This window comes from Callorhinus ursinus, unplaced genomic scaffold (genome assembly GCF_003265705.2).
Source record: "Callorhinus ursinus isolate GAN/ISIS: 27379988/994484 unplaced genomic scaffold, GSC_fseal_2.0 scaffold14, whole genome shotgun sequence".
Lineage (NCBI taxonomy): Eukaryota > Metazoa > Chordata > Mammalia > Carnivora > Otariidae > Callorhinus > Callorhinus ursinus.
Window position 1 is genome coordinate 23,929,753 of NW_027397076.1, and position 223,517 is coordinate 24,153,269.

The 223,517-nt window shown below is 36.7% G+C and overlaps 1 long non-coding RNA gene and 3 pseudogenes across 5 annotated transcripts; 1 reads left to right on the top strand and 3 right to left on the bottom strand.

Annotated features, from left to right (window-relative positions):
- Window positions 1–10,143: 10,143 nt before the first annotated feature.
- Window positions 10,144–204,762, bottom strand: LOC112831949 (uncharacterized). Of its 5 annotated transcripts, none has more exons than XR_012380811.1 (5): window positions 204,593–204,762; window positions 200,069–200,149; window positions 189,760–189,930; window positions 133,237–133,415; window positions 10,144–10,311 (listed from the first exon to the last, which is right to left on the bottom strand). It is a non-coding gene; the product is annotated as an uncharacterized lncRNA (long non-coding RNA). The 5 variants fall into 5 exon arrangements; XR_012380809.1 differs by having other exon boundaries at window positions 200,065–200,149; XR_012380812.1 differs by lacking the exon at window positions 189,760–189,930 and having other exon boundaries at window positions 200,065–200,149.
- Window positions 23,782–111,566, bottom strand: LOC112831938 (Y-box-binding protein 1-like; annotated as a pseudogene).
- On the bottom strand, window positions 121,518–121,920 carry LOC112831034 (prefoldin subunit 4 pseudogene; annotated as a pseudogene).
- LOC112831939 (cationic amino acid transporter 3 pseudogene) lies at window positions 193,353–195,276 on the top strand (annotated as a pseudogene).
- Window positions 204,763–223,517: the final 18,755 nt, after the last annotated feature.

A 223,517-nucleotide genomic window follows, 5' to 3' on the forward strand; every position in this document is an offset into this window, starting at 1 on the left:
AGAAAGAAAGAAAGAAAGAAAGAAAGAAAGAAAGAAAGAAAGAAAGAAAGAAAGAAAGAAAAAAAGACAGACAATATCCAATGCCAATGAAGTTGTGGTGAAATAGGCTCCAACAGGGGAATGTTTCAGACTACCTATCAAAACTGAAAATATTTACAACTTTTGACATCATGATTTATAACTGGGAAACTATGCTTCAAAAATATTTAAACACAAAGAAAAATATAAAAGTAGTTTTTTAAAAAAGTAGTTTCAGTGAAGCATTTTTTACAGCAAAGAAGCAGAACTATAAACCTCCAAATCTGACATAGGAATTTCTCTATAATATATAGACTATTCATATTTTTATACTTTTTAAAAGAAATAGTATGTGCATATATATCTTTATATATGCATAGATAAAGACTTATAAATGCTTAGAGAACAATCTGAAATGATGTTAACAATAATAATAATAATAATAATAATAGTAGTAGTAATAATATTGTTGAGGAATCACTCAATAATATGCCAGGTAGGGCGCCAGTGTGGCTCAGATGGTTAAGCGTCTGCCTTCGGCTCAGGGTCCTGGGATCGAGTCCCGCATTGGGCTCCCTGCTACTTGGGAGCCTGCTTCTCCCTCTGCTTCTCTCTCTCTCTCTCTCCCTCTCTCCCTCTGTCTCTCATGAATAAATAAATAAAATATTAAAAAAATAATATGCCAGGTACTGTGTTGTGTTTTTCATTGATTATTACAATAATTCTCAGACCAACTTTGTAACTATGAGGAACCATTTAACAAATATGGAAACTGAAGATAAATATCAAAGCAAAGTTTTAAAAATATTACATTGTGGAATAGGAATGGGTCTGAGAACGACTGCCCAAGTTAAGGTAAATTTACAGCTTTTACTATTGTATTATAGGAATTTTTAAGAAAGAACATGCACACATTACTAATTAAAAATAAGAAACTAAGGGGCACGTGGGTGGCTCAGTTGGTTAAGCGTTTGCCTTCCGCTCAGGTCATGGTCGCAGGGTCCTGGGATCGAGCCCCAAGTCAGGCTCCCTGCTCAGTGGGAAGCCTGCCTCTCCCTCTGCCACTCCCCCTGCTTGTGTTCCCTCTCTCATTGTCTATCAAATAAATAAATAAAATCTTTAAAAAATAAAATAAATAAAAATAAAACTAAGGAACTAAAATGATACCAAAATAATTATAGTATAGCACAGAACTTGTTAAATAATATAAGCCATAATGTGATTATAAGGTTTCAAAGAAGGGAGAGAGAAATTCTGACTGAATAAGAACATCATTTATAAAGGAGGTAGCATTTAAGACAGGCCTTGAAAGATGGGCCTTGAAAAATGTAGCGATAGGAGGAAAGTACTTGAACAGAGCCTAGAAGTAATGACAGAGGGCAAAAAAGTCAGTACAAGAGAGACCGGGGAACAGCAAAGAACTGTTTAAAGACGTTTAACAAAATAGCAAGGGAGATAAGAATAGAGCTGGAGGAGGGCTTAAATGATTCTGATATACCCAAGAAATGACAAGATGTAGTAAGAGGTAAGGCTGGAGAGATAAGAAGGCTTAAAGCATTTTGACTTAAGAAATGACTATAAATTCCATTCTTTGGAATAAACTAAAACACAGATTCTCCAAAGAGGTGGTGATTCCCAAACCATAGATTCTTGGAACTGGGCAAAGTTTTTACAAGAGATTCACAAATCTATATATGCAATTTTTTAAAAAAAAGTCTACAGTCTAAATATCTTGAATTTTTTAAATTGGGCCTGCTTTCAGGCTGGATGCCACAATGGAAAAGTTGATATGGTCCACTTCTTCTTTTTTTCCATCTGAGGATCCTAATTGTGCTTCTTCACTCTATGAGCTGTGTCTAGATCTTTCAGGATTGAAACGGGAAGAGAAAGAGGCAAAGGACAGGAAAATCCCCCTTGACTGGTGCAGATGTAATTTGGTACGAGTTTCCTCTAGGCTTGCCAATGCAAAAATATTATTCTTTTTTATTCAAGCTTATTTATGGGTTCCTCAGAGCCCTTCCATGGCTGGGGACTCTCACCAGCAGGTCCTTTAGCCCAGGCTCTGTATTCTGTGGGTGAATGCCATTTGTTTAAGCAACTCTATAAAGACACTTTATCTTGGAGTCACCTCTTCCTCTTGAACAAAAGCTTACATTGTTGTTTATTTGCTTGTTTGTTTTTACTCTCCTAGGGCAAACACAGGATCATACTTGACCTGGAATAGCTCTTGGCATACAAGCTATTCCCAAAGCTACTACATCTCATTTCTCTCCTATCAAAGCTACTACCCAACCTCAGACTCTTGCTTCTGGGTTTTCTCAGGTGTGGTTAGAAAACTATCTTCTTCACAGCCCGCAAATTACTGAAGACGTAAGGTGAAGCTCTTCAACTATTCTTCCTAAAGCCCTTCTAGGCTTAGGAAAATAGTCTCTTCCAGGTAGGGGAAGAAGTCAATAGCATCCTAGCAACTCTTTTCAAAGAAATCCCACCCCCCCAAATTTGGTCAGTTGTATGAAAACTCTTTAATATACTTGAAGGGGGGGTGAAGTTTGCAACACATATTTTAGATCATCCCTCCTTTACAAGCTCTGTTGAGTATTCTACCTTTGCTCGGAAATATGAAGGTATTTGGCAAAAGTTGTCTCAAGTCTTCTAGAAATTAACATTTAACATTGAATTCTAATTTAATGGCCAGTTACCGACTTAACTAAACCAGCAGTCTGAAATTAAACCTAAAAAAAATAAAATTAACATGAATACGATGTGTAACATGGTATATAAACACTAACAGGGCATATAGTATATACCATTCACTACTGCAAAGTCTCTAGGTCACATGACCAGTTCTCCAATCTTTCTAAATTTAAGCCCTTACTTTCTATGCTCTACCTAGTCCTCTAGTAATGCAAATTTTCTTGAGATTGCCTGTACTCCTGTATGCTCCATGCTGTAGTTTCTCTCCACACCTCTGCATGTGCTCTTCTTTCTAAATAAAATAAGTTAATGAGCTTTGATAAATGTATACTTTGTATAACCATCACTCCAATCAATATATAGACATTTACTTCACCCCAGAAAATTCCCTTCTGCCCCTTGGCAATCAATTTGCCACCCTACCTCTACCTTAGGCTACCACTATTTTGAATTCTATCACTATAGGTTACTTTGCCCATTCTAGAACTTCATGTAAATAAAATCATACAGCAGCTTTTGGCCAACTATAGATCAAATTCAGCTTGACACCTATTTTTGAAAAGAAAGTTTCATTAGAATACAGCCACACTCATGTGTTTGCATCTTGTCTATCATGGATTCCATGTGACAATGGCAGAGCTGAGTATTTGTCATAGAGACCATATGGCTCAGAAAACCTAAAATGCTTACAATCTTTACAGAAAAATTTTGCTGACCCTCATCATACTGTTCATATTCTTTGTGTCTGGCTTCTGTCCCTAAGCATATTTTAAAGATTCATTGTTGTTGCTGCATTCCTCTATATTGTATCAGTTTTCCAACCTTTATTATTGCTAAGTAGTATTCCAAACTATGAATATCACCCAATTTGTTCATAACTCCTGTTAATTAAAATTTGTGTTGTTTTAGTTTTGGGGTATTAAAAATAATATATATAAAATAATGCATATGTTATAAAAAAATCTTAGTAGAATGCTATAAAATAGAATGGTGTTTTTTGAAGAAAACAAATGTTTAACAAAGCCCAATTTATCATTGTTTAAATGCTTAGTATTTTCTGTGACCTAAGAAATCTACCTACTCCAAGGCCATAAAGAAACTCTACTATGTTTTCTGTAAAAATATTATTTTTTTTATTTTGCATTCATGTCTATAACCAATAGCAAATGTATTCTGTGTAAAGCATTTGGTCAAGGTTTATTTTTTTCGTGCAAATATCTAGTTGTCTCCGCACCATTGTTGAAAATTATCATTTCTTCCAATGAACTACCTTGGTAACTTTTTTGAAAATCAATTAATAATATATGTGTGGGTCTATTTCTGGAATCTCTCTTCTCTTCCATCAACTTATGTGTTTTTCCATAGAGTACTCCTGGAAGTCAGGCAGGAAAAGAACTCCACTTTTTGCCTTCTTTCTAAAACTTGTTTTAGGTATTCTAAGTCCTTGGCATTTCCATGTAAGTCTTAAATTATCATTTAAGTTTCCACCCAATGGACAAAAATGTTCTGCTGGAATTTTCATTGTTTTTCCTTGACTCTTCAGCTAAATATAGAGAGAATGGACATCTTGATATGTTGAATTTTCCAACCCACAGTTTTGGTATATCTCTTCATTTATTTACATTGTCTTTCATTTCTTTGAGCACTGCTTAGTAATATTTAGTTTACAGTTCTACTCATTTTGTTTAATCTACATATTTCATGTCTTTTTATTATACTGGAAGTGCTTCTATATTTTTGATTTACCATTTCTTAGTTGTAGTAATAACAATATATTTTTAAAATATATTGGTCTTCTAACCTGTGGGTTTGCTAAATTGACTTAATTCTAGTAGTATTTGGTAGATGCCTCTGATGTTCTACATAGATAATATTGTCTTTATAGAGAGAGTTTTAATTCCTCCATTCCAAACCTTATGTCTCTTTTTTCTCTTGCTTTAGTGCAGTGGCTAGGACATTAGATACAATAAGGAATGGAAGTGGTGATAGCAGTTGTCAATCAATCTTTGATAGAAAATGTTTAATATTTTACCATTTAATAATATGTTAGCTGAAAGATGTTTGTAGGTGTCCTTTGTCAAACTAAATTTTTTTATGGTTGTAATTTATGAAATTTTTATCATAGACATTGAATTTTGTCACATATGAGATGATCATATGAGTCTTCTCCTTTATGCTGTTAATAATTAACTACATTGTTTGACTTTTGACTATTGAACCAACTTTGCATTCATGGAGTTGACTCAAATTAGTCATAATATATCATTTTTATGTATTACTAATTTAATTTTCCAATATTTTCTTAAGAGCTTTTGTTTCCATTTTCATGAGGAATACTGTCTATAATTTTTTTTGTACTGTCTTTATTAGTATTGGTCTCAGAAATATATTGGCCTAATTAGATGAGTTGGGAAGAATTCTCTATTTTCTGAAATAGTTTAGTAATATTGGTGTATGTCTTTCTTAAATGTTTCATAAAATTAACTGGCACAGATAACCAAACTGAAGTTTTCTATGTTGGAAAAAAGTTATTTAATAACTTTTAATTTCTGTAATAAGTTTGAGGATATTTCAGTACTCTGTTCAATTTTAGTAAGATATGTTCTTCAAAAATGTGTTCATTTTATCTAACATCAAATTTATTGCCATAAAGTTGTTCATTATATTCCCTGATTATCTTTTATCTGTAGAAGCTATAGTCATGTTTCCTCTTTCTTCCTTGATATTGTTCATTTGTATTATATCTTTTCTCTCTTGATATGTATTATGGTTTAATCAATTTTAATAATATTTTCCAACAATCAAATTTTACTTTATAAATGTTCCCTATTGCTTATATGATTTCTATACTATTGATTTCTGATTCTATTATCATTTATTTAGTTATTTTACATTGGACTTACTTTTTTTTTTCTAGCTTCTAAAGTGAAGACAAAGATCTTTCATTTTTAGTTTCTTTTATTTTTCAAGAAAGGTGTTAAAAGTTACAAATTTCCTCTAAGTACTGAATTAGTTGCATTCCATGAATTTCAACTTTTTTTTTACTATTAAGTGTGAAGTGATTTTATATGCTAATATTTCTGATGATTTCTGCTTTGATACATGGATTACTCAGAAGTGCATTTTCCTTTAAAATATTAATCTCTAATCCCATTGTGGTTAAAAGATATATTATGTAAGATTTCAATGCATTTAAACTTATTCGGAGTGATCTTATTCTCTGGCATATGTTTTATCTTGGTGAATGTCTCCTGTATACTCTAAAAGAATGCATATTATGCCATTGTTAGTAGTGTTTGTTAAGTGATTTGGTTCAAGTTGGTGGATGTTATTGTTCAGATCTTCTATACCAATACTAATTTTGTATTTACTGTTCAACCAGTTAACTAAAAGAGGGCTAATTGATTCTCCAAATATGTTTGCCAAACTTTCTTTCTATACCCTTAGTTCTTTCAGGGTTTGCTTCATGTATTTTGTAGCTCTGTTATTAGGTTCATACACATTTAGGATTGTTTTGTTTTCCTGATAGGATTGCCACTTTTATCATAAACTTTAAATGCTGTTTAACACCTTAGGTTTTTTTTTTATGTTATGTTAATCACCATACATTACATCATTAGTTCTTGATGTAGTGTTCCATGATTCATTGTTTGCATATAACACCCAGTGCTCCTTAGGTTTTAATTCAGGCTAATATTGCTTTTGGCCATATAGCTCTCTCAAAAACATCACTGGCTTACTATCTGTCTGATTCTTAAGATCCCTATACCAATAGATACACTTATAATTCTTTTTGAAATATGCCTTTCTCTCTCTCAGCTTAGTTACTTTATTTAGGCTTCCATGAGACAATTCTTATTCTCTTTTATTGAGCTGTTTTGCCTAATTCAGAGAATGTTTCTGGGGGCCACATTAATTTATTCAAAAGATTTAATAAAAAGTAGGATGGCCTTCCCATGATTTTTTTTTTTTTTGCTTGTGAATGTCTTAATACTGAATAGATATTGTGGATTTTATAAATTATCAATATTTTCTTTTACGTATTAGGGAAAAAAAGTTTTGTTTTCCATTCTCTGTCTCAAAGTTGTCTATTCTGTTTCTCATCCTTTCTTAAAAAAAAAAAATCAATCCTCTAATGAACTCATGTCTTTCTCATAGAACCTTATTAAATGCAGCTGATAAATAACAACCAACACTAGGAACATTCTTTTTCAAAAAGTGTTCATGTAAAACTTCAATTTTATTGTGTTATTTTATGTCTTCCAAGTTATCCATTGTGCATTTTATGAAATACCATTGAAAACACAGGTTACTCTTTCTCTAGATCTCTGTTTCCTCCCTAGCCAACAATAAAAGAAGTGATACATATTTTTGGTTTTTGATTTAGGCAACCCCGCACTTCTAGTACCAGTTTCATTATTTGTCAAGTGAACTAAAATAACAAACAACCCCAACATCTGAGTGACTTACTATATTAAATACTTATTTCTTGTTCATGTTGTATAAGAGTTGGTAATTAGCTGAAGCTCTATCTCAGCTGTGGTTCCATTTCATGTATTCTTCATTTGATCAAAGTTGTAGAAGTAGTCCCAATATGGCACATACTCATTTCAGTATCTTGTACTCTTCATCTTTGCTAAGAACAGTTTCCAAAATCTCCTGACTTTCAGAGCTCCATGTTAGAGTTGGCCAGAAGAAGATTTTGCTTGATATCTGTGAGACAGAAGTAAAACAGTCGCCATTACTCTCTGAAGAATATCAGAATAACACACCATTATGGCAAATGGGGAAGTGTTGAGTGCACTCTAGTTCATTCTTGCTCTTTTTTGCTCTAAATTTAATATCCTTCCTAAGTGCTATCCTGTTGACCAATGTTGGTCACCAATAAATGTTTGGCTGTGGATGTACATTGACAAAAGACCTCCCCACAATCTTCCCCTTCCATGGTTAGATGTGCTTGACTTCTCATATTCATTAATGACTCCTCTGATTCTCAAAAATCTTTGTCTAGTCTTTCAATTTTTTATCTCTTTCTACATTTGTATAATTTCAAATTCTTAAAATAAATCCCTTATTCTATAAAACTGCCTCCCATTGCCTTTGAATCCTAACTAATACACCTGTAGTCTGACGGACAAAAAGATCACATTTAAAGTGATTGCTTGGATGCAGCATGGATCACCACTCCTCATGTTCTATTGACATTGGCTAAAACATGGCCAATATAAACATCATTGGGACTGGAAGAATTCTTGCATGTGGGTATGAGTGTCTGAATATTTGCCAAAATAATATAATCTACCATCCCTACCATTCCCTCAGGCAATCGCTAGGTTGTATGTTTGCATTAAGCATCGAGAGCCCTCAGCAAGTTTTGGGGATAGACACAATTCCACAGAAATCACATGATTGACTGGAGGAAGAGGATATTTTCCAAAGTCAATTCAGGGACTGGTACAAGGAAACAAGGATAATCTGTGTGGAGCAGTGATTCACGTGTGTCCACCATGATTAATTGCTAGCAAATGCAATAATTGTTCATTTTGTAGTGAAGTTTCAACTATCCTAAAATAATCTTTTCAGATCTTTTTTTTAAACCAGAATTAAAGATTTCCCTCAAGTAACATCAGTATCATAGCTGAATAAAACATCCCTCATTATATCCCTCCCCACAACAGCAATAATTTGGCATCCATCCACAATTAAAAGTACCTATGCTAAGCGAAATAAGTCAATCAGAGAAAGACATGTATCATATGATCTCACTGATATGAGGAATTCTTAATCTCAGGAAACAAACAGGGTTGCTGGAGTGGTGGGGGGTGGAGGGATGGGGTGGCTGGGTGATAGACATTGGGGAGGGTATCTGCTATGGTGAGCGCTGTGAATTGTGTAAGACTGATGAATCACAGACCTGTACTTCTGAAACAAATAATACATTATATGTTAAAAAAAAAAAAAGAAGAAGATAGGAAGGAAAAAATGAAGGGGGGGAAATCGGAGGGGGAGATGAACCATGAAAGACTATGGACTCTGAGAAACAAACTGAGGGTTCTAGAGGGGAGGGGGTCACTCAGATGTTGGGGTTGTTTGTTATTTTAGTTCACTTGACAAATAATGAAACTGGTACTAGAAGTGCGGGGTTGCCTAAATCAAAAACCAAAAATATGTATCACTTCTTTTATTGTTGGCTAGGGAGGAAACAGAGATCTAGAGAAAGAGTAACCTGTGTTTTCAATGGTATTTCATAAAATGCACCAGGTTAGCCTGGTGATGGGTATTAAAGAGGGCACATATTGAATGGAGCACTGGGTGTTATATGCAAATAATGAATCATGGAACACTACATCAAAAACTAATGATGTAATGTATGGTGATTAACATAACATAATAAAATTAAATTAAAAAAAAAAGTATCTTTGTAGGAGCTGTGGGACCCAGTACCATGTATCAAGCGACCTGGAGAGAATCTTGCCCACCTCTGCATTAGGTAATAGGCATAAACACTTTGGTCCTGTGGACCATGCAGTGACCTATGAACTGGTTCTAGCCCTTCTCAGCTGAAGTCCAGGAGTCCTTGGACAACATTCTCAGACAATCACCCATAGATGAAAGAGCTTGTGTGGAAGTACAGCTTTCTAGCAGAGAAGCTCCAGAACACTGTCAAAACAACAACAACAAAATTATAAGTTTGGATACATTAAAGATGGTAAGAGTAACAGTTTGACTTTACCTGCATCACCCTTCATCCAAGGTAACACAGCTGAGTGCCAATACCTTAGCTCATGATTTCCCTGTGGGGAAAAACAAAAGTGTGTGAGTAAGGACCTGGATTCCCCAGCTGTGCAAGACAGTGCCAAGAAGGCCCATTTCTCTCTTGCCTCATGCAGAGCACTGAGTCATGAACTGCATCACTGGGGGACAGAAAGAGGCTGGCAAAGCAGTCAATAGGATTCTTAGAGTCCATTAAAGGGGCATGGATCCTGCTAACTCAGATCAAGGACTCTGTCAAGAAGCACAGTTACAACAGCTGGGGATACATCACATGCATATTTCCCCAACTTGCCAATGGGCAGCCCTAGTAATCTGCATACTTCACTCCCCCACACCATGTGGTCAGCTCCCTGGTTCATGCTTTCAACAGCAGTAATAGCAAACATTGACAGACAGCTAATGAGCACACGGAGAGATCAGCCAGAATCCGTGGGCCAGAGAGAGATCACAAGCTTGAGTTTTTACCTCTGCTCTTGGGAAATCAAAAGAGAGGCTGTCAGCACCCAGCCTGGTACACTACAGGATTAATAAAGGCATATAAACTTAAGAATTCTGCCACAAGAGGGAGCAAGAAGCATGGGGCAGGTATATAAATAAAAGGTCTGAGAAAGCCGCCAAAACCCTAGCAGAGCTAATGGAAATATTTCTTATCTGAAGTCAGTTAGTAGGGCATCTGGGTGACTCAGTCAGTTAAGCATCTGCCTTCAGCTCAGGGTCCCAGGGCCCTGGGATCCAGCCCCGCATCGGGTTCCCTGCTCAGCAGGAAGCCTGCTTCTTCCTCTCACACTCCCCCTATTTGTGTTCCCTCTCTTGCTGTCTCTCTCTCTGCCAAATAAATAAATAAAATCTTAAAAAATATATAGTCAGTTAGTAAAGAGTAGAAGAGATGACTGCTACTTCAAATGTGAAGACAAAAATTCAAGACTTCAAGGACTATAAGAAATCAAGGAAACATGACACCACCAAACATTCACAATAATCTTCCAGGAACCAACACCAAAACCATGAAGATCTGAAGTTGACCTGATAAAGAATTCAAAATACTGGAACTTTAAAAATCTAAAGCTCAATGGGCTATGAGAAAACATGGAAAGCAATTCAATACAATCAGAAAAATAATACATGAGAAAAAATGAGAAGTTTAACAAGGATATAAAAATCAGGGGCAGCTGGGTGGCTCAGTCATTAAGCATCTGCCTTTGGCTCAGGTCATGATCCCAGGGTCCTGGGATCAAGCCCCACAACAGGCTCCCTGCTCAGCGGGTAGCCTGCTTCTCCCTCTCCTACTCCCCCTGCTTGTGTACCCTCTCTTGCTGTCTCTCTCTCTCTCTGTCAAATAAATAAATAAAATATTAAAAAAGAATAAAGTCTACACAACTAACCATATAAAAAAAAGATATAAAAATCACAAAAATGAACCAAACAAATTCTGGAGCTAAAGAATACAATGAATGAAATTTAAAAATGAAATAAAGTATCAAAAACAGTAAGGATCAAGCAAAAGAAAGAATCTATGATTTAGAGGACAGGGCCTTCAAGTTACCTAGTTTGAGGAGAACAACAACAAAAGAATGAAAAAGAGAGAAGAAAATCTATGTGATCTATGGGATTCCATTAAAAGCCACAATCTTCTAATTATTGCAGTCCTATAGAAGAGGAGAAGGGGGCAGCAAGTTTATTTAAAGAAATAATGGCTGAGAACTTCCAAAATTGGAGAGCTATTTGGATATCCACATTCATTAAGTTCATAGTTCACCAAACAAACTCAAAGAGATTTTCTCCAAGACACATTATAATAAAATTTTTAAATAGCAAAGGTTTTTTTTTAAAGTATCTTAAAGCAGCAAGAGAAAAGCAGCTTATAACTAACAAGGTTATCAGCAAATTTCTTAGCAGAAGCCTTACAGGCCAGAAGAGAATGGAATGATACATTTAAAGAGCTAGAAGAAAAAAATGATCAATCAAGAATATTCTATCCAGTATGGTTATCCTTCAGAAATGAAGGACAGATAAAGACTTCCAGTTGAATAAAAGCTGATGAAGGTAATCACTACTAGACTTTCTTTATAAGAAATATTGAAAGGAGTTCTTCAAGCTAAAACTAAAAGATGCTAATAAGTAACATTAAAAATGAAAATATATAACTGCTAAAAGTAAGTGCATAGTCAAATTCTGAATAGTCTAATACTGTAATATGATGGTATATTAAACACATAACTCTAGTATAAAGGCTAAAGGAGCAAAATCCTTTATAAGAACAAGACTCCTTTATTAAAAATAACTATAGCTACAATAATTTGTTAATGAATACATAATATAAAAATAAGGAAATTCTGACATCAAATTATAAAAATGGGGGCAGGGGAGTAAAAGGGTAACCTTTCTGTGTGTGATCAAAGTTAAATTACTATCAGTTTCCTGGGTGGCTCAGTTAGTTAAGTATCTGCCTTTGGCTCAAGTCATGATCCCAGGGTCCTGAAATCGAGTACTGCATCAGGCTTCCTGCTCAGAGAGGAGTCTGCTTTTCCCTCTGCCCCTCCCCCTCACTCATGCTCTCTCTCTCTCTCTCTCTCTCTCTCTCAAAAATAAATAAATAAATAAATAAATAAATAAATAAATAAAAGTTAAAAAAAAGTTAAATTGCTATCAATGTAAAATAGACTGCCATACCTATGACATGTTTTATGTAAGCCTCATGGTAATCACAAGCAAACACCTACAACAGATACACAAAAGATAGAAGGGAATCAAAGCATACCACCACCCAGAATCATCAGTTCACAAAGGAAGGAAGCAAGAGATGAAAAGAACAAATGAAAGAAATAAGAGAACTACAAAATTAATTAGATGACATTAGTAAATCCTTACTAACAAAAATTACTCAAAATGTAAGTGGACTAAATTCTCTAATCAAAAGGCATACAATGGCTGGAAGCGGGGAAAAAAAAAAAAAAAGACCCACTATATGCTGTCAGGTTGGCCAGCAAACTCTAAGATGGTGAATGAAAAGATTACTCCAGACACTTTAGTAGGAGAAAGGAGAGGCCTGGGGGCCAGACACCCTAGTGGTGAAAGGCCTCAAGCCAAACTCTGTCTTCACTTTTTTTCAATTAGTCTCATCCAGGGAGGCATGTACAGGTCAGGTTTTATCTATCCAGGCACTGTGAATCCCCACAATATGCTGCCTACATAAGACTCATTTCAGCTTTAAATATACATAGGCTCAAAGTGAAGGGATGAAAAAAGTTATTTCATTTAAGTGGAAGCCAAAAGAGAGCAGAAGTAACTATACTTATATCAGACAAAATAGACTTTTAGCTAACATTGTATCAGGAGACAAAGAAGGTTATTATATAACTATAAAGGGGTCATTCACCAAGAGTATATAACAATTATAAATATATATGCAACAAACAACAGGGCACCTAAATATATTAAACAAATACTAACAGATCTGAAAGAAGTACAGGACAGTACAATAATAGTAGGGTACTCCAATACCCTACGTTCAACAATGGCTGGATTATTCAGACAGAAAATCAATAAAGAAACATTGGAGTTGAACTATACTTCTACAAAATGGATCTAGCAGACATATACAGAACATTCAATCCAAGAGGAGCAAAATACGCATTCTTCCAAGCACATATGGAACATTCTACAAGATAGTTCATATGATAGGTCACAAAACAAATTTTAGGAAATTTAAGAAGACTAAAATCATACCAAGTATCCTTTCTGATCACAGTGGTATGGAAGTGGAAATCAGTAATAAAAGGAAAAGTGGAAAATTTACAAATATGTGGAAATTAACTCAAAATGGATGAAAGACTTAAACATAAAACCTGAAACTGTAATACTCCTAGAGGAAAATATAGGTAACAATGTTTTGATATTGGTCTTGGCAACAATTTTTTGGATATGACACCAAGATCATAAGCAACAAAAACAAAAGGAAATAAATGGGACTATATCAAATTAAAAAATTTCTGCACAGAAAAAGGAACAATCAGCAAAATAAAAACATGACCTGTGGAACGGGGAAAATATTTGTAAACCATATACCTGATAAGAAGTTACTATTCAAGGGGCGCCTGGGTGGCTCAGTTCGTTAAGCGACTGCCTTCAGCTCAGGTCATGATCCTGGAGTCCCGGGATCGAGTTCCGCATCAGGCTGCTCAGCGGGGAGTCTGCTTCTCCCTCTGACCCTCCCCCCTCTCATGTGTGCTCTCTCTCTCTCTCTCATTCTCCCTCACTCAAATAAATAAATAAAATCTTAAAAAAAAAAGTTAATATCCAAGGGAGAAGGAAGAGCAGTCTTTCACTTAACGCATGTGTATATGAAGACAGTTTATATGACACAATACAGAACTTTTAAACAAACAAACATAAAAAAGTTAATATCCAAAATATATACAGAACTCATACATACAACTTCATAGCAAAAAAACAAAACAAAAACAATCTGATTAAAAAATGAGAAGAATTGAATAGACATTTTCCCAAAGCAGATGTAAAAATTGCTAAACAGGTACATGGAAGATGCTCAACATTACTATTCATGAGGGAGATGCAAACCCAAACCACAATGAGATATCACCTCACATCTATTACAATGGCTATCATCAAAGAGACAAAAGATAACAAGTATTGGGAACTCTTGTGCACTGTTGGTAGGAGTATAAATTGGTGTAGCCACTATGGAAAACAGTATGGAGATTCCTCAAAAATTTAGGACTAGAACTACCCTATGACCCAGCAATACCACTTATGGGTATTTATCCAAAATATTTGAAATCAGTTCTTGAAAAGATTTCTGGACTCCCATGTTCAATGCAGCATTATTAACAATAGCTAAGACACAGAAACAACCTAAGTGTCCCTCTACAGGTGAATGGATAAAGATGTGTGTACATATATACATATATGTATGTATGTATATATGTATGTATATTATACACACATTTACACAATGAAATGAGGAAGAAAGAAATCCTGTCATTTGCAACAACATGGATGTAACTTGAAGGCATTATGCTAACTGAAATAAGTCAGATGGAGAATGACAAATGCTGTACAATATCACTTAAATGTGAAATCTAAAAAAGCCAAACTCAGAAAGTAGAAGAGTGGTTGCCAGGGACTGGGGGTTAGGGGGAAATGAGATGGTGGTCAAAGGGTACAAACTTTCAGTTTTAAGATGAATATGTTCTAGGGATCTGATGTACAGCATAGTGATTATAGTTAATAATACTATATTATATAATTGAGAGTTGTTACAAGAGTAGATTTTTAATGTTCTCACCAGAAAAAAGAGATTATTATTACATGAGGTGAGAGAGGTGTGAACCAACCCTACTGTGGTAATTGTTTCTCAGTATATGAGTATCAAGTTATCACATTGTACACCTTAAACTTATACTCTATGTCAATTATATCTCAATAAAGTTGAAAAAATTTTTTTAAAAATCCCAATCATATTTTTAAGGATAATCATTTGAACTAAATATATAAAGTATTGAAACTCTATTCTTATCCAAGATTTGGTATATCATGTAAACATCCCTTATCACCAAAAATACTAGTTTTTTGGAGGGCTTGTTTGGCCCCTAAACTAGCACTTTCATGTTAGTGAATGTTATTCATAGTCTACAGGGCACCCCTGTCTCTTTGTAAACTTTACATGTGCTTAACCAAGAATTTATTTATTTATTTATTTTAAGATTTTATATATTTATTTGAGAGAGAGAGAGCACGAGTGATAGAGAGCATGAGCATGGGGGAAGGGGCAGGAGAGGGAGAAGCAGACTCTTGAGCGAGGAACCCAATGTGGGACTTGATCCCAGGCAGGACCCTGAGATCATGACCTGAGCTAAAGGCAGACTCTTAACTGACTGAGCCACCCAGGCACCCTAACCAAGAATTTAAAGGCAGTAGTTTCTTAACAGAAGAGTGCTGCTTCTCCCTGCTAGTATTCCCACTTCTTTATCTACTGCAATTAAAATCATACTTCTGAAGCGAGGATCTTAAAGTTTTTTACCTGATTGTAATTAGTAACACACAAACCCTCCCAAACATCTTTAGGAACAAACCAAACAACCTAATTCAGGTGGCCAAGAAGCTACCTCTTCAGAGTTGTTCCCTTCTGGGCCATTTTAATTGCTTTCTGAGTTTCACAGAAAGCTGACATTTTCAATGAAGGCATCAAGACCAAAGCAGAGCCAACCAATGGCTGTATACAGCCTCACATTTCAGGCTTTTACAAATATTTTTAGCTGGATCCCGTCCATGGTGCTAAATATGCTGTATTACATCTATTCCCATGGAAACAGACATGATATCATAAACACAGGATTATAAATTCACTGCCTGATTAGGGAAAAAAATTAGAAAATAAAATCTTCTTGGCTAAAAGAACAAGAGCTCTTATTTGAACAACAACAACAAACCCAGTGGTGGGAGCAAGGAAGACATTGAAAACAACAAAAAGTTATCTTTTCTTCCAAAAATTTAGTTTTCCCAAAAGGAAAAAAATGTGGTTTGAAAGCTGGAATTGACCTATTAGACACAAATTCAATGAGAAAATAATTCCAAGTGATGTCAGCTACTTAAGGCTGGCAATTATATTCAGGGCTAGTCATTCCATTATTTTACTGAGCAGCAGCTGGTAAGGAAAACCACACTCAGTGTAACAGCCCACTTCGGGACTATTACACCAGCCAGCTAACTCTGCCTCTCCCCTTTCAACTATGTCACTCAGAACCCCTAATGACTTTCCTCATCCAACAGAGTAACATGGAAACTCTTTCATCTGGCCTTCAAGGCTCTCCAGAATCTGACCCCAAACCTACATAGTAACATCAAACTTTAGGACTTTTTTATGTGTACCTTCTAGGCAAGTCAAAATGAGCTGTTTACTTGTGCACAGTGCTTGTACATTTCTGTCAACTATATTTTGCTCCTGTTTTTCCCTCTCAAGAAAAAGTTCTGACCCACCACCTCCATAATTTAAAATCCTACCTATCCTTCAAGTCACGCATCAAGTGTGGCTTCCATTTAGAAACCTACCTTCATTGCCCTAGCCATACAAAATTTCCCTGTCATAAACCCAAGACACTGCTTGAATTGTCTGTCTCTCTTAGTCTTTCCGTCCTTCATCATTAGACTGTAAGCCATTATATGGAATTTGAAAAACACACATAATCAATGTTTCCTAAACATTACTGAAAGTAGCAAGCAATGGAGATGTTGAAACTTTTCATCTCTATAAAAATTTAATCTGAATGTATCAAATCCAGGTAGAACTTAAACTGGGGGGAAAGAAAAACTACTTGTAAATCTCAGTGCTGCATTGAAGTGAATGAGCAAATAATTCATTTGGAATACTCATATTTCATTCCCAAGATTTCCGTAAGCCATGGTGAGAAGTGTTGATACTTTAGCATCTTCCTTTTATAGATAAGAAAATGTATGTGCAGAGAGGCTGTATGGTTTACCCAAGTAACAGCGGAAATCAGAGCTAGAGCTAGCATTAGAGCTGACAGCTTTCAGGTCAACAGCTTCATTCACTCAGCTGTATCTCTTAAGAAGCCATTTCTAAGCTTCGGACGGAGTGGTTCTGAACTCTACCATGATACCGAGAAGTTTTGTTTTTCGTCTGAGTACTTCACATAGCTCAGTGTCCCCACTGAAAATTAGTCTGATAATTTGCAGCATTAAAATTATTCTAAATAGCACAACTCCCACATTCCTCCCATATCTGAATAATTCAGGTTGAGAATTTTAAGTCATTAAAAGGGTACCCTGAACCTTTTCCAATTAAATGACAAAATAGACCTCCCAGAACAGTGACAGTCACAGAAAGCCCGTATTATAACTCAATATTGATATATAATAATTGAGCTAAAATAAACTGCAATGAAAGTAGCAGATAAACAATTCAAGAAAACATCAACACAATTTAATTGTATTATGATTGCTTTGTAATAATTAAACATCAAAGTCAACATGTATAAAAGGATACTTCTGAAGCAAGAGCACAAATTCCCTCAAAGCCAACTTTGTTTGAAGATAAACTGTAGAGTCTAGTAAAAAGAAAAATTAAAAGGCCCCCTGTGTAAAAAGGTTTGGAAATTGAATGGAAGTTTAAATAGCTATTGAACTGTATAAACTGTCGGGGGGGAAGGGTGGATTTTTCCATAAACTTCAAAGAATTTTCAAACAATTCAATATTACACTCTTTCCCACCTAATTCCCCAATTTATTAATAAAAATTTCTATTAGACTGCATTCTCTAAAAGAATCAGAGAAAATCAAATCCTGAAAGTTACAAGAACAAAGAAAGGGCATGCAGGTCCTCATTAGTGAGAAAATGTCTCACAGTTTCTCTTCTGTGATGGGAAATAATGTCTGCACAGCAACCCACCCAAGTAGCAGAGCAGTTTCCAAGGTCTTTGTCTTTTAAAATGGACAGATGACAAATAATCTGACCCAATTTTCTGCCCTGTTGGCACAAAGCAGCACAATTTTGAAAGTTCTAGGAAACCCAAATATTTCTCTGTAAAATTGCAAGTGTCAAGTATTTTCATAGCAACATAAAGAGTTCTATTGAGACAAATACTGGGCAATTTCTTTCTTCTCTAAAATCTATTTAGCCAATTCTACTGCTGGGAGGTATAGCAATTAAAATTTAAAGAGAGCTGACTATTTTCTAGGTATCGTTTTAATATCAGCTACTTGAAAATAATGCCTGTGGTGGTATACTTTTTGTTATTATTATCTTTCTACATTTTTCTTTAAATTTTTTATTGTTATGTTAATCACCATACATTACATCATTAGTTTTTAATGTAGTGTTCCATGATTCATTGTTTGTGTATAACACCCAGTGCTCCATGCAGTAGGTGCCTCTTTAATACCCATCACCAGGCTAACCCATCCCCCCACCCCCTCCCCTCTAGAACCCTCAGTTTGTTTCTCAGAGTCCATAGTCTCTCATGGTTCGTCTCCCACTCTGATTTCCCCCCTTCATTCTTCCCCTCCTGCTATTTTCTTCTTTTTTTTTCTTAACATATAATGTATTATTTGTTCCAGAGGTACAGATCTGTTGAATCTTTCTACATTTTTCTACAACTGGTGACATAAATGCACCTTTTCTTCCCACCTAAAAACTATCCCCAAAGAAAACAAGGTTTCCTTCTTAGGATAAGTCTATAAACCATGTCATGATAAATCAGGATGAGATATACAAAGTCACCTTAAGAATTCTGAATGCCTTCCAAGACAGGAAATCTTATTAACATATCTAAACACAGTCCCCTTGAGTCAGAAGCAGAGTTGGTCTGCTCTGGAATCATAGATAAACCAGGAAGCATACCTTCAAGGACTACTCAGACCAGCATGTTTCCATAGCTGAGTGGGTCTCTAACTTGCTGCACTTTGGAATCACCAGGGAGATTTTAAACTATTGATGTTTAGGTCCTACCTTGAGAAATCCTGATTTGAATTGATCTGGGTTGTGCCTAGGACACTGTAACTTTTTTAAACTTTCCAGAACTGCTACCTTATCTTCGAGCTGTGACCAACATATTATAAAAACAAGCCCACCAAGTTATTGGAAGAGGTCAAGAATGATTTTCCCTATGAGTTTTGTATTATAGAGGTATGACATAGAATACCATATTATGTTGTGTTTGGAAAATGAAAGAATGAACAAGGCCATTGGAAAAGAAAGTATCTAAAACCTATTGAGATACAAGATGAAGTTTGAAACAATAAATTCCTAAGACTTTTTTCTACTTTACCCTCACCCTTTCTTATGAATCTACTGGTTACTATGGAAGAAGGAAGAATTGAGAGAAGGCTGGAAAAATTTTGGTAATTTATTAAATGAAACTTTGCTTAACTTCTATAGGGTATCATGAAAATGTAGCCAAATTATCATTATTATCATCAGCAGCATATTTATCATTACCATCATTATCATCATCATCATCAAAATTTCCTTCACCCAACTGGTCTCTGCTTTAATTTACATTAATTAAAAATACTAGGAGCCACAACTGTATGGTGAATAAGAATAAGTCCTGTACATCTTAACTGAGTAAGTGAAACAAAGAGAATGAATCTTGAAGTATACCACAAATAGAGGTACTCATCAAATATTGTTTTTTTTTTCCCTATACCACAGGGAATCTAGGACCATATGTGTGAGAGTTGTGATCATAATCCTTATGATATGAGCTAAGTTTAACTATTTTTTACCAGATATTTCGATATTTATTGTTAAATATTTAAATTATTTTTACTCTATATGTGTTATAAACAAATAATATCCAAAAAAGCTTAGAAGTTTATTATATACTTTTTAAATCCATCCAATATTGAGGAAGGAAAAGTCAAACAGGGGCATATAAATGTAGTAAAAAATAAATAGTTGCCTTCCATATTCTTCAGCGTCAGAATTTCCTTCACTGTTTATATGCATAATCTCTACCTTTTGTAGAATTACACATTTTCTCAGTTCAATCAAGAAATAATCTATGTGAGATCAATATGTAACTAATATTTTCTCACGTTCAACCACCCTTTGGTTTGGTATAACACAAACGGTAATAACTCAAACTTTGTTTGTACATTGCTACCTCCTGTCTAGTCTTAGATCTCTAGTCTTATCCCTAGGTTAGCATCCTTAGGGTACCTCAGAGGTGTTAACTGGCACCTGATTTTGCCTCAGTTTATCATTCATTCCACACTAGTTTTGAACACCTGGCATGTACTAGATAAATCCCTTCCTTAACATCTACCTTTGAGGATGATGACTCCCATAAGCTCCTTCCACTGATCTGTTCTGGAACAAGCCTGATTATCTACTTGGGTCTACCCCTGCTCCTCAGATGTTCCAAAGAAAGAGGTGACAAAAGTGGAACTGAATGTACTTCCATCCTACTGGGCTGAGGCTATCCTATCCTCTATGATCTGAAGAGAATACTCAGTTTTTTAAAGCTGTGTCATCTTTCATTATCTGACCACTGAGTTTGTGTCTCTACCTAGGAGAATCCCTTACAAAAATGAGACTTTCAGCTTCTACCGGCAATCTTAGTTTCAATGAGGCTCCTACCCAGCCCTCTTAGTTGTAACAGAAAATACTCACCTTCCCTCAGTCTCTGTCTTCAGGATCTTATCTTTGCCAGTTTCCTTTGTCCAATTCACACCAATGCATCCAAATACAAGTCCGGGAACCATTTGCCCTACTATTTTATTACCCACTTTCAATTACAGTTTTGTCTTAGAGATGGCTCTGCTCTATTTGTAAACTTAGGTAGCAAAACTGATGCATATAAATAGTAAATAATATTTGACAGTATAAAGAAGTTACTTTCTATATATCCTAAGTTAATACAAATAATAAAATTACTCAATTTTTAAAAGCTATGAATCTAATCTAAAATAACATCAGGCTGGCTTTTTGCAAATAGTCAAAAGCAATCTACAAAAATGAGGAAATGACATGTTGAGGTAGATCAGTGTTACTGGATGGGCATGGTTTGGGCAGATCTCAAGCAAGCTACACAAGTAGTTAAACTGAGGAATAAAGCATATTTATAATGAAAGGAGCATTTTTTAGCATAGTTAAAATCTCTGCCATCCTTGCCACGGATCGTTGGCTCAGGGTTGGGCATCAGACTAAAAAGCCAGACATCTGTATAGATTACTCCAACACTGACTCAAAAGCTAGCAATCTTTTACAGATATTGAACCAATGAGATTCTCCTTCTCAGGGAGTTTGAATGTATGACTTACGGAGAGAGCTAGCGGGTTTTAGAAAAAACAGAAAGACAAAAACATGTAAAGAAAAAAAGTAGAGGGGCACCTGGGTGGCTCAGTCAGTTAAGCATCTGCCTTTGGCTCAGGTCATGATCCCAGGGTCCTGGGATGGAGCCCCGCGTTAGGCTCCTTACTCAGCAGGGAGCCTGCTTCTCCCTCTGCTCCTCCCCTCTGCTTGTGCTCTCTCTTTCTCTGACAAATGAAGAAATAAAAATCTTTGAAAATAAATAAATAAATAAATAAAAAGAAAGAAAGAAAAAGAAAAAAAATAGAGAAGAGTGATGACAATGACAAGAAAGTCATCAAGTCCCATCCTGATGCCAAGGGCTGGAGGAAGAGTGGGAGAGAATAGGTGGTAGGAAAGTTGACACGATCAGTAAGTGTCAGGCACTGTTCTACACTTAACAAGCAGTAACTCATCCATTTTTTTTAAGATTTTATTTATTTATTGAGAGAGCAAGCATGAGTCGAGAGGAGGGGCAGAGGGAGAGGGAGAAGTAGACTCCCCGCCAAGCAGGAAGCCCGATGTGGGGCTTGATCCCAGGACCCTGAGATCATGACCTGAGTAACTCATCCATTCTTCACCTGAAAAACAGTGGGAAAGATACTGTTTTTATCTGCATTTTACAGCAATTGTGGTACCTACCTGGTATCTTAGCACTGAAAAGGGGTTGAGGGTATGGGCTCTGAGACAGACTGCCTCAGTTTGAATACTGGCTCTGCTGTTGTGAAAACCAAGTGAGTTAATATTTGTATGTGTGATTAAAATACTGCCTGCACCTAGTAATCACTATATAAATGTGTAGCAATTACAAAAATATAACTAAACATGCAAAAATATCATGCCAGTCAGTTATTAGTCAGTATTTACCAGAGAAACAGAGCCAATAGGATATGTAGAGATATATATAAGGGAAAATTTATTTAGGAACTGGCTCGTGTGGTTATGGAGGCTATGAAGTTCTACAATCTGCTGTCTGCAACCTGGAGAACCAAGAAAGCTGCTTCATCCTGGGTCAAAAGGACTGAAAACTAAAGGAGCTTCTGGAGTTGCTACCAGTTACATGACTGAAGACAAGAGAAATGTAAAGACTAGTGGTGAAGGTCCCAGAGTCTGAAGGCCAAAGAACCAGGAGCTCTACATTAGAGAGCAGGAGAAGATGAACATTCCAGCTCAAGAAGAGAGAGAGAATTCCAATTTCCTGTAACTTTTTGTTCCATTCAGGCCCTCAATGAATTGAATAATGCCTATCACATTAGTGAGAGTGGATCTTTATTCAATCTATAGATTCAAATGCTGGTATCTTCCAGGAACCTTCTCAGACACATCCAGAAATGATGTTTTACAGCTATCTAGGCATCTTTTAGCCCAGTCAAGTTGACATATAAAATTAACCATCACAAACTCCATATGTATGCTCTTTATAAAAAAACATTTTATGTATTTATTTGACAGAGAGAGAGAGAGAGTGTGCGTGCCAGGGGCAGCGGCAGGCAGAGGGAGAGGGAGAAGCAGGCTCCCCACTGAGCAGGGGGCCCAACTCAGGGCTCCATCCCAGGACTCTGGGATGGAGACCTGAGCCAAAGGCAGATGCTTAACCAACTGAGCCACCTAGGCACCCCCAATTCTATGCTCTTATAGTTGTGTTGTAGTGTAAGAGCAGAAATTGATAGCTGCAATTTTGAGGAGACAAAATAAACACGTGTTTTAGATCTATGTGTATTGGACAGGGTGATGCTTTGCACAACTCCAGGCATTGGGGGAGCTGTCCACATAGGCTACAACATAAATGATGAGCTCCCTACAAGGCAGAACAGTGTAAATGGTGGCCCCTGCATTTCTTCAACATGCCAATCCAGATCCAGAATGAAGTCCCTGCTCTGTGTCCCAGGCAGACTGTGTAATAGTATTCCCCTGGAACTGGTTTACAGTGAAGAGTTCAGTCCACTTTGCTTGTCAGTGGATCCTTACTACAAATCACTGTTACTATAGGACTTAAAAAATATTTAGATAAAATGAGAATGGGCCTCTTCCTTGCAATTCCAAAGGGTCATATTAACACATGCACATTGAAATAAAAGTTTAAAAGGAAATTGTCCTCATTCCTTTGGTTTGGATTTATTAACACCAATTTCAATTTTGTGTAATGTGATTTGTACATATATATTTGAATGAACAGATATGCTCTAGAAATCTGATGTACACTTAAGCAGATTTAATTAATATCTGTCAAACAAGGTTTAAATAAAATGTAACCATTTTATAGTCTTCTGGGTTTTTTTTTAATTATTTAAGACCTTTATTAACGGGTGCTTGCCGTTTGTTGATTTTTTTGAAAAAATCAAGTTGTAAACTTTTCATTACAAATTAAAAATGAGGTTCTTAAAAATCTCAACTTGACCAGATATGAAACAATTTAAAAACCTTTAAAGGTGTGTTGAGAAAAAACAGGTTTGTTTTTTTAAAAAAAACACGTTTGTCATGACCAAAAAGAGACGTCTTTAGGTAAAAATAATAAAAACCCCATGCTGCATAGATAATGCAGATAGTTCTATTTATCTGGTCAGTGGGCAAAAAGCAAGCACTTAAGGTCTTCAGCTCCAATCTTTTGTTCATTTCTTATTGCTGGAATTTCATCTTCATTTCTTCGTGTTGGATGACTAAACCGGATGATGGTAGAGATGGTAAGCCGGCATTTACTCAGCGCCACCCTGTTCAGCCTCGGGAGCGGACGAATTCTCAGCTGGTGGATCGGCTGCTTTTGTCTCTTTGCCATCTTGTGGTTTAGGGTTTTCTGGGCGTCTGCGTCGGTAATTGAAGTTGCGTTGGTACCGACGTTGAGGTGACTGCTGACCTTGGGTCTCATCTCCTTGATTTTCCTTATCTTCCTCATTGCCATCCTCTCTAGGCTGTCTTTGGCGAGGAGGACCCCTGCGGAATCGTGGTCTATAACCCCGATACCTATTCTGTCTCACTGGTCTACCTTGTTCTCCTGCACCCTGGTTGTCAGCACCTTCCATCCCTTCTCCCTGCACAGGAGGGTTGGAATACTGCGGTCGACGCCCAGAGGGTCTCCGCATGTAGTAAGGTGGGAGCCGTCGCCCGCGGTAGGGCCGGCGCTGTTGGGCCTGGCCCTCGGGAGCACTTTCCGATCCCTCGTTCTTTTCCCCACTCTCACTGTTCTGGTAATTCTGCTGGTAATTGCGTGGAGGACCCCTGCACGTGGAGAGCGTCTGTAATGGTTACGATCTGCTGCGTATTTACTGCCATGCACTGGAACTCCGCCAGGGCCTGTCACATTTGCTGCCTCCGCACCCTTTTCTCCTTCAACAACATCAAACTCCACAGTCTCTCCATCTCCTACACTGCGAAGGTACTTCCTGGGGTTCTTCTTCTTTATGGCAGTCTGGTGTCCAAATACACCTTCCTTGGTGTCATTCTTGTTGATGAAACCATATCCGTTTCTTACATTGAACCATTTTACTGTTCCCAAAACCTTTGTTGCGATGATGTTCTTGTCCCCGCCGGCAGGCGCCGCCGATGTGAGGCCGCCCGGGCCGCCGCTGCCCGTGGTGCCGGGCTTGGTGTCGGCAGCGCTGAGGGCGGGGGCGCCGGGCGGCTGCTGGGTCTCGGCCTCGCTGCTCGTGGTGGCGGTGATAGTGAGTGGGGCCGGCTGCGGCAGCTACGGCTCCTCCGGGGGTGTGACGGTAACTAGGCGGGCGGCGGCGGTGGGGCTGCTCAGGGCTCTCTGGGGTCCGCTCTCCGCTCCCGCTACGGATCGAACTCTAGTCTTCTGCTTTTTTTAATGAGATGAAAAGGAGAAAGGCAATTTGGCAGTATCTACAACCTAAAATCTTGGAGCGTTTCCCTAAGCCAACAGGTCTGCTTTTGCCTTATTTTGTATCAAGCCATCAGTAAGAAAACCTTACAGAATTTATTCCTAAAAATGTCTTCCTTCTTTACGCTGGATATGTGAATGATTCTCCAGGGTAGCAAATTTCACTGTTTCATTATGTGGCAAATAATCAGCTTTGGTAAATAAAATTTTCTTTTTAAATGCCTTAGAAATCATCAAAAACTTCATGCATAAGTCTGACAAGGGAAAATACATCCAGGATATATATTCTTTCAATCAAGACATATTCTGGAAAAATTATTTTGGTGGAAAAGAATTTAAAATTAATATAGTTCTTTTAAAAATCAGCATATTAGTTAATCATTGCCCTTCTATCTTATCATTAATAATTATTAGAAGTACTTGAAAATAGAACTTTGGAATCTTAGTTTATATTTAAAATTTCTCAAATGAGATATTGATAAATTATACTTATGAAATGTAACCATTTCATAATATTTTAGCACAGAGATATAGAAAAATGCTTGGAAAAAAGATCAATTTTATATGTTTATAAAGACAGTAAGTAGAGAAAACATATACAACATTAATATTAAGATAATTTTTAAGTAAAGTCTTTGAAAATACCAAAAAACAAAAGGTTGGGTTTAAAAACAGAAGTCAGCATTATAGCCCCATTTTTTTTCTCAATTATGTGCCTTATTAGATTATAGAAAATATTGCTCTTGAATTGCCTAGACATTGTGTCAAATTACACAAGATTAATAGTATCATGTCTATAGCAATAGGGATAAATTTTTTTATCCTATTTAACATTTCATATAGCAAGTTACTCATGCATTCAACTGTAATGTACCTGTAAACACAAGTCAGTTAGGCAGAATGGGCAAAATTCAGCCAGATCCCAGTATGGAGCTATGGAAAAATAATTATTTCTCTGTTTCCTGGCCCTACTGAGATAAGAGAGATCTCAATTTCAATGACATTTTACTTAATTCACATATGTTTTTCAAGCATTTGGAGCAGAATTAGGTATTGTTTGATCTAATACCAAATTTATGTATCCTTTCTTCTAAATCAGCTGATTGCTCAAGTTCAAAAACAAACCATCATTTAATATGAAATTTAAAGAAGGAAAGATTATTTCTGTAGTTTTCTTTTCTTTCCATTGACTTAACATAAAACAAAAGAAAGCAATGGTGCATACAATCATGACTGAGAAAACATCCCCGAAAAGGAATGTTTTGTAAATATCAGAAATTCTCTACAGGGGGCGCCTGGGTGGCTCAGTTGGTTAAGCGACTGCCTTCGGCTCAGGTCATGATCCTGGAGTCACAGGATCGAGTCCCACATCGGGCTCCCTGCTCAGCAGGGAGTCTGCTTCTCCCTCTGACCCTCTTCCCTCTCATTCTCTCTCTCTCAAATAAATAAATAAAATCTTTAAAAAGAAAAAGAAATTCTCTACAGGAATAGAAACATAATGAGCTGTTCTTTGAACATAAATTGGAAAAGACAAATTATAAGATAGTATTGTAAAACTGTTGATATCACTTTTCAACTCCTTAATTTTGTTCCCTTTCTGATTTAAATAAACCTGAAAAGTCAAGGCTATATTAGTCTTGAATCACTAAATTTATGTCCACTGAGTAGAAAGAAAATCACTTTCACATACTCACCAGCTTTAACAAAAGGGGCTGAGTTGATTTGTAAATGAAAACTGGAAAAATTATATGAAGTTTCAGGCTAACAATAACATAATTTAAATAAAACTAGTTTATTTGAATATCACATACAAACAACTTGCCAAATTTTGACCCACAAAAAAATAAATGCCCAATTCCCAGGCTTTGACTGACATCTATTCTTTGAAGGAAAGTCCAATTGTTACTTATAACAGAAGTTATAATATTTAAGTCTATTATGTAAATTTGGGGATATGGAATTCATGAGCAGCTTAAGATAATTAGATTTGGGTCCTCAACTACTATATCATGTCAATACTGGCATTAACTCTTGAGAGCAGAAAGAAAAAACAATCTGCCAGTAGAATTATTTGCCTAAAAAAAAAGTACATCTGATTGAAATGGGAGGTTCTAAATCATCTGTTACTCAAAACTAGATACACCGAACGAGGCAAACGAATTACTTATTTCTGTGATGAACCATAGAATATAGTAGTGAGCTTCAGCTGGCTCATACCAGATTATGAATTCTGATTATTTAATTTTCAGGAATTTTCCAAGTTGGTTGTTAAACACAACTATTATTAAAAATTAAATTACATAAATTTACAATTCAGTAAATTTTGCATGTATTAAATACTCAAACCTCATCACTTCCCAATTATTTTAGTATATCTTATAATTATCTTTGTTATTGGTATTATTTATCTCTCTCATTTCTATATGGAAGAAATATTGTAGTAGGCCACTGCACACCTCTTCCCAGTTCTATGTTCTTTGACACAATGTCAGTAGCTAAAGTCAGCAGTTGCGAGAATATTTATACCACAGTAATTGGCAAACATTAAACATCCAGTCTTGATAGAGCAGTGTAAACCAAGTATATTATGGCTGTATCTGTTACACTGTGAATAGACAAAATATTAGGAAATATTCTTCCAGTACTTGAAAACTATGATCTGATTCAGCAGAGAAGTTGGTCATGTAATTGGCAATTGAGTGAAATTCCAACATGTGTTTACAGTTTCATTTTGTCTTTCTTAACACAAATAAAAATATCAACCAACAGTAATGTTGAAATACAAGCATCCATCAGTGGCAACTACAGCTTGTCTGTAGATATATAAATTTGGCAAAAACCAAACAAAGCATTATGTGAGACTCAATTGGCTTCATGGAACCTACAGTAAACATTATTGCATACTTTACTATTATTTGTAAACTGTGCACTACACATCCTTTATATCAGTAAAACAATACATTTATATGTATGCACTGTTTTGTTTTGTTTTAGGGAAACCAGTTGTTAACTTTTACCAGCACACCAGCGATTTTTGTGTCACTGTCTTGGCCTAGCATAGGTGAATGAGGAGGTTTTGTTTTGTTTTGTTTTGTTTTTTAAGTGTTCTGAACCTGTATGAAGCAGCTGAATCTGCTCAAAGTGAGTAGCATCTGGCTCTTCCCTAAATGCTATAGAAGTCCCCGCATGTTTGCCAGTTAGGAGAAGGAAACTTCTCTGTCACAACTGTGCCCACATTTGATTGCGTAGAAAAATTTATTATAAACTGAGGTGAACAAATGGCAGATAAGGTAATTGCTCTAATTAAATCATCGATCCCAACAAAAGGGATTAAGAAATTTCAAAGGTTATTAATTCAGAAAACTACAATGTAGTCAAATTCTTCCATCTTTCTGCTCTGCCATTTTCAGAATTTTGGTTTTTATGTTTAAAATGGTTGAAACAGCTCCAGCGATCATATTCTCATGGTAAAACATGCAATTGCAGAAGAATACAAACTCTTTCCTTACTTTAGGCAAGAAAAACTTGCAGCAAGCTCTCAACAGACTTTCTTTCATTTTGCATTGTATCACACACACACTCCTAACTCAACTACAGACAAGAGAATTGAACTATCCTGACTGATTCCCTGTCTCATAGTCCCCTAATACACAAAGCATTCTGACACATAAAAAAAACTGAAATTCAAAGAAGAAAATGAGGTTTTTGTGGGTTTTTTTATTATTTATTTATTTGACGGAGAGAGACACAGTGAGAGAGGGAACACAAGCAGGGGGAGTGGGAGAGGGAGAAGCAGGCTTCCCGCGGAGCAGGGAGCCCGATGCGGGGCTTGATCCCAGGACCCTGGGATCATGACCTGAGCCGAAGGCAGACGCTTAACAACTGAGCCACCCAGGTGCCCTGAAAATGAGGTTTGTAACCAACAGTACTCCTGCAAGAACAACTACAAAGAGAGAACACCCATCTTTGCCCTCAGAGAACTCAATTTTTTTAAAGATTTTATTTATTTTGGAGAGAGAGAGAGAGAGAGAGAGTGTGTGTGTGTGTGTGTGTGTGTGTGTGTGTGTGTGTGTGTGTGTGTGTGTGCTGGGGAGGGGAGGGAGAGAGAGAATCTTAAGCAGGCTCCATGCTCAGGGTGGAACCTGACACAGGCTCGATCTCATGACCCTGAGATCATGACATGAGCCAAAACCAAGGGTCCGATACTTAACCAACTGAACCATCCAGGTGCCCCTCATCTGTTTTTTAATTAAACAGACAAGTAAATGCACAATTACAATTCATTGTGATCAGAACTCTGATAGCCCCTCAGCTGGGTCATCTCAACATTGACTGTGAATTAAAATGGAAATAAAATTTGTGACATAGGCAAACATAAATTTACAATAAAATCCACATGAGTACATACATTCTGATGAGTGAGTCCAAACATATGAGAACTCTAAACTAGGTTCCAATCCCTGCTTCTTCCCATAACTTTGTGTGTAACATTGAACAAATTCTTTAGTTTCCTGATCTTCAAAGAGTGAATGTACATGTTAAGTCAAATTTAAAAGCAAGAGAAAAAGAAATCATATACATGAAGTGATATATCTTGTGGGGGTCACAATGAATGATCACTATCTTTACAACAACAGATTTTTTTTGCCTCCTCACTAAGAGAATATTCACATAAATATTAGAGCAGAGGAACACTGAAAGTGCAGGAATATTTTCAGCTAAATTGGTTAACTTGAAATTAGGTCTCTCGAAGAAAGAAAAGTGTGTATGGAAACTAAAAAGCAAGAATGTGAAAGACAGTTTGTCAGAGGATGCTCCATTTTGGCATCCATATACTTTTGCCTTAAATAAAAAAAAATAAAAAAAAAACTTTCACCTTGCTAAGATTTCAGTTGTTCAATTAATAAATATGTATTGTGTGGAAGGGTTTTCAGATTATTTACTGTCTTTCCAAGTCATCAAGACTCCAGAAAGATCATGGCTCTAGAGGAAAGAAAAGTAAAGCTCCTAACTCTAAGATGATTGATTAAATGAAAGAGTAAGTGAGTGAATTTCTTGGTGGTGGCATACTCTCTGCCACCTTATAGCTATAAGCCAAAATGACAGGATCAGCTTTTTAAGACATGAGCCAAAAAGTGAATTTCATCTTCTTTCCTTTTGCTTTCTCCCTTTCTCCATTCATCTACATCTCAGTTTGCAGGCATCATATGAAACATTGTGCTAGGTTCCGGGAATGCAAGTAATTTTCACCATGATCTTAGCTGTCAAAAAAGTTATTATCTAGTGAAATAAAGAAATATATACCCCAATGCAACATCCTGAATACCTCAAGAGATGCATGTGCAGCATGGTATAGGAAGCCGCTGGAGTCAAATATAATTTTTTCCAAATATAATATTTTAAAAAAAGATACTAGATAACTGTAATAAATACAATTTTAGAAACATCATCTGTCTGTATGCTTAATTTTCAAAGAAGTAACTATACCTCTTTGAATATGCTATGTCTGCTTCAATAAAATCACTGAACCATAAATTAGAAAAACATCACAACTTTCATCTCTTCTAGGGATTTAGTATCAAGCACCATTGTCTAAATCATTCAAATCACATAGTTGTCTATCAACACTTAGTGATTCCCTAGGGATCAAGAATTTACAACAAACTAACAACCCTTGGCAACCTATGTCAGTATTTGATCTATCATACTGGAAAAGACATTTTCCCTATGTTTGCCCTTCCCTAAAAAAAAAGTCTATTTCTTCCTTCAGTCCAAACCTGGGAAGATGAAGAACAGGTGAAAAGGGAATGTTACCTTACAAAATAGCATTTTTGTATTTAAAGAGACTTATCAATTTACCCTCTTGACTTATCTTTTCAGAATAAATGATGCCAAGTTTTTTGGATTATTAGCTTAAAAATAATTTCCCACCTGTCCAGTCACGTTAAATGGTCTCTAGCCTTTTCTCATTTCCTGAAATGGATTATTTTATTTTATTTTAAAGATATACTTATTTATTTTAGAGAGAGAGAGCATGAGAGAACAAGTGGGGGGCAGAGCAGAGGCAGAGGAAGAGAGAATGTCCAAGCAGACTCTCTGCTGAGCGCAGAGCCCCATGCTGGGCTTCATCTCATGACCCTGAGATCATGACTTGAGCCAAAATCAAGAATCAGATGCTTAATGAACTGAGACACCCAGGAATCTTGTGAAATGTATGATTTTAAGCTGGATATAATATTCAAATAGAGTTCTCTTTCAAAGATTTGTGGAAAATGGTTTTTATAAGGGAAAGCAGAATTACTATTCTTTGAAATTATTAAAACTATATACAAATTTGGGTATTAAATAATATTCATTTTAAAAATCTAAGATGGAAAGGCATTTATAAAGGTATCCCTTTACTGTAAAAAATTCAAAGGATATATGAGAGGTTGTGTAATTCTGTGAGTCAGCCTATGATAAATCATTATTACATGCCTTATCAAGCACTAGTTTACTAGAAAAATATAATTCTAAAAAAAAAACCCTTATAAACGACTGGTAATATCAAGTTATAACTTTTGTGAGCTGCTTTTGAAGTGCTGATACACTTTATTTGACTTGGCATAGTCCCCTCCCCTAACTTAACTTTTTGTTCTGAATTCTGACTGATTATTAGTGTTCTCCAGTGAGGGTAATTTTCTGTGTTGGACATACTGGCTAAGAGTGGTAAACCTTTAAAAGTTTCTAAAGAAGTTAGAAATTTTTGGTAAGCAACATTTATTCATCCATGCATACACAACCTTTACTCACAAAAATGTGGGACAGCTAACACACAAGAAAATAGATATAAAATTAAAGAATTAAAAAAACTATTAGAAGAAAAAGCCGAGACAAAAAAATAAATTCTAATATATAAGCCATAACCGGTATAAAAACAAAACAAAACTAGGCTTCATTTTTTATTTAAGCTTGATAATCAAAGTGAAAGGAGAAAAACATGTTCAGTTACATAACTGCATATATCTCAGAAAGTTTTGTTGTTGTTGTTATTGTTGTTGTTGTTGATAGGATGTAAAGAAAATGCCTTACATAATAAAGTTCACAATCTGAAATGGTCATGTAGAATAAAACCTCAAATTCTTCAAAAAGCAAGTAGAGCAACAGAATTTCACAAGATGCCAACTTTTGTTAACATTACAGCACTGCTCAAGTGAACAGTGGATTCTGTGGATACAAGAACGGGGCTTCCCTATATAGGGCTGGTCAAAAAAAAAAAAATATATATATATATAGGGCTGGTCATTTTGAATTAATGAGAATAAACACAATTAATATTTGAAATGCTTGACTCTATTGATAAATGTAATTTTCTGGAATGTTCTCTTGTATCTGATAATCTCATTTGCTTTCTTTTTAGTATTTTTGCAACTGGAAAAATAACTTCTTAAAAATCTTTTTAGGCTTATAGCAAGGCAATGTTGTTTATCTCAGATCTCATTGTGGGTAAACTGCAAGAAAGGGCTGGACACCTGCGTAACTAAAGATATTTCTTATCTGGTATGAGATAAGAGACCAAGAGATAAAGCCCTCTTGTCACTTTTGACTTAAACTAGCTGTCAGCAAAAGTCCTTCCACATTAGAGAACAGATACCACAAGTAGCCCTTATCATATTTTATGTCACATAAAGGCTAATAAAAACAGATTTCTCTTACTTCATTTGTTTCTAGAAGTAAGTGACTCCATCAGAATGTTTGAAAAGCAGAACACTGTAAAATAAAATCCAGGTCAAGAGCACACCTTCAGAAAGTGAGCCACCACCTTTTCAAGCCATTGATCCAGGATGACTTGGGTACCACTAGTTAGAATTCTGTACAAGAAAACTGTTAATGTGATATCCTAGAAGTGAGTCCACTGACTGTCATTTATTCCAACTAAACCTGAAATGTTTCTTTGTAAAATTGGTTGCAGTGTAGTCCATGTATTACATGGCCATTCAATAAATGCAAAGATTGTTTAATACCCAAAAAACTTTACACACTGACACACACCTTTATTAATGTTATCATTCCCCTCTTACCATCTCCAAGAAACACAGAAAATTTAGCATAATTTCATGTATTCAAAAAGAAAAGCTTATTATATTCTATCTTGGACCCACATATTACAATGTGATGGCAAATTTCAAAGACAATAAGATAGTGTATTCCTGATTTATCATATACATTTTTAGTGCTAGAAACTAGATTTCCTGCCCACATTTTAATATTTAAAAGTACCTAAGATTACCCAGAATAGCCAACACGATATTGAAGAACAACAAAGTTGGAGGTCTGGCACTCTCTGTCTTCAAGACTTATTATAAAGCTACAGTAATCCAGACAGAGTGGTATTGACAAAAGAATAGACAAATCAAGGCAATAAAATAGAAAGCCTAGAAATAGACTTCTTATAAATATAGTCAACTGATCTTTGACAAAAGAGCAAAAGCAATACAATAAAGAAAAGATGGTTTTCAATAAATAATAATAATTTTCAATTATTTCAATAAATAATGTGTGACAACTGGACATCCCCATGCAAAAAAAAAAAAAAAGATGTAGAGACAGACATCATACCCTTCACAAAAATGAACTCAAAATGGATCACAGACCTAAATGTAAGACACAAATTATCAAACTCTTAGACAAAAACATAAGAGGAAACCTAGATAACCCTGCATTTGGCAATGACTTTTTAGATACAACATCAAAGGTATGACAATTAAAGAAAGAATTAATAAGCTGGACTTCATTAAAATTTAAAATTTCTGCTTTGCAAAAGATCCTGTTAAGAAAATAAAAAGGCAAGTCACAGACTGGGAGAAAATATTTTCAAATGACATATCTGATAAAAGACTGTTATAAAAAATATGTAAAGAACACTTAAAACTCAATAGTACAAAAAACAACCTACTTAAAAAGTGGGTCAAAGACCTTTATAGACACTTCACCAAAGAAGATACACAGATGATAAATAAGTATATGAAAAGATGCTCCACATTATATGTTATGAGAGAAATACAAATAAAGAGAGCAATAAGCTATCACTACATATCTATTAGAATAACCAAAATCCATTGAGATACCACCTTATACCAGTTAGAATGGCAAAAATTGACAAGGCAAGAAACAACAAATGTTGGAGAGGTTGTGGAGAAAGGGGAACCCTCTTACACTGTTGGTGGGAATGCAAGTTGGTACCACCACTTTGGAAAACAGTGTGGAGATTCCTCAAAAAATTAAAAATAGAACTGCCTTATGACCCAACAATTGCACTACTGGGTATATACTCCAAAGACACAGATGTAGTGAAAAGAAGGGCCACATGGACTCCAATGTTCATAGCAGCAATGTCCGCAATAGCCAAACTGTGGAAAGAGCCGAGATGCCTTTCAATAGATGGGGTCCATATATACAATGGAATATTACTCAGCCATCAGAAAGGATGAATACCCAACTTTTACATCAACATGGATGGGACTGGAGGAGATTATGCTAAGTGAAATAAGTCAAGCAGAGAAAGTCAATTATCATATGGTTTCACTTATTTGTGGAACATAAGGAACAGCATGGAGGACATTAGGACAAGGAAGGGAAAAATGAAGGGGGGGGAATCGGAGGGGGAGACGAACCATGAGGGACTATGGACTCTGAGAAACAAACTGAAGGTTCTAGAGGGGAGGGGGGTGGGGGGATGGGTTAGCCTGGTGATGGGTATTAAGGAGGGAACGTACTGCATGGAGCACTGGGTGTTGTACAAAAACAATGAATCACGGATCACTGCACCAAAAACTGGTGATGTATTGTATGGTGACTAACTTAACATAAAAAAAAAGAATAACCAAAATCCAAACACTGATAATATCAAATGCTTAAGGGAATATGGAGCAACAGAAATGGTTATTCATTGCTGGTGGGAACACAAAATGGGACAGACATTTTGGAAGACAGTTTAAAAGTGTCTTATAAAAATAAATACTCTTACCATACCGTCCAGCTCTAGTGCTCCTTGATATTTACCCAAAGGCATTGAAAACTTATGTCTACACAAAAACCTGCGTATTTATAGCAGCTTACTCATAATTGCCAAAACTTGGAAGCAACCAAGATGTCCTTCAATAGGTGAATAGCTAAATAAACTAGGGTACATTCAGACAATGGAATATTATTCAGTGCTAAAAAGAAACAAGCTATCAAACCACAGAAAGACATGGATCAAACTTAAATGCATATTATTAAATGAAAGAAATCGGGGCAACTGGGTGGCTTAGTCAGTTAAGTGTCCGACTCTTGATTTCTGCTCAGATCATGATGTCGGGGTTGTAAGATCGAGCCCCCTATGGGGCTCCCTACTTAGCGTGGAGTCTGCTTGAGATTCTCTCTGTCCCTCTTCCCCTGCCCTCCCCTAATTCATGCTAAATAAATAAATAAATAAATAAATAAATAAATAAATAAATTTGGGGGAAAAGGAAAGAAACCAAGAAAAAGTTACATACTGTATAATTTTAACTACATGACATTCTGGAAAAGAAAAAGTTTGGAGGGAGTAAAAAGATCAATGGTTGTCAGGGAGTGAGGGATGAATATGTGGAGCACAGAGGATTTTTAGGTGTGATAAAGTGATAAAGTCATATATCACTTTTTGTGATACTATGATGAAGGACATGTATCATTACATTTGTCCAAACCCACAAAATATACAACACCAAGTGTAAATCCTAGTCTAAACAGTGGGCTTTGAGTGGTAATAGTGTGTCAACTTAGGTTTATCAGTTGTAACAAATGTACCACTCTAGTGAGGGATACTAAGAATGGAAAAGGCTGTGCATGTGTGGGGGCAAGTGGTATAGGAGAAAGATCTGTATCTTCCACTCAATTTTACTGTGAATCTAAAATTGCTCTAAAAAGTAAAGTATATTTAAAAAAAAAAATACCTAGGATTTACCTTCAAGAGAGCCAGGTTTGCTATGAGGCTAAAGTCACCATTGAGAAAATATCCTAAAATTACATGACTGAAAATTTAAAGGGATAAGGTATATGACTAGATTAATAAAGTTTAATTCCATTTTAAAAAGTGAAATTTACATTTCTTACAAATAGTGTATATATTTCTATGGCAATGTTCTTGCTATGTAATGACATGTTGAAATAATTTTAATAATGATATGTTAACAAGATTGGGTATTTACTGTTTATTTGCTAAAAATCAACTGAATATTTTACACATTATTTCATTTAAATTTCGTAATAATTTTTAAGGCAAGTGTACTGTTGTTTTCCCTAATGTGTAATGCCCTTTGCTGTGGGGAATGATATTTTACTTTCTAATAACCCACTTAAAGTTCACTTCCATTTTTGTTTTTACTTTTGTTTTACGGATACAGAAAATTCTTGAGCCTCTTGTACAATTCTCTTCATAAAACGTTTCATGTTCAAGGTTCACTATTTCTTCCTAAAAAAAGAAAAAATCTAATCAAGTTTCTTTCAAGACCCTTTCTTAACTTCCCACCTTACTCAGAATAAAAACCAAAGTGCTTATTATAATCTGTAATTCTACATGGGCTGGTGCCTCTTTAACTTCCAGATCTTTGACGATCAGGTTATTATTCAAATACGCCGAACTCCTATCTTTGGGCTTTTACATTTGCTGCTTCTTCTTCTAGGAGTAATTTTTGCCCAGTATCAACACGACTAGCTCTTTCACATCCTTATGGTCTTTTTGTTTGTTAAAGATTTTATTTATTTATTTGAGACAGAGAGTGCACAAGTTGGGGGAGGGGGAGGGAGAAGCAGAGTCCCTGCTGAGTAGGGAGCCTGATGCTGGGCTCAAGCCCAGAACCCTAAGATCATGACCTGAGCGGAAGTCAGAGGCTTAACGGACTGAGCCGCCCAGGCGCCCCTCCTTAAGGTCTTTACTCAACAATTAACTTCTCAATGAGTTCTTCCCTGGCTATCCTATCTATCTAGAGCCAACCTACCCAAATACCTTACTCTGTTGTCTGGATATTTTTATTTTTTTACCCTTAACATTTAGCATTGACTAAACTAATATATCTACTTATTTATCTTGTTTATTCTTTACCTTTTTCTCTAGAATCTTTGGAGTACCTGGCACAAATTAGAAGCTTAAATATTTTTGAGTAAATTATCTCAACAGCAGCCAATATTCTGCTTAGGAAGGAACAACTAAAACAAGGAACAAGAAAATGATACTTGTTTTTATCACCATTTAATATTATTCTAGAAGTTCTACATATGCAATAAAACAATGACATAAAACAATTAGAAAAGAAGATAGAATCTGTTTTGTAGATGGTTCTGACCATCTTTGTGTATAACCTACAGCTTTTGTAAAACCTATCAGAATGAATTTAAAAGCATTAAAATTAATTAGGGATTTCAAGAAGCTGATTAATTATATAGATAGATAAATATGTACCATATGTATATATGTAATTCATATCTTGCTTATAGTCTGGAATAAAATAAAAAGTTAGAAAGCCAATATATATTTTTCATAACAGCATCCAAGATACATAGTATTTTGAGATAAAATTGAAGAGAAATTGTAGGCTTCATATGAAGAAAACTATGAAAACTTAGTGAAAAGCAAAAGAAAACATTGATAAACTAAGACAATTCAATATTATTAAGATACTAGTACATGCAAACTATTTTAGTATCAATTTTTGCCAAAGTATGTTTCAGGTCAGTTACACTGTGAAAATTTTTTAAATTAAACCAAAAATAACTAGAGAAGATATTAAGTTGATTTTTTTCCAATATTAAAATGAAGGTAGCTATTCTCAACCTGAAAATAAAGGAGAAAACTATCAAGGCAATTTTTGATACATTTAAACTACATTTTAAAACTTTCATTTAAAAATCATGTTAAGCAAAGTAAAAACAAACAGAAAACTAGGAAAAAATATTTATAACCTATGGAAAAGCCAAGGGTTGCTTATTCTTTCTAGGGAAATCATACTTGGAATACAATAAGAAAAACACCTTTATCTCTACACCAAAGAAAATAGATATTTGCAGAAGAAATTAAGACAGCCCAATAACATATAACAAACCTTTTGACCTTGCTAGTAACACAGAAACGTGAATGAAATACCCAGTGTTGCTGAGCTCATATTGCAAAGGGCACCTGTGCATTATTTGTGGGAATATAAAGCAAGACTACTTTGAGGAGACAATCTGGGAAAGTGTTTCAAAACCTTGTATATGCTTATATGATTTATCCCATAGATTCACTTCAGAAAATGTTTTAAGAAAATGATCATGAGAATACAAGAATATTTTTCACTACCTTTATCTAGAACTGTGAAAAGATGGGAACAATCTAAAACTTCATATATTTTACAATATAAGTTTATATTTTAAAAACTACTCAAGTGAAAAATTCTTATGATATCAAGTTAAATGAAAAAGTAGACCTTCACGTTGTACTTCCTTCTGATCTTAATTTTACATAATACAAATAAATAATATCAGATATGTATTATGTATGGTTCAAATAAAAACTTATTTTTAAATGCTTTGACATACTTTTCTCTGCAATAAGCACAAACTTTCTAATTTGTTTTGTTTCTGAAATGGAAGCTTATGGATACATTTTATTTGGGTTGGGTCAGGGAAGGATGGGAATAAAGGTGACGGTATCCCCCTTCCATCCTAGGAAAGTATGATGTCAAGTAGAATGTTTAAGAGGAGCAATTCAGTTGTCAAACTACTAGGCTCACATCCCAAACAGCTTCCTATAAGCTATGTGAACTTGGACGATCACTGAAAGTCTCCACCTCGGTTCTCCTAACCTATAACATGGGGATAATAATAGCAGCCTCACTGAGTTGGAAGGACTGAAATAGTTGATACCTATAAAGCCCTTAAAACCATCAGGGGACACATGTAAGTGTTAACCACTCTCTTCACTGCTAGCACAACTCTACTGAACTGACAGAACCCCCAGGCAGCCGTTTATTCCAATCCCCTATTCTAGTCTCGATCTTGTGCTTTGAATATTTTTACATCAAGGGGTGAAGATGTGTTATGAACATTATGCCACAGTAGCAAATGGCAATATAAGTATAAGTAAATTCAGATCAAACTGGCAACTAAGTTTTAAATGCTCTGTGAAAAGAAATACGTCTCAAAGGAAGAATTCTTTTAACAGATGACTGCATACAGTGCAAGTTGGATGGTGGACTACCATTTATGAGATTTCATATGTGGTTTGATAGCCACAAACTCACTGATAAAATCAGGATTGTAGAAAGGTACAGCTCATTTAGAAATATTCACACACAGGAACAGTATAATCTCCACCTCCTGTGTGGTTGACTTGCCTGCTGAGGTTTCTCTGAATCAGATACACAATCTCTGGATTGGAAATGATTGAGCCCATGTACATTTTCCCCTTTGTGTGTGTCCCATTTCTCCTTCTGAATGTATAATTCCAAACTGAACTATGGGTACTGAGACATTAAAAATTCTAGGTGGAATTTTCAAGCAATGAGGCAAGGTAATTTATTGAGCTATTAATTTGTGTTCTGTTCTCACTGTGTTTTTCCATCCCCACATTCCCATAAGGTATCCAGAACTTTTTGCCCCTTTATCTCAGAAGAGGCTTGTGGTTGCAGGGCTGAAAGCATTAACTGACTACAGATCTCCTTCGCTTTTGTGTTTTGAAAACTAGATTTCAAGGATGAGAGAATAATCATAGGGTAAAGAGGAAAAAGCGTATTTTTGACAGAGATAGGGACAAGCAAAATAAGAGGGAAAATGCTGAGAGTCCTTACAATTGGGGATGATGGAAGTGATTGGATCCTGAGAAAAGTGGGAACCTATTTCCTGTCCCTGGCTGCATCCCATCATGTGGCAGAATTTCACCTGTGGGCTGCCTTTGGGGACGCTGGCTCTCCAAGTAAAATTATGGACTCAGAAAAAAATTCCCATGCCAACATTTGGGATAAAGACACCAGGGATGATTAACCTGCAAGCTTCAGCAAGGAATGTATTGACAGCTATACTGCTGGATTCAAGTCCAGGGGGCTGCCTTCAGTTTGTCAGTTTTGGCACAACACCAAGAAGGGGGGTTGCCTGCAATAATCAAATGATTGAAATTTTATTCCTTCTAAGTTCCAAGTCTGATCCAATCATATGTATATGTGTGTGTTTATGACATTTCTTATCCTTTTGAATTTATGGATGATTCATAATTGATAAAATGTAAATTAAATATCAATATGGTTGCATATAAACTGAAGTAAGTATATTATTAACACATACAAAAAGTTCCAAACTAGGGGCGCCTGGGTGGTTCAGTCAGTTGAGCATCCGACTCTTGATTTTGGCTCAGGTCATGATCTCAGGGTGGTGAGATGGAGCCCTGTGTTGGAGTCCATACTCAGCAGAGAGTCTGCTTGTGATTCTCTATCTCCCTCTGACCCAACTTGTGCTCTCTCTCTCTCTCTCAAATAAATAAATCTTTTAAAAATGAAAAAGAAAAAAAAATCCAAACTTGTACCTCCATGATTCCCAAGTTGTTGCAAGACTGAATGAGAGCTTATGCTGTGTTTCCAGATCAAATGTGGTATAAGAATAATAATAAAAATATGATTGCATTCTATTTTCCACTTTAAAGAAAATGATAGGTTTCTTTTCGAAGTCACAAGTTAAATTGCCACACTGTGATTTTTTTAAAGGAGCAGTGTCGAAGCTAAATCATTCACTGCTTGCTTATTTTATGAACTATCTAGTGAAAGGAGTCATAAACTGGAATTTAGCATCTCTTTATTATCTATTGAGCAAGTTAAGCCCATTCTTTAGAAAAGACTGTGTGATAGCATTGTATAATAAGTATCAAATCATTATTATTTCCTTTGCTATTCATTCAAGGGATGCTAATCATAATTAATGTGCATATAATGTGTAATTTCATAGGAGTAAGGCCATACATTAGCATTAATTATAAGACTTCCAACTCCTTCATCTATTAAAATACTTAGCAATTTCCGTTAAGCCTTAGCTTTCAAAGAACCACTTGGCCAATTTCATGCTTTCAAGGTGAATCTGGGGTACACTGGATCTTTCATTCAGTAAGAGATAAAAGGAAATGTAAATTGTTTTTCCTAATTTTTGCGCTATCCCGGCATCTTATTTGAGAAATATTGCCTAGCTTTCCTGGTCTGGCACAATCTATAACTGACAGAGGAAGAGAAGTTTTTAAGTCAGAAAATGCCCACTTAATAACTGGAAAGAAATAAAAAAAAAAAAGACACTTGGTCTTCATGGCCTTACTCTCTACAGAAAGCATCTCTGCAAGAGAACATGTCATTTGAAATCCTGATTTTAGAGTTATTTTCCAAAGTTGCCTATCTTGGTGCCTGAAAGTTACTGCTCAAGTGTAGATTGACAACTATGAGTGTTACTGAAAATTATTGCCTCCTTGGTGGGAGATTTAAGACCAAGTTTGAATACATAAATTAACTTTACCTAAAGTAGTCCTATCACCTTTTATTTGGGGAACAAGCCGTATTGCAGTTCATAGTGATCCAGATGCTTAAGTCAGATTATTTTCTACAGTTGACAGTGCAAGAACTATGCTTCAGATGGCTTCTCGTGTCCAAAGGCATGATCCACTGTGTCAGTAAAGCAGGGGCACTGTCATAGAACATTACGATGTCTGTGATATGTCTTACTGACAACATTACAGTCTTTTGATTTACATGGACTGGACTTAAAATAAATGAGCGGAATATTCCCCAAGGCATATAATCAATTGCATCTGTTGCAATCCTGGTATTTCCTTTGCCCTGTTTATACCATTACTGCCTCTACCGAAGCAGTATTATCGTTAAGTGTTTCCATGAATGTATCCTGGCACCAGCTCACAGCACCATGCTAAGCTACAAACACTTCCAGCCTCCAAGGACCACAGGAGTATTAGCATTGCTCCAATACTGTATTGATTGTGATAAATGTTATGAGAGAAAAGAATATACACCTCTTATTGCATTTCTTTGTATCTTTGTGTTTGATGAAATAACAGCAAACTCTGGTGGAGACAAAAACATCTGTTAACAATGGTGAGGTAATCTTGCTGTACTGCAAAATAATGTAAAAATAAATTACTGGGTGTTTCTGAACAACATTCTCTGAAGTCTATAAAAATTGGAAGCATTTGACTTTGTTGTAGTGAGATTAGGAAGTATCAGACAGGAAAATGTGCTTTGCATTTAAAACAACATATGGTAGAATCAGACGATATTTGTGCAACAAGATGTATTCCTAGAAAATGACTCGATCTATGTATGTATAGTTTAATCAGTTTACCTTACTGATAAGCTCTACTAATTTATATCCCCTATATCTAATTTTAGTATCCAAATGAATGAAAAAGTTTAAGCTGAAAACAAGAGGAGGAAATGTTAGTAGGAAAAAAAAGATAAAGAAACGCTATCGTTCTGTCAAACTAAGCAATAGAAATGAAGCCTATAAACATTTTAAGTTTCCCTGGATGTTTGCTTTAATTTAAAAATAGTATCATATACCTTATTATATGTTTTAGTACATACAATGGTTCATAAATACACAGTTTCACAAAGAAAATTTTTTCCTAATTAAATGAGTCATTATTAAAACCTATAAAAGATTTTCCTAGTAAAAATGAAAAAAAAAAAGACTTGTAATGAAATGGTTCCATTCTGTTCAATCTAAAAATCCTTTTTATTAAACTTTATATAGAAATAACATTTGCTTTTCATGTTGGAAAATGTATTAAAGTTTTATTGCTCTACAGATTTTAGAATATATTCAGTAGCTTATGTTAGCTTAAATTTAATATGCCATTGAAAATGCTTACTAAGAAGTTAACAAAGTTGTAGTTATAATATTTCTAAAAAGAAAACTTTATTTCTAAATTAATCTTAAATTTTTGCCTTTGTTTGAATATCATAAATGCAATGAAATATCTTCTTTTAAATTTCTGCTTACATTTAAGATTTAAAATTCCCTAAATTAACTTACCTATCATTAACACCTTGTGTTAAAACACTTAAAACACTTATAACTGAACCTCATAATCACTAAAATACTCAAATATTTAACCTTTAAAATATTATATAATGCAAGTGAATGTTATTTAAAATATAAAATATACACCATAGGTATTTTCATTTATTTTATGTTCAAATTTCTTAATCACAAATGCAACCAAATCCAAATAAAATATAAGTACAAAAATATAATATTTACTAGTGGCAACTAGTAATATTCATTATTCATTAAAATTAAAATTAATTCAAATATATATGTGTGTGCAATGCATTGGTGATTATTCATATTAAGGGAAAATCTCTGATTTATGTCATCAGTTTCACCACTGTCAAATGACTTCACATGATGACATGGCTGAAACTATCAGATAAAGTTTTGTCATTTACTAGCTTCACATCTTACCCAAAAGTACAACAGGGTCATGTAGGACAGAAACAGGGGCAAAGAAGCCCTGGAAGACCTAGTAATACAGTTGCTCTAGCAGTCTTATTAGCTTTAGTCAAAGCTGCACAAAACCGTCCAGCAGATTTTCATGTCCCTCAGAGTAAATGCTGAAAACCTTACAATGACCTACAATATCCTACATGATCTGAACCCATTAGTTCTCCGACCTTATACCCTATACTTTGACCTTACTTTCCCTACTCCAGTCTCACTGCAGTCCTGGAAGTTCTAAGAACTTGCCAAGAATGCTCCACATTTGCTGCACTTGTTCTTTCCTCTGCCTGGAACATTCTTGCCACAGACAAACTGTAACTTGAGCCCTCACTTCCTTCGAGTCTTTGCTGAAGAGATTTCTCCATGAGACCATCACTGCCACGAGCGCCTCACCTCAGTACCTGAGTACACCCTACCCTCATCTTCTGTTTATTTCTAATAGACTGTGTACTTTCTAATGATCTGGATAGTTTCCTTAGGTTTTAATTTATTGTCTCATTTCCCCACCAGAATGTAAACCCTTTAAGAATGGAGATTTGGGGGTAGGGGGAAATCTATGTTTTACTCTCTTATATCCCCAGCACATTTGGCACAAAGAAAAAACTATAGGATATATATCCTATGGTATGTTGACTTAAGAAAATTATAAAATAAAAAATCAAATTTAAGAATCAAAAAGCATTTTATTTTCTTGCTGATAAGGACAATACAGCATTGCTTCTTATAAAGCAAACCTGTTTTGAAGATGCAATCTATTGATCATTTCTTTATTGTCACTTCCAAGATGGCCAAACCTTGAGACCAAGTTACTTTTATTTTAAATGATGAAACTATTGTACAACTAAGGCTGGACTGTGAAATTCTCTAAGCCCAGGTTTTGCCCTTTATTCTGTCACTGACAGAAACTGGATTATACCTGAGGATCCTTCTAGATGCTATAAAACAGTTTACCAAAATATTGATATCTTAAAACATCTGTATTCAGCCAGGGAATTTGTAATATATAAAGAATTTACAGTCCAAAAGATAACCTACATTCAGGAGTATTTCCATTCAAGGTTACTGGGCTATTCAAACATAAGAATCGTTGAAATAAATTGCAGGTCAAAACCCAGAGTATGTTATGGTATACACTTCCAATTTAAAAGAAAAGGTGAAGTCCATTATAACTTGAGAATTGACTCTAAGGATAGAAAAAAGTATGTTCTGTAAATATAATCTTCAAACTTAAAATGACCTAAGAGATCATCTGCCCTGATTCCTTCCTTTGATAAATATCCAGCACACAAGAGACAATAAAGAAACATTTGAGGAATGAAATGAAAGAAATTGAAGCCAATTATATGATTTGCCTTAATTCATATTAAGTGGCAGAAGTAGGAATAGAACCAAACATCCTGATTTTCATTCACAACAAACTGGCTCAGTAAGTTGAAGACATGGAAAGTTGAAAAGATAATTATAAGAATTAATCATGTCTGAAGTATAATCCTACAGTTTTTTTTAAAAAAGGACAATTTTGACTAAGAAAAAATAGATAGAATAGTGTTTCCAAAGTTACCTGATCATAAGAATGGCATAACTTTAAAAATAACTAAAATAAAGACAGATTCCCAAGAGTCCCATTGCAGATCAAGCAAATCAGAACTTGGAGAGAAGCTACTAAAAATCTATATTTTTAACATATACCCTCGCTGTAGGATAAACCAAGTTGGGAAACAATGGATAATTGCCAGGTCATTCCATTTCCACACAACCAATCAGTGATGATATTTAAAAGATTGGTTTTGCTATCAGATCTATTATGAAAAGTGAAGAACCAAAAATTGCAAGATTTACTACAGCATGAATTGTTACTTGCCAGTCCTGAGACATTAGCACTTCTCATTAGCACTTGTTTTATACCCAAGCCACAGAGGATACATATTTGTTGTCCCCACCTGCCTTTCCCTTCTTCTGAGTTCAAAAAATTCCTCAGAATCTATAAATAGAAGCAAAGTTTAATCTCAAAAAAATCTGAACTATCTGTAGTTAAGCTTGAGAGTACCAGGAATTTGCCTTAATTTGCCAAAATTCAAATATAATGTTTACTTTTTCAAACGTAGGTATTTATCTTCAATATTTGTTCACAGAGCTATGCTAACTTTAGATTCAAGTTTTAAGTTTGTGAAGTTTGTCTACCTCATTTAAAAGACAAAAGATAAAGAGCTATTAAAATGAATTGCTTCTAAACAGTTTTTTGTTTTTGTTTTTGTTTTTGTTTTTGTTTTTTTGTTTTTTAGAGAGGGAGGGAGAATCTTTTTTTTATTTATTTAAATTCAATTAGCCAACAGATAGAATATCATTAGTTTCAGATGTAGAGCTCAGTAATTCATCAGTTGCATATAACACCCAGTGCTCATCACATCACATGTCCTCCTTAATGCCCATCACCCAGTTGCTCCATCCCCCACCCTCCTCCCCTCCAGCAACCCTCAGTTTGTTTCCCATAGTTAAGAGTCTCTCATGGTCTGTCTCCCTCTCTGATTTCTTCCCATTTTCCCTCTAATCCCTTATGATCTTCTGCACGTTTCTTAGATTCCACATATGAGTGAAACCATAAGATAATTCTTTCTCTGTTTGACCCACATAGATGTAAATGGTAAGATTTCATCCTTTTTGATGGCTGAGTAATGTCCATTGCACACACATATATATATATATATATATATATATATATATATATATATATATATATTTATGTCACACATCTTCACACATCTTCTTTATCCATTCATCTGTCAATGGGCATCTGGGGAGAGAGAATCCCAAGCAGGCTCCACGTCCAGCTCAGAGCTCCACAGGGGCTCGATCTCACAACCCTGAGATCATGACCTGAGCCGAAGTCAAGAGTCAGACATGACTGAGCCACCCAGGCACCCTGCTTCTAAACATACTTTTTTTTTAAGTGTTGTCTTATAAACCATTTCTTATAATGATTATTTCAATATGTTTGTCTTTATTTGAAACAATATTTTCAAAAGCACTATTAATTTGTCAAATTGTCCATACTTGATCTTTAATTTCATCTCTAGCTCCTACTGACAAAAACTCCAGAAAAAAAAAAAAAGAATAAGTTTCAGGTAAAATTGTACATTGAGTATTCATAATCATCTTCAATAGCATCTTCACTATTCAACACATCAGGTGAGAAGTTAGACTGAATCTTCCCTGATGTCAAGATAATCACAGTATAGAACATAATGTATTCAGAAAAAAAAAAGAACTAAGAAAAGTAGTAATTTCTTAAAGAAGAGGGGAGTTGTGGAAGTTCTTAAAAGCATGGCAAGATAGGCATTTAGGCAAGGGTTCACAAACCTTAGGAAGTACTGTAAAACCAGTAGTCCTTTAGGGTGCCTGGGAGGCTGTCAGTTAAGTGTCTGACTCTTGATTTCAACTCAATTCATGATCCCAGGGCCATGAAATCGAGCCCCGCATTGGGTTCCGCACTGGGTGTGGAGCTTGTTTAGGATTCTCTCTCTCTCTCCCTCTTCCTTTGCCCCTCCTGCCTCCACTCATACTCTCTCTCTCTCTCTCTCTAAAAAAAACAAACAAAAAACAGTAGTCCTTTTTAAATAAACATGCAGATTCCAGAGTCTGAACTCTGCAGATTCTTATTAGGTCTGTCACTGTAGCTCAGGAATCTGTGCAGGAATATCACCTTAGGTGATATTTGGATCACTTTAATGCAACTATAAACTAGGTTCTTAAACTCAGTCTCACTTTAGAAAATTACACAGGACTGGGGCACCTGGGTAGCTCAGTCGGTTAAGTGTCTGCCTTTGGCTCAGGTCATGATCCCAGCATCCTGGGATCAAGTCCTGCATAGGGCTCCCTGCTCAGTGGGGAGTCTGCTTCTCCCTCTTCCTCCTGTTCATATTCTCTCTCTCTCTCTCTCTAACAAATAAATAAAAAATCTTAAAAAAAAAACACATGGAAAAAAATTACATAGATTTAAGAATATAGCTGTGTACTTGGGTAGGTGTGTATTCCCAGCTAGAAACCTTAGTGCCACACTCTTTTCTGCCTGAATTCAGTCCCAAAGATAAATGGAAAATATGCCTACCCATGTTCTGCTCTTGCTCCTAACAAAACAACATTTGGCCTAGACATCTTCTCTCACTAGATCAGAAAAGACAGTTTTGAAGGAAAATCTTCAGAGTAATGTTTTCTTTGGATCATCCAATTCTGACTCCCAATAAAATCAGAAATCAAATCTCTTAAAGTGTTCATTTCTCTATCAGATGTCATGCTTGTTAAAAATACTGGACCAAGTGAAAACCACTGTGTGCCTCCCAAGATTAATTTGCTCATTTACAAAGATGTTATCAGAAAGAATCCATTATGAGTAGTAACCGAATATGGAGTTACTGTAAGAAAAGTTTTATGAGAATGGTCCCTCCAACCTGCTCCATTGGAGGTCAAGCTCATTTCTTCTATCGACTCTTTTTTTTTTTAAGATTTTATTTATTTGATACGGAAAGAGATAGAGAGAGCACATGGGCACCTGGGTGGCTCAGTTGGTTAAGTGACTGCCTTCAGCTCAGGAGTCGCAGGACTGAGTCCTGCATCAGACTCCCTGTTTGGCGGGGAGTCTGCTTCTCCCTCTGACGTGCCCCCCCATCTCATGCGCTCTCTCTCTCTCTCTCTCTCTCTCAAATAAATAAATAAATAAAATCTCTAAAAAAAAAGGAAAGAAAGAAAGAGAGAGAGAGCACAAGCAGGCAGAGGGACAGGCAGAGGGAGAGGGAGAAGCAGACTCCCCGCTGAGCAAGGAGACCAATGTGGGGCTCAGTCCCGGGACCCTGGGATCATGACATGAGCCAAATAAAGGCAGACACTTAACTGAGCCACCTAGGACTCTTCTATCTAAACTTACAAAACCAGTTAGAGCCATTTGTTTCCCTGAGTAAATCCTTGCATTTAAGTTAGGTGTTTTACAAACATCAAGGGAGTTAGAAACAATCACCCCCTCTTAGCATGCCTTTCCTTTTCACAGCTGCACCTCTCAGAAGAGGTCAAGCTTTGCCAAAACTCAGGAGACCCATAATGATTTTTCTTTTCCCTCAGATTATACTAGATAAAAACCAAAGCTGATATTAAGAATCAAGGATTTCATCAGGCATAGTAAATATATCTCCATTCCTGTCATCATGTAGACAATGCAGATTAAGTGTTTGGAAGAAGGGTACTACCAAAACTGGATTTGTCCTTTAAAATTCGTGAATACTTGACTTTAATGTAAAAAATGTAAGAGTGCCTATTAAATGTTAAAATGGCACTCATTTTAAAACACAAATAAATTTAAGAATAAGAATACTTCTGTGTTAAAATCTCTAGTTTTAAATTAAACACAAAAGAAGGGATTATAGGGAGAAACAGGATATTTTTATAGCCAGGGGATTACTTACCATGCCTCCTAAATAGGCATGGTAAAGAGACTTAGATTCTAGTTTTAACTTTTTCACCAACTAGCTGCATGACCTGAAATTTCATTTACTTTCTTTAGACCTTACATTCCTTATCTTTAATGGGAGTCTATTACCATCAGCAATCTCTAAATTCCTTAACGCTTAAAGACTCTCTCATTCTAGATTGATCAGAGAAGGGTTTTTACCACTAGTTTCACTGACAGTTTTTAAGCCTACCTTTTTTTTTCTTTTTTTAAATTTTATTTTATTATGTTATGTTAATCACCATACATTACATCATTAGTTTTTAATGCAGTGTTCCATGATTCATTATTTGCATATAACACCCAGTGTTCCGTGCAGTACATGCCCTCTTTAATACCCATCACCAGGCTAATCCATCCCCCCACCCCCTCCCCTCTAGAACCCTCAGTTTGTTTCTCAGAGTCCATAGTCTCTTGTGGTTCGTCTCCCCCCCCCATTTCCCCCCCTTCATTTTTCCCTTCCTATTATCTTCTTCTTTTTTTTTTTTAAACATATACTCTGTTCTACCCCACATCTGGGTAAGCTGATAAGAAAATCTGTGTGGCCCCTTCCTTTGGTGCCAGGGGAAGTTCAAATCACATAAACCCTGACCAACCTGGACCTGACTGTACCTACCCTGCCTCACTAGGAGTCCCTTGTCTGAGTAATAAAATTTCTCTCAAATTCATGTGGTGTGTAGTGTCATCAGAATCAACATTCTACTTATTATTTGAGAGAGGGGTCCATCTTTGTCTTATGGAGCAATTATATATATGATCTGCACTGATTTTTGGTGATGGCTAATTCAACATGTCATCAGTGTCAAACAGTCCCTGAGCTGACCCCAACAATTCCCATGTCCTGGTGTTCATGTCTTTGTGTAATCCCTCCCTTTGAGTGTAGATGGGGCCTGTGACTTGCTTCCAACCAACAGAATATAGAAAAGGTAATGGATGTCTCTTCAGTGATTACATATTTTAAGGCCAAAATTATGGGAAGTCACTCCCATTATACACACACACATACATACACACACATATACATATATATGTGTATATACATATATATACATTATACCTACATATATATATACACACAAATACATACATATATATAAACTCCATTTTGTTAGAAGAGAGGCTAGAGACTCTATATTGTCTTTGATGAAGTAAGTGGTCAGGTTGGAGAAGTCCATGAGTCAAGAAATTGTAGAGGTTCTCTAGGAACAAGGTTAGCCTCAAGCTGATAAAAAAAAAATCTAGGGCCCTCAATCACATAGCTATAAGGGAATAAATTCTTCCAACAATTTGAATGAGTTTGAAAGTGAATTCTGCCCCAGTTGACCCACTAGATAAGAGCACACCCTGGCTGATCATTTCATCTCAGCCTTATGAGTCTTGGAGCAGTACATCCAATTAAATCATCCCTAGATTCCTAATACAGAAAACTGTAAGATAATAGATGTGTGTTGTTTTAAATGGCTAAACTTGTGGCAATCTGTTATGCAATAGTGGAAAACTAGAACAGAATTCCTAAGACTGAAATAGATGGGTAACATGAAATAGATGGGTAACATTTTTGAAAAGAGGGGAAGGGGCCTGTATGAGCTGAAGAAACAAGCAAACAAATAGACAAAAAGTCTAAGTTTAGGAAAATAAGTCCTCACTTGGTTTCACATAATCAAAAGCCCTTTATCAAATCTTGTCTCTGTGCTATTGCATATTGCCCTTGAATGAAAGTGATTCTAGCTACACCAGAGGAAGAATTTGGCAACTCTACCACAAATAATACAGCATTCACCAGTTAGACTAGTAACTTATGTGGGTCATGTGATTAATGCAGTTTTGAAATTAATTCATCTTCATAATAGGGTTATAACAGATTCTGAAAAACCATCCCATACATTTTCCCCAGTATCTGAGTATGTAGTTAGAGTGAACTTGCTCAGCAATTGGAAAGTTTAGCATATTGACTCTGATTCACAGAGTGAAAACTATTGTGATCAGAAAATCAGAAGAGTCATATGTAAGTCTACAGAAGTGCTCCTTTCTACCAAAATATATCCATTTTTAAAGTATGAAATCCTCAGTGGAATCAAATATAGTATCCCCATTAATGATTTCAAAGATGCAGATGGCTTCTAGCATATCCCTATTTAACTCACTTGTTTGTCCTCTCAGAAGATGGATCTTTAAGAATCAGAATCAATTGTCACAAGCTTAAACATTCAGTGACTTGACTATCAGCAGCTGCTATTCTAGATATAGTCTCTTTACTCAAAACAGTCTCTGAAACCTGGTATGTAGCCATATACCAAAAAAAAAAAAAAAAAAAAAAAAAGGCAAAACAAACAAGCAAAAAAAACAAAAGAAACTTAAGAAACTTTTAACCCCCTATCTCAATAAATGTAGACTATAAGAATTAGTTTACTTTTACCTGGCAAGGACCACAGGTCAGTTCCACTCTCTTCTCTCAGGACAACATCTTGAACTTCATCATATTTCAGTTCTCAGAGACCATTATCATCTTACTGACATTGATAACATCATGCTCATTGAATCTAATGATCAAAGATTACCCTAGAAATCATGGTAAAGCTGACATATTCTAGACTTGGGGGAAAAAACAAAACTCACAGAGAATGTAGCTATTTGTCTTCATTGGAATACAAATATTCTAATTACGGATTTTCCTAGTCAGCCAGCCATGCTTTTGCCACCATCAACAACTGAGGACTTTGTGAATTTCTTATTTATCTTTATGGTATCCTATAGAATATTGCATCTGACTATTGGATTTACTAAACAACACAAGTATACCAATACTTTCATGCTCTGAAGACTCATGGTGTTAGCATGTACCTTAACACCCCAAAGCAGCTGGACTTCAAGGACTTGTCAATGAATCAGTTGTAGCAACCAGAAAATAACACCTTGTGTGGTTGGGTGCTTTCCTAAATGCTGCAATTTGCTCTGAATGAAGTTATTGACATAGCAAGGATGCATAGAACTTGGAATTAAGAGGTAGAAATGGCAATACTACCTCTCACTATTTACCCAATAAGGCTAACAATCAATTTTGTTCTCCCTAGGACTCTGTGCTGGTTAATTTTTAGGTTTTAAAAATCCCACTCTATCCTGGGGACACAGCAGTTATTCCACTGAACTGGAATTTGAGACTGCCATCTGGTCATTTGTGGATCCACATGGCAACAAACCAACAACCAAAAAAAGGAGATGATTGTAGTGCCTTGTGGGTTTGATTCTGAACATCATAAATAAAGGATATTACTGCCATAAAATGAGGAAAGGAGGATAGTTTATATCTGATGTCTCCTAAATTTCCCAAGGCCAGTATTAAATGTTAACGGGAAACTACAACAATCTAGTACAGATCTAAAATTGTTCAAGTCCCCAAGGAATCTAGACATGTACCCCCACACCAGGAAAATAAACAAACTATCTAAGTTATTAGCTATTGGTAAATCATACATAGAATGAGTCATGGAGAACGAAGTTACAGAACCCAACTATGGCCTCATGACCAGTTATAAAAATGAGGTTGGAAATACCTATCTACATTTTAATTCATATGAAAGTATCCTTCAATATTCATATATGTTGTATTAGTTATGTTGATGATAGTTTACTTTATAATTTTTTATTAAAGATATCAAGACAATAAATAAACTTCAAAGATAATGAACATTACTCAGCTAGAGATAGATTCAATGACTGATGTACTCTATATAAAAAAGAATAAATGTATTTCCCTTTGCACCAGGGAAAATTATGTTAATCAAGAGCACTTGTTTATTGCTTTGCTGTTTGGAAGATTTAGAATAGATAAAGGATGTATATAGAGGAATGTTAAGAAGTCAAAGGAATAGACTTTGCTAGATCGTCCGTTGGTCAATAGTGTTTACTGGCACACTTTCCTCCTTCTTCCACATGTCTACTATACTGTAGGATCCGGCCTTTTCACCTCTACTTACAAACCAGGATCTACATGTAAATTTGCTTCTGCCAATTAGAAGTACTCACGGCACATTTAGAAGGTGGAAGTGAGGCATAAACCAACATCTTGTAATGCGTCCTCCTGGAAGGTAAGGTTGAGACACGAGTATTAAGAAGTGGTTCATAATGGTGCAGCATCAACTTCCTGACCCCCGTACTGAAGACATTGCCATGTGTTCTTGAAATCAAAACCTCCAATGTTAGCCCACTGAAACCAACTCCTCCGATACTTACAGCAGTTTTGTAAACACAAGTACTACTTAAGCACAGTATTTTATACACACATTATTATAGTCCTTTCTGCTTAAAATATTTAGATTGTTCTGAGCTTAGGAAAAGAATAAGTTGTTCTTAATCTGATAAATAATGCCTACAAAATGAAAAATAACCACAAGAAACATACACTTAATGGTAAAATATTGCCAACTTTCCCTTGAAATTGGGAACTAGTAAAGATGCCAACCGCTATCAGTTCCATTTGACATTATACTAAAATTCCTAACCAGCGTGATAGGGCAATGAAAAGGCATAGGATCAAAAAGGAATAAGTGAAATGTCATTATTCACAGATAACATGCCTCAAAAGAATCTACAGAAATCTGTATTTTAAGAGTCTACCGAATTAATAAGTAAATTTAACAAGGTCTTTGTATAGAAGGTCCATATACAACCAATTTTATTTCTATATACCAGCAATAAACAAATAGAAAATGAAATTTTAAATGATAGCTTTTACCATAGCATCAAAAGTCACCAAATACCTAAAAATATCTAATGAAATATGTTCAAAACATTAAAAGAAATTAAAGAAGATATAAATGGAACTTTTTTTTTTTTTTAAATCTCTTATACCTCCAAAAGTTCCTTAAGAATAGGGCCTAGGTCATTCATGTTTGTATTCCTTCAGGATTTGGCAAGGTGCCCGGCATATATTAGGTGCTCAAAAAAAGGTGAAACACGTTTATTTTTTTTTAAAGATTTTATTTATTTATTTGACAGAGAGAGACACAGCAAGAGAGGGAACACAAGCAGGGCAAGTGGGAGAGGGAGAAACAGGCTTCCCACTGAATAGGGTACCCGATGTGGGGCTCAATCCCAGGACCCTGGGACCCTGACCTGAGCCAAAGGCAGACGCTCAACGACTGAGCCACCCAGGCTCCCCGGTGAAACACATTTAAACATGCAAAATTTTCTATTATTTTAACCATTATTTTTCAATCCCTACAGGAGGTGATACTTATATTGAAATCTGACATTTCCCATCTCTTCATAGTTTTTCCATTCTAAAGAATGACATCATGGGGAAAAACACTGAGCTAGTCAAGGAGAAAATAAAAATGTTTTAAGATCTGCAAAGGCAATCCACAGCACCTGGTAAAACAAGCTTGAGTTAGGGGTGAAAAGGAGTATAATCTCCAAATTTTACACTTAAATTTCTCATTGCTCTATAGGAAATAAATTGCATGTTAAAAACATCTGCTTTAGCAGATTTTGTGTAAATTACATATGTTTCCTAATTATTTTAGACTGCTACCTTTGATTAAATACAGTGGGTTCAAGAAATAATATAACTCCCTAAATTGCTTTTTATGTTAATTTCACTGTCAAAAAGACTGAGCCGAATCGATGGACAACTTAAGTGCTGAGTTATTTTGATAAGATATTTGTACTCAAAAAAATGCAGATATCCTATTGCATTCACACTATTATGACAGCTTCATGAGAAAAGTATTAGTTTCCTAAAAGTTTTAAATATTGGAGCTGCTTAGAAATTTAAGAGCAGAGCTGTAGTGGTCTCCATGAACAAAGGGGCCTCCCCTTATCTTCTAATAGCGATGATGTCTGGAGTAAGCAAACCCTGATATAAATAATATAAGCACGTATCCATTGTGTTCACTCCAGTGCCACATGGGTGTTAGTGTTTCTACTAGGGCTGCTAGACCACCTGGTACCTATGTTATTCTCCTTTTGTCTGCAGTATACAGAAGATAGTAAAATCTAAAAAAAAAAAAATTTGATTAGTGAGTAATGAATTAACAAAGAATAAATGCTACATATTCGTTTTTACTATAAATAAAATAAGCAATACTGCCCAATATAATTAAGATTTTCTCCAGTATATTACATTTTATACCATTGATACATTACAAAAATATATATAAAATCTATTTCTTTTTATCTAAACTTAGTCCATAATCTCCTATTCCTGCCTGGTTTTAGAAAACTTAATCTTACAAATGCAAAAAACTCAGTCTTGTTTGGTTAAAACTCAGTGTTTCTAAGTTAATTCTTAGCCAATTTGGGTTCTCTCACTGCTTCTTCTTCTTGCCTCTTCCCTGTGTGGCATCTAGGTTTGAAATAAGCCTATATATAATTTTATGCATGAGGAGGGGAATGTACATTATGAAAATCAAGAAAGATCACTCAAGAACAAGCAAAGGCTATTTATTCAGGGCTTTCTATAGCAAAGGAGTCTGCTATCATCACTTAAATTTGGCAAAGACTCAAAGGCAGGCAGGGGATTGGAAAGTTTTATAAGCAGAAAAAAGGGAGGCTTCAGGTAGGCTGTGATAGGATGGTGTTGGCATAGCGAAGACACAGGTGGGCAGACGAGAAGTGGGGCATCCTATGCGATTGCTCAGGGGAGCATATTAGCTTTTTTCTTAAGTTAGAAGCAGAGGGGTACAAAAACTAAAGCTGGCAGTTATTAAACCAGATCTTAACCTTTGGGGGCTGATTGCTACAAAGGTTGTGGTTTGGCTTCCTCAACCAGTTGCTGCAGAGATTACGGGTCAGAGCTCTGTTTTTATGTATGGTCTGGCCATTGTCCATTTGTATACTCAATATTTCTGTATTTGGCCCAGGATGGTATTTTGCCATTTCTGCTGAGTTGCTCTTTGTTCCTCTATGTATTGGACTAAATCATTTGCCCCAACTAAAAATATTTATGTTTGCTGTAGCCCATAGGCTCCAGTTGTCAGAAACAAGCACATTGTGAGGTCCCTTCCAGGCATCCAGCCCTCCTACTCATTTCTAGACCCCTTCTAGGGTAGCAATGGCTATGGAATGGGTCTCTGGGATGCTGCTCTCAGACATGCTAGATTCAGCTCATCTCAACAAGGTTTCCCAGTTAATTTTCCTCTGATATTTTTATCATTTTTTTAATGGGAAAGGGGACTCCATCCTATAGTTTATGGAGCATATTCTAAGTTCTGGGTTCTTCAAGATTTGGTGCTGAAAGATTAAAGCAAAGATTTTAGAATTACAAGCATGCTAACAAGCATATCTTTTCCCAGCAGATGGGGCATTCCCAAACAAAGGAACACGATGGCTCTCAGGGCAAGGCCTTTTCTAGAGCTTTCCAATAATCTTCTTAAAGGATCAAAAGCCAAAAAATTAATTCTTTGTTGACTTTTTACTGTCCCTATCTGCAGGCCATGAAGAGAAAGCCATCACGCCTTCATTACTGCTTGAATGGAGTGAGGGAGAGGAGAGCAGGCCAATCGATTCTGAGTAGGAAGAAGAGGTTAGTAAGAAGTTTTTTTAAAAAATTATATTAAAATCTTTCTCATATCTCTTTAAAGTACCATTTTTGTATGTGCTCTCCAATACATTGATTAATTTGACTCTGAAACAATCCTTCATGGACATATAGAAACCATTTGTACTAATAAAGATAAAGGTCCACGGACTTAACCAAACATCACACAACTTAAAAATAGCAGCAGCCTGGGTGGCTCAGTTGTTGGGCGGCTGCCTTCTGCTTGGGTCATGGTCCCAGGGTCCTCAGATCAAGTCCCGCATCGGGCTCCCTGCTCGGCGGGGCGTCTGCTTCTCCTTCTCCCTCTGCCCCTCCTTCCTGCTTGTGCTCGCTCTCTCTCTCTCAAATAAATAAATAAAATCTTAAAAAAAAATAGCAGTGGAAAGGTTAAAATTCTAGGAAAAGAAACTCCTTTAACAAACTTAGAATATACAACAGGAATATACAGTAATAAAAGTGGTTTGTGTTACAGGCATCTTTCTCTTTTTTTTCCCAGTTTTACTGAGAAATAATTGACATACATCACTATATAAGTTTAACGTTTACAGCATGATGGTTTGGTTTACATATAACATGAAAGACTTCCACAATAGGGTCAGCTAACAGCCACCTTCTCACAGAGATGTAAGAAAAAGAAAGAAAACAAGGAAAAGTTCTCCTTGTGATGAGAACTCATAGGATTTATTCTCTTAACAACTTTCCAATATATCATATAGCATGTTAGCTATAGTCATTGTGTTGTACATTACATCCCCAGTCCTTATTTCTCTTATAACTGGAAGTTTGTGCCTTTTGACCCCCTTCCTCTAATTTCCCCTCTAGCCTTCATCTCTGATAACCACAAATCTGATCTGAATGTGTATTCTGCTGTTGTTAGATAGAATGTTCTATGTATTCTGTTAGGTCCATTTGATCTATAGTGTTATTCATATCTGCTATTTCCTTACTGATTCTCTGTCTAGATGATCTATCCATTCTTGACAGTGGGATATTAAAATCCCCAACTGTTATTGTATTACTGTTTATTTCTCCTTTTATTTTTTTTATTATGTTATGTTAATCACCATACATTACATCACTAGTTTTGGATGTAGTGTTCCATGATTCATTGTTTGCGTATAACACCCAGTGCTCCATTCAGTATGTGCCCTTTTTAATATCCATCACCAGGCTAACCCATCCCCCCACCCCCCTCCCCTGTAGAACCCTCAGTTTGTTTCTCAGAGTTCATAGTCTCTCAGGTTAGTTCTGTTCGTTTTTGCTTCCTATATTTAGGTATTCCAATGTTGGGCCTATAAATATTTATAATTGTTATATCTTCTTGATACATTGATGCCTTTGTCTTTTTATAATGTCCTTCTTTGTGTCTTTTTACCATTCTTAGTTTAATGTTTATTTTGTTTAATGTAAGCATAGCTACTCCTGAGTTTTGTGTGGGGTTATTTTTTTGTTTTGTTTTCTTTGGTTACCATTTGTTTTTGTGTAGTTACTACAGGTTTTCCCTTTGTGGTTACCATGAGGCTTACATAAAATATCTTTAACATCTAACACCTTATTTTAAACTGATAACAACTTAAATTCAATACAATTCATAAGCTGTATTTTTATTTCTCTTTCCCTCACATTTTAGGTAATTATTGTTACAATTTACGTGCTCTCACATTGTGTAACTAGTAAGATTATTGTGGTTATGGTTACTTTTACTACATTCATTTGTTCATTTTTTTTAACATTTAAATTAGTGTTGTAAGTGAATTATACACCACTATTACCATATTACAGAATCTATGACCATATATATCTATATCTCTATATAGATATCTCTATCTATATATATCCATATATATAAATATATCATTACAGGTGAGATTTATATTACCTTTTAATGTTTTTATGATGTTTATTAGTGTTCTGTTATTGTCACTCAACTTTCTTTAGCATTTCTTGTAAGGCAGGTCTAGTGGCAACAAACTCCGCTTTTATTTGTTTGGGAAAGTCTTTTTCTTTTGTTTCTGAAGGACAGCTTTACCAAGGATAGAATTCTTGGTTGACAGTTATTTTCCTTCAACATTTTGAATATGTCATTATATTCTCTCCTGGTTGAAAAATTTCTGTTGAGAAATTTGCCAATAGTCTTAGGGTAGGGAGGGGCAACATACAATGCTTGGCAGGAGGGGTGGGGAGGTTGGTTGTACCCCGGGGTTATCTTTTCCCACTGCAAGCTTTTCCCACTGGAAGCTCAGGGCAGACATCTCCACATGGTACTGCACTGGCCTGAGTGAGGAGCATGTAGTCAACATGTACGTGTTTTGCTTACTCTTCTAATGTGGCCTTTCTTAGTCTCTGTGGTGCAGGGGGTTCTAGGTGTCTCCATGTTCTAGGATTCTCTCAGTGGTATCTTGCCCTTGGTAACTTGCCTAGTTGTTAGTTGTTCTTCTTGTGAGTGGGAGTGAAGTCAGGAACCACCTACATTGCCATCTTGGTCATGTCCACAGCCATTTCTTAAGAATGGGTTTACAAAGTTTTTCTTTCACTAAACATTTAATATTCTTTGTCTTATTCTGCATTGAGCACACTTTGTAGAATAAAGTAGGATCTGAAAGGGAAATAGATCTTAATTATCAGGAGAGAATCCCAAGAATAATCAAATTGGCATTGTACTGCTTTTTAAAAACACTCTGGTTGCAAATGGTTATTTGATATTTGTAATTTCTAATATTTAACTTTACCTTTAAAAATTTGTCAGACACTTAACTATGAACAAGTGTTTATTACTGTTCAAGGTAATTCTCTTCTAAATTTATTTCTCTTACTGCCTTTCTTTTAGAAGGTGAGATACAAGAACTATGTAACAACAGTTTTAGAATTTAATTTCTATTTTAAGGTCCTTCTCCATGAAAATCTTCATTCACTGTCAAAGCAATCATCAAATAAATGTAAATTAAATTAATAATTATGTAACACCTTTTTTTTCTATTAAGTTACTATATTTTCAAGTGATAATATCTAATGCCAGGAGAGGAAGGTGAGTCAGGACCTAATATAGAATTCTATTAGAAGTGTAAATTGGCATAAACTTACAAAAAGATGTTTATGTGTTTCAGTGGAAAACTATATCCTCTGTAGCACATTCTTTTGGATTATCATAGTCCAGTCTTGCTCTTGCTAATGTTATTTTGCAATGCTTTGTAAGCAGTAGGTAACTAATATAGATAAATAAATGCTATCCTGTCTCCTAATGATTTGAATTGGCTTGTGTGGTGATGAGCACTGGGTGTTATACATAACTTTTTTTTTAAAGATTTTATTTATTTATTTGAGAGAGAGAGAGATTGAGAGACAGAGAGCATGAGAGGGGAGAGGGTCAGAGGGAGAAGCAGACCCCCCGCTGAGCGGGGAGCCCGATGTGGGACTCGATCCCGGGACTCCAGGATCATGACCTGAGCCGAAGGCAGTCGCTTAACCAACTGAGCCACCCAGGCGCCTGGGTGTTATACATAACTAATGAATAGTTGAACACTACGTCAAAAATTACTGTGATGTGATGTACTATATGCTAGCTAATTGAACATAATAATTTTAAAAAGGTTAAAAAAATGAATTGGCTTACCCCACTCTGTGGAAAAACTAGTTGTCTATTCATCTAGACATTCCTCTATTCCATATAAATCTGTGCTATTTTGACTTTCCCTTTGAAATGTTTATAACATTTGACTGGTTCCCTCATTTCTTATAAATAAAATAAGTCTTTTAACATGTGTCCATTTTATATCTGCGTGAAAGTCATGATTTTACATTTTCCTGAAAATTATCTTTTAACAAATCTTTCTGAAAGGTTATTTGGCAGTGGTTAACAAACTCATAAAAATATCCAGACTATGTGCTCAAATAACTTCACTGCTAGGACTTTGTCCTAAAGACGCAGTGAGAGACACATTTACAATGATGCTTATTTCAACATTATTCACAATCACAAAAATTTAGAAATATTTATTTAAAAATTAAAAAAATTATTAAATAAAATTTGGTTGCACATAACAATAATAAAAGCTGTATTCTATTAAATAAATTCAGCAAATGTGAAGGATTATAATCAACATACAAAAAGTACATTTCTATACATTAACCATATACCATCTGAAAAGTAAATTAAGAAAATGCATTTACAATAGCATCAACAATAATAGAATGAAAATAAAATTAACCAAGGAGATGAGACTTTTACACTGAAAACTACAAAATGTTGCTGAAAGAATTCAAAGAAGACAAAAGTAAATGGAAAATATGTGTATGTTCATAGATTGGAAGACTTAATATTCCAGATATCAATACTACCCAAAGTAATCTACAGATTTAATACAATTCCTATCAAAATCTCAGCAATATGCTTCACAGACATAGAAAACTCCATCTTAAAATTAATAGGAATGCTAAAGTGACCTTGAAAAGCCAAAACAATCTTGAAAAAGAACAAAGTTACAGGTCTCACACTTCCTGATTTCAAAACTTATTGCAAACCTGCAATCATCCATACACTGTGATACTGGCCTAAAGACAGACATACAGACCAATGGAACAAAATAGGGAGCCCCGAAATAAATTCACATATGCAGTCAAATGATTTTTGACAAGAATGCCAAGACCATTCAATAAGGAAAGGAAAGTCTTTTCAAGAAATGTTATTGAAAAAACTGGATGTCAACATACAAAACATAAAGTTGTATGCTTATCTTAAATCATATATAAAAGTTATCTCAAAGTGGATTAAAGACCTAAATATAAGAACTAAGACTATAAAACTCTTAGGAGAAATGACAATAAATTTTGCAATAATTTCTTCGATATGACATCAAAAGAACGTGAAACAAAAGAAGAAATACATAAAGTAAACTACATTAAAGTTTAAAACTTCTGTTAATGAAAGAAGATGACAGAATTTACAGAATGAAAGATAAACCATAGAATGGGAGAAAATATTTGCAAGTCATCTATATGAGAAGAGTTCATCTCCATAACATATAAAGAATTCCTACAACTCCACAATCAGAAATCAAATAAACCAATTAAAAAGTAGGGAAGACTTGAATATCTATTTCTCCAAAGAAGATATACACATGGCCATTATGCATGGGAAAAGATGCTCAACATCACTAATGACTAAGAAATGCAAATCAAAATGACAATGTGATAGCATTTCATACCCATTGGAATGGCTACTACTAAAAAAATTATAATGTTGGCAAGGATATAGAGAATTGAAATGCTTGTGCATTACTGGTGAGACTGTAAAATTGCGCAGCCATTATAGAAAATTGTATGGTGGTTCTCAAAAAATTAAAAATAAAATTACCACATGATTTAGCAATGCCAAGGTCTTGAAAAGATGTTTCTATGCCCATACCCATAGCAGCATTATTCACAATAGCCAAAAGGAAGAAACAACCAAAGTGTCCATTGATGGATGAATGGATTCAAATAGTATCTACATAAAATAGAATATTATTCAGCCTTAAAAAGGAAGGAATTCTGGTATATGCTATAATGTGAATGATCCTTGAGGACATTATGTTAAATGAAATAAGCCTGTCATAAAAAAGATACCATATGATTCCACTTATATGAGATACCTAGAATAGTCAAATTCATAGAGACAGAAAGTATAATAGCAGTTTCCAGGAGTGGGAGGGAGAGGGGAATGGGGAGTCCTTGTTAAATGGGTATAGAGTTTAAGTTTGCAAGATGAAAAGTGTTCTGGCATTGGATGGTGGTGATGATTGCACAAAAATGTGAATGTACCCGATACCCCTAAACTGTACACTTTAAAAATGGTGAAGATGGTAAATTTCATGTTATGTGTATTTTCCCACAGTTAAATTTTTCAAAAAGAAGCAAACTATTGAGTAAATATTATCTAATGTGTGTTTCCTCTGTGCATTATCCCATTTAAAATCCTTATACTCACTCAGAGGTATGCAATCTCAGCCTTTTTAGGCAGTATAATACAGTGGGTAAAAGACTGCAGGCTGTGGAAGCCCCTGTCTGGAGTGTGATTCTAGTGTCACCATTCTCTAACTCTATCTTCAAGCAATTACTAACTTCTCTATGCCTCAGATTTTTCATTTGTCAAAAGAGGAACATTGATTTAATATATGTGAAGCACTTGGAACAGGGAGGCAAATGACAAACATTCAACAAAGGTGAACCATTATTATCTCCAAGAATTTGATAACTTGTCCAAAATCATACAGCTAGTAAATTGTGGAGCTACAATATGAATCCAGATGCACTGGACTCCAAAAATCAAGCTATAAAAGTAAAACAACATGTCAGATGTCATCATTAAAATTATGTTTTTAAAAATTTGTGATAGGAGTATGTGCATGTATAGTTATCACTCATGTATAGTCCTATTATTTCCATATTTACACATCTATTGAAAAAATAGGGAAAATAAAAATTCCTATTCAGATGAATAACTTTCCAATAAAAAGCACATTCATGAAATGTGAAAGTTTATATAGAAAACAGATCAGATGGTGTGATGAAGTTTCCCAAACATAAGATAGAAGTCCCCACAGAAAAATTTGATCAAGCACATCATAATTTGCTTGTATTTTTAATTTTACTCTACAATATTTCCAGTTCACATATAATAATTTGTGATACATGGAAACAGTTGAATGACAATGCATAATTATTGATAATGAATAAGCCTTAGGTTTTTATACTTCCTTCTTTGAGAGCTTATTGAAATTCTTCTCTGTCATTTAAATGGAGAACTCACATAGAAAGCAGCTGGATTTAATGTTGAGTAGTTTTTTGTTGATGTTTTTGGTTTTTAAGTTTTCATGTGCTTAGAGCACAGCAAGACTCCAAATGTCTTCATGTGCCTATTCCTCCTTTTAAGAGTCATCAGGGGAATGCATGAACATATGGTTGTACCTCTAAAGTCAATTGGTCATTGTCTGAGTTAGGGAAGCATCTAGCCTGTGTCTTGTAGTCATTGTATAGTCCTATGAGGCAGATTATTTCCAGAAGGTAACTGTGGTTGCATGGTCAGAAGAAAGAAATTAAGACATGGGGAACCAGTATGGGAGGAAATCTGATGTTTCACTGGAAGACCTTTTATATCTTCTGAATTTTATAACACATATAGGTATTATCTATTTTTTTAAATAATAATTGTTAAAGTGTTTAGAATTTGGGGAAAAAACAAAAGGTTATTGTCTAATCATGCCAGAAAATGAATTTTTATGCCACAAAATCTTCAGCATATAATTTTACCAAGTGCACAGAATATTTCTTCATGATATATGTGAAAAGTTTGTTGATATAACTAATTACAAACTATCATGTAGTGATTATATATTAAAGTCAGGAAAGTTAATTTTAAGGCGTATAGTTTAATAAACATATGCCTCATTATTATAGCAACAGAAGTGAGTTAAGCATGGAGAACATAGACATATAATACATAACATCCAACTTCAAGAACATGTATTCTGATCAGAGAAAAGGAATGTATGTTAATACAGATTAAAATTAAAATCACATACAGTGATTGACATTTATGTACTAGGCACTCTTCTAAGTGCTTTAAGTGTTTTTATTTCATTATCATGATAAACCTATGAGGTAGGTGTTGGGGTTAATGCAGAGTATGAAATCATCCATAATACCTGGCTTGCTAAAATGTAACGCTGAGGCTGCTGAGGGCAGGGCAGATTTCAGAGAAGGGCGTAGGCCCTTGGAATCCCAAGGCCTGCGTGACCACTCTGAGTTGGAATGCTGTGGGGAGTTGCCTTCCCAGAAGTTTTCCTAGCCCAAACAGCGGCCCTGAGATCTAAGAGATGTCTGCATTGTCCCTTAGGCTATGTTTAGCAGAACTCGTAGAACACACAGATTAGCATATCGTATCTTTCCTGGAAACAGATCCTCCCAGTTCCAGTAAGACCCCTTGCACACATCACATGCTTGAGAAACAGTGATAAGGATTTGTGATTATCCTTGAAGGACCAATAAAAGCAGGAGCAAAGAAGAGCAAAGGGTCTCCCTCTCTGAGTGTTGACCCCCTTGTCTTCTCCTCTCTTTCACGGCAAAGTTTGGAGTCATCTTTCATCCATCGGTACTGGGATTGCTGGTCATTCCCGGCAGGGAGGTACTATTTATTAGCCCTAAAGTCCACTTGGGAAAACCATGGCATAGAAGGTATAAGTAACTTGATAGTCACAGAATCAATAAGTGGCAGAGAAAATGTGCATCCAAATTTGGATCTAAAGAAAACTCTCTTAACTATTAAGCTAAAGTACCTTCCTTACTTCTGAGATGTAGATGTTAGCTGGGGTGTCTCTGACATATGAAAGTTAAGTTAACATGAGATACCTTCAAAATTCCAGTGTTGTGCCCCTGTAAGACTAGAAAGTGTTGCAGATAATTTTAATACCCAAAGGCCTAGGTTCCTGTGATTCCCTCTAATTTTGGCCTCTAATACCCCTAAATTTTGTTTTGCTTCTTAGCTAACATGGATGCAAAACTGAGCTCACTCTCAAGTAATCAAAAAATGAAAATAAAGTCTCCAATCAATTTAAATGAGTTAATCTTTAATGAAAACATGGGTAGAAGTCAGAGAATGCAGTGTTGATGCCATTTTCCTTTTTTTTCTTTTTTTCCCTCAACTCCCCTCACTCAATTCTCTCTCTACTCCTGTGTGCCAAGTAGTCATCAAATGAGGAATGGCTTATTACGTTCAGACATTGCACACTGACTAGAATTTGGAGGGGAAAAAAAGCCTGTATCTCAGTGCAACAGACATAACTGAGCTTCTCACATCAGTTACTTACCTATACTCTAAACAAACTACAGCCTATGCCTTGGTCCACAGAATTGTAATAGGTAAATCCATACTCAGGTGCAGGTTTTGAATTAGCAACTTCATATTTGTCCTTGAGACAATATTTTCTGATTAGTCTTTGCCCCTTATAACACCATCCTCTTGAAATGCAGAGTTCATAGCAAAGCAATAAAATGCAGAGTTGATCTAAGCAACAGGCATACAATTAAGGTAGGAAGAGAAGTTTCTTATTCTACAAAGAGAAGCAAATATAAATAATAAAATATTGTCTAGGACATAAGAAAACATTAATAGTGAATGTCTCTTCATTAAACAGCATTCATAATTCTTTATTTTTATTGACCACTTAGAAAAAATTATGATTTTTACACTGTCACAGAACAAGTAGAAAAAATGAGACAAGACTTATAATTTTTATAGCTGATTTAATGTACAGTTCCAACACATTTCTGATAGTTACAAAAATTTCTCTTTCACTCTGAGACAACAGGAAATAACCCAATAATGTGGGGTCCATGGCTCTTCTTGCCCTCCCTCATCATTATTGCTGATGGAGGCTATATCACTTTAATGAATTTTATGCAGGGAGAAGCCTATTTGGAAGCTCTTAGAGAACACACAGCATTATTTTTATAAACTACTTTCTTGTTTGGGGTGAATCCTAGTTCTTTGAAGCAGAATGCTACACAACAAACCTCAAGGTAGAGAAGGTCATTAAAAGGACATTTAAACATAAAGAACTTATACAACTCAACACCAAAAAACCACAAATATTCTGGTTAAAAAAATAAGCAGAGGACCTGAATAAACACTCTTCCAAAGAAGACATACAGATGGCCAACAGACACATGAAGAAATGCTCAACATCACTAATCGTCAGGAAAATGTATATCAAAACCACAATGAGATATCACCTTACACCTGTCAGGATAGCTAGAGTCAAAAATATAAAACATAGAAAGCGTTGGTGAGGATATGCAGAAAAAGGAACACTTGTGCACTGTTGGTGGGAATGCAAACTGGTGTAGCCCCTGTGGAAAACAGTATGATGGTTCCTCCAAAAGTTAAAGATAGAAATACTATATGATCTAATAATTCTACTACTGGGAATTTATCCAAAGAAAATTTTAAAAAAACAATTTGAAAAGATATATGCACCTCAATGTTTATTGCAGCATTATTTACAATAGTCAAGATATGGAAGCAACCCAAGTGTTCATCAAGAGATGAATGGATAAAAGAAGAGGTGGTATGTATATATGTATATATGTATGTATACATATGTACACACACACACACACATTCATACACACACACACACGCACACACACATACACACATAGGAACATTATTCAACCATAAAAAGAATGAGATCTTGCCATTTGCCACAACATGGATGGACCTTGAGGGTATTATACTAAGTGAAATAAGTCAGAAGTGGAAGACAAATACCTTATGATTTTACTTATATATGGAATCTAGAAAATAAAACAAAAATCAGAAACAGACCCATAAATAAGGAGAACAAACTGATAGTTGCCAGAGGGGAAGGGGGTGGGGGGATGGACAAAATGGGTGAAGGGGAGTGGAAGATACAGGCTTCCAGTTGTGGAATGAATAAGTTGTGGGGAGGAAAGATGCAGCATAGGGAATCTCATTAAAAAATTGGGGGGGCATTTAATTTCCTACTCCCATCTAATGTTTTCACTACCTCTATTTCTGCATACCCTAGAACATTTTCCAGGCAGAGCTACAAAGTAAATACAGGTCTTCAAGTTCCTCATTTTTTTACTACAAGTGTCCATTTGCATATTCTTCATTCTTTAATGGAGGTCACAAATACACACACATAAATACATACACACATAAAAACATACATAGATACATAAAGAGGTAGGTACATGCTTACATAAAATTAACAATGCTATGGGCATATGGGTGGTATTTTGAAAGTCCTAGGCATGTGGAGTTCATCAAGTCTATGTTACATACCTTGTACACTCAAGGTGAACATGCTTGTGGCAGTTAAACAAATGAGGTGATTGATGAAGTGGTAAGAGTAAAGTAATTAAGGTAATGGTCTTGGTAATCAGTCACCCAGTAATCCAGAATTAGTAGACAGATGGCTAAAGAATGACCAAAGGATCATGAAGTTGCTGAAATTTCTAAGGTCTTTACTTTTTGATACTTCAGAAATCAGTCTATTAAAGAATTGAGCTATTGGGCTGTGAATGGAAACAAGGTATTCCAGTTACTATAGCAGCACAATGCAAACTTAGCTGTGTAAACTACCATTTAATTATGCTCCCAGATTCTGTTGTTCAGGCATTCAGAGAGGGCAAAGCCAGGACAACTTTCCTACCCCCCCACCTCCCACAATGTCTGGTGCTTTAGGTAGGAAAATACAAAGGCTAGAAGTAACAAAATGCCTGGAAACTGAAATCATCTGAAGGCTTAAAGGCTTGTTAATTCATATATCTGATAGGAAATGCAATCAGCAGGATCCAATCTTGGCTAGGACAATTTTGCTTAAGTCTTAAAAGCATCAGTCCCCAAAAGACCAAGCTTTCTTGCTTTTTATAACTTAGACTCAGAAGTGACATGCACGTGACTTCTGCTGTAATCACAAGGACACTCAAATTCCCCTATTTCTCAAGGGGAGGAGTATTAGGGACATGTCATAAGAAGAGCATGTTAAGAAAGAAATAAGTTTGGAACTATTTTTGAGAAATACAATTTCCCACTGTCTGCCCTCTGGCCCCAAAAATTCATATATTCATATGGAAAAAGGTATGCAGCCCCTCCAAAATCCCTAAATCTAATCCAGTTGTAGGATCAGCCTCATGTTAAGAATCTTATTATCTAAATCAGGTCCAAGGGCAGGTGGGGCTAAAAATTTTAAATGTGATTACTTGGATATAGCACCTTCAGTACAATTTCTGTCAATCTAAAAACCTGAGAATAAAGTTATCTGCCCTATGCACACCCAACAAACAAAGGTGGGATAGTTATTGAATAACTCCTATAGACACTCCTATTTAAAAGGTGAGAACAGGGGCGCCTGGGTGGCTCAGTCATTAAGCGTCTCCCTTCAGCTCAAGTCATGATCCCTGGGTCCTGGGATGGAGCCCCTCATCAGGCTCCCTGCTCTGCGGGAAGGTGCTTCTCCCTCTCCCACTCCTCTTGCTTGTGTTCCCTCGCTGGCTGTCTCTCTCTCTGTCAAATAAATAAAAATCTTTTAAAAAATAAATAAATGGTGAGAACTAGAGAGGTGCCTGGGTGGTTCAGTAGGTTAAGTGTCAGATTCTTGATTTCAGCTCAGGGTTGTGAGATTGAGCCCTGCATCTGACTCCATGCTGGGTGTGGAGCCTGCTTAAGATTCTCTCTCCCCCTCCCCCTCTCTCTCTCACACTCTCTTAAAAAAAAAAAAAGTGAAAAACAGGAGACACATGGCAAGTATTGCTCCATGCCAATTTTGAAGTCTAGCATGTTTCTTAGTTAAACTAAGTCCTGCTCCCTGAGAGTTTCTCTCTGTGGCCCTTAGCTTTTCCCACTAAGCTCCTGGTTTCACTTTCTGGGCTCTTTGCTTTGCCTTCCAAGTCTTACTACCTTCCTTCTTCCTTTTCTATAAGTCTCTATAACTAATAGCTAAGAGGACTGACTATAACTAATCAGTCCTCTTAGCCTCCTTCTTCATAGCATAGTAACTAGGTTCTAAGAGAGTTTCAAGAAAAAAAGGTAGAAACTGTATTGCCTTTTATAACCCATCCTTGGAAATCGCATGGCATTATTCGTTTGTGGGCAGAAGTTCTCCAGATGTGAGAAGGAACATCATACATCTACATCTCAAAAGAAAAAGTGTTAAAGACAAATTTTAAAAAGAGCCTGTGGGATTGCACATAATGTTTTAGGCATTTGGAGAAAATATGATCAGCCATACTGGGCATTTGGGGGATTTGTTTGGCCATTTTAAACTCAATGGTTTTGCTGGATCTTCAGAATCTTAATCCAGCTTGGCTAATACTAAGCAAATGTAGGTATTGAGGCAGCCTTACTTAGAGGCAAAGTGGCCAGTGACTTCCTGTGTATAATAAGAAGCTCTACTCAAAACTAAACAAAAAACTTTTACCCCATCCTCTTGTATTAGTAAAGATAAGCTAGGATAAAGGAGAAAAAAAAACTCAAAAATGTAATGTCTAAAACATAATCATCTATTTCATGTTTTCTTAACAATTCTGAGTGATTGGGTGGTTTCCATTGCTAGCTCTGCTCCATAGAGTCATTCAGGGGCCCATGCCTCTAAGAGCAGTCTACCATCTTCAACAGTCAAATTCCAAAGTATTCTTGTAGGAGCACCATCCAACACAGCAAAAAACAGAAAACAGCACAGGACAAAAGTGCATACAAGGTTTATATGGGCCAAATCAGAGTGGTCTCAGTTTACTCTTTTTCCATTGCCAGAATTCTGTAATATGGTATACCTAACTGTAAAAGAAAGTAGGAACAGTAGCATAGTTTGTGCCCAGAATGGAGAAGCCATGTTTTCCTGAAAAGTACAAAAATTTCCTTCCAATACACTCTACAGACTCTTTTTTTTTTTTTAAGATTTACTTATTTTTGCGAGAAAGAAAGAGTGAGTGCAAGCGAGCACACACAAGTGGGGGGAGGGGCAGAGGGGGAAGCAGACCCCCTGCCCCGAGCAGGGAGGCCAATGTGGGATGCTTAACCCACTGAGCCACCCAGCGCCCTACACTCTACCAACTCTTTCCCAGCCACCATCTTCCCATTGAATCTCCGACTGTGAATATCACATGTGTTGTTCAGTCTCTCTTCATACTCCTATATCTATAACACACCCTTCTCTGTCCAGGTCTGTGCCTGACAGACTGACCTCAGGGCTGTATCCTCCAGGCTTGCTTGCCCTCTGGCTTCTAGTTGGGTCTAGCTGATGGGAGACAGACAGAGAAGGTCTAAAAGTAGGAAGAAAAGAGGTCAATGTATTGATTCCCTCCCCCCACACTCTCCCAGCCTTGCTGCAGCTCTAGCAGCTTCATTCTCAGGCAAAAGTTCCTGGAGGATGGCCAGTTTTCCAAAGCTTCAGTCCCTCTCTGGACTCTAAGGACACCATTCTATTTCCCGGCCCCTTCAAACCTATAGTTGTTAATAGCTTCCCACTAAGGTTAGTTTCTTATTATTTCACTATCTTTTGTTGGCTCTCATAATCATTCCTGCCCTTCTATAAATAGTTCCTTCATGAAAGTGTTCTTAAACTCTCTGAGGTGTCATCTATTTCCCACCTTGCCTCTGAATGATACAATCATTCTATGGACTTTAATTGGTTCAACATATAATTACAGGGTACCTATTTGTGCAAGTGTGGGATTCATAACAGAAATAAAAAGGAATTGTCTCAGTTATCTATTGTAGGTAACAAATTACACCAAATTTTAGTTCCTTAAAAAAATTTAGTATTTCTTAGAGTATTTATTTAGTATTTCTGTAGGGAAGGTATCTGGGTGCAACTTACATGGGTTTTTTGGTGCAGGGTCTCTGACAGGCTACAGTCCAAGTGTCAAGCAAGGCTGCAGGTCATCTTAAGGCTTGCCTAGCAGAGGATCTGCTTCCAAGCTCACACATATGTTAGTCAGAAGCCACCCTCAGTTTCTTGTCATATTGGCCTTTTAATACAGCTTATAACAGAGGAACTGGCAACAGTCATAGAAAGCAGTGAGGGGGAAAAAAGGGGACAAATAAGACAGAAGGAAGAATATTTTTGATTCCAGTCTCTAAAGTGTCATCTTATCATTTTGCCATATTGTATTCATTAAAAGCAAGTCCTGGATCCAGCCCACAGTCAAAGCAAGGGAATTACACACCAACATGAAGATCAGAAGGCAGGACTCACTGGGACACATCTCAGATGCTGCCTACCATATTCCCTAACCTTCTCAATGTTCCTGCTATGTCACTCCCTGCAGCTTGCAAGAACTACCAGGAGGGACTTTTGAGAGTATAGCCTATACACTCTTCTACCTCTTCCTTTCCACATCGGAAACTAACACAAAGCTAACTGCCCTTCTTTTTTAGCACACTCCCACTAAGATATAAATCAGTTAGCATTGTACCATACCACTTTTAAATGACAGTCATTGCATAAAGAAAGGGAAAAAATACAAATATCTCAATCAGTAATTTCTTGTAAATGTTAATGGCTAAGTGACCAATTCTATTCCACATTCTAATGGAATCTCTAACTGTATGCAGTCCCTTGCTCTATAATGAACCCCAGCATTCATGTTGGACAAAATGATTAACTCATTAGGGTATGGATTATTTAGTGGTCCCAACAGAGATTTATGCCCTTAAACACAGAGTTAGAATAAAGTTAATTTTTTTTCCTTTGTTGTATCCTACTGTGGACACTTGTTTTCTAAAGCCATGTCATCTTTTCCTTGAAAATAATATTTGTATGATGGAAGAGATTTATTGAGTAAAATTAGATTTCCAAAGGGATCAGCAGTAGATGTAGACTTCAAAGTAATGTAATTTATGCCACTGAGCTTCTTTTGACCTGTAAATTTATAACATGCCTGCTGTCACTTTCTTCCTCAGTCCTGAAGATGTGGAGCATCAGTCTTTGAAGGAAGACAGATGACCTCACAACACACCAGGCCTCCAGGGCTCCTCAACAATAGGGTATCAAAAGAAATTGCATTTTGGTTTTGAAGTGATGGCCAATAAATGACTCTGCAGCTCTGACTTCTTTTTTAATTCTCTTAAATCTCAAAACCAGCTAAAATATCAGGACTCTCTTAAGGAAGAAATAGTTTAATACTGAACAGATTATAAATTAACAGCCAGTAAATTTAATTGAGCCCGCATTAACCTGGTGAGCCTAATGAGATACTTTTAAAGTACAAAGAAAAAAAAAAGAGGAAAAAATTGTGCTCACTAGGCCAGCTTTTCCAATCTCTCTAGGCATTATTCTTGTCTTTTTTAATAAGAAATCCCTATTAATTATTGCATTTTCAAATGATACATCATACAAGAGCTCATTTTAGCATTGATTTTATCTCCTGAGTTCTTAAGAGAAAAATTAGATTCAGGACACAGTAAATCACACCACTCTACAAGAGTGGTACCTCAACATCACTTCCTGTACTGTTTTTTTCCCCTTTTTTCTTAAAATAAATTAAAATCTCTCCTCTATTTAAAATATGCATTATTCTGAAAGACTGGTCTACATTCCTTAACTCCTGTCTCATAGTCTTGACTCCCAATGTGGTTAAAGGATCAGTCTTGACTCACTCTTTAAACCTCCATTTTCAATTTTATGTTATCATCCTGCCAAAACTCTTAGAAATTTAACGGCACTTTTATCTAAACCAAGTGGAATTTCCAACTTTGCTCCCAATCCCAGATCTTTTCTTTACATTTGATTATACTTTACCATCTTTTTTTTTTTAAGATTTTATTTATTTATTTGACAGAGAGAAACACAGTGAGAGAGGGAACACAAGCAGGGGGAGCGGGAGAGGGAGAAGCAGGCTTCCTGCAGAGCAGGGAGCCTGGTGCGGGGCTCGATCCCGAGACCCTGGGACCATGACCTGAGCCGAAGGCAGACGCTTAACGACTGAGCCACCCAGGTGCCCCCTATACTTTACCATCTCTTAAAATGTGCTTTCTCTCAAAGAGACCTCCCTTCCCTTGAGTGGCTTCTTGCTCCACGCTTGTATCATCTCCTGAGCTTTCCTCCATTTCTATGCATTAGTCACCGTTAGGATCCATGCTCTCAATGCTCTGTGTCTAGATTAAGACAACAACCTCCCAGATGATGTCCTTACCGTTCGCTCTCCCTAGTTGTGTGCTGGAGCCAATTTGTAACAGTTTATGAGAGCAGTTTATTAACTTTTCAGGAGTTGTGCTAGCTGTTTTTAAACAAAGCAATTATTAAAAATCAAAATATATAAACTTACATGAACTTAAATAAATTATTTTTAAGTAAAGGTAATAAATATCCATATCTTATGACCTCCTCCTACTCTGCTACCTTTTAGTATTTCTTATGGTCTTGAGTTTATTTACATCTACATATCTGTAGAGTGGAAATACAATATAATGAAAGACTATGGCATATCTCTTCCAATTCTGCATTAAATAATGTCTGAAATCAGCCATGGTGGGACTATTTACACCACAGAAACTGAAAAATACTGGAAATCAGGACTTTGGTTTTTAGAGAGCCAGTTATTGAACATTTGCTAGCATGTGATTGTCACTGCACAGTAACACATCAGTCTCCTCTGCCTCATCTCTTTCTTGGGGAAGAACCCACGACTGGATATGGGTGCTGAATCAGTCAGCACTCTTTATAGAAACAAAACCAATAGGATAGGTATAAATATACATACGGAGATCGTTTATAAGAATTGGCACACATGATAGGGCACCTGGGTGGCCCAGTCGGTTAAGTGCCGACTCTTGGTTTTGACAGCTTGTGAGCTGAGGGTTGTGGAATCAAGCCCCACACTGGGCTCCACACTCAGTGCAGAGTCTGCTTGAGATTCTCTTTCCCCTCTTCCTCTGTGCCCCCCTCCTCTCAAATAAATAAATAAATAAATAATAAATAAAAAAGAATTGGCTCACATGGTAATGGAGCCCAGGAAGTCCCAGGAAATGACATTTGCAAGAAAAGAACCAAGAAAGCCAGTGATGCAACTCATTCCAAGTCTGAAGGTCTGAGAACCAGGCAATTCAATGGTAAAAATCCCAATCTAAGTCCAAAGAGCACTGATGTCCAAGGGCAGGAGAAGATGGATGTCCCAGCCTAAACAGAGAAAGTGAATTCTCCTCCTCTACATTTTGCTCTATTCAAGCCCTCAATGGATTAGATAAGGTCGATCTGCCTTAGGAAGGACAATCTTCCTTACTCAGTCTACTGATTCAAATGCCAAGCTCTTTTGGAGATACCCTCACAGACACATCTAGAAATAGTATTTTGCCACCTATCTGGGCATCCCTTACCTGAGGCAAGGTGACACATAAAATTAATCCTCACAGGTGCAGTTGGCCAGTCAGTGAAGATCTGAAGGTCCAATACTGACAGAGAGACTCTCTGGCCTTAACTGTGGTTTCAGGTAAGACGCCGATACAGAGACAAGGGGCCAGATGGAATAGGAGAGGTGATAAGGTTGTTAAGTCTGAGAACAGGATCCAATCAAGAACACCTGAGACAGCTAAGCTCAGTTATTTGGAAGATGAGCTTTCTCAGTTCAAGTAATGACTCTATCTCATCTAAACTGTCATAGAGAAGATGAGAAAAAAAATGAAGATGTGTTTATTGGATAGAGGATATACCACTCAGAACATCCAGGCCTTATGATAGAAAAACCAGAAAGTCTGTGCACTTCGTTGTAAAGCAAATTAAAGACCTTTGCTAACTCAGACTGCCCAAATTTTTCTTGATGTTATGAAAATTCTCCAGGTATTTTTTTCCCCTCTCTTATAGCTAACTTTAAACAAAATCAAGAAGATAGTTTATAAGTTGTGACTATAATTTAAATTAGAAGAAATGCTTTGTGGTTTTCTTGAAGTAAAATCAGTGATATGAATTGGAAAATTCCCATTCAGTAAGTCTGCTTCCATTTCTTTGATGTTTACTGTATAATTTCTCTGTCTCAAATTCAAGATGGTTAGGACTTTCATCTTTCCTCCTTTCTCATTATTTGTGATTCATAGTTTTGGATTGAAAGTATTTTTAACAGAACTTTTTAGAAAAACTTTTTATATTGAATCATAGTTCTAGTCATTTGATGGTAATTTTATTATCCAAAAGAATTTCAAGAATTCTGAATTGTTATACTTCATATATAATGTTACACTAATTTTTTCTAAATAAAATTACTTATCTAAAAACTATAAAGACCAAGTTATTATTCTGTAATACTTTGGTAAATTGCAATACAAGAAAGGTAACAGTTACATTAAACGTTTTAATAAAAGGGTTTCATAGTTTTATTGTTAGCTATTGTATATGTATTTTTTCTTTTTGGTTTCTAAAGCCTAATGTGAGTATGCTATAATATTAATCATATTTCATAGTTCCAAGTTCCACATCTGTGTTTTTTCAAATTTTAAGACTTATGCTCTAAAATTAAGTATCCTTCTTCTAGTGGACTATTATACAGAGAATAAATTCTCCACAAATAAAGATGATGTAGAAGTGGAAACTATTTGTAATTAAACAGTTGGAGTTAACAAAACAAAAATTTTTTTTCTGGCTTATTCAAATTAATTATAATGAACATGTACCAAAAAAAGAGATTAAAAGGTGATTGCAAAAATAATGAATTATCATTATTTAGGTAATTATTAAAGGATTAGCACTAAACTGATGTCTTGGTAGCAACCAGAAAACAAATTAGTAGCATATCTCTTTCTGCATTTCTTTCAAAATCTCAGCATCATTTATTTATTTGAAGAATTATAGAAGTCAACTTTTTATCTCTACCCACATGCACTTTAAATTTCTTTGTTTTTCACATTTTCTTTAATGGGAGCTTAATGTTAGGAAGTCTAAGATCATAGGGTCAATTTCCACTGAAGTTTGTTTGTATTTACGGCTAGAAGCCTCCCTAGTTCTCTGGACCCAGTCATCTTCCCACATGCATCTTTAAAGTTAAACAGGGAACCCTGCAAGAGAGTGGAAGTGGATAAATCAACATCATACACATCTGTAATCCTAAAAAAAAAGAGAGAGAGAAAAAGACACAAAACATGTGTCTTTGATAATGGTTCAGTAGCAACACAGAGTGTTATGCAAATACAAAGTGCAACAGAGCTAGCGGGGTAAAAATAACCCACGTGTGAAAACTTAAATGGGCAACTTACAGCTTTATGATTTTGACTGAATGACTTACACACTCTGGCCCTTGTTTTAAAATAGGCATACCTGCCAGGAAGGGATGTTGTGTAGTTTAATTTCTATAACACGTAGGAATATCCACTCCATATAATTAATGTTAATTCACACAAACTCTATAAATCTCTCTCATTTCATCCCACAGAAGTTCTCCACAAATGACACCCTAACTGGAACAAGCCTTCACTTTATTTCAGGATTTCACTAATAATTGTATATCCTCACTAGTCTATTTTAAATTAGAAAATAGAAGACCTTTGTCAGACCGTTAAGATAGAGATCGCTTCCACCTAATGAAGGTAGTAAGGAATAGTGGAAGGAATACTGGACTAAATATTCTGAAGACAATGGATAATACTTCATTAGCTGATTGCATATTTTTTCCATGTTATTAAATAATTTTCTGCGTCCACTAGGGACTAAGTTATTCTGGGTGCTAGGGATACAATGATAAGCAAGAAAATATATTCCTGGCTTTTCTCACAGCTGAGAGTCAAATGAAAGTAACAGACAATTAAACAATTATATTATTTCTTATAAAGGTAAAATAAAACTTCCATGAATGAAAAAAAAGTAATTATAGTCAAATGTGATATTATAAAAGAAATAGGGGCCATGGTGGGAATGCATAGTGTGGATGCTCAGGAAGGTCCAGGAGATGGACTGCAAGGAAAATTTCACAGAGGAAGATTTTCTGCCATCCTTCCCCTTGCTCACTATGTTCAGCTCCACAGGCCTTCTTCCTAGTCCTTTATCACTCAGGCTTTCCCTTGTTAAAATATTCCAGTTCTTCTAGTAACTGGCTCCTTCTCAACACTCCAATCTCAGCTAATGTCTATTCTTCAGAATGAACATTCTAAATCCACACCTTAAGCAGTCATGAATCCATCACCCTATCTTATTCTCATCATTACATGTACAGGGGACTGAAATGATCATCACTTAGGATGGGTTAGCTTTAACTAGACTCTCTATTTCTGATAGTAGGATAGAAGCTCTAAGGAGGCAGAAGCCCCTGTTTAATTTAATCACTGTTGATTTATCATTGATATTCATAATAATTATTTGTTTAATTAATGAATCTGTCTTGATTATCTCACAGAATGTTTAGAGAATCAAATAAATAGCAACAATGGCAAAAGCTCTGCCATTTATATACTTTCTTAGGCTACAAAATAATGTTATATATACCATCACATTTGCATCTTCTGTTCTTCTATGAAAGAAGGCTGGCATGACTGAGGAAACAAAAGCTTATGGAGGTCAGGTGACTTCTTCAAAGTCTCAAAAATAATATGCAAATAACAGCAGAGCCAAAATGAAAGTACAGTGAACCATTTGACTTTTTTACTATGCCACATGGAAATGTGAACATTTTGTATATATGTTTGTCAATGGTAGTCCTGTACAGGGCAGAATCCTAAATAAGCACTAAATTAGAAATTCATCATCCAGCTCTTAATTCAGTTTGACTGGAAAACAATCCCTAGATATTAATGATGAATTCACGCCTTTGGTTCCCTTCCCCATGCAATGTTATTATATTCTGACAACAGCAACATATTTTTACTACAGAAAAGTTCTTTAAACTGAATGAAGAGAAAAAGTAATAATTCAATAGCTATTAGTCTGCATAATTACGTAGCTACTTGTTACATGTCAGATGCCTAGATGAGACTTGGCAGAGAAACACGAAATTGAATCAAGAACTGAAAGAGCAATGTTCTTTATAAATCATATGTGAAGATAAGTAAAGGGCTCAGCAGCAAGGCAAACTGATGAAAGAACAATGCATATTATTATATGAAGAGAGGGTTTCCTCTCAACTGCTCTTAATTACAAGTAGCATTTGGGACAAATTAATTAATATGCGCCCTACCCATTCCCTAGGAATACTCAATTTGAAGCCATTTGGAAATCTAAAAATATAATTCACATTAACTTTCTGAAAAGTAATGCAAACTTATGACTACTGAGCTTTTTCCCTGAGTACATGTCTTCCTACTGTGAAGATTAGCAACTGGGGAAGGGAAAGAGGAAGGGAGACTGGCAACTACATCTTTTAATCCACTATTCACTGAGGACAGGGATAAAACCTTAGAGAATATAAAGCTTCTTTTAGAAAAAAAAAAAAAAGCCCTACCTTACTGTGCTAGCTTAGTGTTACTAGGAAAAAGATTTTCTCTGAATCACTGAAAGAAAATATTCCTTCTGGAGTCAATGAAAAGTCAGACAATTAGTGTGATAACAGCAGAAGCAGCTGCAAAAATACGTAACATAAATAAAAAGCACTTAAATGTATACATCTGGATCCAAATTTGGAAATGTGCATTCTTTTAATATTCTTCAAGACCAGTTTATAGCATTCTAATTATATTTTATGAACATCTCAGTACTTAAGCAATATTGGTCATATTAAATATGAAAATTTAATACAATATTTATTTATCTAATACCATTGATTATTCTCAAAATATAGGAAATATAGGAAGGAGGCAATTACTCAGTAACCATTTAGAAACTTTGTTTCTAATGTGAAATAAACTATATCAGTAAAATGTTGAACTTAGCTCAAAAGTATTCAGTAATACATAAAATATTTTTGATATCACTATGTTTTCAAAATTATTTAAATATGGTATACTCTTAATAGAGTTCAATAAGCCTTTATAGAAAACATACAATATGCCTGTTGCTGTCCTTAGGGTACAAAGGATATGAAGATTAAAAAGATGTTAAAGTTGTTCTCAAACACAAAGTTTAAGCATACCTATAATTACACACAAAATTGCCCCCCACCCCCAAAATGTAATCCTGGTGAAAGTTTCACCTGGTGAATTTAAGTAAAGGATAAAACAATCTCATTTTAAAACAAATGCAATCTAGAAACTCTAAAGTTTCCTTGAGATATTCCTTTTCTGGCTAAAGTTGCCCAGCATAATTATCTTCAATAATAAATATAATTTTCCTAAACACACACTGATCCGTCTAAAAGAAAGAAAGTATATAGGTAAGAACACAGAGTCAAACCAGTGTTTATATATCTGTAAGCATTTCATATCTCTTCTCTAATGGTGTATACTGTTACTTCTGTTTCATATTCCTTCAGGATTTGAAGTAAATATACTTAATAAAATATGTCTTTTCCAAAGGAAGAATATCAAACCATTGTCATCTCTTTTTTTTTTTTAAGATTATTATTTATTTATTTATTTGTCAGAGAGAGCACAAGCAGGGGGAGCGGCAGAGGGAGAAGCAGACTCCTTACTGAGCAGGGAAGCCCGATGTGGCACTCGATCCCAGGACCCTGGGAGCATGACCTGAGCCGAAGGCAGATGCTTAACGACTGAGCCAACCAGGCATCCCAAAACCATTATCATCTCTTAATTAACTAGTATAGATTAGTTAAGAAAAGGAAGGGCACTTAAAAAACAATTTGGCCACTTTCCAATTTTATCATTATTTAGGTTCTTATCTAAATATCTTAAGATTTTGATGAAGTATCAACATTTCACAGACACTGTAACAGAAAGATTCCAAACTGCTTTTTAAAATTTCCAGTTAAAATTGTATCTTGGGGCACCTAGTTGAGCGACCAGCTCTTGACTGCAGCTCAGGTCATGATCTTGGAGTCCTGGGATCAAGTCCCATGTCTGGCTTCCCACTCAGCAGGAAGTCAGCTTGTCTTCCTCTCCTTCTACCCCTCCCCCACTTTCTCTCTCTCTCTCTCTCTCTCTCTCTAAGGTAAATGAAAAAAATCTTAAAAATAAATAAATAAAAATAAAATAAAATAAAATTGTATCTTGTCTTCCAAAGAATGATTTAAAGCACTTAAAACTTAGAAACACATAACACACACTCACATCTATATTTTAATGTACACACACATACACGCATAACTAAACACCCACACCAAGCTTTAAAGAGAAAACAAGAAATCTGAAATTCTATATGCAAGATGAATGCAAAAGATCACTCTCTTGAAGTCATATAATTACCATGATTAAGACTAAATTCTGAGTGCACTTCCTTATTTATTTCCTCATTCTTAAAGGAGATTATGTTATTATGTAATGCTTATTATCTTAAAAAAATTTAGTGGTATTGAATTCTAAAATGAACATGTTTTATGAATCCTTATACAAGTAACATTTAACACCTAATAGGCCATGTCTATTTTACAGCATATAAAGGTATATTTTTATATACCTTTTATAGCATATTCAGGTATTTTTTTCATAGTGTTATTTTATGTATCAATTTTCAATTCGAACCAAATATTCAACATTAAATACAATTTAGTGAAGATGTTACTTCAAGAAGATAAGCTAAATAACTTTTGATTTATACATTTCAGGGATTTTTATTTTATTTTTTTTAAAGATTTATTTATTTGAGAGAGAAAGAGAGTGAGCACAGAGAGGGGTCAGAGGGAGAGGGAGAAACTTTAGCAGACTCATCCCTGAGCTGGGAGCCCAATGCAGACTGGATCTCACGACCAGAGATCACGACCTGAGCAGAAGCCAAGAGTCAGTCGCTTAACTGACTGTGCCACCCAGGGGCCCCTCAGGAGTTTTTTTCAGTTTGCCAGGGATGAAGAATATATACTCCCTAATACTAGATATGGAGAAATTGACAGCTCTGAAGCTACAAATAAATACAGTCATGATTTGTCTGGCCAACATTTAAAATTGAGAAACTTCACATATCAGTAGTGATTCACAAATGCTCTTGAAAACAGAAGATTCTACCCCATTGGGCCAGTACGGTACACCTGCATGACCACCATCAGCTGGAGATGAGTAGAGACGGTACCATTTAGATATTACTTGGAGCTGTCCCTTTTGTCTGTCATTTGGCCCCCTTCACTCATTTTAAATACCTACGTGGACCTCATTCTGAAAGGATTAAATGGCTCACATTTCAGACTTTCTCTTTCAGACTACCATTACAAAAGAAAGAGTAGGAACTCAACAGCTATACTATACTCAAGAAGCATTTCAGCACTCACTTATAGCCCCAAACACATCAGTTTTACACACTTACTTCTCAAGCATTTTGGTTGGAGGTAAAGAAATGTTCTTAAATTCATGGAATTTTCATAAACTATTATAAGGCATGTCTTTTACCATCTCTGAATGTGTTGTACACACACACAAAAACAAATCAAAACATGCTGCTAAAATAAAATGGTAATTGTTTGTGAGTGGGCAGGGAAAAAAATTTCCTTCACAGGACTCTAATTCATGAGATCATCCCTTGAGTATAATTCAGAAAAGTCCAATTTATTCATTTTTTAAAGAATGAATAAAAAAATTCTGCTGATGGGATGACAAAAATGGAATTTTCACACTTCTCCAAACCTAATGTTTTTAACATAAATTTTTCTGTGTTGTGTTGAATTGAGCAAATGTGTTTCTTTTCACCCTTGCTTGCTAATTTCTTACAAGGTATTTCTGTAAGACTCAAATTCCAATTTGATTGTTACAAAGCACAATTTTAGAGATGGCACAAGAACTTTAAAGTACTTGTAGCAATTTGGCTATTTTAAAATTACAACAGCATTTCAACAGAGTTGAAATCTCTCCTGGCTTCTTTAACTGAGCAGAAATTCCAAGAGGGAGCCATGCTGCATTTCCCCTTCCTTCTTAGAGCGTTGATATTTTTTGTTTGGGGGTTTATACAGGATACTCTGATTATACACAGGATACTCTGATTAAAACAAAACAAAACAAACAAACAAACAAAAAAACACCTTTTGTGATTAGTTCAGAAAATGTCTTAAAAAAAAAATCTCAGGCAAGTTTTCAGTCCTCCAGCAAACACTGATACAGAAAACTTAGCAGATGTCTAATTATTATTGCAGTTTTTCAAATAGACGTTTGATTACTCACCAAGACTATGAAATCAGTTCCACTAAAAGGCCTTTCCTATATTGTTATGTCAGAATATCCTGATTTATATGCTATCTTCTGAGACTCGTTGTGTTCAATCTGCCTTTGCTGCAAACACGGCAATACATCTTGTTCTCATAACTCGCTCCTGCTCTCCCTCTTCCATCCTTCCTCCATCCACTCATCAGAGCCTCTGAGACAATAAATATCCATTATTCCCTTTAAGAGGTAGATAGAATAACCCATATTTTCAGGAACTCCCAGAACAGCGCATGTCACCACAGTCCATTTGTAATAAATGGATACTTCGTTTTTTGAAACTATAAGGCCAAGTACAATGTGTGATGGAGTTTATTCACAGATATTCAATTAAAGTATCTAATGAAATGATCCATCTCTAAAACTCAGTTTAGCAATTACCTATTTCTGGCCTTAGCATTGTTCTCTGAAAGAATATATATGCTTTTTGAAATAAAGTTAATGCAGTTTAAATCTGCTTAAAATGCACAAAATAATTGTTAGGGTTACAAATGGATTGTAGAACTGAGCTTGAATTTTCCTCCAAATATTTTATAATCAAATGGGAAAACTAAAGGTTGCTGTTTAAGAAAATGTGGGGGGGGGGAATCATGAATCCAGTTACCTTGATAAAAGTCATATACTTTATTATAAATATCAACAGAAAATTGTTAAATTATTCCAAACCAGTATTTCATCCAAACTGCCACATAGGATCAGATTGTCCTATCAGACTTACAAGAATCAGAGATCTTATCCATACAAAATAATTTAAAGATGCTCAGAAGGAGCAGCGGGAGGTTTAAGACCTTGAAAGCAGTTTCTCAGATTCTTCTTTTCTGCATCAGATGTTTTCTTTTGACCCAGAACAGATGTGGTCTCTAAATGAGTTTCTTGGGTACTTCACACAACTAGGAGTATTTCACTTAGGTTTCAGTTATAAAACATCTTCATTTTCTACCCTCAAAGAATTTACATGGCTTACACGCATTCCCCAGGGACCCATGCCTTCTAAATCTTGGACTCTATTTCCTATAGGTAATTCTTTGCCCAGGGAAATCCTGCAAAAGGCATTTCAGATATAAAATCTCTTCTTCTTAGCAAATATCATTAGTCTGTTTACCCAGAAAACCAGGAGACCTGACACTGAGACCACATGGCAGGACTCCTTTTTGTTCCCTGGGGAAAGGAAGTGAATGAATAACAGCCCAACTACCTTACTGTCCTTCTGCCAGGGACCCAGCCACATATTGCAAAGACCCCAAATATCCAAAATTAAATGACTCATGAAAAATTTCCATCTCTTAAAAAATCTTAAAAAAAAAAAAAAAGTCAGGCTCCTTGCTCAGTGGGGAGCCTGCTTCCTGCTTTGCCTGCTCTCCTTGCTTGTGCGTGCAATCTCTCTCTCTCTCTCTCTCTCCCTCTCGCATAAATAAATAAATAAATAAATAAATAAATAAATAAATAAATCTTTAAAAAACTAAAAGAAAAATTCCCATCTCAAACTTGGTGAGATTTAAACTTTAAAATCACAAGATCATATAAATTATGATGGCACAAATGTGGAGTTTCAAATGCCTATAGTCCAAATCCACATATAATATTGTAAATTATCACTAAATTAATTTTAAAAAACAAATATAGCAAAGCATACACATATTTCCTATAATAAACTATTGTCCAAAGACAAAGTTGCTTTTATTATCTAGTTTTATATTCAACAAGTAGTTTTAAGTACAGATTTCCTGAAAGTGCATAAGCCTCTAACTTAACACAAAGAATCCAGGTAAGTGTTTTGCCTTCATTAAGCTTATAATTTAAAATGGCATAATTGTAAATAAACATTGTGCATGGTGGGAGGGGAATTCTGACAAGGGAAGGCTGAATGCTACTGAAAACCCATAGCAACAATGCCTAACCCATATTTGATAGTTGAGGAGAAATCTCACAAGGAAAACCTGATTTGAGGAATTTGTAAAAGAAAGCCAAAGAAGGTTGGTGAAATGAGTGTTGAAGATCAAGAAAACAATGGATGAAAAGCCTAGAGTTCCTAGAAGTATGATGTGTTCAAGAAATTGAAAGCACTTTAGTCTGGTACAAGGCAAGGCTGGAGAACTGAGCAAAGGCTTAATCAGGGGTGTTTTTGTAAATTCTGTTAATTCGAGTTTAGTGTAAAAACAATGGTTGCCACTGAAAATTGCTATGCAGAAGCACGATATGATCAGATATGGCTTTGGGGAAGATATGACCCAGAAAATGGGATGGGGCAACATTAAACGTTGAGAAACAACTGAGGATACTATTGCAGGAATCGAGGTGAGAAATGGTAGTAGCTTGAGTCAGTCACAGCTATGGTGAAAACAGACTTTTTTTTTGTTTTTAAGATTTTATTTATTTATTTGACAGAGAGAGAGAGCACAAGCAGGGAGACCATAAGAGGAAGAAGCAGGGTCCCCGCTGAGCAGGGAGCCCAATGCGGGACTCGATCACAGGGCCCTGGGATCAAGACCTGAGCCGAAGGCAGATGTTTAACTGACTGAGCCACCCAGGTGCCCAAAAACTGACTGGTTTGAAGATTTGTAAGAGACTAAACAACCAGGACATGAGGGATGAAAAAGAAGGAAATCAAGAATAACACCAGAGTTTATGGTTGGAAATTGAGTAAAGGGTTTGCTATTGACTGAAGTAGAAAACACAGAGAGAATTGCAGAGAAAAACTATGAATCTGTTTTGCTGTGTGTTAAATTTTAAGATTTGGACAGAATAACTACATGTAGTGTCCTATAGGAAGTTGGAAAAATAAATGAGTATATCTGATGCTAATGTCAAGTACCTGGTTGGAATTATTTATCGGGAAATCATTAGCATATAGTTCGTAATTAGAGTCATGAAGTTTGATGCAATTTCTCAGGGGACTCCCCTTCCCCAAGAGAGAAGAGAATGGAGCATAAAAATTGTATTTCAAGTGGAAGAAGAACATGTAAGGACACAGGGTTAAGAGCAAAAAGGAAACAAACCAAGCTAGTTTAACCAAAACCAAACAAACCAAACCAAACCAAACCAAACAAACCAAACCAGTCAGTTTTTGGGCACCTGGGTGGCTCAGTCAGTTAAACATCTGCCTTCGGCTCAGGTCTTGATCCCAGGGTCCTGGGATCGAGTCCCGCATTGGGCTCGTGGTGTCATGGAAGCCCAGAGAAGAGAGTGTTTCATGAAGGGCATACTCAATAGTAGTAAATGATGCCAGAAGAGACTGAGAAATATCCACTGCATTTTCTAAAACAGAGGTGGTAAACTTTATAATAGAAATACTCATGAAACTGTGGGACAGAAATCAGATAGCATTAAAGGAGAAATGCTTTGGGGAGTGCAAGCTAAGAAATTAAGTAGAGAAGTCTTTCAAGAAATTTACATGCAAAGAGAGAAATACAGGGATGAGTGGAGGTAGACAGTAGGTCAGAGGATAATGTGTATTTTATTTTGCTTAGTTTATTTAGTTTTAGCCTAAGAGAGGAAGTCCTATATACAGATTAATGCAAAGGAAAAAGAGAGAGAGAGGAATCTATAGAACTTGTTCCTAGGACAAGTGGAAGATTTGGAAAGGAAGAGAGAAAATCAGAGAAGTTGAGTGTGTTTGTCATTTCAATGGTGGAGAAGAGAAAGTTGCAATTTTACATTATCTTGTTCTCATTAAAATAGGATATCTAACTATCACCAAAATTGAAGGGGGGGGTTGAAGGGTCAGAGGTGTCAGGAGAATGAAGGTTGGAAATCATATTTTGCAAAAATTAGGGAGAAGACTGCTGACTTGAGAAACAAATAGGTAAACAAAAATGTTTGGAAACATGGTAAAGTAACCCACTGATGGGATTAGGGAGTAGAGGGATTATTAAACTCAAGAATGAGTCATTCCCTGGTGGAATATTCCTTCTTGGCACCATGAAGAGTTTCATTATCATATTTAAAAAATCTTAAATTGGAACAGCCCGTTCCAATCAATTATACAGCTCAAGATTTGTGATAAAGTAAATGGCAAATTACAGTTTATCAGAACCACTCCTTAGAATTCTCCTACCTCTACAGGACAAGAGGCTTCCCACCACCTCAAATGATCTCTCATAATTCTGTTACAAACATGGAGACAATTAATTATTTTCCTTCACAAATGCCTAGTATTTGGAGCTGGGTGGCTCAGTTGGTTAAGCATCCAACTCTTGATTTCAGCTCAGGTTATGATCCCAGGGTCATGAGATCGAGACCCACATCTGGCGTATGTTCAGCAGGGAGTCTGCCTGAGGATTTTCTCTCTCTCTCTCTCTCCCTCTCCCTCTTCTCCTCCCTCATCTGTGCTCACTCTCTTTCAAATAATCTTTTTAAAAATTCTAATATTTACTATGACCCTCTCCATTTTGCTCTGTGCTTTTTAGCTCAGTTTTTCACCCAAAAGCTATATAAACTCTTAATCATCAAATGGTTTTACTTCATTAGAGTTAAACACAGACTTTGACACCAAAATGCCTGAGTTCAGACCCAAGTTCTGCCACTAACTAGTGGGTGACTTACACAAGTGACTGACCTCCTCAGAACCTCATGCTTTCATTTGTCAAATGGGAAGAATAATCTCATAGGAGATTGTGAGGATTTAATACATTGGAAGGTCTTAAATCTATGCTTAATATGTATTAGTGAGCTCTGGGTAAATGTGAATTATTATAATTTTGTGGTATCTGGGGGATAGGACAGGGGTTTATATTATAAGATGTGACTGCTTTTCCCTGTGAACTCTTCTTCAGGGAATATATTTTGATTTCGGGCGTAGTTAGGTCCAGCCAAAGTTCCACATAGTAATATTAGAGTCTGTCCCACCAGTTTAATAGGCCAAGGTTTTTCAAAAAGGCTGATTACCAAGAAAACCAGAAGGAACAGTTCTGGAAAGTGGAGAGAGAAAAAATTTTAAATTGTCTCATTCCCATCCCACTTTAAAAACTAGATCCACTGCCTATCTTTTTCTGGGACCATTGTACGTGGGCCAGAGACTATTTTCAGGGCTGGGTTAAATAGCAAGCAGACCTTACTGACAATAAAGGCTGGCAGACCTGGTAATGACTTACAGAAGGAGACTGTGGTGCCTACTTGTCTGAATAATTTTAAGGACTTGGCAGATAATTCTTGAGGACTTTTTAATTGTAGCCCTCAGAAAGCCAGAAGACAGGCTAACAACCTTTGAAGCTCTCTTTCATTCTTGACTCTATGAGAGCAAATTCTTAGTTTACCTTAGTATGATATATTTTACATATAATGTGAATATGATTCATTCTAATTGGACAGAGCTTTACTGCCAAGGATGGTCGTCTTCTATATAAGGCAGTGGCCCTGCTGTTGTTTAAATTAGCCTCTCATGCAACCACTAACTCAAGTCTAGTGCTGATTCAAGCCAGAAACAGTAATTTTATTTATATGATGTCTTGCATAGAGGGCCGGCTAGTAAAAGAAAAACAAATCTGGAATGGACAATGAATTAAATCAAAGCTGCTTTGTACTTGGGATGTACTGCAGGAGCATACGTTAGAGTCTATCTACAGGGGCTTATAATGACTCTGCCAATATTAATTATTCACCATGCAGCTTACCCATTTTCAAGGAACCCAGGCTATGCTAGTAGATGTTATCAGAGTAATATCTTCCAGCTGAATGATACAGAGCACAACAGCCTTAGCTGTCACATTACTAGCTGAAAAGAGCATTTTCAAGGCACTATTTCAGTGGATAGAATAAGTTCAGACAGTTCAAAAGTTCATAATAAACATACTTCATAGCTCCATTCAAAATGGTGAAGGAAGGCTTACTTAGGGAAATACTTGTGTCTGATTCCATTGGGATGGCCCAATATACATGGTGGATTAAATATAGTTAGCCTCTGTCTACTCAAAGCTTTCTTCTCTTGCTCTATACCTATAAATGATTTCACTGACTGAAGCTGCATTTTATATCAGATGTAAAATAGCCCGACTTGTTGGTTAGGTTGGCAAAAACATGTTGCCACTTATTGACGGGAAACCAAAAGCCTATTTTCATGAATGAAGCCATAAGTAATTTTGTCTGATGGGAAGGAGTCAGTTTAAAAGTAGTATTCAAAAAGACTCAGGTTTTTGATGGATGTTAAAAACAGCATGAGAAAAAGTCTCTTCCTTGTAATGTTATATTGCTTTCTTCTATCCTCAGGATCTAGCCTTTCAAAATGTGATACATTTGCCTGCACGGTGGAAAGGACTTCTTCCAAAAAGAAATGCCGTGACAGTCTTGTCTTTGTTCATTCAGGAAAATGCTGCCTGGATTGACGGTGTGAATATATCTTTAGGTTTGGCAGTTTTACAGTGGAAATAATAATAACAATGCTTTGTTTTCCTAAAGCCTGTTTCTTTACAACTAACTGTTCAGAAGAGCTCTAAAATATAAGTGTAATGATTTTGTTTTTAAATATCTTAGTGAATGACTGTCTTCCATTAACTTATTTTTGAAAACTTTAAAATCCTTGGCTCTTTAAATTATCTTGTCATCATTGGGGTGCCTGGGTGACTCAGTCATTAAGTGTCTGCCTTCGGCTCAGGTCATGGTCCCAGGGTCCTGGGATCGAGCCCCACATCGGGCTCCCTGCTCAGCGGGAAGCCTGCTTCTCCCTCTCCCACTCCCCCTGCTTGTGTTCCCTCTCTCACTGTGTCTCTCTCTGTCAAATAAATAAAATCTTTAAAAAATAAATAAATAAAAATAAATTATCTTGCCATCACTCTGTACAGTTTGAGTGGCTGGATGAAAACGTAAAAATGAGGGAAGAATGAAGGGGAGTAAGTCGGAGGGGGAGATGAGCCATGAGAGATGATGGACTCTGAAAAACAAACTGAGGGTTCTAGAGGGGAGGGGGGTGGGGGGTTGGGTTAGCCTGGTGATGGGTATTAAGGAGGGCACGTTCTGCGTGGAGCACTGGGTGTTGTGCACAGGCAATGAATCATGGAACACTGCATCGAGAACTAATGATGTAATGTATGGTGATTAACATAATAAAAAAATTTAAAAAAAGAAAATGTAAATGAAATTCATATTACATTTCCTGTAGATGGCCTTTACTCATCTTAACTGTATTAACTAATCATCAGGGAGATTCTATTCTTTGAGTCAAATTTGATTAAAACTGTAGGGAAGTAGTTCTCAACAAAAACTTAAAACCATTTCCATGTAAAATATATCCTTGAGCTTAAAACAGACATTAAACATGATATTCTGCCATTATTATATGTTGGAAAGATGTGGTAGGAAATAAGATTTTATCTAAAAGCCAATGGTAAAAGCAAGAAATAGAGGAGTTAATGAGCTTAAAGGAATTTTTTAAGATAACTTAAAATGTGTTCTTCATAATAAGATGGAAAAAATTAAGCATTTTGAGGAGGAATATTAATGATATCTGAGTTTATTTCACAGAAAGGAGTACTCTTATAATCAGAACAAGCTTTAAAAATACTACAATCGATCACTAAAGTCTATCATCAATTATAAAAATTTTGGAACAATGGAAATTATCACATTGCCAGAAGTCTTTTTAGCATTAAAGTTTGTGCTGAATGTAGATATGTACTGGAATCTTTTTTTATGATTTTTAAGATTAGCTTGCCCATTTCATAAATGCTCAAATATGAAGAAAGAAGATTTGATAATTAAATAGAAAATGACCATGATAAGAGTACTCGACACTGCGATTGCCCAGATTTTCTTACTCTGAAAGATATGAACATTTTTGAAAACTCATGGTTTTCATATGTATGCAGATGGCTAAATAGTTATGTAGACTGGAATGAGGAAACAGTCCATTTTATAGGATTTGTGAAAATAATCACATGACTTAAAATATTTGACTTTGAATAATTTGAAACATCCTCCACTGACACTCCAGGTCAAAGCTCTGATCAGGCAAGTGTTTCTAAATTACCATTGTATTTGACCCCAAATGTATTTTCCTTATCTTCTTTCCTAAGCTAACACACTGTGACTCACCAAGGCATGGAGACATGATGAATATACACAAGCGAGACTGATCACTGAGAGCCAACCAAGACACATTTATCTTCAAGATTCTTTAACATAGCAAAGATTAAAAACATTTGTAACACAGTTAAAACCCTGTCAGTCACAAACCAGAGAGGTAGCAAAAGGAAGAGGGCACCTAGCCAGCAATCACAGGAAGATGCTATAACGTTCCCTTTTCATCCTGTTCTTTTCCTCTTTTCACCTGCCCCCCTCAGCTCCTGCCTTATTCAATACATAGAGCCCCATTTGCTCTTGTACATGCAGATGTGGGTTAATGCAAATTGTTCAGACTGAAGACCCAAAAAACAACATACTTGTGTCCACTCTCCGTGCGTTAGCAAGGTCTTGTTTTCAGGTAAAAAGTCACTTTTCTTCATACATATTGTGCTGCAAGTTCACTGGTAATGGAATATAGGCATTACATGCTTTGCAAATCTTTTTTTTTTTTTTTGAGACAAATAGTCAGGACAAATAAAAACTAACACTTATTAAGTACTTTATGTTATCTTTGAACATTGGTAGTGAGAGGGAAAACAATGTGTACCACTCCCAAACAATGGCATATTTTCTTTAGTTTACTAATAACTCAGGGGCATTGGCTATAGCAGAAGAGGTGAATTCTTTTAAGTTTTTAAAAATTTATTTTTAATGCAGCATCATTATGACATATTTTCAGTGAGCAAAGGAAATATTTTAAAAGGTGATATTTTATATTACTTAAATACTTAAAATTTCTTTAGCCTATTTCCTACATATTTTTCACGTGCATATTATGGATTATTAGCACCTAGCCATGTGTATCAACTAGAGGGATAGCAATGTATTAAATGCAATAGAGAATACATGGAAGTAGATCATACAATCCACACCTGCAAGGAGATTTCATCTTCTTAGGGAAACAAGAAAACATATCCATGGGGAAAGTGAAAGTCAATAATGATGAATATAAACAGTATTTCTTATTTGATCTGTAGACAAACCTGAAATGTTAATACCATTTAGACACTATAATAGATATTAATATTATACACATAGGAGATTTAAAAAATGTAAAAAAAAAATGTCAGGACTTAGGTCATTTGTTCCAAACAATTGCCCCAAACTTATAAAAATTAGCAGGTAACTCCATTTTCTGAAAAGAGATATATATATTTGGGGAGGCAGAGCAAGATGGCAGAGGAGTAGGAGACCTGGATTTCGTCTGGTCTCAGGAATTCAGCTGAATCAAACCATTCTGAACACCTACGAACTCAACAGGAGATCGAAGAAGAGAGTAGCAACGACTCTCTGAACAGAGAAGCGACCACTTACTGGAAGGTAGGACGTGCGGAGAAGTGAATCTGATGCGATATTCGGGAGGATAGACGGCGGGGGAGGGGGCCTCTGTCGGCCGCTTCTGGCAAGTGATAAAGCCACGGAGCACAAAATCGGAACTTTTAGAAGTCAGCTCCACGGAGGCACGTCGCTCCAGTGGCTAAGTGAGGGGTGGAACCCTTGCGGGACAGCGTGGTCTCAGGACCCTCGGGGTCACAGAAAGACCGGGGATGCCTGAGTGCAGCAGAGCTCCCAGGTATCAGAGCAAGGAAGCTGGCTGCAGAGACGGAGCCGAGGCGCGGGCTCTCAGCTCGGGGTGGCCATAAACTGTGATCCGTGGCCCAGTCGGGCCACTGCTCCTCCAGCAGGGACCCAACAAGTGGCAGAGCTGGGGAGACTCCCCTTCCTGCAGCGTGGGAGCGCACTGCAGGGATCTGCTGGGTTTGGAGACTCCACACAGGGGTCGGGTGCGAGAGATAGAAATGCTGGGTCACAGGCCAGGTGAGCACGGAATGCGGCCAGAGATCGGGGAGACGGGAGTGACTGCTTTTCTCTGGGGGCGTACTAAGGAGCGGGACCCCGAGTTCTCAGCTCCTCTGGGGCAGAGATTGGGAGGCCACCATTTTCAACCTGGTCCTCCAAAGCTGCTCCGAGAGCTTGCAGGGAACAAAAGCTCCTGAGAACAAACCCGAGCAGCTTGCTTAGCCCAGACTCACAAGGGTGGGGCAATTCCGCCTCCGGCAAAGACTTTTGGGAACCACGGCAACAGGCCCCTCCCCCAGAAGATCAGCATGAACAGCCAGCCAGCCAAGACCAAGTTTACCGATCAAGGAGAACAGGACAACTCCAGCCCTAGGGGAATACTGCACATAGAATTCATGGCTTTTTTACCATGATTCATTAGTTTTTCAAAGTTAATTTTTTTAACTGTTTTTTTTTAATTTTTCTTTTTCCCTTTTTCAACCAACATCTTATCAATCCTTTTTTTAAAAAAACATTTTTTATTTTTTATTTTTAGAGTCATATTTTGTCCCTTCATAGTAGTTACCCTTATTTTTGGCATATATATATATAAGTTGTTCTCTCTTTAAAATTTTGACATACAGTTTCTTCTAACAGATCAAAATATACCCTAAATCACTAGTGTATGGCTTTGTTCTAGTCTCCTGCCTGATCACATTCTCTCCCTTTTTTTTCTTTTTTCTTTTTTCTTTAATTTTCTTTCTTATTTCAAACAACTTATCTTATCAATTCCTTTTATAAAATCTTCTATAATTTTCATCTTTACAGTCATCTTCCATCCCTTCATTGTATCAACCCTTATTTTGTACATATATAAGTCTTTCTTCCTTTAAAATTTTAGCAGGCAGTTTCTTCTAACAGAACAGAACAGAATATGCCCAAAATCTAGTGTGTGGCACTGATCTATGCACTAGCCTGATCATATTTGATCATATACTGGTTTTTTTTTGTTTTGTTCTGTTTTTGTTTGTTTTTATCTTTTTCTTTTTCCTTTTTTTTTTTCTCTTTCTTTTTTCTTTCTTTCCTTTTCTTGTCCCCTGGTTTCAGGTCTTTTCTGATTTGTATAGAGTATATTTGCTGGGGACGTTGTTAACCTGTTAGCATTCTGTTCTCTCATTCATCTATTCTCCTCTGGACAAAATGACAAGACGAAAAAAATCACCTCAGCAAAAAGAACAAGAGGTAGTACTGTCTGCCAGGGACCTACTCAATACTGACATTAGTACGATGTTGGACCTAGAGTTCAGAAGCATGACTTTAAAGATATTAGCTGGGCTTGAAAAAAGCGTGGAAATTATTAGAGAAACGCTTTCTGAAGAAATAAAAGACCTAAAATCTAACCAAGTCAAAATCAAAAAGACTATTAATGAGGTGCAATAAAAAATGGGGGCACTAACTGCTAGGATAAATGAGGCAGAAGAGAGAATCAGCAATATAGAAGACCAAATGATGGAAAATAAAGAGGCTGAGAAAAAGATAAACAACTACAGGATCACGAGGGCAGAATTCGAGAGATAAGCGATATGATAAGACGAAACAACATTAGAATAATTGGGATCCCAGAAGAAGAGGAAAGAGAGAGAGGGGGGCAGAAGGCATATTGGAGCAAATAATAGCAGAGAACTTCCCTAATGTGGGGAAGGAAACAGGCATCAAAATCCAGGAGGCACAGAGAACTCCTCACAAAATCAATAAAAATAGGTCAACACCCCAACATCTAATAGTAAAACTTACGAGTCTCAGAGACAAAGAGAAAATCCTGAAAGCAGCTCGGGAGAAGAGATATGTAACCTACAATGGTAGAAACATTAGATTGGCAACAGACATATCCACAGAGACCTGGCAGGCCAGAAAGGACTGGCATGATACCTTCAGAGCACTAAACGAGAAAAATATGCACCCAAGAATACTGTATCCAGCTAGGCTCTCATTGAAAATTGAAGGAGAGATAAAAAGCTTCCAGGACAAACAAAAACTAAAGGAATTTGCAAACATGAAACCAGCCCTACAAGAAATATTGAAAGGGGTCCTCTAAGCAAAGAGAGAGCCTAAAAGCAGCATAGATCAGAAAGGAACACAGACAATATACAGTCACAGTCACCTTACAGGCAATACAATGGCACTAAATTCATACCTTTCAATAGTTACCCTGAATGTAAATGGGCTAAATGCCCCAATCAAAAGACACAGGCTATCAGATTGGATTAAAAAACAAGACCCAAAATATGCTGTCTGCAAGAGACTCATTTTAGACCCAAAGACACCCCCAGATTGAAAGGGAGGGGGTGGAAAACGATTTACCATGCTAATGGACACCAAAAGAAAGCTGGGGTGGCAATCCTTATATCAGACAAATTAGATTTTAAAACAAAGACTGTAATCAGATATGAAGAAGGACACTATATCTTACTTAAGGGTCTATCCAACAAGAAGATCTAACAATTGTAAATATCTATGCCCCTAACATGGGAGCAGCCAATTATATAAGGCAATTAATAACAAAATCAAAGAAACACATTGACAACAATACAATAATAGTGGGGGACTTTACCACCGCCCTGACTGAAATGGACAGATCATCTAAGCAAAAGATCAACAAGGAAATAAAGACTTTAAATGAAACACTGGACCAAATGGACTTTACAGACAGATTCAGAGCATTCCATCCCAAAGCAACGGAATACACATTCTTCTCTAGTGCCCATGGAACCTTCTCTAGAATTGATCACATCCTAGGTCACAAATCAGGTCTCAACCGGTACCAAAAGATTGGGATCATTCCCTGCATATTCTCAGACCACAATGCTTTGAAACTAGAACTCAATCACAAGAGGACAGTTGGAAAGAACTCAAATACATGGAGGCTAAAGAGCATCCTACTAAAGAATGAATGGGTCAACCAGGAAATTAAAGAAGAATTTAAAAAAATCATGGAAACCAATGAAAATGAAAACACAACTGTTCAAAATCTTTGGGATACAGCAAAAGCAGTCCTGAGAGGAAAGTATATAGCAATACAAGCCTTTCTCAAGAAACAAGAAAGGTCTCAAATACACAACCTAACCCTACACCTAAAGGAGCTAGAGAAAAAACAGCAAATAAAGCCTAAACCCAGCAGGAGAAGAGAAATAATAAAGATCAGAGCAGAAATCAATGAAATAGAAACCAAAAGAACAGTAGAACAGATCAACGAAACTAGGAGCTGGTTCTTTGAAAGAATGAACAAGATTGATAAACCCCTGGCCAGACTTATCAAAAAGAAAAGAGAAATGACCCAAATCAACAAAATCATGAATGAAAGAGGAGAAATCACAACCAACACCAAAGAAATACAAACAATTATAAGAACATATTATGAGCAACTCTATGCCAGCAAATGCGATAACCTGGAAGAAATGGGTGCATTCCTAGAGATGTATCAACTACCAAAATTGAACCAGGAAGAAATAGAAAACCTGAACAGACCTATAACTGCTAAGGAAATTGAAGCAGTCATCAAAAATCTCCCAACAAACAAAAGCCCAGGGCCAGATGGTTTCCCAGGGGAATTCTATCAGACATTTAAAGAAGAATTAATACCTATTCTCCTGAAACTGTTCCAAAAAATAGAAATGGAAGGAAAACTTCCGACTCATTTTATGAGGCCAGCATTACCTTGATCCCAAAACCAGACAAAGACCCCGTCAAAAAGGAGAATTACAGAGCAATATCCTTGATGAACATGGATGCAAAAATTCTCACCAAAGTACTAGCCAATAGGATCCAACAGTACATTAAAAGGGTTATTCACCATGACCAAGTGGGATTTATCCATGGGCTGCAAGGTTGGTTCAACATCCGCAAATCAATCAACATGATACAATACATTAACAAAAGAAAGAACAAGAATCATATGATCCTCTCAATAGATGCAGAAAAAGCATTTGACAAAGTACAGCATCCTTTCTTGATCAAAACTCTTCAGAGTATAGGGATAGAGGGTACATACCTCAATATCCTAAAAGCCATCTATGAAAAACCTACAGCGAATATCATTCTCAATGGGGAAAAGCTGAGAGCTTTTCCCCTAATGTCAGGAACGCGGCAGGGATGTCCACTATCACCACTGCTATTCAATATAGTATTAGAAGTCCTAGCCACAGCAATCAGACAACAAAAAGAAATCAAAGGCATCCAAATCAGCAAAGAGGAAGTCAAACTCTCACTCTTTGCAGATGATATGATACTTTATGTGGAAAACCCAAAAGACTCCACCCCAAAACTGCTAGCACTCATACAGGAATTCAGTAAAGTAGCAGGATATAAAATCAATGCACAGAAATCAGTGGCATTCCTATACACCAACAACAAGACAGAAGAGAGACAAATCAAGGAGTCGATCCCATTTACAATTGCACCCAAAACCATAAGATACCTAGGAATAAATTTAACCAAAGAGGCAAAGGATCTGTACTCAGAAAACTATAAAATACTCATGAAAGAAATTGAAGAAGACACAAAGAAATGGAAAAACGTTCCATGCTCATGGATTGGAAGAACAAAGATTGTGAAGATGTCAATGCTACCTAGAGCAATCTACACATTCAATGCAATCCCCATCAAAATACCATCCACTTTTTTCAAAGAAATGGAACAAATAATCCTAAAATTTGTATGGAACCAGAAGAGACCCCGAATAGCTAGAGGAATCTTGAAAAACAAAAGCAAAGCTGGCGGCATCACAATTCCGGACTTCCAGCTCTATTACAAAGCTGTTATCATCAAGACAGTATGGTACTGGCACAAAAACAGACACATAGATCAATGGAACGGAATAGAGAGTCCAGAAATGGACCCTCAACTCTATGGTCAACTAATCTTTGACAAAGCAGGATAGAATGTCCAATGGATAAAAGACAGTCTCTTCAACAAATGGTGTTGGGAAAATTGGACAGCCACACGCAGAAGAATGAAACTGAATTATTTTCTTACATTGTACACAAAAATAGACTCAAAATGGGTGAAAAGCCTTAATGTTGGGACAGGAATCCATCAAAATCCTTGAGGAGAACACAGGCAGCAACTTCTGTGACCTCAGCCACACAACTTCTTCCTAGAAACATCACTAAAGGCAAGGGAAGCAAGGGCAAAAATGAACTATTGGGATTTCATCAAGATAAAAAGCTTTTGCACAGCAAAAGAAACAATCCACAAAACCAAAAGATAACCGACAGAATGGGAGAAAATATTTGCAAATGACATATCAGATAAAGGGCTAGTATCCAAAATCTATAAAGAACTTACCAAACTCAACACCCAAAGAACAAATAATCCAATCAAGAAATGGGCAGAAGACATGAACAGACATTTTCCGAAGAAGACATCCAAATGGCCAACAGACACATGAAAAAGTGCTCAACATCGCTCAGCATCAGGGAAATCCAAATCAAAACCTCAATGAGATACCACCTCACACCAGTCAGGAAACGACAGATGTTGGCAGGGATATGGAGAAAGGGGAACCCTCCTGCACTGTTGGTGGGAATGCAAGCTGGTGCAACCACTCTAGAAAACAGTATGGGGGGTTCCTCAAACAGTTGAAAATAGAGCTACCATATGATCCAGCAATTGCACTACTGGGTATTTACCACAAAGATACAAATGTACAAATGTATCTTACCACAAAGATACAAAAATACAAATGTAGGGATCCAAAGGGGTACGTGCACCCCAATGTTTACAGCAGCAATGTCCACAATAGCCAAACTGTGGAAAGAGCCAAGATGTCCATCGACAGATGAATGGATAAAGAAGCAGTGGTATATATACACAATGGAATATTATGCAGCCATCAAAAGGAATGAGATCTTGCCATTTGCAACGACATGGATGGAACTGGAGGGTGTTATGCTGAGTGAAATAAGTCAATCAGAGAAAGACATGTATCATATGACCTCACTGATATGAGGAATTCTTAATCTCAGGAAACAAACTGAGGGTTGCTGGAGTGGTGGGGGGTGGGAGGGATGGGGTGGCTAGGTGATAGACATTGGGGAAGGTATGTGCTATGGTGAGCACTGTGAATTGTACAAGACTGTTGAATCACAGATCTGTACTTCTGAAACAAATAATGCAATATATGTTAAGAAAAAAAAAGAAGATAGCAGGAGGGGAAGAATGAAGGGGAGTAAGTCGGAGGGGAGACGAACCATTAGAGACGATGGACTCTGAAAAACAAACTGAGGGTTCTAGAGGGGAGGGGGTTGGGGGGATGGGTTAGCCTGTTGATGAGTATTAAAGAGGGCACATTCTGCGTGGAGCACTGGGTGTTATGCACAAACAATGAATCATGGAACACTACATCAAAAACTAATGACGTAATGTATGATGATTAACATAATAATAAAAAAATTTAAAAAAAAGATATATACATTTTTTGTCTCTACTAAGAAACAGCTTTCAAGTTACTCATATATTACCTATATGCATATTCATATCTGAGAATGCCATTGGATGACTCAAGATATTTCTGTTAATGTAGTAATGTTTACTCTAGGGCTCTCCACCAAAAAGAGAGAGAGACAGAGAGATCTTTTTTCAATTTTCTAGTTAATTCATTTACAGTTTTTTTTCTTTGCCCCCTTATCTACCAAATAGATAAATCAAATTCTTAATTAAAAAAAAAATTGGAGCCACCTCTGGGCTTCAGCCTTAGATTATAGTATTGCTGATTTACTGGTGCTCAGATCCAACACACAGCCTCTGTTTTCTCCAACTACTTTTTCTCCAGCTGATGTCTATAGAGATCCTTTCCTGGAATCACATTTTTAACAATCCTGCCCAAATTCTGAATGCCAAATTGCCTTTCCTTGAAGAATGTCTGAGGTCTGTATATGTAAGAGAAGATAGTGGAAGATGACATAGTCTATGCAATTTGTCTACAGAAATCTTCACCGAATGATCAATGACCACCTCTAATGGAAATATGGTTTCAATTCTCCCTTTGACAGATAGTCTAGCCTACACTCCCAAGAGATATGTTTTCCCTGTCAACCTTTTTTTAAAAAAAGTATATGTGCTGGTATTTGGGGCCAATTTAACAACTGTATTATCCTCTTGGTGTTATTCCGAAGTACCACATCTGCTTTCATACTGAGTTTGTGTTTTTCCTATAAGTGATATATATATAGTCTTATACTTGAAAGTATTTTCAACTCAGACTTCTGTGGTCATTTCAAATCTGGAAGGAAAACATTCAAAGAATTCAGTGTGCCTTCTTTTACTACTAAAACTGCTTTGCATCAGCATTCATGCAGATAATTTAGTATAAGTTGGTTAATTGTTTCAAGAGAATATAATGGTCCTATCTGTAAGTATGACATAATTCAATAAAAAAGATTTAAGCTCATCCATTAGGCTGTCAAAAGTCACTTCTCTCCTACTGTCTCTCAGACCACAACACTCAAGTACCCAATCTGACAATCAAACTAGCTAAACTAAGAATCAGGTCCTGCCTTAACAGGGTTCCGGAGAGGGTACTGCCCGAGGACAGAGGGTACTAGTTATGAAAAATCTTCAGGTTATTGTGGCTGCCTTTCTGGCTATTTATCTTGCTTTATATCTCAGCACCTACATGTCACCTGTGTATCTGCCTGGAATCTTGATTTCTCTTCCAGTTCCCAGCTGTCTAGACTTAGAATCTTCTCCCTATTCTGTTTCTTAATAGTTACTTTTCTCTTACCCAGGAAGAGTTCAAAACTGGAATTGGATTTTTGGAAATTAAAGTTAGGGATATGATATGCACTGTGCTCACTTATTATCAGATACAACACAATTTCACTTAGGGCAGATATCTAACTTAAGGGAGCACCAAGGTGGCTTGCTAATAACTTGTTTTGTTTCAGTTGTTTGTTATTTGTTTCTGTGCATTTTTATTTTAACAGTGGGTGACCAAGGGGATGGATGCAATAAAGTGTGAGGACAGCTGAAGTAAATGAGTTCTAATGTAGATATGAAAAGAAAGATTATCGTTCTTCAGATAACTGTGATATAATCAATTGCTGTTCATTCAATGATGTTTCAATTTTCCATAATATCCCTACCTGATCCTTCAAACCTGCCTCAACTTCTCTCAGATCAGCTTCTTGTTCTTAATGGTTCATACCTCCATGGTTAGAGAGATACTAGTTTGTACACTATATCAGTGGTTTCTCAAGTCTCGCTGAGCCTAAGAGTCACCTGTTGAGGTTTTTTAAAAAAATATGTTAAGTGGTCAGAACCCATGCCAAATCAGCTAAATCAGAGTTCTGGGGGGGAAATCTAGATACCAATATTTTTAAAAGCTCTCTGGATTTGAGAACTGCAACTCTATCTAATACACATCTCTTGCAGCATATATGACATGCCCACAAGGGAGTTACCTCTCTGAAAAGATCATATAGTTTTAAAAAATGTCAGTGACCAGTGAGAGACAATTTGGATGAATTTATTAAGGCATGCACTCTAGAGTCAAAGAAATATGCACTCAATTTTTGGCTCTGCTGCTTACTAGATATGTGACCAAGAGCAAGTAACTAAATTTCTCAGAGTCAATTGTATAGTGCTGTTGCGAGAATTAAATGAGATCATGTAGGTAGAACTCAGCAAAGCCAGCTACCAGTCGGCATTAGCCAGCAAAGTAGAGACAGTGTAATGTTTATACTGTGAGTTAACAAATCGTTATAGTAGAAGGAAGATTCCGGTGAAGACTGTTAGGTGAATGGGGCGCTTAATATGGATCACAAAGTACATGGAGGAGTTTTCTATAAATTTAACTGTAGCTGTGTCTACACCTAGATTTATGGATCAATAAGGCTAACGATAGTGACCAGTTAAGTTAAAGCACCTGCTAAATTGCTATTTTAACAGAATTTACCTCTCAATTTCAGGGGTTTATATATTGACTATGAAGCATACCTTTCCATGATTTTAACTGAAATATTTAAATCACATTCTTGTACAAGGATAAAATTTCAGCCAAATGTTACTAGAAGGGTGTCCAGCCATCCCAGTTTCCCTGGGACTAAAGAGTCTGCTAAAACAGGGGGATTTTCCGTGCTAAAACCATGATTATCCAAGGCAAACTAGGACTGTTGGTACTCTAGATGCTTATAATCACATTATTGCCTCCTTACTTTAATCCAGTTTTCTCTGTATAAACTACCCATGATCCAGATCAGCTCCATCCAGATCCTGGTAGTGTATCCTGCAAGTGAGCCTTGTTTTCTGATTTCTTCAGCGGGTTTTCAGAACTTCTAAAAATTCTTCCCATGGTTCTTTCTTTTCTAAGTTAAGCTGAATTAATTTCTGTTACTTCCAACTAGGAATCTTATTAAAATAGCCAAATCAACAAGGAGAATTCTGGAATACTATAATTACTATACATTTTTTAATCTTCCATGTGACTACAAGCATGTTTTATGAGGCAGTGATGTCAAATGGGATCATTGCACATAGTAGGTGCTCTAAAAGCAGCTTTTTAGTGATTAAAAAAAAATTTTGTCCTTCAGGAAACTTGATACCCACCAGTGCAATTAACAAGTCTGTGATACATCTTCATCATGGTAGGGGGGAAATCAGGAGCAGAGATGCTGGAAAACAGCCGGAGAAACTCATTATGTATTTAAAAACTAGCTTCTTTTAAAATAAGAACCAGAATTTGAAGATTTAGAAATGGCCATGGAAAAAACTGAAAATGAAATGCCCCTGTAAGTAAAAAGTGGTGTGCTTCCAGGTGTTAGAAAGATTACAGGAATGAATAATAACCGAGACAATCAACGAGGCAAGGTTTTCAAGGTGTGGTTCTTTCGTTAGTTAGAATACTTGCTAAATATGCCATCTACCTCCCCAGAGTATTATCTAATAATAAACTCCTTCCGAAATCCATTTAGCCATCATTCATTATCTTTTCCCGTGGAAGAATATCGCCTGCCCCTTAGTAATGCTCTCTCTTTTTCAGACTTATTTGTTCTCGGCCTTTTTTTTTTTTTTTTTTTTTTGTAATGTTACGGTTCAATGTCTAATCAAGGTTTGTGTTTTCCAGGTCACTTTTATTTTTAAGCTCAACCTTTCAAAATAAGAATGTCAAGACATTCCCATTTTTAACTTCTTTCAAGGCTCACAAACTATTGGAAGTCTCTGGATTCTTTTCTCCTTCAGTGAGTTTATTTTTAATTTACTCATATTGTTTCAATTAAAAATGCTCATACATTTTTCAAAAAATTGGACAGGATATCTCTCAGTCGTTAGCCAGATGAAACCAAGAAATCCATGTATTCATTCCTTTCCTTAGTGAAGACTGAAAAACAGTGTAAACAGCAAATGTATAGTCCAAAGACACTATTCTTGACATGAGAGAAGAATGTTAGATTTGAAGGTGCAAGGCAGCAGATATGGAACCTAAAAATATAACCTGTATTTTACTTTGTTAATAAAATGTCACACAATTAATCCAACCCAACCGCTATATTACCCTGATACATTACTATGCATTTACTCTGGTTTTAAAATAATCTGCACAGCACTATTTTCCTTGTTCAAAATTAATAGTCTCCTTTCTTCCCTCCTTCTTTCTTTCCTTCCTTAATGATTTGAAGAGCCATTAGAGGATCCTAATCAAGGAAGGAGAGAGGCCTGGCGGGGGGGGGGGTGAGGTCAGGGAAACTTCCAAGTGGGATAGCAGTCCTTTGGGATTGGGAAATTAAACAAAGAAACAAATAAATTGAGATTTCTCACAGAAAGAGAAAGAAGTTACAAACATGAGAAAGGGGAAAACCTAGATGATCTATAGATACATATGCCCTGGCTCTGGGTACTGAGAAGGTCCTGGGAACAGTGAAACCCCAATAGCAATCAGCATATGCATCACTAAGACTTACCAGGGCCTCTTGGATTGAAATCTAATTCTAGGACTGGGGCAAAAACATTACAGAATAAGCCTGGAATATGTTAACCCAGCAATTAAGGAAATGCACCCAAAAAATGATGGAATCATGTCAGACAGAGAGGTTAGCTTGAAGGGGGGGGTCCCACTGTCCAAAACTGAGACAAGTTAGTATCCAAAAACCTAGTGATAGCTTCTATCCTACCAAATAAAATTGGGATCCATACATCTGCACTGAAATAAATAATAAAGTGTTCCATGCAGTAAAATGACAACTTATAAATGTAGAAGCAATGATAGAATTTGAAAATTACCATTTGTCAACCATAGTCATAATAATTAATTCAGGCAAAAAAAATCAACAAAACTAGTGAGTGAAAGTTGAATGAAGAATGGGATATTTATGTTGTGTAAAGTATCTCCTCACAAAGTACACAATAATTATAAAAGAGAAAGGAATAGCTTTACAGTGAAAAAATCTGGAAGCTATCGCCTTACTCGAGTGATCAAAGTTAACATTACCAAGGATGGGACGAAACAACCCAAAGTGCCATGTGATAGAACACAGCGAAAAAAGCACACAACCACTACTCTGATATTAATAGCCTGAATCAAATCAAAGGAATCACCAGACAATGCTAAATCCTACAAAGCAGTTAGTCTGTAATTTTTAAATAACTTAAGGTCATAAAGGTCCAAGAGAGACTGAGCAACAATTCCAGATATAAGGGAACTGAAGAGACATGACGACTACACGCAACATATGATACTAGATTGGATCTTTCTGTTGTAAGAGACATTAGTGTAATAGGTACTGAAACCATTTTATAAATCAACATTTCGTGGGAGCATTCTGGACTATTCTTAGAACTTTTCTATCGGTTTAAAATTATTTAAAAAAAAAAAAGCCCAACTTCACATTTTGTGGACAAGGAAGCAAAGGCAAAATCCTGCCGATGTCAAAAAGCTAAATAGCATCTGAGTGGGCACTGCAATTCCAAATCACCATTCCAGTATTTTTTTCCACTCTTCTCTCTCTGTCCTCAAGTAGAAAAAAAATATCAGCCCTTAAGTTCAGAGGCTTTGTTTTCTACCCTGCTGGATCCAAATGCCTACAATTGTGGCAGGCTCATATTTGATGCTTGAAAATACGCTTTGGATTACTGAATTGCACCGTACAGTACTAAAGGACTGTATTTTGGAGTATTTTGTCTTTAAGCTATGCTTTTAATGCTTCAATTTTCATTTCAAAATTGATATTTCTGGTCATATTCAAACAATAAGGAAAAATGCTCCGCTGCTTTCAGTCTATGCAACCTCTGAAAACTAAAAAGTAAAAAAAGAATTTTCCAATGTTTTTCAGAAAGCAGAAGTAGATCATATAAACAGCGAAATGGCTTATTAAGTGTTCTCCATCCTCATTCCCACCTCTAAAGGCTGTGCCAGTGCATTCACACACTCAATAAATGTCACTCTTTGCCCTTTACAATCTGCAGTGGCCTCCAAGAGTGAGTCTAGACAGGTTAGCTTCCTCGTTCCTTCACGGAGAACAAGATCTAACAACCACAGCAACTTAAGGTGCTTTAGGCTAACCCTTTTATAACTACAAAACCAAAACAAACTCACAAATTAAGTTTGGAAAAGACTGCATAACCATTAAAATTCACTTAATAACATCACTTGATGTCATAGATCATGTTATATTCCTGACACGACATTGCCAATTTTGAATTTTAAAATAGAAAGGTGTATTTATGAGTTTAATTGGTTGCCTGCCAACTTGATTCTTTAATTTGGGGCAAGAGAGGCCATTTATCCAAAATACAAATGCTGCTTAATGAAAATTTTTCTGATGAGTATGATTGACAATGGCAATTTACTGCTTCATTCATCCGTCTAACAAATATTTATTGAGTGTCAGTCACTGTCGTAGGTAATGGAACTATTGCAAAAAAAAAAGGACATACAGAAATAGAATGTGATAAGACAACTGCTGAAAAGTTGAATATGGTACTGTCACAGGATCTTTTTGAGTCCAGTGTGCTTATGGCACTCACCACTTTTATCAAACTATCGCAGAAACTTTATTAATGCCGTGCTTCATTAAGTCAATTGGCCTCCATTTTGGGGGGAGTTCTATTTTAAGCACAAAAATAAATCCTTGGTTCTCATGACAATCATATTTTAGACTTAGTAATGGTATATGTATGGCATAAAGTAAGGATGCATCTTTTTCATACTTTAAGTTCTAGCATCTTACACAGAGCATAAGAGATTATTGATAATACTTCTTTAATTAAATAATGAAGGAATAAAACAATAAATGCTGTGTCTCTCTCAGAGCTCTAATTTCTTAATTAGAATAATATATTTAACCAAACTGAAAAGCTGTCATCATATGGCTATTTTGGTTAACATTTGCAAATATAAGTGAGGAATCACATTGCTATGTGGCTACTGTTCTCATGACTTTGAAAAGTTTTTAAGGATACAGAAAAATCTCAAAGTTTTACTAGTTTCTTGGAATTAGATTTTTCACTGGATGGGGCCATTAATTTTAAAAGATTCTTTCCATGATTTACCCAAGTTGCCTTTTTAATTTTTTTATTTATTAAGTTTTTATTTTAATTCCTTTCTTTTGGTGCCAAAAAGCACACAGAACAATGAACCCAGAGAAAGCAAAGTGTCCAAAGTGAAAGGAATCATAAAATATTAACACAATTTAAATTAAAAGGAGACAATAACTGATGATATTTTTAAAGTCTAAAGTAAATTATTGCACACAGTTTAAAGAAAAACATTATTTCAAAAGTATGTGTTTCACATCAGCAAATCAGTTATCCATGTATATTAGACATAGACAAGGAAGAGGATTTTGTCCATCCTGAAAACTCACTTCATTAAAAAGAACAGCTTCCAGAAGAGGTTATGGTTTTGAAAAATAAGAATGGTCTCACTTTAGGGCTCCGTCTGCTCTCAGATGGAGTAGAACCAATGAAGTGGATACTCGCCAAAGAATACTAATCAGATTTGTATATAAACAGTGTTCCACTCCAATTTCTAGCAGTTTGGTGACCAAACATGTTACTGGAAGTACTATAAGTTTCCTGGAAGTGTTGGGGGTAGAGGCAAGAGAGGATGGGTAGGGGAAGCTTTTCTTACAGTGGGAATTATAAATGTCCAAGGTGAAAAGATAAAGTTGCACTTTATCTATTCCACTGTGTTTTTGTAAGTATCAACCCCCATAATGCCATCCTGTAAGTGCTCAATTTATGTAGACACTATATTTTGATGATCAAAGCACAGGATTTCTGTCTTCCTCCCTGATGTTGTTACAAGTGGTGAAGTTAGAGTAGGAAGGGAGTCACTTTTCATGGTTTGTTGTACTTGAAATGCCAATATAAACTCCAATAAAAATTTTAGAAATCAAAGTCATGTTTATCTTTTTTGTTGTGATATCTACATGTTAAACCAAGTACTGCTATAAGTTAACCTCCTGAGTCACTAAATACTGATCTGTGTGTGTGTGTGTGTGTGTGTGTGTGTGTGTACATACTATGTACATTTATATATAAATACATTTAATAAAAACAGTTTCTTTTACTCACAGGATCACACAACCAGACCAGCCCCCTGACTTTCACAGGTACATAACTAAACCAATGGCAGATGGTTATTTACTTGCTTCCTCCTCTTTTCACTGTTGAGTTTTTCCCTCTTTAATTTGTACTTCTACAATCTTATTCTATTGTATTCTCTTCTTGCTTTATTGAAGTATAATTGACAAACTATTCTATCATATTCCTACTACCAACATACCCAGACAATTTCTAGAAATAGGTGAGATTTTTAAAACCAAAATTAAAGAATTGTTTCTAAACTATTTTTTCAAGAATATATTTACTTATTTCCACGATCACATTTATTAGGCTTCTATTTTGCCTCAGGTACCTTCCTACATGTTCTCTTCCTCTCTCAAAAGCCAGGAAATCAAAAACTATTTTCTCATTCCACAAAACTTTGTAACAAATTTCAATCTGAGTATAAATTTTAATCAGAACGTTACATAAATAGGGGTGTTTGGATGGTGCAATCAGTTGAGCTTCCAGCTCTTGGTTTGGGATCAGGTCATGATCTCAGGGTCATGAGATCAAGCTCCGTGTGGGGCTCTGCCCTGAGCGCAGAGACTGCTTCAGACTCTCTCTCCCTCTTCCGCTGCCCCTCCCCGCATGTGCTCTCTCTCTCTAAAATAAATAAATATTTAAAAATATATTTAATAAAAACAGAAAGTTACATAAATCTATTATCACAGTTTTAGGTACTAACTACAAAAGAGAGTTATAGCTCTAACAAGCACTCAAATTAGTTTAGTAGCATATTGGCGATGTTTAAAGTGAAGAAGAAAAAATAAAATGACACCAATATTTCCCTTGTCAGACTATTTTAGAGCATTGCTCATTCAACCAATGGCTAGATTATATAGATCTTGTATCTTTTGCATACATACGTATGTTAAAATCCAATCTCTCACTTCCTTAAATTCAGGTTCTCACCTAGATTAACACAATAGCTACTTAAATGTTTTGCTGACACCAACCTCACTGTAATTCAAACTGCTTTTACGAGTGTTACTACCACTAAAAAAAGGGTTACTTTTATAAAGTGCAAACTCAATCATAACATAGAAGAAAGAAATGGCCACGAGCAGACAATTTTTGAAGCTGAGTGATAAGTAAATCAGAGTTCATTATAAAATAATCAGGACTTGTGTATTGAAATTTTCCAAAAAAGTAATTCCAAAACAACCTTACAACTATGGTGTGAAATACTAACAATATCATATTATAGACAATGTTTCTCAGATATATATTAATGTTAAAACCTTTGCAAAGAGTAAAACAGAAGCAGGTAGTTTGTGTTCCCATTTGGATTTCTAATGGCATCCTGGTCATTCCTATTATTAGTAAATCAAATTTCAACTTTTCCCTGGAGAAAATTTATCACTGAAGGGAAAATAGGAATAGGGAAGAAGAAGCAAAATAAGTCAAAACAGAGTTTCTATTTCATCTCAGCCCATGTGAATCTTGAAATGAATTATTTAACCTTTGAGAACTGTCTCCCCATGCATCAAATTATAGTTATTATTTATTCCAAACACCACTGAAAATTCTTCCTCCAGTGGCATCATTATATAAGTGCAAGTTGCAGTTTAATAAAACAAAAGTGGAACACAATTTGCTAAAGCAAACTGAGCAAAATCTTGTAAATTGGCACATGTTCAGGAGATGACTAAAAAGTACTAGGAAGAACAAGTAAAAATTCTGATAATTTTGTTCAACTAGCGCCTATTATCTACCTACAAGAATATAAATATTGCTGGGGCACCTGGGTGGCTCAGTTGGTTAATCAACTGCCTTTGGCTCGGGTCATGATCCCAGGGTCCTGGGATCGAGCCCCACATCGGGCTCCCTGCTCAGCAGGGAGCCTGCTTCTCCCTCTCCTCCCCACTCATGCTCTCTCTCTCTCTCTCTCTCAAGTAAATAGATAAAATCTTTTTTAAAAAGAATATAAATATTGCTGACTCTTAGTTTTGACAAACCTTCAATGAAATTTCATTAAGCTGGTTTTGACAACCTTAGAACCTCATGAGATTATTTGAAGGTAAACTATTAAATGGCCTCATGAGATTATTGAAGGTAATCAATAATAATAGATTTTCATTTTTTCCCTTGCCTTGCATCCAGTTCCCCTTCTAGTAATAACATCTTAAATCTACTTTAAGAAGCAATTCCTCCTCAGCTTTCAGCCCATGAATTTCAGATGGGACCAGTATTACCCTCTCTATGATGTAGGTTTGGCCAATCAATGAATTCCATCCCTCTGGTTCCAGCAGTTCAAGGACAGCATCTATCCCAGATCATCCTAAAATTTGTGATTTGTGTGACAACTACTGGGAAAGAAAATGTCTCTTTCCACTGAGGTTAATAAGTTCTAAGGGTGTGAATTGAAAGCTATTAGAAGCCACCACCATGAGAAATGTTTGGGACATCGCAGTGTTGGGGAAGAGCTACGCTGAGAATAAATCCAACACAGAGGGAACCAAAAAGACGAAATTAATGGTTATATGACCTCACTGAAGAGCCTGAACTCAGCTGTGCTAGACATTCCCTGTACTCTCCCACACTATGAGCCAATAAGCTTCTGAGTGAGTTTGGTCTTTGTCCCTTGCTAACGGAGTCCTAACCAATAAACTGTTCTATGGCTTTCTATGTCTTCACTTTCATATCTGCAAAATTGGTATAATAGTACTAATATTATTGCTGAGAGGAATAAATGAATTAATATATTAATATATTTAAGACTTACATATAATAAGTGCTTAATAGTACATATAATCATTAGCTATTATTTTTAAATGTTTAAATTTGATCCACACACACAAAAAAGCAGCACCCCCCCCAACTATTTTGTACCTTCTTTTATTCTCTTCAATCCTCCATCATTTTTATTCCTTTTCTCACTCTCAAATGAAGGCCTGGGTTCATGTTTCATAGAAAATTTAAGCAATCAGAAGAGAACTTTCTCACTCTCTTTGCACCAAAACTAAAATCCTACCTAATTTGCATGCAAATATTTAGCCTTCTGTCCTATCACAATGTATGAACAATCCCTGCTCCTATCTAAAGCCAAACTCTCTAGCTATGCACTGAATTTAGATCCCTTCCTGCATACTCAAGGAATTTGCTCCTATAATTATCCTTCCCCCTGTTATATCATCAGATTTTCTTTATACTAACATTCCCATCAGTATATAAACTCCAAGACACAGCTATCCAGCACCATAGATAGCAACAGGGTTGGAAGGACTGATTCTGGAGAATGCTGTTGATTCTGATGACCTGGGTTGAATTACCACCTGCACACCTTACTAGATGTGTGATCTTAGGCAATGTACTTAATATCTCTGTCCTCAAATTTCCAGGAAAACAGAAATAACAATAGTGTCTCCAACCTAGAGTTTCTATGGGTATTAAATTAGATGTTTATAGAGCACATAGGAAAATGTCTGGCATATTGTACCTGATAAATGTGTTTATTAAAATAATAATAATCATGTAATAAATCCTGCTAGTAGTACACTGGCTCCAGCTATTGGTCAATTTATCTAAAGCACTGTACTGTGCTTGCACTGTCCTCACTCTCATACACAGCATTTGCTCTCGAACTCCCATCCCTCAGGCTTCAGTGTTCACCACCTCACCAATACCATCCTTATCAAGGCCATCAACTCCTCCATGTTTCTAAATCCAGTAGTGATTTCTGTCTTCACTATACTGTAACTTTTAGCAATATTTGAATCAAATGATCTTTCCTTCTTTTTTGAAAGACTTTCTTCAGTGAGCCCCCAGTATTTGCACTCTTGCTTCTTACTAACTCAGTGGTTATACCTTCTCAGACTTCTTAACAGGCTTTGCCTATTTTTTTGACCTGTAAACTTTGTAATGCTTCTCTGTCTAACCTCATTTCCTAGGTGAGCCCATCCACTCTTGTAGCTAAGATACTGCAATAGGCTGATAACTTCCAAATGCATATCCTCCTCAATGATCATCCCGGACTTGTAAAGCCAACTTAAAATGGCAAAATTAACATGCTACAATTGAACTCTTAATTTTTTCTAAGCTCTGTACCCTGTCCCCCCCTTTTTATTTACCATTTTCTCTATTTTAGCAAAGAGAAGCAGCCCCATGTTTCCAATTTTTCAAGGCAAAAACCTGAAGTCAACCTTGACTGAATCTTTCTATCACACCCCCATTCAACCCTCTAACAATTACTGTTCATTCCACCTGCAATGTATATCCACAATATTTTTCTCAAGATTTCCACTGTCACTAACCTACCTAAAGTCCCCATCATCTTTTGCCTGAATTATCATCCTAGCTTCTTAATTCATCTAACTTTTTCCATCTGTTGAAGTTTGAATTCTTCAGGAAGCAGACACTGAGATGGAGTTAGGAGTGCAAAAAGTGTATTGGTTGAGGTTCACCTGTGAAAGGAAAAGCAAGGAAGTGGGATGGACAGTGATGCCAACCTGCCAAGGTCTCTGACAGCCCAACAAGGGGTTCTGAAACAAAGTTTTCCCATTAGAGGAGTCCTGCATTGGGTAGAAATGGCTGCACCCTTGTGCCATCACCTTGTTCAGTGATTGGTTGGGGCCACTCTAGCAACTGAGGCAAATCTGTGCTGAAGCTTACAACCAGATGCTGTCAGCTAACCACACCCTTCATCGCTGGGCGGCAAGTCCCTTCTTGAAGGGGGCTGGATTGGCATAAATCTCCATCTTCCAGAACATCCTTGCTCCTTGCCATCTAGTCTTGCTCCTCCACTGTGTATTCTACACACAGCAGCCAGTGTTACTTTTAAATGTGAGTCAGAGCATCACATTCCCCTGTTCAGAAGCCTCCATTAGTCTCTCATGTCATTCAACATAAAATCCGTGACCTAGAAAACCCTTCACCACCTCTCCCTTCATTCTCTCCCTAACCTCATTTAACCACTTCCCTTTCATTCACTCCAATCCAGCTCCATCAGGGCCTTTGCATTTGCTGCTTCCTCCTTCTCAAGCATCTCTCCCAAAATATCTGCATTTCCTTCTGGTCTTTGTTTAAATGTTACCTTATTTGGAACACTCTCCTTGACCCTTCTTTATACAACCAATATGTATATGCCCATACACCTCCACCACCACTTTCTGTCCCTATACCCTGTGTTATTTTTCTACATTCTGATCCTTAATAGGTCATATATTTATTTTTACATGAGCTTCAGGAGAACAGGACTGTTTTTTTAATTCACTAAGGTGAATTTACTTCCATTCCTACAGTAGGCATATAATAGACATTAAGGGAATGTTTTGAATGAATGTTCTCCCCGCTTCCTCCCATACTTTCCAAAAAGTCTAGTCTCAATACAGCGATCAGAATGATATCTCTAAATTTAAATCAGGTCATTAGAGCTCAAAACCTTCTAATAACTGCTTGCAGTTGAAATAAAAAGTCCTTATGATGCTCTACAGGATCTAGCCCTTGGCCACTAATACAATTACCTTCTGCTATTCCTTTTTCTTGTTCCATGTCTACCACATGAGCTTTTTGCTGCTTTTTGAGCACACCCAGCATAGTTGACACCATTTCAGTGCCTTTGCCCTTCCTCTTTCCTTAGTTAGAATGCTCCTCCACAAAGATATTCACATGGCTTTGTTCAGGTCTTTGCTCTAAAGCTCTACCTTGGGAAGGACTTGTCAATCCAACTACCTATAATAGCACCCACTGCCATCTTCTGGTCCTCACAACACTTGTTATGACTTAACTTTGTTCATAATTGTCATACTTGATACATGCATTTATGTTTATTTGTGCCCTCCCTACTAAAATGTAAGTTCCTTGAAGACAAGAGACTTTTTCTGATATCTAATGATTTTTTTTTTAAAGCAAGGAATACACCGAACATGTATACATGTGCTCATAACAAATATATACTTGAAAAACCAGTCCAAATTTTTGGGAAAAAAAGCCTAAGGGTAAGAATTAAAGAGATTAGTATTGGGTGGAATTATAGCATCTGAAATGTTTGGACTTTTTTCTTTTGATAAATTTTCCCTCCACATTAAGAATCACAGACCTGTACCTCTGAAACAAATAATACATTATATGTTTAAAAAGAAGAAGAAGATAGCAGGAGGGAAAGAATGAAGGGGGGAAATCGGAGGGGGAGACGAACCCCGAGAGACCACGGACTCTGAGAAACAAACTGAGGGTTCTAGAGGGGAGGGGGTGGGGGGATGGGTTAGCCTGGTGATGGGTATTAAAGAGGGCACATATTGAATGGAGCACTGGGTGTTATACGCAAACAATGAATCATGGAACACTACATCAAAAACTAATGATGCAATGTATGGTGATTAACATAACCCAATAAAAAATGCAGGAAAGAAAAAAAAGAATTATTAAAGCAATTATTTTATTCTCCCCCAGAAAATAAAGCAAAAAGGAATCTGCTCACAAATTCCACCTTCTTGAAACTTTGCTATACCTTTTATATTAACCAAAGGAAGTTAATTCTAGATCTCTTGTGACAGAAATTAAAGTAATAATATTCCTTGTGACTGTAATGACCTACCACAAGATAACATGCTACTTAATTGCTAAATGAGTTTGAATTGATTTCAGATCTCCAAGACTTTAAAATATTAAAGGCATACACATATTCTTCATCCCCCATATTTCCATGTGGAAAGACTTTGCTGGAGTAAAATTCATGGTCTTTATCCTTACCTTTCCTCACTTTTCTGCAAGGGGGAAAAATCACTCATCTGCTTGGTGAGTTTGGAAAAAGGAGTCCAATGTGCTCCTTTGTCTTTCCCTTCTGTTTGTGAGAGGCAGCTATCTTCAGAAAGCACATAATCTGCGCCCCTCCTTGCCCTAAATTTTACACAGTCAGGTGCACAGATGGGAGGTCAGTGGCTTTTTAAGTAATGCCTTTGCCTTTGTAGGTAGGTTAAATTCACACATGAAGTAATCACAGACATTCTTTACTACAGGCAAAGCCATATTTTTCCAAATATGATTTCCAGACACAATTCTTATGTCTGTTTCTTGGGGGCTTCCAATACAAGCACAGAGAAAGTTGTGTTCTGCCTTGACCTACAAAGATACTAATAACCCCATCAATTTTCCTTTCAACTTGATAAATGTATGGCAGTATGATTAAAAAATATTTGCATGTTACCTCTATCAAAGGACCCTGACTTTAGAATATTTAAGTAATTTTCTTTTTCTAATCCAGTTTTTCTTGAGGAAAAGTTCAAAAGCATTTAAATAAAGTAATAAGAATGAATTTAGAAGATGAACCAAAGACAGGATTTGGTATCATAAAGGGTAACCTCTTTAAATACTTGCTTTCTTTTCTTGACTATTAGGTTGATAATCTCCATTCAGAAGAGAATAAAGAAAAGCCGTGCCTCCCATGAAATTCCCAGCTCACCTTGCCTAACCTTGAAGTCTCACATCCCTCATATCAAATCAGTGTGATGAATGACACTCAGCCCTGCTGACTCTTACTAGAATTTCAATTAATCATACCTTTTAAATTCCATGATTCTCTCAGTCCTTTCTTGCCCTGTCTTCTAGAAAATTTGAAACACCTCAATAATGCTTAAAAGCTGAATTTTTCATGGGTTTTTCCATAGTCATCTCAATAAACCTGCCTTCTATTTTCAGAGTAGAAGTGTGTCTGGAATTACTGTCTATGGAAAGAATCCATTCAGGGCGCCTGGGTGGCTCAGATGGTTAAGCGTCTGCCTTCGGCTCAGGTCATGATCCCAGGGTCCTGGGATCGAGTCCTGCATCAGGCTCCCTGCTCCTTGGGAGCCTGCTTCTCCCTCTGCCTCCCTCTCTCTCTCTCTGTCTTGCATGAATAAATAAATAAAATCTTTTTTAAAAAAAAGGAAAAAAGAAAGAATCCATTCAATAAGCATTAATTATAAAATGAGTGATATATAACAGGCCTACAGAAAAAGAGTGGGGGTAAATAGACTACAGTAAATGACCCTGGCAGCCAACTGATTTGTTAGCAAAAGCTCTTAGGACATTACAAAGCATCAAATTTCAAACCAAATCTGTAAAAAGTAGTTGAGTAGAAAATGAAACACATATATATTGTCCTTGGGGATGACTACATATATGCAAGTAATTTTAAAATGTATATTTTTCATGAGAGATGTTAATCCTAGATTAAGTTGTAAAATGACTAATCAGTAGTAGGCTTCATTAGGAACCCACCCTATAACACAGTGGGCGAATACTATATATCTTGAGGGTTTTTTTTATCCTCTCCAGTAAAACATCCACATTCTTCATTTTTACTGAGTTAGATTTTCCCCAACCCACCACCCATAAAAATCTCTGATTTGCCAGGCCCAGCAAAGAATAAATATACCAAAATTCAATATGTTATCATAATGATAATTCACATGTATTAGAATTCACATGTATAAACTATTTGGAAAGTGATACAGACATGAATAGATATGATATAAATGTGAATAGATGGAGAAAAAACTAATTTTTTTAATTCAAAACCAGAAAAATAAAAACAAATGAAATTTAGAAATTGTAGAGCAAACATCCATGTTTAATCAATATATATTTAATGAGTAAATAAATCAGTGAACAAATAGATGGATGAATAAATGGCATCAAACAGATTAAAAGTTAAAGAATTTTTTTCTTACAATATTATATGTATGTGTGTGTATATGTGTGATGAAAGAGAGGATATACATAATGCATATTTTGTTGGTGGCTCTGATTACAAAAATTACTCGAAATGTCCTAATACAATGGTATATACAATATAATAAACATGCCCATCATCTGTGTTAAATATTCATCTACTTTACGAAAACTATCACATTAATAACTTTTTTCACAGTCAAAAATGCCTCGTATTTGTGACTGTCCTACACACAAGATACCAATTTTAATTTTTTAAATGCTTGTTCAAATACTATGACGAGAATATGTAGAGGTTTCTAATAACATGAATCAGTATCTCATAGAAATAGAAAAAATAATGTGTTAGTGATTGTTTTATAGCCACAAAACAACCAGAAAGAATTTACATTTTTTCATATCATCAGGAGGCTTGCTGTCATTGTTTTTATCTCACGAACATATCTCTAAAGAGCAGCATAAAAGTTTATAGGATTTTATCCAAACATTTCCCAAATTTAACATTATAGATGGTATAGAGACACTGAGTTATAAATACACTCCCAAGTAAGTGAGGTTATTAATAATCAAAGAAAAAACAACTAATGATAAATTAATAAAGCAGCAATTAAGCCCAGGACGATCACATCCAACAGCAATACAGTCACCATAAATTTATAAAAACTAGCTACAATTGTAACCCCAAACCCCCTCCCTTAAATGGGTACCAATTGTTATTTTAGACCATCTTCTCTTCTGTCTGCAGGGGTAATAATGAGGCTACAGATTAATAAGAAATGTTTCCTTACTAATTTAACTAATGGGACTTTAGGTTTTTGTCTCACCATATTGAGATATTTTCTAACAATATTTATAAATTTATGTAAAATATTAATTAAAAAACCTCATAGCATTTGTCAGAGGTAACTTTTGCCTTCTTGTCAAGGGCTATGCAGTATACAAAAATGTCCTTTCCTGAGATAACTATAAATAACCTGCCAGTGACACTTTCTATTCCTGGTAGAGCTAGTGCGAGTTTTTTGTTTTGTTCTGTTTTTTGCTACTGTGAGTTCTTGTAGAAGCAATAAAGTACTCCATACTCAGTTATTTACAAAACGGGAACTTAAAATTTACCTGTATTTTTACCTTTTTCCTAACCATCTCAGATATTAGCTCATCCTGACCTCCCAAGGGCCCTGGAAAGTACATAAAGTGTATATTTTTATTCCAATGTTAAAGGTCGGGGAACAAACCAACTTACAACTCTCTAGACGGGGCCATTTAGTCAAGTGTTTGGGTACGAAAAAAATAACACTTCACTGTATCTCTAGATTCATTCTAAATGCAAGGATTCCTATGATTTTGGATTTTGGATTTTTAAAATATGATTTACCTTGGGATCTAGAGTTACTTTTAAAAAAATTCTAGTCTTTTTCTATTTCTGGTCAGATTGACATAGCTAGCCTGGATTGCTTCTTTCTAATCTGTGTACATCACAATATTTTTGGATAGGCAGCCCTAGACACAGGTCTATGCATGCCACTTTATGTTTTCTCTCAAAGAGTCACTGCAGTTTTGTGGCCAAGAAACTCCCCTGTCCCTCCTGACCCCGTCCCTTCTATCACTTACAAGTCATATTTGCATACGTAGAATACGATTTCTTACAACCCACGGCCAAGTTGCTTTTCTCATTGACAGTCAAGTGCAACAACAAATTTCCTATTTCCTTATATATTCTACTTTCCTCCAGAAACACTCCTCCTGCACCTACCCAAATGCAAACAATAATTATTTTTAAATTTCTCAACCTGTACCGGGGCACAGGTTAATAACAGAGGAGAATGAGCACTGAACTGAGAGCCAGGCCTCCTAGTTCTCCCCCTAACTGGGCTTGCGACACTTGGCAAGTCACTCAGTACCTCAGTTACAGAGGGGATTCGGCCAGATAAACACTAACTCTTCTAGCTCTAACCTTCTATGATGTTCAAAATGAAAAGCAATTGCTTATAGAATACAAGTGTTATTTACCTCTAATATGTAAAAATAAGAAGAGACAACATAGAGTCTACATTAGTAAAAAGTAGGGTGTCATTAATAAAAAATATGATCCTCAGATTGAAAGTCTGTCTCTGCCACTCCATTTATCAATTACAAGTCTTCATCACCATCTTCTCTAACGTAGAGTATAAATCAAGACAAATATCCTAAATAGTTCTAAACTGATGGTCCTAACTGAAAATTTTTAACAAGGCAATATAAATCCATTTGAAATGGATATCTATCTATCATCTATCTCTATATCCACATCATTAAAAAATGAGAACATCTTGATTATTCTTTTACTTCATAGCAGAAAAACCTACACAGATTTTTTTTTACCCAAATTGAAGTTTTGAGGTCTGAAATATAATCTCTTTGGCATATACAAAATTCTCTTGGGATGTCCATGTTAGTCACCCCGAAAAGGTAGACCGTTCTTCAGGCACTTAGGTATATCAAAGGCAGTACATATGAACTACCAATTAAAATAAACTTTGGAGTCAGAGAAAATAAGATAGTTTCAATTTTGAGAATCAAGTCAAAATTATAAGGGCAGACACTCGAAATTGGGAATAACTTGCTATCAAAACCTTTCCCATATGGGAACTCTTGGTTGCCACTCGAAAGTTAAGAGCAATGAAATTTTATACACTCAAACAGTTAATGATGTTTCCTGTAAACAATGAGGAGACAGCTGGTGATCAAATATTTATTAATTGCCCAGAAATTATATAATTTCATGTATAAATGTACTAGTTCTAGTTTATTCTTCACCAAAAATTTTTGCTTCTGGGAATAAAGTGAGACAAGTTTTGTTATTGAGATAGTGAATAAACCAAGATGTGTAAATGCACTTATATCCTTTTTTTTCTCTTATTTATGTTATGTTAGTCACCATACAATACATCATTAGTTTTTGATGTGGTGATCCATGATCCATTCTTTTCGTATAACACCCAGTGCTCCATGCAGTACATGCCCTCCTTAATACCCACCACTGGGTTAACCCATCGCCCCTCCTCCCTCCCCTCTAAAACCCGGTTTGTTTCTCAGAGTCCATAGTCTCTCATGGTTCGTCTCCCCCTCCGATTCCCCCACCCCTCATTTTTCCCTTCCTTCTCCTCATGTCCTCCATGCTATTCCTTAGGTTCCACAAATAAGTGAAACCATATGATAATTGACTTTCTCTGCTTGACTTATTTCACTTAGCATGATCTCCTCCAGTCCCATCCATGTTGATGTAAAAGTTGGGTATTCATCCTTGCTGATGGCTGAGTAATATTCCATTGTATATATGGACCACATCTTCTTTATCCATTCATGTGTTGAAGGGCCTCTCGGCTCTTTCCACAGTTTGGCTATTGTGGACATTGCTGCTATGAACATTGGGGTGCATATGGCCCTTCTTTTCACTACATCTGTGTCTTTGGGGTAAATACCCAGGAGTGCAATTGCTGGGTCATAGGGTAGCTCTATTTTCAACTTTTTGAGGCACCTCCACACTGTTTTCCAAAGTGGCTGTACCAACTTGCATTCCCACCAACAGTGTAAGAGGGTTCCCCCTTCTCCACAACCTCTCCAACATTTGTTGTTTCTTTCCCTGTCCATTTTTGCCATTCTAACTGGTGTAAGGTGGTATCTCAATGTGGTTCTGATCTGAATTTCCCTTATGGCTAATGATGATGAACATTTTTTCATGTGTCTGTTAGCCATTTGTATGTCTTCTTCAGAGAAGTGTCTTTTCATATCTTCTGCCCACTTTTTGACTTACTTGTTTTTGTGGGTGTTGAGTTTGAGAAGTTCTTTATAGATCTTGGATACCAGCCCTTTATCTGTAGTGTCATTTGCAAATACCTTCTCCCATTCTGTGGGTTGCCTCTTTGTTTTGTTGACTGTTTTCTTTGCTGTGCAGAAGCTTTTTATCTTGATGAAGTCCCAAAAGTTCATTTTTGCTTTTGTTTCACTAGCTTTTGGAGACATGTCTTGAAAGAAGTTGCTGTGGGCGATGTCAAAGAGGTTACTGCTTATGTTCTCCTCTAGGATTTTGATGGATTCCTGTCTCACATTGAGATCTTTCATCCACTTTGAGTTTATCTTTGTGAATGGTGTTAGAGAATGGTCGAGTTTCATTCTTCTGCATGTGGCTTTCCAATTTTCCCAGCATCATTTATTGAAGAGACTGTCTTTTTTCCATTGCATGTTTTTTCCTGCTTTGTCAAAGATCATTTGACCATAGAGTTGAGGGTCCATATCTGCATTCTCTATTCTGTTCCATTGGTCTATATGTCTGTTTTTGTGCCAGTACCATGCTGTCTTGGTAATCACTGCTTTGTAATATAGCTTGAAATTGGGCAACGTGATGCCCCCAGCTTTGTTTTTCTTTTTCAACATTTCCTTGGCGATTCGGGGTCTTTTCTGGTTCCATACAAATTTTAGGATTGTTTGTTCCAGCACTTTGAAAAATGTCATTGGAATTTTGATCGGGATGGCATTGAAGGTATAGATTGCTCTGGGTAGCATAGACATTTTAACAATGTTTATTCTTCTGATCCATGAGCATGGAATATTTTTCCATCTTTTTATGTCTTCTTCAATTTCTTTCATGAGTGTTTTGTAGTTCCTAGAGTATAGATCCTTTACCTCTTTGGTTAGGTTTATTCCAAGGTATCTTATGGTTTTTGGTGCTATTGTAAATGGAATCATTTCTCTAATTTCTCTTTCTACAGTTGCATTGTTAGTGTATAAGAAAGCAACTGATTTCTGTGTATTGATTTTGTATCCTGCCACATTACTGAATTGCTGTATGGGTTCTAGGAATTTGGGGGTGGAGTCTTTTGGGTTTTCCACATAAAGTATCATGTCGTCTGCAAAAAGAGAGAGTTTGACTTCTTCTTTGCCAATTCAAATAGCTTTTATTTCTTTTGTTGTCTGATTGCTGTTGCTAGGACTTCTAGTACTATGTTGAACAATAGTGGTGAGAGTGGGCATCCTTGACGTGTTCCTGACCTCAAGGGAAAGGCTCTCAGCTTTTCCCCCACTGAGGATGATATTCGCTGTGGGTTTTTCATAGATGGATTTTATGAACTTGAGGAATGTTCCTTCTATCCCTAAACTCTTAAGAGTTTTAATCAGGAAAGGATGTTGTATTTTGTCAAATGCCTTTTTCTGTATCAATTGAGAGGACCATATGGTTCTTCTCCCTCCTCTTGTAACGTGTTCTATCACATTGATTGACTTGCGAATGTTGAACCACCCTTGCATCCTGGGGAGAAATCCCACTTGGGCGTGGTGGATGATCCTTTTAATGTATTGTTGGATCCTATTAGCTAGGATTTTGTTGAGGATTTTGGAATCCATATTCATCAGGGATATCGGTCTGAAATTCTCCTTTATGATGGGATCTTTGCCTGGTTTGGGGATTAAAGTAATGCTGGCCTCCTAAAATGAGTTTGGAAGTTTTCCTTCTGTTTCTATTTTTTGAAACAGCTTCAGTAGAATAGGTATTATTCCTTCTTTGAATGTTTGGTAGAATTCCTCAGGGAATTCATCAGGCCCTGGACTCTTGTTTTTTGGGAGGTTTTTGATCACTGCTTCAATCTCGTTACTGGTTATTGGCCTATTCAAGTTGTCAGTTTCTTCCTGTTTCAGCCTTGGCAGCTTATAGGTTTCCAGGAAGTCCTCCATTTCATCCAGATTGCTCAGTTTATTGGCATATAGTTGTTGATTATAATTTCTTCTTTTTTTTGGTTGCTTAACCGATTTTAATAACATGACATAAAGCCCCTACACTTGATAGAATTGTTATGCAAAATACATAGATGAATACTGTCTTCTTTTAAAAAATATAAAATAAATAAGCAAGACGTGAAAATAGGCAAGTTTCACTAAATAAATGAAAATTTTAAAAAAAGAAACTTTTGCTTTCCATATCATTTGAAGAAGGGAAATTATCATTTTAAACAATATTCAAGTTCATTAAACAAATTTAAAAAAAGTATTATAAAATGTTTAACTGTCATCAGCTTCGAGGTTTATGTTGCTCCTGAATTTTGCATATAACTGAACTTTCAGATCCGCTAACACTTGCTGAATTGATTCCATTCTGGCTTCTAAAGCATCGATTTCTTCTTGCAAATTTTTCTTTGCTTCTTCTAACATTTCCTGTGTTTCTTCTTGAGAATGGCTAACGAAAACATCACCGATTTGATAAGGTATCATTAAGAAATCATCATCTGCAAGCATGATGTCCTCACAAGCATCTCCTAAATTCTGGAGTTTTCTTTTTTACTTCTATTTCCTCCTTCAGCTCTGTGATTCTACTTGTATTCCGTGCAAATTTGTTTATCTTTTGTTGATCTTCAAAAGTTACGTTGACATCTTCTGCAGCCGCCTTCTTCATGGTGGTCGCCATCTTGGGACTGCTGCTGTTGATAATAATTTCTAATAATTGTTTCTATTTCCTTGGTGTTAGTCGTGATCTCTCCCCTTTCATTCATAATTTTATTAATTTGGGTCCTTTCTCTTTTCTTCAGGATAAGTCTGGCCAGTGGTTTATTGATCTTATTAATTCTTTCAAAGAACCAACTTCTAGTTTCATTGATCCGATCTACTGTGTTTCTGGTTTATAATTCATTGATTTCTGCTGTAATTTTAATTATTTCTCTTTTAATGCGTGGCTTAGGCTTCATTTGTTGCTTTTTCTCTAGTTCTTTAAGGTGTAGAGTTAGTTGGTGAATTCGGGATTTTTCTATTTTTTTGAGTGAGGCTTAGATGGCTATGTATTTCCCCCTTAGGACTGCCTTTGCAGTATCCCATAGGTTTTGGACCTATGTGTTTTCATTCTCATTGGTTTTCATGAATTGTTTAAGTTCTTCTTTGATTTCCTGGTTGACCCAAACATTCTTGAGCAGAGTGGTCTTTAGCTTCCAAGTGTTTAAATTTCTGCCAAAATTTTCTTGTGATTGAGTTCCAGTTTTAAAGCATTGTGGTCTGAGAATATGCAGGGAATAATCTCAATCTTTTGGTATTGGTTGAGACTTGATTTGTGACCCAATATGTGGTCTATTCTGGAGAAAGTTCCATGTGCGCTCGAGAAGAATGAGTATTCTGTTGTCTTAGGGTGGAATGTTCTGTAAATATCTATGAGGTCCATCTGGTCCAGTGTATCATTCAAAGCTCTTGTTTCCTTGTTGATTTTCTGCTTAGATGATCTGTCCATTGCTAAGAGTGGAGTATTGAGGTCTCCTACAATTAACGTATTGTTATCAATATGACTCTTTATTTTGGTTAACAGTTGGCTTATGTAGATGGCTGCTCCCATGTTGGGGGCATAGATATTTACAATTGTTAGATCTTCTTGTTGGATAGACCCTTTAAGAATGATATAGTGTCCTTCTGTGTCTCTAATTACAGACTTTAGTTTAAGATCTAATTTGTCTAAGAATTGCTAACCCAGCTTTCTTTTTAGGTCCGCTGGCATGGAAGGTGGATCTCCATCCCTTTACTTTCAGTCTGGATGTATCTTTAGGTTCAAAATGAGTCTCTTGTAGGCAGCATATGGATGGGTCTTGTCTTTTTATCCAATCTGCAACCCTGTGCCGTTTTATGGGAGCATTTAGGTCATTCACATTGAGAGTGATTATTGAAAGATATGAATTAATTGTCATCATGTTGCCTGTGAAGACGTTGTTTTTATAGATTGTCCCTGTAAATTTCTGTTGTATATCACTCTTGGGGTCTTTCTCCTTTTATAGAACCCCCCTTAATATTTCTTGCAGGGCCGGCTTAGTGGTCACATATTCTTTCAGTTTCTGCCGGCCTTGGAAGCTCTGCATCTCTCCATCCATTCTAAATGACAGCCTTGCTAGATAAAGTATTCTTGGCGGCATGTTCTTCTCATTTAGTACCCTGAATATGTCTTGCCAGGCCTTTCTGGCTTGCCAGGTCTCTGTGGAGAGGTCTGACGTTATTCCGATATTCCTCCTTCTGTACGTAAGGAATCTCTTCCCCCTAACTGCCCTTAAGATGGTTTCCTTGGTTCTAAGATTTGCAAGTTTTACTATTACATGCCGGGGTATTGGCCTGTTTTCCTTGATCTTGGGAGGGGTCCTCTCTGCCTCTAGGACATGAATGTTTGTTTCATTCCCCAGATTAGGGAAGTTCTCAGCTACGATTTGCTCAAATACATCTTCTAGTCCTCTCTCTCTCTCTCTCTCTCTCTCCACTCCCTCCGGGATTCCAATTATTCTGACATTGCAACGCTTCATGGTGTCACTTATTTCTCTGATTCTATTTTCATGGATTCTGAGTTGTTTTTCCCTGTCCTCCTCTTTTCCCTTTCTATCTATTATATTGTCTTCCAGGTCGCTTATTCGTTCTTCTGCCTCAGTTACCCTAACTGTTAGATTATCTAGATTGGATTGGATCTCATTGATAGCATTTTTAAATTCTGCCAATCCAGCTTTCATTTCTGCCCTTAGAGACTCTATGTTGTCATTAATTGATTTCTCCATTCTAGCCATTGTCTTCACAATTGCTAGGCTGAATTCCATCTCTGACATCTTGGTTATATCTGCATCCATTTGTAAATCTGCAGCATAAGTCATAATCTCTGAGTCTTTTCTATTTTGGGGGCTCCTCCTAGTCATTCTGTTGATGGGTGGTTGAGGGAATGTATAGAGTCCAAATTATTGGACTCTATAGAACCCAAGCAAGATGCACCTGTTTTCTAGGGACCTTAGGGTTGCTGGCCTCTTGTTTTCCCAGCCTGTCTTCTGGGGGAGGGGCCTGCCACGCTGTTACTCGGGCAACCCTGTTTGGGCAGAGTTGCCTTGCCCCCCTGTGATGGGGGATGGGCTCAGCAGGAATCAGTTTTTGGGGCTTTTGTTCTCTGGCGGCTTTCTGCATCTCTTCCACAAGTCAGAGCAGAAGAGACCGTTTCCAACCCTCTGCCTCAGAGCAGAGAGATTGCCGTCTGTTCTTCGGTGAGCTCTCCTGGCCACACCATTTCTGTTTCTGTCCGTGCTGCTATAAACTGCAGTGGCCTGGGTTGTGTGGCCCTCCACAGCGCCCCCAGTCCTGCCTCCAGGTCAGGGCATATCTCTACCCTTTGTGCTTCTAAAACCGCCAACCGCCCCTAGATCGCACGCGCGACCCCGCTGCTCCGGGTTTCCACCCCGGGGGTCTGCCCTAAAGTCCTTTCCCCGGCCGCTACCAGTCTGTGAGTCTGTGCCCCGTCCCCAGCGTGTGGGGCTGTCGCTCACAGGCGGTGTAGGATCCCCACGGCCAGGCACCTTCCCGCTGCTGTTTAGCCTCCGATATCCGCCCGTGGAATCACGGCTCCCCGCTTCGTACCTCGAAACCAACCACCTGCGATATTCTGTTTGTAGAGATCCAGATCTTCTTACATCTCAGGCTGGTTTTGTGGGTGCTCAGAGTGGTCTGGTAGATATCCAGCTCAATTCTGGGGACCAGTTGAAATAGGGTCCCCTACTCCTCCACCATCTTTCCTTTCCCCTCTGCACTTATATACTTATAGAAAACTTTATCAACAATGAATTTCATCTCATACCAGAAACAAATGTGGAAATGAAGTAGATCAATCTGAAGTTTCTTTGTCAAAGTAAGAGTATAAGACACTAGAAATGAGAAACAATATAAACATGTCCCTTCAGAAGATTTCATCATCTTGACAATATTGGTTGTGGGTTTAAAACCTGTTTAACGGTCTGAGCAAAAACTCAAATACACTCAGAAACTGGGTCACCTAAGCTAGAATTATCTCGAAAATAGTCTCAACAATGACATGAAAAGTAATTTTAATGCAAAACAGTAACATCCAAACATTATAACTATTAGAATCAGCTAGAATAAGTTAGGTAACAAGTGACCCAAAATCTCTGTGAGTTATGACAACAATGGTTAATTTTCACTCAAGCTTTATATTTGCCAAGGACTGTTAAAGGCTCAGCTCCATGTTGTCTTTTTCTAGGATACAGTTTTCTGTCTGGCATATTGATGATCTTTGGCAGAGAGAAAACAACAACAACAATACGGAAAACCACACATGCGCCCTTAAAGCTTCTGCCTGGAAGGTACGCAGGTCATTTCCACCCATATTTCTTTGGCTGGAGAAAGTCATATGACCACTTCCATGTTCAGTAGGGCTGGGTATCCTCCCACAGGATGGGGACTCACAGAGGGGACTCCCTAAGAGAAGAAAAGTTGATATACAGGCACATCCTACGTAATGCCCATACCTTGTTGTATTACAATGTTGTGCTGAGTTTTCGATATGTAAACATAAGTTTTCCCCTGGCCAAAATATGCTGTACCTTCTATGAAGTTGATCGTTACAAATCAAAAGGCTTTCTATAAGAAAAATATGAACTCGTCTACGGCCATACCATCCTGAACGCACCCGATCTTGTCTGATCTTGGAAGCTACGCAGGGTCGGTCCTGGTTAGTACTTGGATGGGAGAAAAATATGAACTCATGTGACACTCATGTGCTATGCCTAATTTTGTGGACAAGATTCCAAACTGCCCCAAAATTCTAAATGTGTTTTCTCATTTTAACCAGGCACATCTTTTTCCTTTTGTTACAGAATATCAAACCTGTGGTATATTTGTTTGCTTACTTGTTTTTAGTCCCAGAAAAATACTCAGTTTAACATAGGAGAATAAATTGGACAAAAAATGGTCAGGATATTCAGGGGGATTAAAAATGAAAATAGAGGGAAGGCTGAAAGTAAGTGGCTTTAGAGTATAACACTTCGTATGAAATAGGTTGGTACTGGCATAGGAAGAGAACAAAAGAAAAAACAAATGAAGATAGTCCTCCTCAATCATACCCATAATTCTGATTTATTTTCTCTCCAGAGAATTTTGGTTCCTGATGTGAACTTAGACAGAGTTATCTTGTTGAAAGATCGTACAGTTTATAGCAAAGAGCTAGCCACACTTCCAGTTTGAGTAAGCAAAGAAAAAAACCTGTTCTAATTAATATCTTGTTAATAAGAAGAAATGCAAAAGAGGATATCAAACTTCCTTTCCGAAAACCTCAGAAAGGAACAATTCTCAAGCTGTGTGCTGGAAGCCCATTGTACCAAAATAAAACTTAGAGATCCAGTTCTGTTCTGTGATCATTCAATTATTAGCTATGACTGAGCCATTTCAAAAGTCTGAGTCTGGACAATCATGCCTCCTACACAGAGAGTTCCTAATGATAAGTGCGACAATTTATGTAAAAAACACTGAACACAATACCTCGCAAACATGAATGTTCCGTGTGTTGGTTTGCTTTGGGCACAGTGACGAATGTCCAAAATAACTCCGATTTTTTAAAATTTGACGTTTCTCATAAATGAATTCGACTATATTCCTTTCCATTCCCTTAGTAAACCAAATCTCAACTCTGATATGTCTGAGTTTTCTTTGGCACGTGAAGTTCATTAGTTTTATAGCAAACAGATTTTGGATGACAGTCTTAAACCTCCAAATTTTTGACTGAGAAAATATTCTGCTGAACAAAAATAATAATGCCCCAAACTTATTTATTCAGCACTATAACTTCAAGAAGCTTTAATAGCCTACCGACTAAAGTATAAACCTGTTAGTTTTTACTTATGGAATCTGTTATCGCAGCTTCTAGTTATTACTCTCTCAAGAGTCTGGCAAAGCATTGTACTATGTGATCATGATTCATCTTCCTCATTGTGAACAGTTAGTGATAAGATAAAAAATACGAGCTTGAAAAAGATGCCAAATTTTCTGTGAAAAGTTTAGCCTTGTTAGGCATGCAATTGGCATAATTTCAGATAAAGAACAGAACAGTCCGCTTCTTTGCATAAATAATTTAAGAATCAGCCACTGTGGTAGCAGCCACAGTGAATGTAAATTGCTCCATCTGCAGATTTAATAGCGTCAGTAATAGACTTTCGACCATACAGATCACTTCCAGGCAACACTTAGGAAATCAACCTTCCAAATCAAATATCTCTTGCTTCTTTCAAAGAATGGTCTTTAAACACTTGGTCTAAATGTTAATATCACAAGATCATTTGTTATATAAAAAGTGAGAGGGGCAGCAAATGTAAGGGGTCGCTGGGGGGTTAACAAACTTAAAATCAGTTCGGCACGCTTTCAATAAATATGTGGTTTATTTGGATATTCCTTCTTGATTGTTTTTATCTTTTCTTTTGAATAAGAAAGAGTGAAAACTAGCTCTCTAGAAACTATAAGCTTACAGGGTTAGAAAAAGAAGTCAGGGTGAACAAATGACATGAAACCAGTCTATAAAATTTAGTAATGCACATCTCTAGTGCAGAAGGGAATGTAATCATTTCCTTGAGTTTAGGAAGGATTTTTTTCTTTATTCCTGTATGTACCTGTTATTCTGATAGTAAAGTTCCAAGGTGATAAATTTATTATGATTCATAAACACACAAACACACACACAGTTTTCTTGTATTATTGAAGGATAGCTCTACCAGTATCTTGCTCCACCCCACCACCAGCAGAGGAAATCTCCAGCATTTTGTGCATTTCTGAACTGTACTACATTAAGCTTCTTTGGTCCCTACACACTAAAAGACAGTATTCCCTTCTCGGTAATGATAAGCAAACAACAATCCTACACATTTACAAACAACCTCCGTCCGCAAGAAGGTAGAGTAAATATCACATGTAGCAACCAATTTGTTCACTATTAGATACTGCCTTGAGGAACACAGTATGTTAGGAACTTCTTAAATGGTGTTAGCTATTGCAATGATTGCCACTTTACTGAGTATTTCAGGACAAGCAGAAACAGGAGTCTGTGGCACTCAAACAGGAAAAGAGAGAGATTTGTTTTCCTTGAGTTCACCTCTTCACTCATCCCCTGATTTCTTCTAACTTGAGAAGATGACCTGGAAGTTAGATAGTTGGATCATTCCTTTCCCCTTCTTCCTGTATCTATTACCTCCCTAATGATTGCCTGAAGCTACCCCTTTCTTAATTTTTTTTATTATTATGAGATAGTTCAGTCACACGGAAGTATAAGGAAAATATAATGAATTCTCACAAACTCACTACTCAGCTTAGAAAACAAAACATTACAAATAAACGGGAGACACTATGCCTTCTTCCTCAATCCCTTCCCTCCTGCTTTGGAAGGTGGTAACCATTAGCTTACATTGGTATTTGTCATCCTCGTGTACTTTTTTTTTTCATTCTCATATACTTTTAAATGCTTTTATTTACATCTGTGTGGATCTATAATCAATAGCCTCATATAAGTTGTATCACAACATATGCGTCCTTTCACAGCTCCCTTTTCCACTCAGCATTGTTCGGGAGATTATCTTTATTGATATATTTAAGTCTAGTTAATTTATTTTCAATTATATTGTATTTTATTTTATAGATATGCCACAATAGATGTGTTCGTTCTCCTGATAATGAAATTAAATTATTTCTACTTATTTTGTTTTTTTAAAGATTTCATTTATTTGTCAGAGAGAGAGAGAGCACACACAAGCAGGGGGGAGGGGCAGAGGGAGAGGGAGAAGTAGGCTCCCCACTGATCAGGGAGCTTGATGCAGAGCTCGACCCCAGGACCCTGGGATCGTGACCTAAGCCAAAGGCAGTCGCTTAACTCTACTTATTTATACTTAGTCTCTACATAAAAAGACTATACTAGTCAGTCTCTCTGTCTCCCCTTCCTTCTCACTCCCCACATACATGTTGCATGTTGCAATGGCATTCTTAAGCATGTTTTCTTGAGCACACACCAGGTTATCCTTAGGTTATATACCTAAAAGTGGAAATGCTTGTTTGAAAACTATATACATCTTTAACTATGATAAATATTGCCAAATTGCTTGCCAATTGGTTTTTACCAATTTAGACACTTCCATAAGTAGTATAATAAGAATTTATATTGCTCTATAACTACATAACTACTTCAGGCTTCTAAGTTTTTTTCTGACCTAATATGTGTGAAATGATATGTCAGCTTAGTTTCATTTCCAATTCCTGATTTTTCAAGAAGTTGAGAATCTTTTAAAATATGTATGCCCCTTCTGCGTTTCCTCTTTGGTGAAGTTTTTGTTTATATCTTTAGCAGAGCCTCCTAGGGAACAGCCCATAGCTGACTTCTCTAGCAATAGAGCTCTCTATTTGTAGTTAGGCACATGGCTACCCAAAACAAAGATTTTATTTCCAAGTCTTAAGAGAAGTTTGTAGTAGTCATGTGTCAAGTTTCTGGCCAACGAGATTTAGGCAGAAATGTGGTCTCTGACTTATGGCAAATGCCCACACAGTAAGGGAAACTGCCCACCTCGTCCCCTTTCCCTTCTTATGGGTTTAAATAGGGAATATGATTCCCAGAGCAGAATTCACCGTCTCGAACACTAGGAAGTCACATGTGGAAGATGACAGAGCAACCCAGTAAAAGGACCATGGACTCCTAATGATAGTGAAATTACCAACCAACCTTTGACCTACTTACTGATGATCTTGATTGATTATTGTGTCACTCCTTTATGTGAGGGAAAAAATAGAATTTTTGTCTACTATTTTGAGACGTTCTGGCACTTGTAGCCAAAAGTAATTCTAACTGATATAATAATTGTTGCCTATCTTTCAGGTTATTTCAGGTTGTTGTATTTTCTTGTTTGTAACAGTGTTTTATATGTTCTGCAAGCAAAACTTTGCTGTCTATATATGTATTATAAAAACCTTCTCTACCTTTTATTTTTATTTTACTTACAGTATCTTTTCATAGAACAATTATTTTAATCAGTTAAATTCATTAGTCCTTTCCTTTATGGTTTTTTCTGATTAAGAAATTCTTCTCTCTTCTAGTATCATACGTATTTTTTTTTCCTAAAAAGAAGTCATAGATACGTTTTTTCCCTGAGACTTTTAAACTATCTAACTTTATCTTTGTTTTAGAGTGAGAAATCATTTTTTCATATAAATAATTGTTCCCACATCACTTTTTGAAATGTCCTTATTTTTTTGCTAACAAATTATTACATTTTTTCCTGAGCTCAACAGTAGAGCAATGGTAGAGGCTGTATGGCCAAGCCTCAAAGAAAGTTGTGGTTTTCATATAGCTTAGCATGTCTTGATGTAAACTTTATAAACTTCCAATCTCATTTTTCTATTCTAGAATTCTACATGATAATGCTTAAGGATCATTATTAAGGATATTTGTGCCTAATATCAGACATATCTGGGTTTGAATATAAATTCTGAAATTAGTTAATTCATGTTAAGGATATTACCTAATTCTCTGAGCCTCAATGCCCTTATCCAAAAAGGGGAGTAATAACAATTTTATAGTATTTATAATGAGGACTAAATGAGCTAACACATATAAAACACTTAAGAGTAAATATTGCAGAGAATAAGTACTTAATAATTGGAAGCTGCCATTAATTTTGGTGTTATTGCTTTTATTCATCTGGAGAAAAGTGGGATCGTTTTTTTGTTTTTGTTTTCATGAACATAGATTTTGAGCCTTCCATATATCCTGGCACACACCTCATTCCCTGTCTTTTGAATTGACCATAACAGTTCCTTGTTCTAGTATACATTTTAGGTTTTACCAAAAAGACAGAGAGAGGATGAAAAATTATATGAAAGAAAATCAAAGGAGAAAGACCAGTAATAACGAATATTAGCAGTAATCACCACAGGACCAGAGAAGCTATGCTTAGAAGAATGTTATAGGCATCATACCACCATTTAGTCCTTGCAATACCCTGTAAGATAGTAACCATTCCATCAAAAGTGAATACACTTCCTCAAAGTTACTTAGAAAGAAAGGAAAAGAGAGTTCTAAAACTTAGGTTTGACAACAAAATCCTTGTTCTGATCTCATGTACAATACCGTAAGAAGACAGGAAAGAGGATCGGGAGCCATTCTTACTTCCTCAATAATGAAAGAACTCCATTAAAGAAAAGTACATTCCAGTCTTTATACTCCCTAATGCCCCTTTCAACCATTGGCTTTGATTCAACTGCACCATCAGTTCGGTTAGAACAGCACTCGACTCCAACATTAGGCTCTACCAATTACTTTTTATTCAATTTACCAGATTTGTAGCAAAGTTTGAGTGAAAGTAGTACAAAGGGTAACAAGCACCATGCTGTTTTTGTACCTGGAATTTTGTCACTGTGCTGAAAACAGCCTTATCTTAGCCACAAAAGCTAAGGCACAAATACAACATAAAAATGAAATAAAAACAGTTGTGTGATAAATGGCAAGTCACTTAACCTCCCTGAATCTCTGTTTTCTCATAAGCAAAATGAGGATTTGGCAGAATGGTCTCTAAATCTAGGATTCTGGAATACAAGAGAAACAAAACAAAACAAAACAAAACTTTTTGTCCGGTGTCTTTGAAGGCAACTCTGCTAGAGAAGGTGTGAAAAGCTGAAATACTAAAAGGCAATACATTTGTCATGCTTTTGGTGAGGTGAAAGAAAACACTTCGATGGGTAATAATTATATATATCATTTAAAGGAGTAAAAATAGGGGGACCTGGCTGGCTCAGTCAGTAGAGCATGTGACTCTTGATCTTGGGGTTTTAAGTTCGAGTCCCACACTGGGTGTAGAGATTACATAAAAATAAAATCTTAAAAAAAAAGGAGTAAAAATATGAGTCTCATATCTCATTTCCTATAGACACTCTCTAGGTAGATCTTATCATTCCCTTCAGCTCCCTTGGAGTCTATGGCACTGTGTGCAAATGGAGGGAAAAGGCAATATCACAATACTGTGAACTCCAAAGCTCTTTTTTATTTTGTTTCAGGTCAACGTAGTCCTCCACTGGTTGACTTTATCATTTCAGGGATGAAAAATACAACATCCATTTATATATTACTTAGAAAGTTTTTATTTTCTCTATTTATATACCACAAATTACAACAGTGAGATTTCCCACAGAACAAAAGACAGAACTTTCTGACCCCAGCAATGGCTTCAAAGGACAAACACATGAGAAGACAGCTGTGCAGTGGCACCCTCTCCAAGGCCTGCAACATGATATATGGAAGGTCACCTTCTTCCTGGCATTTTAGAGTCCCTGGATGCCAATAAGGAGTTAATAATGCTTATCACTGATTCCCTTCAGTGAAGGTTAGAAGGCTAACTAGGAAAGACTGTAAGCTAGTGAGCTAGCAAAAATATGCTCTGGAGATACAGAGCTTCATGCTACTCTTAGAAATAAAATTACACAGAACCTAGTGCATATTCCTGGCCCAGCCCTACACTGGATCTCATACGTGCCCCCTCCTAGTGGTGCCATACAATGTCCATGCACAATTCCCATCAGACTCTCATACAGAAGAGTCCCTGCAGTACAGGCAGCCCAATTAGATCAGAAAAAAAGAAGAGTTCGATCACCAATCTAATTTTTATAAAGTTGTAAATTGCTGACTCGAACATGAAACTATATGGTATGAAAACCCACCACCTAAGCTGATTCTGGTTAGTGGTTTGAACAGGGTTCAATTAAACTGACATTCTAGCTCCTTGCATCTGCCCTGACGTCCCAAAGAAGAAATACTCTGAACAGGGGAAGCCAACAGAGGGGAGGTCAACTGACTGAAGGAACAGAGTACACTCTGTTATTAAAGTTTACCAGGTGTATTAGTTAGAGATTTCCAGAGAAAGAGACCATGAGGATGAGTGTAGACGTATAGAGACAGATTTATTTTAAGGAATTGTCTTACTTGATTGGTAAAGGCTGCAAGTCCAAAATAGTGCATGGTGAGCCAGCAGGCTAGAGACCCAGGTGGGACCCAGTGCTATAGGTCAAGTCCTAAGGCTGTCAGTGGCAGAATTCCTTCTCATTCGTGACAGGTCCATCTTTTCTTCCTTCAAGACCATCAACGAAACAGATGAGGCTCACCTGCATTATGGAGAGCAATATGCTTTACTTGAAGTCCACTGATGTTAATGTTAATCTCATCCACATAAAACACCTTAACAGAAACATCCAGAATCATTTTTGACCAAATATTTGGACACCGTGCCTCAGCCAAATTGACATATGAAATTAATCATCACACCTTGTAATTATGTATTTACTCTTCTGTTTAAAATATGTTTTTAAACATAGATTGAGGAAGCAAGGGGTATAAGAGTGACTTTGCTGCCTTTGAATGTTAAAGTACCTAGTTCTTGGTTCCTAACAAGTGCTCAATAAATATTTATTACACTGACATACTTTGGGCCTTGACTTTGTACTTTTTTAGGCTACTGTACAGAATAACGTTAGAATTCTTCCTTGTGCAGTTACCTAGTGAAAGGTATCTATCATTTCGGGACTGAATTATGTCTCCCCCAAATTCACATGTTGAAATCCTAAGCCCCCATATGACTGTATTTGGAGATAAGGGCATTAGAGAGAGACAATGAGGGCTAAATGAAGTCATAAAGGTGCAGCCCTAATCTAATCTGACAAGTGTCCTTAGGAGAAGATGAAAAGACATCAAGGATGCATGAACACAGAGAAGAGGCCATATAAGGACACAGTGAGAATGTAGCCATTTGCAAGCCAAAGATAAAGGCCTCAGGAGAAACCCTACCAACACCTTGATCTTGGACTTCTGGCCTCCAGAATGGTGAGAAGATACATTTTTGTCGGAGCCACCCAGTCTGTGGTATTTTGTTGGACAGCAACAGTTGCTCAATGTGAGGGACTGAATCCTGCAGAAACCATGGGAGTGCGCTTAGAAGCAGATCCTGCCCCAGTTGAGCCTCAAGATGACTACAGCCTTGACCCACACCTAGACTGCAGCCTTGTGGTATCCTCTGAATGGGAGGATCCAGCTGGGTTGCACCTGGATTTCTAATCCACACAAACTGTGAGATAATAAATAATTTTTGTTTTAACCAAGTTTGGGGATAATATGTTATACACATTAGATAACTAATACAGTTAACAATGTTAGACAAGACTTTTCTGAGGATTTCCTTCATGTATTTTACCATAGGCATTAATATATAGATTTCAACAGAAACAAGTTTTCACAAAAAGTAGTGCATTATAGTAAAGTGTGGAGTAAAGAATTCAGGATTCCAGTTCTAGCTCAGACCCTAAATAGGGATATGACCTTGGATGGACAAATAATATTGTCCATACATTTCCTCATCTGAATTTGCTCTTTCATAAACTAAAGGAAAGAATTAGTTAAGGCCTAACATTCCTCCCTGAGCTAAAAGTCTCTGCTCATATGAAAATTTAAAAATCATGCTAATTCATACTCACAAACCTGATAGTGTATTTCAGGTCAGTATAATTTTCTTTTAACTTGGATTCTTTTGTCATGGGTGCTGGGCCACCTTTCTCACTCTTTATTCTCCAGCAGAGCAGATTTTTTGTGTCTCCTCATCTTATTCTTTTTGATTAGTTTTTATATTCATATTGAGATTTCAAACCAACAAATTATGACAAAGAACAAGCATGCCTTGCCACAATTGCTCTCAAAACTATTTAAAAATCCACTAATGTACACTAAATCTTAGAAAGGTGGTTTCTATATTCAAAGCATTCATTTTGTCTAAAAACAAAAATTTAGATCTTCATTTGTATTGCTTCTTAATAAAACAGATAATAGAAACAAAGTGGGGGAAATGGCATAATCTACTCACAACAGATGCTTTAACATATTTTAACAATCTTGGTTGATATATCTTCTTTGTGTTATTTTAGATAAATGAAAGCACAACTGTATTATTATACTAAAATGCCTTATACCAATGGTTTTGAAAGAAGAAAAAGGTATCTTCTGTGGCTAAAGGTAATAATTTAGTTTGATTCAAAAATAGCTTAAGAGAAAATACCTGGGGCCCCGTGTGGCTGTCAGTGAAGCATCTGACTTCAGCTCAGGTCATGATCTCAGGGTCCTGGGATCGAGCCCCCCAAGAGGCTCTTTGCTCAGTGGGGAGTCTGCTTCTCCCTCTCCTTCTGCCCCTCCTGCTCGAGCTCACTCTCTCTCTCAAATAAATACCATCTTTTTTTAAAAAAAAGAGAGAGAGAGTTGGGATGCCTGGGTGGCTCAGATTGTTAAGCATCAGCTCAGGTCATGATCTCCATGTCTTGGAATCAAGCCCCATATCCGGCTCCCAAGTCAGTGGGGAGTCTGCTTCTCCCTCTCTCTCTCTGCCTCTTCCCCTGCTTGTGCACACTCTCTAATGAATAAATAAAATCTTAAAAAAAGAGAGAGGGGGAGAGTGAAAATACCCAGTCCTTCAGCACACCATTCATTCCTTTCTACATGAATGGCACTTATCTGTACTTCTGTTTTTTTCTGCTTTAAGTACATCAGTTGGAAAATACATGGCAGATGGTTTAGCCCTAAGACTTGAATTTATTTATGAATCTTAGTATATAGTTAGGCTAAGAAATTTTGTATACCCAATTCCCCATTAGTGTCTGTACACTACAATAGAAGGGACTCTGTTAGAACTGGTTCATTTCCTTGGCTGAGTAGAATGGGGCAAACCAAAAATTGGTGTTATTTCATCATGAAGAAATTAATGTGTCATCGAAATGCTTCCAAGTCTGTATATGAGCCTGGGTCTAATCAGAAGTATTTGCTCTAAACTTTCCTTTCCCCTGCATACACATACACTTCTCTCTTCAGACTCACAAAGTTTCTGCCGAACTGGCAAGACAGTTCAGTATCAAATGTTGTTTTACAAATATTTTTTGAATTCCAATATAGAGAAAAGCCTAAGAATGCACTTTGGTTCCCAATTAGTCCCATTATCAAGTCCTCATTAAATGTGTGGGTTATCAATCAAATAATGAGTGTTGGGAATATTTTGCAATAATTATATTACACCTGTTTTCATCATGTATTGTTTATTACATCAAATCAACTGTCAATTTAATGATGGGTCAGAATGGTAAAAATGAAAAAGAGCATGGTTTTTTTTTTACAAAGAAAGAATGTAAAAATATAAAAGAATAATTTTGGAGAGGAGATCTTTGGAATACTTCATTAGCTTTGTTAATTCTCATGAAAATAAGAATTTAAATGGTTTTACTATATAATATGCTAAAAGTTATTCTTAGCTCTGTTATAGAAATTTTAGGAGCATAAACACTCTATTGAGTGGACTCTGACATGAAACACTTAGAGCAAGCAATCTAGGTATAATCCCTCCCCCAAGCCAAGAAAAAAGTTGAATGGAAGGGCCATATCATCATAAGACACTAGATCCTAGCAACACATGATACAGTCCATTTGTTTATTCTCTCAACCATACATTCATTTATTCACTTACTCATCAACACTGAGTGCCTTTTCTGTACTAAGTACTGATTTTGGTACCGAGGTTTCAATAGTAAGTTTCATATTTGGTCATGATTAAAGTCTAGTGAGGAATATAGTTAAGTAAACCACATTTGATGCAGAAGCAATTATAGAGATATTGGAGATATTGGGGAATCTGATAATAATTATAGACTCCCTTCCAAGAAAATGCGTATTCTAATTATTCTAAAATTTAGTATACAATTTCAGAGGTTTCAAGGACCCTCAAACATTCACCACAGACCACTTAAATATTACCACAGAGTAAGAACATCTTGTTTACAGAGTCTCACTAATTTGTATCTGTGGTGTCCAACTAGAGGACAGCAACATAAAAAAGTTTTCAGTGACATGTGAACATTTTCTGTAGGGATAGTTGTCTGTGGATAAACACACCCTTGCCATGACCAGCTGCCTGCTGTGCAAGGGAAGTTCTAGAGACTCACCATACTTAGCTTGAACTTCAGCAAAGGTGGGCCCGTTGTGTTTATATAATCATCTGTTTATAAACAGCTGGTCCAACAAGCAAAAAGATTATTTTATTTACCTTGTTTCCAAACCAGGTCTTCTCCTAGGAGGATTAATTGTAAGTTAAAAAGAAAAGGTAGTCAAATAAAATTGGCTATTAAAAAGTAGCTCCTTGTGGTAGAAGCAAATACTTCAGTGGTATTTCTGGATTCATTCAAAGCTAAACCAAGACCTTTTTTTACAACTTAAGTCTCTATGTTTAAACATTTTTAAAGTTGGCAATGTAGAGGCCATTAATTAAAAAGTTAACCAAAGGACACAAAAATAACTTTCCAGTTTTCAATTCAAACCTTCCATAAATTTAGTTAATAAAAACAGGTGTCTTTTTTCCCAATAAAAAAAGATCCAATTGAAATGAACTTATAGATTTAGAAGAGAAACCTGAATCTACAGGAAAAATGACAGAGTTCCATAGACAAAGCTACCCAACTCTATCAAGCCTACTATTTTTACTAGCAAACACTTTTGTTTTTAATTTTATTCAAATTTTATTCCATAGGCATAGCCTTAAAGAAAAAATAAACCAAAACATTATTTCATTTTCACACTATTTATTCAACCATTTATCATTCATTTATCCATCCATCCAATTTAACAGGTAAGTTCCGTACAGTGTGTTCAAGTAATGGCAAGACCTGACTGGAGTAGTGAACTAGGTAGCTGGTGCTAAGATAGGAAAATGTAGGCAAGAGCCCCTCCACGAGGCCTTGCTGGTGTAGAGCAGAGTTCATATTTTCTTACAATGTAAGACTAACCTATTTAAATGTTTAAATAAAGAAGTGATACTAATGGACATATTTTAAATCAATCTACTCTTTTAAAGTTGAACCTCCTGCTAATTTAATGAAGCAGCTTTACAAGCTCTACCAAAACATACCTTGAATTTTCCTTTTTCTGTGCTTACAAATTATTTGCATTTGGAAATCTTGATTTTCAAAACAATTAACCATTTAGTAATATGAAAATTTGAGGATTGAAATACTTGGGCTTTAAAAATAATTGCGGAGAAATTTATTTGTAGACACGCTGAAGTCAGAAGGTTCTAAGAACAATCCAGACTGTTAGTTGCCATGACTAGGTAGCTGTGAAAATTCATTTTATATGGCTGACTTTAAGGGCCTGTTGAATTGTGGCTATCTCCCCAAACTGGCTACAAAGCCATTTATCATCTACATACTGTCTTCCTCACACGTCTTCTTTCAGGGTCATGGTATTGTTTTTCTTTGCCCTGCTGCTCCTTCTTATCTCTTATTACTGAAATCAGCAAATGTTCCATGTAACGAAATTTATCAAGGAATTTATGCTAAACACTATGAAGGATATTGCAAACAACACAAAGAAAAAGAAAGTCTCAGGGAAGAAACAAAGAAAGGAAAAAAATCACAATCAAAATATGATTTGGGCAAAGGAGTAAACAAGAAGAAAATAAATGAAGTAAAAATAATATTTACTGTGTGGCTACCACGGCCAGTAACTTTATAAGGCAGACATGCATTTGTTGAACACCAAATATATGTCACAGCTATTAGCAGCTAGCATTACCATATGATTACTAGGCAGCAAGCAATGTGTAAAGTAACTCACAGTAATCTTCTAACCACTCTGTAAGTCAAAGAGATGAACACTCTCATTATCCCATTTTATTAAGGAGGAAATTGAGGGAATCTGGCTCCAGAGGTTGAACACTTCACCTAACTTCTATAAGACTAAAAATCACTTGAACAACATGTTAAACAGAAACATGAATATTACATTTTTGGTAGATTCTGAGGTGAGGCCAATGGCTGTGAATTTTTACAAACCCAAACCACCATCACTACCACAACATTGCCATCACCAAACCATCATGTTAACCCAAATTCAATGATTTGGATTCTGATATTGATGACTCTTCAAACACATTTGAAAAATCCTGTGCTATGATACTGTATATTCTCCAGCACTGTGTTAATTACATTTCATGTGCACACACTCATCTGGAGATATTGATACAGGCATATTCTAATTCAGTAGCTCTAATGTGGGCCCTAAGAGCCTACATTTCTAACAAACTTAGAGGCGATGCCAGTGTGGCCAGTTCAAGAATCACATTTTCAGTGGCCAGAATCTAGAACAGTATTGGAAAATCTAGGATTAAAATGATAAGAAAGGGGCGCCTGGGTGGCTCAGTCGTTAAGCATCTGCCTTCGGCTCAGGTGATGATCCCAGGGTCCTGGGATCGAGTCCCACATTGGGCTCCCTGCTCAGCGGGAAGCCTGCTTCTCCCTCTCCCACTCCCCCTGCTTGTGCTCCTGCTCTCGCTGTCTCTCTCTGTCAAATAAATAAATAAAATCTTAAAAAATAAAAAAATAAATAAAATGATAAGAAATATAATTATTTTCCATAAAAAATTCATAGTCTCCAAAAAAATGAAAAGGCAACTTAATGTATGGGAGAGAATATTTGCAAGTCATATGTCTGAAAAGGGGTTAATATTTAAAATATATAAATTCATACAACTCAATAGTGAAGAAAACAATCTCATTTAAAAATGGACAGGGGACCTGAATATACATTTTTCCAAAGACATACAGATGGCCAACAGACACATGAAAAGATCCTCAACATCATTCATCATCAGGGAAATGCAAATCAAAACCATAATGAGATATCACCGTACATCTGTCAAATAGCTGTTATCAAAAAGACAAGTAATAACAAGTGTTGTCAAGGACATGAGAAGACAGAATCCTTATGCACTGTTGGTGGAAATGTATATTGGTATAGCCACTATGAAAAACATTATGCTGGATCCTCGGAAAATTAAAAAAAGATACCTTTAATCTAGCAATTCTACTTCTGGGTATTTATCTGAAGAAAATGAAAATCTTAACTCAAAAACATATATGCACCCTGATGTTCTAGACAGCATTATTTACAATAGCCAAAATATGGAAACAATTTAAGCGTCCACCAATGGATGAATGGATAAAGACGATATGGTGCATATATATAAATATATATATGTATATATTCCACATATATATATGTGGAATATTATTCAGCCATAAAAAATAATGAAATCTTGCCATTTACACAACATGGATGGACCTTGAGGAAATTATATTAAGTGAAATAGGTCAGACAAAGAAAGACAAAAACTGTATGATCTCACTTTTAAGTGAAATGAATTTTTTTAAAAAACTAAGTTCATGAATAAAAAAAAAAAAACAGTTTGGTGGGTGCCAAGGAAGGGGCAGGGCTGGGCAAAATGGCTAAAGAAAGGAGGTCAAAAGTTGCAAACTTGCAGTTATAAAATAAATAAGTCATCGGGTTGTAATATAAAACATGGTGACTATAGTTCATAATACTGTATTGCACATTTGAAACTTGCTGGATGGGGAAATCTTAAAAGTTCTCATCACAAGCGAAAAAAATTGAAACTATGTAGGGTGACAGATGTTCACTAGACTTACTGTGGTGACCATTTTGCAGTATATACAAATCAAATCATTATGTTATATACCTGAAAGTAACAATGTTATATGTCAATTATGCTTCAATTAAAAAAAAAGAATTTTATTGTCTAGAGAAGCAAATGGAGATATAGTCATATGCTTTGGGAACATGAAGCATATGAAGGGGGAAGTGAAAGAAGATTTACTAGAAAAAGATTTGAAGGAAACAATATTCAGCTGCATGTTTTTCAGGAATTTACTACTAACATAAGACATGAGGCAAATAAAAAATAACTAAAACAAGTAATTTAAGGCAAGTATTTCTATAGTACAAACACTGAAGACCTTCAAGGAGAGAGATTACTTCTGATTCTCTCTTATAAATATCCACTGCATTTACCAATGGTTTTATATCTATTTACCAAGATGTCTTCCCCAGTGGACAGAGTCCCTGGAGAGCAGAAACCATCATATTCATAGTAGAATTAATATCTATTCCTTGGCTCACATATAACAAACATTTTATAAATAGATGTTGAATGATCACTGCAGGCTTCAAGAAGGAGGTAGATTTGTAGCCTATATAAATATTCCAAACATAAAGGTCCTTAAGTAACAGTATTCCAAATTGAAGAAACAGTGCGAGAGGCCATATTACTACTATAGTTCCATTATCTCTCATTTTGAACACTTGCTGATGTCACAGAATGAGACCAAACTCTTTGTGTTAAGTCTCAATAATATAAGTATATATCAAAGACAACAGCACCAAACTTTATTTGATGAAAGACCTTAAAAGATCATGCCTTTTGTTGATTTGTAGATGTTGTCACGGATAATAGTATTGTTGCTCAGTTCAGAAGTCAATCTTTTCCTATTCAAGGCTTCAGATAAAAATATAAAGCCTGGACTGACGTTTTGGTTGCAATCTTTTGAGAGACCACAAAGGAGAAGACCCAACTAAGCCATGACCAGGTTCTGTCCCATATAAATTATGATATAATAAATTTGAATTGTTTTAAGCCACTAAGTTTCAGGCTATGTTGTTAAACAGCAAAAGACAGCTAATACAAATGGTATATGTATGTAAAGCACATTTTCTTTCCCTGTGAATCTCTCTCCATTTAATCTAAGGTGACTACGTTTCAGTTACTTAAAAACAAAAGGGCTACAGCTGAGACACAGAGAAGGGAAGAGTTATTTCTGCCTAAGCACAAAAAAGAGTTTTTTACAAAGAGGACCCTTGTATTGGAATTTATAAATGGGTAGAAATTTACCAGGCCATGAAAACACAAGCACAGCAAACTGAGAAAAGAAAATGCTCAAAATCATAAAAGTAGTAAGCTTTTCAACATTTTATTCCTTAAGTTATTATTCAGGAGATGACATATGACCCACAGTGGCAAGAAGCGGGGAGAAGCATTAGGAGAATACACTGAAAAGTTCAGTTTAGAAATAGGACTTGAACAGCTTTGAGACAGGCTAAGGAGATTAAATATGTTTTTTAATGACAATGAGAAACTGGGCTAATGATAAGATAATAAGAATGGAAAAAAAGAGGAGAGATCAGGAAAAGACATTTCTCAAGTAGAATCAGGAGGGTTTGCAGTTGATATATTGAGTTAGTAATGGGGTGGGAAGAATTGATAGTGACTAGCAGTCTCCAGTATGGTTCCTGGATATATAGAACAAAGACAGCTTTAAAAGGTGGGATACTTTGAGTTTGACATACCCATCTAAGTGACAATATCCAGGAAGATAGATAGACAGATACACATGTGTGTATATATATATATATGAAGATATTTAAGGAAAATATATAAATATATATAAAATAGATATATATTTTTTAGCAGTATTGGCATGTCAGAGATTAAGCAAAGATATAAAGTGAGTGAAATCTTAAAGTGAAAAGAGACGAAGAACGATATGGAAACTTGAGCCATACCAACAACTAAAAATAGATTCAAAATAGTGTGTCAAGGATGCTGAGAATAAACTAGAATGAGAAACAGGAGTAGCAGTTGCCTGAAGGAGGTCACCACTATAACTTCTGTATGTGTCAAAAGTATAAATTTGGGGAAAAGATCATTAGATGCTGTAACTGGGGCAGTATTCTTGACCACTGAGAGCAATTTCAACAAAAAGGTAAATTCAGACTTCTGTACATTCAGGAACGTTTAAGGACTGAGGTGGGCAGCAGTGAGTGAAATCAATCGTTTTAAAGAGGTTCATGATAATTAGAAGGAAAGGGAACTTGTGAACAAATAAATGTAGGGCAATGAGGTTTTTTTTTCTTCTTTTAAATTTAGTTTTTGTAATTTTGTGTGATGAGAGAGAGTGAGGTATAGTCAAAATCAGAAGAGAAGGAATCAGTCCAGAGAAATGGAAGATGTTCTAGAAAGAGAGAGTCAATAATGGGGCAAAGTCACAGAAGAGATGGGAGTAGATGAAAGGTCATTTTCTTACATGGGACTAATCAAAGTAAAAATTGGTAAAGGCACAGTTTGGTGTGGTGGATACTGGGAGAAAATTGGAGCAAGCCTATTTTATTCCAACAAGACCAAACGTTCATCTTTTGACAATGAAGTTTTAAGGATGAAGAATTTAAGGAAAGTGGTCATCATTCTTGTCAGAAACAAGAAAAGGAACTGAATGGGGATAAAGTAGCCAAGAAAAAGTGTTTTTTAAAAAAAAATTTACCAGATTGCTTTACCAGGGTTAGAAAGGAAAGTTTTGCAGACTTACAGTTTGAAATTAAATAGATCCAAAAGGGACAGATTATTCTGAAATAGGAAAATGTCAAAGAATCTTAAGAGCCATGTTTTCCTAGGTCCCAAACACCCTCAATTACAAAGCACCACATCAATTAAATGACAGCTTTAAGTGATAAAAGAAATTTTAATTGTGTCTGGTGAAATTCTTTTATAATCAGATTCATCCAGGTTATAGAAATACAAAACTTTGAGGAAATGCATTCATCTCCTTAAAGAGACAGGTCTTCTCTTTGAATCCCTTTATATTCTCAGCAGATCCTAATATTGAGTAGTATCTTCCTAAATTTATTTTGATACATAAGTTCTTCCTGATCCATAATTTTTCATTCCAATAAGATGAGGTCCCGATGATAACTAACAATGAATAGAATAGAAATGTCATTTCTCCTATTTTAGAATGCCAAACAAATGTTTCTAAAGAAGGTTCATTTTGAACTCTAGTAACTTGAGATTTGTGATTTAGAGAAAGACATGTAGGGATGGGGTGGCTGGGTGATAGACATTGGGGAGGGTATGTGCTATGATGAGCACTGTGAATTGTGTAAGACTGATGAATCACAGACCTGTACCTCTGAAACAAATAATACATTATATGTTAAAAAAAAAAAGAAGAAGAAGAAGAAGATAGTAGGAAGGGAAAAATGAAGGGGGGAAATCGGAGGGGAAGACAAACCATGGGAGAAGATGGACTCTGAAAAACAAACTGAGGGTTTTAGAGGGGAGGGGGGCGGGGGGATGGGATAGCCTGGTGATGGGTATTAAAGAGGGCACGTTCCGCATGGAGCACTGGGTGTTATGCACAAACAATGAATCATGGAACACTACATCAAAAACTAATGATGTAATGTATGGTGATTAACATAATAAAATAAAATTTAAAAAAAAGAAAGTTGATTTTTTTCACAACACACAAGGAAAGACTTGACTAAGCAATAGTCTAAATGCAATTGCAAGAAAAACATTTTACCTGAGTGGGCACAAACTATTTTAAAGTACCTTAGATGCAATAATGAATATGAAAACACGTTATGTTCTAATTAAAAATCCATAGCATGTATTCTTAAGATTATTCATAAGAGGTCACTATGGGGCAAAAACTTTGAAATCCCAAATTGAGATACCACAACAAAGACTTAAAAGTAATAAAACCATTTCCTTACAGTTTACTGTGATTGAGTCTGCATTTTATTTCAGAGGCTCTTCCCTTGGGTTATTCTGTAATAATAAGAAGGTGAGTTCTTCCTAGACAGCTCAGTGCTCTGAAAGATCTCTACACACACACACACACACACACACACACACACACACACACACACACACACCTCTCCACCAGCCCTGGCCGCTGGCCCATCTCTCTATCTTATTATCCAACCCAAAGGCTGCCATAATGCCTGATAAATCTGGTATAGTCTTGTGACCTCATAACCAAATTCTGCCTCTCAGTCTTACCTCATTGTACTATCTTCCTCAAATTTCTTTTTCAGATTTGTCCCCCAAAACTTATTTAGCTCTCACTGGATATCATAGTCTGGGGTCCTCAAGTCAGTCTTCAAGTCAATCCTCAAGGTGGATCTGTCCTGCCTTCAAAGGGTTCAGACCAGGCCTCTAGGGCTCACTTAGACTGTGAGCTCCATGAGAATATATACAGTGGTTGATGTGTATGAGAAACTCAATTAGTAACTAACTAATTAACAAATACATACCATCTGGGCCCAGCAACCAGGGTATCTGCTTGTCCAGGGAGGAAATTCAGACAAGTTTCCCCTTTCCTAGACTACTTTGCCCCCTGGTACAAAATCAACGTTGACTTCTGTATTTATAAGATCACACTGAAATTAGATTAGCATGATTTCTGGCCCACTTAGCTTCCAATAACTCCAGAACAGATTTAAGGTTTTTGATATCTGAGGGTGATTAGCAAAAATAGCTGGATGCCATTTCCAAGACATAAGAATATCAAAATCCCTGAAAGACCGGAGCAGTTGGTTAGTCCTTCTGCCTGTGTGATCTGAAAGGTACCTTTGTGGGATGTGAACCCTGTCTGCTTTTAGATATTCATGTCCTGAATCACCAATTTAAGACCCAGTTGAAATCTTTGAAGATTCTCCAACAAAAGTTTCCTGGAATTTTTCAAACAATTCAGAATGTTAGTGTCTTCGGTGAACTTTAAAGAAAGAGAGAGAGAAGGGGGTCATGTAATTCAGTGCTCAGAACTGATGAGTGCTTCACTTCAAAGAAAACATATCTCTTCTGATGAGTCTGACAAGAAGCACCAAGATAGTAATCTGTACCTGGAAATGTGGTTAGTGAAACAGAGTTCAACTCGATTTCTTCCCCAAAGAATGTCATCTCCATCTGGAGCCTAGAAATGCGAGCTCTTCATGGAGAATATCTTTTTAAAGAGCACAACAATCAGGGGAAATGTCATCTTCATTAATCATCCTCTCATATAATAGAGTCAACTGTAAAAATTGTATTAAGTCTAATTTCCTGAGGAGATGAGGGGGAACCGTGGAGTTTAAGCAACCATCAGATCTAAATGTTAACTGAAGCAGAGCCTTTCCTCATGCACCTCAGACTGGGATGGCTCCTGCCATTTGCTTTCTTCTCCATTCTCTCCTCCCTCCACCACACCAAATGGAGGAACAAAAGCAAGGAGAAAATGGACAATGGTCCTAAAATGAAAAGGCCATTTTAGAGAGAAAAGAGCAGTCTAAATATCCTCTATTTTATCAAACAGGATTTACTTTTCTGTCTACCAGAAGCACTATAAATATCAATCTAAAAATAATCTATGACAAATTATAACTTGTATATTTTCTGCCTTTAACAAAAAGGAAATAGTCTAGTGAAAATGCCTAGAGATACATAGAACTGGAAACAGCTTTTCAATCCATTGACAGTGTTTTCTTGGACAAAAACACAAGTTTTATTTAAGCTTATTCACAGTCATCTTTAAATAGCATCAGGACTGTTATCCATACATTACCAGCTTTTAAGTTCAATGACCAGTTGCCAATTGTTTACATAATGTAAAATCAACTGAAATATTAGCATGAACAGAAAAACAGATTGAAAAATGAACAAAACAAAGGTGCAACTTACTGCCAAAAAGACCAAAAACACATAACAAACACACACACCCAAGAACAACACCTACAACAAAAATGCTTATTATAGTGCAATAAGAATCTGCAACAGATTCAATAAAATGAGTATATACATAAAGGTATATTTTCGTTTTGCAACCTTTTTCTGTAAAAGACCAGATAGTAAATATTTGAGGTTTTGTGGGCTCTCTCAAACTAAGTTAACTAGTTTACTAGTCTGCACTGTAATGTGAAGGCGGCCATACACAGGTACCCAAAATTGTACGGCAAGGTTCTAAACATCTTTATTCACAAAAATAGGCAGCAAGACACATTTAGCCTGGAGACCGTAGTATGCCTATCCTTGATTTACACCCGTGCATGAAATTGTCAGGCAAACAGTACGCACTTGCTAAAATTTGAATAAATCAGTACAATATGGATAGAACTTTTGAACACATACATACATGCATTTCAACAAGGAGGAACAGTTTCATTTGATATAACTAAATAATAGAATCTGACTTTTACAACTGGAAGTAAGCTTAGGAATATCTAAATATCAACCCATTAATTTTACAGTTGAGGAAACTGAAGCCAAGAGCGTTTAAATGGCAGGTACTATGTTACACTTTTTTTTTTTAAAGGAAGAACATATATCAAAAAATCCTAAATAAATAATTTTTTAAATGCCAAAATAAGACTTCCCTAGATTCAGTGATAAGGAACATTATTGTCATGGTATTTTGTTTGTGATAAAGACCAACAACAATTTAGTGTCCCTCTGTTATTTTTTTTTATGGCTCTACCACATTTGCCATAAACTATATTACTTAGGGAAATGACTTTTATTTAACAAAAATAAACTGAGTTTTGGTCAATTATCATTATGAGCAAAATTGTCAGGCAAAGAGGCTCAATTATATCTGAGTAAGATAGGATCCACTAACGTTTATTACCCATTTTCCCATTCCATGACTGACATTTTTGGTTACCAAACAAACACATAAATCATTTTATCTACTATATGTTTGTTCTGCTGTTTCTCTGAAGGGGGGGCTGCATATTAAATAGAAAGATTATACAGATACAGATACCTAAATCTATAGCAATAAAAAGTGTTCATGTTTCTATTTAATGACTGTTAAGGAAAGAGGAAAACCTCAGTTATGGATCAAATATTGGAAGAATTTTAAGGATAAGTGCACCCCAAAGCAATGCTATTTTGTCATTGCATTAGTGTTGTATGGTATTTTAGGAAGAATAGAGGAAGATCTAAGGAATGGTTACTAGGGGTGGAATGAAGCCTAGTCTGGTCTTGTTAACAACAGTCTGATGGATATCAGATGTTAACCTTTCTCCTGAATAACTATCGTTATTTCAGTTTCTTCTTTAAAACATTTCATGTTAGAATGTACATAGGTCATGGAAAGACAGGGAGAACAATCAATTAACTAAGAGAAAGTAAATATACTAAGGAAAAAACAAATATGACACAGTGAAGGTTAAGAATATGTGTAAACTTACATAAACTTGTTTATCTGAAAGAGAAGTAACCCTAAGGATAAAAACATCATGATTCAGTAGAACGGTGGTTTGCCAGTCAAGGTAAACAACCTTGAACTAAACACTCATTCTTCCTGTACTTCAGTTTTCTAGTTCCTGAAATGCAGGTTTGGACTAGATGTTCTGTAGGTTTCCTAGAGGTCCGTAATTTTAATTGTGTTTGCTTAAACACTTTGCATTTTCTAAATAATTACCCAACCAAATTAAACCTTATCTGAACTCCATGGTCATACGAGATCATGGAATAAGTAGACGTGAAGTCATTGAACATTTCACATTTATCTTTCATGAGAAAATGACTTTTAACCAGGATAAAATTTGATAAGAATTTTAAATCACAAACTAAAGGACAACTTAACATAACATTTTAAAAGCTATGAATGATTTAATCATGTTTGGAGAACTTCCTAAGCCAATGGGTAATGCTTCGCTTTGCAAGGTAATGCATTCTTTAATTATTGTTGCCAGACAACAAGGACTGCCTGATAATAGAATGAAATCCTGTTAGTCCATTCAGGTACTACACTGTCATTGTAGATTAGAATACTAAATCTGAGACAGAATATCTCTGAAAAAGTTTGAGTAAACTAATGATGTTTTTTCTCTGTAGAAAAGTCACTGCCTATATACTCTTGGATTGACAGCTCTGAAAACCAGCATGTATCTTCCAACGTTTTAACTCAAGCAGAATTAGTACAGACTCCTAATACTCACCAGTATCAGTCAAATGCAAAACTATTGACTGATTTGGCTACCTCTTGGAAATTACTATTTCTAGGGGGACTTTCACAATTTTATTTAATAAAGGGAAGAGTTTATTAATTTTTGTTTGCCTGTTCAGCAAACATATATTGAACATAAACTATGTGCCAAATATATACAGTTTTCTGATATCTGCTACAACATCCAGAAAACTACTTGGGGAGAAAAAAACACTTTTGTTTGTATTAGAGCTAGGTATTTAGTCACAGGATTTTTTTTTTTTCTTGTGATTAATGGTTTTCTTCTTTTACCATTTAGCTTAATGAGGACTTCAATTTACCAGTATCTTTAAAATACATATGGAAAACTGTACCTCCGTAAAGTGGTGAAACATAATGCCTCATAGTGCTGAGGACCTTAAGTCCTCAGAAATGTGATCTCCTGATGCCCCTGTTTCTGGCCTTCAAGCGCCTCATTTTCCTGATCCCAAATCCTTGTATCTCCGTGCTAGAATCCATAGGTACTTACCTCAAAACTCCATAGGCAAGAGTTCCACAGAGGATACTATATGATGGCAGAGGTGCAAATGTTGTAAAAACAGAGATGGTTGTAATAAAAGCTAATGTTAAGTGCCTCTGCCTCAGGCACCATGGCAGTCTCTTTACATACAGTATTTCACGTAATCTGACAACTAGCCTGTGGAGAAGGTATGATCACCCCATTTTACAAATGGAAAAACTAAGGTTCAGAGTGTTCTCAAAACTAAGTTTCATTCAATTCTGTCTGACTCTGAGTCCCCTGCTCCCAATATTCCATAAGCATAAATAGACCAGGAGAGGCAGGGTGGGGGAAGAAAATCTAAAGAAATTCTCGGATATACTGCTCCCCCCAATCTATGTCCAATGAGGGCAGGAACCTAGTTGCTTTTGCTGTTCACAGCACCTAGCTGGGGACATGGTAGCCACTTCCTAGACATTGTTAAATAAATGATAGTTTATAGGCACATTCTTCTTTCCATCTTTACATGGTGACTTTTATATTTATCAATTTTGATTTTGACAAAAATCAACAAGTAAAATGAATAGAAAGGTTTACGCGTGTATGCAGGGTCATACATTTATCACAATAAGACATGTTGAACATTACAAAAGTAGATATAAGAAAATATGAGCCTGAATATTTTTAAATGAATATTAACTGGCCTCAGCTTTGAAATTGTCAGTGAAGGATCTTGTATAAATATGCAAAACAGCAAAAAGAACAAAGACTTATTGCTAATTATCCCAGAAGATTTTATTCCTGGTTACTATCACCAAAATCATGCACAGTTGGATTTATCATTTAGATGATCTTTCTGCTTTAGAGAGGAACACATTTATTAGAAAAAGGGTGCTTATGATTCTCATTCTCTTCAAAACTGAACATTCCCTCACTGTGCTATAATGGGGCAGATACTACATTTTAAAATATACCACAAAAGTTGGGTTACATGTATGATCTCATCGCCAAGAGCAAATGGGCCAAGAAAAGGTAAACAACAAGTAGAATTAAGTAAAGGAAAGAAAATGACTTCTCTACCCAAATATTCAGTTGAGCAGAAGGGTGGAGAATCAGAATATTCTTGATCCTCTGTGAAATAACAGGCACACAGGTTAGTTCTGGGGCATTCTTCTTGCCTCCTTCCTTGCCTTCATCACAGGAGCTTTACATGTGCAATATATTAAAAAACAAAACAACAACAACAACAACAAAAAGCATGGGGTTTGGAGGTAGTCAATGCTGCTCAATTCAGGCTTTACCACTTAATACAATTTGACCCGAAGAAAATAGTTTCTCTCAAATTCAATTTCCTCATCTCTAGATTGGAGCTAGTACCAGTTACAGGCTGTTGAGGGGATCTGAAATAATGAATTTAAATATCAAGAATTTAAGCATCATACAATAAACACTCCTAAATTGATGGAAGCTACTGCTATTTTTGTTATTAGCAGTAATAATGGTGGTGGCCATTACTGTAGTTAATAGTAGCATGAGCAGTTAACTACTTAGCAAGTAACATTCCAATACACTCCCTTTATTGTGTAAAAAGAGTCTTCAGTGGAGCTAACCTAACCATGTTCTGATTCTTCCTCATTCCTGTATGTGAAAATTATGTCAGAGCCTTGAGTTCATCCTTTTTAGACAATAACTGGTTTCCCTCAATCTAGCTTAAAACTAGTGACTTACTCACATAGTCGGAGATCACCTCTAGTTACCCTATCCCAGGTAATATGTTGCTCAGACCAGTTCTGCTGATGACAAATGGGCTGCTACATATTCAGACCCACATAGGGCCCCACTCCCCAGTGATTCACTCTTCAGTTGATGAAATGATAGTGACTATGAGCGAAATTTCAAATTCAGTTTTAATCCATAGGTTTTCTTAGACCATGCCTTAATCTTTAAATCTGCAGAAAATTGTGGCAAAAATAAAATTAAACATTGATGAACACTATTAAATCTACCCAGTCACGTTAATAACAGCTGGTCTTAAAAATTGGGAAATAATATCTAGACTGTATAATGGAACCATGTGCAAGGAAAGATTTTGATTAGAATTCCACCCTCAAATTCAGAAAGCAATAAAAGAAAGAAAATGGCCAATACACATTATTGCAGAGGGCCTTTTTAAACAGTTGGACAGCACATCAGGCAATTTAAGGTTTGTTCCTAACAAGACCGAAAAGCTTGTAAACTCTTACCAGTCCTCTGCCTTTTGTAAAACTGTCATAGGCAACAGCACTTCCCACTGAATCACAAACAGTCTGAACTGAAGGATCCATGGCCTCCTTTTTTTCTTTATAATCGCTTCTTCCTTTCTGAATTAAACAATCAGTTGGAAGGATCTCAAAGAGGCTTCCACCCTAGTTTTCAATGTGTGTGGTCTTACTTTGAATTTATGTCATTTGATGCTTATGCAGAATACACTCTGGTCAAAAACTACAAAAATGACACCCCAGCTTTGTGATTCTTCTTAGAGCAGTGTTGGCTTTCTGGGAAAGGTGAATGGGTCCGTTCTACGATCTCCTCTGTTCCTCCTTTTGGATGCATCATCTGGTTCTAGGCATTATTTATTTCTCTAGATGCTTGAGCCCTTGAGATGAGTGGTTCTCAAACCAGGACCCCAGATCTCTTTGTATCAAAACTGGGGTTAGTTTTGCTCCCAAGAGGATACTGAAAAGTCTGGAGTTTTGGGTTTTTTCTTTGTAATTTTTTTTTTATTGCGTATAGGTGACACACAATGTTAGCTTCAGGTATACAACTTAGTGATTCAACAAGTTTATACATTACGCCATGTTCCTCACAAATGTAGCTATCTATCCCTTACATCACTATTACACTACCACTGACTATATTCCTTATGTTGTGCCTTTTATTTCCATGATTTATTCATTTCATAACTGTAAGCCTATTTCTCCCACTACCCTTAACTCATTTTGGCCCACCCACCAGTAGAGGGTGCTCTGGCATGTAGTGGGTAGAACCCAGGGATGCCACTCAACATCCTACAATTCACAGGACAGCCCCCTGCAACAAAGAATCATCTAACGACAAATGTCAACAGTGCCACTACTGAGAAACCATGCAAAAAGGAAGCAAGGGGTCTCAGACTATTTTCAATGACATTTAAAAGCTTACTAAAAAATACGTGCTTATCTAAGATCACAATGCACAAACTAACCAGAACTTAAATCATCTGTTTTCAGTTGAATTCTTAATAAATTGGTGTGATGTCACTTCTTATTTCATGCTCATGAGAGATTCTGATGGGCAATTGTCTTTTATTATATCAAGTGAGATATGTGTTATTATTAATAAATGTAGTTGAGATAGCAATTTTTTTTCAGAAATATAAGGTCAACGGAGGGATAGAGAAATGAAAGCAATACTCACTGCAGATAAAGCCGATAACCAGTGACACAGGTTTTAGTTACCATAAAAGAATAATTTTACATGAAAGATAAATATTTTTTCTGAAAAAATTTCCAAATTTCTTCCTTTTTTTGATCTTGAATTTCATGATAGTTTCACAAAGTAGCTTATAACCTGTAGTTTTAGTTTTGATTAGTCATCTTCCTGCTCACTTTTTACTGAATGTATGGGCCTTTTTAAGAGACTTTCAAACTTGAAAGCATTTTCTCAGTTCTGAGTAGGAAAATCATTTTCTTGACCCAACCATTCTGTTCTCTTACATTTCTCTCCCTTTTGCTTAAGTTTTCAAGTGCAAAGCCTTTTCACTTCTTTTGATTAGCTCTTTCCTCCATCCTTATGTGGTTTGATTTTGTTATTTTGGATCCAAAAGAACCACTATGACCTAGGTCAACAACAATCTTTCTCTGACTGTTCATGAGGTGTCTTCCATCTCCATTTGCCTTGATACATAAGGCAGGGGAAGAGCAGTGGGAATGGTAAGAACAGTTGGTGACCTATTTAATACTCAGACATGTCAAGCGACATTATGCTATTTTCAAGTTAGCATTTCTGTGTTACCCTTTCTTCCCCACAGCCTATGTTCATCTTACTCCCACTGAGACTTTACTAAGTCTCTTTACTTTGTGTGGATCATATTTTTGAAAAATCCTAAAATACATTTTTCTTTTGCCATCCTATTCTCTGGACTATGTAAGTGTCTTAGAAGAGCAGAGTGGCTACATCAGCCTCCAAAGAGGATGAAATTCTAGAGCCTTAATGTCTAGAACGTCTGCAATTTCCTTAGCCTCAGAATCAACATAAAAGTATTCTTTTGAATAGATGACAAAAATCACATCATGATCACTATCAATTTGGTACTTTCTGAAATTTAAAGACCTGGGTTATACCTTTTCATTAAATCATTTGATAAATTGGCTGAATTCAGTGTGCCAGGACCTAGCTTGGTGCTAGTAAAATAAATATTATTCTCTCTCAAGAGACTCAAAAGTACAGGAAACTTTTAGGTAAGCAAATGATTGCTAATTCAATGTGACATGTTGTATCCCATACATATATACAGATATAAAAATATATTCAGTATAGCAGAAGCCTAAAGGGACAGTGACCAATCCCACAGAAGAGAAGAAGGTTGAAAGGAAGAGAAACTGAATTAGGTCTTGAAGTCCTTGAAGTAGTTTATCAAACAAAATGAAGAGGCATTCCATTTAAGCTTTCTTATTTCAAACAAGAATATGCAGACAAAAGAGAAAAAGGCTAGGCTCATAACATCTTCTACTTAAAATTTTCTGTAATACTATACTATTCCCTCATTCTTTGTGAAAGATACAATTTACTCCCTAAGTAAAAACTATCAGTGTCTCTGATCTTTCTTCCGCTTTTTCCTTCTGCTCTTCCGATTCTTTCCCATTTCCTCAGTTGCTTATTTTCTCTAGACCCTTTCTTGATTACTACTCTTCAATTACCCAGAGACATCTTTCTCCATTTCTAACCATGTAACTGATACCTCAGTAGCAAAATGCCTGATCAGGTACAACTTGATCTCCAGAGCACTTTTGCCCAGTTGTCAGAGGAAATAAATTTAGTTTGGAAAGACTTTATTCTTTAGGCATTAATTCTACTTGCCATTTACTCCTCTAGAAGGTTCATAGAGAGGATCCAGTTTTCCAGCTGGATATTATATCTCTGCCTCAACACGTGCCTTAGGAAACCTTCAGATAGAAGGAAGACACCAAAGACATCTCTAAGGCAAATTTTCAGTAAGAAAATAAGACTTCATGGGAACAGCCCGGCTTAAACTTTGCCTTTTTTCTATAAATACCCTCCACAGTCGCTTGATCTTCCTTTGAAACTTGTTAGCTAATCCTTATGCAGAGTCCCTCTGGTGCTTAAGCAAATGGTTAGCACTAATTTTTTTTTCTACCTTGGGGAAAACATTTGCTGTGGAATAATTAACTAGATCACCATAGTAGCCACTTCCTTTCTTATCTTGGACTCCTACCATCTCTAATCCCCACAAGGTCCTGACCCTGGAGCCCATACACACTGGATATTTTCAGTATCCCTCCCCAAAATATCCTCTGAAAAGCAGTTTTTCGATTTGGAAACATATTTGTTACATGTATTTTAACCATAATAATCCCTTACTTTAATTATCACATGTGTGTACACTATGCACATACACAAATTTAAGTTAAATTAAAATAGCATAATGGTTTTTAAGGAAATTAAGAGAATAATTTACCCTAGCCACACTCTCATTTTATAGATAAAACAACTAATGTCTAGAAACTTGAATGTCCAGAAACTTGAAATAACTACTCAAAATCATATAAGCTAGTTAATAGCAGAACTAGCTTGAACTGATACCAAGAACTCCTCACTTCTACTCCAGTGTCTTGTCCACATTACATACTTCACTATTAACTTACGGGGTAGGCCCACTGGTTTTTATTATCATCCTTTTGCAGATAGAACAAAAAGAAACGGGAACGTTTGGAGCTTTGAGATATCTGTAAAATACATAAAATTAAATGAGAAAATACCTGTAAAGTATGGTGCTCAGCTTAGACCAAAGTATCAATAATGTCATTTTGTTGTTGCTATTGTTGTCATTGTTTTGGCTGTTATTAACACTCAAATGTTGTAACTACTCTAAAGATAGGTGCCAAATAAGTATTTATGATCAAATCAGTCATCCAGCTTCTTACAGACCAGGGATTTTTTTTTTTTTTTTTTTTTGGAGAGAGAGAGAGAGAGAGAGAAAGTACGAGAGGGGAGTCCGACGCGGATCTTGATTCCAGGACCCTGAGATCATGACCTGAGCTGAAATCAAGAGTGGGTTGCTGAAAGAACTGAGCCACCCAGATGCTCCTAGACTAGTATAGTCTTGATTCCAGTTTTAAGGTTAGACAAACCAGGTAAGCGAAGCTGTACCACAAAGATAGTCATCTATAAAGAGGAGCAAAGACACTGATTTGTGCGCACAAAATAATTAAGATAACAGAAAAAAATATTAAAATCTCTACTTCTATTTTTAATTAAAGGAATGAGAAAAATCAATATTTGCTGGTATTTAACTATCAATATGATTTCACACTGATGTCTCCTTCAGTCTATGCCCAAATATCCAATTCAGATAATTTTATGTCATGCAGGATTGCTATCCCAAAGGAAGAAGGAAAGTTTCACATTGGAGAGCCTGTAGTGGTCTCACCCATTCATTTGCTTTCAACACACAGTGTATTTCAGTGGACAGGTAACCAAGGAGGAGATCGATGTACAATATTGTCCAGTTTTAAGTAGACTAATTCTCAAAATTGATAAATAACTACAGACTATTTCTGTAAAAAAATAAAATCATAGGTTGATGATATGAGAAGGGGGTAAAATTGAATAATATGAAAATTGCAAAACTAATTATTTTTCTATTCTCTAATACAAGCTACTCATCAGCCATATTGAAAGATAAACAATGATAATCTAATCAGATTTGGCAATAAATTGCCCCAAATATTGAAATTATCTAGAAAGCTTTTGAAATGTGAATTTTTATATTAGGTACAATGAACATCTGTATAGAGAGTAATTTCAATAATCAGTGAAAGAATAACTGGTTTCCAAAAAAACTTCATGCTACAGAGAGCATACTGGAGGGAAAAAAGTTAGAAATATCTGCAGTTACTGCTAAAATTTATGCATATCAACATTTAAAAAGAAAAGCGTATGTCTGTACGCTTTTATCCAAAGGAAAGGTTTTTGATAGTTATATTTTTTGACATCTAGGTTTTCTTTACAAGAATAAATTATTGACTCCCAGAGAAGCTGGGAAGAAAACGAATTCCATCTACAAGTTTTTGCATAATTGGTGAATGCAATTTAAAAGTTAATATCATGTTGTACTCACCGCAGCCAGTGAAATTTTTTCCCACTGTTACCTGCATTTTTTTGCAGCTTTGTTGAGATATAATTGGCATATAGCATTGTATAAGTTTAAGGCGTACCCTGTGAGGATTTGATACACAGATGCACTGTGAAATGTTGACTACAATAAGGTTAGTTAACACCTCTATCATCTTACATAATTACTACTGCCTGTTATGTGTGTGCGATGAGAACATTTAAAATCTACCCTCTTAGTGACTTCAAGTATATAATACAGTATTGTCAACTAACCATGCTGAGCATTATATCCCCAAAACTTACTCATAACCAGAAGTTTATACCCTATATTTCTTCCACTCTGAAAATTAAAACAAAGAATCAAAATAAACTCTGGACCTGCCTTTTGAGTCACTTTATCAAATGATATTTAAACCAAAATTTTCAAAAATAATAAAGCATATTCAAATGTACTGCATTCTCAGAAATTTTATTAATAACTATTTCTTTGGTGAAAGCAAAAAGGATGTTTGTACTATTAATAAAAGTAAATAAAATTACTTTAAGGTGTTATTACTCTATTATTCTTATAAATTTCTATTATGAAAATTATACACAATATTTAATAGATTAATAGACAATTTTAGATATGTTGAGAGTATTCTCAAAGTTGTTTACTCATTAGAGTGTGTCATCAAAACGTTTGGGAGCCATTGCCTTAGAGAATACTGCATACCATAAGTTTATTACTCTCTGAATGTGCTTCATGGGGCACAATCATATAATATAATAGAAATAGCCCAGCACTGAGTGACCCAGATTCTAGTCCAATTTAAAAACTTTAAAACCCCAGGCAAGTCAACTTACCTCTCTGGGACATTTTTGCCCATCTGTAAAATAAAATGTTTGGACTGGACTGATCTCTAATGACCCATCCAGTCTTAAAATTCTGGTTCTAAAATGTTCTTCCTATGAGACTATGAATTATAGCTACATATTTTTTAACTATAATGAAATAATAACTCATCTAGAACAAGTGACTTTAACAAAGAACAAAAAACAACCAGAAAAGCAAAAACTAATTTTGAGAAAATGAATACAAGTGTATATTAGAGATCAGATCTCAAGAGTGAAAATCTGATTGGTCATTTTACAAGGACTAGTGCCTGCCAAATGCTAGGCAGTGTTTTGTTTTTGGAGGGACAGGAGGATGAATAGAATGCTCTTCCTGATACCCCAGAGTTCTCAATTACACTCCACATAATACTGGATAAACAAATAGTGCCAACAGTGGTTGAAAGCTCATATCACTGCTTACTTCGCATTTTACATTTATTTATTTACATTCATTCTTTTGGTTGTTGTTATTTAGTATAGTTACTTCCTCATACGCAAAGGGAAGGCCATAAAGCAACCTATTTGGATGACCCAAACTCAAATGCATTAGAGGATATTCTTGTTTCTGGATGACATGCAAAAGAAGCTTCATGTATCATTTATCTAGGCTCTGTTCCAAAATCACCTTCTGAATGATACCTTTGGTTACAAAGAACTAAATGTGTGGTTCTTTTGGCTCTTTAATGTTTGCCGTCTTCCTACTGAGGATGATCAATAAGTAGACAGGACTATAAAAGTGTCACTCACTAATAAAAGACGTGCCAAATTCACTATAGTTTGTAAACATACTCTAAAAGGAACATTCACCCTAAAATGTGCATGCTTCTGAGATAGTCTTTGGGGAAACAATCTTTTAGTCACATAGTAAAATCATTCCCACCATGGAGACTGAGCCTGAAGGCAGTTCTAACCAGCAAAAGCAGATGTACACATAATTGAAAGATATAGTTAACCTGATATACAATTATTTTTAAAAAAAGGCCCCCTGATTCACAGGAATTACTTTATTCACTCATCAATTCAACAAATACCCATTCTACACTGTGCACTGTTGTAAACTTTGGGGATTTATTAGTGAAGAAGACAAAACAACTGTCCTTCAAGAGTTTCCATTCTGGAGAAAGTAATAAAGTTATGAATCAAACAAATCAAAAACTAATATAATTCTTAATAGTGATGAAAATTCTAAGGAAAAATATAGCAAGATTTTAGTAGTTAGAATGGCTATAATGTATAGTAAGGCATTTTTCAATAAGATGATAAAGTTAGGGATCTGAGGAGGTGTTTGGAAGTTTTAGTCATGAAAAGGATTGAAGAAGTTTAGAATTTCAGGTGTTTTCAGAGTTCCAGATGATACACAAACCCATGGTCTGACCATGTAATGAGTAGAACATAGCTTACACGGTTTGGAATAGAGTAACAAATTCTAATGCGAAAACATCAATCAGGTGGTCCAGCGACAGGGTAATTAATTTTGGGGGAGGGATGAAGAGAGAGATTAAGGCAAGAAGCAAAATTCTTGATAAATATGAGAGAGTAACTGATGTTAGAAGACAGTAACTGATGTTAGAAGACAGTAACTGATGTTAGAAGACAGCCACTTTAAAAAGTAGGAAAGCAAAGCTGGTCTCTATTAGCTTGGAATAATGAATGGGTTTTACTGAGAGATGGAAGAATAATAATCTCATTACAATCACTTAAAAATATTTAAAGAATGCCTTATTGATCTAAAAATATAGTAAATCTAAAGAACATGGGCTTATAGGAGAATGGGCAGTATTTAGTTTAAAGGACTTCATGGGCCAAGTGTCCCCAGTAGACAAAGGAAACTAAGTCAAGGAGGAGAAATTATGTCATAAACATTTTGTGATGAGGTAAAACCTATACGGGAGCAATCACAAGAGTTGGGCCAAAGGTTAGCAATGGAAGACTGAATCTTGGGATAAAGGAAAACACAGAATAAAATGAGGATTAAAGTTTTTAAGAGAATAGTGTAGGAGTACCTGGCTGGCTCAGTTGGTAGAGCATGAAACTCTTGATCTTGGGGGTCATGAGTTTGAGCCCCACATTGGGTGTAGAGATTACTAAAAAATAAACTTTAAAACAAAAAGAGAATAGGATGATCAAAGGGGCTTATATTTTGTGTTCATAAGGGACAGGAATATAAAGAGTAAAGAGATACAAAAATATAAAGTCAAATCAAATTACTAGATACTAGCAAACACAATTCTATAATATACAATGCAATATATATAATATATATATAATGTAATACATATTAGGCATATATAGTGTTATGTATACCCTTGAACAACACAGGTTTGAACTATATAGGTCCTCTTATCCATAGAATTGTTTTTTATGGTCCAGTAGTGGAAACGTATTTTCTCTTCCTTATGATTTTCTCGATAACATTTTTTCTCTTGCTACTTCATTGTAAGATACAATATATAATATATAAAATATACAAAATATTTGTTAATTGACTGTTTATGTTATCAGTAAGTCTTCTAGTCAACAGTAGGCTGTTAGTTGCTAAGTTTTCAAAGAGTGAAAAGTTAATACTGAGATTTTCAACTGTGTGGGGGGTCAGTGCTCCTAATCCCCACATTGTTCAAGGATCAACTGTATATTTTTTTCTCCTTAGGATGTTTAAAAAGGCTTCATTTATTCGTTCACTATTTCAAGAACTATTTTTGGAGCATCTACTTCCTAGTCAAAAGCATAACCAGGAATAGTCAGTCGAACATGAACACACAAAAATATTTGATAAACTTAAGTTTCAAAACAACTGTACTAAAACAATGAAGTACACATTCACACTAAAATAATGAAATCATTTGAGTTATTTCCCTTTTCTAACCCAGGTCCCTTTACTGCTAGCTGATTTAGTGGCTGAAAAGCGTTAAAGTGTATGCACCTATTCACATAAGTTAACTATACAACTTTTACTAAGTCCTTAAGCTTAGAATCTTACGCTTATGGTAACACAAGCAGGATTGGTACGTGAACTTGTATTGTTAACCAGTATATTAACTTCAAATCCATTTCCCATTTTTTCTTTGTCATCTTCTAGAAGTTACAAGAACCCTTTCTAAATGTCTCCATTGTACAAAAATATAAATGATTGTCCCACAGTCCAGATTTGACATCCAGGGGCTAAAACTCTTTAACATACCTTCTATTTCCTGAGTATTAAAAACAAGACAACAGCCTCAAAATGGAGTCACTAATGCTAAGCCCCATATCACCAAATCAAAACTTAATTATAATGATGAGCACTAGTTAGGTAATCTGCCTGATAGACCCTGTCATCTCCTAAAGGAAAGTGACTTTGACAGAAGCAATCTACTTTTTGCCTTAGTTCTGACTCCCCTCTGCCTATGAAAGTTTTTCATTTGTACAGCTCCTTGAGGCTCCTCTCTATCTGCTAGATGGGATGCTGCCCAGACCATAAATCATTGAAAAAAAGCCAATAAGATCTTTGAAATTTACTCAGTTTAATATGTTTTTTATTTTTGTTTAATATGAATAATTTATTAACTAGGTCTATTATTAAGAAATTTCTATACAAGTATTTACAGTTAATATGGCTGACTAATACCAACCCTTTTTTTCATCTCTAATTTTTAAGTTAGACCACATGACATACCGAAACTCTACAGGTGAAAACCAGTTTGAAGCACTCTTAATTGAGAGGAAAAGAGTGATCCTTAGCACCAGCTTACCTCCCTGAAAATGCTATAAATGATCAGGATAAACTCTGTCCTGCACTAAGTAAGAAAGGAAAATAAAGAAATACAGAATACCAATCAAACAACAGAAAAAATAAAATTGATTGTTCGATCATTTCAAACGACTTACATTTTCAGTAAAACTAGCTAATTGTCTCTCTCTCTCTCTTTTTTTTTTTGGTGAAGTTTATCTTTCTAGTCACTGTAATCAGAATATCTTTAGCAACTTAAACCTGTGTTTATGCTAAAATTGTCCATACAGTAGTGGTGATTGATATTACAACTACTCCACAAGGAAATTTCCAGGGATATATATATATATATATATTTTTGTGGGGAAGAGAAAGACAGAAAGGGAGGCAGAGAGATAATTTACCACAAAAAGTATTTGCCCTGTGGTATACTCCAGGTAAATAGCTTAAAACTAGTTTCATGTAACAAAAGATAATTTCTTTTTTCTTTCTGTTTCCATTCACTCAGTTTTCACTGAAAAAACTCTATAAGACACTTCTCTCAACAAACATCTAAGAAATATATGAACTCTTCCTATCAACACCATCATGTAGGCTAAATAGGCTTTGGGGTCTTAAAGGAAATTTTACATCTTAAAAGAATTCACTGCTAATTAAAATCAACATTTATGCTACACTCAGAAACAAATACAGCAAGATGGAAGAAAGACATCTCCCGAGATCACTCCCTCCTCCCACAGCAGTTTCTACCATTCCGTTAGCAAATACATCCCGCTTTTGTTAACTGCAGATAAATTCTTGGTCTTCCTCCTTGCTTATTTATTCACCCTTTTATTCTATCTAGAGGGTTGGGTTTGTTTTTCCTGACAGCATTTGCAATCTCTAAGCTACCACAGCGGTGCCAGCCCATACTGTGCACAGTAAGCGAAGAAGAAACAATCTGGCTGTTGTTTTAACACTTTGCAAATAGCAGCTTATTTCTCCTGCTTGATTTTTTGCCCCTGGACATCCGGCAGAGCAATACTCAATCCACCAAACAAAAAACAGGTTTCCCCCTTCATCTTCCCCACATGTAAATTTGGCAATTCGAGATGAATATTTAAGATTCAAAGGAAAGTTTGGTTTTTCTTAATCATGTATTGGGGTTCTTTCACACAGTAAGAAATCTGTCACATTTCTCAACATTTTTCACTAAATTCTAATCACTCCTTGGAGTTTATGCCGACTGCAACAGCAAAGAACAAGGCTCTTTTTTTTTTTTCTTAAATGAGTCCAAACGACAAGACCTTGATCAAATTAATCTACATTGCTAAACTTCATAGCACACTGAGAGGTTATGAACACCATTTTCACTGTTTGAGTGCAACAAAAGTATTAGAAAGAGTACTTATAAGCTTGCATTTATATAGAGAGGTTTAGTGAGTGCTCAATAAAATAGTCTCTCTGATGGAAACTACTGATTTTCCCTAGCAGCAACTCTTACTAAGTATTTTAGGTTACTGATTCTCAATATTTGGTGTGCAAATCAATCACCTGGTCTTATTAAAATTGAGATTTTTAGCCAAATCCTAGAAACTTTGTTTCAGTAAATATGTGAGTGGAACTCTTGAACCTGCGTTTAGCCAGATGAGTTGAACAGAGGTGACTCAGAAGATGGATTTGATAAACACTCTTGGCTACTTCTTATTGGCTTATAAGCTTACTGTGAGACACACAGTATTATGAAGTCAACTGTGTCCTTCCTCCTGCCCCAAAAAATCTTATGTTGAAGTCCTAACGCTTAGTGCAGCTGTGTTTGAAAATGGGGCCTCTAAGGAAGTAATTAAGGTTAAATCAAAAGGGTAGGGTTCTGCTCTGATAGGATTAATGTTTTTATAAGAAGAGACACCAGAGAAGGAGCTCTCTCTCCATGTACACACTGAGGAAAGGCCATGATGGGATAGCAAGAAGGCAGCTATCTACAAGCCAGGAAGAATGTCCTCACCAAAAACCAAATCAGCTGGAACTTTGACGTTGGACTTCTTGTATACAGAACTGTGAGAAAATAAATTTCTGTTTTTTAAGCCACTCAGTTTGTGGTACTTTGTTATGGTAGCCCAAACAGATTAATATACACAACTCTCATCAGAGGTTAGTTATTCCAGATCTCTGGAAACCATCTCTGGCCTCCTTCTCTTCATCCCCCTCTCTTGGACAACTCACCCCCTTTGACCAGCCCTAGTATTCTTTAGTGAACTCATTAACCTACCTGGTTGCCTGAATACTTTATTTCATCTTGGGTGTATAATACATGGGGTGAGTTTTTAATACTCTAAACCAGAATGATAACACAAAGTTACAGAAAGACACAGAGAAGGTGGTAGAAACTACTTAAGCGAAGCATTTACTCTCATTATAGTCTACTTTTCTTTCTTTAGACTTTCCAACTTGATTCAGTTGGTATTGGATTATTATAATATATTAAGGAGAGGTTCTTAACCTGCATCACCGCATAAATGCCAACAATATCCAAATATCGTTTGCAAAATTTTGGTTACAGAAAAATTTCTCTGGCGAAAGAAACTCAATGGGATCCACTGATAAGACTTGCCTTAAGATACAAAAATCTACCTAGCTGAATTATAGGATGTGTTTTTCCAGGTGCTTACGGTATAAATAAAAGTTTTGTTTGCCAAATTAACGTAGTAAAATAACCCTACTAAAAAAGAAATAAAGTCACCTTTAAAATGTTTAGAAGCTTGGGTCTTACCATGGAAAAGAAAAAAAAGTACAGTGACTATAATAGACTATTTCTTTTTTTTGTTATGTTAATCACCATACATTACATCATTAGTTTTTGATGTAGTGTTCCATGATTCATTGTTTGTGCATAACACCCAGTGCTCCACACAGAACGTGCCCTCTTTAATACCCGTTACCACGCTAACCCCTCCTCCCACCCCCTCCCCTCTAGATCCCACAGTTTGTTTTTCAGAGTCCATTGTCTCTCATGATTCGTCTCCCCCTCCAATTTCCCCACTTCATTCTTCCCCTCCTCCTATCTTCTTTTTTTTTTTTTTTAGTATATAATGTATTATTTGTTTCAGAGGTACAGGTCTGTGATTCAACATACAACAGACTATTTCAAGTCCCATCACCCCTTGGATCTTCCCTGACCCCTCCAATTCAAGCATTGTCATCTTTTTCTCAAATCCTCTACCTTCCTGCCTGTGCTGCCAATGGTGCTTATACTCTATATCTAGCTATCACCAGTTTATCTTTCTTTAGCAGACATTCTCTCCCCTTTCCGATAACTATGACATATGATGGAGATTGGAAACCGTGCTGGAATTGTGAATAACACAAAAACAATTTTTGAGAGAAAACCAGCACAATGACCATAGAACAGGATTTCTTTTTTAATGCAACCACTAATACACGTTCTCTTTTCATTGGACTTACAGGTACCATTCATAAACTGCTGTGTCTTATTTAAGCAACCACCCATACTGTCATGGGAAGAAATGAGTGAAATGAGGGAATATAGCATAACAAATCTAAAAAACAGGAAGACATTTCAAGAATGGTAAAATTTAAAAAGCAATAATTACCTTCTGTAACCAAACTGGCAATAGTATTGATGCACCTGTCAGGAATTTGACAATTTGAGACTATGATAAGGTAAGCTTAAAGAAGTTTATAATATCGACTCTTCTTGGAAAATTGGAAGAAAAGTAAACTAAAGGAAGCAATATAGAAAGTAGTTTTTAACAATTAGGAAATATCAATCTCTTCATTTGAAGAGCTAAAAGATATGTTTTGAATAAACAAGTTTGACAAAATTTTGGGTCGGCCCTATATGGTACTGATTCCACTCTGCAGCAAATGCTTATGGTGAAGTTCGTGAAATCAGTCCAAAAAATAGAAAACTTTGGCTAAAGTAATTTTTCCAAATTAAGATTCTTTCAGAAATGTTATAACAAAAACACAAGAGACTTTATCAATCGCTGAATTAATTACACTATTTATACTTAAAATTCTAAATGGAACTCAATCTGATGTTGCCTCTTAAGGTTTACAAAAATTGGCAAAAGTAATTTTAACCCATTTTTTACAACAGAAATTAGTTCAACACTATATGAGAATATATAGCTCTGGTAATACCCACTGAGCTTAAACAACATCGACTATGCCATGTGAATCACTTCAGTTTTTACAATAATTAAACATTGCATTTAGATTAGTTTATGATCTACAACTATGACAACTCTCAATAAATAATCTTGGATTGGACCACCTACCTTAATTCTTAAGTCTTCAGCGTTTCCTACTGACAAGCGAGCTTTACCTAATGTTTTTATAAATAAGGAAATGCTAATACTTTAACTATAATTCAACATTTGATATCCCCTATAATACCTCATTTTAATTGGAATGTAGGTGGTTATGAATTTATGGGGTGTTATCAAATCAGTTCTTCTTCCCCTCAGACTGAATGTTCCTATAACTTCCTGAAGGATATCTTAAAAGGGAAGAAACGAGAAAAGTGATATAGTAGTGGTCTAATTGAAAGCTGGATAAAAGCAGCCCCTTGGAAACTTAATTCAAACAACTTGGTCTGGGAATAACTTGGCTTTCTTATATGAAATAAAACTGAGAAAGATACGGATGCTAAGGAACAGCAGCGGCTATCTGGTAGATGTAACATTTCAGACTCTCAAAATGAAGAAACCGCCCAGTTTCTTCCTCAATATGAGGAACCACACTGCAGTACGGGCTATCAGCTGGGATCAGAATAATCTTTCAAATGCTGAAGTTGACTTCCATTGTCTGCAATATGTCAGACTGGCTGTCCTAAGGAAATCCTCCTGGTGCAGAATACCTAAGAATAGTGCGCAAAATGTGCATTTTAAGGAAACTTTTAAAAAACGCATTGATGAGCTGGCAGAAAAATAAGAGAAATTCTCAGAATTGTCAACAAAGTACAAATCCAGCCAGCCCAGACACACTAAAACTGGCATCTCCAAGGCTCTGATTTAACTGACCACAAGCCTGATTTAGGAAAGCATTAAAAAAAAAAAAAAAAAAAAGCCTAAGTCTCCTGCAAGTTGCAAAATCAGAATGGAGACCTCCACATAGTGCTGGACACCTGAACACCTTTCAACCTTGGTGGATGTGACTGAGACAATATTATACGTTCACCAAAACCCTTCCTCTTCCTGGGTTCAGGGGAAGATGCTCTTTCCCAGGCTCCCCTGCAGTTTGTTTGGGGCTATGTGACAGCATTCTGGCCAGTAGGATGTGGGTGGAAATAATGTACTCCATTTCCAGACCTGGCTCTCTGGAGGTAATGTGTTCCACATATTAAAGTTAAAAAATGTGGGAAGACAGCCCACTCCACATCAGACTTGGCATGAGGAAAATAAGCCATCATTTTCTTAAGCCACTGAAATTTTGCGGCTTATTTTTAACTACATTTATTCTAATAATTTTAATTATTACAATCATTGAACCAGGAGGAGGGAAAAAACCCTAAAAAACCTTGCTCCACAGAGAAAAGTAATAGGAACACCTGCCTTCAATAGGATATAATGCTGGAATTAATACTAATAGGCATGGTGAGGGGAAAAGAAACTCAAGCAAAGAATTACATTAGAGTGTCCCCAAATTGTTAGAGCTCCCAGGTACATTGCAGATGAAATGCAAAATTTCCCTCTGGAAACAAATTTTAAATCTAAGATCAAATATTCTCAAAGATACAATTCTAGGATTATATTACAGATAAAAATATCAAACCACAAAAGGAAAAAAAGCCACATGCATGAGAAAGCAGAAGCAATAAAGCGCAAAGCAAAAATAAAAAGCTACAAATATTAGAATTATCACAGAGAGATTATAAATGTTTATATTAATTAAACACTAGAGTAAAATTATAATTAAGCAATATCAGAATCTCTAAATTTCCCATGCAGGTTTGGAAAGAACCAAATATAACTTCTAGAAATTAAAATGTAATAACTGAATTTAGAAACTCCAGATTAGACACTAATTAAATTCTGAAGAAAGAACAAATGAATGGAAGGGAATAAAAATAATATTTAGAATGTAGCAAAGGCAGAAAAGACATGGAAAATATTAGAGAAACGTTGAGAAATTTGTAAGCTAGATTCAGATGTTCCAAAGTAGGCTTATAAAAGTTGATGTCAGTGATTAGAATAGAACCAAACAGAAATACTTGAAATTTAAAACTCTTTGAATGGACTTAACAGCAGGATAAATGTAACTAAACACTAAATGGAGAACCAGTAAGTGGTAGGTAGGTCAGAAGAAACTATCCTGAAAAAAACTTGGGGGGAAAAGCAGTAGCAAAATACAGACAAGAGAGTAAAAGATTCAGACAGTATACTGAGATAATATAATAAACATTTGACTGGACTACTAGAAAGAGAGCTAGAGAGAAAGACATACATAAAATCAAACATAATGACAGAAATTTCCAGAATTGATAAAAGACTCTTATTTGAGGTTCAGGAAGCTGAATACAGCCCAAGCAAAAGAAAAAAAAGTCAAATAAACAAACAAATAACCTATCAGACCCATCCAGAGAAACCAAAGAATAATACCAAATACAAAAGAAAATCTTCAAAGTCCAACAGAAAGGACAGAACACTTAGAAAGGACTTACATTTACACCAACAATGTATTTCTCAGCAATGGAAGGCTAGCGAGAACTGGATTAAATCTTCAAGGCAGACAGACAAAGTAACTTCCAGTGTATATCCAATTAAACCGTATTTCAGGAACCGGGGTGAATTAAAGACACTTTTATGCAGACATTTAGCAAGAGTATTAACACCAACAAAGGCTCATTAAAGGAACTTCTAAAGAATGTACTTTAAGAAATTGATTTAAGAAGAAAAGCTAAGAGGAAAAATGACTTGTACGGATAGAAAATGACAAATATAGCATATCATTGAAAGTTTGACTTTACCAAACAGTAATATTAACAATCCATAATTGATGGAATTAAAAACTAATGACAAGGAGACTTTGTTTTAGAACAGAATAGGTCAGCACAGGAAAGCATTGTTGCTGCAAACTGGACACAGCCAGATAAATTATATAGTTTTAAAGCATCAGAGAACTTCAGAAGCGACACACTAAAATTCCAGAAAAAAAGCAAAACCCTTTTATGTGAGCAAAGATGTTTATCTTTCTTTCCCCTGTGGGTACCTTCTGATTTGGGGTGCTTGCTCAAGAACTGGCTTGGTCAGTCAGAGCCCCAGCTCTGGAAAAGAGAAGCTAGCAAAACAGTGAGTGGGTCTGCAGGACCAATGTGACTAACTGCAAGCCAGAGGGGTTCCAAATGCACAACTGCTCTTCTTCACAAACATTTGCTAACTTTTGGTGCTATCCAGAAACCTGGGGGACTAAGCCAAAAGCTTCCAGAAGGTAAGGTGCAATCTCCAGGAGTCTTATAGGAGTGGCCTAATTGAAACATACTGTCTCACCTTCAGAGAAGTGGCCATATTTTGAAGCAATGTAAGTAGGAGACCGAAGAGCTGGGCCGATTATCTCTGAAAGGCAGAGCTGAATTTTCTGCAGTCTTCTTCCAAACCTGAGACACAGATCCACTGACATGGAACCAAAACCCCATGCAGGGAGAAGGAAAGTACAGCAAACCTGAGCGGGGCCAAGCAGAAGTGGCCTGAGTTTACTAATACTGAAACCCAGCCCCAACCTTGATTAATGTCTGACTGGACTCATGTGCCCCAACCCCCATTCTATTTACCAACAAAGGAAAATGGTATATCATCTACAGTCTCTAGAGTTATATTATATACAATATCCAACATGCATTAAGAAATTCCTAGAAATGTAGAGATGAGGGAAAATGACCAACTCTTACCAAAAAAAAGCAGAGAGAAGATGACCCAGATAGTGGAGTTAGCAAACAAGGACTTCCAAACACCTATGGTTAAAATGTTAAAAACAATAGAGAAAAAGAGAGACAAAATAGCTCAAAGGGTGGAGAATTTGAGAGTTCAAATCTATAAGAGAGGATCATATGAACTTTCTATAAATAAAAAAGAAAATATCTGAACAAATTAAAAGATGAGTTGAACAGCCGACAGAGTGCAGCTGAGAAGAGTGAACAAGAATGAGGTTCCCGTTTTTCTCTGAACTAAGAAATGGGTTTTTAAAAACTGAAGCAAAAAGGAAAAAAAGGGCGAGAAAGCACACACCATATAGAAATGTAAATGATAGTAGGACATTATCTTTGTCCAGGTATCCCAGACAGCAGACTTTGATGAAAAGATCTGCATTCAGATATATTAGTGAGAGTGCTCAGAAAGTCACTGCTGGTAAGGGAAGCGTGACTGAGCAGAGGGAGAAGTAGAACAGACATGCCCTTCCAAACCTGTGGGATTTCTGGAATTCGGATTGGCCTTCAGAGATGTCCCAAATCGAGGCAAGGGAGCTGGTCATTTTTACCTCCATGCTGACCTATCATTAAATGCAGTTGCCTTTGGGGAAGAAACATGAACTTGGGCAGAGCAGGTGTCTTTGGCCGACAACCATGCGGAGCAGGAACTCAGCTGTGGGCTGTCAGCCGTCAACATTCCTAGCAGCTGGGGGAATAAATGGGGCATCTGGGTTCACTGCAGGCTGGTTCACCACAGCCTCCACTAAAGCCCACACTTCTGTGCTTGAACCCACCTGTTTTACATAAGTTCACTCATCTGCGAAAAACTCCAGGATTCTGGAATATCTCTTCTCCTATGTAAACTTATAGGGACAAAGTTCTGATGGTCATTGTCTCTCTCCTCTGCTTATCATTCCAGATTCACCCTTGGCTGAATCCCCTGCTGGGTTATGTGCTGTGTGTGGTAGGGTGACACAGGCACTTATTCGGAGCCTCTGTTCACCAAGTCTTTCTTTGGCTGCTCCCTTTATCAATTTACCATCAAAATGGGGCAAAGAAGTGTCAAAGTACACAGCACTGGCTCATTTGGGTTCTAACCACAATCTTCTCTACCTTTACTGTGCAACAGAAGCTCCATCTTCTCCTAAGGGAAAGAGTCCATTACCGTTGCCAATATGGCGGCTTTTTCTTGCCAGCTAGTCTCCTAGAATGAGGAACCACCACCAGTGATCAGGTAGCATCCATGGAATAAAATTTCACAAGAATCTGACTCTGACTCTGAATCTGAAGGAGGCATTCCTTCAGATTACTGTAAGCCTATCTCCATAAGCTTATAGTTCCAGGTTCTGGAAATCTAAAATCCCCAAGTAGATAACCAAGAGGGATGGTAAACGAAGCTACTCCTATTTCCAGTCCTTGCTTCTGGTTCTTTGTATTCTACTTGAGACAGAACACATTTTCATGTTTCTAATCAGGCCGTATGCTGTGTTCGAGAGGATGGTGCCCTATCTTTGCAGGATATCACCTCCGAGTAGGCACTTTGGTTGCACCTTTAAAAATCCATTCCATGGCTCTTTCAGACCTGCAGTTTCTGTGTGGTGTGGTAGGTGAGAGGACCAGCGGATCCCAAGGCATAGGCTTACTGCTACAGTCCATTTGCTTTAAAGGGGCAGGGCAGCAATTCACAACTACCTGGAAATGGTATAAAAGATATCAGTCCAAGGCAAGTCTCCAGGCACAAGGAAGTTGAATTAACAGATGGTTCAGATAATCCTGCAGTGTTGCCCCTTCTCCCTTAACCCATACTTACAGCCTAATAAGATTTCCTTCCAATCAATTGGCCATGAAAAAAACAAACAAACAGAGACTTAGTTTGCAGAAGGTGCTACAAGATCTCACAGTAAAATGGTTTATGTTCATACAACAGAATACTATTCAACAATAAAAAACGAATGAACAATAACTATATACAAGTGACATCACCAAGACGGTGACATGGGTCATTCCTGATTTCACTTCCTCTCATAAGAAGAACAACTAACAACTATTCAAGAACAAGCAAATCCTACAACAGGCACCCCTGTACCACAGATACCAAGACAGACTGCGTTTGAAGTGAAAGAGATGTTGACTACATTGCCCCTCTCCCAGGCCAGCACACCACATGATGGAGAGCACTCCCCTGAGCCTTCAGCTCCACCAGTGGGACAAGAGAACCTGGAGGGACAACCAGCACTGCCATCCTCAGCACTGTGTGTCGCTCTGGCTCTGTGGGTGTCACGATGCTAAACTTGCCTCGTGCGATTGCAGGGGAATCTGCCAGGCTCAGTTAATGGGAATCTGACTATGATGGAGCAAAGGGGAGAGTTTAGCAACAACTAGCACACCAAGTTTGGCAGAGTTTATACCTGCTGTCCAAGTAGAACCCAACCAGTGGTTTTGCTCATCTGCAACAGCAAATTGGTGGTGCCCTCTGACCAGGGAACTCTGTAGAGTGAAGATCTGCTTGATTCAGATCCTCTAATGAGGAGTTTTGTCATCCCAAGGGCAAGAAGCTGAATCCCAGCCCCACCTACTGCAGGGAGTGCCTCTCAGACACATCTGACCAGAAGAGCCAGCAGGAATCCCTGGAAGCTATGTAGCAGAGCAATGCTCAAACCAAGAGGCAGGTAGACAGAGCCGATCACCCCCAGAGCAAAGCCAGGACCAGGCATGGAGGGTTTCTGTGCCACACACAGCACAGACTGGGGGATTAATTCACAATCAAGGCTATGAGGAGCTCCTGGCTCCTTCCAGCTGGAGTCTGTGTAAGAGTTGCCTGGGATGGCCGCTCCCCTTCCCACCCAGGCGAGGGGGCTGAGGCAGCTCCACCCACCCATCGTGGCTCCCAGCCCCATCTGGCCAGGGGGGCTGACAAGAACATCTGGGAACTATGTGGCCCAGGGGTGTTGGAGCTGAGAGAAGGGCAGGAAGGGCCAATAGTTTGCAGAGCAAAACCACCGGACCTGTTTGGCCAGGGAAATATCATGTTGTATGACTGAAATTACACTGTGATGTATGGCAGTTATGTCTCAATAAAACTGGGGGGGGGGAACTATATGTGTCAAATAGAGGCACCTCCAAAAGTTAATTTAATGAAATATTATAATATAGAAGACTTTTTTTACTAGTGGCTCTCAATCCAGGCTGCACAGTACACTTATCTAAAGAGCTGGGAAAAAAAAAAAAAACAACAACAACAAAAGAAAACCCCATAAAAATTGATGCCCCAACACCAATTTAATTATCCGGAGGTGTTTGGGTATCGATATTTGTAAGAGCTTCTAATGATAACTAGATTACGGAACATCACTTTGCACCCTTAATATATACCCTTTGGGGCGTATTTTATATTTCATAATTTTGTAAACAACCAAAGACACAGGAAACGAACCAGGTCTCTACCAGACTTGCTCTGAGGTATTGACCCATTTTGCTCAGTGCTTCATGTCAGCCAGGTCATGTGTTAGTTTACTGGCCTTTAGAGAGAAGCCATATAAATGTTCTCATGAGGTAATGACTGCTCCCGGCCCAACTCAGTCAACTCTATTTGCTTTTTCTCTTTAGTCACCTGCTCATCCACAGATGAATTCTACCCAGGCCTAGCAAGCTTCCTGTGTCAGAAATACGGGCATTTTTCTTATGCTGTTTAATCTCTGATTTTTTATATTTCTCTTTTCTCCTTTCTTGTTGCATTTTTTCCCTGCCTTATGCCTTCAGGCTCTATCGCTTTGGCTTTCTCTCCTTCCTGACAATCACATTGGGTACTTTTCTTTCCACTACCTTTCCTTCATGGAAATGTCGACACATTCCCAACGAAGGTGACAATTTTAGAAAGAAAAGAATTAAAACCCATCAACTGAGAACCTTGTCTTCTCAATTGGTGAAAGAAAAATAATAATTTCATGAAATGAGGATATTAATTCTGAAAGCCCTACCACAGGTTTTTCTCTACTTTTATAAGTTCCTAAAAATTATACAGGAGTGGAAGCAATAGTCAACTTTTTAAATGTCACTTCTTCAGGGTAGTGCTTTAATAGTCCATAGAAACAGTATGTTTTAAATATATCCCTGAATTCAAATCAAAGATATCAGATGTGTACATAGGAAAGTTCGATCATCCAGAATGAAACTCAAGGAGCTGAGCCCAATCAAATCAATACTAGCTTTATTTTTATCATGTAAGCAAAGTTAGAAAATTCAAGCAAATAACACTTTGGGGACATTTAAGACATGAAACATTTCAAATTCCCATTACTGAATGTGAGATGCTTAAATGTTAATGGTATGCTGAGAATAATTGCAGTATTTCATCAGTACCTTAGAGAATTATACTGGGATATAGCAAAGGTTTTTGTTATGTAAGATCTTGCAAATGAAGTATTTTTCTAATACCTTTGAAGGGCCACTTTGTCACCATAAGTATTTAGTTAAAAGTAAAATATTTTCTGAAATATCTCTAATTTTTCAGATACTTTCACTAATTTTCCAGATGGTATCTTGAAAAATAAGAAATATTGTAGGCTTATTCAGATGTTTATGACATTTCCCAAAATATTTTCTTAGTATAATTGTTAAAAGAAACAAAGTTTAGAGATCATAATTCCCCAGACATGGTAGCAGAAAAAGACAGAAAAATATCAGTTACCAAGAAACTAACATTAGAACTATTATATAAAAGTAGTTAACTTGGGAGATAAAGACTAATTCATTCAAGTATATTTCAAAGGATTCCTAGCTTCTGGAAAGGAAACTTGTATAGGTCAAAATAGTTTTTTCAGGAAAGAAACTAAAATTAGGCAATTAACCTTTTAATCCACTTAACATTCTAATTCCCTTCATTTCCAAGTTATGCAGGCAGCCCAAAGATAATTGTTGAAATTTAAAGGAATGTGAGAGAAAGTGTGGTGGGGCGTGTGTGCATGCATGAGTGCATATGTGTGTATACAGAGGAATTAGATAATAAAAAGTAAAAAAAGACAAAGATTATATGAGGAGATTTTAATACACTCTTCTATAAGAATATATTTTTATGAAGGTCAAATTTGAGGTTATTATTTTTATACCTCAATAAATTAAGGTGGTGATAAGTATTATATCCTGGATTTTTTGAAAAGAAAATATACATGACACTTAGAAAAATAAAAATACCTATTTAATACCTAGTAGAATCCAGTCAAGATATATGTACAAAGATGACCTAGGGCAGAACTAGAGCACATAGTGTATGTACTTTTGGAAGTGGGTGTGAGAAGAAGGTGGCTATATCAAATAGGGTCAACAAGGAAGTGTTAGGATCTTCATGCTTCTATCCAACTGGGGATATTTGAATATAGCTAAGGTAGACCTCAAACAGGAACTTTTCAAACTTAAAGAATTTTAAAATACCCAACTGCTCCCACAATACCGAAGCTAAATTAGCTCAAACAACTAGGACACAGATCATTTCACAGAATATGACATCTGGAGGAAAAGCAGACTCCGGAGTGGTTGATTCATGAGTTCAATTACATTATTCAAGGATTAATTTGGGATTTATTTTTCATAAATCTTTCTGTACATCCATCCTTGACGTTGTCTTCATGCTGGCACTGGTGGTAGGATGGCTGCATAACTTCTAGGTTTTGGATCCAGATCCAGCAACATGCCTATGAAGAAGGGAACACACCTCTTACAGTGGCTCTTTTAAGAGTACGAATATTTTCCCCAGAATCCCCCAGCACTTCTCCTAACATTTCATAAGACAGAACAGCCATACTCTTCTTGGAAAAAATCACTGCTAAGAGGTAATTTATTACCATGTGGCTGGACCATCCATTTGGGATAGATAGATGTTGGGGAGATAACACCCGTTTTCACTATATGATATTGCTCAGCACATGTAGCATTCTTCATTCCATTTATTTAATAAATATTCCTTAGGTGTCCATTATGTGTCACAAGAGCTATAGTAATAAACAATGTAGTCTTTGGCTTTGATCTCATGTAACTAACAGTCTACTGAAAAAGTAGATAGTTCTTAAAATTTTGGAAATAATTGAATGATTAAATTTTTAAAAATATTATTATATCTAACAAAATATGTACCATATGAGGGAAACTACAAAACTCTGATAAAAGAAATGTTTAAATAACTAAAAAATGAAAAGATACTCCATGTTTATGTGTAAAAGAGTCAATATTTGTCAAGATGTCAGTTCTTCCCAACTTGATCTATACATTCAATGCAATCCCAGTCAAAATCCCAGCAAGTTATTTTGTAGATATCGACACACTGATTCTAAAGTTTATAAGGAGAAGTAAAAGACTTAGAATAGCCAACACAATATGAAAGGAGAAAAATAAACTCTGAGGACTGACACTGCCTGACTTTAAGACTTACTATAAATCTATGGTAATCAATACGGTATAGTATTGTTGAGAGAATAAACAAATAGAGCAATGGAACATAATAGAAATCCCAGAAATATATCCACATATAGTCAATTGATCTTTGACAAATGAGCAAAGGCAATACAATGGATCAATAGTGTCTTCAACAATGGTGATAGAAAAACTGGACATTCATACGCAAAAAAAAAAAAAAGAATCTAGGTACAGACCTTAAATCCTTCACAAAAATTAACTCAAAATGGATCATAAACCTAATCATAAAACTATAAAACTCCTAAAAGATAATGTAGGAGAAAACCTAGATGACCTTGGCTATGGCAATGACTTTTAGATACAACACCAAAGGCATGAGCCATGAAAAAATAAATGACAAGCAAGACTATTAAAATTAAAAACTTCTGCACTCCAAAAGACACTGTTAAGAGAATGAAAAGACAAGCCACAGACTGGTAACAAATATTAGCAAAAGACGTATCTGATAAAGGACTGTTATCCAAAATGCAGAGAGAATTCTTAAAATTGAACAATAAGAAAACAAACATCCTGTCTAAAGAATGGACCAAAGACTTTAGTAGATACCTCACCAAAGAAGATATACAGGTGGCAAATAAGCATTTGAAAGAATGCTTCACATCATACGTCATCAGGGAAATTCAAATTAAAATAATGAGATGCCATTGCACTCCTATTAAAATGGCCAAAATCCAGAACATTGACAACACTAAAAACTGGTGAGGATGTGGAAAAATAGGAAATGAAGTGCAAAATGCCATTTTAGAAGACAGTTTGGCAATTTCTTACAAAATTAAACATCCTACCATATGATCCAGCTATCATGTTCCTTGGTATTTAGCCAAAGGAGTTGAAAACTATGTCCACACCAAAACTAGCACGCAGATGTTTATAGCAGCTTTATTCATAATTGCCAATACTTGGAAACAACCAAGATGTCTTTCAGTAGGTGAATAGATAAATAAACGGGGTAGTGGAATATTATTCACACTAAAAAGAAATGAGCTAATATGTCTTTTCATGAAAAGACATGGAGAACTTTACATGCACATTTCTAAGTGAAAGGAGCCAACCTTAAAAGACTATATACTATATGATTTCAATGATACAACATTCTGGGAAAGGCAAAACAATGGGTATAATAAAAAAAGATTAGTGATTTCAGGGGTTGGGGGAAGGGAGGGATGAACAATCAGAGCACATAAGATTTTTAGGGCAACAAAACTATTGTTTTTGTATAATACTATGGTGGACACATGTTATTATACATTTCTCAAAACACATGCAATGTACAATGCCAAGAGTAAGCCCTAATGTAAACTATGAACTTTGGGTGATTATGATGTGTCAATATAGGTTCATAAACTGTTATAAATGTCCCACTGTGGTGGAGATGTTGAAAGTGGGGAGGCTATGCATATATTGGGGCAGGGAGTATACAGGACCTGCCTAAAAAACAGTCTATTAAAAAATCCTAATTGGGAACATGAATTAGATGCTGGGATAGGAATATAGAAGGTGCGGGTGGGGGGCGCAGTCAGAGAAGGATTCCTTAGGGAAACGGCTTCAGACTGAGACACAGAAGGTGGTTAAGAATTGCCAGGCAAAGAGTATAGGTAACATGGGGTGACAGAGGGAGACGGAGGGCCAGTGTAGCCCTGGCTTATACTTATGTTGTCTATCCATATCCATCTTTTCTTTCTTCTTGGGTAGTAGGATGATTGTCTATATTCCGAGGCACAGATTCAGAAGAAGTGATGACCTTTTAGAAAAGGGGGAAGAAGTGATGACCTTTAAAGAAAATTGTCTAACCCAAATTTTTAGCTGGACATGTGCACCCGAAATAAAGATTACATTTCCCAGCCTTCCTTGCATCCAGCTGTGGCCATCCAATTAAACTTAACACATGGTGTGGATACAGGAAATGCTATTTGGTGCTTCTAGGAATATTAAGAGAGAGAGTACATGGACCCTTTGCCTCTTCTGCTGTGTCTTTTTTTTTTTTTTTTTCCTTCTGCTCAGAGATGCCACTTCGGACCATGAGGTTGAGGACACACACAGTGGAGCATCGAGATAGAAGAATCATGGGTCTCAGCCAACATATCCCTAGAACCCTAGAACTTTTATGTAAAAGAGAAATAAGCGCTCTCATTTAAGCCAGTGTTATTGATCTTTCCATCACACAAAAGACCTTAATTCCAACTAACTTCATAAGGAATGATTTGGGGAGGAGAAGAATATGGCATATTGCAGGAACTGGTATAGATGACTGGTGTAGAATTGGCAGGAGACTGGAAATGTTTCAAGATGAAGTAGGTATCATTTATACAAAGCCCTGTATGCCATGTTTAAAAATCTAGACATGATCCTAGAAGCAATGTGAAGATGTGCAAGAGTTTTAAGCACAGGAGGAAAAGGATAAAAATTCTTGTTTGAAAATGATTTCTCTAGCTACTGTATTAACAAAGGATTGCACGGGGACGCCGGGGTGGCTCAGTCGTTAGGCTCCTGCCTTCAGCTCGGGTCATGATCCCAGGGTCCTGGGATCGAGCCCCGCATCCGGCTCCCTGCTCCGCGGGAAGCCTGCTTCTCCCTCTCCCGCTCCCCCTGCTTGTGTTCCCTCTCTCACTATGTCTCTCTCTGTCAAATAAATAAAATCTTAAAAAAAAAGAAAGAAAGAAAGAAAAGATTGCACGGGTGGCAGGAGTAGATGTAGTGAGCCTAGTTAGGGAGCCATGGAAGTCACCCATGAAAGAGATTTGTTAGCTTAGACTCAGGAGGTTGGACTGGGACTAGAGAGGAAGAGGCTGACTTGAAGGCTACTACAGGGTGGAAAGAAAAGCCCTGGTAATGGACTGGGTGTAGAAGGTTGGGGAGAATGAGGAATCAGGCATGATGCCCAGGTTTCTGACTGGAGCATATGAGAGACTACTCTGTGCTAGGTTAGGGAATCCTCAAGGAAGAGTGGAAATAGGATATGTTGCCACTTTCTGAGTATGTTGAATTTAATGGTCCTATGAAAGATTCAAGGGGGAAGTGCCAAGTAACTAGTATCAAATTGAATACACTTATAAAGAAGACTTGTAAAGGGAAAGATTGATGGGAATTATAAACCTGGAAGTCACTGATTAGAGATAGTGAGTGAAGTCATGAGAGAAAATGGTGTGGACCTTCGTGTTTTTAGTCGCAGTGACCTTAAAGGTCTCCTCATTTCCTCAGTACAGCATAATATGTATGTAAAAATATCACATTTTAGGGGCACCTGGATGGCTCAGTCGGTTAAGCATCTGCCTTCAGTTCAGGTCATAATCTCAGGGTCCTGGGATTTAGCCCCCTGTTGGGCTCCCTGCTCCGCAGGGAGTCTGCTCCTCCCTCTCCCTCTGCCCCTTCCCCATCCCCTGACTCATGCACTCTCTCTCTCAAATAAATAAAATCTTTTTTAAAAAATTACACTTTATATATAATTTATAATTATGGTATATTCTGATGCTTAGGTAAACCTTCTGGTAAAATGTTTCTAAATTTCACTCATTTCATTGAGTTAAAGTTAATCATTATCCACAAACATTTTTGTTATAAATTTCACTCTAGATATTTTATGAGGTAGATTTTACTTGCTGCTGCAATCAAATTTTTGGTGCCCAGGGTGAACAATACCAGGCAAGCAACCTCCTTTCATAGAACTCTATGTTGCATTTTATAGAAAATATTAAAAATTGACAATTATCACTTGCTTCAAAAACTAAATCCTTACATAACATAAAATATTCTGGCTGTATGAAATAGAAAGAGGTTCAAGGGGCACCTGGGTGGCTCAGTCAGTTAAGCATCTGCCTTTGGCTCAGGTCATGATCCCCGAGTCCCGAGTCCCTGGATGGAGCAGCGCATCAGGCTCCCTGCTGGACGGGGAACCCATTTCTCCCTCTGCCCCTCACCCGGCTCTCGTGCTCTCTCTCACTCTCTCGCTCTTTCTCAAATAAATAAATAAAATCTTTAAAAAAGTGATTCATACATATAAAAAACAGATATTTAAGATTTAAGCCCCTATATTTTTGATTAAAGTAATGTTTAATGATCTTGAAACATTTGATTTGACACAGGAAGTGGTAAATTGGGAAGAGTCTAGGATTGGGAATCCAAAAATTCTGGATTTGAATCCTGGCTTGGTCACTTAATAATTCTATGACTTTGAGCAATTTACTAAATTTCCCTGAACCTAAGTTTCTTATTAACATTTATTCTTATAAATATTGTTACTATCTCAAAGAACTATTGTGACTTATAAATCCAGTATAATGCCTGGTCCTTAATAGATGCTTAATAAAAGAGAGCTACAATTTTCATTTATTTGCTTCTGGGATAATTTGAAGAGTAAATGTTATATTTTCCACAATATAGTCTTTTGTAGTTACCCTTAATCTGTTCATCTTGAGTCTCTAAAGTCAGACTAGATTTCAATATCAGCTTAATTAATCACAGAAAAGGATCAGCTTAATTGATCACAGAAAAGAAGGAAAACTTAAGTGTTTTGTGCAGAACTCTCTCTTCCAAAATAAAACTGTAAACAAATTTAATCTGTGTGTATTTGTCCAAACATGTAAAATGAATACAAAACAGCCTTAGATAAGCATCAATAAACAAGAAAGGCTCAAAAATTCAAATAATTATTTCAGATCTTAAGCGTAGTTCCATATGAAAGATTTTTTTTTGTTATTTTAAATAAAAAGCAGTGCACAAATGGTATCATTTGAAAATTGATTTGACTTCTTTGAAAATGCCATAGGGTCCCACAACATTTCAGAACCTGAAGGGCATTATCTCTCCCTGACAGGTAGAATGGGCTTAAATACATTTATTAAAACAAATGATTGTATGAAATATTAATCTTACTCTACTTAATTAACATGCTAATAGGTTAGTTCCTCACCTTTCCTCTTATACATAAATTACCCTTCAACCTGCTCATCATTTTTCATTTCCCAAAAATACAAAGAGTATTAATTACTTCTAGCCAAGATGTAGTCTTTTCTTTTTAATTCCCGTAATTGAAGTCATATTCAGACATAGTTCAACCCCTGTATTTAAACAAAGCATACACTGAATTCAGACAGAGATAAACAGTAAGTACATATTAAAATGAAAGGAAAAAAGAATTTTGAAATTTAAAATTATAAAATGTAGTATGTTGATTTATAGCCTTGAAGCTGTTCCTAGCCGCAGAGAAACTCTTTCTTTAAAGCCACACTTGGATCAGATTTAAGAGAACATGTTTGTTTTAAGTAACTTCCTTTGAAAAATCCAACTTCAAATGTTTTTTTTCAATACAGTGAAATGATAATAGAAAAAAATGATTCCATCGTCCCATTCGAGGTGAGAAAGAAAACAGGGAAACTGGTGTTGCAGATGCTTTGGTACATTTTCTAACTGAACTGTGATGTGTTGATAATCAATGGAGGGAGTGCATTTGACAAGTTAGCTTTAATCCCGTAAAAATGTTCAAAGAGGATAGGAAGCAAAGAATGCTGCATAATTCTTATAATTAGTAAACCGAAATTTGACTCAGGCTGCCTTTTATTGATTATAAGAGATAAGGTAGCTGATGAAATGATGGAGTAATCATCTGGCTCTTTAGTTTTATCTAAAAATCAGGCACTGCAATCAAAGTACAAATAAAAACAGACTGTCTTCCATTTTTCTCTCTTATTGGAATTCAGCTACTAAAACCATGGGTTTGTGAGAATCTGAGAAAGCACTGCCCAACTCAGAGGGATCTGAATCACCTTTGCTTTATCTTTGAGAAGATCCTCATTTAATAGAAAATTAATATGTGGCTGCTTCAAATGACCACTTCTTTGTGAATATGAAAATCTATTTAATTAATGGACCTTGACCTTTATGCATATGAAAACCCATATAGCTGAGCCAGGGATATGAATATACAAAATATTTCAATGAAAACTCCATTGTTTTAAAGAAAAACTTGCTGTATCTCTGAACAGGCATATTGCTATTTACTACTAGTTTTATTAGCACCACGCTCTAACCAACTGAGCTAACCGGCCAACTGCTTATTTACTACTAGTTTTAACAATTAAGTGGCAGCAAGCTAGTTTTTAAAATTTTACACATACATATACATATTTCACTTACTCTGATAACTTCTTTAAGAAAAATTGTCCCCAATTGGTCTTCATTTCATCCTATACTTTTAAAGCTAGAAAGAACACTAGACATCATCTAAATTCAACTCCATCTTTTATAATCAATAAAATTGAAGGCCGAGAAAATTGCATGTCTCGTCCAGCCTAGAATGCAGGATTCCCAAATATCAGGCCAATTCTCCACATCTGTAATTTAGACTAATCTGTCTTTTTTTTTTTTTTTAATCCTCTGCTATCCACTATTGTACTTAAGTTGTTAGAGAAAGAGAAATACTGGCCGGTTTCTCAAACTTATATAAAATAACCACAAGCTCAAGGTCCTGCCCTTGGTTTTCAGATTTAAAAAGTCAGGATTTTTAGATCATTCAGGTGTCACCTCTCAGAGGGAGCTTCCTTTTTCTCCTAATACAAAGGAGCTCTCCCATCAATAGCAATACTCCTCAAGTGACTCTACCCTTCTGCTCCTACTCGGCTTTTTCAAAGCAATTATTAGTATGTAACCTTTATTATTCAAAAGGCTATTCTGAGCATCTTTGGAAAAGTCTATTGGTGCACATGTTCACAAATTTCTCTGGTTAAGAATCTCTAATATAAAGTATGATAATTACTGGTTTGTACAATGTTTGTTTCGGCTTTCTCATATGTTTTTATCATTTCCATTGCTCACCATTCCTCTCTGCATATCAGTGTTCCTCCTGGTGAGTTCCTTATTCTTGATACATGCCATAGATATTCCTCTAGTAAAGGTCTCTGATCAATAAAGGATGTTACTCTTTGAAAACATCTATATTTCATCTTTTCTTTTTGAAAAAAAATTCACTGGGAATATAATTCCAGAATGACAACTTTCTCTTCACATTTTGATAATTTACCTGGATTTCTTGATTATGTTGAGAAATTCTTTGTTGTTATTGAGAAATTGCCTGTCGGTCTAATTGTAGTTCCCTTATAAGTAATCTCTCTTCCTCCTATTTTTAAGGTCTGTTCTTTGTCTCTGGTATTTGATATTTTCACTCTGTTGGTTCTAGGTGTGGATTTCTTCTATTTATCCTACTATATATTGGGGCGGGGTGGTGCTTCTTGAATCTGGGACAAGAAGTCAGGGACAGTCATTTTCTAGTTGACTACTCCGTTTTCTAATGTCTATGACAATGATGTCATATAATACACCCTCAATAAAAGTTTAGAATGGATACATGTCAGGCACTGTGCTACTTGCTACAAATAGAAGAGTGACCAATATATAGTAAACACGATCCCTGCTTTCAGGGAACTTACCGCTGAGAAGATGAATAATAAAACAGGAAGTTTTACCTATAGTAAATATGGCAAGCAATGCCTTTTTTAAATTCTTTTTTTACTTTGTCAATTAATTTTTTCTGGGGCCAGTGAGGCAACTAGTTTGCAGTTTGCATTGCTCTATAAATTAACAGCAATGACTGTCATTGCAGTTGACCTCCAAATATTTGATGGTCAGTATTATCAAATCATTTGTTGTCTTTCCTATTTGAGATTGCTCTCACCTCCACACTCTATGTCAGTGTTGTATATACAACACTCGAGACACACAATAGACTTACAATTAATGGACCTCACTATTGGTGACATCTAAGCATTAACGTTATGATGGGGATGTTACAGAGGCCACTTATAAGACCTATGATAAGTATGGGGTTGGTTTCCACATGAAAGATTGACATTCATTCAGTTGCTACCACGGTTTTCATATCTTCAATTTGATTGAAAACTTGCTCACACACTACAACAGGTACATATTAATGGCCTCATGAATATTTGGTAAATAGATGTACTGATGCTCTATTGCTATCACACTGTAAATACCACCCAAGGACAGGTGAACTGCATTCAGTTCTCTGCTGTTCGTAAGCAGTCTTTTGGTTAATAGTGTACTGCCCAAGTAGCAGAATTTGGAGTGTTTAATCCGACATTGTTGGCGCAATACTTTGGCTGTGTTCCAGTACTTGTTTTCTTCTAGCAAGCTTAAAATCAATAATAGGAGGTTTAATTCTGGAATCATCTCAGTACTGAAACTGAAGCTGACTGCTCTATAATGACAAATGTCACCTTTGTCCACTTCTTTACTTACCTTTTAGGAAACAGTGCTTGAGAGTGTGTATTTTATATGGATAGTGTCTATACAATTTACAACTGTCTTTGCATATGAACCACAGTTACTTGTAGAGCTGTTCAATTTTTTTCTTGTTTGTTTCCACAGAAAATTTGTGCCCCAGGCTCGGGATATTTTTCTTCTTTCCCCATTCATGGCACTATTTAGAATACCAAGGATGTTTGCCATGATAAGAGGATTCCAACAAGGACTTGTCATAGGCAATTGCATGCAATTTGGTTGAGTATGAGGTTGTGTGTGTGGATTTTGTCCTTGACATAGTGTCTCTGCTAAATTACTGGCAATCGTTTGTGGCTGTTATGACTGTTCAGGAATATCAAACCCTAAAATACATTATACTCTTCTTTTTGACGTCTGGAGCACCCACAGGAGACATAGTATATACTTTCTAAATTATTCTTTCCTTTTCGGACCCTTTTCTTGTCTCAAGTGATCTCTCTTATTTCCTTTCTCATCTCTCTGTTTCTTATTCTCAGCCTTAACTGTATTTTCTTCCTCACAAGGAAAAAGGTTTTTCCCTTCATGTTTTTTGTTTGTCTTTCCACAAAGACCAAGTGCTATGAGATAGTATTTTCCAAGAATGACCTAACCTGATTTGAACCAAGTAACTTCATCTCTCTTGTCTTCTCTTATGTGAGCTTCAGTGGACAGTTTCCTCCAGAAATCGCATATATTTTCCTGACATTATTATTCTTCACTCCTTTAGTGTTAAAATGAATGTCTGAATGGAGCACTGGGTGTTATATGCAAACAATGAATCATGGAACACTACATCAAAAGCTAATGATGTAATGTATGGTGATTAACATAACATAATAAAATTTTAAAAATGTAAAAAAATAAAATAAAAAAATAAAATGAATGTCTAATAGTAATATAAATAGTAATATAAATAATTACAACTTATCTTGTCCCCATAATTTTAACAGAAATTATCTGATTTAAGTAAGCACATATGCATATATTTCTTGGAAATTTTAAATACGATTTGTATCTTCCCTTTCTTATTATATGAATAACTGGCCTTTTAAAAATATCTGCATAGCACTTTCCTAAATCCAGAATTAGTTTTCATAATACCTGCTAGCCAGTGCTCATCAAACTTTAATGTACATATGACTCACCTGGGAATCTTGTTAAAATACGGATTCTGATTCAGGACATCTGAGGAAGGCCTGAGATGCTGGATTTTTAACAAGCTCCCAGGGGGTGCCGATGTTACCAGTATGCATTGCTCTTTGAATGGCAGAGTGCTAGATAGTAAAAGCTACAAAGAGCAAAGACCTAGACTACCTTGTTCACCCCTACACCTGTTTTATCTACTATAGTGTCTGTTACATACATAGTTTTCAATAAATATTTATTAAGATAATAATGAACTCAGTGAATCATGCACACAGCACTATGAGGCATTCCTGGTAGGCACTATTGTTCCCATTCTACAGAAGTTTCAAAAAGTAAAGTGATTTGCCTGTGGGTTACCCAGTAGCAGAAGCATGGTTTAATCTGATTGTTTAGTTTTTATTAATGAAGGAAAGTAACTGCTCCATTCCCATTATCTGCTTACTTATTTTTCTCTTGAAGATGCCAGAGGTTCCAGTGATTTTGATGTAAGTAGCTCTGCATTTGAATTCCATGAGTTGCAGATGACGTTGTCAAGGAGGAATCAAATTTATCATTGAAGTGCTTCTATACCCACTCATGTACAAACGCTCTTGTAAAAGTCTACCTGCATTTTCCCAGAGATTAGTTGTGCCTGTTGCTCTTTGAATGGTAAAATTTGGGAATATCATTTAGGAAGGAGGAAGATTTAAGATTCTAATTTAAAAACCAGGATTCTTTGAACATCACCACCTCACTCCTCGTAAAAAAAAAAAATTCACAAAGCACAAAAATTCAAGAATGTAATCACCTTGTTAAATTTGGAGTTGCAAAGACAATGTAATCAAGAAAGAACATGAAGTTATTCTGTCAAGATTGTGATTTAGGGGCTGCTATTAGCAACTTCTGAAGTGGTGGGAGTAAATCATTTTCAAATGTTGGAAGCCAATTAACTGTAATGAAATATAGTTGAATAACAATTAGTAATTCTACTTCAAAGTATAGTAATGGATAGAAAATAAACTTTCCAAAGAAGCACATTCATTGTGCAATTCTTTAAAAAAACACTTTAATTGTCAGATCCCTTTTGAGTCAAGGTGTTCTAAATCATCTTTTAGCAGGAATTCTGACAGCTGGGGAAAATCCACCTGCTGAGTTATTACCTTTTAATTACCCAAATAAAGAACAAAGTAGAAAGCATGACAAACTTGGATAGAAAAAAAAGAATATAAAATGAAGAAAGATATTACTCATACGTTGTAAGATTAACTTAACTCTCCTGTGTACATGAGAAGAAAACCATGTTTATTATTTACAATGCTCCTTACCCCCTTTCCATAACTCCCTAAGGAAAACATCTCAAGGAAACTCATTTGCCCTGCTGAGCAGAGTGGCAAGATAATTTTGGAGAGTGCAGGGGTGTTGAGAGTCAAGAAGAGAAATAAGCCATTGCTAAATTGTTCCAAATGAGAAAAGGAAGTGTGGCCTCTGAGAGGAAGGGTGGAGAAGCCTGAAGATTGGAGTTGTGGAAACAGATGTGACAGCTGCCAAGGACAGAGAGTAGAGGTAATTAAGATGAATTTTAAGAAAGTTTGACAAGGTGAGAGGTCTTGTAAGCCCCATTTCCTTCCAGTCTAGGGTTTCTCAAGCTGAGCATATTGACACTGGGGACTAGATAGCTCTTCACTGTGGGACATTCCAACGCATTTTATGAGTTTAGCAGCAACTGTTAGCCACTAGAGACAATAGCATTCCCCCAATAATTTTGACAACCAAACTGTCTCCAGACATTGCCAAATGTCTCCTGGAGGGCAAAATCACACTCACTTGAGAATCACTGATCTAATCTAAAACTTTTTTTTTATTTAAGAGGGAGAGAGAAAGCGGGGAGGGGGGTGGAGGGAGGGGAGGGAGAGAATCTCAAGCAGACTCTGAATTAAGTGCAGAGCCCAATGTAGGACTCGATCTCAGACCCTGAGATTGTGACCTGAGCTGAAATCAAGAGCTGGACACTTAAGCTACTGAACCACCCAGGCACCCCCTAATCTCAATCTTTTGACAAAACTCTACATTAATGTCTGTGCTTTCAAGTTCAGTAGGTATACGTGTAATGCATTAATTTACCTTAGTGTTCTCATTTGTTTGTTTCCTTGAATGTGCAGATTGGTCTCAGTGCAACCCAAAGCAAAGGCAGAGGCTTCCAAGTGCGTCCCAGGTCAATACAGACTAACCCTTGAGGGTTTCTGTCTAGATATATGTGCTCTAAATGAAGGTCCAGCTGCAACTGGATTTGCAAGTTGAATTTTCAACTTAAGAATTGAGTCAAAATTCTATCCTTATAATGACTGTGAAGGGCGAGTCAGTGGACATTGAACTGACAACAGGTGTAATGACAGATCACGTCAAATTTAGAATAAGATTGCAGAAAACCCCCCTCAATCACTTTTTCAGTTTTCAGAGGTGACAGGTTTAATATAGTGTTCAACACCGGGCATTTCCATTAAAAACACAGAAGCATACAATGCTATAAAATATTACTCTAATGAAATAATCCAAGAGAATACATGTGAAATTCTAGACAAGAAATTGCATTTTTACCCAGTCTCTCCAGACATGATGTGTCTTAATAAATTATGGTATTTCCTAAGGATGCCTGGGTGGCTCAGTCAGTTGAGCATCTGATTCTTGGTTTCTGCTCAGGTCATGATCTCAGCGTCAGGAGACTGAGCCCTGTTTCAGGCTTCACACTCAGCAGGGAATCTGCTTGAAGAGTCTCTTCCTCTGCCCCTCCCCTTACTGGAGGGCAAGAATGCTCTCTCTTTCTCTCTGTCTCAATAAATAAATAAATATTTATTTATTATAAATAAATAAATCTTAAAAAAAATATGTTATCTCCTGGAAAAGGAAGATTAAAAAAAAAGATCAGCAGATAAGCAGTAAGCAGATGTGTGCTAGTAAACATTTTATAACGGCTTTCATAACAGAAAACACTGATTTGTAACATATATTTGCCAATTTCTTTGGTGTAAATACTCCCACTATGGCCAGTTTCAACACTGATGTTTTCACTAGCATGATGTCACTAAAGGCCAGGCTGGGAATAGTTGCTCACAATTGGCTCTCTTGAGTCAACAGGTGCAAGCTCCCACAAACCACTAGGTATGAAGCATAAATGTGTGAACTGGTCCAGAGCCTTGCTCTGTTTACCTGCTCAAAAAGTGATCCCTTGGAGAGAGAACTATCTGGAGGCCATGACGTATCTTATCAAGGAAGTTTTGAAAAAACTGATCTACAAGCCTCCTTGTCATTTCAAATACAGTGTTACCCTATGACCCGGCAGTTTCACTACTAAGTATTTAACCCCAAAGACACAGATGTAGTGAAAAGAAGGGGCACATGCACCCCAGTGTTCATAGCAGCAATGTCCACAATAGCCAAACTGTGGAAGGAGACGAGATGCCCTTCAACAGATGAATGGATAAAGAAGATGTGGTCCATATATACAATGGAATATTACTCAGCCATCAGAAAGGATGAATACCCAACTTTTGCATCAACATGGATGGGACTGGAGGAGATGATGCTAAGTGAAATAAGTCAAGTAGAGAAAGTCAGTTATATGGTTTCACTTGTTTGTGGAACCTAAGGAACAGCACGGAAGACCATAAGGGAAGGGAGGGAAAATTGAAGGGGGCAGAAATCAGAGAGCGAGATAAACCATGAGAGACTCATGGTTTTATGATCTGGCTCAGACTGACTACAAACCTTGGGGCTCTGGAAAATATTTATTTTGGTATGCAACATTTATATTTAGTATGTTATACACCTAAAACACTAAAACCTGAAAATAGACACATACATGGAATAGTACCTTCTGAATCATGATTAGAACATAAATCTGAAGACTGTATTGGTATATCAAGTCTTACAAGTAGACAAGTAAAAGGGATGACTTAGAATTTATAGGATTTGAGTACTATAATTATTTGGGAACTCAATGCCCCAAAGCTCTATGTCTATAGAAGAAAATTGCACTTCATTTAAAAGAGCTTAAAGATGGAGGCATGTGTGGGTTCTTATATTTATAAGCATATATAAACACTAGAGAGAGATTTGCTCTGAACATTTATACAGACTCAAAAGATTTTGTAGCAAGATTAGGAAGGTTATGTGGGGTACAGTTTGAAGGATTGGAAATGACTGGAACAAGTCAGAATAAGTGAAGTATAAGCACATTGGCATGAGTGACTGCAAAAGCTTAGGATTCTCCAGAGCCTACATAGCTCTAACAGATTAGTGAAGTCAAATCAGAAAGAAGAGGGAGAAAAAGAGAAAATGTTTGGGCTGAAGTAATAAGAAAATCACACAAAGCACCAGAACAGTAGGCTGATGTAGGCCTGCTTTGGCGACCCAAGGTTGGCTTCTTGACCACTGAGGTCCCCAGGTTGGGGAAACAGTTTCCAACCCAAGCCAAGGGCTCCTCCGAGCCAGCCTGGCCCCTCAAAACTGCATTAAATGTGATGAAGTATGATGCAACAAGATCACCATGATCGCCCAGGCACTGTTCACCTAGAACCAGACCACAAGGCTGTCAGGAAAAAGTTTAAGAAGTAACCTGATATTGGGACGCCTGGGTGGCTCTGTCGTTGGGCGTCTGCCTTCGGCTCGGGTCGTGGTCCTGGGGTCCTGGGATGGAGCCCCGCGTCGGGCTCCCTGCTCGGCGGGGGTGCTCCTTCTCCCTCTCCCGCTCCCCCTGCTTGTGTTCCCTCTCTCGCTGTGTCTCTCTCTGTCAAATGAATGGATAGGGTCTTTAAAAAATAATAATAATAAATAACCTGATATTGCTCAACATTTGGGAGATGGAAATTCTCCCAGATTTCATAGAAAGTAACTCTGAGAAATACCATCCAATCCCTATTGAAGATATAGGTGAAGCTAAGAGCTAATGTGGGCAGTTATTATACTCAGTCCCATTGCAATTCTGATACCAATGGATTTGCCTGCGTCCCAGGGTCAGTCTATGCTATATAATAACATTCCTGGAGGTTTCAGTGATAAAGTGGGGAGTGGTTGGACTATTTGTCAGAATACATAGTACACCCCCCTGAAGGAAGTTTAAGAAGTTTTTTCACTAAAGAAGCTATGATGGAAAAAATATTTATGTTACATACCTAAAATTAAAAATACATTTTATTGCAACTTACCACACATACACACAATTGAAGCAAAACTTTTACAAAACAAAATTTATTTATTTTCTGATCTATTCTGTTGCATGCAAAACACTGGTCTTACCCGTTACATGGATCTTAGGATCCATTAATGGGTGAATACCTACATTTCGGAAACTACGTTATATAGAACATCTTATTTCAAGGTTAATTGATCCTATTTCTATGTGATAAAAGATTACATATATACAAAGAGAAAGAAGCAGGAAAAATTAATGTAAATTAGATATTGTAAATACCTCAAAATTTGAAGAGGTTTTCAGCTAATTCAGGGTGGGGTATAGTTCTAGCTGTACAGTCATATCATCTACAGATAATAATAGTTAAGTATTTAAAGACGTAACTAAGGTAAAATTAGGTCTAATTCAATATCACTGGTGTCCTTATAAGAAGAGATTAGACCACAGACCCACAGACAGAGAGGAAAGACCATGTGAGGACACAGTGAAAAGACAATCACAGCAAGCCAAGGAGAGAGGTCTCAGAAGAAGCCAACACCTTGATCTTGGACTTCCAGTATCCAGAACTGTGAGAAAATAAATTTCTGTTCTTTAAGTATATTCTTATGGTCAAAAAAATCTAGGCTTGAAACTTGGTTTCAGCACAAAAAAGTTTTGTAAAATTGGCCATGTTACTTGAGCTTTCAAATACCTTGAGTTTCAAAGGATCAATAATAATAATACCTACTAAAAAGGAGTCATGAGAAAATATACCTGATGTACTCATAGTAAATTTAGTTACTATTAAAAATTGTTACATCATTGGGGGCGCCTGGGTGGCTCAGTTGTTAAGCGTCTGCCTTCGGCTCAGGTCATGATTTCAGGGTCCTGGGATCGAGCCCTGCATTGGGCTCCCTGCTCCGCGGGAAGCCTGCTTCTCTCTCTCCCACTCCCCCGGCTTGTGTTCCCTCTCTCACTGTGTCTCTCTCTGTCAAATAAATAAACAAAATCTTTAAAAAAATAAAAATAATTTTTACATTTTTTGAATGCTACTTGAACACATCTTAGATGCATAAAAATATATCATGAGGTCCAATAATTTTACCCAACAGAAAAAAAAATGCAGACACAGATACACACCACCAAATACTGTTCACAGTGTGTTTTATATTAACATAGAGTTCAAATAATCCAGGTATTTAAAGTTAGAGTAATAGTAAGTAAATTGTGATATAACTATAGATAGAATATTTTATAGTTTTTAAAAACACTGTAATAATATTTATTACACATTAAATGAAAACAACAAAAATTAATATAGATGATCTTAACAAAATAAAATATACCTAGAAAAAAGATTAAAAGGGTATAGAGTATGCCAAGTTATTAATAGTGGCTGCCTTTCCCTAAAAGTATAATGGATGGGATTTTTTTGTCTTCTCTACTCTTCAGTATCTATTTTTATTACTTTACTATTTCTCCTTTTATACATGTATAGACAGATATGCATACAGATACAAATATATTTGTCTATACATCTAATCTCAGTTTTAAAAGAAAACTCAGAGGTACAAACAAAATTCCCAGTAGAAGCATTGACATGGTCTCTATGCCCTTCCAACATTTGAAAATGTGAGCTCTCCAAAGACAAGCAATATATATTTAATAATCTCTTTTATTTATTTTTTATTAAAGATTTATTTATTTGAGAGAGAGAGAGAGAGCATGAGCAGGAGGGGCAGAGCGAGAGGGAGAGAGAATCCCAAGGAGACTTGATACTGAGTGCAGAGCTCGACACAGGGCTCGGTCTCACAACACTGAGATCATGATCTGAGCCAAAACCAAGAGTCAGGTGCTTAACAGATTGCACCACCCGGGTGCCCCTTAATAATCTCACTCTGTTTTTTTTTTTTTAAGATTCTATTTATTTATTTGAGAGATAGAGACAGATAGTGACAGAGATAGCAAGAGAGAGCACAAGCGGGGAGGGAAGGAAGAAGCAGGCTCACGCCGAGCAGGGAACCCGATGTGGGGCTCGATCCCAGGACCTGGGATCATGACCCAAGCTGAAGGCTGACCCAGTGGACTGAGCCACCCAGGCCCCCCTTAATAATCTCTTTTAAGTCACATAGGACTCAGTAGCACTTGGGTAGCTCAGTCCTTAACGGACTGAGCTCAGGTCTGCCTTCAGCTCAGGTCATGATCCCGGGGTCAGGGGATCAAGCTCCACATTGGCTCCCTGCTTAGTGGGGAGTCTGCTTCTCCTCCCCCTCTACCCCTCCCCCCACTCGTGCTCTATCTCGTTCTCTCTCTCTCAAATAAATAAATAAAAATCTTTAAAAAATCATGCAGGACTCACCTCAGTGAAATATCCTGAGTAGTTGTTAATAAGTGATTGAATATATGAATATGAGTATGACTATACAAATAAGCAAGTACTTGTGGTATAGATCTGATAAAGTACTACTGTAAAGGATTCTTAGAGCTTGCCTGATACGGGTCATGTTAATCCAAAAGGGTATGTTTAGGAAAAGAATAGATTGGGGCACCTGGGTGGCTGAGTCAGTTAAGCTAAAAGACTTTGATTTTGGCTCAGGTCATGATCTCATGCATCAGGCTCCATGCTGGGCAGGGAGTCCGTTTAAGATTCTTTCTCTCTCTCTCTCTCTCCCTCTGCCTCTACCCCCACCTCAAAAAATAAAAATAAAGCGTACAACTCACTTATTATTAAAAAAAGAAAAGGGATATATGATACATGCATTCTTAGTCTTTTGAGATTTAAACATGCTGTGTTAATAGAAATTAAAATATTTTCTAATATTTTTATGACATTTATAAATTAGTTCAATGCAGAATATATGTGTGTAGATAATGAACTCTTCAAATGTTGAGCTTTTTAAATGGCTCTTTAAGATGGAAACCTATCACTGAACTTTTCTATCAGTGACACATTATGCAGTGATAGCAAAATAAATAAGAAGAGAAAAATAACATTTGAAATGAACCGCAACTTTTAAGAGACTGGTACCATTCAAGATATGAATTTTCATATTGAACTGGTAATAATGACCAACATGTTCTGCATTCTTTTAGTTGATATGAATGTCATTCTAAAGAGGTCAGGAGAAAATGCATTAAAATCCTCTATAGATCAGTTAGACTTCTTTGCTCCATGGCCACAGACTTAATTATTACACTAACAAACATATGCCATTAGGCACAAGAAGACTAGGTAAAAATTTATGATAGATTTGCATAGCATCTTTCTTACCACTGGGAAACAACGTAGATTTTTAAGCAAACAATGTCTTGAGCAGTATGATAGATTATATGGGAAATTCAAAAGAAATATAAAAGTTATTTCTTCTTGTTTCTGATTCATATCTTACTGCATCAGCAAGAAGTCCTAGATCAATCTCTAAAAAATAATAATAGTATCATTAAATTAACAAATATCAAAATTTTGATCCATAATTTCTTAATGAGGTAGAGAAAAAGAGAATCCTTATATATTGCTAATCTAAGTGTAAACTGGTGGCATTAAATCTCTGTGGCATTTTCTGTTCCAACTAAAATGCACATAGCTTTTGCCATAGCAATCTATTTCTAAATATTCTGTGTACAGATATATGTGCATTTGTGAAATTATACACACACACGAACATACACGAATATTCAGTGCAGAAGTGCTATAGTCTTATTGTGTACCCTTTTGGTTGTCAGTTTTGTCATCATCTCTGGCTCCATGAAGGGGGACCTGCACAACTGGAAGCTCACAGAAGGACTACATACAGGCTGAACTCAATGGCTTGGGCCCTCTGGGCTTTGGTGGAATCGTGCCTTTTGGCTTTGAGGGGATTCTCCGTGGAGTAGCTATCTGTTTCTATGCTTTTATAGGTTCGAGAATATCGTTACCACAGTTAAAAAAGCCCAGAATCCCAAGCGTTCCATCCCCAAGGGCATTATGATTTCACTGCTCATCTGCTTTTTGGTGTATTTTGGTGTCTCTGCGGCACTTACACTCATGGAGCCTTACTACCTGCTTCGACCTGGGAGCACCTTGTCTGAGGCATTTCTCCATATTGGCTGGGCCCCTGCCTACTGTGTTGTAGCTTTTGCAACTTTCTGAAGTATTTTTGTCAGCATCTATCAGGGCTTTATGCTCCCCATACGGTGGGTGATAGACATGATGGCATTGGATGGCATCCTGTTCCCTGTGCTTGCCAAGAAATGTACCCACACATACACCCACATTTTGTTCTCTGGGATCCGTTGTATTGTTTCAATCATGCTACTCTTTTTTGGATTCGCTGATCTCTTGGACCTCAGGTCTACTGTGACCTGACATCTTATTCCCTGGTAGCTTTTTGTGTTGTCATCATCAGGTATCAGCCTGAGTGGACGAATGAAGAAAACGAAGCACAGGTGCAGGAGGAGAATGGGGGAAATGAAGCGCAGATGCAGGAGAGTGGACCTGCAGCAGAGAAGCTGACTCTACAGGGACTCTTCTTTCCAGGCAGCCCCACCCCCACTCCACTCTCTGGCAGGGTTGTCGTTGTTTGCTCCTCCCTGCTTGCTTTGCTGCTGACTCTTCTCTGCCTGGTGCTGGCCCAGTGGCCAGGTCTGCTCTCTGGAGACTCAGTGTGGATCACAGTGGTTGTGCTGCTCCTGGTGCTCATCGCTGGGATCACTGGGGTCATCTGGAGACAGCCACAGAGCTCCACTCCCCTTCCCTTTAAGGTCCCTGCTGTGCCTGTCCTCCCACTCCTGAGCATCTTTGTGAATGTTTACCTTATGATGCAGATGACAGCTGCCACGAGGGCCCGAGTTGGTGTCTCCATGCTGATTGGGTTTGCTGTCTACTTTGGGTATGGGATCTGGCACAGCCTGGGACCTTAACCCCACTTAAGGGCCCAAACTGTAGACCTTGAACTCAGCAGTGCCTGTACATATTTGGTTTGACATCATCACACCTGAATGCAGTCTGGTTCCCCTACACAATAATGGGGAGTACTCTTGAGTGTATGGAAATCTAGGGCTCCTATGAGATATTGGTGGGGGAACACTAATAGAGCTCTGTATTTATGGTACGGTGAAGGATGTGTCTTGGCTCTTTTTCCTTTTTTTTTTATATTCTACTTTTCAATTGTGTCTATAGCCGCTCGCTGGCTTTTACAAAATTAGTGTTAAGAGAAAATTGAAAAAGTGAAAAAAAAAATAAATAAATAGAAAAAAATAAAAGAAACCCCTGGGGCGCCTGGGTGGCTCAGTCGTTAGGCATCTGCCTTCGGCTCAGGTCATGATCCCAGGGTCCTGGGATCGAGCCCCACATCGGGCTCCCTGCTCCGCGGGGAAGACTGCTTCTCCCTCTCCTACTTCCTCTGCTTGTGGTCCCTCTCTCGCTGTGTCTCTCTCTGTCAAGTAAATAAATAAAATCTTAAAAAAAAAAGAAACCCTTTATAAAAGAGACCCCAAAGAGCTCCTTTGTCCCTTCTACTATGCGAGGACACAAGGAGAATTCTACAACCCAGAAGCAAGCATGCTGGCACCCTAATCTTGGAATTCCAGCCTCCAAAACTGTGAGAAACAAATTTCTGTTGTTTATAAGCCACCCAGTCTGTGATATTTTGTTGTAGCCATCCAAATGGATGAAAACAAGCAATTTTATAATGAAATATTTAAAGCCACTGAAATATCTATTAATATAGGATTAATTAATACAATATTGCAGCCCCCTTCAATGAGACACTATGCAGTCATAAAAAGAATGAGGAACTCTCCACTTATTATTATAGATGTAAGATATATTGAAAAATGATGAAAACAAAATCTCTAACTTGTAGAAATAAAAAGAACATGCACATTCACCCGGATTCTGTAGAATACCTCTGAAGATATGAAGAAACAGATGATAACAGAAATCCCCAGAGAGAGGTACAGAGCAGCTGGGGAAGAGAAGTGAGACAGAAATTTGTTTTTCTCTGTATACACTCCTATGCTTTTGACTTGTGTTAACATGTGTACCCCATACCAAGTAACTCGAACTATAAATTACTAAAGATGTTAGTGATTATCCTATTTTTATAATTCAAAAAAGAAAGGATTCAGATGTTTTAATAACTCCTATGGCACAGAGTATAAGCATCGCAACACTGAATAATAACTTGAAGAACTACTTCACTTCAGGTCAACAAAATTGTATTAGGCACCCATTATGTGATAGACTCTTACATACTAGGAGTGCTAGAGATGTGTTGTGTCTTCATCGGAGAGCTAAGAATGTTCCAGGAAATGAGAAAAACACAAAAGAGAGACAGCTCTATATTAACAGAGTCTAAGTAGCCCACTGTCTATCTAATATTGAAAATATGCTATCCTTAATTATTACAAAATGTGAACTGTCCAGAGCCATATTTCTTAAGGCATTTAATTTGTGTTACCCACACGTTTTCATTAATTCCAAATGACTATATAAATGAACAAATATTATTTTTATATATCCTTACTTCTCTTTAATAATTATTTTTAATATAAGATTAATCATCAAGATTAATCATGATGTGATGCTAGATCTTATGTAAAAATAAATAAGATCACAGTGTAATAGGAAAGACCAAAAATAAGTAAATTACTTCACACTAAAACTGATGGCAATTTACCAGCATATTAGTACTTAGGCTTTTACGAGTGAAAAATTAATCAGAAGGAATACGATTGTTTATTTTTTTAAGGGTATGAGAGTAAAAGATGAATGGTGTGAAAAACTGATAGTCATTAAATACCTTACTAATTAAAACTCTTCCACAACTTGCTATATGAACAACTACTAAAGTAGAATTGGACTGGGTCTAATTAAGAATTTCTCTTTTTATGGTTCTTCATAGATGCATGGTTTTAAAGAATGAAGACTGTGATAATAAGCAAATTGCCAATTGTTATTTTAATCATGCCAATCTTTGCATAATTGGTAACAGCCTTAGACACATTATTGATAAGAAATGTCAAGAAATGCCTGTTGCTTTCATTTCCTCAATACTTTCAGGTTGCAAAATAGTAAAAAGTCATAATAAATGGGCTGATTTTTTTCAAGTAGTATTTACAGTTACACAGTAAGGACCATGAAGATGCTAAGTAAATGAAACTAACAAATTTCTTGCCCTTAATAGAGAAGTCATTCTAGCGGGTGAGTCAAACAATAAATAAGGGAATAAAACTATGATCAAGTTAGAAGTTACGGTAAGTGCTGTGAAGGAAAAAGAGCAGATGGTAGTAAAATGCAAAAAGAGGTGAGAAAGTACAATCCATAGAGTAAAGTAAGTCATCTCGGAGAAAAAGAGATCAGAATTGAAACTACGCTGAAGCTTTATGGTCAAGAGAGAGAGCGCCATGATGATACTGGAGATGTAGGAAGGGACAGATCATGCCAGTACTTGGCTTTCATGTGAGATACAAGAGGAAGTCAACAGAGGCTCTAAGAATGAAGGTACCATGATTGAATTTATATTTTTCACACATCGCTCTTGGTTCCATTTTGGGACTAGGTTGGAATGGGACAAACACAGAAGTAGGGAGAGCACTAAGAAGGTTCTTACAGGGCTCCAGGAAAGGTATGGTGGTGGACGAGGGTGGTAGCCTTGGGAATTAAAAGCTCCGAATGTAATTGCTGATGGATTAGATGCAGATAATGAAGAAGAGGAAGAAACCAGGCAATACTCCTAGATTTCTACTTGAGCAAGTCGGTGAAATGTGGTGTTATTAAAAAAAAAAAAATAGGAAGAATAGGTTTGTTTTTTATTATTATGTTACGTTAATCACCATACATTACATCATTAGTTTTTGAAGAATAGGTTTTGAGAGCAGAGGGCAGTCAATTGTGTGAGTTTGAAGTGCTATAAGATAACTAAATGATTCCACATAGGAAGTTGGATATGCTAAGAGGAGAAAGTTGAGATATAGATACTGTTGCAGGACCACTTGTATTTATTCCAATAATCAGCTGACATGTCTTTCTTCCCAGCTACAATGAGAGGGCTGATACATTTCTTGTTCATCATTGCTCCCCAAATTTCTGATACTCACTTTTAATAAAAGTATAAGTGAATGAATTATATGTCCTTAAACCCCAGGCTTGAGCATGCACATTTTTCATTGTGCCATGTAAGAATTAATAACCTTAACAATATTTAGCCCTTTTTTATGTTCCCAAACAGCTGTATCAACTCCTAAAATTGACATTCAGATCTGGAAAATATTTTAAAAGTCACCTAATAAAACTCCTCTTTTCACAGGTTAGGAAACTGGGGCTCAGACAAAGAGTTAATCAAGATTACAGTTGTTAGTATCAGAGTTGAAACTAGACCCAAGTTTTCTTACTCCACAACTGGAGATCATTCTATATCCTTCTGATCAAAACCCAGCAAAAATGGTTCAACTAGTTTGCATGGCATAGATATAACTAGAAGTTTCACAGAAAATCACAAACACCATAAATTATAAACTTGCTTAGAAAACAAATTCTCAAATGTGGAATACTAACACACTACTTTTTAATTTACTCACTCAAAGGACTTCATAAATTAAAGAGAAAAAAAGCCACATACACACTACATGACTAAATGTTCTTTGGTTTCCAAGGAATTCTCTCAGCAGACCTTCAAGTAGAGACATTTATGATGGAAGATGAAGTCACTTTTAAAAAGAAAACATTGGTTCTTTTGAATATATGGAAAACCAAATGTGTGTCAATATGCTGCTGAGTCAATCAGACCACAGTAACCATACCAGAATATTCCTCAGTGTTCTCAGACTTCTGAATACCTATTCCATTTTCCCATATTAAAAATATGCCTCAGTGACAACAGCAATAAAAATGTGTACAACAGAAACATGGCCACACTCTAGAGGCACATCGCAGATCTCTTTATTTCTAGCACAGAGTTGATGAAACCTGTGTTACAGACTATGTAATTGTTCATAAAAAATGGAACTCTTTGGTCTTTTATAGACTTAAAGACTCATTGTCATTTATAGAGAACTTTGAAATACCCAAGTGTTCCTTCAGTGCTTAAAAACACAACAAATTTGGAAGTTCATGAATGCCTACAAAACACTTAGTGATAGCTAAGCTTTAGAATATCACCATCATACAGGGTTTTTCAGCTATGCTAGACATAGTTTAAGAAAATGCGGGTTCCCAGAAGCTGACCAATGCTTTATATTGCCTGTAAATTCAGCCATGTGTGGCACATCTGGAAGGGTAGTCTGTCTGTAGGAGGAAATGAGGAGACTCTTGTGAAAGAATTAATCCAGAGGGAATAGAGTGTAGATACACAGTACGGTCCAAGGAGATTAGCACCACCATAAATCCAAAATCTCCAACCTCAACTTGGAACTAAACAGTGACAGAGATTCTATGTTGTTTCCCTATCCAGTATTCATTCACATCCTCCCCAACAAATTATTGCAAACTCTGCTCTCCTAAAATCTCTAAACCCTGCCCTCTCCCTTTCTCTCCTCAGATGTTTTTACCTCCCACCTCAGAGAGTTATTAGAAGCAATCAGATATGAAAACCCGTGGCTTCCCACTACCCAAATCAGTAAACCTATTGACCTCCACAGACATCCCTCTTCCCTTTACTGCTGTTTCAGGAGAAATGACATCCTTCTTCCAATTCATTTGTCAATTAGTTCAACAACAAACCATTGTTGAATGATTCGGATTTCACCTTCCAAGTTTTGGGGGAAACTCACCCACCAGTTATCTTCTTTGTCCCGCATCTTCAGCCTCTCCCTCTTTACTGAATCCTTCCCAGCAGCATGTTCGAATTTGCCTCACCTTAAAGAAACAAATATATGGAAAACAAAGCACTTATTCCTTTCATCCTACCTCCTCCTAGGCCTCTAGCACCTACCTATTTTTGTCATTTCCTTCCCAAACTACTCAAGATGTCTGTACATCCATTTCCATTCCTCAATTTAATTGTCAACCTACCCTACATGGCTTTAAGCCCAAACATTCTTCTGAAAATGTTCACATATGTATGTATATATGTATGTATGTATTTGAAGTATAATTTTGAAAATGCTCAATTTTAGATTACCAATGACTTGTACATAGCAAAATACAACATATACTTTTCATTCCTTCTCTTGCTTGAAGTATCATCAGCATCCAAAACTGACAGCCACAACCTTTTTCTGGAGATAATTTGTTTCCTTGGCCTTCCTGACTCTATATTCCCCCTCCCTTTTCCTCCTATTTCTATGGGTTTCCTTCTCAGTTTCCACTGCAAGCATGACATCATAGTGTCCCACAGAGCTCAGTCCTAGGCCATATTTTCTTTGCATCAAGTGTACTCTATCTAATCAAAATTAATTACCTTCCACACTATATGCTGATGACTCACAAACCATCTTCATTTCTGAATTCTCTACTGACCGTTAGACCCATTTCCCATACATCCCTGACATCTCTCCTTGAGGAAAGCAATCCGAATTAAATTTTCAAAAACTGGTTATTACCTCTGTCCACTCCTAAAGTGGTCACCCCAATCTTTGTCTTCCGTATCAGTAAATAGAAGCACAAGTGACCAAATTACTCAAGCCACGAACTTGAAAGTCACTTGATTCCTCCCCATCCCTCACACCCTCATAGCCCAACACTACATCCTAAAAATTCTACCTTTTGAATAGCTCTAGAATAGGTCTAATTTTCTCCCTAATCAGAGTTACAGTCATTGTTCAATTACCCTACTGTAATAGTTTCCTGTTTCCTAACTGGTCTACGCTTGTGATTGCATTCTCAAAACTATAGCCAGACTGAGCTTTTAAAATGCAGTTTCTACTGTGTATCTCCCTGCTTAGAAGTGTTCAATGTTTTTATATTTTTACTATATATGTCTGCTTCCATAAATGGTACTATTTTATGTTTTTAAATTTTTCATACATGAAATATATACCATATATTCATCTGGAACTTGCCTTTTTAACTAAGAATCTCATTTTTTTAACATTATCCTCATCAATTCATAAGCTCAAAGGCATTTTTTTCAACTGATGAATTGGGTTCCATTGTGCAACTAAACCAGGGTTTCTTTATTCATCCCTCTACTGAGGGCTGTTATGTTAGTACCACTTTTTTTATTGCAGTGAACAATGCTGTGATTAAGTTTCTTGGAAATGTCTCTCATGTATATGTGTAAGGGTTTCTCTAAAACAGATAGCAAGAAGACAAATTTCAGGGTCATAGGGATTATACATTTTGAACTTCACTAGATACCTCATCATTGCGCAGGAATGATATACTCTAACTTTAGGATTGTGGTTATCTGGAAAGAAAGGGAGGGAGGGAGGAGAAAGGATACGGATTTGAAATTTTAGCTGAAATGAAAACTTTTATTTCTAAAAAAAAAAAAGGGGGAAGTAAATGCAAAATAATAAGCTCCGTGATGATTACAGAGTCATCTAATGCATTGTTTTTTACATTATTTTGTACTTTTAGAATATTTCATAATTTAAAGTATTTTTAATAAGGCTTTCCATGGTTTCTCATTATCTTGGAACAATGTCCAACCCTTTTACTGTGACTTACAAGGTCTGTCCCCGCTCCACCCAGATCTGGTTTTCATTGACCTTTCCAGTCTCACCGAGGAAAGCAGACTGCTCTGGTCTGACCTCCTAAGCTGGGGTTCACTCTCTGGGAGTGTAGGGTCTTCATACACTTTCCCTCTACTTGAGGCATCACTGCTTTTTTCCCAATTTCTCCCACAGCCACTTATTTAATTCCTTCTCATTTCTCAGATCTTAGCCTAGATATTATTTCCTCAGGAATCCTTCCTTGACCTTCTGAGATTATTTTTACCTCACTGTCCCTTCTCATGGCACTCTCCACTTCCTGTTTGGAAACAATGCTTCCATTTGTGATTATTTTTTCAACATCTATCTTTAAACAATTATTCATTGCTTGGTTTACTTATTTGTATCTATCACTCCCTTAGACCCCTGATGGCAAAAATGATGTATTCTAAGCCTTCTGAGGGCAAAAACTCTATTTCCAGCACCCAGCACAATGCCTAGTACATAGGTGTGCAATGAATAGTCACTGGAGAATGAAAGGGTCAGAGAAACATTTGTGAGTAATGCTAAGTAGGGGATTCTGGATCCTACAGTCCAGCTCCCAACCCCCAAAAGACCAATGGAGATCTAGGGCAAAAGGCAGGAAAGTTTTAAAAATAATAATAATAAATGAGAGTCACATTATCATAGATCTGTAAAACACTGAGAGCATAGAGCAGCAAGGCCTTGTGACCCTTGGAAATACATATGATTTGAGATGATATTAAGTCAACTTTCCACGTCTGGTGTCATAGTTGCTGAAGGATGAACAGGGACTGGACACACAATGGTCTAAGCAGCAAGCAGGACCAACCAGATCTGAAATCAAACACTAGATTTTGGAAGAGCAGGAGACATCACTGGGACAATCAGGGAAGTGATCAGAATGGTAGAATGTCATGTCTTGGTCAGGAACTCTACATTTACAGCCCTTGTAAAAAGGTATCAATTTATTAGAGTGGGTAGGGGCAGAGTCATAGAACTGTTGCTCATATTGCTGTCCTATCATGTAAAAACTCGAGTATTTTGTCAATAGATCACAAAATGAAGGCTTGATGAGTAAAATATTGTCACAATTCCATGTGAGGTGGCAGAGCTGGAAATCATACGTATATGCTTTTGGTATATGCTGTTAGTTGCAACTAAAACGCAGACATGCAAGGTATGTTAAATCTTCAAATAAGGGCATATCTAAAGCAAAGAGAAGTCAAGTTTTGCAAACAATCTATGGCTTTCCATAAAAATACCCATTTTCAACTTTGTCTATACCTTAGCAGCAGCTGCAAATGTTCTACTTCTTTTTTTTTTTTTAAGATTTTATTTATTGGGCGCCTGGGTGGCTCAGATGGTTAAGCGTCTGCCTTTGGCTCAGGTCATGATCCTGGAGTCCTGGGATCGAGTCCCGCATCAGGATCCCTGCTCCTTGGGAGCCTGCTTCTCCCTCTGCCTCTCTCTCTCTGTCTCTCATGAATAAATAAATAAAATCTAAAAAAAAAAAAAAAGATTTTATTTATTTATTTGACAGAGACACAGCGAGAGAGGGAACACAAGTGGGGGCAGAGGGAGAGAGAGAAACAGGCTTCCTGCAGAGCGGGGAGCCTGATGCAGGGCTCGATCCCAGGATCCCTTGATCATGACCTTAGCCGAAGGCAGACACTTAACCAAGGCACCCCTAAATGTTCTACTTCATATGCTATGTATATGTGCAGAGCTGAATAAGAACATCTGGAAATACCTCTCACCCCCCCAAAAAAAATCGATTTTGATAAAATGAGTTATTTTGTCTAGCTGATCCTAAGTCACTGAATTGACTGAATTCCCACACTTTGGCTAGTTGTTTTAGTTATTCTGTTAATTATTTCACTGCCAGAATGCCCTTTCTGCATATAAACCTGGCACAGATCATGAAAACATAAGCAGCCTAAAGAGGCAGCTCTTTAAAACTACCATCTCTCACTTTTCTTGCTCTTACCCTAGTGCTGTTATAAAACATATTACTTTCCTGCCCTCCTTAGAAATTCCTTGGGGCCAGTATCCTAGACCCCATAATTCACTCAATAGCTATGTTACTGTCGAGGCAGTGGTTATATCCCCAAGAGTTTTGATAAATAATTCATTGAATGCATTCATTTCCAGAAGATCCACTCAGCTGTGAACCTGGTCCTTCAAGACAGAGCAAATATTGCCTCAAAATTGAAGAGCCAGTTCAGCATAGACCAACCATTGGGAACACTAAAGCAGAAAGACAATCTTTCGTATATAAACATTGAAGTAGATTGTAAGTTCCTGTTTACTTGCAGATGTATTGCTGCCTGCCAGAGCAGCATCTGCAGCACCAGAGCGGGAGGGAGTAGGAGAGCACCCTCACACCGCGGCGGGGGAGCGGGGGGAGACAAGCTCGCGGGCCCTACAACGCTAACTGGCAATGCCCCGGGGAAGAAGCGAAACCCCAGACGGGCGGTTGCTTCGAGAGAGGAAAGGGAGATCCGGGATCCGTATTTCTCCTATTCCCTTCTCTCCCGCTGATAATGCGTTCACTTTCTTTCTGTACAACCTTAGTGAAAGTCAAGGTAACAGTCCCTACTACCTGTTTTTTAAACAAGCAAAATTAGACTCCATTTAACATTTGCCCTGTGAGGAAGACTACATCTTTCAGCACAAATACCTGTCATTCGTGTGGCTGCCCTTCAGCCCCAGCTTCTTCACTGAGCACTCGCCTCTTCTGGACGCTCCCGTCCGTCATCTAAGCAATGGCGTTTATCCTCCCTGGCGACCACGGGGATACAGGCCACACCAGCAATGTGGTCTCTGGGGTCTGGAGACCTCTGCCGCAGAGTCCCTGCTGGAGCGTGGGAGCCGTTAGAAAGACGAGGATTCCATCTGTCCTGGTTACAATGTCACGAGGAGGGGCATGCCAGTGAACTTTTGGCCTCGTTGTTGAACCTAACCTGGTGTCGGTCAAAAGTATCTAATCAATCATTCTTTTCCGTATTCTGTCTTTTCTATCTTGAATATAAGCACATGAGGGAAGAAACTATATCTTTCTTGCTCACTATGTGCCTGGAACATGGTAGTGATTTAAAAAGTATTTGCTGAATGAGTAAGTGTTTTGGATGGATGGATGGATGGATGGATGAACGAATGGATGGATGGGTGGTTGGATTGATGGGTAATAGGCGGTTACTTTCTCATAGATCTTTGGGTCTCATAAAGTTCAATATTATCTGAAATGAATCATTCCAATGTGGTATTAAGGATGCCAATCCCAGAGAGAGGAAGAAAGCCTTGTTAAACCGTCACTTTGACTCCAGTGGGTACAGTTAATGATATAAAAGGAAGGAAGAACATTTAGGAGCTCTTTGTTTATTAAACTCACTAGGACTCCTAATCTGAATATTATTTGCATTATGTAATCTTAAAATTTTTAATTATAGCAAATTAATATGTAAGCATGTTGATAGAGTAGGAGAAACTATTTGCATTTTCACTGGGATCTGCCCTGCCAATCACATCTCTAAATACAATTACAGTAGTTAGTGCTTTTAATCAATTTCTAGACCTCTTTGCTCCATTGACCATAAAGGGCAGTCAAGGAGTTTCATAAGTCAGTCACTATTGCAAAGACTCAGTATCCTTCGCAGTGGTGGGTATGTGCATAAGGAAGAAGAGGGAGGTCAGTCTTCTATCGGGCTTTCATATTCTGTCGGTGGGGCAGCCACATAATTAGAACTATGTCTCTGAAAATCGAAAACATACATTAGTTCTCTCTCAGGTGCCTTAGTGCCACTACCATATTAGCTTTGCTGGCATCTGGAGGGAAAAGAACTTCTAAGGGATTTTATTTTCTGTGAATTTGGGGCTACACATGAACACATTATTTTTCTTTTTTGATGAGGAGTCCCTGTCAATATTTAATAATGTGACCCTGTGCCATAGAAATAGGTTCCCTGGTTGAAGAATAGACATAGGCAACATTCCAGGGCAGGCAAAGGCAAAAAATAACCACCTCTTCTTCTTCCTGCTCTTCCTCCGCCTGCTTCTCCCCCTCCTCGCCGGCCCCTTCTCCTCTTCTTCTCTTTCTTCTTCTTCTTCTATTATTATTTTACCTCAGTAATACTGATCCGAGACAACTGGTTCCACGGAAAATGTGTGTGGACTTGCACATATATATAAACACTGCCAGAAAACAGCAGAAACATCGAACATCCATTTGAGGACCAAAAAAGAGAACTGTTAGACTTATTAATCATACATCTCTCAGGGTTACTGGCACTTGGCAGATTGGCTATTTTAATTTGTTGGATCTTCTTACATTTGTCAGAAGTTATGGCAGAGATTCTTTTCCCTGTACAGAGAAGGGGAAAATAAAGAATGAAGAAACAAAATCTATATTACCACCTGGAAAAAGAAAAAGAAAGCTAGGGGTCTAATGAAACACGGTAAAAGAAAGAATCTGGAAAACTGGTAGTTTGCTGGAACTTGGTGGCTGTTTTTCCTAAAATGAAATAAAGAATTTAAGGCAATGTGAGGTGTGCTTTGACCTTTACCACCTTAGAATTCCAATATACTGAAAAATCTGTTCTCCTAATTTTGATCTTCATCTTTGAAATTGCAATCTCCTCCCAGGACTTTGTTTTATACATAAAGTTATTATCCCCTTTTGAATCAGGTCTGTTGTAAATGTTCATTATAATCAGTGCTGCTTAATTTAGCAGATGGTTGAAACCGAACAATTCTTCTCAGAGGAATTAAATATGGCTATGTCATTTCCCAAGCTGATTTAAAAGAAGTAATCTGAGATCAAGTAATGTTACATTTTCCGTATTAGTTCAGAATGGTTGCCATAGATGTTTTCTTTTCCCCACATCTAAAATTTTGAATATCTGTGATGAACTAGGTTGGTCTTCCATTTTTTTAGCTCTTGATGTTTTTCAATAAAGAAATAAAAATGAATCAGTCATTGTACCTAAATCTCACTTTTGGCTACATGATTCATCAGGAGCCCCAAAAGGCATTTTCCTATTATATTTGCACGGCACTGTTTCTCATCTGTTGTCAGCAAATACTAGGTGGATAGAAATTATTTCTTACATCAAACTGTTGATACATGTTATCTCAAGATATCAGTGATCAAATACAATTAGCATGAAACAGAGACGCCTCATCTACAAAACTTCCCAGTATCTCCTACCTACTCAAAATGCCATCTATGTTTTTGTTCAGTGGATGTTCAATTGGCTAAGGACTGTTTTAGTAGGATCACACATTTTGAAAGACAAGAAACTAAAAAGGGAGAGATTGCTCGTAGTTTCAGATCTGTATCTAAGTAACAGGGTCACTTCTTTCCACCCTGGGGCTCTTCCAAATAGGGTGGTTTTTCTACACCAAGATTTCACTATTCATAAGGTCTTATTCTTAAATGTAATTCAACCTTTTTGAACTTCCAATTTCTATGCTCTCCCAACCTCCTACTGTTCCTGTTGATCTTTACTGTGGATGCAGTTGAAAGCCAAGGGAGGGTAATATTTGAGGGTGTGCATAGATGGTTGATTTAGTCAAGGGAGCTCATTACTATGCCATTATGTTTTATATATAGAAGCTTTCTTCTGAGGAAGTAAAGGATCTTAATTTCAAATAGGAAGTAAGCTTTGCAATTGCCCTGTGAAACTGGCAAATTATATTAAAACAGACAGATGTCTTCTAGGGAGTTTGGGATTGTAAGAGAAAGTAGTTAGGAAACCTGGGTTTGTGTCTGTGTCTGCACTTGCTAGCACTTTAGATCCCTCTGTTTCAGTACACTCTTCACCACCACAAATTATGGCCATGAAGATTAATGGGCTTGTGTGTGTACAAAATACATATGTGTGTAAAATGTAGATACATGGAAGTTCTCTATGAATGATACAAATATTGTTTGTGTGCAAGTTGTTTTTAACATTATTATTGTCAGTAGCCTCTCCCCTCTCTAGAGAGAACTTGAGAAAAAGGAGTGATAAGATGCCATCTTCAGGCATCCTCGGGACCTGCTTAGACTGTTTTCACTACTGCTGCTTCCCACCTGGGCACCCCCCTGAGGAGATAAAGGAACAGATGTATACTCCTCCCCGGGCCTGGTCAGCTAAACACCTTGTATCCCAACCATGAGGATGGTGACTCCTGTGGTGGTGAAGAATGGCAGCAAGGCTGGCTGAAATACATCTGCAGCTGGCTTCTCTAGAGAAACATCCTTTCAGCCTGGCCAAGGGGAAACACTGTAAGCTTTATAGTCAGACAAACTCCTTTTCTAATCATGGTATATCTGTTTATCTATCAGCCGTTGAATCCTGGACAATGACTCAATCTTTGTACTTCTTATAATCTTGGCTCCCTCCTGCTAAATTAGAAAGAACTGAACAACTTTTCTGAATCATGAGTTAAGTGAGAAAACATAGGGAAGCTTCTGACACAGTTTCAATCACTTAGTAGGTCTTCAATAAGTGGTGTGTCCTGTCTCTAGCCCATCCCCAATTCTTCTATTCTTTTGGCAGCATCTATTCATTGCAGACCCCATCTCTCTGAACCAGTACTCCCCACCCCATCCCGCAAACCACCATCTCCCCTAGAAAAAGTATTCTTTTTTTCTTCCTATAAGCTTCAGTGGCATTCATTGGAAAAATTATCCTTTTGTCATGATTTCTCGTTATACAGAGTAGCTTTCTCATTCTTTATTAGAATTCTTATTGTGTTTTGCAAAACAGAAAATGGGAGAAAGAACTAGAGAGCTCTTCCATGCTTTTCTTTTACCCTGTAGGATTTCGGTTTAACTTTCTGTCTCAAATTTAGTTTCATTTGAAAACAAGGCAAAGCTTTTTGTCTGTAGCCCATTCTTTTATAAGGATTTACAAACTTTGACAGTCAGTTTTGCTGCAAGTTTGTATTTATTTTACTTTTGTTCCCCAGTGGTTAAGCCAAGAATACAATCAGTTGTGTGATTCGGAGATAAATTCTAGCAAAACTTATAAAAGAGTAGCAGCTATTAACATTTCATATGGTAAATGAGTCAATTCAAAGAATCAGAATTTAGAACTGTATGGGACCTTAAAGATCACTTACTTCAATACCTTATTTTTAAAGAACTCCCATTATAGAAAATTTTCAAATGTCATGGAGCGTTCTGCTGAACAGATCACATATATTGTTTAAGTTCCACATTATCTCCATTTAATGAATTAAAAAAACTGAGTACCTGAAAGGTTTAATTTTCCAAGATTAAGTGGCATGGAAAGATTTAAAGATTGCTGATTCTCACCTTTGGCTCTTTTCACTTAACAATGATGTGTCCTTTTATATGAGAGGACACTGAGACCAAGGGCTCCTAATTGGTTTGAAGAGGCTGACAGAGCTGGAATGAGAAGTTGGGGCTCCTGAGAATCCAGTTCTGTCTTTATTTTTACCTTATTGCCCATGAAAATTGTAAGAGAAGGGCTTCTGTTATATTTTCTCCTGAGGGTTTTCACTTAATATTGAGGAATTAAACAAAAACTTGGTTCCCAATCTTTTTACTTTGTCTCAATTTTTCATTTGTATTCATGTTTTCTTTTTCACAGTTCTCCACTTCAGTTTCCATTGTATCATTTCCTTTCATTACATAGAACCTTCTCAGACATAAATGCTATTACACACTTAATAGACTACAGTGTAGTGTAAAAATAACTTTCATATGAACTAAGAAACCAAAAAATTCATTTGACTCGCTTTATTGTGACTTTCGCTTTATTGGGACATTCGCTTTATTGTAGTGGTCTGGAACAAAACCCATAATATCTCCGAGCTATGCCTGTGACCCATGAGCAAAATTTTTGCTTCCCATTCTTGTCACCTTATGCTCTACTGGCCTAGGAGTTTTAGTTCCAGGGGAGGAAAGCTTTTACTAGGGGATACAACAATAACTCCATTGAACTGGAAGTTAAGAATGCTGCCTGTCCACTTTAAACTCCTCATGCCTCAGAATCAACAAGACTGGCTCAGGTGATTGACTCTGACCACCAAGGGGAAATTGGACTACTACTCCACAATGGAGGTGAGAAAGTATGTCTGGAACAGGGGATATCCCTTAGGGTGTCCCGTAGTATGACCATGCCCTGTGATAAAGGTCAATGGAAAATGGTAACAACCCAATCCAAGCAGGACTACTTCAGGAATGGAGGTTTATGTCACCCCACCAAGTAAAGAACCAAGGCCAGCTGAGTTACTTGATAAAGGCAAAGGGAATACAGAATGGGTAGTGGGAAAAGGTAGGCTATAAATACCAGTTATGACCCTGTGACTAGTTAGAGAAACAAAGACTGTAATTGTCATGACTATTTACTCCTTATTTTTGTTATGACATATGTTTGTGTGTGTATGTCATATATATACATACATACTAAGCAAATATAGCTTTCTTATATGCTTATATAACATAAGATGCATTGACTTTATGTCATGGTATTTCAGTATTGCCAATTTGCATCATATTATTTAGGTTATGGGCTATCAAGGCGAGGAATAAACATCATTCAAGGGTTTTACCTTCTCTTCTAGGGAAGAGGTTACTGCATTTCTAGTTGTTTGTGGAATAGTTGTGTCATGTTCAGTGGAATTATGATCTTGTTATTGTCTGTATTTGGAGATTAGGTACGGTTTAAGGAGATGCATATTGATGCCGAGATAACAAGAGGTGGACTTGTGATAGTTAATTTTGTGTCAATTTGACTGGGCCACAGGTGCCCAGACATTTGGTGAAATATCATTCTGAGCGTGTCTATGAGGATGTTCCGGGTGAAATTAACATTTAAATTGTTAGACTGAGTAAAACAGAGTATGCTCCCAATGCAAGGAGTCTTCATCCAATACACTGAAGGACTGAATAAAACAAAAGACTAAGTAAAGGAGAATTTACTCTCTGCCTATCTTCAAGCTGGGGCAACAGTCTTCTCCTACCTTCAGACTCACTTAGACCACAACTTATGTTATTGCCTCTCCTGGTTCTCCAGCAAATCTTGTGACTATTGGGACTTCTCAGACTTCATAATTTTGTGAGCCATTTCCTTATGATAGCTTGCTCTCTCTTTCTCTCTCTCTCTCTCTCTCTCTCTCTCTCTCTATCATCTATCCTACTGGTTTTGTTGATTTTGGTTCTATTCCTCTGGAGAATGCTGACTACCTACTTAATGCAGAGTCACTATTTGTCATCATACAATTATTTGTGAGATCATTTATGGTCTGATTACATGTCTACCGAGTGTAGGGATAGTAATCATAGCTATGTTACTATTATTACAATGTAACAATTACAAAAGCATCCACGACAACAGCAATAATCATATCCAACCCTTGTTTTACACTTAAAATATTCCAGGCACTGTTTTAAGTCCTTTTACAAGCACTAATTCATGCAATCCATATAACAACACTTTGAGTTAGAAAATATTATGATCCCAATTTACTAAAAAGGAAACTGAGGCACAGAGAATTAATTAATATACTCAAAGTTATATAGTACGTGCTACAGCCAGGACCTAAAACCTAGCATGCTAGATCTAGATCTCCCACTGTACAAACCACATCTCATGTTATTGCGGTTTGGCATCCCATAAAGGAGGGCAGTGGTTTTCTTCGTACCGTATTCCCTACACCTAGTGTATTAGAGAAGCAGCTTGAAAACATGGTGTAGGAAAATAACTAGTATCCTGGAACTAGACTTACTGGATATGAATTCCAGTCCTAAGTCAATGACATAACTCTGTGATTTGGGGCAAGGTGCTTAACATCTGTGTCTCAGGTTTTTCACTTGTGAAATGGGAATGACAACAGGATTATTGTTAGGATTAAATAAGTCAATACTTGTAAAGTGTTTAGAATAGTATCTGGCATTTAGTAAGTACTCAGTAAATGCTAGCTTTTATGATGATACTGGTTTTACTCATCACTTTATCCCCATCACCCAGAGAAGGTCAAAGAATAGGCCCTCGGTAAACGTCTGATAACTTAAAGAATATATTTGTTGTGTTCCATCGTATTTGCTCATCAAACAACTGCCTACTGCCTACCGTCCTCCCTTTCATTCTTTCATCACCTATAACGTCTGAGACACTGTGCTAGATGCTAGAATGAAGACCCTGTAAAGTTATGAGGCATGGCGTTGTCCTGAAGGCATCCAGAGCTGAGTGCATAAGCTGAAATAATACACATTAGGTAATGAGTGGAAAAGCGTTTGAACCTAAACATTACAGGAAAACAGAAGGTAGAAGGTGTAACTCAGGTGGAGAGGAGGTAAGGACAGGGAGGACGGCGCCACTGCCAACATCCATGTAGATGACCTTCTGCTATGCACTGTTTGTAGTGACAAAGGAAAAGAGACTGTTCTTGTAACCATCTCCCCAGGTCATCAAGATAATCCCACTGAGGAAACTAGTTTGTTAGGATGAGCAAACTCAAGTGTGACTTTACCTGTGGAGAGATTAGATGGCTATCTGCTTCCTGCATTTTGCAAAAATATCAGGAAGTGTCCTCTGGCCTCCACAAGTCTTCTTATGCAATCGAGAGCGAATAGGTTCTAAGCCTAAAGGCAAGAAAGAGGAGGGCATTCGCCTGCAGGTGACAGTACGCCCAGTGAAGACCACCTTACAGACAAGGGCAATTTTTCTCACATAATGGGAAATTTGTCAGTAAAGCAGGTATTGCCCTTAGTTCAGCTGCTTAAAAATTTTATCAGGAACTCAGGATTCTTTCCTTTTCTCTAGGGTGCTGGCTTTTACTCTTATATTCATCAGCCCAAGGCTGCAAGGTGGTTGCTCTCATATCCAGATTTCACTTTTATTTTCAAGACCTGAGAGGTGTTAAGATGCCAGCCTTTTATGAAGAAACCAAAGCCCTTCCAGAATTTCCCCCAGCAGACCTCTGCTTGCATTTCATTGTCACATGGGCACTGCCAGCTGGATTGGAGCCTGGAAAAGCAAGAGACAGGACTATCACAACTGGCTTACACCAGGGGTCGGCAAACTTTTTCTCTAACAGGCCAGATAGTAAATATTTTAGACTTTGCAGGCCATACAGACTCTGTTGTAATCACTCAGTTCTGTCATTCTAGCATGAAAGCTGCCATAGATAATCCATAAATGATTGAGTGTTGCTCTATTCCAATCACACTTTATTTATGGACACTAAAATTTGATATAACTCTCACATTTTATGAAACATTATTCTTCTTTTGATTTTTTTCAACCACTCAGAAACGTACAAACTAATCTTAGCTCCCAGGCCATATAAAAACAGATGGTGGGCCTGATTTGGCCCATGAGCCCATAGTTTGCTAATCCCTGGCTGGGACAAATGATAACCCATCAGCTGGATCTGGGCAAAAAGCTATGACAAAGTTGGTGTTCTAATAGTTGTCTCTAACAAAGAAGTAAATACTGGAGAGGCAACTAACAATGCTGCAATTAACAGATTTTATTTTCTACATACATAGGACTTCATAAAAAGTATTTGGTATATGATCGGGCTGTAATATTTTAATTCCTTTCTCTTCCTTCCACTTTAATCTAGAATTTTTTTCTTTTCATAAAGAGCTTTTCTCTGCTCCATTAGAGCAGTTGGTATCCAGACCCCGGTTTTTAAGTAATTGATATTAGAAAAGTCTTTGGAGGGGTATCTTTCAATCAATATGGGATTGATGACTCTCTGTTGCCACACTGTAAGGGAAAGCTGGAGAACCCGAAAATTATGAATTAGAAACTCCATTCAAGTCCTATAAATGTTTCACAGTTTTCTTCCTGGGCTTCCAGCGGTGAGGGAAATGCAAATGGAACACCAGCATTGAAAAAGGATATTCTGCATTCTGCTTTGGCTCAATATCATTATACATTCTCTATTTGGTGGGGGGAGGGGGGATTTGTAGCAAGCAAAAAACAGGCTCCCTCTTTATACATTGAATTACAAAGGCAATTTCCTTTATAGCCTACTTACAGGAATCCCTCTTAGCATGTTGCCAACAGTATCACAACTTGTTTATTCAAAGGTTATGTGTGAATGAGAGCTTTTTGATATTAATCAAGTAATTTGCTAGCGTTGCTGGGAAAAGGAAAATGTTAGCTTTATCCTGAAAAATGAAACAGCCCATTAATCAAGTTCACTCTATTGAAGACAATTATGGGGATAGAGAGGGTAAATAGACCCTTCAGATGAGAAATTCCTAAACTGATGAAACTTTTAATAGGGTCTGGCATAGATGTCTGCACAGAAAGTGATTTAACTTTAATCACCTTACAAATTATATATATCAGGTATTTGTGGATTCAGAGTTTACTGTTTATTATTAATTGAAAAAGAATCTTACTGAATGTTCCAAATTCAAAAACAAAACTCTGGCATATGGACTATTTTGTTGGTGTTCATTTATTATCTACAGTTAAAGTTAAAAGGTGAAATAGAATATGCATGTTCTTAAACAACTGTCTCATTTTTTGGTTCCCTCAGCAGCATACTCTGTAGATTTGAGACTGGGTCTCCATCAATCAAAATTAAATTCTGCAGTAGGAGGCATTTAAAATTACTTGTATAAATGTAGCTGAATGGGATAAGGTTGTAAGATAAGGGATATGAAAAATAACTCTGTTCTGAAGCAATATGGTGCATAATAAGGGGGGGGGTCTTTTTTCTTTGTTCTAGCATGATGAATTGCAAAAATCCATTAGTCAAACACCAAGAGAGAGTTCGTTTTATAAGCCAGGCGTTATCTGAATTGGTTAATAACATTAAGGCTATGTAGAGAAAAGAGAAAAATATTCTCTTTATCCAATATTTTACAATATTGCCTCTTATTTCCCCAATCCATTTGCAAACTTTATCGTTATTAAAATTTTAAATTTTAAAATTATATGATGTTAGTCATCAGGAAAATGCAAATAAATACCACAATGAGATGCCCCCTCACATCCACTAGGATGGCTATAATCAAAAAAGCAGAAAATCAAGTGTTGGTGAAGATGTAGAGAAACTGGAATTTGTATACATTGCTGGTGGGTATCTAAAAAGCCATGAGAGAAGAGCAGAAGCAGGGGACTCAAAGCCTCAGGATATGAGAGGCAGGTCCTCACCAAAGCCAGAGAGCAGCACCAGACACCCCAGGGAAAATGGGATGGCCAAACATCAGGCTGAGCTCAGCTGACACCTGGATTGCAAGAATAAGCTTCAAGAGGTTTATTGCTTTAAAAAGCAATGGATACCAAACCCCCACCACTGACAAATAAAAGTAACAAGGTGGCTGGAAAGAAAAAAAAGCTAAATTATTTTTGTGACCGCATGTATTCTTATAATTGAATGATTCCCCAGTCCTCTCATAGGATGTCGTTGGAATCGGTCTCCAGTTTTGACTGAAAGTCTTTCAGATGGAAACATTCCTCAATCCTATCCGATCCTCAGAGACTAAAAGAATAAGAAAGGGGAGCAAAACACCCCTAGTGTATTGATTGTGTCCATATCCATTAATGCCTACCCAGGGTTTAAACTAAAGTCATAAGATTAGGAGAAAGATCTGTCTTCCTTCTGAATGTGATCTTGGGGAAGTTATATGGCTATTCTGAGCTTTTCTTCCTCATCTGGAGTTTGGATTTAAGGATGATTATGTTTCTACTGCCTACTTTTTGCCAAACTGTTTTCAAAGCTAAATATAGAAAAATATGAGGCCTTTTGAAAACTCTGAAATGCTCTGCATACAGAAAATATAATTACAATAGGAACAAAATATTCAGACTGAAAGAGTGAAATGAAACTCTGTTCATTCAGATTTATATCTATGGAAAAGGTCCGACTGCCCTGACATTTCAAGGAGCAAGTTGAATGGAGTTGCCATGTATGAGATACAATATCACCTGGGGAGCAAAAGCCAAAGAAAGGTGATACAATTGGAGTGGTCCAGTGGTCCCTGCATTTTCATCAGTGCTCAGAATTGACGTGTTGTTTTCTATAGTAGAAAATCTATATTGTTTGATCATTTGACTAATGTCACCAAGAAGAAATACATTTAAAAATAAGATACTCAAAGATCAAGTTTGGTAATTCGTCTTATCCTGAAAACGGAGAGCAACAAATCTACATTTGTCATATCTTCTTTTTATCTGAGTGGCATTTCTTTTCTAGAATAGGGACAGGAAAGTGCCTTATATAAAAGAGTGATTCGATGAGTCACGGCAGCTGCTTGATTGTGACAGGCATAGGGGAGTGTGAAAAGAGACTTGCTAAGGTGTTTACAACAGGATCTTAAGAAATGTCTCTCCAGTCCTCATCTCCTTTTGACTCCTGCTTGTCTGGATTTAACTCACTCCCCCAAGGACAAAAGCTTTGATCTCTCTTTATTTCCTCTGTTAATCAAAACACCTCAAATTATGTCTCATTCCTCATAACGACTTCCTCTCTAGAGGATCAAATGTTTGGACTTATGTTTAGTTGCAGACTTCCCAGCCACACAATGAGTGTGTGTGTGTGTGTGTGTGTGTGTGTGTGTGTGTGTGTGTGCGCGCGCACACGCACATGTGTATAACAGAAAGAGGGTGGACAAGGTTGAAAGGGAATCGAATAGATTAGCCAATGATCATAAAGATTTGTAGCAAATATATTTACTGTTATTATATCGCAATAGGAAAAATGACACGCTATCCATACTTTACAGTTACTCTCTGGCCTATAAAGGGCTTTCATGTAGCTAGTATGTTCCAAAAACCTTTAATTTCACATAGAATAGACTAGGGTAAAATAAAGAAAAAAAAAACTTGCCAGCTTCCTCATGATCACCATCCAATATGTTTATGTCTGTAATCTTACACATTGCACCTGCTGTAATCGGCAAATGAACTTTGGGTCACTGATGCACCATAGCCAGGTCAGAAGAAATAACCAAGCACTGTCATCAGATGACAGGAATGGATCTTTGAAAATGGTTTAATCTACCCTAATACTTCTGTGTACCACTTTTACTTAGACCAGCTGTGTTTATGAAGAATTCATGTCTTAAAAAAGGGACCCAAACTGAATTTAGTGACATAGGAGTTTCAGGCAGTAATATCTTCCATGTATGCAATCCATAAAGAATTCATGATCAAATCTTTCCTGGCAAGATTTGTGTCCACCTTCTCCTCCAAAAAAGAGGTGTTTTCACAAACTCCGGATGGTTGGTATTGGGCCATGAAAGATGTAACCTGCAGCTTGTACTTGAACATGTTACCTGTTACACTGGATCCACTGTGGATGTGTAAGTTTATGTGCTATGTGCTATGTCCTCTGACTGCCCTAAACTCTAGTTCTTTTCACTTGTCAAGTGCAGAGGTCAAATCCAGAGTTCTGTCTTGCTCTCTGATGTCACTACTGGCATTTCTATGAACATCACTTTGTGGCCACCTGAGAAATAGCAGCAGGCCAACTCATCTTCAGTATCATTCACAGAGCCAAATTTTGGAACAAATACAAGTCCAAATAATAATAAGTTCTATAAACAGAAGTGACAATAAATTACCCAAATTTCCTTGAGTTACTTTGTAGAATGAGATTGCCTTTGCTAGTATATTCACATTTTATAAATAGCATTGACAGGGCAATTGGTAGAGTTATACCTGATGGAATATAATAAAATATGATATTGATGTACTCTTCCATATCATTTAATATAAAAATATTCAATTAAATGTTACTAGAATGTAGTAACATCTAAATATTTGGTGGCATAGGACAGATTTCTAAAAATATACTTTGAAACACTGTAATTCCAGGGAAATTTCCCAAACTGTCATTATCATAAACTATAGGCAAGGCACATTTACAGAAAAGTAGCCTATTGCAAAGGAAACATAGAGTAGACAAACATTAAGCATAACAACATATTTAAAATTGTGCAGAGAATTAAAAAACAAAAATGTATTGAGATTATTAATTGCCTCTATGTAATTTAGTAAGTTGATGTCTGCAGAGTTAAAAAGTAAAAATTATTATTGGTAGAGTCAATATGGCCATTACTCGCTAATGGAAATGAGAACAAAAGGGCCTACAGGAAAATCAAAGGTAATCACTCATTTCTGCTCGCACGCTTACTCATCTCTCTCCTGCCTCGCCAATCCTGATTTTCTGGTAATAAATGATCTTTTACAATATACAAGGGAAGTATCCAGACACAAAAGGCATTTTAATACTTTTATCAGATTTTTTGGTATTTTTGAAAACAAATTAAATTTCTTGATTTCTCAGTACACAGTTTGGACAACTTCATTATAGTCTCTAGCTGCTCCATGATATAGAACAAAAGAAAGTTCTCAGAGGAGTTATTTCACTTTGAGTCTTCTAAGATGGAAAAGGAAGAGACACGATAGAAATTATTAGAAAAAGAATTTCTAGAAGTCTTGAGCTATTACTTGAAACAGAACTCTATTCTCTCCATCCGACTGGAGAATGGCTGACAGCTTTGTTTTGAATGAGTGCAGTTCCTGTCAAATCCAAAGGAGGCAGGAGAAAAATTCAATATATTTCAGATCAGAATAGATAACCAGTTCCAGCCTAGACTTTGGCTGAACATTTTTTCAGCCTCTCCTGTGGTTGTATTGTAAACCACTCTCTTATTTGTAGCACTATTCCCCCCCCTGCAATACAGTGAGAGATTATTGGGCAACCAAAAAGGACAGTCTCAAACTGTTCTAATCAGATCTTCCACCTCTATGGCAAAAATTTAATTATTTCCGGTGGCAATTAATAGTCAATTCCCCATGTGTCTATCCTTTCTTTTTCTACCTTGACTTTCTCCTTTTAGGATCTCTAGCAACTTTTCCTGAACACCATTTCAGATACTATATTAATTTCTTAGATCACTCTAAGTATTTATTAATGACCCCATCAAGTTGTCTCACATATTTGCAACTTTTTATTCCATCCAACAATTTTCTTGCCAAACAAAAGCTCCTCTGTCCACTCTTTGGAAATAGACGAATAACAGAATAACATCAGAAAGCGGTTGTAAAAAGTTGAGGAAACGTTTTGAAAAACTTAGAAGAAAAATGTTACAGAAATTTCAAGTTAACGGAACTTCAAATCCCAGCAGTGCTTCAGGGGGAAAAATCCATCTCAAAGTTCTACAAATAACAGCAGAAGGCCAGTATGTGGTGAAGTGGCAGATGGAATGAAAGCCAACTCAAAGGCTTCTCTGATTACATCCTGCAGGAAGACCACCCAAAATGACACAGCAAGAAAGGTTCAAGTCCTCATACACATGCATCTTTCTCTACAACAAAACTCAGCATAACAGAGTGAGTACAATTGCATGGCCATTTCAGCTTGTTCTTTCCTTCCAGTATGTGGCAGGTCCAATGCTTAACCCAAGTTTTCTTACAATACCCACTAGTTTTAAATAGTAGGAAGCAAATTCTGTAATATTGACAATATTTAAATGAAGTAGAAATTCATATTCCAAAGGCACTTACAAATGAATTGGAAGTATTCATTCTTAAATTATCCCTTGAAACCTAGTTTCCTCCCTTGCAATAGCAAAAATAACCGAGGCTTAGATGCATTTCTTTGTACTAGAAATGTACATACACATGAGAAAATGCAGCCCTAAGGTGAAAATATCAAATGAAAAGAGTTATTGAAGCCCCAATCTCAACTTCTTAGAGAAAGTGATTTTTTAAAAAAGAATATCAGGTTGATCGTGAGCAAATAATAGATGGAATTCTTTCATTTATAGTGTATTTTATGTCCTACTCAGCAACAGTGTGCCAGGCTGAAGAAACTGTGCTGAAAAGGAAAGACACAGCCCTTGCCCTTACTGGTTTCAAAGTAGAGTGCATTCAATCCAGGTTAAAACTATACCTTGACGGTTGCTGGAGTAGAGGGGGGTGGAGAGATGGGGTGGCTGGGTGATGGACATTGGGGAGGGTATGTGCTATGGTGGGCACTGTGGGACATAGGAATTTTGGGGGGACATAAACATTCAGAGCACAGCAACTTCCTTCAATCTTCTTGGTCATCTGCAGTGTGAGAGGTAGAGAATATGGTTTGTGGAAGATGGAAGAGCTAGGCAAATGCTAAGGCGGATGACAAACCTCATCTCTGCACTTGGGTTCAGAGCCTGAGTGCTCACAGGACACAGGACATAGGAGCATGGGACACCATGGGGACAGGCTTGCTGCTTGTTAGCTTTATGACCTGGGCAAGTTATTTCATACCTCTGAGCCCTGGTTTTCTTAACTATCAAGCTGGAATATAACCTCGCACATCCATATGATATTTAAAAGTAAAATCCTTATAGCTAAAGTTTATCCTGTTTTTAAAAAGATTTTATTTGAAAGAGAGAGAGAGAGCGCGCACATGCACCAACAGTGGGAGAGACAGAGGGAAAGGGACAAGTAGACTCCCCGCTAAGCAGGAAGCCTGACATGGGGGTGGAGCCCAGGGATCATGACCTGAGCTGAGGCCAGGCACTTAACCAACTGAGCCACCCAGGCACCCCAAATTTTATCCTTAATAAAGGAATTAGACCATATGTAATTATGTTATCATGTAATGACAATTTTAACAAGCGGATCAAATTTTCTGCCGGTTTGCACCTTGTCTAGGATGCAAGGTTTTCTTATAACCAATACCTGAATGTGCCATACCCATGTCTCTCAACAGAATAGGGTTGTGCTTTTTTCTAGGATCAGGACTAGAGAATCAGGGTGTTCTAAATATGAACATTTTTTTTTAAAGATTTTATTTACTGAGAGAGTGAGAGAGAGCACAGGTAGGGGTGAGGAGGGGGAGAGGGAGAAGCAGGCTCCTCACTGAGCAGGGAGCCCGACGCGGGGCTGGATCCCAGGACCCTGAGATCATGACCTGAGCTGAAGGCAGCTGCTTAACCGACTGAGCCACCTGGGCGCCCCTAAATATGACCATTTTAACCAAATGCCCAAATGGGTTTGGTCTATTTCCTAACACTTTTCTACAGTTCATCAATAAAACAAAGCAAAAATTATGTCATCATGTTTGGAAAGTGGCAAATCTGATGTTATAGCAGCCCTTAATATTACTATAACTAGTACAAATTAATTATTATTGGTTATACATTAGCCTTGATGTGTCTCTGTTTGCTTCTCAATCTCTATCTTTTAAATACTTTTTTCCAATTTCTGTTAAAATCCACAAGAGCGTTGTGTTGTTGCTGTAGAAGATTTTTAAGAAGACTTACACGACATATTTGTTATCAATGCTTTATTGTTGAAAACAAAATTGAAATTCTCTGGCACATAAAACAATTATTTCTACAAAAGGAAAGCCTACAAATCTTGATAATTTATACAAATAACAGTTTCTCAAAAAATAAAACTTTAATTTAGTAAACTTGTCTTGTGCTCTATATTTTTAGCACTGTCTGCAATAATCCACCATAAATCCCTGAGCGGAGACATTTTTTGACCATGTTCTTTAGCACCCCCCCGCCCACCTCCCCCCAAGTTGGTCAGTTACTAAGCCCAGCCCTGTAGTGAAAGGTGTCAGGGACATTTAGCTATTAAAGATCCATGCATTTTATGACACAGGCCCAATTATTAATGCTACTTGGGAACTGGGTCAACATGAAGTGCCTCTACTGTGTGCAATCAGCGAACCTATTAAGAACCAAGTGTCTGAAAGGAAGAACATTAACAACAAAAAGACATAAAATGTTAAGACTAGGAAGCCATCATAGGTCAATAACTATTTAAATAAATAAAAATGTTAGACATTGAATTTATCTCTATATTCTTATATTAAATTCCTTTTTTTTTTTTTTTTTTTTTTTTTTTAGCAATTGCCAATGCACTAGAAGATGAAAAATACACTTCAACCCACATTTTTGGTTTGACCACAGGGTTTGCTGTTGTTAAATGTTAAATATCATTCTGAAAACACAGTGATTTAGTTATAATTTAATTTTTGGCCCCTTCAATGAAATGTTTACAAAATAATATACACATTAGGAGGGCCTTCTTATTAATGCCATCAACAAACCTCTCTCACTACATCTGCCCTTCTTACAAAAACACTAATGCCATAGGAAGACTACTTTAAATTCTTTATCCCACTTTATTCAGAAATGTAGCAAAACATGTAAGATATGGAGAAAACATAATATGATGCATTTGTATGTCCAGCTTCCTTTTAGTGGGGATGCTGACCGATATTTACATGAAGTGTTAAAGGAGAGTAGGGAAAACTAGTTTTCAGTTGAAAAGGACTGACTTAATGAATCAAGTTTTGTTTTGTTATTTTGCTATGGTAGAATAATAAATAAATAAATATGTAGGGTACTCTACAGCTACTTTCTCTATGAAGAAGTTGATAGTGAACTTTTTTTTTGCAAAGTTAATTTTTAGTAGCAAAGTTTGCAAGTCAAAAAAATGTTCAGTACATGTTTTCCTCTACTTCATTTTTACTTACGTAATGATCACTGAAGTGGTTACTAACAGGTAAAGAAACAAAATACCGTTATGCTAGTGAATATTAGTTTTCAACTGTGAAAAGCACTTGGTAGAAGACCGAGGAACACAGACTGATGATGCTATACTCTACTATCGCTTAAAATAAGTCATTTCTGATGTCTTTTAGGAAGAGCAAAACACAGCAAAAATAATTCCTTAAAACATCAGCATTGCTGTTTAGGAACCTATCAGAAAGTGATTAGTATTTTATACAAACTCTTTCCAAAATATAAAATCATTGGCAACCATTATTTGTACACTCCTTTGCGCAGACTTGGTTTTTCAATCAGTAACATCTGGGAAGCACATAGCATCTTCCATTTTGTCTAATAGCTGCTGGTTAGTTATCAGAACTAGAACACTTTTAAGCTCTTTAGATGTAATCCTTATATAAGCATGCGCATTAACCAGAAAGAGCCATTTCAAAAGCCTAGGCAATGTGGGGGAATATGTTGGTGACATTAAAATAAAAAATGCCTGCCGACACGTATACGGTCTCCCCGCCCCGCGACACCAGTGTGAAACGTGGTTAGCTCAGCTCAGAACATGAAAAGCAAATGCTGTCCAAAAGAAATGAAGACTGTGATATCCAAATCATAAAATGTTATGTGCACTAGTCAGGAAACAACTAGAGATTCTGACAGATCCTTACGTACTTAAAAAAAAATTTTTTTTCCCCCTGTTTCAGAAACTGATAAGCAGGCTGTCCCAAAGAAGGAAGACAGTAGCGTCAGGACAACCAGCCAGCTCACTGGGATTCACACCACGCTTGAATCATTCCCTATTAACACTTGATCTTAATAGTCTACCAGGGCTGAATAGACACTCTGACTTCCTCTCACAGTGTTTAAGGAACAATATAATTTCTAAATTAGATTTCAAAAATGAGCAAAATTTGTAACTTAGATTCCCTGCCTGTCCCCCCACCCCCACCCCCCAATGCCATAAGATCCTGTTTTAAGTGCTCCGGTTTATAGTTCTATGGGTAACAATTACATCCTTCAGGAGGTTTCCAATGTTCCCCTTTTTGGTGTTAACGGCCGTGCCAACAGCAAAGTGAATACTCCCAGAAGTGGCAGTGACCTCAGTGACCTCTGC